The sequence below is a fragment of the Salvelinus namaycush genome, chromosome 35 (genome assembly GCF_016432855.1).
Source record: "Salvelinus namaycush isolate Seneca chromosome 35, SaNama_1.0, whole genome shotgun sequence".
NCBI classification, from domain to species: domain Eukaryota; kingdom Metazoa; phylum Chordata; class Actinopteri; order Salmoniformes; family Salmonidae; genus Salvelinus; species Salvelinus namaycush.
In genome coordinates this window covers 22823398-23111755 of record NC_052341.1, presented here as the reverse complement: position 1 = coordinate 23111755, position 288358 = coordinate 22823398, and the positions used below count along the sequence as shown (strand labels likewise).

At 44.2% G+C, this 288358-nt stretch overlaps 2 protein-coding genes across 2 annotated transcripts; one reads left to right on the top strand and one right to left on the bottom strand.

Annotated features, from left to right (window-relative positions):
* The first annotated feature begins 58144 nt into the window (after window positions 1-58144).
* On the top strand, window positions 58145-121807 carry LOC120029644 (protein shisa-6-like). Its single transcript, XM_038974930.1, has 9 exons — window positions 58145-58677; window positions 61907-62067; window positions 67373-67474; window positions 113874-113933; window positions 116486-116638; window positions 119607-119710; window positions 119920-120142; window positions 120377-120591; window positions 121796-121807. Exons 1-9 carry the CDS (start codon window positions 58145-58147, stop codon window positions 121805-121807), a joined length of 1563 nt encoding a protein of 520 aa, XP_038830858.1.
* Window positions 121808-139524: 17717 nt separating this feature from the next.
* dnah9 (dynein, axonemal, heavy chain 9) lies at window positions 139525-279647 on the bottom strand. Its single transcript, XM_038974915.1, has 77 exons — window positions 279633-279647; window positions 278496-278825; window positions 277525-277721; window positions 277104-277262; window positions 276784-276914; window positions 276317-276528; window positions 275732-275965; window positions 274923-275090; window positions 274244-274360; window positions 274010-274160; window positions 273680-273794; window positions 273496-273564; window positions 265898-266024; window positions 265457-265712; window positions 262003-262244; window positions 260580-260715; window positions 260221-260417; window positions 259364-259626; window positions 259118-259279; window positions 258528-258750; window positions 258049-258215; window positions 257165-257308; window positions 256787-256946; window positions 256253-256541; window positions 255354-255631; window positions 254858-254988; window positions 254523-254649; window positions 253965-254117; window positions 253576-253701; window positions 253124-253363; window positions 252775-252935; window positions 243629-243785; window positions 241891-241995; window positions 238117-238274; window positions 237635-237773; window positions 235768-236055; window positions 233734-233944; window positions 233493-233620; window positions 233310-233418; window positions 232960-233107; window positions 232543-232717; window positions 230669-230842; window positions 230116-230323; window positions 229332-229497; window positions 224092-224194; window positions 223680-223919; window positions 215133-215294; window positions 213808-214004; window positions 213416-213578; window positions 213063-213186; window positions 209878-210020; window positions 209063-209224; window positions 208641-208874; window positions 201075-201179; window positions 200698-200853; window positions 199678-199908; window positions 193574-193768; window positions 192611-192730; window positions 191622-191810; window positions 191109-191344; window positions 190623-190745; window positions 190175-190379; window positions 184080-184244; window positions 178159-178299; window positions 176331-176501; window positions 175990-176112; window positions 172025-172218; window positions 169919-170067; window positions 160447-160574; window positions 156551-156778; window positions 154685-154876; window positions 154231-154422; window positions 151722-151892; window positions 149890-150072; window positions 148238-148491; window positions 147786-147921; window positions 139525-140166 (listed from the first exon to the last, which is right to left on the bottom strand). The coding sequence occupies exons 1-77, from the start codon at window positions 279645-279647 to the stop codon at window positions 139939-139941; spliced, it is 13389 nt and encodes a 4462-aa protein (XP_038830843.1). The 3' UTR covers window positions 139525-139938.
* Window positions 279648-288358: the final 8711 nt, after the last annotated feature.

Below are 288358 nucleotides of genomic sequence, written 5' to 3'. Positions count from 1 at the left end.
GTTCTAGTTCTCATCAACATGTATTGTATAACACTCATACTGTACAGTACTGTGGGGGTTCTAGTTCTCATCAACATGTAGTATAATCATTCATACTGTACAGTACTGTGAGGGTTCTAGTTCTCATCAACATGTATAGTATAACACTCATACTGTACAGTACTGTGAGGGTTCTAGTTCTCATCAACATGTATAGTATAATCACTCATACTGCACAGTACTGTGAGGGTTCTAGTTCTCATCAACATGTATAGTATAATCCCTCATACTGTACAGTACTGTGAGGGTTCTAGTTCTCATCAACATGTATAGTATAATCCCTCATACTGTACAGTACTGTGATGGTTCTAGTTCTCATCAACATGTATAGTATAACACTCATACTGTACAATACTGTGAGGGTTCTAGTTCTCATCAACATGTATAGTATAATCCCTCATACTGACAGTACTGTGATGGTTCTAGTTTCATCAACATGTATAGTATAACACTCATACTGTACAATACTGTGAGGGTTCTAGTTCTCATCAACATGTATAGTATAACACTCATACTGTACAATACTGTGAGGGTTCTAGTTCTCATCAACATGTATAGTATAACACTCATACTGTATAGTACTGTGAGGGTTCTAGTTCTCATCAACATGTATAGTATAACACTGATACTGTACAGTACTGTGAGGGTTCTAGTTCTCATCAACATGTATAGTATAATCACTCATACTGTACAGTACTGTGAGGGTTCTAGTTCTCATCAACATGTATAGTATAACACTCATACTGTACAATACTGTGAGGGTTCTAGTTCTCATCAACATGTATAGTATAACACTCATACTGTACAATACTGTGAGGGTTCTAGTTCTCATCAACATGTATAGTATAACACTCATACTGTACAGTACTGTGAGGGTTCTAGTTCTCATCAACATGTATAGTATAACACTCATACTGTACAGTACTGTGAGGGTTCTAGTTCTCATCAACATGTATAGTATAATCACTCATACTGTACAGTACTGTGAGGGTTCTAGTTCTCATCAACATGTATAGTATAACACTCATACTGTACAGTACTGTGAGGGTTCTAGTTCTCATCAACATGTATAGTATAACACTCATACTGTACAGTACTGTGAGGGTTCTAGTTCTCATCAACATGTATAGTATAACACTGATACTGTACAGTACTGTGAGGGTTATAGTTCTCATCAACATGTATAATATAATCACTCATACTGTACAGTACTGTGAGGGTTCTAGTTCTCATCAACATGTATAGTATAACACTCATACTGTACAGTACTGTGAGGGTTCTAGTTATCATCAACATGTATAGTATAATCACTCATACTGTACAGTACTGTGAGGGTTCTAGTTCTCATCAACATGTATAGTATAATCACTCATACTGTACAGTACTGTGAGGGTTCTAGTTCTCATCAACATGTATAGTATAACACTCATACTGTACAGTACTGTGAGGGTTCTAGTTCTCATCAACATGTATAGTATAATCACTCATACTGTACAGTACTGTGAGGGTTCTAGTTCTCATCAACATGTATAGTATAACACTCATACTGTACAGTACTGTGAGGGTTCTAGTTCTCATCAACATGTATAGTATAATCACTCATACTGTACAGTACTGTGAGGGTTCTAGTTCTCATCAACATGTATAGTATAACACTCATACTGTACAGTACTGTGAGGGTTCTAGTTCTCATCAACATGTATAGTATAACACTGATACTGTACAGTACTGTGAGGGTTCTAGTTCTCATCAACATGTATAATATAATCACTCATACTGTACAGTACTGTGAGGGTTCTAGTTCTCCCTCTCTCCTGCATTTGGCCACAAGTTCTCATCAACATCACATCTTATGTCTTCTCTGGCAATGCATCTTGGAAAGTATCTTCTGGAATGTCTAATCCAACCCTGGCAGTCTTCGGGGGAAGTGTCTCCACACCCTGCATTCAACAACAAACCATCATTGGACAGTGCTTCACACATTGTGATGTTAGCTCCTCTCTGGCCTGGGACATCCACGGTTGCTCTCTGTCCAATCACATTTCTTCCCCTGCGGAGTGTTTTTGCCAGTTTGAATCCAGCTTCATCCACAAAGATGAATGTACACTGCTCAAAAAAATAAAGGGAACACTTAAACAACACAATGTAACTCCAAGTCAATCACACTTCTGTGAAATCAAACTGTCCACTTAGGAAGCAACACTGATTGACAATAAATTTCACATGCTGTTGTGCAAATGGAATAGACAAAAGGTGGAAATTATAGGCAATTAGTAAGACACCCCCAAAAAAGGAATGGTTCTGCAGGTGGTGACCACACACCACTTCTCAGTTCCTATGCTTCCTGGCTGATGTTTTGGTCACTTTTGAATGCTGGCGGTGCTTTCACTCTAGTGGTAGCATGAGACGGAGTCTACAACCCACACAAGTGGCTCAGGTAGTGCAGTTCATCCAGGATGGCACATCAATGCGAGCTGTGGCAAAAAGGTTTGCTGTGTCTGTCAGCGTAGTGTCCAGAGCATGGAGGCGCTACCAGGAGACAGGCCAGTACATCAGGAGACGTGGAGGAGGCCGTAGGAGGGCAACAACCCAGCGGCAGGACCGCTACCTCCGCCTTTGTGCAAGGAGGTGCACTGCCAGAGCCCTGCAAAATGACCTCCAGCAGGCCACAAATGTGCATGTGTCAGCATATGGTCTCACAAGGGGTCTGAGGATCTCATCTCGGTACCTAATGGCAGTCAGGCTACCTCTGGCGAGCACATGGAGGGCTGTGCGGCCCCACAAAGAAATGCCACCCCACACCATGACTGACCCACCGCCAAACCGGTCATGCTGGAGGATGTTGCAGGCAGCAGAACGTTCTCCACGGCGTCTCCAGACTCTGTCACGTCTGTCACATGTGCTCATGTGCTCAGTGTGAACCTGCTTTCATCTGTGAAGAGCACAGGGCGCCAGTGGCGAATTTGCCAATCTTGGTGTTCTCTGGCAAATGCCAAACGTCCTGCACGGTGTTGGGCTGTAAGCACAACCCCCACCTGTGGACGTCGGGCCCTCATACCACCCTCATGGAGTCTGTTTCTGACCGTTTGAGCAGACACATGCACATTTGTGGCCTGCTGGAGGTCATTTTGCAGGGCTCTGGCAGTGCACCTCCTTGCACAAAGGCGGAGGTAGCGGTCCTGCTGCTGGGTTGTTGCCCTCCTACGGCCTCCTCCACGTCTCCTGATGTACTGGCCTGTCTCCTGGTAGCGCCTCCATGCTCTGGACACTACGCTGACAGACACAGCAAACCTTTTTGCCACAGCTCGCATTGATGTGCCATCCTGGATGAACTGCACTACCTGAGCCACTTGTGTGGGTTGTAGACTCCGTCTCATGCTACCACTAGAGTGAAAGCACCGCCACCATTCAAAAGTGACCAAAACATCAGCCAGGAAGCATAGGAACTGAGAAGTGGTCTGTGGTCACCACCTGCAGAACCATTCCTTTTTTGGGGGTGTCTTACTAATTGCCTATAATTTCCACCTTTTGTCTATTCCATTTGCACAACAGCATGTGAAATTTATTGTCAATCAGTGTTGCTTCCTAAGTGGACAGTTTGATTTCACAGAAGTGTGATTGACTTGGAGTTACATTGTGATGTTTAAGTGTTCCCTTTATTTTTTTGAGCAGTGTATGTGCAGTTTGCCTGGCTTCCATCTCCATTACTCTCCAAAATACAGTAAAACCACAGTTTTACACTACTTTACATTATGCATAGCTGTGTATGTACCCTGGTTGGTTATTGAACAGACATCGTACCAGTTACGTTCGTCGATGGAAGGATCGGACCAAGGTGCAACGTGGTAGGCGTACATTTTAATTTATTAAATGGACACCGAAAAAACAACAAATACAAAACGAAACGTAACGGCTAGTAGGGCTAAACAGCACAGTACCAAAACAAGATCCCACAAACTAGGGTGGAAAACAGGCTGCCTAAGTATGATTCCCAATCAGAGACAACGATAGACAGCTGCCTCTGACTGGGAACCATACCCGGCAAACAAAGAAATAGAAAACATAGATTGCCCACCCTAGTCACACCCTGACCTAACCAAATAGAGAATTAATAGGATCTCTAAGGTCAAGGGGTGACAGTACCTGGACATATTGACACCGGAGTTCTTTCACACGTTCACCATTTCTCTCAAAGGGTGCAGTGTACAACTGCTTCATCCTAATTTTATGTTTCTCTAGGACTCTGGCAACTGTCGTTGTGCTGACCGTATTCACATTCCCACACGTGATATTGTCTGCCAGCACTCTGTCCCGAATTTCCCGCAGTTTTATTGTATTGTTGTCTATTACCATGTCAACAATGGCAATTTCCTGTGCATCTGATAATATTCTGCCTCTCCCTAATGTGGGAAGTACCCTTTGGATCCTACTGAAAAACAGAAAACAATCAATATATTTGAAAATGTCAGTACATGTAAAAATGTGAACATACTGTATTGTACTGTAATATGTAGTTCAATTGTCATTGAACGATGCACATCTCACCTGTTGTTTTGCCGGAAAATTCGCACTATTGATGCAACTGTTGAACGCTGCAGATTTGGTGGCACCCTTAAACCGGCCTCTCTCAAAGAGAGACCATGGTTTGCAACATGGTCAATATTTGTGGCCCTTGTCTCATCAGAGACCACCGCTCTTGGTCTTCCTCTCCTTTGTCCTCCACGCATTCTCCCTCCCCCTGCCACTCTTCTTTCCCCACCAACCTGTCTTTCTTGATCCATGTTTCCAAACTAAATCATTCCGAAGCCATCCTCTTTTGTCTGTTTGGTAATGAGACTAAAAGCAGGATACTTGAGTAGGCTGTCAGCTGAAATTGCAATCAGCTGTGTTTGGAATGATTAAATATTCTGCTGAGATGTTCTATATGTTTCAATATGGTTGCATGACATTTGCCATCGCTCTGTTTTGAATGTGTTTTTAACAGTTTTAGAAACAGTGTGTTAGCATTTGAAAACATGTGCTGCAAATATATAGTTTTGCAGGTGGTGGAGTATGAATGAGAAAAGAGTTCATGGATTTCGGAGAATGTGGTTATTGAATGCATTATGTTTGAAAGCAATAAAAAATGATTCACAGTTTGGTCCAAATACACTTCTGTTTCGCTGACTGTGTGAAGAGTTTTGACAATGTTACTTCAGTTTTGACCAATGCATGTTAGCAATTGAAAAAAACTGTAAAGCTTGTTACAACATTGCCATTTTCATTTTTTCTCCACAAAACCCCCAAACATTTAAAAGTTTTAGCAAAACCTTTCAGTGTTTTAGTTACAATAAGTGCAAACTTAATTATTTTGAGGGAGTTTAATTGCCACCCTTCAGAAGGCCTGAGCTCATCCTCGTCTTGTGATGTCATCTCCTCCGAGAGTTCCCTCGTCAGCAAGGTCAGGAGTCTCTCAGCGTGAGGCCTTCCTGAGAGAGGTAATCTATTCACAAGGAGATAAGTGTTTGTGTGTGTGTGTGTGTGTGTGTGTGTATATGTGTGTGTGTGTGTTTGGGAAGTGGCCTGCAGTCTGACCCTGCAGGGAAGTAGAAAAGCTGACTAAATAATTCATCAGCTGCCATTAATACGAATAAGAAAATAAATATGAGATGAGTCACATGTAAATTAGTTATCTGTCTGATCGGGTCTGCAAAGGTGTGGATTGTTACGCACACACACACACACACACACACACACACACACACACACACACACACACACACACACACACACACACACACACACACACACACACACACACACACACACACACACACACACACACGTTATAAAGCAGTGCCGCTCTTGTATTTGAGACCACAGAAGAACAATGTCATTAAACGTGACACATAACAGGTGACAGAGGCCACCCTACACCAATCAACTTTTACTCCGCCAAATTGTGTGCGGGTGGTCTTCGCTCTGCAGTATCCAATTAGCAGCATATATACACAAGTTAGGTAAATGCAATGCTACTAGCCTCTTGCATGTGGCCATATTGATGTAGGCTTAGTTTTCATAGAGAGTGCGTACTGTGTAGGTCTACAATGTTTACCTTTTGAGTGATGTGTCTTTTAACGAGAGCTGGTGGAAGTTGAACGTTGAGAGGCACATTTCCACAGTGGGAGGCCACCAAGAGCAAGCCAATATTGTTTCCCTGTTGCTCCGTTGGCTGTGAAATGGGCTTTGTTGTTATCCATTAGAGTGTTTCATATTCAGCAGCTGTTACATCAAAACCCCCTCAGTACCCCCACAGTGGTGCCTAGACACACACACACACTCACACACACTCACACACACAAACACCACCATGCCCTCAAGGGTGGTAGATAGCTAGGCTTCCGGATAAACAAGCCAGTGTTAGTTACTATGGCAGCCAAGACTATTTTACCTCCTGGAATACACAACGCAGAACATGTAACATAGAATACAATATTCAGAACGGAGAGAATAGTGACACGAGACCACGAGGTCTTTTTTTTTCTTTTCGGATTTGTTCCTAAAGAAAAGTACATACCTTAGTACCTTTCTTACATAAGGTCCACAGGTACAAAAGTGTGCTTTTGGAAAAGGTACATTCATCCTTTAAAGGGGACCACCACAGTGACAACACCATTTGTTTCTTAATAACAGTGGCAAAAATGAACCTGTACCCTAGACCACTTAAACACACAACACTTCCAACTGTAGGTGGCCAAGAATAACTAACTGAAAACCACGCCCCCATTTAGCCACGCCTCCAATGTAATTTCCCAGTGTGCCTTTCAAGTGAATTGTGGGGTTACCCCCCATGTCTGTATTTGTTAGTGATAGAGACATGGTTGTTGAATTCATTCATTTTCAGTCCTGTGGCATTCACCAAGTGAGTTCGTAGGTGTAAGTTATCATTAAAATATAACTATTTTTGACAATTTACTACCCTAATACAGTTGCCGGAATGTCATGGTTTACAGGCCACATCAGGCCTGCAAGCAGTAACTTTTCCCAAATTCAGAGAAATCCTGGTAGAAGTATTCAAGATTTATTGTTTATTCCCTCCCATTTCCAGGAATCTTCTAGTGACGTTACGTTTGAAGCCAGAGCTCCGAAGCATGCATCGAAATTGCTAAGCAGTGTACTTCGAAGCAGTGTGCTGATGCCTGTATCACTTTATCAGAAGCACGTGCTCAATGACGTCCAATACTTTGTTTCGGCGAACTACCACCTGATTGGTTTGGTAGAAGATAAAAAGGCTACACTGCGCACACCCTACGGTGTGTGGGACATCATCTTTAATAATTTGTCTGTTCTAAATTCTTTGCACCACCAGGTGCCACTAGTGTACACTGTGTTGATCAAAGCCTCGAGTAATTAATCTGTTTTCGACACTTTTGTATGGAAAACCTCAATGCTTCAGGAAGCTTTGTTTCCACATTGCTAGAATCTTTCAACTGGGATTTTTGGACAACGTGGGAAATTTGTGAAAGTTACCAGAATTTTGCAACCCTACCTGCAGGTCACATTATTGCAAAATGATGTGTAATTCACATCGGAATCCAGCCAGAGTTAGGATATCCATCAGTTGGAATTTTTATTCCCACGCAACCTGCATTCAGAATGACTACCAGGATTAGGAACATTGTGAGGACACATTAGCCATTTAAACTGGAACAACCATTTCAGTAACGGGTGCAAAAAATAAAACTAACTGATTGGATTAGTTTAGAAAAATGTATCTTTGTGTACTATAAGATTAATTACTCAATCAATGTACATGAAAAACACACACACATATATATATATATAAATGTACATATATATATACAGTACCAGTCAAAAGTTGACACACTCATTCCATTTCGCAGAACAGCTGGATGGAGTGTTTATAGACATATTCAATCTCTCCTTATCACAGTCTGCTGTCTCCACTTGCTTCAAGATGTCCACTATTGTTCCTGTACCCAAGAAAGCAAAGGTAACTGAACTAAATGACTATCGCCCCATAGCACTCACTTCTGTCATCATGAAGTGCTTTGAGAGGCTAGTTAAGGATCATATCACCTCTACCTTACCTGACATCCTAGACCGACTTCAATTTGCTTACAGCCCCAATAGATCCAAAGACGATGCAATCACCATCGCACTGCACGCTGCCCTATCCCATCTGGACAAGAGGAATACCTATGTAAAAATGCTGTTTATTGACTACAGTTCAGCATTCAACGCCATAGTACCCTACAAGCTCATCATCAAGCTCGGGGCCCTGGGTGTGAAGGTAGGAAACAACACCTCCATATCACCGATCCTAAACACAGGGACCCCACAAGGGTGTGTGTTCAGCCCCCTCCTATGCTCCCTGTTCACCCATGACTGCGTGGCCACACTAGCCTCCAACTCAATCATCAAGTTTGCAGACAACACACCATAGTAGGCCTGATTAACAACAATGATGAGACAGCCTACAGGGAGGAGGTGAGGGCCCTGGTGGAGCAGTGCCAGGAAAAATAACCTCTCCCTCAACGTCAACAAAATGAAGGAGCTGATCATGGACCTCAGGAAAAAGCAGAGGGAGCACGCCCCTATCCATATTGACGGGAACCCAGTGGAGAAGGTGGAAAGCTTCAAGTTCCTCGGCGTACACATCACTGACGATCTGAAATGGTCCACCCACACAGACAGTCTGGTGTAGAAGGTGTAAAGCACCTCTTCAACCTCAGGAGGCTGAAGAAATTTGGCTTAGCCCCTAAGACCCTCACAAACTTTTACAGACGCACAATTGAGATTATCCTGTCGGGCTGTATCAGCACCTGATACGGCAACTGCACCGCCTGCAACCGCAGGGCTCTCCAGAGGATGGAGGGCACACTGCATGCCCTCCAGGACACCTACAGCACCCAAAAAGATCATCAAAGACATCAACCACTCGAGCCACTGCCTGTTTACCACGCTACCATCCAGAAGGCGAGGTCAGTACAGATGCATCAAAGCTGGGACCGAGAGACTGAAAAACAGCTTCTATCTCAAGGCCATCAGACTGTTAAATAGCCATCTCTATCTGGCTACCACCTGGTTAATCAACCCTGCACATTAGAGACTGCTCCCCTATATACATAGACATGGAATCACTGGTAACTTTAATAATGGCACACTAGTCACTTTAATAATGTTTACATACTGCTTTACTCATTTCATACGTATACACTGTATTCTATTCTACTGTATTTTAGTCAATGCCAGTCCAACGTCGCTCATCCTAATATTTATATATTTCTTAATTCCATTCTTTTACTTTTAGATCTGTGTGTATTGTTGTGAATTGTTAGATATTCCTGCACTGTTGGAGCTAGGAACACAAGCACTTCGCTACGCCCGCAATAACATCTGCTAAATATGTGTATGTGACCAATAAAGTTTGATTTTATCCCATCTGGTTTGCGCTTAGTATTTGTTTTTCAACAGGACAATGACTCAAAACACACTTCCAGGCTATGTAAGGGCTTTTTGACCAAGGAGAGCGATGGAGTGCTGTATCAGATGACCTGGCCTCCACAATCACCTAACCTCAACCAAATTGAGATGGTTTGGGATGAGATGGACTGCAGAGTGAAGGAAAAGCAGCCAACAAGTGCTCAGCATATGTGGGAACTCCTTCAAGACTGTTGGAAAAGCATTCCTCATGAAGCTCGATGAGAGAATGCCAAGAGCATTCAAAGCTGTCATCAAGGCAAAGGGTGGCTACTTTGAAGAAGCTAAAATCTAAGATATATTTTGATTTGTTTAACACTTTTTTGGTTACTACATGATTCCGTATGTGTTATTTCATAGTTTGATGTAGAAAATAGGAAAAATAAGGAAAAACCCTTGAACGAGTAGGTGTATCCAAACTTTTGACTGGTACTGTAGATTATATATTTGTTTAAATCTACCTGTATAGAGCATGCTGGGAAACCATTATACTACATTATCTGCATATGTACCCTAAAAGGTACCAAACAGTACCATGTGAGATGATATGTGTACCTCTGAAGGTACATTATGCATATTTTGATATTTTTGTACCCCAGCGAACAATACTGTACCAATTTTGTTCTAAGAGTGTAGGAATTCATCGTGTTGAAGCTAGTCTGAGGTGATATAAGGCAAGCCTATTTTAATATGTACGTAGCCTACCTTAGATTGGCACTCTGTTAAGTACTAATAGTCTTCCAGGATGGTCATGATTATTTCATATTATGAACTCTCTCTTACCTATGACACCAAAACAAAACATATGTGGACTTTGAGAATTTAGTTAGCAAACCTCGAGCCTGAGAGCCAGTCTGTTCTGTTTGTGCTTTAGCCAATTTTTTTCATTGTGTTACGAAACTGATTAGAGAACCTACTGCGAACACTGTACTCACTTAGTCAAGGGGTCCTAGCCTTTCCTAATGGTTCTACAACCTAAATGAATGTGTGCATTTACATGAGTAGTCAGAGTATGTGGACCATGTTGTGTGCATGTACACACAATAGACAGCAACTTTTCCTGGGTCTAGGGCTCTGTCATTACCTCCTTCGTTGGTCGGCCAGCCCAAGCAGAGTATTTTGGTGACAAAACAAATGTACTAGAAAACAAAAATACAAAAGGCATGCTAAACTAAAGAGGTTTACTGATACACAGAAAAAATTCAGGTTGAGAGGCTTTTGGCCACCTCTCCTCACTGAATGTCAATCCCCCTGATTGCTCCCACCGGTGGACTTATCAAGGCACAGCATTTGGACCCACATGCTGCTGCCCCCTAGGGATGAGGTGTGGAAGTGGTGTGTAGTGTCTAATCATGTAATCATGCTCCTAACGCTAACCTACATATTATAACACCCCCCCCCCCCAAAAAAAACCTCACAAATTCACCAGTATCTATTTTCCAGAATTTTCCAAACTTTTATACTTTTAATTTTTTATTGTCCATCATACTTCCTTGACATAAGAGACCAGAATGTACTCTATAAACAGTAGAGCTGTAGCTATGGCTAGTGAAACCCTCAACTCTGAGATTAGGCCATTCTAGACAACCAGAAGCCAGTAACAAAACATAAAATTCACTGCAATGCACTCAGGTAACTTCTTCCTACAACAAGTCTCAGACTTGAACAAGCTTAGAGACAACCCAGCAAACAGGGGACGTCCTTAGGACATTAGGGTTTCGCGAGACGTTATCCCACTGACGTTCTGAGAACGTCCTATGAACATTAAAACATGACGTTAATCTCGGGACCATAAGAGGACGTTCAGTACAGGTACCGGTTTGTATTTGTATTTGTATTTATTATGGATTCCCATTAGCTGCTGCCAAGGCAAAATTAAGGCAGTTATACATTTAAAAAACATTACAATACATTCATAACAGATTTCACAACATATTAAGTGTGTGCCCTCAGGCCTCTACTCTACTACCACATATCTACAACACAAAATCCATGTGTGCATAGTAAGTATGTTATTGTGTGTTTGTATATGTGTCTATGTTTGTGTTGCTTCACAGTCCCCACTGTTCGATAAGGTGTATTTTTATCTGTTTTTTAAATCAAATTTTTCTGCTGGCATGAGTTACTTGATATGGATTAGAGTTCCATTTAGTCATGGCTCTATGTAGTACTGTGAGCCTCTCATAGTCTGTCCTGGACTTGGGGACTGTGAAGTGGTGTGTCTAGTTGGGCATGCATGGGTGTCCGAGCTGTGTGCCAGTAGTTCAAATAGACAGCACTGTGCATTCAACATGTCAATAGCTCTCACAAATACAAGTAGTGATGAAGTCAATCTCTCCTCCACTTTGAGCCAGGAGAGATTGACATGCATGTCATTAATGTTAGCTCTCCGTGTACATCAAAGGCCAAATGTGCTGCCCTGTTCTGAGCCAAATGCAATTTGTCCCTCTTTGTGGCCCTGACCACACAACTGAACAGTAGTCCAGGTGCGACAAAACTAGGGCCTGAAGGACCTGCCTCGTTGATAGTGCTGTTAAAAATGCAGAGCAGCACTTTATTATAGACAGACTTCTCCCCATCCTAGCTACTGTTGCATCAATATGTTTTGACCATGACAGTTTACAATCCAGGGTTACTCCAAGCAGTTTAGTCACCTCAACTTGCTCAATTTCCACATCATTCATTACAAGATTTAGTTGAGGTTCAGAGTTTGGTGAATGATTTGTCCCGAATACAATGCTTTTAGTTTTATAACTATTTCAGGACTAACTTGCCACCCATTCTTGCCACCCATTCCGAAACTAACTGCAGCTCTTTGTTAATGCGGTCATCCTCCTGATTCCTGCTTACAAGCAAACATTTAAGCAGGAAGCACTAGCGACTAGACCAATAAAAAAGTGGTCAGATGAAGCAGATGCAAAGCTACAGGACTGTTTTGCTATCACAGACTGGAATATATTCCAGGATTCCTCCAATGGCATTGAGGAGTACACCACATCAGTCATTGGCTTCATCAATAAGTGCGTCGATGATGTCGTCCACACAGTGACCGTACATACATACCACAACCAGAAGCCATGGATTACAGGCAGCATCCGCACTGAGCTAAAGGCTAGAGCTTCCACTTTCAAGGAGCGGGGCTCTAACACGGAAGCTTATGAGATATCCCGCTATGCCCTCCGACGAACCATCAAACAGGCAAAGCGTCAATACAGGACTAAGATCGAATCGTACTACACCAGCTCTGAGGCTCGTTAGATGTGGCAGGGCTTGCAAACCATTACAGACTACAAAGGGAAGCACAGCCGCAAGCTCCCAGTGAGACGAGTCTACCAGACGAGCTAAACAACTTCTATGCACGCTTCGAGGCAAATAACACTGAAACATGCATGGGAGCACCAGCTGTTCCGGGAGGCTGTGTGATCACGCTCTCCGCAGCCGATGTGAGTAAGACAAGACTTGACTTTAAACAAGTCAACATTCACAAGGCCGCAGGGCTAGACGGATTACCAGGACGTGTACTGCGAGCATGCGCTGACCAACTGGCAAGTGTCTTTCACTGACATTTTCAACCTCTCCCTGTCCGAGTCTATAATACCAACATGTTTTAAGCAGACCACCATAGTGCCTGTGCCAAGAACTCTAAGGTAACCTGCCTAAATGACTACTGACCCGTAGCACTCACATCTGTAGCCCTGAAGTGCTTTGAAAGGCTGGTCATGGCTCACATCAACACCATTATCGCAGAAACCCTAGACCCACTCCAATTTACATACCTCCCCAACAGATATACAGATGATGCAATCTCTATTGCACTCCACACTGCCCATTCCCACCCGGACAAAAGGAACACCTATGTGAGAATGCTATTAATTGACTACAGCTCTGCGTTCAACACTATAGTGCCCGCAAAGCTCATCACTAAGCTAAGGACCCTGGGACTAAACACCTCCCTCTGCAACTGGATCCTGGACTTCCTGACGGGCCGCCCCCAGGTGGTGAGGGTAGGTAACAACACATCTGCCACGCTGATCCTTAACACTGGGTCCCCTCAGGGGTGCGTGCTTAGCCCCCTCCTGTACTCTCAGTTCACTCATGACTGCACGGCCAGGTACGACTCCAACACCATCATTAAATTTGCCGATGACACAACAGTGGTAGGCCTGATCACCGACAATGAAGAGACAGCCTATAGGGAGGAGGTCAGAGACCTGGCTGTGTGGTGCCAGGACAACAACCTCAACAACTACAGAGGTTAGTGTACAGAGAGTAGTGTGAATGGCCCAGTACATCACTAGGGCGAAGCTTCCTGCCATTCAGGACCTCTATACCAGGCGGTGTCAGAGGAAGGCCCTAAAAATTGTCAAACAGTCCAGCCACCCTAGTCATAGACTGTTCTCTCTGCTACCGCATGGCAAGCGGTACCGGAGTGCCAAGTCTAGGTCCAAGTGGCTTCTAAGCAGCTTCTACCCCCAAGCCATAAGACTCCTGAACATCTAATCAAATGGCTACCCAGACTATTTTCATGCCACCCCTCTTTTACACTGCTGCTACTCTCTGTTGTTATCATCATGTACATACTACCTCAACTAACCGGTGCCCCCACACATCAACTCTGTACCGGTACCCCCCTGTATATAGTCTTGCTATTGTTATTTTACTGCTGCTCTTAATTACTTGTTACTTTTATTTCTTGTTCTTATCCGTATTTTTTGAAACTGCATTGTTGGTTAGGCTTTCGTAAGTAAGCATTTCACTGTAAGGTCTACACCTGTTGTATTCGGCACATGTGACTAATAAAATTTGATTGGATTTGATTTCAGTTACCGTGGTAGCTGACGTGTATAGTGTTGAGTCAACCGCATACATAGACACAGTGGCATTACTCAAAGCCAGTGGCATGTTGTTAGTAAAGATTGAAAAACGTAGGGGGCCTAGAGAGTTGCCCTGTGGAATTTCTGATTCTACCTGGATTTTGTTGGAGAGGCTTCCATTACAGAACACCATTTGTGTTCTGTTAGACAGGTAACTCTTTATCCACAATATAGCAGGGGGTGAAAAGCCATAGCACAAGTTTTTCCAGCAACAGACTATGATTGATAATGTCAAAAGCCACACTGATGTCTAACAAAACAGCCCCCACAATCTGTTTATCATCAATTTCTCTCAGCCAATCATCAGTCATTTGTGTAAGTGCTTGTTGAATGTCCTTCCCTATAAGTGTGCTGAAATTCTGTTGTCAATTTGTTTACTGTAAAATAGCATTGTATCTGGTCAAACACAATTTTTTACAAAATGTTTTCCTTTTACTAAGGGTTGGTAACAGGCTGATTGGTCGGCTATTTGAGCCAGTAAAGGGGGCTTTACTATTCTTAGGTAGGGGAATAACGTTTGCTTCCCCCCAGGCCTGAGGGGGCACACTTTCTATTAGGCTTAAATTGAAGATATGGCAAATAGGAGTGGCAATATCGTCCGCTATTATCCTCAGTAATTTTCCATCCAAGTTGTCAGACCCCAGTGGCTTATCGTCGTTGATAGACAGCACAATTTTTTTCACCTCTTCCACACTTACTTTAAGGAATTCCAAATTACAATGCTTGTCTTTCATAATAAGATCAGATATACTTGCTTGTGTAGTGTTAGCGTTTGTTGCTGGCATGTCATGCCTAATCTTGCCAATCAAAAAATCATTAAAGTAGTTGCCAATATTAGTCGGTTTTGTGATGAATGAGCCATCTGATTCAATGAATGATGGAGCGGAGTTTGCCTTTTTGCCCAAAATTTCATGTAAGCTGCTCCAAAGCTTTTTACTATAATTCTTTATGTCATTTATCTTTGTTTCTTAGTGTAGTTTCTTCTTCTTTTTATTCAGTTTAATCACATGATTTCTCAATTTGCAAAATGTTTGCCAATCAGTTTTACAGCCAGACCAATTTGCCATCTCTATTGCCTCATCCCTCTCAACCATACAATTTTTCAATTCCTCATCAATCCATGAGGATTACAGTAATTTCCTTAGTGGTTGCATGCTTATTAGTAACTGGGATAAGCAATTTCATAATGTGTCAAGTGCAGTGTCTGGTTGCTCGTCGTTACACACCACGGACGAACAAATATTCTTCAGATCAACAACATAGGAATCACTACAAAATGTATTGTATATGTCCTCTTATACACTATATTAGGCCCAGCCTTTGGAACTTTGGTTTTCCTAGATATGGTTACTATATTGTGATCATTACATCCAATGGATTTGGATACTGCTTTCAAACAAATTTCTGCAGCGTTAGTAAAGATATGATCAATACATGTTGATGATATCATTGCTGTACTGTTTGTAACTACCCTGGTAGGTTGATTGATAACCTGAACCAGGTTGCAGGCACTAGTTACAGTTTGAAGTTTTCTCTTGAGTTGGCAGCCTGATGAAAGCCGGTCAATATTTAAATCACCCAGAATATACACCTCTCTATTGATACCACATACATTATCAAGCATTTCACACATGTTATCCAGATACTGACTGTTAACACTTGGTGGTCTATAGCAGCTTCCCACCAGAATGGGCTTTAGGTGAGGCAGATGAACCTGTAGCCATATTACTTCAACAGTATTTATGATGAGATCCTCTCTCAGCTTTACAGAAATGTCGTGATGAATATAAACAGCCACACCTCCACCTTTGGCATTCCTGTCTTTTCTGTCGATCTTATAACCATGTACTGCTACCACTGAATCAAAGGTATTATGTAAGTGAGTTTCAGATATTGTCAGAATATGAATGTCATCTGTTTCTAGCAAATGATTGATTTCGTGAACCTTGTTTCTTAAGCTACGTATGTTAACGCGGGCTACTTTTAACACTTTTCTGAGATGCTTGATTATTTTTCTTGCTTTATTGGGAAGCTTAGCTGAGGTAGACATAACGGTTCTTCTCCTTCTTTCTGGTTCTGGTCGAACAATGAGCAGCCTTTTTCTGGTTCAAGCTAGTAGAGGGGTGCAGTGGCAGAAATGTATCATAGTCCAGGAAGGTCCCATTATGAACCCTCTTGGATGTTTTGATAGGAAGCATTTAAAGATGCCGATAGTCTCATAGAATCTTTATTCAGTTCAACGCGCTTGGTCAAATGTTTTATATCTTCATGAAGAGCAATAATCCTTTCTTTAGCTGCATCAAGTTCAATACCTTTTTCACAAATAAAGGTATCCATCGGACCTTTCCCTGTTACAACGAATATGTTGCAGATTATACATTAAATAGCACGCGAGTCCCCAGCAGATTCAAATGAGTTTTCACTGGGGAACAGACATTTCCCGGCTCAGCCGGGGACTTACATACTCCCTCCATGGCCGCGGATGCCCCCACCAGCCCCCCGCACAGCTGTGTTGTTGTCTGTCTCTCAATGAATGTGAAGAGCGAGAGAGAATCGCAGGGGGGCGGTTGATGTTTGGGTCGGTTATCAGTGGCAGGTCGCCGGCTCTTCCTTGTCGGTGTAGCTTCTCAGAGCTATGTCGGGCGTATAACATTACGATAAGGTATTTTGATGTTCATTAACTAACATTACGAATAGGTTCCTATTTGTTTCTGATAGGACATTACCCATTGGACATTCAATGATCACAAGGGGATGTTTCATGATGATCAAGGGGAAGTTGCATGATGGTCCCAAGGGTAGTTCCCTGCAAGTTACCAGGATGTCACTTTATTAGTCACTAGGACATTTTGTGATGGTCCCAATGGAACGTCTGTAAAAAGTGTGTGATCTACAGAGTAAGGAGGATGGCCAGATGTAGGCCCCCTAACAACCAGCTTAGCAGCTGCCCTGGCAACCCCCCTAGCAACCAACCAGAGGCCAGGACCCTAGACATGACGTTTATGACCCTGGCTTGCCTGATAGGCTCCAGTGGGGATGGGGAGGCCTACAACTGACGAGTCACGGTTTTGACTCACCAGGGGTGATGGTCGGATTCGTGTTTATTGTCGAAGGAATGAGCGTTATACAAAGGCCTGTACTCTAGAGCGGGATCTATTCGGAGGTGGAGGGTCCGTCATGGTCTAGGGCGGTGTGTCACAGAATCATCGGACTGAGCTTGTTGTCATTGACCCTCCAGCATGACAATGCCACCAGCCATACTGCTCGTTCTGTGCGTGTTTCCTCCAACACAGGAATGTCAGTGTTCTGCCATGGCCAGCGAAGAGCTAGGATCTCAATCACATTGAGCACGTCTGGGACATGTTGGATCGGACGGTGAGGGCTAGGGCCATTCCCCCCAGAAATGTCCGTAAACTTGCAGGTGCCTTGGTGGAAGAGTGGAGTAACATTTCACAGCAAGAACAGGCAAATCTGGTGCAGTCCATGAGGAGGAGATGCACTGCAGTACTTAATGCAGCTGGTGGCCACACCAGATACTGACTGTTACTTTTGATTTTGACCCCCCCTTTGTTCAGGGACATATTATTCCATTTCTGTTAGTCACATGTCTGTGGAACTTGTTCAGTTTATGTCTTAGTTGTTGGGTCTTGTTATGTTCATACAAATATTTACACATGTTAAGTTTGCTGATAATAAACGCAGTTGACAGTGAGAGGACGTTTCTTTTTTTGCTGAGTATATGTATTTTTTCTTGAGAGTATTTTTAACAGAGCTGATATTTACTTTGAAGTGCAAAGTGTAGGAATACAGGTGAAATCAGACATTGACACAGACATGGTGATGTAGCAGGGTGATTGGAATGCTGTGAACCAAGAGGTTCTGAGTTCAAATCATATTTTCTGTATAAATTCAAATCAAATTTGATTTGTCACATGCGCCGAACACAACAGGTGTAGCTTACCGTGAAATGCTTACTTACAAGCCCTTAACCAACCAATGCAGTTCAAGAAATAGAGTTAAGAAAATATTTACAAAATAAACAAAAGTTTAAAAAATCAAATCAAATCAAAAAGTAACACAATAAAATGACATAACAATAACGAGGCTTTATACAGGGGGTACCGGTACCAAGTCAATGTGCAGGATATATACAGGGGGTACCGGTACCGAGTCAATGTGTGGGGATACAGGTTAGTCAAGGTCATTTGTAAAGTGACTATGCATAGATAACAAACAGCGAGTAGCAGCAGTGTAAAAACAAAGGGGGAGGAGGTGTCAATGTAAATAGTCTGGGTGGCCATTTCATGAATTGTTCAGCAGTCTTATGGATTGGGGGTAGAAGCTGTTAAGGAGACTTTTCGTCCTAGACTTCGCGGGGACTAAGGGGACAGGAGGGGACTAAGCACACACTCCTGAGGGGCCCCAGTTTTGAGGAGCAGCGTGGCATATGTGTTATTGCCTGCCTTTACCACCTGGGGGCGGCCCGACTGGTAGTCCAGGATCCAGTTGCAGAGGAAGGTGTTCAGTCCCAGGGTCCTTAGCTTAGTAAACATACACAATGTAAGTATGTATGTCAATGTGTGGCATATATGCAAGTTGAAGACACTCCCTAACATTGCAAACAGAAAAAGAGTTGTGAATGGATCAGTGGTTCACCAAGCAGGGACTTAATTGGCTTGACAATAATAACAAGGGGTGATGTGTAATGAAACTAGGGTGTGCGTGCCCTGGGCAGAATGTTTTTTTGGGGAGGAAACGTTTCTTCACCAACATCAGGTGACGTCCCAGGAAAAAGCCGGGAACTAGACAAAAACCTCCAGGGGAACATGACAGAACGTTCTAAGAACGTCCTATAAATGTCCTTGGGGAGGTCCCCGGAAAAAAGTGTACGAGACAAAAACATGCAAGGGACCATGACAAAACTTTAAAAAAAAAGTCCTATAAACATAATTGGGGATGTCCCCGGAATAAACCGGGAACTAGAAAAAAAACTCCACGCAACCATGACACAACGTCCTGAGAATGTCCTAAAATTGTCCTTGCAAGGGACCATGACAAAACTTTAAAGAAATGTCCTATAAACATAATTGGGGATGTCCCAGGAACTAACTGAGAAATAGACAAAACCTCCACAGGACCATGACACAACGTCCTGACGAATTTAGGCAACCATTTCGTGATGTTCCCGGGACGTCCTAACGACAAATTTTTGTTTGCAGGGAATAACTGGAAAGACTAGAAAGAGAAAGAGGAACAAATGAAAATAGATTACAGGGATTCATCCATTTATCAAGCCATAGCAGACACATATCTGCTAGAAGATAGCAGGGACATTCAAAGACACAAGACTACACCAATCCCCAATATCCCCTATATCTACTCTCATGCTCTCATTCTCTCTCTCTCATGCGCTCTCTCTCTCATGCGCTCTCTCATGTTCTCTCTCACATGTTCTCTCTCTCATGCTCTCATGCTCTCATGCTCTCATGCTCTCATGCTCTCTCTCTCCTGCTCTCTCATGCTCTCTCTCATGCTCGCTCTCTCATGCTCTCTCTCTTTCTCTCTCTCAAACGCTGTCTCTCTCTCATGCTCTCTCTCTCATGTTCTCATGCTCTCTCTCTCAGGCTCTCTCATGATCTCTCTCTCTCGCTGTCATACTCTCTCTCTCTCAAACTCTCTCTAGTTCATGCGCTCATGCTCTCTCTCATGCTCTCATGCTCTCATGCGCTCTCTCTCATGCTCTCATGCGCTCTCTCTCATGTTCTCTCTCATGCTCGCATGTTCTCTCTCTCATGCTCTCATGCTCTCTCTCTCATGCGCTCATGCTCTCTCATGCGCTCATGCTCTCCCTCGCATGCTCTCTCTCATGCTCTCATGCGCTCTCTCTCACGCTCTCTCTCACGCTCTCTCTCTCACGCTCTCTCTCACGTTCTCTCTCTCACGCTCTCTCTCACGCTATATCTCTCACGCTATATCCCTTTCTCTCTCTCTCTCTCTCTCTCTCTATCATGCTCTCTCTCTCTCTCTCTCTCTATCATGCTCTCACGCTCTCTCTCTCTATCATGCTCTCACGCTCTCTCTATCATGCTCTCACGCTCTCTCTCTCTCTCTCTCTATCATGCGCTCTCTCTATCATGCTCTCTCTAATGCGCTCTCTCTCTCTCTCTCTATCATGCTCTCTCTCTATCATGCTCTCTCTCTATCATGCTCTCTCTCTATCATGCTCTCTCTCTATCATGCTCTCTCTCTATCATGCTCTCTCTCTATCATGCTCTCTCTCTCTCTCTCTCTCTCTCTGTTTTTGGTTGTGTGTGTTGCATCAACTTTGTATCTACTTAAAAAGGGAGAGGATTACTCATGAAACATTTTGGCTTAACTGTGTGTGTGTGTATTCTGTTTCATTCTCACTCTTCTAAAGTAGCGATAGCTTTCAGTTCTGATTTCAATTCCAGTTGCTTTTATATGGTCAGCAAACAGTCCTCCAACTTGATGTGAGTCATTGCTGTGTCATCTATATACTTCTCAAACCATTATCACACTCAAACTTCAGAGTCCCAACTGGAACCAAAGTCATATCTGTGTCCAGGCCTGAAAGTAACTGAAAATAGGTAGCCTTTAAGTTAGCCTTAAAGTTGGGAAGAGTAAGTGATTGTGATTAGGGTTAAGAGTTAGGGCTATGGCTAGGGTTCAGCCGGGGTGTGGAGATGAAGCTAGTGTAAGGGTTAGGATTAGGGTTATGGCTAAGGTTAGGGTTTAACCAAGGTATAGACAGTGGTGTAGTACTTAAGTACTACTTAATTCGTGTTTGGGGGTATCTGTACTTTACTATTTATTTTTTTGACAACTTTTAATTTTACTTCACTACATTCCTAAAGAAAATAATGTACTTTTTACTCCATACATTCTGAATGCTTAGCAGGACAGGAAATTGGTCAAATTCACGCACTTATCAAGAGAACACGTCCCTAGAACACGTCTGTAACGGCTGTCAATGTCGTTCTCCTCCTCGGACGAGGAGGAGCATGGATCGGACCAAGATGCGGAGGGATAAGTGTTCATTATTTAATGACAAAACAACAAAGCACTTCAACATACAAAACAACAAACGTGACAAACCCGAAACAGTCCTGTGTGGCCCAAACGCTGACACAGGAACAGACTACATCAAACGAATGAACAGCCAAAACAGTCCCGTGTGGTGCACATACACAGACACGAAAGACACAGGAGAAAATCACCCACAAACAAACAGTGAGAACAACCTACCTTAATATGACTCTCAATCAGAGGAAATGCCAAACACCTGCCTCTAATTGAGAGCCATACCAGGCAACCCTTTAACCCAACATAGAACCACAACACATAGAAATGCCCACCCCGCTCACGCCCTGACCAATAAACACATACAAAACAAGAGAAAACAGGTCAGGAACGTGACATAACCCCCCCCTTAAGGTGCGAACGCCGGGCGCACCAGCACAAAGTCTAGGGGAGGGTCTGGGTGGGCATCTGACCACGGTGGTGGCTCAGGCTCCGGACGCTGTCCCCACACCACCATAGTCACTCCCCGCTTCTGTATCCCCCTCCCAATGACCACCCTCCAACTAAACCCACCTAAATGAAGGGGCAGCACCGGGATAAGGGCCAGCACCGGGATAAGGGGCGGCAGCTCCGGGCTGAGGGACTCTGGCAGGTCCTGGCTGAGGGACTCTGGCAGGTCCTGGCTGAGGGACTCTGGCAGGTCCTGGCTGGACGGCTCTGGCAGGTCCTGGCTGGCGGCTGGCTCTGGCGGATCCTGGCTGGCGGCTGGCTCTGGCGGATCCTGGCTGGCGGCTGGCTCTGGCGGATCCTGGCTGGCGGCTGGCTCTGGCGGATCCTGGCTGGCGGCTGGCTCTGGCGGATCCTGGCTGGCGGCTGGCTCTGGCGGATCCTGGCTGGCGGCTGGCTCTGGCGGATCCTGGCTGGCGGCTGGCTCTGGCGGATCCTGGCTGGCGGAAGGCTCTGGCGGATCCTGGCTGGCGGAAGGCTCTGGCGGATCCTGGCTGGCTGGCTCCGGCAGCTCCTGACTGGCTGGCAGCTCCTGGCTGGACGGCTCTGGCTGGTCCTGGCTGGACGGCTCTGGCTGGTCCTGGCTGGACGGCTCTGGCTGGTCCTGGCTGGACGGCTCTGGCTGGTCCTGGCTGGACGGCTCTGGCTGGTCCTGGCTGGACGGCTCTGGCAGGTCCTGGCTGGACGGCTCTGGCAGGTCCTGGCTGGACGGCTCTGGCTGGTCCTGGCTGGACGGCTCTGGCTGGTCCTGGCTGGACGGCTCTGGCTGGTCCTGGCTGGACGGCTCTGGCTGGTCCTGGCTGGACGACGGCTCTGCAGGCTCAGTCCAGACGGGCAGTTCTGGGCAGACTGGCAGACCTGTAGGGAGGAGACGGAGAGACAGCCTGGTGCGTGGTATAGGCACTGGCTGCGCTGGAGAGGAGGAAAGCTCTGACAGCGCTGGACAGGTGGGAGCAGCTGGAGAGAGAACCCGGAGAGACAGCCTGGTGCGGGGGGCTGCCACCGGTGGACTGGTACTTGGAGGTGGCACCGGGTATACCGGACCGTGAAGGAGGACACGTGCTCTTGAGCACCGAGCCTGCCCAACCCTACCAGGTTGAATGGTCCCCGTAGCCCTGCCAGTGCGGCGAGGTGGAATAGCCCGCACTGGGCTATGCAGGCGAACCGGGGACACCACCTGTAAGGCTGGTGCCATGTACGCCGGCCCGAGGAGACGTACTGGAGGCCAGATACGTTGGGCCGGCTTCATGACATCCGGCTCGATGCCCAACCTAGCCCTCCCAGTGCGGCAAGGTGGAATAGCCCGCACTGGGCTAAGCACGCGTACTGGGGACACCGTGCGCTTTACCGCATAACACGGTGTCTGACCAGTACGACGCCCTCTCACTCCACGGTAAGCCCGGGGAGTTGGCTCAGGTAACCAACCCGGCTTCGCCACACTCCCCTTAGGCCCCCCCCCCCAAGAAATTTTTGGGTGAGCCTCTCGGGCTTCCAGCCGCTCTGCCTTGCTTTAGCCTCATACAACCTCCTCTCCGCTTTCGCTGCCTCCAGCTCCGCTTTGGGGCGGCGACACTCCACTGGCTCTGCCCAGGGTCCTTTACCGTCTAGGATCTCCTCCCAAGTCCATTCCTCTTTTCCCCATTGCTGTTGTTCCTGCCTTCCTTCTCCACTCCGCTTGATCCTGGTTTGGTGGGTGTTTCTGTAACGGCTGTCAATGTCGTTCTCCTCCTCGGACGAGGAGGAGCATGGATCGGACCAAGATGCGGAGGGATAAGTGTTCATTATTTAATGACAAAACAACAAAGCACTTCAACATACAAAACAACAAACGTGACAAACCCGAAACAGTCCTGTGTGGCCCAAACGCTGACACAGGAACAGACTACATCAAACGAATGAACAGCCAAAACAGTCCCGTGTGGTGCACATACACAGACACGAAAGACACAGGAGAAAATCACCCACAAACAAACAGTGAGAACAACCTACCTTAATATGACTCTCAATCAGAGGAAATGCCAAACACCTGCCTCTAATTGAGAGCCATACCAGGCAACCCTTTAACCCAACATAGAACCACAACACATAGAAATGCCCACCCCGCTCACGCCCTGACCAATAAACACATACAAAACAAGAGAAAACAGGTCAGGAACGTGACAACGTCCCTAACAACATCCCTAGTGCCGCTGATCTGGTGGACTCACTAAACACAAATGCATAGCAATGTTTGAGTGTGCACCTGGATATCTGTACATTTTAAAAACAAGACCGTTTGTCATCTTAGTTGCTGCGCTGACTGTGGCCTGTAACGAGTTCTTTATAGAGAGCCTGAATGACCTCGGCTTTCTGCTCATTATTCCTTGTTAATAAAACAAACATGTATGCTTTCATTTGATCGAAATAACTAATTTGAACAAGTCTGCTTTGCTTAATATAAGTAATTTGAAATGATTTATTATTTTACATTTACTTTTGACTCTTAAGTCAAATCAAATCAAAGTTTATTTGTCAGGTGCGCTGAATACAAGAGGTGTAGACCTTACAGTGAAATGCTTACTTACAGGCTCTAACCAATAGTGCAAAAAAAAGGTATTAGGTGAACAATAGGTAGGTAAAGAAATAAAACAACAGTAAAAAGACAGGCTATATACAGTAGCGAGGCTATAACAGTAGCGAGGCTATAAAAGTAGCGAGGCTACATACAGACACCGGTTAGTCAGGCTGATTGAGGTAGTATGTACATGTAGATATGGTTAAAGTGACTATGCATATATGATGAACAGAGAGTAGCAGTAGCGTAAAAGAGGGGTTGGCGGGTGGTGGGTGGCGGGTGGCGGGACACAATGCAGTATATTTAGAACCAAATACTTTTAGATTTTTACTCAAGTGGTATTTTACTGGGTGACTTTCTATTAAGGTATCTATACTTTTACTCAAGTATCACAATTGGATACTTTTTCCCGCTGGGTGTGGATATGAAGCTAGGGTTAGGGTTAGGTTATGGCTAGGGTGAGGGTTGAACCAGGCTATGGACATGAAGGGTTAGGGTCAACCAACATCCATCAGGAAATGTTCTTATCAGTACCTGTACAAAATAGATTCAACAATAATAAGGTCACAATGACGTGCACTGGAATATGAGCTGCGTCACTAGGAGATGAGCCATTCAAAGATGAGAGCGGTTCCATGGATTATAGCAACACATCATTTTTCTCATAGTACAATTACAACAGGACACACACACACACACACACACACACACACACACACACACACACACACACACACACACACACACACACACACACACACACACACACACACACACACACAGAGAGAGAGAGATAATGGAGAGCTGTATTCTCCATTGGTTAATATTAGAACCTCCTTAACACACATTATGGCACTCATCTACCTCTCTCCGCCTCCTAGTTGTTTTTCTCTCTGTCTCCAGGCGTCACTGGAACATCTTGGCAACCAAGCCTGCTCTTTCTCATCACCCTGTTTCATTCATATTTTCTCTTTGACCCAATTTTCTCGGGTTTGTGCAGCATAAAAAGCCATGGCACAAAAGCAATTTTTCACAGTGCTTAGCCCTTTTCCTACCAGACAAATTGTGCAAATGGGGTCGCGACATAATAAGCTCCTGCTATTTGAATTACGGCATATTATACCAGTTGTGTACGAGCTGCTCAATGTACGTGTCATGGTTGTTGATTTTATGTGACAGATATTTAATTAGCAGATCTGTACAGTCAACTGCATGTTCACGGATTGTCACGTAAGCATTTTCAATGATATTCCTCAAATTAAAAAAGAAGTGAATTCAAGATGGTCCTCAAAGGAGAGTAGAACTATATGCTGCTAGATTAGCAAACGATACATAGCCAAGAAAGTTGGACATCAAATCATTATCATTACCATATGAAAATGACATAACATACCTCACGAGTGCTCCAAACGGCAATTTACAGAAGGAGAATGGTGTGCGAGACAGATGGGGGAATACGAATACGCTTTACATTGCTCTGATTATCAAATGCATTTGAACCTGCTCCCAAGGCTTCAGCTTAATGATCCCGGTTGCTATGGAGATCAGCCAGGGAGCGTATTGATGATTGTCTCTGATAAACTAAGGAGAGTCCGACTTCCAAGAGCAAGTTTTGGATCGTGTCCAGAATGATCTCACTCTGGCTTTGTAGCTCAGTTGGCTCAAGGATTATAACCAGGGCCCTCTCTTCCTGTTGGCTCGAAGCCCTGGAACAAAATGATTATTCCTCAAATTTCAGCTAATGACTGCACACACCCATCAGCGTATCCCTAGTCTGGAACACACAGCCTATCAATTAGTTGGGGACTGGCTTTCATGCCTGAGAGTAACTCATGTAAGCAAGGTACTGACACTGACAAGGACAAAGCGTGAGCACAAAAGCCTGGCATGCACTTTTCTTGTTTTGAAGAACCACTAAATGAGAGAACAGCTCGTTAAGGGTTTCAAAAGCCTTCCGTTATGTGTTCCAAAAACACCTGTTTTCATGTAAACACATCTGATCTTATGTGAAGTTAATCACATGATTTCACATGTGAAATTTCATGTGAAATCGTGTAAAGACTTTTGTTTTGTGTAGTTACATGTTATCACATGTTGTTATCACATGTAAAGCAACATGTGATGCCATTGAACGACACAAAATAAATGTTTTCACACGATTAAACGTGACATTTTACATGTGAAATCATGTGGTTTTTCTTTAAGGCCTAACTCTGTGACCCTGGTATTAGTCTAATCTCTACTTTGGCTTCCACACTCCAGCCTTCAGAAGCAATGGACCCTGCAGCATAGCTTTCTAAGTGGGGATAGCATGATATGGACAGGGTTGAGTGTACTTAAGTGTAGCCATACGTATATGAACTACCAGGGCCAGAAACAGCTGCTAAAGTTCTCCTGTCTAACCCTGACACGCCCTTTGCCATAGTATGGAGGGAGGAAGAGAGAGGGGGGAGATTGAGTGGGAGGAAGTGAAAAGGTGAGACAGAGAGACAGAATGAGAACGAGGGAGAGAGGATGGAGAGACAAGGAAGAGTGAAAGGCAGAGAGAACAGAAGAGAAGAAAGGTATTCTCTTGATTGACTATAACCTCTCCATTTCCTGTAAAGAAAAAAAAGATGTACACATCCACCACCTTGCCAGCCATTTCATCACCATGATCAGAAACTTTTGGGAAACAAACACTTCAAAACCTCCAATCAACCCAGCCCAACAACAAAGCACAGGTGCATCTCCCCTATAGCGCTTCTTTCATTTCCTTTCAACACTCTCTACTCTATCCGAGCCCACTCTCTGAGCTCCAATCGCAGTCCCCCTGTATTTCTTCTATAGGCCTATAGCTACGCATCAGAGATAGTAGGCTGCATGGAAATGGGTCAGAAGTATCAGAGACATCATTGTCCTGGTCATCAGATTAATAGACTGTCTGGGTGCATTATCTGGGTGCATTATCTCCCCTCCTCAGCGGCCCGCGCTTGGATCGCGTCCTGGAGCAGACTGATTGAAAAGTGTGCGCACACGCGCGGGCCTGTATATGTGTGTGTGTATGTGAAGCAGAGTAGAGTAGGCTATGGGCCAAGGCCAGAGGCATGGCCATAAAACAAGGCAATATAACTAAAGATGGGAGCACTGTGCAGGGAGAGAGAGGAGTGGATTTTTAAAGGTTTGGCTGTAAATGGAATGAGGGAAGCCAGTCAATTGAAATATGAAATTGGGTCATAGAAAATGAGGGTGTTTTATAAAGTGCAATATTGGCTGGTTACGGAAGATAACACACACACACACAACTTTTTAAAGACACATACTTTATGAACTACAACTGCCCTGTTGTGAGTACACTAAGTTGCCGAACATTTTTAATAACCTTGGTCTGAAACAGTGAGAGTAATGGAACGGAGTCTACTCTGCGGAGTGAGACAGTCAGGCAGCCATTTTATAATGAGGGATGGAGCCACTGAGCCATACAGCACCACTTCTCCTGTTAGGATCCTTAAATTAAAGAACCAAACCAAGCGTGCAGCAAATTTCTTCCCCCAAATCTCTAAGGCAACCTTTCTCTGAGTGGAATCTAACTTCCACTTGTACAATACGATGAGCACAACTCCTATCTGCCCCAGCGAGTCCTGAGATCTCAGCCATGGTACGTGACTTCCCTGTTTGGTGCATGAGTGTGTGCTGAAACTGTAGGAATCATCTTCTAACTCTTTATGCTGGATGGATCTCAATAGCCTCAATTTTCCTTCACAATCCTTGACAGCTTACTGGATGGGTTCCACCATATTGCTTATTGCTTTTCGCCCGTCAAGTCCTTCAGATAAGTGGACATGATGACGCAAAGGAGATTAGCGAAGGAACCAAAATAAGTCACAATATTGACAATAATTGATTCGATTTATATGGGCATTTTCCAGATGCTCCATACATTGTATGGAGGAAACTCCCCATTCACCACCAATGTGTAGTACCCACTATAGGTGATGCCACAGAAGCCATTTTTGCACTTATTAGACATAATAATGATTAAAAATACACTTTATGGACTGGGTTTATTAATTAGAATCTGAATTAATAGTCATTTTCTGATACTTAGTAGCAGTAGTTTAAATTGGAGTTTGCATGTCGCCATCAGAACTAAAAAATCCTCCTATGACAGATTTGACAGGCAAATTCCACTGCCATTTCACATGAGAAATGAGTTCCCCAGTTATGATTAGCTATGATTACAAACCGACACATACGATCCAACTGGCAACTTACCGTAGCCATGCTTTGGCAGCTAGGGAGCGAGTCGGCCAGCGAGCATATGGATTATGAGGACTTTGCATGAGTTAATGGAGCCATTTTCAGTTATAGAAATAAGAATTGGCACTGCAATGAAGCTAATTAGCGGGATGCTTTATGAGGCAATGTTTGATAATCCCTCAAAATATTCTCAATATGGGAACTGCGTACTGGAAATCTTATTATTGGAACGGTATCAACACAGCCTGTGTCTCAGTCTGGCCTTAAAGGAAACAGAGAAACACCCTGTCTTTTTTGCTCTGTATCAACTGTTGTGGCAGTTAGATGTATGAGGGAAACATATTTTCACATATCGTAACTCTGTACTCCAACACGGGCCCCAAAACACGTCCTGTGGGTTTTCAGCTCTTTCCTCCCACCATCCAAGTGATAAAAGCCAGTGAAGTCAAATCAACATAACTTTCTAATGCCAGAAATTTGATAGGAAAACCTCCAGACCCTAACTCCTGTGTGACTTCCCATCACTCTCTTCTGCCATCCATCCATTCAGTCCCAGAAGTGATGGAGGGGTGTGATGGAGTTGTGTCATGTCAGGGACCTTTCCACCAGGCAAGCGACGGATAGGAAGCCATGTATAATTCAGCTGGATTTATTGTGGAGCCTTTCCTCAGCTGTTGACCGGGAAACACAGAGACAGAACTGAGCCTGGGAGAGCAATAAACAGGCTCTGGTAACAAGGGCGTCCGGTGATGTGGAACACACAGGAACACAGCTTTGATAGCTGGATGATGAATGGGAGGTGATCGTTTGTGAAACTTTCATGAATGGATTTGTTTGTGTGGATGCTTCTGAGACACAGTAATAAATGATTACGCACACACACACGCACTCGCACACACACTCACTGATTGTACAGTAGTTGACAGAAATATGTCATTTTTATACGCTGCCGCAAGTGTACAAATATCGTGAGACGAAAGTGAGTGAGCATAGGCACACATTTAGGCTACAGCATAATCCTCATCATAGTCCCCTCCACTGATCAAGACAAAGGAGATGATCGTGGACTACAGGAAAAGGAGGGCCAAGCACGCCCCCATTCTCATCGACAGGGCTGTAGTGGAGCAGGTTGAGAGCTTCAAGTTCCTTGGTGTCCACATCACCAACAAACTATCATGGTCCAAACACACCAAGACAGTCATGAAGAGGGCATGACAACACCTTTTCCCCCGAAGGAGACTGAAAATATTTGTCATGGGTCCTCAGATCCTCAAAAAGGTTCTACAGCTACGCCATCGAGAGCATCCTGACTGGTTGCATCACCACCTGGTATGGCAACTTACATATTACCTCAATTACCTCAACTAACCTGTGCCCCCGCACATTGACTCTGTACCGGAACCCCCTGTTGTTTTATTGTTGCTCTTTAATGATTCATGATGATTATTTTTTTAAATTATTTTTTTACTTCAGTTTATTTTAGTAAATACTTTCTTAACACTTATTTTTCTTAAAACTGCAATGTTGGTTGAGCTTGTAAGTAAGCATTTCACTGTAAGGTCTACAACCTGTTGTATTCGGCGCATGTGACAAATAACATTTGATTTGATCTTAGAAAAAAGGGTTCCAAAAGGGTTCTTCTGCTGTCCCCATAGGATAATTATTTTTGGTTCCAGGTAGAATCATTTTCTGTTCCATGTAGAACCCTCTGTGAAAAGGGTTCTTCATGGAATCAAAAGGGTTCTACCTGGGTCCAAAAAAGGGTCTTCAAAGGGTTCTCCTATGGCGACAGCCAAAGAACCATTTTAGGTTCTAGATAGCACCTTTTTTTACTAAGAGTGGGCACTTCAGAGCTATTTGGTGGATTTAAAGTGGTCTGCATTTGCACCCTATCAAAAATTAGTAGTGTTCTTTGTTCTGTATCTTACCGCAATTGAGCTGTGGAAGTTCAGAGTTCGATCAATTAAACACAGTTAAGCTGCTGTCTGGATGGATAACAAGCATCACATCGTGAGATACAGTATCTCTGAAGACATGGCTTGGTTTGGGGCTTGAAGCAGACGCTCAAGATCGCCTTTTAGGCTCCGCAGGCTTAGTTGAGCTTTTAAATAAAAGCGAGTCCAATTATTCAACAACTTGAAAGAACTCAATATTCTCTCCAATGGCGTGGAAAGTCTATTGATATGTTGTTTATTTTGTCCAATTGCTACTTAGGTAGGAGTCATGTTCTTTTACAGGATAAGCAGTACTCTAGTGCCCTTGAGTGTAAAGGTACTTTTGGCATCCTTTTAGTGTACTCCATTTCAGATGTATCTGTATTGTACATTCCATTCAACTGTCATTATTATCATTATTAATAAAGATTACAATTACTTACACATTTTCCTCCTAGAGTGATTGAATATTTTCAGCAGAGCCAGTTTGCTCTTTATGACTTGCGCCTAAAAGTTCAGTGATGAGATAGCGAGCGACAGTAGCCTAATTTACTGTCTATTTTTCACATTTTTTAAAATTATTTCACAACGAAAGGTCACAGATTGTGTCAACAGCTTGCAGTTTACACCTCACATCTATCCCGTTGTCATGTGTTGTACAATCGCTGGAGTCGCTTAGCCATCTGTTATTAACGCCTGCATTATACATACATTTATATTTACATTTTATATTTACATTTTATATTTTATATTTACATATCCGGAACAACTTACAGTATGTGCATGCAATTAAAGTATGCAAGACAGGTGAATCACTGCAAGTAAAAATTATTCCAAGACTTTTTTTAAAGTAGGTAGAGGTAACACCTAACCAGTGACCCGAGGTCATCTCCCTGAATTGTTAAGGTTAGGATTGGCGATAGACTGACCTGATCCTAGATGTGTTGTATAGGGGGAACTTATCCCTCGAGCCAATTCCCAGCCGAATAAGATAAATGAGAAAAGTGGTTTTGTGTTTCATTTCCCCCCGTAACAGAAACAGATGGTTCAGTTAGTTTTGGCAGTCCTCTGTTGGCAGATAAACTGTCCCTTGATTGAGATGCCCATTATTTTGCATATTGTCGAAGGGAAGCATGGAAGTGTGGCCAAATTGTATATTTGCCGTTACAATGTGTTATAAGACCATCTGGTTCTTCTAGTTCAGGCTTTCAGGTATCATTGCACATCCAAGAATCTACTGTACTCTTAGGAGCTGAAAGTGATTTGAAAATGCCCCTCAAGCTAAAATAATTTGATGGATTTCTCTCACCCGAACAAACAGTGAATAAAAATGCAATGTTTTGATTACCTGATAAAAGTTGAATGTTAAAGTTGCCCGAGACACAGGTCCAGGATCAGCTAACCTTCTCCGAATACTAACCTTAACAAAACTGGTGATTAAATTGGTCTTAATTCCACATAATCCTTTAAAGCAATCAGTGTGATTAGCAACAAAAAGCCATTACTTTCATTTTATTTTCCAAGCCCCAAAATAAAGTTCTGATAGAACACATGAGCTTCCTCTATCCATCTTCTAGTTAGAGGAGTATAGCTGGTCTGAGTACTGCTTACAAAAAGTGGTCTTTACAGGTCTGTTTTATATTAACTAGCCTGCAGTAATCAGCTAATGGAGAAGTTTAGTGTGCGCAAAACACAAGGCCTGTGTGTATGTGTGTGTGTTTGTGTGTGTCTGTGTGCTTGCATCTGTGTGTGTTTGTATGTGTGCTAAGTTCATGCATGCTGTGTGTGTGTGTGTGACCAAATTGGTCTTTAAAGGGCTGTGTTACAGTCATCATTAGTCTTAGATTAGGAGTGACAGAGGAGATGTGCTGGGGTCTGTATGCCTGTGACTCAGTGTGGGTGTTCAGTCTAATACCGTAATTGGTGAGGGGAGAGAGAGAGCATGAGAGAGAAAGAGAGAGAGAGCATGATAGAGAGAGAGAGAAAGAGATATAGCATGAGAGATATAGCATGAGAGAGAGAGCATGAGAGAGAGCACATGATAGAGAGCATGAGAGCATGAGAGAGAGCGTGAGAGCATGAGAGAGAGAGTGAGAGAGAGAGAGAGCGTGTGAGAGAGAGCGTGAGAGAGAGAGCATGAGAGAGAGAGCATGAGAGAGAGAGAGCATGAGAGAGAGAGAGCATGAGAGCATGATAGAGCGAGCATGAGAGCATGAAAGAGAGAGCATGGGAGCATGAGAGCGCAAGCATGAGAGCATGAGAGAGAGAGAGCATGAGAGAGAGAGAGCATGAGAGAGAGAGAGCATGAGAGCATGAGAGAGAGCATGCGAGGGAGAGCATGAGCGCATGAGAGAGCATGAGCGCATGAGAGAGAGAGCATGAGAGCATGAGAGAGAGAGCATGCAAGCATGAGAGAGAGCATGAGAGAGAGCGCATGAGAGCATGAGAGAGAGTGCATGAGAGCATGAGAGCATGAGAGAGAGCATGAGCACATGAACGAGAGAGAGTTTGAGAGAGAGAGAGTATGACAGCGAGAGAGAGAGAGATCATGAGAGAGCCTGAGAGAGAGCGAGCATGAGAACATGAGAGAGAGCATGAGAGAGAGACAGAGTTTGAGAGAGAGAAAGAGAGAGAGCATGAGAGAGAGAGAGCATGAGAGAGCGAGCATGAGAGAGAGCATGAGAGAGCAGGAGAGAGAGCATGAGAGCATGAGAGCATGAGAGAGAGAACATGTGAGAGAGAACATGAGAGAGCGCATGAGAGAGAGAATGAGAGCATGAGAGAGAGAGCATGAGAACGAGAGCATGAGAGCATGAGAGCATGAGAGAGAGAGCGCATGAGAGAGGGAGAGAGAGCATGAAAGAGAGCATGAGAACATGTGAGAGAGAGCATGAGAGGGAGAGAGCATGAGAGTGCATGAGAGTGAGAGAGCATGAGAGAGAGAGCATGAGAGAGAGAGAGCATGAGAGAGAGAGAGCATGAGAGAGAGAGAGCATGAGAGAGAGAGCATGAGAGAGAGCATGAGCGCATGAACGAGAGAGAGTTTGAGAGAGAGAGAGTATGACAGCGAGAGACAGAGATCATGAGAGAGCCTGAGAGAGAGAGCATGAGAACATGAGAGAGAGCATGAGAGAGACAGAGTTTGAGAGAGAGAAAGAGAGAGAGCATGATAGAGAGAGAGAGCATGAGAGAGAGCATGAGAGAGCAGGAGAGAGAGCATGAGAGCAAGAGAGAGAGAGCATGAGAGAGAGAGCATGAGAGAGAGCGCATGAGAGAGAGAGAGAGAGCATGAGAACGAGAGCATGAGAGCATGAGAGAGAGCGAGAGAGCATGAGAGAGGGAGAGAGAGCCTGAGAGAGAGCATGAGAACATGAGAGAGAGTGAGAGAGAGCATGAGAGTGAGAGAGAGAGCATGAGAGGGCATGAGAGGGAGCATGAGAGAGAGAGAGCATGAGAGAGAATGAGAGAATGAGAGAGAGCATGAAAGAGAGTTCATGAGAGCATGAGAGAGAGAGCATGAGAGCATGAGAGAGAGAGAGCATGAGAGCATGAGAGAGAAAGAGCATGAGAGCATGAGAGAGAGAGGATGAGAGAGAGAGAGAGCATGAGAGAGATTATGAGAGAAAGAGCATGAGAGAGAGAGTGAGAGCATGAGAGCATGAGATAGAGGGCATGAGAGAGAGCATGAGAGAGAGAGCGTGAGAAAGACACCGTGAGAGAGCGTGAGAAAGACACCGTGAGAGAGAGCGTGAGAAAGACAGCGAGAGCGAGAGAGAGCATGAGAGCAAGAATATGAGAGCATGAGAGAGGGCATGAGAGAAAGAGAGCTTGAAAGAGAGAGAGAACATGAGAGCATGAGAGAGGGCATGAGAGAGAGAGAGAGAGCTTGAAAGAGAGAGAGAACATGAGAGCATGAGAGAGAGAGCATGAGCGAGAGCGAGAGAGCTGATCATATTTACACCCTACACACCCTGATAGATAAACATGTCCACCAAAAATAATACCAAAATATACGCTTGCTTTATCGACTTTCAAAAAGCATTTGATTCTATTTGGCATACAGGACTGTTCTACAAAGTTATTGAAAGTGGTGTAGGGGGTAAAACATTTGACATAATTAAATCAATGTACACTGGCAATATGTGTAGCAATAAAATTGGCAAGAAAAGATCCAAATTCTTTAACCAGGGAAAGACCTCTCTGATGAGCGTAGGCTACCCGTCCTGTTTATGTGTAGCAAGAAAATTGGCAAGAAAAGATCCAAATTCTTTAACCAGGGGCGGGTCCTTCGCCAGGGTTGCAATCTGAGCCCTGCACTCTTCAATATTTACATCAACGAATTGGCCACTATTCTAGAAAAATCCTCAGCCCCTGGTATTAGTCTCCACAATTCAGAGGTTAAATGCCTACTCTTCGCAGATGACCTATGCCGGCTGTCACTCACAGCACATGGCCTACAGCAGAACCTGGACCTGCTAGAGCAGTACTGCCAGACCTGGGCCCTGGCAGTAAACCCCAAGAAGACTAAAATAATGATTTTCCAGAGAAGATCCAGATCTCAGGGAATTAGACCAAAGTTCTCAATTGGTACAAAATATATAGAGTACTGCACACACTACAATTACTTAGGTTTAAAAATATGCTCAACTGGACACCTTAATGAGGCAGTGAATGAACTGAGAGAGAAAGCATGCAGGGAATTCTACGCCATTAAAAAACTAATTGAAATTTAAATACCTATTAAAATTTGGCTAAGACTAATTGAATGTGTCATTGAACCAATTGCACTTTATGGTAGCGAGGTGTGGGGTACACTTGCAAAACAAGATTTCATCAAATGGGACAAACACCCAATTGAAACCCTGCATGCAGAGTTCTGTAAGATTGTCCTACATGTCCAGAGGAAAACTACAAACAATGCATGCAGGGCAGAATTAGGCCAATATCCACTAATAATAAAAACTCAAAAAAGAGCAATTAAGTTTTGGAAACATTTAAAATACAGTGACCCCCTCTCATATCATTACCAAGACCTGAGCAAAGAAAAGAGTCCCCTCATCCAGCTGGTCCTGGGGCTGTTCACAAACCTGTTCTACTAACACACTGAAGCCTCAGGACCAGAACATCCAATCAATCAGAATAAACCAAATTACAACACAGTCAAAACAAAACAACATTGCTTATTGGGAAACACAAGCACAAGCACAAAGCAAAATGCAGTGTTATCTGGCCCTAAATCGACAGTACTGTGCACCGTGGCTTACTATTTGACCATGGTTACTGATCAAAACCTTAGAAAAACCTTGACAAAGTACAGGCTCAGTGAGCACAGCCTTGCCATTGAGAAGGGTAGACACAGGAAAACATGGCTCCCTGTAGACAAAAGGCTGTTCAACCACTGCACAACAGCAGAACCTGAGACAGAGCTGCATTTCCTGACAAAATGTCAAAAATATAAAACAATTAGAGAGTGTCATTTTCCCAAATTTGAAACCTTGTTCAAGGTTTCAAAGACCTCTCTGATGAGAGTAGGCTACCCGTCCTGTTGGGGGAGGACGCAGAGAGCTGTGGGTTGGCAGCGGACTACATTGCTGCCTGCCATAAGATGAAGGACAGTGTCTGACAGACCAATTAACCTGCATATGTCCTCTACTGTATGCTTATTGTTATTGTTCAATGTATGGTTATTTTGACCCTTGGTTATTGTTGTTACTATTGTCCCATTGACAATTTTGATTCTTATTATTTTCATATTCCAAATACCCAAAGCTTTGGTAATATGTACATTGTTACGTCATGCCAATAATGCAAATTGAATTGAGAGCATGAGAGCATGAGAGATGGAGCATGAGAGCATGAGAGCATGAGAGAGAGAGCATGGGAGCATGAGAGAGAGAGCATGGGAGCATGAGAGAGAGAGCATGAGAGCATTAGAAATAGCATGAGAGAGAGAGCATGAGAGAGAGAGCATGAGAGCATGAGAGCACGAGAGAGCATGAGAGCATGAGAGAGAGGACATGAGAGAGAGAGAGAGCGCATGAGAGCATGAGAGAGAGAGCATGAGATATAAAGAGCATGAGATATAAAGAGCATGAGATAAAGAGAAACAGATTCAGACAGGGACAGATTCAGAAAAGAAAAAGAGATGGGAGGATGACCTTCTTCTCTCCTTCTCTAATCAGTAGTGTTAGAAGCGAAGCCTGGGAAGAAGACAGATTGCAGTCCACTTTGTCTATGAACAAGGGCATGTATCAAACATGTCAAGTCTAAAATCAACCCCTAGCCCCTAGCCCTCCTTATCCTTGAGCCTCTAACCCCATTGCTCAATTTCTCCATCTTTTTTCCTGTCTCTACTTCTCCATCATTTCCCCGAGTGTGCTCTTCAGCCTATGACATGTGTTATGGGTTTTGTACTCAGATTGAACTGTGACAATGACAAACTGAAATGACGCAAATGTCTCCAGGATCTTTAATCTCCTTTCTAGAGATCCAATAACACTCTGTCTCATTACATCGCCGTCATGGTGCGTCACTTCAAAGGAGAAGAGAGTTTACCTGCTGCTTTTCTCCACTGTTGTTCTGATCCACCATTAGTAACCATAGTTCAGGTAAATTTCCATGTCATACTGAGATATTGTAATTGCATCAAAAACACCTTCTTTCCTGCGTCATTTCCTTACGCAACATCGTTTTGGGAGAAAGACAGATCAGAGCTCAGAGAAGCTGCCTTCTAGTTTATGTCTCATCAGATTCAGCCCAAATACAGCAACAACAATCATAGTCTGTGATGATTTGATTTCTCCTACCTATCACTGAATACAAATATAAATGCAACATGCAAGAATTTCCAAGATTTTACAGAGTTACAGTATGAGGAAATCAGTCAATTTAAATAAATGAATTAGGGCCTAATCTATGGATTTCACATGACTGGGAATACAGATATGCATTTGTTGGTCACAGATACCTTAAAAAAAAAAGGTAGGGGCATGGATCAGAAAACCAGTCAGTATCTGGTATGACCACCATTTGCCTCATGCAGTGTGAGACATATCCTTCACATAGAGCTGATCAGGCTGTTGATGTTGTCCCAGTCCTCTTCAATGGCTGTGTGAAGTTGCTGGATGTTGGCGGTAACTGGAACACGCTGTTGTACACGTCTATCCAGTGCATCCCAAACATGCTCAATGGGAGACATGTCTAATATGCAGGCCATGAAAGAACTGGGAAATTTTCAGCTTCCAGGAATTGTGTACAGATCCTTGCGAAGTGGGGCCGTGCATTATCATGCTGAAACATGAGGTGATGGCGGCGGATGAATGGCATGACAATGGGCCTCAGGATCTCATCACGGTATCTTTGTGCATTCAAATTGCCATCGATAAAATGCCATTGCGTTCATTGTCCATAGCTTATGCCTGTCCATACGATACTGCAGTCAGATCAAGACCCTGGTGAGGATGACGAGCATGCAGATGAGCATCCCTGAGGTGGTTTCTGAAAGTTTGTGCAGAAATTCTTTGTTCGTGCAAACCCACAGTTTCATCAGCTGTCCGGGTGGCTTGTCTCAGACAATCCTGCAGGTGAAGAAGCCTGATGTGGAGGTCCTGGGATGGCGTGGTTACACATGGTCTTCGGTTGAGAGGCCGGTTGGATGTACATCCAAATTCTCTAAAACAATGTTGGAGGCTGCTTATGGTAGAGAAATGAACATTCAATTCTCTGGTGCACATTCCTGCAGTCAGCATACCAACTGCACTCTCCCTCAAAACTTGAGACATCTGTGGCATTGTGTTGTGTGACAAAACTGCACATTTTAGAGTGGCCTTTTATTGTCCCCCAGCACAAGGTGCACCTGTGTAATGATCATGCTGTTTCATCAGCTTCTTGATATGTCACACTTTTCAGGTGGCTGGATTATCTTGACAAAGGAGAAATGCTCACTAACAGGAATGTAAAAATTTGAGAGAAATATGTTCTTATGGAAGATTTCTGGAACCTTTTATTTCAGCTCAAGAAACATGGGAGCAACACTTAACGTATTGCGTTTATATTTTTCTTCAGTATATCCACAACATTAATCTGCTCTATCACGTAATGATGAGATGAGATAAAAAAAACACTGATGGACTAACAGCCAGAGACTGATGCCTCCTATCAAAAATATATAATAAAACAAAACTCGGAAATTGCACTTTTTCTTGTTGATCCTATTGAAAAGTGCTGAAGAAGATACCTGCAGGCTGAGGGAGAGGCACGGCGAGCCATACATACCAATGACATTGATCCCCGCGGCTGGGAAAGCTGCTGAGCCGGTCCTATTGTATGCTAATTTTCTTCCACTAGAAAAGTATGAGATGCTCCAAAATCAAGGTGTTTCGGAGCTATTTTGATGAGCTCGATGCTATTCTAGATGAGTGGGCCTTTTCTGTGTCCTTCAGCACAGAAACAGTGTAGTGGCTGAGACAATAGGATAAGGAGAATGGCTTTTTGTGTGTAGAGGAACGGTGACCCTAAGGATCCTCTCCTGCTTGGAATATTCTCCTCCAAGGACCCTCTGGGCCGGAATCTCAACACACACACACGCATAAAAATGTACACACACTCACACGCACGTACACACACACACACACACACACACACACACACACACACACACACACACACACACACACACACACACACACTAGCACACTAGCACACACAGCCTCATGTAGGGTTGTACACAAAGTCTCAACACAGCACTATTTAAATATCCCTTATATATATATATATATATATATATATATATATATATATATATATATATATATATATATATATATATATTACTTTGATACGAAATATAGATTTCGTATCAAAGTGTACATGCCTGTGCATCCATGTAAATGTTTCATCATATTCTATTATATACTCTCACCAGATTGGAGCATTTGTCAAACACCTGAAACAGCTTTTTCCTGTAATCTAGAGCCATAATCAGAATGCTTATTCTATGTGAAAAAAACATCTATATTTTTCTGCATATCTAAGCATACCTCTTGAGCTGTCTGTATCCTCCTGACTTTTTTATTGTTTTTATTTAAAGTAACTTCATATGCTTCTCTGCATAGCTGCTCAAATCTGGGGCAAAGATTGACTCAGTACATTTAGTTATTGCTTGCTTTTCTAAAGTCCACCAACCTTGCCAGCAGGCATGCCAGCTAAGATACAGGTAACTGCCAAAATAATGGAAACACTTGAGTAAATGAAGGATACAAAGTATATTTAAAGCAGCTGCTCCTGAGTTAATTAAGCAATTCACATCCCATCATGCTTCGGGTCATGTATAAAAATGCTGGGCAGGCCATTATTTTGGCTACCATGGCTATGCACCCATAGGATGACAATGCTCCCATCCACAGGGAATGACTGGTCACTGAATGGTTAGATGAGCATGAAACATGTGTAAGCCATATGCCATGGCCGTCTCAGTCATCAGATCTCAGACCAATGAAACACTTATGGGAAATTCTGGAGCAGTGCCTGAGACATCATTTTCCACAACCATCAACAAAACACCACATGATGGAATTTCTTGGTGTCGCATCCCTCCAACAGAGTTCCAGACACTTGTAGAATCTATGCGAAGGCGCATTGAAGCTGGTCTGGCTCGTGGTGCCCCAATGTCTTATTAAGACACTTTATGTTTGTGTTTCCTTTATTTTGGCATTTACGTGTAGTTAGACAAGCTAGCTACTCTAACTTCATTGATAGCCGGAAATGGCTTCTTGGTAGCTATTTATGAGGTTGGGAACCTCTGGGCTAAGCCAACTTCATGAAATTGCTAGGTGGCTAGTTGTATAAATTGAACAACAAGAAGAAACTGTACTATGAAACAAAGATAAATTATATAAAGAATTATAGTTAAAAGCTTTGGAGCACCTTAAATAGCATTTTGGGCAAAAAGGCAAACTCGGTTCCATTATTCAATGAATCAGATGACTCATTCATCACAAAACCCACTGATATTGCGAACTACTTTAAGATTAGCAAATTTAGGCATGACATGCCAACAACAAATTCTGAACATACACATCCATGCATAACTGACCAAATTATGAAAAGCAATCATTGTAATTTTGAATTCCGTAAAGTGAGTGTGGAAGAGGTGAAAAAATGATTGTTATCTAGCAACAATGACAAGCCACCTGGGTCTGACAACTTGGATGGAAAATTACTGAGGTTGATAGCGAATGATATTGCCACTCCTATTTGCCATATCTTCAATCTAAACCTACAGGAAAGTGTGTCCTCAGGCCTGGAGGGAAGCAAAAGTAATTCCGCTACCCAAGGATAGCAAAGCACACTTTAGTGGCTCAGACAGCCGACCAATCAGCCTGTTACCAACCCTTAGTAAACTTTTGGAAAAAATGGTGTTTGACCAGATACAATGCTACTTCACAGGAAACAAATATAACAACTGACTTTCAGCAAGCTTATAGGAAAGGGCATTCAAGAGAATGAGAGAAAATAATGAGAGAAATTGATAATTTAAAGGTTTTTGGGAGATGTATTGTTAGACTTCAGTGCAGCTTTTGACATTATCGATTATAATCTGCTGATGGACAAATGTATGTGTTATGGCTTTACATCCCCTGCTATATTGTGGATAGAGAGTTTCACTATATATACACAAAGGTATGTGGACAACCCTTCAAATTAGTGCATTCTGCTATTTCAGCCACACCTGTTGCTGACAGTGTAATGAACACGAGGGGAGACAGAGAGCTGGTTTCAAGCGCAGGGCACAGTAGGTGTTTATTGCAAAAGACCACAAGAGGAGGCAGGTAGCTGGGTCCAGGGGCAGGCAGAAGGTCATACACAGGGGGTCCAAAAAGGGCAACAGTACAGGCAGGGAAAGGCTAGTAACGTAGTCCGGGAGATCAGGCAATAGGTAGATAACAGGAAATCCGATCAGCTAAAGTACAGGCAGGGAATAGGCAAAAGGCATCGTTACTGAGGCAGGCCAAAAACGATCATACACGGGAGGAGTAAATCACGGGAAAAACAGAGCTCCGAAAGACGTGTGTCACAAAACAAACAATACCTCACAGTGATGGGGTGCAAAGAACTGAACTAAATAGTGTGTGATAATGACATACAGGTGTGTGAACAGGTGATTAGAATTCAGGTGATTGGGATCTGGAGAGTGAGCTGCGTTCAGTGGATCTAGGTGTTTGAGAGTGTGAGCTGGAAAGTGGGCTGGAAAGTGAGCTGCGTTCAGGGGATCTGCGTGTTTGAGGGTGTGAGTTGGAAGCAGACGTTATAGACAGGTGTAGAAAATCGAGCACACAGAACGGGATCGCAGAGTGCCGAAGTGCGTAGCGCGTAAAAATCGTCTGTCCTCTGTTGCAACACTCTACCGAGTTCCAAACTGCCTCTGGAAGCAACGTCAGTACAGGAACTGTTCGTCAGGAGCTTCATGAAATGGGTTTCCATGGCTGAGCAGCCACACACAAGCCTAAGATCACCACGCGCAATGCCAAGCATCGGCTGGAGTGGTGTAAAGCTCTTCGCCATTGGACTCCGGTTCTCTGGAGTGATGAATCACTCTTCACCATCTGACAGATGGACGAATCTGGGTTTGGAGGATGCCAGGTGAACGCTACCTGCCCGAATGCATAGTGCCAACTGGAAAGTTTGCTGGAGGAGGAATAATGATCTGGGGCTGTTATTCATGGTTCGGGCCCCTTAGGAAATCATATAATGACATTCTAGATGATTCTGTGCTTCCAACTTTTTGGCAACGGTTTGGGGAAGGACCTTTCCTGTTTCAGCATGACAATATTCCCGTGCACAAAGTGAGGTCCATACAGAAATGTTTAGTCGAGATCGGTGTGGAAGAACTTGACTGGCCTGCACAGAGCCCTGACCTCAACCCCATCGAACACCTTTGGGATGAATTGGAACTCTGACTGCGAGTCAGGCCTAATCGCCCAACATTAGTGCCCGACCTCATTAATGCTTTTGTGGCTGAATGGAAGAAAGCCCCCACAGCAATGTTCCAACATCTAGTGGAAATCCGTCCCAGAAGAGTGGAGGCTGTTATAGGAACCAACTCCATATTAATGCCCATGATTTTGGAATGAGATGTTTGACAAACAGTTGTCCACATACTTTTGGTCATGTAGTGTACCTGTCTAACAGAACACAGAGGGTGTTCTTTAATGGAAGCCTCTCCAACATAATCCAGATAGTCAGGCATTCCCCAGGGCAGCTGTCTTGGCCCTTCATTTTTTCAATCTTTACTAATGACCTGCCACTGTCTATGTATGCTGATGACTCAACACTAAACACACGTCAGCTACCACAGCAGGTAAAATCACTGCAACACTTAACAAAGAGCTGCAGTCGCTTTCAGAATGGGTGGCAAGAAATAAGTTAGTCTTAAAAATTTCTAAAACTAAAATAATTGTATTTGGGACAAATCATTCACTAAACCCTGAACTTCAACTAAATATTGTGATGAATAATGTGTAAATTGCGCAAGTTGAGGAGACTAAACTGCTTGAAGTAACCCTGGATTATAAACTGTCATGGTCAAAACATATTTATGCAACAGTAGCTAAGATTGGGAGAGGTCTGTCCATAATAAAGCGCGGCTCTGCCTTCTTAACAATTCTATCAACAAGGCAGGTCCTACAGGCCCTAGTTTTGTTGCACTTGGACTACCGTCCAGTCTTGTGGGCAGCACGGCTAGCCCTTCAATGGACATGGAGAACTAACATTAATAATATACATGTTGATCTTTCCTGGTTCAAAGTAGAGGAGAGATTGACTTCATCACTACTTGTATTTGTGAGAGGTATTGACATGTTGACATGTTGAATGCATCAAGCTGTCTATTTAAACTACTAGCACACAGCTCGAACACCCATGCGTACCCCACAAGACATGCCACCAGAGGTCTCCTCACAGTCCCCAAGTCCAGAACAGACTATGGAAGGCGCACAGTACTACCCAAACCGGCTGTGCGCAAATAGATTTTGTCCCCCTACACCAAACGCAATCAAGACATGCAGGTTAAAATATCAAAACAAACTCTGGACAGGTCGAAAAGCATTAAACATTTATGGCAATTTAGCTAGCTAGCTTGCAGTTGCTAGCTAATTTGTCCTGGGATTTAAACGTTGAGTTGTTATTCTACCTGAAATGCACAAGGTCCTCTTCTTCGACAATTATTCCACGCATAAAACGGTCAACCGAATCGTTTCTAGTCATCTCTCCTCCTTCCAGGCTTTTTGTTCTTTGGACTTATATGGCGATCGGCAACTAACTTTCATAAAAGGTGTATTACCACCACCGACCTCCGTTCGTGTTTCAGTCACCCACGTGGGTATAACCAATGAGGAGATGGGACGTGGGTATCTGCTTCTATAAACCAATGAGCAGATGGCAGGACGTGCAGCACGATCAGCGTCACAAATAGAACTGACTTCTATTTTAGCCCTTGGCAACGCAGGAGCTCGTTGGTGCGCGCGAGCAGTGTAGGTGCAATAATTGAATAACATATGTCTTCATTTATTTTGCAATGCTCGCGCACACGATGCGAGCGGTGTAGTCAGCATGTTATGGAACAGCGGGGACTTTGAAAAGACACACACACAGGCATAAAAATGTACACACACACACTCACACGCACGTACACACACACACACACACACACACACACACACACACACACACACACACACACACACACACACACACACGCACACACACACACACACACACACACACACACACACACACACACACACACACACACACACACTAGCACACTAGCACACACAGCCTCATGTAGGGTTGTACACAAAGTCTCAACACAGCACTATTTAAATATCCCTTATATATATATATATATATATATATATATATATATATATATATATATATTACTTTGATACGAAATATAGATTTCGTATCAAAGTGTACATGCCTGTGCATCCATGTAAATGTTTCATCATATTCTATTATATACTCTCACCAGATTGGAGCATTTGTCAAACACCTGAAACAGCTTTTTCCTGTAATCTAGAGCCATAATCAGAATGCTTATTCTATGTGAAAAAAACATCTATATTTTTCTGCATATCTAAGCATACCTCTTGAGCTGTCTGTATCCTCCTGACTTTTTTATTGTTTTTATTTAAAGTAACTTCATATGCTTCTCTGCATAGCTGCTCAAATCTGGGGCAAAGATTGACTCAGTACATTTAGTTATTGCTTGCTTTTCTAAAGTCCACCAACCTTGCCAGCAGGCATGCCAGCTAAGATACAGGTAACTGCCAAAATAATGGAAACACTTGAGTAAATGAAGGATACAAAGTATATTTAAAGCAGCTGCTCCTGAGTTAATTAAGCAATTCACATCCCATCATGCTTCGGGTCATGTATAAAAATGCTGGGCAGGCCATTATTTTGGCTACCATGGCTATGCACCCATAGGATGACAATGCTCCCATCCACAGGGAATGACTGGTCACTGAATGGTTAGATGAGCATGAAACATGTGTAAGCCATATGCCATGGCCGTCTCAGTCATCAGATCTCAGACCAATGAAACACTTATGGGAAATTCTGGAGCAGTGCCTGAGACATCATTTTCCACAACCATCAACAAAACACCACATGATGGAATTTCTTGGTGTCGCATCCCTCCAACAGAGTTCCAGACACTTGTAGAATCTATGCGAAGGCGCATTGAAGCTGGTCTGGCTCGTGGTGCCCCAATGTCTTATTAAGACACTTTATGTTTGTGTTTCCTTTATTTTGGCATTTACGTGTAGTTAGACAAGCTAGCTACTCTAACTTCATTGATAGCCGGAAATGGCTTCTTGGTAGCTATTTATGAGGTTGGGAACCTCTGGGCTAAGCCAACTTCATGAAATTGCTAGGTGGCTAGTTGTATAAATTGAACAACAAGAAGAAACTGTACTATGAAACAAAGATAAATTATATAAAGAATTATAGTTAAAAGCTTTGGAGCACCTTAAATAGCATTTTGGGCAAAAAGGCAAACTCGGTTCCATTATTCAATGAATCAGATGACTCATTCATCACAAAACCCACTGATATTGCGAACTACTTTAAGATTAGCAAATTTAGGCATGACATGCCAACAACAAATTCTGAACATACACATCCATGCATAACTGACCAAATTATGAAAAGCAATCATTGTAATTTTGAATTCCGTAAAGTGAGTGTGGAAGAGGTGAAAAAATGATTGTTATCTAGCAACAATGACAAGCCACCTGGGTCTGACAACTTGGATGGAAAATTACTGAGGTTGATAGCGAATGATATTGCCACTCCTATTTGCCATATCTTCAATCTAAACCTACAGGAAAGTGTGTCCTCAGGCCTGGAGGGAAGCAAAAGTAATTCCGCTACCCAAGGATAGCAAAGCACACTTTAGTGGCTCAGACAGCCGACCAATCAGCCTGTTACCAACCCTTAGTAAACTTTTGGAAAAAATGGTGTTTGACCAGATACAATGCTACTTCACAGGAAACAAATATAACAACTGACTTTCAGCAAGCTTATAGGAAAGGGCATTCAAGAGAATGAGAGAAAATAATGAGAGAAATTGATAATTTAAAGGTTTTTGGGAGATGTATTGTTAGACTTCAGTGCAGCTTTTGACATTATCGATTATAATCTGCTGATGGACAAATGTATGTGTTATGGCTTTACATCCCCTGCTATATTGTGGATAGAGAGTTTCACTATATATACACAAAGGTATGTGGACAACCCTTCAAATTAGTGCATTCTGCTATTTCAGCCACACCTGTTGCTGACAGTGTAATGAACACGAGGGGAGACAGAGAGCTGGTTTCAAGCGCAGGGCACAGTAGGTGTTTATTGCAAAAGACCACAAGAGGAGGCAGGTAGCTGGGTCCAGGGGCAGGCAGAAGGTCATACACAGGGGGTCCAAAAAGGGCAACAGTACAGGCAGGGAAAGGCTAGTAACGTAGTCCGGGAGATCAGGCAATAGGTAGATAACAGGAAATCCGATCAGCTAAAGTACAGGCAGGGAATAGGCAAAAGGCATCGTTACTGAGGCAGGCCAAAAACGATCATACACGGGAGGAGTAAATCACGGGAAAAACAGAGCTCCGAAAGACGTGTGTCACAAAACAAACAATACCTCACAGTGATGGGGTGCAAAGAACTGAACTAAATAGTGTGTGATAATGACATACAGGTGTGTGAACAGGTGATTAGAATTCAGGTGATTGGGATCTGGAGAGTGAGCTGCGTTCAGTGGATCTAGGTGTTTGAGAGTGTGAGCTGGAAAGTGGGCTGGAAAGTGAGCTGCGTTCAGGGGATCTGCGTGTTTGAGGGTGTGAGTTGGAAGCAGACGTTATAGACAGGTGTAGAAAATCGAGCACACAGAACGGGATCGCAGAGTGCCGAAGTGCGTAGCGCGTAAAAATCGTCTGTCCTCTGTTGCAACACTCTACCGAGTTCCAAACTGCCTCTGGAAGCAACGTCAGTACAGGAACTGTTCGTCAGGAGCTTCATGAAATGGGTTTCCATGGCTGAGCAGCCACACACAAGCCTAAGATCACCACGCGCAATGCCAAGCATCGGCTGGAGTGGTGTAAAGCTCTTCGCCATTGGACTCCGGTTCTCTGGAGTGATGAATCACTCTTCACCATCTGACAGATGGACGAATCTGGGTTTGGAGGATGCCAGGTGAACGCTACCTGCCCGAATGCATAGTGCCAACTGGAAAGTTTGCTGGAGGAGGAATAATGATCTGGGGCTGTTATTCATGGTTCGGGCCCCTTAGGAAATCATATAATGACATTCTAGATGATTCTGTGCTTCCAACTTTTTGGCAACGGTTTGGGGAAGGACCTTTCCTGTTTCAGCATGACAATATTCCCGTGCACAAAGTGAGGTCCATACAGAAATGTTTAGTCGAGATCGGTGTGGAAGAACTTGACTGGCCTGCACAGAGCCCTGACCTCAACCCCATCGAACACCTTTGGGATGAATTGGAACTCTGACTGCGAGTCAGGCCTAATCGCCCAACATTAGTGCCCGACCTCATTAATGCTTTTGTGGCTGAATGGAAGAAAGCCCCCACAGCAATGTTCCAACATCTAGTGGAAATCCGTCCCAGAAGAGTGGAGGCTGTTATAGGAACCAACTCCATATTAATGCCCATGATTTTGGAATGAGATGTTTGACAAACAGTTGTCCACATACTTTTGGTCATGTAGTGTACCTGTCTAACAGAACACAGAGGGTGTTCTTTAATGGAAGCCTCTCCAACATAATCCAGATAGTCAGGCATTCCCCAGGGCAGCTGTCTTGGCCCTTCATTTTTTCAATCTTTACTAATGACCTGCCACTGTCTATGTATGCTGATGACTCAACACTAAACACACGTCAGCTACCACAGCAGGTAAAATCACTGCAACACTTAACAAAGAGCTGCAGTCGCTTTCAGAATGGGTGGCAAGAAATAAGTTAGTCTTAAAAATTTCTAAAACTAAAATAATTGTATTTGGGACAAATCATTCACTAAACCCTGAACTTCAACTAAATATTGTGATGAATAATGTGTAAATTGCGCAAGTTGAGGAGACTAAACTGCTTGAAGTAACCCTGGATTATAAACTGTCATGGTCAAAACATATTTATGCAACAGTAGCTAAGATTGGGAGAGGTCTGTCCATAATAAAGCGCGGCTCTGCCTTCTTAACAATTCTATCAACAAGGCAGGTCCTACAGGCCCTAGTTTTGTTGCACTTGGACTACCGTCCAGTCTTGTGGGCAGCACGGCTAGCCCTTCAATGGACATGGAGAACTAACATTAATAATATACATGTTGATCTTTCCTGGTTCAAAGTAGAGGAGAGATTGACTTCATCACTACTTGTATTTGTGAGAGGTATTGACATGTTGACATGTTGAATGCATCAAGCTGTCTATTTAAACTACTAGCACACAGCTCGAACACCCATGCGTACCCCACAAGACATGCCACCAGAGGTCTCCTCACAGTCCCCAAGTCCAGAACAGACTATGGAAGGCGCACAGTACTACCCAAACCGGCTGTGCGCAAATAGATTTTGTCCCCCTACACCAAACGCAATCAAGACATGCAGGTTAAAATATCAAAACAAACTCTGGACAGGTCGAAAAGCATTAAACATTTATGGCAATTTAGCTAGCTAGCTTGCAGTTGCTAGCTAATTTGTCCTGGGATTTAAACGTTGAGTTGTTATTCTACCTGAAATGCACAAGGTCCTCTTCTTCGACAATTATTCCACGCATAAAACGGTCAACCGAATCGTTTCTAGTCATCTCTCCTCCTTCCAGGCTTTTTGTTCTTTGGACTTATATGGCGATCGGCAACTAACTTTCATAAAAGGTGTATTACCACCACCGACCTCCGTTCGTGTTTCAGTCACCCACGTGGGTATAACCAATGAGGAGATGGGACGTGGGTATCTGCTTCTATAAACCAATGAGCAGATGGCAGGACGTGCAGCACGATCAGCGTCACAAATAGAACTGACTTCTATTTTAGCCCTTGGCAACGCAGGAGCTCGTTGGTGCGCGCGAGCAGTGTAGGTGCAATAATTGAATAACATATGTCTTCATTTATTTTGCAATGCTCGCGCACACGATGCGAGCGGTGTAGTCAGCATGTTATGGAACAGCGGGGACTTTGAAAAGACACACACACAGGCACAGACACATGCATACACACACATGATAGCATACACCGATGTACACGTGTATTTTGTGTTGTAGATATGTGGTAGTAGAGTAGTGGCCTGAGGGCACACACTTAATATGTTTTGAAATCTGTTGTGAAGTGTATTGTAATGTTTTTAAAATTGTATAACTGCCTTCATTTTGCTGGACCCTAGAAACAGTAGCTAAATGCAAATACACACACACACACACACACACACACACACACACACACACACACACACACACACACATACATACATACATACATACACACAGATCTAGTGTATTTCAACGGGGACATGCCTGTTCAGGCAGAAGAGGTTGTTTCCAGTCCCTGCTGATGGCTACAACCTTTGATGTCTCTGTATTTCTCTCTGTCTTTCTCTCTGTTTCTATCTCTGTCTCTCTCTCTCTCGCTCCCCTCTCCATCTCTTTATGATCAAGGTCTTCAGCTAAAGTATGATATTTGGAGTACGATTTGTGGAGGAGTTAAGATGGAGTGTCGCCTTGTTAACATCCAAAAGCGGATGTCGCGTCACAGGCTGTCTTTCCATTTCCCCTGAAAACCGGAAGCTTCAGTTATTGGAGACTCGGCAGAGGCTAACCCATAAGTAGCCCCTGAAGCAACCCTTTTGGATGTGGGATAGCTACAGCCTCAAAATTGATGGTCATTGCATTTGAGTTTTATGGCATCTTAGAGGACATGAAGATATGTGAATCTCTTAAAGCTGGGAGCGACTGCCAGAAGTCCCCTGTGTTTTCAACCATTGTAGACCAATAGGGAACTGATGTGCTTAGCTTCACAGTATACAGTATTCAATGCCTTGCAGGATTTTGTCATTCTATTCTTCTGACAAATCAGTGAGAGCTGTACGGATTCTTCTACTTCTTATTTTGCTGCTGCTTCTGCTACTACTACTACTGCTACTACTACTACTACAGCTACTGCTGCTGCTACTACTACAGCTACTGCTGCTACTACTACTACTGCTACTGCTACTACTACTACTACTACTACTGCTACTGCTGCTACTACTACTACAGCTACTGCTGCTACTACTACTACTGCTACTACTACTACTACTGCTACTGCTGCTTCTACTACTACTACTACAGCTACTGCTGCTACTACTACTACTGCTACTACTACTACTACTACTACTGCTGCTACTACTACTACAGCTACTGCTGCTACTACTACTACTGCTACTACTACTACTACTACTACTGCTGCTGCTACTACTACTACTGCTACTGCTACTACTACTACTACTACTGCTACTACTACTACTACTGCTACTACTACTACTACTACTGCTACTACTACTACATGGTTGAATACACAAGGAAGATTACAAAGAGAGACAGGTGGTGCTTTTAATGAAGATGAGATTGATGTATGTGACATAAATTTGTCAGTTTAATAAATTATGTCCATCATGTCGAGTCAGTTTTGCGATGGTCGTCTCTGTGAACCTCACACTGACACACTGTGTTTAGAAAAGGGTGCGAACCTCACTCGACTTGCTCAATTGTGTACACTCAGAGAGAGAGAGAGACAGAAACTGAAACAGAGATAGAGACAGAGAGAACATAGTAGAGATGGAGAGAGATATAGGCAGAGAGACAGAGACACAAAGAGTGATGTGTCAGCATCATTTCACACTTGACAAATGAATCAATTGACATTCACCCATATGCATTTCCCACCCCTATTACACATAAATGGGAGGTGTGTTGTGAGGTGTGTGTTGTCGGGAGGGGTTGCTAAAAAGAGAAGGTTAATAAGCACACTCATTTCCCCTTACGCCTAAAGGAAAGCCCCTGCCTGAGGTGAAAAAATCGGCAATACGTGCTCATTTTGGCAGCTGTGACCCACTTTTACACACACACACACACACACACACACACACACACACACACACACACACACACACACACACACACACACACACACACACACACACACACACACACACACACACACACACACACACACACACACACACTCTCTCTCTCTATACTGAAGTGGGTTATTGGAAATGGTGCAATCCCTCATAAATCATGTCTATGTCTCCCTGAGGACTGCTTTTCCAGCTGCTACTGTTTACTCCTCTCTGATGTACACGGTGTATGTGTGTGTGTTCTATGGTAGGTTATATCTCTATGTATATGTTCTGACGTGACATTTGCACAAATAATGGGAGAAACATCTAAGGAAAACCATGTAGGGGTTGAGACACTGTAAAGATGATTCTGAAATCACACAATGTATAAGTAATATCAATGTTTAACAGTGTTTTAAGTGTTTTAAGCAGCCACCCTTTGCCTTGATGACAGCTTTGCACACTCTTGTCATTCTCTCAACCAGCTTCATGAGATAGTCACCTGGAATGCATTTCAATTAACAGGTGTGCCTTGTTAAAAGTTAATTTGTGGAATTTCTTCTTCATGTATTTGAGCCGTTGTTGTTGTGTTGTGACAAGGTAAGGATGGTATACAGAAGATATACCTATTTGGTAAAATACCAAGTCCATATTATGGCAAGAACAGCTCAAATAAGCAAAGAGAAATGACAGTCCATCATTACTTTAAGACATGAAGGTCAGTCAATCCGGAAAATGTCAAGAACTTTTAAAGTTTTAAAGTGCAGTCGCAAAAACCATCAAGCGCTATGATGAAAGTGGCTCTCATGAGGACCGCCACAGGAAAGGAAGACCTAGAGTTACCTCTGCTGCAGAGGATAAGTTCATTAGAGTTAACTGCACCTCAGATTTAAGCCCAAATAAATGTTTCACAGAGTTCAAGTAACAGACCCATCTCAACATCAGTCACTATGTGAATCAGGCCTTCGTGGTCAAATTGCTGGAAAGAAACCAGTACTAAAGGACACCAATAAGAAGAGGAGACTTGCTTGGGCCAAGAAACACAAGCAATGGACATTAGACCTGTGTAAATCTGTCCTTTGGTCTGATAAGTCCAAATTCAAGATTTTTGCTTCCAACCGGTGAATGGATCTCTGCATTTGTGGTTCCCATCGTGAAGCATGGAGGAGGAGGTGTGATGTTGGGGGTGCTTTGCTGCTGACAATGTCAGGGATTTATTTAGAATTCAAGACACACTTAACCAGCATGGCTACCACACCATTCAGCCATCCCATGTGGTTTGCGCTTAGTGGGACCATCATTTGTTTTTCAACAGGACAATGACCCAACACACCTCCAGGCTGTGTAAGGGCAATTTGATCAAGAAGGAGAGTGATGGAGTGCTGCATCAGATTACCTGGCCTCCACAATCCCCCAACCTCAACCCATTTGAGATGGTTTGGGATGAGTTGGACCGCAGAGTGAAGGAAAAGCAGCCAACAGGTGCTCAGCATATGTGGGAACTCCTTCAAGACTGTTGGAAAAGCATTCCTCATGAAGCTGGTTGAGAGAATGCCAAGAGTGTGATACTTTGAAGAATCTAAAATATAACATATATTTTGATTTGTTTAACACTTTTTTGGTTACTATATGATTCCATGTGTGTCATTTAATAGTTTTGATGTCTTGACTATTATTCTACAATGATAAATCTTTTAGAAAAACCCTAGAATGAGTAGATGTTTCCAAACTTTTGACTGGTGCTGTATATCCAAATATTTATCAGGTGCACAGAGGGTGTACATGAAATGTAAGTGGTTACAGCTGTAGCCAGTTAGCCAGATAACACCTGGGAAAGGACGGATAGCGGGCATGTGTTTCCCCTTGGAATAGTCTCACACACACGTGCACACACTCTCACTCTCAAACTTACACGAAAAGTGCTTATAGCAATTGAAAAAGTGCCATGTACTCCAAATGCAATCCATTATGCATTTGCTGTCAATACCCAGCTAGCACATTTGGTTCCTTGGAAGTTGTGGGAACGAAGCCATATGTTTCCTGACCGGTAAAACAGATTATTTTTTAAATGTTCTGAGAACGGAAGTGAAAATTTAGCCTGTTCTGGGAATGTACATTTTTAGTTTCCAGAGAGGTTCTGAGAAAGTTTTACTATGGTTTTCTGAAAGTTTTCCTGGGAGGTTTTATTAGCGTTCCGAGAACGGAAATTATAGGTTATTTTAAGGTAAATAACGTTCTAAGAAAATGTTTCAAGAAGACGTTTAATAACACTGTTAGCTTAGTTTGCGTTAACTGTTTGGAACACCAAGCACAGATAGGACACATGGCAATTCATTTCCTTAGGCATTAATCATGCAAACACATTTTATTGTTGCACGGTATCAGTGAGATTGGAACCTATAATATTCCACTGCCCCACCAGGATTGAGCTTGCAGTTTTTTTAAGCTGTTCATTTTAGTCTTTTCAACCAGACCCCATTTCTAAGGAAACAAGCACTCATTAAGATCAGGTGTGGCCAATTAGTGGGAGCAGCCAACTCACCTGAACACACTTAACAAGATAGAGGATAGAGAGAGTTTTGTTGACGATGAGAACAGAATGTATATGTTTTTAAATAACATTGTTAGAACATTCTTTGAATGGTACTAATGTTTTCATTGTGGTTTTATGGAAAGTTTTCTAAATGTTCTGACAACATCACTTTAAATAGAACCATGAACCAAGTACTGATATCACCACCTAAGAAACATATGGTTGTCAGAACGTTATGCGCTAGCTGGGTATCCTGAACCATTCCTAGAATGCTGTGGGAAGGTTGTATGCAAAGTAACTTTAGGACAACCATTCTCTCACCAAGCTTAAAGAAACATTTGGTTCTCAGAACATTATGTGCTAGCTGGGTATTATATCATCACATTCTATTGTACTGAAAATCAAAGCTAACGGCTTGACAAGCAGTTTAATTGTACGTTTGCCAACGTTATTAACCTGCTGATACAATAAAACCACAATCGCTGTAGAAACGCAGGTCTCCTGCTTTATGTGAGAATAAAGAAGGAGTCCTGCATAGATATACCACTTTGTGTGTGTTTTAATACTCGGTCCAAGCAACCACTCTCCAACCCCATAGCCCCAACAGTTCCTTTCTCTGCCTAGCGCCCAGAGGGCACAACTGGAGCATTATCTGAAGCCCTTGACAAAGCACTTTCTCCAGCAGGACGCGGCGGTTACACACACAGCCACATTCAAGCAGACAGTTCCTCTTAAAAGCCCTCAGTTGTACCAGCCTGGGCTCTTACCGTAATTTGGGAACCAGCGTTTTCAAAAGAGAATGGGTTGTAGTAATGGCAGGAGAGTGATGGCATGCATAAAGGATTGCTCTACATGGAACAGTAGGAATCTGAAGGGGGGTCCTCTGGATCTCAGATGGGGCTGTGCTTCATTGCTTTGTCAGCACTGTAACTGCAGTCTTGTACAGGGAAAACATATCTGAGCAGAAGATGAAGCCTCACTCACAGATATGTCTGTATTTACTAGTAATTTATTCTCCATTGCCTCAGAGTGGGGAGAGATGAGGATTAAGTTTCTGGGATAAATTTAAAAGCCCTTTGGAAATGGATTGGGTTGGATTGTACAGTCCTCTGAAAGTGAGGGATGATTGTGAGAATAGAATAGAATAGAAGAGGTGATCTCTGAATGTTCTGCTCAGGGAACAAACTGACAAAAAAGAGGATGACAAATGACTAAAACTTTACCAAAAACCCACCGCTATCAATCCCTGTCTGTTACCACCCACATGGAAAGTTGCTGTTACATTTAAGCCAAACCAGCTGAAACTGGGTCCCTCAATCATGTTTATTGCAGGAACTGATAAGATACAACGGAAAGCCCAGCTAGCATATAAAGTTCTGAGAACCTTATGTTTCTTAGAGCTGGTTGAGTGTGTCGGTTGTCCTATCGGTATTTTGCAAACAACCTTCCCACAACATTCTGGGAATTGTGCAGGATACCCAGCTAGCCCATAGCGTTCTGAGGACAATATGTTTCTTAGGGAGAAATTTCAGTACTTCGGCATAAGATTTCCTACAGTTCAAAGATCATTCTAAGAATGTTATTTTTTTTTTTTTTGCAGCATCAACAAAATTCGCTCTATCCTCTATCTTGTTAAGTACGTTCAGGCATGTTGGCCACGCCCACTAATTGGCAACGACTGATCTTAATGAGTGCTTGTTTCCATTGAAATGTGGTCTGTTGAAATAGACTAAAATTAACAGCTTTGTATGATTGAAAATAACATGTCAGGGCACCATAGTAAAACGTTCTCAGAACCTCCCTGCAACCTAAAAATGTACATTCCCAGAACAGGCAAATGTTAATTTCCATTCTCAGAATGTTTAAAAAAAAAAACATTTTGGGGGTTTGGATACTTATGGCTTCGTTCCCAGAACAAATGGGAAACCAAAAATGTACATTCCCACAACTTCCAAGGAACCAAATGTGCTAGCTGGGAGAGCTGCATTTCACTGTAATCTTTAGAAAACAGATCTTTACAGCAGCACACAGATGTGAGTGTAAAGAACATGACACTGCTTGCTTAGCAAGTACCACTTCCTCCTGATTCGGTTCACACCAAGGCTCGAACTCAGGACCTCTGCCTTGCTAGCACACGTGACCAACCTCCTGAAGCATCTTACTAGCTTTTCACTGGCGCACAACACTTCAGGCTGACAGGCCATTTACACTAGGAAGCGACATTGAAACATCGGAAGCCATTCACTTTATAAGCTTGCTTGCTAGCTTGTTAGCACCCACATGAGGGCAAGGCAAGCGTGGCTAAGCGAGTGCCACTTTTACAGTGTAAATGGCAGGTCAGAAGTAAGTTTCACACATCCCTATGTGCCACATTCACCCCTCAAACTACATGAGCACTGAAGCCAATTCAGATTTGGTTAAACTTCTTATCTTTACATGTGGTTTAGTTGTGCTTTTCATTCTCACCCGTTTCCAAGTGGCTCATTCGACAAACCTCTCCAGTTCCCTACAAATCTTCCCCAGATCATTGTTGTAAATGAGAATGTGTTCTGTCTCAGTCAACTTCCCTGGTAAAATAAAAGTTAATTAATGAGAAAACATAGCCCACTTATGAAATGTGTGCTTTCAGAGGGGTGTTAAGCAGCTTGTCTATTCCATTACCTCATTGTGCTTTAGCAGCAGTCTGTGCTGTTTATTATATATATAAAATAGATATAGAGTACAGTACAGTTTGCATCTGAGACCGTGCATATGTCTCAGAGCACATCCATCCCTCTAGTCCAGAGGAGCTCTTTACTATCGGGAGGTTTACATTTTTCATCACAACAAGGATGGATGGCATAGTAAAAAGTGGTTACTAAGCAACTGCTTCCTGGCTTTGTGATCAGTCAACTGTTGCAGGCATGTGAGGATCTCTCTCTCTCTCTGACACACACACACACACTGTCTTATGTGTTTTCTCAGTGTGTCACTAATAGGCAAAACTCACAGAATCTATAATGAATGACTGTGAGAAGGTCAGTTCTGGTGACTTATTAAAATGAAATTCTACTCCAAAATTAATTATAATAAAATGATGCTGACATGTAAATTAAAATATTTATCCCGTGTTTCTGGCTATGTTGTGACTATGGTAGCTAGTCACAGTAATATTGCCGCTTATTTCTCGTTTTTCAAGCAAAGGTCTTTAGGGAGTTTGAGAGCACAGATGGTTGCTTCGCCTAGCTGAGTTCTGCTAGAAGCAAACCGAACCTATGTATGTGGACGCCTTGAAAGGGAGACGAAGGAAGAGAGGGAGGAGAAAAAAAGAGAGACGGGGAGGGAGGGGAGAAGTGGAAAGTGGTCTCTTGCTGAGCTCTGATATTCTATTCACTCTCTCCGCGCCAGACAGAGAGCAAGCAAGTCAACAGCAATCTTGATAGAGGTAGGTTTTATCACCAAAACTTTAACTTTGACCTATTGCTTGTGCCTCAGCTTAATATGCAGATATCTACATTACATTGCGTTGTGTTGTGCTTTTTCCTGTAAGATAAAATGAAATACCTTACTTTTATGCAGTCTAATATATTGAAATAGGCTATTCGTTGGCGATATTTTACTGAGTAAAAACAAATATTTGGCTGCAATTAAAACAGTTTTGTACATATTGGTTCTACTCTGTTAGAATTGTATGCATTTGGATATTTCCAGTTGCAACGTCTGTGCATTGAAAGGGATTTAAACAAGCACGTATTGACTGCAAATACTTCACGAAAGGGATGTGACAAAAAAAAACGCTTTTCAGAAATAAATGAGTGCTTTCCATCGCGTGGCTGAATAGTTGGTTGACTTAATGCGCCACCCTTGACGTGCGGATAATGGCTAATGACGCGTTTTGCTTGTTTCCTCTATAGCGCAACTTTCACCACAGCAAGATGTGCGCACAAACCCTACTGTTTAAAGACAGCTCGACCTAAGGCGCGCCACAGAAATCAGGACATTGGACAGCGACACCCGGCCGATTTCAGAACCTCCAACCCGGCGGAAAGCACAAAGTCCCCGGCTCTCGACTCTCCTATCAGAGAGCAATGGGTTGCAGAAGCTCTGCTATTAATGTTAAACTTAACTCACTCTTCTACCCAGTATGGTAACAGTATCGATACTGAGGGGACCAACGCGAGTGGCGGATGCCAGGGTTGCAACTGCCTTGACAGACTAAGAGCCCTATCACATTCACTTCAAGTACCAAGTCAGAAAAGAACACAAGCGTCGCGTCAGAAGTGAATTGACAGGTTAGACACACCATGGGGATACGGCACCTTTTGCTGCTCCTCATATACCTGGATCCCCTGAGCGTTTTCTGCGCCGCCACGGGAGGCAAGAAAGTGAAGACGGAGACCAAGCGGACTCCCAAGGCAAAAGAAGCCAACATCACCGCGGCGGTCCCCACCGCTGCGCCGCAGAAGAACACGACCAAGGACTACGATATGTGCACGGGTTACTACGACGTGAGCGGACAATTTGATAGAGAGTTTGCGTGTAACAACACGGTTCACCGCTACTGCTGTGGGTCCTGCTTCCTGCGGTTCTGCTGCCAGGAAAAAGAAAAACGAGTGGATCAGTCAAGCTGTAAAAACTACAACACGCCGGACTGGGTGAAAACGCCCCCCCCGTCGCCAGCCTCGACGGGACAGCCTTTTGACCCGAGCATGGACCAGACGAACACTGCGGTGTACATCACCTGTGGGATCATAGCTTTTATTTTAGTGGTGGGAGTTTCGGCTAAAGTTGCCTACGACAAAGCCACAGAGCCACCTCAGGAAATGAATATCCATAGGTAAGTCAGAATGACTGAATTAATGAACGTCTGCTTGGGTGCAAAGCCCGCTCGTATGTGTGCCGCAACATGATCTGGTCTTTAATGTCTTGAGACAAAAATGTCAATGTCGTTAAACATATTATTCTGTAATGAAATCATGTTCGCATGCAGTATAAAATATATTATGGGTTATCAACCTGTCAATTGAAATCTTCAGTTTTCCGTATAACATGGCCTAGCTAATATGGGGCGTATCTACAGCCCCCAGCCCCAATATGCCAAGAGGTCTGACCCTTGAACTAAGAACACTAGCCGCACCTGGAACAGTTGTACAGTAGACTGACTATATTACTACATGGCAATTAAGGGTCAGAGGTCATAGTTCAGCATACTGTGAGGTGTCACGTGTCAATTGTTATATCTGACATGAATGGGTCCCTTTCTATGTGTGTGAATTATGGCAGTTCTCATACTTTTAAAACGTTAACTTTAGATGTGATTTAGATGTGCTTGAGATTAGATTTGTGCCCAATAGAAATGAATGGTAAATAATGTATTGTGTCATTTTGGAGTCACTTTTATTGTAAATAAGAATAGAATATGTTTCTAAACACTTCTACATTCATGTGAATGCTACCATGATAACGGATAATACTTCATTACCATTCCTTTATAATAATTACCATTCATTTCTATTGGGCACTAAATAATTTGAAACACAACCAAAACGAACAGGAAACACATTTTGTAGAGTCAAAAGCTTGATGTAGTCATTGCAGACTAGGAATATGGGACCAAATACTACATTTTGGACTACTTTCTTTATTTTGACCCATACCTTTTTAAGAAAAAACAAATCTGTTTCTCTGGGCGATTGTATTAGTATAAAATAATAAAATGTCCCAATTTTTTGGAGCATACAACATAGCTCAGTATTTGAATAATTTTTTTATACAGTCATTGCTCATGTTTGTATATCAATAGTGTCAATCATTTCGGACCCCACTATATATGGCTCTGGCTCTGCTTGCTCCATATATGGCACCCCTAAACGTTCTATAAAGAACTCCTTTGTAGGGTTCTTTGATCCGAACCCCAGCCATGGGAAACACTGCAAACGTACGGAGGCTGCAAACAGTGAGCTCTGTCACTCAGGCAATAAGCATTCAACCAATCCATAATTGAACAGCAAATGATTTGCGATTGTTGCAAAAGTTGCTTAAATTACCAAAAGAAAACCTTCTGGATACAATACATTTGCTATGTGATATTGGCACAATGTAGTTGAAAGTTATCTATTTATATATTGATACTTCATTACATGTAACCTTTTTTAAACCCAATAGGGCTACTTTTCTATTGGAGTTTGGATGTTAGGGGTGGATATGGTACGATGAAAAAAGATTAGCTCTATCTCTTTCACAAGATGTGTTTTTAATTCATGTCAATTTACCAACATTTTTGAAAATGGATATTTTGCGTTTTGGAGTGAAACTCTTTTATATGAGAAAACATCTGACTTTTAACCAGGTAGAGATATGTCCTGCCAATACAGTCTGACACTGCTTATAAAAATGACCCTATCACCCACTCATAGTTCAAATGGTGCATACATTTAAAAAATATATATTCTATTGGATTATACAGAATTGAGGTTAAATGCCGGAAGGCCATTAATACGTAGTGTACACATGAAAGCCGAAAAAAATTGCAGAGGTGTTCAAAGGGAAACATCTAAATGATTTGGATAGGCAGGCTTGTTGGCTGGCAAATCAGGTATGTGGGTGAGGGAATGATCCTACTGATGCATATTTTATGTATTTTTTGAGCATGTTTCATTGCAGGTGTTGTGATGAATCTGGTTTCTGCATCATAAACCCGATGTAATAATGCGGAGAGCACTGATGATGCATCATCCCTTAAAATGGAAACGGATAAATCCAGACACACAGCAATGTCTATGCACGTTTCCCTCGTAAAGATAATCATAAAATGTCAAGGCCTTTGCTATGTCAAGTCAAACCAGTTTGTTATCAGTTGACTGTTATAGACCATAAAATGTAAAATATAACTTCTATTCAAGCCCCCCCCCCCCCCCCCCCCACTCCCATACCACCTATCATACCAACACTTTCTTGGTGGTGGTGGTGGTGTGTGCATTCTCAGCCTGCAGTGGTGAACTGACAAGGGTTAATCAGCATTATGTTGGAGATTTCCACCAAGTAGCTGTTTGTAGTTATGTGTGTAAGCTTCCGTGTGTTTTCTCAGCTGTTTCCCGGGTCCCTTTGGGCTTTGCCACATTACAGTTACCACAGACTAGTGGACAACACATGTTGGAGAGCAGACATCGATGAGCAACCGCTGACAAACATTGTACTCTCCCTCTATGACGCATGGTCCTTTCATACATGCATGACTCAACACAGGAGTAAGCTAGAGACAGTGGATAATGTATCACGTTAAGGTCAAAGGATCATTATAATTGCTTCCGAGTGGCGCAGCGGTCTGTGGCACTGCATCTCAGTGCAAGAGGCGTCACTACAGTCCCTGGTTTGAATCCAGGCTGCATCACATCCGGCACACAATCGGCCCAGCGTCGGCCGGGTTAGGGTTTGGCCGGGGTAGGCCGTCATTGTAACTAATCCTTTTTTCTTAACTGACTTACCTAGTTAAATAAAGGTTCAATTTAAAAATAAGAATAATTGCTTGACACATCTGCACAACAGCAAATCCAATGTTAAAGTACCTAACTGAAAGACACAGGTGTGAAATAACTAAAAAACAGGAACAATATTTATAGAGCAGCAAAGGTTATGCTGTAGAGATATTTGTCATGCACAAGGCTTTGAGCAACCGCAGCAATGCAAACATCATTTGATTTCCTCCTCTTCCGAAGTGCCGCCAGAAAAAAATCTAATATTGTGGTTGTTTTCTTTCATGAGGCTGTTGAGTTTTTCTATTCCCTCTCTTCCCTCTCCTCCTCGTCCCCGAGGGTACCATACCTCCATACACACCTGGTGTCGGCCTGAAAAACACTACCATTCAACCTAATTAGAACTGCTTCTCATACACACAACTCTGTTTCTGTTTCTACTGTTTTATTAATGGTTCTCTGTAACCTTTCAGTGCCAAGAAGACTCACTCACCTTGGAGTTTAGTGTAGCTGCTTGGAGAAATTATCTAAATAGTAGTAACAGTGACATTTGGTGCCCAAAATATTCAACGTTTTCACTCTGTGTGTCCCCAGGGCCCTTGCAGACATCCTGAGGCAGCAGGGGCCCATTCCCATATCTCAGTACGACTGTGAGAACTTTGCAGCGATGAACGGCTCTCCCAAAGACAACACTCCTCAACGAACCTCCTCCAAGAACCACTACACCCCTGTCCACCAGTCCAAGTCCAACCACGGTACATTACCTTTATAGTATGCTACATATATTCTACTGTTTTGGGTACATATCTTCAAAGAAAAATTGGTGATGGGCAAATTTGTGAAGCGGTATGAGAATAGTGTGTGAATGTGTTGGTGCATCATCTTTATCCTTCATGACTTTGACCTGCTTAATCAACTGCACGAGACTGTTACTGTATTGATACGTGTCAGTGGTCTCTTATCCTTTGTGTATGAGTGCACACATTGTGTGTCTACGGCATGCTGCTCTCCCTGTCAATGGTGTAATCTCCTATGTTAACATCCCATAATCATCCGATTTGTGCACGAGTGGGAACAAGAGGGAGAGAGAGAAAGAGAGGGATAGAGACAGTAGAGAGAGGAAGAGAGGGATAGAGACAGTAGAGAGAGGAAGAAAGACAGACAGAGGCCCTGTTAGTGTAGATCATTGTGGCTGGTGAGGGAACAGGGCCGGGCCGTCTGTGGCAGGGTGGAAACGGTGGACGCTGTGTGGTTCAGCGGGTGAGTCAGCCAAGGATGACACCCTGAAACACAGACCGCAGCGAGGCCGTGACCGCTTCGGCACGCATGGGAATGGGATTCAACCACACGGCTGGGAAGTGGGAACAGAACAACACTGACAGGGGGTGTAAATCTCGGTTCTGGGATCTCTGAAGAGATACAATCCTGCAGCCACAAACCTGTCTCATGTTTACTGTGAGTGTGAGGCATGTCTGAGTTGAGCTAGAGGGAGAGAAAGAGTAAAAGAGAAAGGTGTTTGAGAGATACACCGTAAGACAGAAAAAGAGTGGAGAGAGGAAGAGACTGTGGCCGTATCCGAAAACCCCATACTTCTGTACCACAACACAACAAGAGAAAGGGAAGACAGACAGACAGACAGACAGAGAAAGACCTAAAAATCCACTCGCATGGACAAAAGACATGCAGAGACACACAGCGGGACAGACAAACAGATGTGCAGGCTAGACAAACAAGTGTGTCAGGTTTCAGACCAGTGCATTTAGGTTGCAGAGCATGGCGGGCCATGTCGTCCCCGGTCTGTCGACCCCGCCGGTCTGTCAACCCCGCCGGTCTGTCGACCCCGGTCTGTCAACCCCGTCGGTCTGTCGACCCCGCCGGTCTGTCGAGCCCGCCGGTCTGTCGACCCCGGTCTGTCGACCCCGCCGGTCTGTCGATCCCGCCGGTCTGTCGACCCCGCCGGTCTGTCGACCCCGGTCTGTCGACCCCGCCGGTCTGTCGATCCCGCCGGTCTGTCGACCCCGCCGGTCTGTCGACCCCGTCGGTCTGTCGACCCCGGTCTGTCGACCCCGGTCTGTCGACCCCGCCGGTCTGTCGATCCCGCCGGTCTGTCGACCCCGCCGGTCTGTCGACCCCGCCGGTCTGTCGACCCCGGTCTGTCAACCCCGCCGGTCTGTCGACCCCAGTCTGCTCCCAGTCAGCGGCCCTGTCTGTCTCCCTGACTCACTGTATCAATCTGGTCCTAATGCTGTGGCCCACCGAGCCGTGCAATGCACCCACCCAACTGGATGACCTTGTGGGAAGTCATACTCAGCGGAGGTCAAGCATCTCGCTCTCTCTGTGCCTTTCTGTCTGTCTGTCTGGTTGTGTCTCTGTCTGCCTGCCTTCCTGCACACAATCGTTGTTAGTGTTAGCTAGTGAACATAGCTCATCATGTAGGCTAGCTTATCCCATCCAATCCCAGCTCGCCCTACACTGTGGACCAGGCAGTCCTGTGGACATGAAAGGCAGTGACAGGCAGAAGAGAGATGGCATGGGTAATGTGTGGGTATAAATTGGGAGTTGCCTTTCTATGCACTAACAGGATCAGGATCGGTGGTACAGCAGCACAGGGAGAGAGAGAGATAGAAACCACTCACTCGCAGTGAAAATGCATATTCATGTGTGGCAAGATGCGCATCCAGTATAATACAGTATTGTAGTGCTCCTGAGGAGAAGATTTATTTCTATGAGACATGTCCCCGCTGAGGATGACACAGTTAGATAGACAGAACATGGAGAACAGAAAGAAAGAAAGAAACAGAATGAAAGAAAGACACAAATAAATGAATAAATGAAAGAAACCCTGCACACACGCCGCAGCCTTCCAAGACGAGCCCCTCGGGTCTCTTAAATCAGATGTCCCAGAGTCCTCGGTAACCAGGTATAGCTAAAAGTCTGGAGAGGCCTCAGAGGACCCTCTCCAACTGAGCCAAGAGATGAAATGACATCACCATCCCCTCTAATCCTAAAATGGAATGCCGTGGTTTTCCACATCACAAGAAAACCCACTTTGCCAAAAAAACTGAGGATTTTCTTAGCATAGTTTTAGATAAATTCCTAAAAATGCAGGCCGGGCTTGTCACAGGTATCCTTGGTAGATTGCCAGAAAACCTGTCCCGCCGTCCGGGCATTTTTAAAAACAGATCCCGGAGCAAACTGTGCAGACAGCAGAATAGGATACCATGCTATTTATATTGTCATCCACTCTGCTTGAGTTGTAAGCTTCAAAACCTGTTTTTAGGTCTGAGAGTTAACATTATACACCCTGCAGCCAGAACAAGGAAAAGTCCTTGACAGTTGTTCAGTTTAGAGGGCTTGAGTAGATTTGACGTTAAACGTACTTCTGGGTTTGAAGTAAAGAAACAAAGCGAGAGAAAATGAATGAATAATTATTTTTGGACCCGTATAGCTCTCATGGAGAAAAACATTTACATTACACTGCAAACACAGATTTTGTTACTGTATGTTGGTTGTTGCTAAAAAATGTGAATGAATTAAGTCCATAATGAATAGAGGAAGTTATGTTTATTGTAGTGTGCAGAATAACAACAACAGTTTCTCTGACATTCAAAGTTCAATGATGACTCTGATGCACAAACAGCTAATGGTGACTATATACAAATGACAACCACTTCATCTTCTCGCTTTTTACGCAACCTTGTTTTGATATGACTTTTGGACATTTCCCACAGCTCTTTAGTGCTGTGTGTGTGTGTGTGTGTGTGTGTGTGTGTGTGTGTGTGTGTGTGTGTGTGTGTGTGTGTGTGTGTGTGTGTGTGTGTGTGTGTGTGTATGCATGTGTATATGTGTATGCATGTGTGTGTGTGTGCGTGTGTGTGTGTATGTATGTATGTATGTATATGTGTATGCATGTGTGTGTGTGTATGTATATATGTGTGTGTGTGTGTGTGTGTGTGTGTGTGTGTGTGTGTGTGTGTGTGTGTGTGTGTGTGTGTGTGTGTGTGTGTGTGTGTGTGTGTGTGTGTGTCTATTGCTCGGAGAGTTTGGCAGCACAGCATGCATGAGTTTTGCCTGGATTACTAAACTATGATTTAATTAGTCTAATTAAGATATGGTTCGCCGATTGGCACTTTTCATAATCAGATTCAGTCTGCACTTTTTTTCTCTCGACATTTTCTGTTTTTCTAATCTTCCAACAATGAATCCTAAGACTGCATGGCTATTACATATCCTCTCTGACCTCCCTCCCTCTCTCCTTCCCTGTGGGCTTGGTAATCATCTCCTCCATTTAAAGAGGGGTATTTCTATGCTGACTGTGTCAACATGGTTAGTATAAACCACCTCCTGTGTGCACCTGTGTTGTGTGTGTCAGAGCGTGCATGTGCTCATGCGCGTGTGTGTGTGTGTGTGTGTGTGTGTGTGTGCGTGCGTGGTCGTGTGTGTATGTGAGAGGTGTGTGGGTGGCGAGGCAGGTGCGAGGGTGTAATTCCTCTTATGAAGACCTTTAAGTGTAGCATCGTACAGTTACTTCTTGTTAATTAGAAGCTATTTTGCATAATGACATCAAGCATCCACTACTATGTTCTAGGTAACACAGTATTTAACCCGTTGGTTTCGTGAGCGATCAACAATTCTGACATGAAAAATAAGTATTGCACAGTACAGCATGGGTAGATTGGTTGTTACAAAGGCTGAGCGCTTACCCTGCATGGGAGGTTGAGAGAGAGAGAGAGAGAGAGAGAGAGAGAGAGAGAGAGAGAGAGAGAGAGAGAGAGAGAGAGAGAGAGAGAGAGAGAGAGAGAGAGAGAGAGAGAGAGAGAGAGAGAGAGAGAGAGAGAGAGAGAGAGAGAGAGAGAGAGAGAGAGAGAGAGAGAGAGAGAGAGAGAGAGAGAGAGAGAGAGAGAGAGAGAGAGAGAGAGAGAGAGAGAGAGAGAAGTACATGCTACAGAGGATGTGCATGTCACCATGTCCCCTCCACAGTAGATAGGGAACTGACCACGCTGTAAAACCACTATACCATGTCAATTACCCCCGCCTGTCTCACTGTGGTAAAGCTTAATCGCCCTTGGAGTTGAATAACCTTGCCAGTCTCTCCGAGCTACACAACACCACCTCTCCCTCTCATTCCATAATGAAATTATCTGATTATTAACATTCTTCTGCTCACAAAAGAATATAGAGCCGGGAACTCGAGAAGGTACAAAAAAAGTGATCACGTGTCAAAGGTACCTCTCTATCTCCTACATCTTTCACGTGCATAGGTGATCATTGGAGGTGAAAGTCACGTATCCTTTTATCAAGGGCAATAAATTCGTAATGCATAGCCTTTTCCGTGGCGGCGCTTCACGCTATCTCACCTCAATAAGTTGGGGAAAGAATCAGGAGAAGGGGATTGGGATTGGGTCTGAAGAGGTCCTTTGGATTCACAGGTTGTCTTCTAGGGTCAGGAACATGGCCTACCCATGATAAAGGTTAGACAGGAAGGATTGTGTATGTGTGTGTGTGTGTGTGTGTGTGTGTGTGTGTGTGTGTGTGTGTGTGTGTGTGTGTGTGTGTGTGTGTGTGTGTGTGTGTGTGTGTGTGTGTGTGTGTGTGTGTGTGAGTGCTCGCAACACAATTACCATGGTAATGGAATGGGAGGATAATACAGGCGAGACGTACAGTAAGCCTAAGACATGATATCTGCAGCTATGGCAACCTCTGGTAAGTGAAGCATGATTGGGTTCACAGTGGTCTTTCCTGTGAGCAGATACAATCTATGGCTTTTTATTAACATGTTTATTTATTTATTTATACTAGTTTTCTTCCATTTTCTAGTTTAAAGAGAGAATGATCAAGGGGTTCTGATAGCAACAGTGATAGTGAGAATCAAAGTAATCGGAAGTATCTGCTGTTTTCAGGTGATTCAAAAGAAGAGGTTTTGATGAAAGTCGGTAGACCAAAGATTTAGTACATCGATCAACAAGAGAAACTTTGCAAGTAAGCAGTCTTTGGAAGACTCCTCCTCGATGTCCCTATAGGTTTACACCAGGTTTCTGACTCTGTGATTGGCTCTTGCAGGTCTCCAATACGGGAAGGAGAGCATCCGCAGCAGTGGGGGTCACGACCTTCATACTTTCATCTCTTCCGGGTTCGTCACGTTGGGCCGCGGCCAGCCCAAAGGTACAGTACAACACGTTCTATATCTTATCTATTTAGCTCTATATAACCCTTAATCTTATCGATCCAACTCTATCTAACCTCTGACCCTTATAAAGCTTATCCATATTACTCTATCCAACCCCTTATCCACCAATCACCATCCCTCCATACACTGACCAGACTCCTTCTGCTGAGTCAACAATGATTCATACTTCTCCTCTTCTTTCCTCTCTCATTCCCTCTTTACCTCTTTTTCTCCCCGTGGCCGATATCTGTCTTGCCTAGTACTACATACCGTGTACTAATGGCATTTAAAGTATGCAACATTTTTGAAATTTCACATGCTATAAAGCTTTCTATTTTGCGTACCCAAAATGCTTACTGTTCAGAACGCAAGTACGGTCCCTCTCTCTCTCTCTCTCTCTCTCACACACACACGCACACGCGCACACACACACAGTAACACAAGCATTTTGCTGCACTCGCTATAACATCTGCAGAACTGTGTACGTGACCAATAAACGCTGATTTGATTTTGATTTGCCTCTCTTTCTCTCTCTCTTCACCCTGGACCGTTTCTCTCTCTAACCCAAAAGGCCTTGCATTCTATTGGAACTACCCAGCCTCCCCCATACTGCGCACACTGTACCTCTGCCATGTTATATACATTATTATCGGTGTGGATCTTTGTTTGATGTCAAGACATTGGGGTAAAGGAAATAGAAAATGCACAGAAAAACAGCGATGTTGCCGTCTACCTGGCTTAGAGCGTGGGGTGGAAACCATGACCCTGCCATCTACATACACCCACGGAGGACACTCACACACACACTCACACACTCTCACACACACGCACGCACACACACACACACACACACACACACATATACCACCTCCAGATGGATGTCATTAGCTAGGCCCTGTGTTTCCCCGTGGGTTAAATACTGATTAGTATGCATCACTGTAGACTGTCCTGTTGTGATTCATTCTCTTCCATTTACCTTCCATTTAACACACACTAGGGATATGTCACTTCTAGAAGTTGCAATGTGTGTGTGTGTGTGTGTGTGTGTGTGTGAGAGTGGGTATGTGTGCGCGGTTGAGTGTTTAGTTTAGTTTATTATAATCCCCGTTAGCTACTGCACATGCAGCAGCTACTCTTCCTGGGGTCCACATATAAAACATTAATAGACAACAACATCAGATATGACATTAAATTTAAAAATAGAATACAAATTAAGAGCTGTATATATATATTGTGTGTGTCCATCTCCTCCCACTCTTGTCTAGCTAAATGTATACTGTAGCTTATACACACATATTTCTATACACAGTGCCTTCGGGAATGTATTCAGACCCCTTGACTTTTTCCACATTTTGTTTAGTTACAGCCTTATTCGAAAATGTATTAAAAAAATAAAAAAAACTCAGCAATCTACACACAATACCCCAAATTGACAAAGTGAAAATAAGTTGTGAGAAATCTTTGCAAAAAAAAACAAAAAACAGAAATACTTTATTTACATAATTATTCAGAATTGTCTGTAGAGCTCCGAGACAGGATTGTGTCGAGGCACAGATCTGGGGAAGTGTACCAAAAAATGTCTGCAGCATTGAAGGTCCCCAAGAACACAGTGTCCTCCATAATACTTAAATGGAAGAAGTTTGGAAGCACCAAGACTCTTCCTAGAGCCGGCCGCCCGGCCAAACTGAGCAATCGGGGGAGAAGGGCCATAGTCAGGGAGATGACCAAGAACCCGATGGTCACCCTGACAGAGCTCAATAATTCCTCTGTGGAGATGGGAAACCTTCCAGAAGGACAACTATCTCTGCAACACTCCACCAATCAGGCCTTTATGGTAGAGTGGCCAGACGGAAGCCACTCCTCAGTAAAAGACATGACAGCCCACTTGGAGTTTGCCAAAAGCCACATAAAGAGTCTCAGATCATGAGAAACAAGATTATGTGGTCTGATGAAACCAAGATTGAACTCTTTGGCCTGAATGCCAAGCGTCACGTCTGGAGGAAACCTGGCACCATCCCTACGGTGAAGCATGGTGGTGGCAGCATCATGCTGTGGGGATTTTGTTTAGCAGCAGGGACTGGTAGACTAGTCAGGATTGAGGCAAAGATGAAAGGAGCAAAGTACAGAGAGATCCTTGATAAAAACCTTCTCTAGAGCCCTCAGGACCTCAGACTGGGGCAAAGGTTCACCTTCCAACAGGACAACAACCCTAAGCACACAGCCAAGACAACGCAGGAGTGGCTTCGGGACAAGTCTCTAAATGTCCTGGAGTTGCCCAGCCAGAGCTCAGACTTGAACCGGATCGAACATCTCTGGAGAGCCCTGAAAACAGCTGGGCAGCGACGCTCCCCATCCAGCCTGACACAGCTTGAGATGAGTTGATGCTGTAATCGCTGCCAAAGGTGCTTCAACAAAGAACTGAGCAAAGGTTCTGAATACTTATGTAATTGTAGTATTTCAGTTTTCTACAGATTTCTAACAAACCAAATGTTTCTCTGTTTCTCTCTCTCTCTCTCTCTCTCTAGAGATATATATATATATACGTACATTTGATATTTCCATTTTTTATCTATATATATCTATTTGAGCAGTGTATATATATAGATAAAAAATGGAAATATCAAATGTACGTACAGTACCAGTCAAAAGTTCAGACACACCTACTCTCTCTAACCCAAAAGGCCATGCGTTCTATTGGAACTACCCAGCCTCCCCCATACTGCGCACATTGTACCTCTGCCATGGTTCTAAATGAAACATGAGTCTTTCACAAGACACCGTCACTGGCCATAATTGCATTTAATATGTTATGACACAACATATTAGATAAACTGGAATGACACTAACTCACGGTAGCACAAATAAAATAGAAAAATATTCGAATGAGCCTCTGCCACCTACATTTTAGTTATCACTAATGAGGAAAGAACACTTTTTCTGAACCGCAAAGAACCATTGAAGGCCTCAAAATCATTACGGTTCCACTTAGAACCATTTACCCTTCCCAAAGAACCCTTGAGGAACCGTCTTGTCTTAGTTTGTTCATATACTTTGCATCTGTTATATTAGAAGCCTTACTGCATGAAGTCAGCCAACAGCCACATCTTGTTTCGTTGTCATGATTTCTGGTCCCTTTTGGGCGGTAGCAGTACAGTAGAAGAGTGGATAGGAAAAGCTACATCATTAGGAGATGTATATCATCTGTTTTCACAGAGTCAATACTTCTTGAATCCATGTTCATCATATGAATTATGTCAGATGAGGAACATGTAATTGCGGCTCTGCAGATTTACACAGTGCACATTTGTCCCTGGGTTTGGCTGACATCTGGTCTGTTGCCTGCCCATAAACCCTGTTCTCTGTGGGGCTGAAGGGAGGGTTGGAGCTGGACCAGAACTGCATTGGGTGATACTCCAATAAATCAACATCTCTCTTCCTCACGAGGAATGGAGAGAGGGATTAAAATGTCATTTTCAACCTATTCTGTTCCAAAGGTGAATATTCTCTGCTTTGCTTCTGTTGTTTTAATGAGAGAAAGATGATTTATTGTTTACATAAAATTCGCAGTTTCTGTCTTTGCTCCTTTTTTTGTGTCTCAGTGTGTTGTGGTCCCCGGGGGTAGGACTGTATACAATGGTATTCATCCAGAATGGCTACAGTGTTGCAGAGGAAGACTCTCTCTCTCTCTCTCTCTCTCTCTCTCTCTCTCTCTCTCTCTCTCTCTCTCTCTCTCTCTCTCTCTCTCTCTCTCTCTCTCTCTCTCAATTCAATTCAATTCAATTCAAGGGGCTTTATTGGCATGGGAAACATGTGTTAACATTGCCAAAGCAAGTGAGGTAATAATAATATACAAAAGTGAAATAAACAATAAAAATTAACAGTAAACATTACACATACAGAAGTTTCAAAACAATAAAGACATTACAAATGTCATATTATATATATACAGTGTTGTAACACTGTACAAATGGTTAAAGTACACAAGGGAAAATAAATAACCATAAATATGGGTTGTATTTACAATGGTGTTTGTTCTTCACTGGTTGCCCTTTTCTTGTGGCAACAGGTCACAAATCTTGCTGCTGTGATGGCACACTGTGGAATTTCACCCAGTAGATATGGGAGTTTATCAAAATTGGATTTGTTTTTTCGAATTCTTTGTGGATCTGTGTAATCTGAGGGAAATATGTCTCTCTAATATGGTCATACATTGGGCAGGAGGTTAGGAAGTGCAGCTCAGTTTCCACCTCATTTTGTGGGCAGTGAGCACATAGCCTGTCTTCTCTTGAGAGCCATGTCTGCCTACGGCGGCATTTCTCAATAGCAAGGCTATGCTCACTGAGTCTGTACATAGTCAAAGCTTTCCTTAAGTTTGGGTCAGTCACAGTGGTCAGGTCTCTCTCTCTCTCTCTCCCCTTCTCTTTGTAGTTCCCCCATGAAACATGAGTAATGTGAATAGCTGCTACATTATATATCTGGTATTCTTTTTTGGTTTTTATATTCTCTCTACCAACATCCCAGATGATGCTTCCTCTGCTTCCATCCCCAGCTGTATATGTGTGAGGCATCACGGGGTATGCTTTAGCAAAACCCAGAGTTTTGTAACAATGGGTAGTCATATTTTTTTCCCGGCGAACATACACATTTCCAGATTGGGATCTTAGCACTTAGAATATAACAGATCTCCTGGGCTAGCTTGCGAAAAAATATACACAAGCAAACTAGGTCTTGTTACAGCTACAGTAGTTCTATGTTGTAGATGTGTTTCTGTCTCAGTTGAGCTTTCTTTTTGTCATGCAGTCCCTCTCCTCCTCTGTCTTGCTCATTCACCTCTGTCTGTCTGTCTGTCTGTCTGTCTGTCTGTCTGTCTGTCTGTCTGTCTGTCTGTCTGTCTGTCTGTCTGTCTGTCTGTCTGTCTGTCTGTCTGTCTGTCTGTCTGTCTGTCTGTCTGTCTGTCTGTCTGTCTGTCTGTCTGTCTGTCTGTCTGTCTGTCTGTCTGTCTGTCTGTCTGTCTGTCTGTCTGTCTGTCTGTCTTTATTACTCTGTCTGTCTCTCTCTCTCCCTCTGCTGTTAACACATGGATATTTCTATGGAGCTTATCCATTTGCAGCGAGGCACATGATATTCACATAGCAGCAGGATTGAATAACAAGATCAATCCCCTGCTTGTCTCTGACTTCGGTTTGGAGAATGTTCTCATTCGATATCACTCTTAACATCCTGCTAATGTACAGTAAGGAACTGGCCCTGCCCTCTCAGTTGATTTCTACTGGTCGTGGGTAAAAGCTTTGGACCAAAATCGGAGGAAAAAGGTTATTATAGAGTCATAATTTAGTTTTCAGGGCTAATGTTGAATAAGCAGGCGTCTGTTCAGCTAGTTAATTACAGTGTGTGTGTGTGTGTGTGTGTTCAGCTAGTTAATTACAGTGTGTGTGTGTTTAGTAGTTAATTACAGGCAGTGTGTGGGTTTGTGTGTTGTTGTTTCCCTGGGGACTATATAGCAGAGGTCAAAAGGGCTGGAAGCTTCACATATGTCTGCTAGGGTTTACCACAACACTGGGTCCACCTCAAAGGAGTTCAAGCATAGCCTTTACCCAGAGCACAAAGACTAAATTATATATAGGCTAACTCTGTCTTATCCTTGTACAAAGTGAGTGAGAGAGTGAGAGAGTGAGAGAGTGAGAGGGTGAGAGAGTGAGAGAGTGAGTGAGAGAGAACTGTAGAATAGATACACATTTCTCAGAGACACTGATGCTCTTTTTTTAAATACTGATTTGAGGCATCACATACACGTGCGCGCACACACACACACACACACACCGCTTGTCTTTTCTCATTGCGTCGTATCCCGAGTTGCCTTCAACTATTGGCTTCATGTGTCAACTCCCACTCATTTCTATACCATGGGTCCACCGAGTCGCTCAATAGCTACAACATTCACACACATACTAATGGATTGGATTTACATACTTTGCCGCTTTACCAATCTTTAATTTACTCCTGTAGAACACCAAGTCACACCCATTCACATCCAGTCAGTATTTAACCTTCAAGGACCTTGTCCAACCTGCAGTGTCCCTGGCAGCATGCCAGCCGGTCGACAGACATTTACGTTGGTGCCCATCCATTTTTATGCCTTGCGTTGCGTGACACCTTAAAAGCCTTCCACTTCCTGTATCTGTGTGAGCAGGACAGGACAGGTGTATTCGGAGGGGGGAGTAGCCATCTGTTCAGTAGTCAGTGTTATCTGTGCTGGCTCTGACTACTACTGGGCTGCTCTCTCTATCTGGACCTTATCGTTCTGAGAGACACTCCTGTCTCCTCTGCCATCTGTCTGAATGACCAAGATGCCCCTTTCAATTCCTTTGCTCTTGTTGTTTTGTCCTAGACTGTCTCCGAAAGGGCACCTTATTCCCTGTATAGTCTGAGCCTTTTTTATCAAATAGAATTGTAAAAGTCTGTTTGTGTTCTGTGAATGGTAATGGTGACATTCAGCCATAATATGGCAGTAGATATTTTCTGTTGATGTAGCTACTATGATATGCAATACATCAAAATAGGTATACATCAAAAATTCAGCTTGTCGCTGATCTTCAGTCTCCATCTTTAGTGGTCCTGTGTGACTCAGTGGGTAGAGCACGGACGGCGCTTGCAACTCCACAGTTGTGGGTTGGATTCCCACAGGGGATCAGTATAAAAAATGGATGAAAATGTATGCTGACACTCTGGATAAGAGCGTCTACTAGATGACGTATATGTAAACGCTGTAATTCTACAAAGGTTTTTGGAAAAATATCTCCAGAAAACAGAGCATATCAGAGCTGCTCTTATCTTTCTGCTTCCTACAGTTTCGGTTTCCGTTTCAAGTTTTAATAATGTCACGTGCACAAGTACAGTGAAAGTCCTTTCTTGCAAACTCAAAACACAACAATGCAATAATCAATAACAATGTATTACTAGAAAAAAAACACGAGAAATATGAATAGGAAAGATGAAACACACAATAAAGTAAGTAATTAAGCATTCAGTATAAAATCAGTATAAAATGTATGTGCATATCATGTGTGAGTGAGCAAACGACGGAGTGAGTGTTTGTGTGTGTTGGAGTGTGTGAGTGTGCAGGGCCCTGTGCGTAGAGAATAATGCAAATAAATAAAGATAAACCTTATTAAAGATAAACGTTCAATAAAGATACAAGGTAAACTCGTTCCGTGTAGCTATTTTGTTAGCTATTTATCGTATTGCTTGAGGATAGAACCTGTTCAAGAGCCTGTTGGTGACGTCATACATTTACAAGCCTCCCATAAAAAAGAAACTGTATTCTGTGATCTAAAGTAGAAAATAATACAAGGCCTGTCACAAGTACTGTACTGTATTTATTGACTAGCCTTTTTCTTATTCAGCTAGTGTCCCGAAGAGAAGTCAGTACAGTATATCCCTGTCACATTATACCATAGTCTTTGAGATGTGTCACACATATTTAGCCAAGCTAGGAAGTCCATAGAGAATAATAAAGCTCAGCACTCTGTATAGCCGGATTGAAAATCCATGTCAGTTACGGGGAGATATTATAATTCCACCTTGATTGATTGAAATTTTCCGCTACAGCCCAGAGAGCAGATAGATTGACAGCTAGCTATGCATGCAAATTCGATAAAGCATTCAAATTCAACTTAGAGGCTTTGATTGGTTGAAGACAGTCATTTTAATTTCCCGCCTCCATATGTCAGTCAGTGAGGATGATTCGACATTCAGCCACGGCCGGAACAGTCCTGAATATAACTAATTACTTTAGACAAAGATGAAATCCCAAATCTTTTATTTCTAACCTCATTACCTCACCAAGCCCCGAGTTAATTCCAGTTGGTGATGACCTCAAATTGGTTTTCATGGCAATGGAGGATTGTTTTTGTAAATATGATGTGGGTCTGGTATGGCTGATATAATGATATTAATCAGTATAGTAGCAGACGGTTTTAAATAATATGGTTGTGTTTACTGTTCCTTCTCAGCACATATGATCTACAACTTATAGCAGTACATTTCCTATACTCCTTTTACCCAGACTAGCTGTGGAGTTTCGAATATCATAAGTTACAACAGAGAAATTGTTTAAAAGGTGGGAAAATACCTTTTCAGAGCGATCAGAGGGGTCGAGGTGCGAGTGAGAGGTATACTGCCAAAGGACATTTTCTACTTTCATATAGTTGTGTTGTCATACTGACAGATGTTTTCTTCTAAATATCTCTTACTTTTTATTCTGAGAATTATGATGAGTCCCTCACTGCCAAAAACTCCCACTGCTGTTAAAACACTCATCTCCAAGATGCAGATGAATCAGACTTGGAATGAATCAAATTTGATAGAGCAACAACATACTGTACCATCAGACCGCATGAGAAAAAAATTGGGGCTGCATGACGCCTGACCAAAACATCCTCTCCCAAGAATCTTAGAAGCTTCGTTAGCGTCGTCACGGAGACAAAGACATAAACAACAAACAGGAAGAGCCTCCTACGATGTCAACACACACACAACAAACCACACAGATCCTATCTTTCTTTATTCATTTCTATGACACACAAATGTCAACCCAATCAGTCACTTTCCTCCTCCTCCTCTGCCTCAATACATAGTATAGAGTCTCCAACGATGCTAATAAAGGACATTATCTGTTTGTGCATGTGACCTGTTTGTGTTAGCCCACTGAGCTAAGACATATAGCTCTGGCAGCTATAACACGAGTCTTAAAAGTGGAACTGACAGCGTTTTAGCAACATGAAATCTGACTCAAATCTGTTCATATACACCCCCAGGAAGAATTACACATTTGTTTTATATTTTCTGACAAGCGAGCACTTAGATATGGTCATTTTCATAAATTATTAGAATATTTGGGAATGACGTATAGTTAGGCATTTGTGGAAAATTCCTCAGCAATGTAAGCGGCCGTGCGTTTGGACAATTAATAGACACTGCAGTAAATAAAACCTAATACGCAGACCGGTGCTCCACAGCCAATCAGAAGTATAGTAGGCCTTTATGTGAATATGCTATTTGCCACACTGGCCAGTCATCATTCACTTTGAACTGGACTGTGTTCATAGTTAGTAGCAACAGTGTGACTTTAGATCATTACAACACATTTGCCAAAACCCACAAAATACACCTGAATGGATTTTTGCATTTGGGAACTTTACAGTCCTATTGATCAAACAACCATGAAAAAGTAGGCTCTCTCTCCCTCAGTTATGCACATCAACAACAACAAGATCAACAACTAAAGCTAGCCAGAGAGAGATGAGCTAAACTCTAACTAGGGATAAACCCTTTCAAATAGTTCAGCTAGTTGGCCGTCAAATTTGCACTGATAAACGATGGGGAATAGTAGCCTGCTTTTGCATCTTGCCTGCCAATGCATGCTTGTCCCAACCCACGTTTTGACAACTGAATGGGAACTTGCCTGCTCGCCGATTTGATAATTGCCAAGTAGATCTGATTGACAACTAGCTAAGGGTGCGTTCATAAATTGCCTCCAGTGTCAGAGTGTGCTCCGGGTCATTTGTAAATTCAGAGCTTTTCGCTCTCTGAGCGTACACTGCCCGATTGACACTGGACGCACTGGCTAAGGAGTAGAGTTGATCAGAGCATTCCTCACAACGGAAGTCAAGTACACAAGTACACAAGCTAACTGGCTAAAGTTGGCTAGCTTGCTAGCTACAGTACTTCCAGACACAAATGAGAGAACACCTCACTCTGACCATTTTACTCGCCCTAGCAGAGCTGGTTAGGCTGTTTCCATGTTATCTAGAGCGTTCGTAGCTTGCTGTTACGTTTGTTTTGCATACTTTTAGTTACTGACACCGGTCATATTCAGCGGGTGTTGCGCGCTCTTAAATTGATCCGTTATTCTGTGCTTTGAAATTGGAGTAGATAGCCAGAGTGAATTCATGAATGCAAGTAATATGCTAACTGGATAACAGTCGTTTAAGTTCAGCATAGCTAGCTAGCAAAGCGATTCACATTGGTTGCTAGCTAACCAAATGACACCTGCATCTATCTGTAGCCACTGCAAAAACAATATGAGGGGAAAAAGTTGGTCACTCACCCACTCCTCCAATTACATGAAATCCTCCCAGCAGGTAGCTAGCGAATGTGAGAGCTCTGTGTTTTTAGCTTGCTAAATTAAGAGCTACATAAATAGATTGGTTGTATTGCTAGTTTGATTGTATGACATTCCCAGCCTTAGTTACGTTCACCCGTTTTTGTCCAAAATATTGAGTCATTGAAACTGACACAGTGCATCTGAATGGGTGGAGACAGCAAACAATGGCCAGCTGTGATTTACAACCTGCTAGCACTATTTTTGGGACTACCAAGACATTTATTGGTGAATTATATTGAACTGCATCCATATATTCTGCCAACAATGTCTTACTGTACGTCATAGAATATTTTGTCAAATGGAACCTATTTTTAAAACCTCTAGCATAAACTGACATTTGGATCATTTTGACTGATATTATGATTTTCTGTTTGTTTCATATCTGCAAAGTTGTTAAAACGCTGTCAGTTCCACTTTAAGATCTCGGGAAAGGTGACTCATTACACAAGCACTACTACCTGAAACAGGCTTTTGATTGAAAGCTGGCTCATCTGTGCACCCCCTTCACACATTAGAGGTCAGGTGCTGGGTGGTGGTGTCACTGACCTGCCAGATGAGTGCTGTGCAGAATATCCAATGAGTGGCGTGCTCATATGGTCCTTCAGAGAGTGATGGGGCCAGAGCATTCATTAGCAGCTAGGACTTAATTAGGGCAAGATTCCTCTCACACAATTGCAGAGAAGAGAATGTTAGACATCTCCATTTTTGTTGCTCTCAGGTGGTGCATTCTCTGCTGAATATGGAGCGGAGGAGATATGGTGTTGGAATTTAGGGAAAAACGTGTGATGGTGAGAAATGGGGAATGCTAATTGTAGAGCTGCAGAGCTAGCTAACTGGTACCTGTGTTTGAGCGGGCGTGTTATTTTTCTATTTATCACAAGTAAACATATGTCAGGGTTTAACTCAGAGCATTATCACCCACTCCAGGTCAGGAGAGGAGAGATATTCTCAGAGAGCGAAAGCTCTTCAGGGATGGAGAGGAGATTAGAGGAGAGGAGATTAGAGGAAAGGAGAAGGGAGAGGGAGTTCTGAGAGAACTTCGCCAGGGAGTTCTGAGAGAGAGAGTCAGACAGACAGAGAAAAAAAATTGAGAGCCAGAGGAAAGGACCGAGAGAAAAAAAGAGAGGACAGGAAGGAAGGGAAGAGAGGACAATGAGGAGGCTGTGATGTTTGCTCGGTTAAGGAGGCTACCACTCTCTAATGTGCAACATCAATCAGGATGCTCTCTTCTCCTCTCTTCTTCTCTCTGCCGCGCTGCGTGGCAACTTTTATTGCTGCTCATTAAAGTAAGTGCAGATATTTTATGCATCGATTGAAATGAGAGGAGTTTTTCATGCTAATTTCCCTCCTTTAGATTTGTTATTCAACTTCTTTGAGCAAAATGCGTTGGAGAAGAAGCCATACACAGCTGATCTATGTGGTTTTCAGTGCTGAAATAGTGCTACTGCCACTATTTAGCAGCCTCTGGAATTTTGCTTATCCACTTATGTTGGAAATAGAACACAATTTAATACTGAAGCAACTTCTTATAGTTATGTGACAAGCCTTCCCATAAGAGACTGCTAGCAGAATTAAGGATTGGCATGGTGTAGCTCATCTCTCTCATCAATGTTTTCCGAATAGAACATAGTCTCTCTCTCTCTCTCTCTCTCTCTCGCTTGTTCATATTTAGTCTCATCCTTTTGACAGAGACCACCAGTTTCTGGAAATAGAGCCAGGCTCTGCCTCTATCCCCCAGGGGAGAGAAGCCCTGATGGGGAGAATTTTATTTTACACCCTTTTCTCTACAATTTTGATCTTGTCTCACTGCTGCAACTCCCCAACGGGCTCGGGAGGCGAAGGTTGAGTCACGCGTCTTCCGAAACATAACCTGCTAAGCCGCGCTTCTTAACACCCACCTGCCCTCGGAGGAAACACTGTTCACCTGACAACCGAGGTCAGCCTGCAGGCGCCCGGCCCGCCACAATGAGTTGCTAGAGCGCGATGAGCCAAGTAAAGCCCCCCTGTCCAAACCCTCCCCTATGCCGGACGATGCTGGGCCAATTGTGCGCCACCCTATGGGACTCCTAATCACGGCCGGTTGTGATGCAGCCCGGGATCGAACCCGGGTCTGTAGTGATGCCTCTAGCACTGCAATGCAGTGCCTTAGACCCTTGCGCACCTCGGGAGGCCTTGATGGGGAACATTTCAAGACACATGTTCATGGCTCCTCTTGACCGGCGACAGGTCCTGATAAGCTTTCTACAAATGCCACAACCAGTCTGTGAATTAAAAATAATGAACTTTTTAATCCCGGAATAGGCCTCTTCTAGCTACCTGAGAGCTAGCGCCCATGTTAATTAGAACAGGGGTGTCAAACATACGGAGTGGGTCCAATATATATATTTTTTACAAAATTAAACACCAGGGGCTCAGAGCACGAGTGGAGGGAGTAGAATACCATGCTTAATTGATTTTTTATGACGGAACGTTAGCAGCGAACAGGCTTTCTCACTAGAGGCGTTTGGTGATCTGACAACTTGGAATCCCCAGCAAAAAGGACAACGTCTCCTCTTTGAGCCAGTCTGAGCTTTTTTTTCCCCACATCCACACCACCAACCCCGTTTTAGGTGGAAAATGTAGCCTATCATTATTCCTCATTTGCTGCCCTATATACAGTACCAGTCAAACGTTTGGACACACCTACTCAGTCAATGGGTTTTCTTTATGTTTAGCTGGTTAAAGCTGGTTGAGAGAATGCCAAGAGTGTGCAAAGCTGTCATCAAGGCAAAGGGTGGATACTTAGAAAATAGTAAAAATGATTGAAAAACCCTTGAATGAGTGGGTCTGTCCAAAATTTTGACTGGTACTGTACATAGACATGGAATTACTGCCCACTTTAATAATGGCATACTAGTCACTTTAATAATTTTCACATACTGCTTTATTTAGCTCGTGTGTATATACTGTATTCTATTCTACTGTATTTTAGTCAATGCCACTCCGACATTGCTCGTCCTAATATTTATATATTTCTTAATTCCATTCTTCTACTTTTAGATGTGTGTGTATTGTTGTGAATTGTTAGATACTACTGCACTGTTGGAGCGAGGAACACGAGCATTTCTCTACACCCACAATAACATCTGCTAAATATGTGTATGTGACCAATAACATTTGATTTGATTTGATCAGGTGAGTTGGGTAGCACTATTCAACCCACCTTGTTAACCTTATGACATTTTGTTCCGGATGTGACACTGAATCCAACCCCAGCACAGTTGGGTTGGAAGGGTTCAGTGCCCAAAAAACTGCTGGTGTACAAAGATTCTTAATAAAAATACACTCGACTGCACTATATATAGCTAGCTGTTTATCATACTGTAGAGTACGACATTGAATACTGACTGAGCAGCCAGTGACCTTCAGCAAAGGTTCAGCTACTAATATAATGCCAATGAAAATATTTATACTAATAATTTAAAAAATAAATAATTTGAGGATGCTTGTTGAAGTGCCTTTAAACATGCAGGCTGATCTTGACGGTACTGAGCTGACCTCATAGCTACATCAGTATGCTGCTTGGCTGTCCCCCCTGCAAGGAAAACTACACTTCTCATCTCTAATCTATTATTCAGAGAGAGGAGCCAGAGCGACGAAGACAGGGGAAGAGAGATAACTTTAAAAAATCTCTCTCTCTCTCTCTCTCTCTCTCTCTCTCTCTCTCTCTCTCTCTCTCTCTCTCTCTCTCTCTCTCTCTCTCTCTCTCTCTCTCTCTCTCTCTCTCTCTCTCTCTCTCTCTCTCTCTCTCTCTCTCTCTCTCTCTCTCTCTCTCTCTCTCTCTCTCTCTCTCTCCCTCCTCTTCCCTCCATTCCTCCTTCATTACTATTTTCCTTGCTTCCATTATGTGCGAACACAAATGGAATGATTGCCTTTTGCGGAATTGGAAACCGGACTTGCCATTCCCGAGCGCACAAGCTCTCTCTGAAACGCTGATGGTATTGTTCAAATAATGATACATGGGAAGATATTAAATTAAACTTTATCAGCTGCTGTTGTGATCCATCTCCAAATCTATTTCCTGAAGATGAAAACATTAAAAGGGCAATGATGACAAGGGGGGGAAAGGGAAGTGTTTGTTTTGTCGTCCATTATTTATGTTATAGTTCATTTTGGAGGGATGTCGGGTTTTGAGTGGAGTGTATTAGAGTATTGATCTTGAGCCTGAGGTGCTGGTCTCGGGTGGTGTGGTATCAAGTCTTTATTATGTCAGCTAATGTATCTCTCTGCAGTAAATATTGTACACACAAACACACAACTTGAATAATAATGTATTCTGATAAATGGCATGATGATCTACACTGAGTGTACAAACCATTAAGAACACCTTCCTAATATTGAGTTGCACCCCCAGGAATGATCAAATGAAGATCCTACCTGTAGTGTGTTTATCACATCGTGTAAAGGTTGTCCCTTCTTTTAAACATGGTTTACTATGTATTTGTGTTCTTTCCCCACTTCCCCCATTTCGCTTCATTGTGACAATGTCTCTCTTAAAGACAGGTCGTGTGTTCTCCTGTCTCTTTGACACTGCCCTTCTTCCTGCAGCAGGAGTCCGGTTGAAGACACCATAATCACCTCATTAGATCTGACACCGGATGCCATTTTGAAATCAATGTGTGAAGGGAACATCTTGAGAGGAACACTCTGAACCGTTTTGCAGATACACTCTCTCATCCCTGTCCAGGGTTACAGAGTAAACCCTCATCTTTCTCGTTTTCTATCTCTCAGACATCATTAAATCCTATTCACTGTACTACATGAATAATACGGCATGCCGATCTACCTCCATCCTAACCAGGGATGTATTCCCTGTTCACCCACAACTCAAACACCATCCTTAAATTTTCTGACGACACGATGTTGGTAGGCCTGATCACCAATGACGATGAGACAGTCTATAAAGAGGAGGTCAGAGACCTCTCCCTCAACGTCAGCAAGACGAAATAGCTTATCGTGGACAGCAGGAAATGGAGGGCCGAGCATGCCCCCATTCACATCGACGGGGCTGTAGTGGAGCTGGTGGAGAGCTTCAAGTTCCTCGGGTCTCCACATTACTAAGGATCTATCATGGTCCACACACACCAACACAGTTGTGAAGAGGGCACGACAACGCCTTTCCCCCTCAGGAGGCCGAAAATATTTGGCATGGGCCCTCAGATCCTCAAAAAGTTTTACAGCTGCACCATTGAGAGCATCTTGACTGGTTGCATCACCGCTTGGTATGGCAACTGCTCAGCATCCGACCAAAAGGTGCTACAGAGGGTAGTGCGTATGACCCAGTACATCACTGGGGCCAAGCTCCCTGCCTTCCAGGACCAGGCCGTGTTAGAGGAAGGCTCTAAAAATGGACAAAGACTCCAGCCTACCAAGTCATAGCCTGTTCGCTCTGCGACTGCATGGCAAGCGGTACCGATGCATCAAGTCTGGAACCAACAGGACCCTGAACAGCTTCTACCCCCAAGCCATAAGACTGCTAAATAGTTAGTTAAATAGTTAACCAATAAGATATCCGAACTATCTGCATTGACCCTTTTTGCACTAACTTTTTTTTGACTCATCACATACTGTATGCTGCTGCTACTGTTGATTATCTATCCGTTGCCTAGTCACTTTATCCCTACCTACAGTATATGTGCTTAACTACCTCAATTACCTCGTACCCCTGCACATTGACTCAGTACTGGTACCTTGTGTATACAGCCAAGTTATCGTTCCTCATTGTATATTTATTATTACTTTTCTATTATTTCTTTATTTTATTTCTCTCTGCATTGTTGGGAAAGGCCCGAAAGTAAGCATTTCACTGTTAGTCTACACCTGTTGTTTGCGAAGCATGTGACAAATAAAATTAGATTGGATTTGATTCGAAATTGCCTAAACATTACCGTCATTGTCGTTGATCCAGTGAACTTCCCTCACTCACAGCCCACTTGAATCAAGTCTGGTAGAGGCTACAGGTAATCAATCCCCCTCCTCTCTCCTTCCCCAGCCCCAGCCCTTTGGGGTAATAGACAGGGGGGGAGGGTTAGGTATTATAATTGAAAGCCCCACTTCAATAGCGATAAATAATGAAGTTTCCCTAGGGGCTATTAGTGGTGGAGCAGAGGGAGGAGGGGGAGGAAGGGGAGGAAGGAAGGAGGAAGAGGGAGATCCTACATATATTCCGGCTCTGTTAACATTTCACTGAGTGGAGGGATGAAGGGAATGAAAAGAACATGATACTGGGGAGGGAGAGAGGAGGGGTTACAGACACACTGGTCCATTATGAACAGACTGGAACACAGTGTTAAGTAATGCTGATATGCTGAGTGATGCACGAAAGGGCATTTACTATGAAGAAATTATCTTTTATATTCTGTAAATTTTCCTGTATCATCATATTGGTGTCACATGGCTTGCATAGCATGCACACACTGTAAAGTGAATTGAAATCTACTTATAGAAGAACATAAAGTATGTAGAAGAAAACAAGGAGTGACATACAGTGTATGGGCAAGGGTGAAAGTAGATTTAATTTCTTCCCGGTACTGGACCTTTATGAGTGCATGCGATTATTTATAGAATTACATACAGAATCCCTGTTAACTCAATAGGACCTCTGTGGGCCTAGTCGTAAAGATTTGTCATGTACAGTTGAAGTCGGAAGTTTACATACACCTTAGCCAAATACATTTAAACTCAGTTTTTCACAATTCCTGACTATTAATCCTTGTAAAAATCCCCTGTCTTAGGTCAGTTAGGATCATCACTTAATTTTAAGAATGTGAGATGTCAGAATAATAGTGGAGAGAATTATTTATTTCAGCTTTTATTTATTTCATCACATTCCCAGTGGGTCAGAAGTTTACATACACTCAATTAGTATTTGGTAGCATTGCCTTTCAATTGTTTAACTTGGGTCAAACATTTTGGGTAGCCTTCCACAACCTTCCCACAATAAGTTGGGTGAATTTTGGCCCATTCCTCCTGACAGAGCTGGTGTAACTGAATCAGGTTTGTAGGCCTCCTTGCTCGCACACACTTTTTCAGTTCTGCCCACAAATTTTCTATAGGATTAAGGTCAGGGCTTTGTGATGTGGCCACTCCAATACCTTGACTTTGTTGTCCTTAAGCCATTTTGCCACAACTTTGGAAGTATGCTTGGGGTCATTGTCCATTTGGAAGACCCATTTGCGACCAAGCTTTAACTTCCTGACTGACGTCTTGAGCTGTTGCTTCAATATATCCACATAATTTCCCTTCCTCATGATGCCATCTATTCTGTGAAGTGCACCAGCATCAGTCATTCCTCTCTGCCTTGGCTAAATTTCAGTGTTCTAGTCGAGCCACATCGCATTTTGGAGCATAAGATATACCACCCATATTCAATATTTTTTTTATGCCTTTGACATGCAGTAGCCTAATGATAAATAGTGATGTAACAACATACAGTTTTCTTGACATTTTATTTGAATTATTATGATAGGCTCATGTTTTACTGGTACCACGTACCCCACTACATATTTTGCCGGGACGCCATACCGGACCTTACCACCTTACTTTCACCTCAGCATATTGATATTTTAATCCACTTCCCAACCGTGTGTTCTGTGTTGTTGTAAGGGAGTTTGAGTTCCTTATCTTAATTGTACTACAGTTGGCGTAGTCGCAGTAGTGTACTGTAGTCCTAAGCCTGTGGGACACAGGGACAGCACAGAGACGGTGTGTGCATGTGTGCGTGTGTGTGTCCGCGCACCACAGGAGGTTGGAAGGGCTCGTGGTAATGGCTGGAGCTGAATGAGTGGAATGGTATCAAATAAATCAAACATGGTTAATGCCATTCCATTCGCTCCGTTGGAGCCATTATTATGAGCCGTCCTCCCCTCAGCAGCCTCCACTGGTGGGCGCGTGCATGTGGCGTGTGGGACTGAAACGAGACTGACGGCAGCTACGTATGGGAGGACAGAGCAGAACAAGGCCCTCAGCAAACATGCTCAGGATGACAGGAACAAGGGAACAACTCCCGGAGGAGAAGAAGAGGAAGAGGATGAGAAAGAGGGGGGATCGCTCAAGGGAGAACCCCCTGAAGGCAGTCAGGACAGTGTGGGAGGCTCCATATCCTGGGGCTGTACAGAGATGTGGTTCAGAGGCTTAGTTTGACATATTCCTCTTTTCCTCAGCTTTATCTGTCTTTTTCTACCTTTTTGCTTGCTCACCCTCTCTCTCAACCCCTCTCTCACTCTCTCTCTCTCTCCGTCTTCCTCTTTCTTATGATTGGCTGTAATGTCTATCAGAGGTCTGTTGAGGGTCACGGTCAAAAGCCCTGTCCTTGGGGAATGCTGACGGGGTCTGTGTCGAGATGGTGATCCTTCAGTGCTTTATATACTGGGACTCAAATGGCACTTTGTATACTGTACTGGCTGACTGACTGACTCTGCAGATGGAGATACATTTGTTTGCTCAGTTACTTTGTGTGTTTTACATTCTGAGAAAAGGCAATGATGGATTGACATATCTTTCCACAAACTCCAATGGTTCCAGGTGATTTTCCAGATTCTCTGTGTGCTGGTTGGATGTCTTAAAGCATGACTCTGGCAGTGAAGCCCTCAATAGAGAGCTCAGTCAGAAATCCAGAGGGAATACCATTAAAGGCTAGCATCACACCAGTGAAACTAGGTTTGCACTCTCCTATTCCAGTAACGTAAACACAAAGTATACTCTGTCAACTCTGTAAGCTTTATCTTCTTGGCATTTCTCTTTTGTCGGTCTTACAATATTAGTTGTTCGGTTGCCTCCAGCGCACCATAAACATGCTTGGGAGCCAGCAGAAGCATGTCTGTGATGTTAGATGTTGGGATGTTACACGACACACTTGTCCACATAAACAACCCGACTCGTGACTGGATGTGTAGTACAAAATCATCTCTGGTCAGCATCAGTGTAGGCTGTTGTTGTTGTAGTTGTAGTTGTAGGAGGAAGTCCTGACAATGCATGTTTCAGCCGGAGAGGAGAGGAGAAGGAGGAGGAAAGGAGGGGGAGATGAGAAGCAAAGGAGAAGGGCTGCTAATGGACAGATACTGTATCAGCCAGGCCTAGCTCCACACATGGTATACAACACAGAACGGTGGAAGGTTAAATGTCGGCTGGCTGGAGGACTTGCTACATTATTCCTCTCCTATATTTTTCATCTCACGGACACAGCCATTGATCTGTCTCCTGGAAGCATCGACCGGCCAAGCTGACTGGAGCAACACTATCAATACCACATCAGACTCATTCTCAGCCCTGGTCTGTTACGTGTCTCACTTACAGAGATGTAATGTAATAGGAAACAGGGAGCTGGTAGAAGAAATTGCCTCTAACGGCCTAAACACGGGTTCAGAGAGAGAGATTTTTTCTACCCCACTAATGGTTAAGGTTAGATTTGGGGCTAGGGTAATCTGACCCTAGATCTGTGATTCGAAGAAAACATGTACAGCCTGACCTTCATTCCATAGGTGAGTCACAGACTCTGTGAACTTTCCCTATAGCCTATACTAGCTTTATAATTTCTCCAAAGTCTTTGCATTAGGGGATCGTTTTAGGAAGTGTGGTTCTGTGCTTTAGCCTTCTTATGCTAAGAGCAGGGAAGTCGAGGGCAGGAATAGTGTAACGTTTGCAACTCTCTCTCTGCCTGCAAAAGCAGGTTTTGCATTATTCAGGACCTCACATTTAGTTCAATTGGTATGCACAGGTGCCATAAATTAGTAATACACCATAGTTAGTTAGTATTCTATCTTTTTTTAGTGTCTGAAATTCAGCTATTTCTAAGTGCTGGTTAAAGTTAAACTTTACGGAGAAAAGTTGATGCTGCAATATTGCTTCAAAGTTTGAAAAAAAAAATTCTCTCCAGACTTTTTATTTTATTAAGAGCTGGATGTGAAAATCTTTTCCTGCTGTCTCATGGAGCATTTTTTCTTAGTCAGCTCATGGGAGAGAGAAAATAAAACAGGCTTCATCTGAGGATTGAGTTTGAGTGTCTCCATAGCCTCGCTGGTTTTGTCTGGCAGATAGAGCAATCTAGGGAAGCAAGAGAGCATTAAATTAAACTGGGAAGAATCAGTCATGCAGCTGCCCCCTGGGAAATGTAGTCACAAAAATGGAAAGTGTTTCTGGGGGATGATGTCTGGAGTGATGATGTTTGGAGTGCTTGGGGCTCATTAACTGCTAGCCTGTTAGCTAGTTCATTAGCCCGCTAGCTAGAGCTGTTTCCAGAGGCCCACGGTGGGCTCGCCACGGAGCATCGGTGATGCTACGCTATCTAGCTACTGTATAAATTACTGCCCCTGAAAAGATTATCTCAAAGTCCATGACGCGCATCATTCTGACATATTGTGGTAGTGAACTGTTATTAACAGACAATTAGTATCCTCTCAAAGAGCTTACATAATGCATAATCCCCCCAATAAGAGTTGTTTTCATTTGGGCATTCAGTTAGGCAAGGGGGACTAACCAAGGTCATGGCCTATTTCTGAAAGGGCTCAACAAGCTTTAGTTAGCTCCACTCATTAGGGAACATTGGAAGTTTTAATCATCGTCCACCTGAGGTGGCCATCTATGATTCTGCATTTTGAACATTTAATCCAATTATGGGCATTTCCTGACATATATATAGGATAGAGTGTTCACCCACATTTAAGGTTGGCCAGGCGTGGTTAAAGATGTCATTGGAAAGAAAAAAGGGAAAGAATATGAGAAAGAAAAAAAAAGATTACGTAACCGTTCTTTGATATGACTTTCCCCTAACAATTTAATAGGGCATAACTAATGTTGTCTAATTTGCTCAAATTGAATTTGACCGTGCAGTTTGACTGGGACTGATGAGGCCATACAGTACAGTAGTAGTGTAGCAATCCATTCCTCACTGAATAGAGACTGTCCTGCTAGGAGGCTGCAGCATAAACCTTCACAAAGTACCTCTTTTCTTAAACCAATACCTAATCCTACCATGTAGACGGGGTGAAATCTAGTCGGCTTTTTTATGAGTACTATTATCATTCTATATGCAGGAGTTGTGTTCTCAGACAGGTAAATCAGTGTAGTAATTAATTTACCAAATTATTACTGCAGCTTTTCCTGCCCATGGTTACAAGGAAACCGTTGACCGTTTGCTGTATATTATTTGCAGGCACAAAATGAACTTGTACAGATATGTAGTCTCATTTGTAAATTGTGCAATATAGATTCTCCAAATGGGTACTTGAAAGCAGACTGCTGCATATATTATTGTGTAATGCACTGTGGATTTTGACCAGTAACAGAATGCTGTATCGCTAATGCTTGCTTAATGGACTGTTTAACTAGCGGTAGGAATGTGTGGGGTACAACTTCACCTTTTCAAAGAGAAACAGGCTGACATGTCACCATGGCAGTAACGTTGTTGTTGTGTTGCTGTCGCTGCAATGTCAAATACCAAAAGATCACTTGACATGTCAAAGAGCTTATGAAAAGTAATACACAAAACCGTTTCCCTCCCCCAACCAGTCATTTTATTGCTGTAAGGGAAGGTTGCGAGTCTCGTCAGGATACTGGTTCATACAAATACATTTCCTCTGCACTTTAAACATCCCATTTGTTTACTGCTACAGTATATTGTCTTTGAGGAACACCTCTCAATGCAACTCTGCATAGATCCCTTCATGCCTTCCCCTCTAAACAAGGTGATTGATAGCTTTGTACATAATCCATTATAACTCCCCATTGATTGAGACTGGCAGTCAAAGATTACCAGCGAACCGCTGCTGTTGAGTCTCTCTCCATGGAGACTGCTCCCTCATGAGGCTGGGCATGGCCGTCAACTCCTACAGTCAGCCTGCAGTCAAGTCATAGACTCAGGTGCATCCAAAATGGCACCCTATTCCCTACATAGGGCACTACTTTTGACCAGAGCTCTATGCCCTGGTCAAGAGCCGTGCACTATTTAGGGAATAGGGTGCCATTTGGGATGTAGTCTCTGTAATCACCAGGCTATGTGAGTAATGGCTGTGGGAGCAATCACAGGGGACATGCTTCATCTCTGGAGCCCCTCCATATATCAAACTGCCTTCCCTTCATTTGACTGAATGCATGCCAATGTGAAATGTGACGCCCCGGGAGAGAGAGAGAGCGATAGAGAGAGAGAGAGAGAGAGTGAGAAAGAAAGAAAGAGTTTCTACTGAACATAATAATTATATATACTCACAGAGGCCCATTGTAGCTCATGTTTTTGACAGATCTGACTGGGGTTTGTTGGAAGGATTTGTGTTTGTCTAAGGGAAACCTACAGTATGTGGACATTTCTGTTTCTCACTGGGAAAGGACTCTTCTTGTTAAATCAGATACACAGATCAAAGTTAATTTACAATATTTATTTACAGACAGTGAAAAAAAAGCAATAACACATATTTCACTTGCATCAACAGAAAATCAAACTCTTCAAAGAAAACTGTCAGAATACATTTTCAGTAAAAAATGTTTGGTTGAAATAAACATTACTGTAACAGGCGTCCTTGACTAACCGTTGTCTTGAAGAGTATCATTATCACGACCGAGGGGAGCCGGAATATGATTGTCTCATTGTTTACAAATATTGAATATGTGAAGTTGTTTATGTCATGGCTCTGGCTGAGTAAATGTTTGTGTTATCTCAGTGGGATTTCGGTGTGAAGAGAATATATACTTAATTTTATTTAAACCACAGGATTATTTTCTTCCTCTTGGCAGGAGAGAGCGAGAGAGGATAAAGAAAAAGACAGAGAAAGATGGTTGGTGTCTGATTTATATATTCCTTCTTGAACGATTTCTTCACGTTTGACAATCACTCGTCTTGGCTGACTGAGTGATTTTGAATGGTTTCAACAGGTATTGTTCCATTGTTGATATTTCAAGGGCAGTAGTATGTGTATTTCCCATTTAATAGGAGAAAAATCAGCGTCTACTCTATTTGGAAGAGTGCATTCAGAATGAGAGTTGTAAGAACACACAAAAGACACGAAGACATAGACCTAGGCTCATCCATTTTGAACGACAGTTCTAGATACAAATAACGTGAGAAAGACAAAACTAGAGTTCTATAAAATCATGGAACTGGAGGTCTTATGCTGAAACAAATTTAACGCACGATTTATGATTCCTTGCATTCGCCGTGTAGATTACTCATTTCAGAACAAATTGGCTCTATTTTTCGGGAAATGAATTCTACAGGGATATTACTACAGTAAATTGGATGGTAGTGAGAATCTGGCAGGCATTTCCCTGGCCCCCCACGGTGACACCCCTCACCTCAGCCCCTCAGCCTCTCACTACACACTATATATTGATTGCTCGTAGAGGCTAGAACCAATTATCTAGCCAGAATTTTAAAACGTTACCCTCTCCGAACTATATTTTGACAAAGTGAGTCATGCGTTTTGGTACTTACAGGATGTTTTTTAAGAGGTTCAGAAGGTGAATTCAGTCTGTCAGCACCGGGAGGTGGTTTAGAGTGGATCATCATCACAGACTGAAGGAGGCAAACATGGCATTGATTAAGATGCTTTAATTAATTTTCATCCCTCCACTGATGGTAATATAACATCAGGATTAACATTACCACTCCAGTTCCCCTGTGGTGTGTGTGTCTGCGTGTGTACTCCCCTATGAGTAAACAGATGGTGACTCACAGCGCAACATTAAGATCCACTCATGATGGGCTCCTCATAAAGTTCATCTCATGAACCATTGACACTGACGCTAATCTACTATGCTCTGATCATGGCTGCCGCTTTAGCTTGTGGCACTCTTCTGAAATGTTGATAAAGTTGTAACGGTTTGAAATGCTACTGTTCTGGTCCGTAGCCCTGGGCTGCTCGCTGGTTCTCAATAACTCGGGGTCATTATGGCTGCCGCTGCCAGCAGCAATTAAAGGGCTACTGAAAGGAGCTCTGTCCTTGGGCCTCCCCTCCCCTCCCCTCCCCTCCCCTCCCCTCCCCTCCCGCTGGAGGCTGACTGACTGACATGGTTTACTAGATTTACCAGTGTGATTGGCATATCAATTGGGGCCGAGGTAGATTAAATGCCTTTAATCATTATTCAAATTTGTCTCGCCCAACACCCAAAGTACCCACGGCAAATTGTCGGGTATGGTTATAGCTTTTGAATGTTCGGTGATGCGTAGAGCCAAGAGGGCAAGGCTCTTAAGGGGACATTCTGCTCATCAAAAGTAATGTGACTTTGAGTGTTATTTGTAATTTCATCGTCAGGTCACCCTTTTGAACTTATGAAAATCAGAAATGTGTCAAGAAGCAAAGCAAAGCAAAAGTGAATGAAAATAGCAATGCCAGAGGGACATCTGGAGGTCGTAGAAGGTTAGAGGCTTTTCTTCCCAATGCACAGATCAGTGGTACGAACAACACAAAGAAGCCTCTGGAGAAATATTCATCAAGCTCTTTTGTTTTACCTCCCTCACTCAGCCATAGGCCAGAGGACAACTCTTGATGGTTACATCCAGATTCTAATTCAACACTCGCCTGTCTTTTGTAGAAACTATTTTTCATTAATTCACCAATCCTCCCAAGGCATGACACTCAATTCTTATGTCTCTTTTGTACCACTCTTGCCAAATCATAATTAAATTGCAACCAGGGTCTTCCGTACCCTGTCAGACTTAAAGAAGCCTTTATCTTAGCAAATGACTGACAGTCAACTGTGAAAAGCGTGTGTTTTCCCCCGACACAGACAGCACACCCACACCGTTTGCCTTTGTTAACAGTATTGTCCCGGTCTGATCCTGAATGAGTTTGGAATTAGCTCTGTGTATTGGCAGGAGACTGGATACTGAGACTCCTGCTGGGTTTGATTGTACAGTGGAAGGAGAGAATGGGAAGTAAAGGAAACACACCAGTGTGTTTGTGTGACTTGTTTAGCCAATGCGAAAGCGAAAGCATTACATAACATGTCAAAACAGTGGCCTATTAGTTTGCCTGACGACACTGTTGTGATTGCGGTGAGTAGGGGGGGCATTTAAGGAAACTACTGTGGTTTGAGTCCGGATGTGATCTCCAACTACATTGAAATGTAAAGCATGTCAAGCATGACGTGAAAATCTTAATATTCTCAGAGGTGGCTGGCTCTCTGCCATGGTGTGAGAAGTTATTTGTCCATAACACATCAGAGATCACACACCGAGAGAGAATGAGAGAATGAAAGAGAGAGAGAGATGTTTTTCTGAGATGTCAAATGTTGTATCATTCAGGTCTTAGCAGCACGGCCGGGTACGTTAAAACTGTATGTACTGTAAACTGTACAGAGATGTTTGTACTGTATATCTGAACAGATCAGAGGTCAAAGCCCCTCAGATGAAACTTCCTCAACTGGCCAAAGAGAGTCTTCCCACAGATTGATGCTTGAGAGAGCATTATAGTCCTTCCATTTGAGAGAGCATTATAGTCCTGCCATTTTACAGCATCTGTATTGTCGGCCTCATCTGTGGGTTTCAGTGGCTTGTTTTTCTCTTGCGCTCTACTTGTCTCTATTTCTCGCTCTCCCTCCCCATCTCTCTCCTGCAGCAGTGTTTCTCTGTAATGAGCTTGTCGGCAGGACGATATGATTCCAGGAATTAAAACAGCATTTTTCACTTTGATCACCCAACATACATTTTTATCGAATCTCGCTCTCCCTCTCTACTTACCTTTATATATTTTCTCTCTCTCTCTCTCTCTCTCTCTCTCTCTCTCTCTCTCTCTCTCTCTCTCTCTCTCTCTCTCTCTCTCTCTCTCTCTCTCTTTCTCTCTCTCTCTTTCTCTCTCTCTCTCTCTCTCTCTCTCTCTCTCTCTCTCTCTCTCTTTCTCTCTCTCTCTCTCTCTCTCTCTCTCTCTCTCTCTCTGTCTTCTATTTGTGCTTGGGGGATTGCTACTAGATGGAGTTAATGAAGAAAGCTTGTTTTAGAGCAGACTGGTAAACTCTGACAACACATTTGCTCTGTGCTGTTGTTAATTATCACCAACACAATCCGCTTTGATGCCTGACTGACCCCAAACCACTGTATCAGTTTAACATGCATATTTAGCACCACACTTCTAAACCTCTGTAAATCGACTGTATCTTTGTATGATTTGCATAAGCTACACAGTAGGGATCAGTGGCTGGTATTTGTTCTTTATGGGAGCTCCGAGCAGCTAAATCTTTTGCTTAATCACGTTCACTGAAACCTTCAAGCCCATCCAAATACATCCGTTTTTACTGCTGTTCTTCTGTATTGGTTCAATGCGTTCTTTCACCTGTGCCACAGGAGACTCAAATCCCAGGTGTGATATGAGTCCTACCAACACACCTGCATATGTGGTGTTTTTTTTAATCAAAGACAGATGATGCTATTAAGAATGTAATCATCTAGCATGGCTTCTGGTGCTGTAGGATGATGATAATGCTAGCTATCAGGCAGATTTGTTACGTAATGTAATGAGATATCAGAGGGAGAGATAACAGCCCAACACACTCAGCAGGGAAGCAGAAACACAAACACTCACTCACACATGCAGTACATGATATCACACCCAGTTCCAGCCTGCTTTCTGTTATACCAGAGAGAGAGAGCGAGAGAGATAGAGAGAGATGGAGAGAAGAAACACCATGCCAATTGATTATGCTATATGCTGAATGACTCTCGAGTGTTGCTCACACAGAACAAACTGAGTGAACTTTGAAGAGTGATAAATGAAAGAGAGAGGGGAGGAGAGAGAGGTAGAGGAGAGAAAGGAAGAAAAGAGAGAGATATGAGAGGAATGAAAATAGTAAGGTTGGGAAGGGAGGAGGAAAGATAGAAGGGAAAGGGAGAAGCGAAGTGGAGGGAGAGAAGCATTTTAATGTTATTCTAGCTCTCCAATCGTCCTTTATCTGTGTGTGTTTTGCAAAAAGCCACACGTTTGTTCTTGAAATGACCTCCAGGCAGGCTAACTCCAGCTCATTGATTGAACCAGACTTATAGGGATGTTGCTGCAGAGGCAGGCTGGAGTAACACACCAGGGCCATTGTAGAAGTATTTACCCTGAGCACAAATCTAAATGAAAATCTTAGCAAACATTGGCTCTCGCTGACGGTAGACAAGCTAGGTTGGCCATTTGAGCGTCTCCCTCAGGGCGGTGACATCTCTGTTGCTTTAGTCACAATAGCATACACTGCAGTCCCATTGGCACAGGCGTCATTTCAGCGTCTAGCCTTGATTTACATTTGGTTGAGTTGTCAACTAGTGTCAATTAAAAATATAAATCATTCTAAATGTCTCCCTTACGTTGATGACTATTTGCAAATCCAATCAGTTTTCCATGTTGATTCAACGTCATCACATTGAATTGCTTTATTTAAATGATGTTGAAACCACGTTGATTCAACCAGTCAGAGGCCTCATGCCCTAAGGGGGAACAGAAGTATGTGCCCCCTCAGATTTGTCCTGTTTACATTTTCTTTTCTTTTTTTTTTGTTCCCAATGTCCCTCCCTCATAACTAGCTACCAAGAAGCCATTTCAGGGTATCAAGGAAGTTAGAGTATCTAGCTTGTCTAACTATCTTAGCTGGCATGCCTGCTGGCAAGTTTGGTAGACTTTAGAAAAGCAAGTAATTACTAAATGAACTGAATAAATCTCACATTCCTTTCAATCTTTTACCAAGATTTTAGCAGAAGCAGAGAAGCATATTTAGTTACTTTAAATAAACAACCACCAGGATACAGCCAGCTCAAAAGAGTTAATAGAATTAAGCATAATGATTATGGCTCTAGATTGAAGGAAAAAGCTGTTTCACGTGTTTGAAAAATGCTAAATTCTCCAACTTACGGTCGGGGGGGCCTAGCCTCCCTCCGGACCACCCCACAGCCATCCTCACAGACTTTTTGTCTCCTCAGATCTCTGGGGTGCATGACGCCACTGTAATCAGTTTTTTCCCCCAGTGGGTTTGTTTGGTTCGTTGTGGTGCAGCTATAGACTCCCTGTACTGAAGTGTACATACGCCCAAAAACCCAAGACTAAATAGTCAGCCAAAGCTGCCAATCGGAATGAACCCGTTGACCATTGACTTGTGAATGACATCATCTCTCCCTACCTGCCAGTAGTAGATATAGGTGAAACAAAGGATACAGATTGTTAAACAATGTAACCTAAGGGGGCATCATTCTTCTAAACTGTCAATGAACAGAAGTTAGCCACGAATAGACATGGAATAATCAATACAATCCATTTAGTATTGAACAGAATGTCTCTAATGTAGTAAATATAGATATGGAAGTACATATACTGTAAGTCAAAATCTGCAACCCAAATGTATTACTGTATGTAGTGCACTACTTTTGACCAGGTCACTACATAGAGAATAAAGTGCTATTTGGGACGCAACCAATGTCTTACATGTAAATCCATACCAATAAGGTTCTGGTGAAAAGTAGTGCACAATAGGGAATAGGGTACCATTTGGTTACCATGCTGGATATCTGTATCTCTCTATGGCTTTCCACAGCTCAAACTGATTTTAGTGTGTTAGACATCGGGCCATAGCGTTCCATTAGATCTTTAGGTCAAGGCTTCAAGTCACTTAAAGCGTTTGTATGTCTGTATTATTAATTAATGTACCTTCCCACCTCAACACACATGTATGCACACCAACACACTAGCTGACCTGTTCTGGGCTGTATCTGGTCATAGTGAGGTCAGGGCTGTGTTGGGTTGTAACGTATTCATACCATAGGCTACATAACAAATCAGTGATTGTTTGTGTGTGTGTTGCTAGACATTTAGAGGTGGGGAGCGTAGGCCTACAGTGCATTCGGAAACTATTCAGACCCCTTGACTTTTTCCACATTTTCTTACGTTACAGCCTTATTCTACAATTGATTAAATAAAAAATATCCTCAGCGATCTACACACAATACCCCATAATCACACATTTTTCAAATGTATAAAGACAAAAAAACAGAAATACCTTATTTACATAAGTATTCAGACCCTTTGCTATGAGACTCGAAATTGAGCTCAGGTGCATCCTGTTTCCATTTGATCGTCCTTGAGCTGTTTCTAAAACTTGACTGGAGTCCACCTGTGGTAAATTCAATTGATTGGACATGATTTGGAAAGGCACACGCCTGTCTATATAAGGTCCCACAGTTGATAGTGCATGTCAGAGCAAAATTCAAGCCATGAAGTCAAAGGAATTGTCCGTAGAGCTCCGAGACAGAATTGTTTCGAGGCACAGATCTGGGGAAGGTTACCAAAAAATGTCTACAGCATTGAAGGTCCCAAGAACACAATGGCCTTCATCATTCTTAAACGGAAGAAGTTTGGATCCACCAAGACTCTTCCTAGAGCTGGCCGCCCGGCCAAACTGAGCAATCAGAGAAGGGCCTTGGTCAGGGAGGTAACCAAGAACCCGATGGTCACTGTGACAGAGCTCCAGAGTTCCTCTGTGGAGATGGGAGAACCTTCCAGAAGGACAACTATCTCTGCAGCATTCCACCAATCAGGCCTTGGTAGAGTGGTCAGACGGAAGCCACTCCTCAGTAAAAGGCACATGACAGCCCGCTTGGAGTTTGCCAAAACTGGTCTGATGAAACCAAGATATAACACTTTGGCCTGAATGCCAAGTGTCACGTCTGGAGAAAACCTGGCACCATCCCTACAGTGAAGCATGGTGGTTGCAGCATCATGCTGCAGGGGTGTTTATCAGCGGCAGGGACCGGCAGGATCGAGGCAAAGTACAGAGAGATCCTTGATGAAAACCTGCTCCAGAGCGCTCAGGACCTCAGACTGTGGCGAAGGTTCACCTTCCAACAGGACAACCACCCTAAGCACCCAGCCCCAAGACAATGCAGGAGTGGCTTCGGGACAAGTCTCTGAATATCCTTGAGTGGCCCAGCCAGAGCCCAGACTTGAACCCGATCAAACATCTCTGGAGAGACCTGAAAATAGCTGTGCAGCAACGCTCCCCATCCAACCTTACACAGCTTGAGAGGATCTGCAGAGAATAATGGGAGAAACTCCCAAAATACAGGTGTGCCAAGCTTGTACCGTCATACCCCAGAAGATTCGAGGCTGTAATTGCCTGCAAAGATGTTTCAACAAAGGACTGAGTAAAGGGTCTGAATACTTATGTAAATGTGATTTTTCAGTTTATAATTTTTTATAAATTAGCAAACATTTCTAAAAACCTGTTTTTGCTTTGTCATTATGTTTTTTTTGTGTAGATTGATGAGGGGAAAAAAACTATTTATTACATTTTAGAATAAGGTTGTAACCAATTTTTCATTAATTTTTTTCTGTATATCAGTATCTGTTGCTGTGTGGGAGGCAGCCTGTATGAGGAGCTGATGGTTCATCTATAATGATGGATCAAAGTTTCGCATGGCTGGACCCTCACACCTAACAATGTGTGTGCATGCATGCGTGTGTGCGTGCATGCGTGGGTGGGTGTGCGTGTATGTGTGTGCACACGCCTCGGTGGTAACATGGTGTACAGAACACAGCTGACTTATACATCTTCTCGTCTCTTTCATCCCTCCATTTCATCTCCCCCCTTTCTACTCCTCTAGTATTGGATCTGTACCTTCTTTGCCATCCTTTTAACCTGTAGCCCTTCTTCGTAATTCATCCAACCTTCATTCTGCCTCACATTTAATCTCGTTTATACTCATATAACCTTCAATCTTTACCTCCTTTTACCTCATCTAGTAGCGTAGTGTTCAGTCCGGTGTTAGCTGTATTTTACTTGGTGTGTGTGGCATAACCTTTAGTAAGGGCTAATCAAATGCCCCGCATTAATTTCTACTTATGTGATCATATGAAGTGATCTGTACAATATCATGTCTTTATTTGATTGGCAAATGTGACATTTGAAAGAAAATATATAATATGTTCTGATATTTCAGCTGTTGTTTTTTGTTGCTCTATCTGGCTCTCCTCTCTTGGTTTGATATGTTGTAAACTCTCTGTCCTCTCCACTACTTACTGTACCTGGTTCCTTCTGTATTCTAGGTGAAAAGCATTGGCCCGTCCGCTCCCAAAGCCACCATGGTAGGAATGGCTGTTGTGTGTGGAGTAGGTAAAGGTTGCTCCTAACCACTGATACACGGTCAGAGCTTATATCAACGTCCTAATAGTTAGGCTAGGATTGGGGCTAAGGTAATCTGATCCTATATCTGTGGTGAGGGGTGACTTTTACCTTGAGTGTTCTGTGTCTCTCCTTGACCTCTATCTGACCTTTAACCTTTGACCTCTAGCTCCTGTCACTGTGTGTGGTGGATCATGTGTGACGTCTGTTTGTGTACATTCGCTGCCGACCATCTAGATCAGTGTCGAGTCAATTGCAAAGATTAGGAGTTTATCTTGTCTTATTGAAATATCTCAAACATATTGTGAAACTTTTGAAAAAGCAAATTCCTTAATTAAATTCACCCACAGTGGATTTGCAAGGTCTATCAACCAGAGAGAAGATCTCAAGCACAACTAGCCCATAGTGGTACTTGGGCTAGCGGTCAGTGACCCCTGACCACAAAGTGGCAATCAAAAGATGAGCTATTGCGTAAAAATATATTTTTTAAGTACTGTTAGTATGCTATAAGATGATCTTAGTGGAAATGGAAATGAGAAAATCTCTTGATGATTTTCATTGCAGTTGACCTGACAAGTAAAGTGGTTTTCTATTCCATCGTGTTGTGCCTTAATAAGCCCAAGCTGTCCCATACTGCGTGTCTTTTCCTAACCTACTGTACCATCAGGCCTGGGTCAAAACAGTGTTTTCTCTCAAATACATTAAGTGTGCTTGGTTTAGCTCACCCAGCGCACTGGATTGGTATTGTTGGCACTTTCGGGACTATCTAATTGGTTCCACTAAACCAAGCGCAGCTTAAGTGTTTGAATGGATAAAAATACTATTTATACCCAGGTCCTAGCTACTGTACTATACCATATATGTATGTATGTATGTATGCTTGTTTGTATGTGCTATGCTCCTGGACTCTTTCAGTCCTCAACATACCAAGAGGAGGTCTCTAGAGGTATGGATAAAGGCAGCTTTGAATGATGTTACTTCTTTTTACTTAAAGAAGACATCAGATAAATCTGTGCTTATCCTTGCTAGCGACACTACGACCCTTCTCCTGTCCTCACAACCAACAGTCTGAAGAACTACGAGGGAGCTGGTATGTAAAAAATAATTTACACAGAGAGAGATATTACTTTATTATACTGAACAAAAATATATATGCAACATGTAAAGTGTTGGTCCTATGTTTCATGAGCTGAAATAAAAGATCCCAGAAATGTTCCATACGCACAAAAAAGCTTATTTCTCTCATATTTTGTGTACAAATTTGTTTACATCCCTGTTAGTGAGCATTTCTCCTTTGCCAAGATAATCCATCCACCTGACAGGTGTGGCATATCAAGAAGCTGATTAAACAGCATGATCATTACACAGGTGGACCTTGTGCTGGGGACAATAAAAAGCTACTCTAAAATGTGCCCTTTTGTCACACAACACAATGCCATAGATATCAAGTTTTGAGGGAGCGTGCAATTGGCATGCTGACTGCAGGAATGTCCACCAGAACAGCCACCCAGACAGCTGATGAAACCAAGGACTATTTCTGTCAAAAGCCCTTTTTGTGGGGATAAACTCATTCTTATTAGCTGGGCCTGACTCCCAAGTGGGTGGGCCTATGCTGCGCCCCTGCCCAGTCATCTGAAATCCATCGATTAGGGTCTAACACATTCAATGATATGAACTGCAACTCAGTAAAATCGTACGCATGTTGCGTTTATATTTTTTGATCAGTATAGTTCTAACGGAACAGTTGGGGTGTGAAAATATGAGGATGAGGTATTTTTTTCCATTTACTGAATCCTGACATATTGTCTATTCTTCTTGGTCCCACGTGATTTGAGGAGGCCAAGACATGGTGGTGAACATCATTATCTTCTGCGTTCAGGTCTCTGTAAATGTCAGCGAAACTCTGGCCTCGGAGGTCTAGAATCCAAGATAAAAAAAAAAATCTTATAATGTGACAACATAGGGTCACTCTGGTAGATGATAAAATTTCTCCCTGCGTGAACATTTTACTAGTTCAATAATTGCGCACGCATCTCTATATGTGGATGGCTGAGCTCATGCTGGGCTGCATTCCAAACACTTAACAGACACACCCTCTTCCCTCAGCCCTTAAATTAAGTGGACACTTCTGATGACCTATCATGACGTATGATGGGTATACACTTGCTGGGCAAGAGGCGAGGGAGGAAGGAATGATTTTTAAATGGACCGCCCTTGCCCGGAAATTCGTCACTCGTTCATCCTGCGATGATTGTGTTTTCAGCAACAGGTAGCTTGTGGGTGCTTTATATGCGCTATTGTTAATTATGATTGAATGTCTGCTTACATTAAATATACAATTATTGTTCTAAACTGGGTGGTTCGAGCCCTGAATGCTGATTGGCTGACAGCCGTGGGATATCAGACCGTATTCCACGGGTATGACAAAACATTTATTTTTACTGCTTTAATTACATTTGTAGCCCGTTTATAGAAGCAATAAGGTACCTTAGGGGTTTGTGGTATATGGCCAATATACCATGGCTAAGGGCTATATCCAGGTACTCCGCGTTGCGTCATGCGTAAGAACAGTCCTTAGCTGTGGTATACTGGCTATATACCACACCCCCTCGGGCCTTATTGCTTAAATATACGCCTACTGTATGATAGCTAGCAAATTAATTAGCTAAATAACATTAGCCTGCCTAGCTGGAACTTCTGAAGAAGGAAAATGTTTTATTTCTACAATTTCCAAAGCTAACCAAACAAAAGCATCATTACTTTTACGAGACGTGTTTGTGCATTAGTAGCACCATTTCTAACTTATTTACATTTGTTTTTACTTACACTTGTATGTTGACTCTATATTGACGTTGAGGTTTTAAGTTTTGGCAGACTTTTCTTAGCGGATGTACAATCATCACTAATTGAATTATGTGGTGTTTCAGGCCCTGAAGTGAACATAATTGTACACTCGCAAACTCCATTAAAAACGAGGGCTGAGGGGCTTACGTTGCAAACTTCCCTTGCTTGGCTAATCATTTGGACCGACGACAAATATGGCCGCGGCGATTCCCCCAAGGGAATGAGGGTATGTGGACGAGGGTGTATCTTTTATGAGTTTGAAACGCAGCCCGGATGTTTCTCTCACACCCTTCCTCGACCTTGAAAAACTGTTCTGTGGGCACGCACATTTGCTTCACACATCTGCCAATCAATGGTGGCCAGGAGTATTGAAGCTTGTTGAGGCGTGAGGTCAGCATATAAACACCCAGACTCACGCGTCAATGTCCCGAGGGTTGATGTGAGGAGAGATCTTTTGCGATTACAAAGACTTTGGCACTACGGGAGGGTGTGAGAGAGACATCCGCACAAGCTCAGCCATCCACATAAAGAGACGCACGTGCAATTATTGAACTGGGAACATTTTCCCGCTGGGAGAAGTTTTACAACATGACATCACAATCAGAACGATTGGGAACTATTTCACGCTGGGAAGATTTTTACATGACACCACCCACTTCTTACTGTTATTCTGTCATGTCTTACTGGCATTCTAGAACAGGCTAATATTACTGGACTTTCTATATCATGTAGGCTACTGTATATGACTACCTCTTATAAACAAAATACGTTTGCCCCACTGACTTAATTATCCCATCAGCTGGCATAGTCTTCCGCCAGTTAATCTAGGTCAGGTTCTAAATGATTAGCCTATAGTCTATAAAAGTCTGGCTGTACTTAAGTCTAACACCCAGAGACTTAAGCACACTGAGTCTAAAATTAGTTCTATAGGTCTAAATTTGGAGGCAGCAGCATTAGATATAACTTCCTAACCATTATCGCTAGTGCCACAATTGGGTCAGAAATAAGCTGTTTCCACTGTTGGGATGAGCGGAAGGCAGAACGGTAAAGAAGTTCCATCCATTGTTAAAATAAAGTCTCCCCGCCCGCCGCACTGAGTCAAGCTGGCAGTTAACATTTAGCGATTAAATGTTAACACTCTTTGTCAGTTGTTAAATGCCAAGTCCACAGTGGCTCTCAGCCCCATGGCGCGGCGAGGTGGAAAAGAGAGGGAGGAGAGGGGGTGAGAAGGGCAGGGTAGATGTGTTGGCAGTGTTTCGATGTCAACAAAGCCAATAGGATAGAGAGACCCCTTGTCTGACACCCTCTCGCACAGGCGCATGTACATACACAAGTGTTTATTCAAATACTGAAATATCAATGGAAGATGCATCTGTGAAAATGTCATTGCACATTATTTAGAACGAAAAGATCAGGCAGGGGTTGAGCAATTACACCAAATGTCATCCTATAATTTTCACTCATATTAAGTGAAATTGTATAATCAGACAGTCAGGCAATTATGATACCCTTATGATAACCAAAATCATCCCAAAACTAAAATTCATACGTGAAAGGGTTCAAATTGCCTGAGAATGTGGAAGTTGTTGCATGACTGTGTTTCCGAACGGTCTCTTGTATTGGGAGGAGAGGAGAACAGTTTGCGTACGCCAACTCTGCTGCACCCCGAGGGGCCCTGGAGGGGATGTGAGGGAACCCATCTCTGGGTTGGGTGGGAGGAGGGAGAGGGGATAGGGGATAGATACACAGCTGCTCATCCTCTGCTCACTGATGACCTTGTTTGTTTTCTGTTTTTCTCTTTTCAAAGGGATCACTGATTACTGAGGGTTGGAGTGTTCGCATTACTGAGGGTTGGAGTGTTTGCATTACTGAGGGTTGGAGTGTTCGCATTACTGAGGGTTGGAGTGTTCCCATTACTGAGGGTTGGAGTGTTCTCATTACTGAAGGTTGGCGTGTCCTCATTACTGAGGGTTGGAGTGTTCTCATTACTGAAGGTTGGAGTGTCCTCATTACTGAGGGTTGGAGTGTTCTCATTACTGAGGGTTGGAGTGTTCCCATTACTGAGGGTTGGAGTGTTCTCATTACTGAAGGTTGGCGTGTCCTCATTACTGAGGGTTGGAGTGTTCTCATTACTGAAGGTTGGAGTGTCCTCATTACTGAGGGTTGGAGTGTTCTCATTACTGAGGGTTGGAGTGTTCCCATTACTGAGGGTTGGAGTGTTCTCATTACTGAAGGTTGGCGTGTCCTCATTACTGAGGGTTGGAGTGTTCTCATTACTGAAGGTTGGAGTGTCCTCATTACTGAGGGTTGGAGTGTTCTCATTACTGAGGGTTGGAGTGTTCTCATTACTGAGGGTTGGAGTGTCCTCATTACTGAGGGTTGGAGTGTTCTCATTACTGAGGGTTGGCGTGTCCTCATTACTGAGGGTTGGAGTGTTCTCATTACTGAGGGTTGGAGTGTTCTCATTACTGAAGGTTGGCGTGTCCTCATTACTGAGGGTTGGAGTGTTCTCATTACTGAAGGTTGGAGTGTCCTCATTACTGAGGGTTGGAGTGTTCTCATTACTGAGGGTTGGAGTGTTCTCATTACTGAGGGTTGGAGTGTTCTCATTACTGAGGGTTGGAGTGTTCTCATTACTGAGGGTTGGAGTGTTCTCATTACTGAGGGTTGGAGTGTTCTCATTACTGAGGGTTGGAGTGTTCTCATTACTGAGGGTTGGAGTGTTCTCATTACTGAAGGTTGGCGTGTCCTCATTACTGAGGGTTGGAGTGTTCTCACAGAATGTCATTAACATTAATGGGAAGTTTAGAAGGATTCTTAAGTCCTGAGCTTTAACAATGTGCTCAGATTGCCGCATCCAGTTTGAAGGAGAGTCATGCTAAGATATTTATTGGTGGGCTATACATTACTAGGTGTTTATGCACCAATTGTGCCATATTAGTGCGGTTAGCATTAGTGTTAAGGTTAACTTACCACTTATCTCCACTGACGTTACCCACCGTTTTATCACCACCACATTCCTGGATGTCATGATTTGTGTGATAGGATAAGTTATGTCAGGATAGTGAGTCAGTGTTGGGCCATCTGGATGTTAATATGCAGGCTCACATGTGCTGTATCCCAGGCTGTATCAGGTGTGAAAATACTGATTAATATTACTATGATGCAATATATGCCTACAGGAAGAGAGATGATGTCAAATACCTCACGGAACCACACAAGCCGGCATAAATCTGGGTTAATCATCACATTTTGTTTGGAATGCTGAAAACATGACTGCCAGTCATGACTGGCGACAGACAAAGTGCACAGCTGCGTCATCAAGATGCAGACAGACAAAATACCTATTTTAGCAATTTAGATTGGAGACCTGGTTAACCTCTCAATCAGGAATAATCAATATACAGTGTAATTATATGCTCAGTCCCCGTGCTTATCTCCTTCTCTCCTTATCACATTCAGCTGGCAGAACCAATAACTGATACAGCTAATAGGCAGGCGTCTTTAAAATTACTCAAATCCAACAATATTTTGCCCGTCCTTCCTTTAAAGGGGCCAATGCAGCCATTTTTATCTCAAAATCAAAACATTTCTGGGTAACAATTAAGTACCTTACTGTATGGTAATGGTAATTACCATACAGTAAGTACCAATATTTTTTTTAAATAAATGCTTCTTAGCAAGAGCAATTTCTCAAGCAAGGGTTTTGCTAGGACTGTCTGGTAGTGGAGAGAGGAAAACTGGAAACTGGCTGTTACTGACAGAGAGGTTTGGATCTCTCTTTCTTATTGGTCTATTAATGTCACCAGGCAGGCCAAAACTCCCACTAAAACAGGCAGAAATTTCAGGCGGTCTTTTCAAACAGCTCTTACACTAAAAGGGCATTATCAACATGTTCACAATTTCACAGTATTATTCCAACCTCACAGTTTGGAAATATATATAAAACACAGAAAAGTCATGTTTTTGACTACACTGGGCCTTTTACCTAACCCCAAGCCAGCTACATTCATAAAAAAATAGCTTGGTTACATTTCATTTACATTTTGGTAGTTGTAGGAACATTCTCCAACTGGTTTGACATTGGGAATGTTCTCAAATAAAAAACAACGTTCTTCTGTGGTAATTTCAGTATTTCAGCAAAAAAGTTTCCTACAGGTTTCCTCATGGTTCTATTTAAAGTCGTTCTAAAATTGTTCCCGAGAATGTTAAAACTTTCCATAAAAAAACTTTATTAATCAATCAATCAATCAATCAAATGTATTTATAAAGCCCTTTTTACATCAGCCGATGTCACATAGTGCTGTACAGAAACCCAGCCTAAAACCCCAAACAGCAAGCAATGCAGACGTAGAAGCACAGTGGCAAGGAAAAACTCCCTCTCTGGGAAGAAACCTAGAGAGGAACCAGGCTCTGAGGGGTGGCCAGTCCTCTTCTGGCTGTGCCGGGTAGAGATTATAACAGTACATGGCCAAGATGTTCAAACATTCATAGATGACCAGCAGGGTCAGATAATAATAATCACAGTGGTTGTAGAGGGTGCAACAGGTCAGCACCTCGGGAGTAAATGTCAGTTGGCTTTTCATAGCCGATCATTCAGAGTTAGAAACAGCAGGTGCGGTAGAGAGAGTCCAAAACAGCAGGTACGGGACAAGGTAGCACATCCGGTTAACAGGGCAGGGTTCCATAGCCGCAGGCAGAACAGTTGAAACTGGAGCAGTAGCACGACCAGGTGGACTGGGACAGCAAGGAGTCATCAGGCCAGGTAGTCCTGAGGCATGGTCCTAGGGCTTAGGTCCTCCGAGAGAAAGAGAGAGAATTAGAGGGAGCATACTTAAATTCACACAGGACACCGGATAAGACAGGAAAAATACTCCAGATATAACAGACTGAACCTAGCCCCCCAACACATAAACTATTGCAGCCTAAATACTGGGATCAGGAGACACTGTGGTCCTGTCCGATGATACCCTGGGACGGGGGAAAACAGGCAGGATATAACCCCACCCACTTTGCCAAAGCACAGGCCCACACCACTAGAGGGATATCTTACTACCCAGAGACAAGGCTGAGTATAGCCCACGAAGATCTCCCCAACGGCACAAACCCGGGGGGGGGGGGGCGCCAACACGGACAGGAAGATCACGTCAGTGACTCAACCCACTCAAGTGACGCACCCCTCCTAGGGACGGCATGGAAGAGCACCAGTAAGCCAGTGACTCAGCCCCTGTAATAGGGTTAGAGGCAGAGAATCCCAGTGGAGAGAGGGGAACCGGCCAGGCACAGACAGCAAGGGTGGTTCGTTGCTCCAGTGCCTTTCCGTTCACCTTCACACCCCTGGGCCAGACTACACTCAATCATAGGACCTACTGAAGAGATGAGTCTTCAATAAAGACTTAAAGGTCGAGACCGAGTCCACGTCTCTCACATAGATAGGCAGACCATTCCATAAAAATGTTGCTCTATAGGAAAAAGCTCTGCCTCCAGCTGTTTGCTTAGAAATTCTAGGGACAGTAAGGAGGCCTGTGTCTTGTGACGTAGGTATGTACGGCAGGACCAAATCAGAAAGATAAGTAGAAGCAAGCCCAAGTAATGCTTTGTAGGTTAGCAGTAAAACCTTGAAATCAGCCCTAGCCTTAACAGGAAGCCAGTGTAGAGAGGCTAGCACTGGAGTAATATGATCACATTTTTTGGTTCTAGTCAAGATTCTAGCAACCGTGTTTAGCACTAACTAAAGTTTATTTAGTGCTTTATCCGGGTAGCCGGAAAGTAGAACATTGCAGTAGTCTAATTGAGAAGTGACAAAAGCATTGATTCATTTTTCTACATCATTTTTGGACAGAAAGTTTCTGATTTTTGCAATGTTACGAAAGATGGAAAAATCTGTCCTTGAAATATTCTTGATATGTTCGTCAAAAGAGAGTAGTAAGGGTCCAGAGTAACGCCGAGGTACATCACAGTTTTATGTCAGATGGCTGTACAACCATCAAGATTAATTGTCATATCCAACAGAAGATCTTTTTTTTTTTTATTAAACCCCTTTTCTCCCCAATTTTCGTGGTATCCAATCGCTAGTAATTACTATCTTGTCTCATCGCTACAACTCCCGTACGGGCTCGGGAGAGACGAAGGTCGAAAGCCACGCGTCCTCCGAAGCACAACCCAACCAAGCCGCACTGCTTCTTAACACAGCGCGCCTCCAACCCGGAAGCCAGCCGCACCAATGTGTCGGAGGAAACACCGTGCACCTGGCCCCCTTGGTTAGCGCGCACTGCGCCCGGCCCGCCACAGGAGTCGCTGGAGCGCGATGAGACAAGGATATCCCTACCGACCAAACCCTCCCTAACCCGGACGACGCTAGCCCAATTGTGCGTCGCCCCACGGACCTCCCGGTCGCGGCCGGCTGCGACAGAGCCTGGGCGCGAACCCAGAGACTCTGGTGGCGCAGCTAGCACTGCGATGCAGTGCCCTAGACCACTGCGCCACCCGGGAGGCCCATCTATTTGTTTCTTGGGACCTAGAACTAGCATCTCTGTTTTGTTCGAGTTTAAACGTAAAACATTTGCCGCTATCCACTTCCTAATGTCCGAAACACAGGCTTCCAGGGAGGGCAATTTTGGGGCTTCACCGTGTTTCATCAAAATCTACAGCTGTGTATCGTCAGCATAGCAGTGAAAGTTAACATTATGTTTCCGAATGACATCACCAAAAGGTAAAATATATAGTGAAAACAAGTGGTCCTTAAACGGAACCTTGAGGAACACCGACATTTACAGTTGATTTGTCAGATGACAAACCATCCACAGAGATAAACTGATATCTTTCCGACAGATAATATCTAAACCAGGGAAGAACTTGTCCGTGTAGACCAATTTGGGTTTCCAATCTCTCCAAAAGAATATGGGGATCAATGGTATCAAAAGCAGCACTAAGGTCTAGGAGCACAAGGTGCAGAGCCTTGGTCTGACGCCATTAAAAGGTAATTTACCACCTTCACAAGTGCAGTCTCAGTGCTATGATGGGGTCTAAAACCAGACTGAAGCGTTTCGTATACATTGTTTGTCTTCAGGAAGGCAGTGAGTTGCTGCGCAACAGCTTATACATTTGTTTTGAGGAATGTGAGATTTTATATATGCCGATAGTTTTTTATATTTTCTGGGTCAAGGTTTGGCTTTTTCAAGAGAGGCTTTATTACTGCCCCTTTTAGTGAGTTTGGTACACATCCGGTGGATAGGGAACTGTTTATTATGCTCAACATAGGAGGGCCAAGCACAGGAAGCAGCTCTTTCAGTAGTTTAGTTGGGATAGGGTGCAGTATGCAGCTTGAAGGTTTAGAGGCCAAGACTATTTTCATCAAAGTGTCAAGAGATATGATATAGTTGTAACGATCGTCCTGGGAAGAAGGTGAGGACAAAAGCGCGGCGTGGTACGTGTCCATATTACTTTTAATAAATACGAACACATGAACAAAAAAACGGCAAATGAACAGTTCTGCAAGGTGCAATACACAAAACAGAAAACAACTACCCACAACACACAGGTGGAAAAATGTTACCTAAGTATGGTTCTCAATCAGAGACAATGATAGACAGCTGCCTCTGATTGAGAACCACACGGCAAAATACAAAGAAATAGAAAGCATAGAAAAATGAACATAGAATGCAAGACATAGAATGCCCACCCCAACTCACACCCTGACCAAACCAAAATAGAGACATAAAAAGGATCTCTAAGGTCAGGGTGTGACAATAGTATTAAACTTGAGTGTCTCCCTTGATCCTAGGTCCTGGCAGGGTTGTGCAGACTCAGGACAACTGAGCTTTGGAGAAATACGCAGATTTAAAGAGGAGTCCGTAATTTGCTTTCTAATTATCATGACCTTCTCGTCAAAGAGGTTCATGACTTTATCACTGCTGAAGTGAAAGGCATCCTCGCCTGGGGAATGCTGCTTTTTAGTTAGCTTTGCGACAGTATCGAAAAGAAATGTTGGATTGTTCTTTTTCTCCTCAATTAAGTTGGAAAAATAGGATGATCGAGCAGCAGTGAGGGTTCTTCGATACTGCACGGTACTGTCTTTCCAAGCTAGTCGGAAGACTTCCAGTTTGGTGTAGCGCCATCACCGTTCCAATTTTCTGGAAGCTTGCTTCAGGGCTCGGGTATTTTCTGTATACCAGGGAGCGAGTTTCTTAAGTCAAATGTTTTTTGTTTTTAGGGGTGCGACTGCATCTAGGATATTAGGCAAGGTTAAATTTAGTTCCTCAGTTAGGTGGTTAACCGATTTGTGTACTCTGACGTCCTTGGGTAGGTGGAGGCAGTCTGGAAGGGCATTTAGGAATCTTTGGGTTGTCCGAGAATTTATAGCACTGCTTTTGATGATCCTTGGTTGGGGTCTGAGCAGATTATTTGTTGCGATTGCAGACGTAATAAAATGGTGGTCCGATAGCGCAGGATTATGAGGAAAAACATTAAGATCCAAAATATTTATTCCACTGGACAAAACTAGGTCCAGAGTATGACTGTGGCAGTGAGTTGGTCCGGAGACATGTTGGACAAAACCCATTGAGTCCATGATGGCTCTGAAAGCCTTTTGGAGTGGGTCTGTGGACTTTCCATGTGAATATTAAAGTCACCAAAGATTTTAATATTATCTGGTCTGATAGGAATTCAGGGAACTCAGTGAGGAACACTGTATACGGCCCAGGAGGCCTGTAAACAGTAGCTATAAAAAGTGATTGAGTAGGCTACATAGATTTCATGACTAGAAGCTCAAAAGGCAAAACGCAACCATTTTTTTGTGTAAATTGAAATATGCTATTGTAAATGTTAGCAACACCTCCGCCTTTGCGGGATGCGCGGGGGATATGGTCACTAGGGTAACCAGGAGGAGAGGCCTCATTTAGCACAGTAAATTAATCAGGCTTAAGCCATGTTTCAGTCAGACCAATCACATCAAGATTATGATCAGTGATTAGTTCATTGACTATAACTGCCTTGGAAGTGAGGGATCTAACATTAAGTAGCCCTATTTTGAGATGTGAGACATCACAATCTCTTTCAATAATGAAAGGAATAGAGGAGTTCTTTATTCCAGTGAGATTGCTAAGGCTAACACCACCATGTTAAATTTAGCCAGACCTAGATCGAGGCACAGACACTCCTCAGCATTCCAGGCTTGGTCCTGTTCGTGGGTAAGTAACATTCAGAGAACATTCTAATAATGTTATTAAAAACAAACATTCCTTTCTTAGAATAATGAGAAAACTCTCCATAAAAACCACAAGAAAACTTTAGTAAGAATGTTATTTAAAAACATATATATTCCGTTCTCAGCATCAACAAAACCCTCTTTATCCTAAGTGTGTTCAGGTGTGTTGGCCGCACCCACTAATTGGCCACACCTGATCTTAATGAGTGCTTGATTCATTTGAAATGGGGTCTGTTTGAATATACTCAAATGAGCAGCTTAATATGCGTACAAAAACATTGCATGCTAGCTCCATCCTGGTGGCGTGGTGGACTAATTCCATGGATAGAGAACAGAAGATTATAGGTTTGAATCCCAATGATGCCGTGTCACAATAAAAAATAAATGTGTTTGCATGATTAATGCCTAAGGAAATTAATTTTCATGGTTCCTATCTGTGCTTGGAATAATCTAGCAGTGGTATTAAGTCGTATTGAAACATTCAGTGAAGGAAGTTATTCAAAAACCTCAAAAGAACATCATTTCCATTCTCAGAGCCTTTATAAAACCTCCTAGGAAAACTTTCAAGGAACCAGACTAACACGTTCTCTGAACCTCCCTGCCACCTAAAAATAAGTGTTCCCAGAACAGGCAAAATGTTCACTTCTGTTCTCAGAACGTAAAAAAAAGAATACATTTTACTGGTATGACTTTGTTCCCACAACAAATGTGAAAATAAAAAATATAAAAGTTTCCACAACTTTCAAGGAACCAATGTGCTTGCTGTGGTGTGTGTGTGTGTGTGTGTGTGTGTGTGTGTGTGTGTGTGTGTGTGTGTGTGTGTGTGTGTGTGTGTGTGTGTGTGTGTGTTGTCTCTCTCTAACACAACTAATTGGTCCCCCGATTACAGCGGGATCATTGAACTGGTCCTTCTTCCTTCTTAATTAGGGCCCAGTGCAGTGCAGGGGCTCTTAGCTCAGCAGAACTTCTCTCTGTCTACTCTTTCTCTATGGGGAGCTCTGCAGTACTGGCTCTCTCTATTTCTCTATGGAGGTCTCAGTGCTTTCTCTATCTGGGCACTGACAGTGTGGGGCCAAGCCTGAAGTTCAAAGGTGTGATTGGGGTGTCAGCACTGTGTGTGGATTAACTACAAAAGTGAATGGAAAGTGTTTTGGTTTTACAGCTATGGCACAATGTAATTAAAATGGAGATCACAGTGCATGTGTGTGCGTGTGTGTGTGTGTGTGTGTTTTTTTGTCTGATGATTTTCAAGAACATTAAATACATTAATATATTCAGCAAACCCTCACGTCTTTGACTTCACTTTGTCTGCAAACAGTCTCTCTCTCCAGAAACCAAACCCTGCCCTCACGTCTGTGACTTCACTTTGTCTGCAAACAGTCTCTCTCTCCAGAAACCAAACTCTGACGTCAACGGTCAAGCTCTTTTTTATAGAAATAAAATACGCACATACGCGCCCACCGGCCATATACTCTGATGACACATTCCATCTTCCTATAACAAATATTAAAACCCATGATGTGAGAACGAGGGTCATCTATCCCCTCTCAGCACCGTGACATATGTAAATGGACGCTACAGCAGTTGGTGCTAATGCATTATTAAACAGGCACAACAGCACACAGCCAAATCAATGCGTCGCAACGCCGGCGGCACTCGGCGGCGCGTCTTCCATCTATCTACAGTATCGTTGCTTTTTCACCTGGATCACTCTTACACACACCACACACACACACACACCACCCACACACCACCCACACACACACACACCACACACCACCCCCCCCACACACACACACACACACACACACACACACACACACACACACACACACACACACAGTGGTGTAAAGTACTTAAGTAAAAATACTTAAAATTATTACTTAAGTCGTTTTTTGGGGTATCTGTACTTTACTATTTATATTTTTTACAACCTTTACTTCTACTTCACTACATTCTTCAAGAAAATAATGTAGTTTTTACTCCATACATTTTCCCTGCTTGGCAGGACAGGAAAATTGTCCAATTCACGCACTCATCCCTGGTCATACCTACTGCCTCTGATCTGGCGGACTCACTAAACAACCATGCATTGTTTGATGTCTGAGTGTTGGAGTGTGGCCTTGGCTTTTGAAATTGTTTATACTTTTACATTTACTTTTGATACTTAAGTACTTTTTTAAAACCAAATACTTTTAGACTTACTCATGTACTCATTTTCTATTAAGGTATCTTTCCTTTTACTGAAGTATTACAATTGGGTACTTTTCCCCCCACCACCGCACGCACGCACGCACGGACGGACGGACGGACAGACAGACAGACACAATAGCTGCCATTCATCACCTGACTCAATACAATGGGATCTTTAAAGGGGCCATCTCTCTGCCATCTCATTTTAGCCCAAAACAATCCACATGGTCTGAATGGACAGTTGGTTAAGTGACAGGGGCTTGTGCCGAGGGGTGCAATGTTACAACATGTTCATCCAAGCACTCTCACCTTCACTGTCATCCCAAAATGTCTGAATCGAAGGATCATAATATCACAAAGAACGGTCAAACTCAAATGAGATGTTCAGATATATTATTATTTTATTACGGTGTCTTTTTCATTTTCAGTAATGCAATTTTTGAAAGAACAAGGGCACTCTTGTCCCATGTCAGTGTGTTGGTGAATAACACATGCTCAGTGTACAAGCTGCTCTTCTTCTGCACTCTCTCCTCAATGACTCCAGTCTCCACCTCTCCATCCTGCCCGGTCCTTCACCATTTACTGTTTTCTCTCCATCTTGCTTCACCATGATATCCATGTCATTGGCTGGAAGATGTTAAAGGGATTCTCTATGTCTGAATCTACGTTTGTCAGATGTTTTTTTATTAAGATTGATTTAAAGACCACTTTTGAAGTGTGAAAACATCTGACAAGCTTTTATTTCGTGATGAACTATCCCTTTAATGATGCCAATTCTAGCTCTCTGCTTGTATTAACCATGTCATTACTTTTGATCAGATACAATATCTGATATGCTTATCTCATGCACATTGAATGATCCTCTCCATTGCTGTTTTCACAGGTACCCATCAGCAAAACTACAACCATGTGGTTCTAGGTAGCCCAACACGCACCCAGAATGGTAAGGACAGCTAACAGCACTAGCATCCAGATACAGGGTTATGTTCCAATATCCACTCTAGCATAGGCTACTCCTTAGAATTCATGCCCAGTACATTACTTAGTGTGGATGATGAATCAGAGCCACACAGTTATTTGTAGAAAGACAAATGTCACTAAATCACTTTTTTTCCAAACCAGGCCATTCTCTCAAAAAATGTAGCCCAGATTTGGGGAATTAACTTTGAAACAGTCTTTGACACAAATATATGCTACCACTGATGCCAACCTACTCTTCAATTTCTCTAAATCCATTATCTTATTGAAAATGTATCTTTTTATTAACGATAGAATCATAGAAGTGTCACATTTCATCATCATGACCATGTATTCTTTTGAATGGAGCGAATAAAAAACAACTGAATGTCTATCACCTACTAAAAGAAAATGTGATTGGCTGGGCATCAAGTGAACCTCCTTTTAAGGTCACAGTGTCCTGGCTATAGCGTTCGACCATCGAACACGTTCCACCTCAGATGATTGGCCCTGTCATTAGAAGATGAGTGCTATTACTGTAACCCCTGCTCTCTGTGAGGAAATCACCCCCAGCTTCATTACATTTACAGATTTTCTTCTGCCAATGTTCTCTATTCATTCACAAGAGCTGGGTTTAGGGGGGATAGAGGCTGATGAATAGATATGAGGAAGAGTGCTGGTTGCATAAGGACAAAGGGTGAGGCGAGGATAAAGAAGAACGAAAAGGAGAGAAAATACAATTTCTTTGTGTTTGTTTAACATTGGATTGGCCTCTCTGGCTTGTATTCTTCTGCTGATGTTCAGTGTCTGCTCAACCCTGTGTAGAAGCCTTCCCCTCCAATGCTTCCGCTGCGTTTTAAGGAGATTCTGTAGTCGTAACACATCTGCTCCTGTGTGTCAACTCAATGTGTGTTCCATTACACACTGCTAAACCAGATGAGTGTTCCATGAATGAAATACCCCTGAATTCTATGGGAAACATGAGAAATCCATTCTGACAACACATCGAACAAACGCGCTTTGATCACAAGCCACATAAAAAGGGCTTGGTATGCCAGTGTTCTGTATTGCTCCGATAAGGCTGGTCTATGTAGCTAGTGCAACCTCTGCTATCCTCTGTGTGTGAAGCAACTGCTGACCTTCTGTCAATTAAAGAGGGTATAAAAAAGTGCTCATTGCACATATAAGGTGCATTATTACTATATCTAAAGGCACATTAGATTTTGGTATGTTCCAAATACATACAAATTATATACATCATTGGTTTATTCCAGAGGTAAATACTGGACTGATGGCATTGAATGAGGTGTGTGTTAGTTGGGTTGGTCTGAATGCTGTTTCACACCATCAACATGTTTCTGAACTGTTTGTTTTCCACTTGGGTGGGGTAGCTCACCGATCATTGAGGCGGGGTAAGTCACACACACACACGCGCACACACACATAAACCCACATAAATTAACTAACACACACACCCTTTCATTCAACCCCACACCCTTCCGCACACTCACCAACCCTTAACCTTTGTACCTTCCCCCGTCCACATAGTCCGTGGTGTGGCTGTACTGTGCGTGATGATTTAGCAGTGACGTGTGTTTCTTGTTATGGAAGTAGCTAACAGCATGCCACAGTATGAGTCTATTTTCCCTGTGTGGAGAGTGTGGAGAGTGTATTGCAGACACTTCTTTCACAGCTGGGTCTCTCTCCTCCCAAAACTCACCCCCACAGTTCTCTCCGGACCCCTGCTGTCATCTGTCCTTTTCAAACTTCTCTTTCTCTCTCTTCAACTCTCCCCCCACTTCAACTCTCTCCTGCAGCAGTCACCCGTCCCTCTATTTTTATCTGGCCGCTGGAGCCAGGACTTGAGCCGCACCCTGCTGCCCACTGCTCTGCGTGACAGACTCACAGCCAGAAGGGGAGAGAGAGAGAGGGGGAGGGGGATGCAGAGAGGGAGGGAAAAGAGAGTAGTCAGAGGGAGAGAGAGCGAGAGCTAGGAGATAGTAGAAGAGAGGGGAGTTTGAGACGAAAAGGGCAAAGAGAGAGAGAGAAAGAGAGGGAGAGAGGGGCCAGAGTCCCAGTATGCCCCTCTCTCGCTCTGGCATCACATCGCATCAGTCTGATGAGCGGGTTGCTGCCCTGTCCTAACCCTCTCCCCACCCCACTCCCCATCCTCCTCAGATCACAGCACACAAACTGTCACAATCAGGGTCACTCTGAAGCAGACATCCATTGTTTGATGTGGTGTTGTTGTTGGTCCGTTGTCACCTCCTCCGTGACAAACAATCCCACAGTGCCTAGTGACCTCCTCCTTCAACCCACGTCCCCTAACCCCCCTCTCCTTTCAGCCCACCCCCGACCTCCCAGACTCCACCAAACGCTCCCTGAACAAATTCCTGTCAGATGATCACCTCCCTTCACTCCCCTCCCTCCCTTCCTCAGCAGCTGTGCTCTACCAGCGTTGCCTTTTGTTCTGACTCCGGGTATGTTTTAGGAAGCCTGCCCATTTCCCATCTTGTTTGTTTTGCTGTGTCTCCCCAGAGAACACTAGGATGAGTGGCATCCTGACCTCGCAGACGGAGCCATACGACCTGTCCTCCTCGCGCTCCTTCCAGAGCCTGTCCCACCTGCCGCCCACCTACGAGGCCGCCGTCAAGGCCGACCTCAACAGATACTCCTCCCTCAAGAGACTGAGTAGGTCCTCGCCACAGCACAGTCCACCGTTAGCAGAAACGCTGAAAGGGCTCCCACTGCCTCGCTGAATGACCTGCATGTTAAAAACTCTAATGCATAAGTTAATGCCTACTCTGGCATGTTAAAAAGTCTGCATTCGTCACTCGACTCTTTACTTGACTGGCATACGTTTATGAAGAATTATACCATACGCCCCTTAAAATGTAGTGATAGGATACTTCAAAATGAAGGTTACATTCTCTTTTTCTGAAAGGGTCCGAATATTCAGTGTATCAGCATTCACAACCTTTCCAGAAAGTGCTGACTCTTGAAGGCATAAACAGAGTGTCTGGATGAGAGGGGACAGACACTTACAAATACACATATCAAACATGCTCCTCCATAACTTCATCAAAACCATGCCTCACTGCTATTCCATTCCAATACACCACACAGTCACTCTCTCTCTTTAAAGATGTCTCTTTAGAAAAGCAGCAGCCACCATTTCTCAGTGTGAGCATTTAACCACATTAAGCTCTGTGCTGTGCTCTAGTTGCAGCTCTGTATTGATTCAGTGTACTACGCTGGGGTTCATCTCTTCACATTGAGCGGAACACAAATATTCCTTAAGGCTTGTGTAATTGCATCATGGCTGTCCTACTTACATTTGAGTAATTTAGCAGATGCTCTTGTCTGGAGTGACTTACAGTAGGGAGTGCATACATTTTCATACTAGTCCCCTGTGGGAATTGAACCCACAACCTTAACATTGCAAGCACCATGCTCTACCAACTGAGCGACATGGGACTACAGGGAGAGATCTGAATCTATTGTAGTCTACAATTCAAAGTCGGTGCGGCTAAAGTCGGTGCTGTTACACACACACACACACACACACACACACACACACACACACACACACACACACACAAGATCTATTCAACCTAAAAAAAAGCACCTATTGAGTTTACAGGGTCTAATGGGGAGACTTGAAATCCATAAAATGTATTCCAAAGTGAAGGATCTGATCCCATCAGTGCTTGCTATCTCTAGAGTGGGTCAAAATCGTTATACATGTGCCTGTCTCAGGTGTCTCTTGTGCTTGTTATTGTCTAATAGAAATTGGACTGCATATTGATTGGAACATGCTATGTCATTGCTTGGGAAATGTCAGTGCTTGGGAAATTGTCTTAATACGTAATGTTACAAAATGCATGGTGAATGTTGTCGCCATGTTAAAACCTAAAACTGTCCTCAGGCAGTGCCAGCCCGGCCTAGCTCTCTTTATCTGCTTCCAAAGCAAATCATTTGCAGCAGCAAATAGCCAAAAGGCATCTTTCTACTGATAGATCATGTAGGATAGAGCCATAGGCGAGATAGAGACGCATCTCCTTTATTGGAATAATGAAATGGCAAATCTCAGCATCTACTAACGAATGTAAATTGATGTATAAATTGAAAGTAAAGCGTACAGTGTGTCTCTGCACACACATTCATTCCTTTTTCAGATGATTTTTTCAGCCTGAACTGGCCTTGCCTTCTTCCCCATAGGGAATTAAAATGCGTAGTAGATTTTTCTCTAATCTAAAAAAAAAAAACTGCTTTAGAGAATTAATGATGACATCTTACTTTTATTTGCTCTTTTATTCATTAAGGATATGTATATTTCACTGATTTAGGCTCATTTATTTAACAACACACATCATTTTCATGCCAATTAAAAGACTATATATATATATATGTATATTTTTGTTATTCATCTGTTAATACGCTTTAGCCAATCCCCTTTTAGCGCCCTGTCTTAATTGACGTTTGTGTGAAAGGACTGATCAGCCTGAGGTGTATTAGAAGCCTTGTGACCATCATTTATACAGCGGGATATATTCTACAATGGTGTATTATTGTTCTCTGGATTCTGGTAGAAGTGTTTTATTTTTAATTAATGAATAATGAATATTATTAACGGATTCATCTTATGAAAGTTCATCTCCAACTCACTTTAGCAGTAAAACATTCAAAGCCAAAGTGAAAAAGAACAGACTCCGAGGAAGACAACTGTCTTTTTGGGGGTGAACTTGAAAGGTTTCCATTTTTTTTATATACACTATATCATTTCTGCCGCAGCTTTACTTAGTCATGGGTGGCAGGTAGCCTAGCGGTTAGAACGTTGGGCTAGGAACCGTAAAGTCGCTGTTTTCGGATACTGGAGCCGACAAGGTCAAGAATCTGTCGATGTGCCTTTGAGAAAGTTATTTAACCCTAATTTGCACCAGGGGTGACGTACTATTATGGCTGACCCTGTAAAACAACACATTTCACTGCAACTATCCAGTTTATGTGACCATGAAACATATATTCTTTACATCTTTTTTGACAGGATGTTTGTGTGTGTGCGTCCTGTACATCTGTGTGTATGTGTGTACATGTGTGTGTGTATGTGTGTGTGGTGTGTGTGTAGCGCACGTGATTGTGTGTGTCTGAATATGTCAAATCCGTACGTATGACTAATGGTTGATGCATGGTTCCCAGTGAGTCTCCTTTATAACACATACAAGGTGTGAGGGTGTGATATCACACATCCTGCCAAGACAATCTGGAGACATGCACATATCTCTAGACCTGTTCTAGACCTGTTCTTGGACACAACCCATATCCATGTTCGATTTGATAATACATGAACGTGCAGATGAATCTTCATCCATGTTACGTGATCCTGCGTCCTTTCAAATAGCCTTTGTGTATGACGTTTTTGTGTGGTGTATGCAGTATGACACTGTTGGTTAACAGACGTTTCTGGCCCACAGCCAGAAACGCCGGTAGAATCACAGATGGGGCCAGGATTGTCGTATTCTCGGAGCAACCTTCAGACCCTCTATTCAATCTCCTTTACTTCCCTTTTCTCTCTTTCCCTCTTACTCTCTCTCTACCTTCCCCCTCCCTCTTTCTCTCTCCTAATTCACCTCTTCTGTCTCCCTCTGTCTCTCCACAGCGGATAAAGACGTCGACGACTACTACACCCGCAAGCGTCACCTCCCTGACCTGGCAGCCAGAAGCACCCTGCCCTTACACGTCATTAAAATGAACCAGGAACAAGTACTGCATCTACGTTTTTGTATAAATCTGCATTTTGTTATGCAATGGTGCCTGTTCAGAGCATACATTTACAAAAGTCCCAAGCAGTTGAATATATCAGGAGTTGACTGTATCTTTATCCATTCCTCCAGCAGCAGCAGCAGCAGCTCCAGAGCCAGCCCCCCCAGCCCCAGGTGGCCCAGGCCCCACCCCAGCAGCCCCAGGCCCAGCAGGCCCCCAGGAGACAGAGGCCTCCCCGAGTCCAAAGGGCCATGTCTCAGGACCGGGTTCTGTCCCCACACCGAGGCCCCCAGCAAGACTATAGCATCTCCTACGGGATGGGGATGACCGAGCATGGAGGACGAATCCTGTCTGATGAGCAGCTACTGTCTGCTGAGAGGCTGAGGTCCCAGGAACGCCTGCTTCCTCAGGACCGCTTGATGTCCCAGGAACGGCTGTACTCCAAGGACCGCATGTACTCCAAAGACAGGCTGTTACAATCGCAAGACCACATGTACCCTAAAGACCGCCACTTCTCCCAAGACCGCCTCTACTCGCAAGACCGCTTGTACTCCCAAGACCGCCTGCTATCTCAGGATCCTCTGATCTCGCCGGACAAAATGATGATGTCGCTAAAGCGTGGTGTAGTTGGCAGCGTGTCCGGCGGTTTCCGGGGAAACAACGACAAGTCGATGTCGCACGCCATCTCGCACCCGGACGTGTTCTTGCCCACGACGCCACTCATGGACCGCTACAAGATTACCAAAATGCACTCCCATCCCAGTGCCTCGAACAACACAGGAGCGGCAGGCGGAGCAGGACCAGGGGCACACTCCAACACGCTAGTCATGAACCACACGACTAATAAGAGGCAGCAGTTTGCCTCTAGAAGGACCCACACTGTGGAGCAGCTCCAATACATCCCCCAACAGCACCACCAACAGCAACAGCAGCAGCAGCAGCAGCAGCAGCAGCAGCAGCACTATCGCACAGGCAGCAAGACCGAAGTGACTGTTTAACGCTGGCTAGCACGCTAACGGCTAGCTTGGGAGTGAGGCAATGGGTAATGCTAACTCGCTAACAGCTAATCGCTAGTATGGGAAGGATTATGTTTGTGGGGGGAAAGGGATGGGAAGAGACTGACTGTTTGTAAGGTGGGACATGACACTCTGTAGCTTAGTTTCCTGCTAAGTCAATCAAAAGATAATACCCTCATCTCTTTGCCTTTCCGGACTTCACCAGAACCAAGTACTGTACTGTAATAGACTGGAGTTCTTCTGTAGACACAAACTCCATAAAGACTGACTCCAGATAAACATGGATCAGCTGTGGTAGTGTGCTGTGAAATTGACAAACTACTCTACTGTTATTCCTGTTATGCCCTAAGCACCAGCTCCGCTTGTCCTACACAATTGGGGTGTGATTCATATGAGGGGACATTGATTATATGAGAACACCGAGGCTCAGGCAGCCTTTCCGTCCAACACAAATCTCTTCTTCTTTGAACTTCTACCGCAACTCTAAAGGGCTTTGCATGGTAAAACACAAGGACTGATCCAATCGATGTCTCCAAGACAAGTGTTGTTGAAAGACACGACAACCACGGGTGATGAAACCGGGACGGCCCTGTAATAACTTTATAAATATATAAATATAAACTACCGTTTGTAACGCCAGTCTTACGCATAGCTGTAGAGAGATCTTGAAATAAATCAAAACTAATGTTACTAGCACTTTTATTGGTCCCTCAGTCTGAGACAAGTGTTCCATTTTTACAAAATGGAGAATTGGTTTTAGTGGGTTAAAAAGCACAATCAATTAATGAGATACTCTGTTTCTGTTCAGTTGTTTTTTCTTTCATAAGTTTGTTCGGTGATGGCTAGCTCATAGATTATTGTAAATAAGCTATAATTCTAGAGGCAGTATTATGGACCAGTCCATACTGGTTGGCTTTTGTATTAGACTGTCTAATGTTTTCAGTAGATTCTGAACAAGTTATAAACCACCGCCGTTTCGTGATCAGTTCAGACTAGAAAACCCACTTAACCAAGTATTTGACAGGATAAATGAATACTATAATGTGTGTCTTTTCAACTATGTTTGTAGAATGAGAAGTGAATGAATGTGTTGATAAAAAATATACCACTGTTCATATTTGGATGTAAACTGTGTTCCATTGACTAATATGAGAAGTTGAAAAACATGGTGATGGATTATATGCTTGTTGCAGTAGGGTCAAATAAACCATCCATATTTTTTTAAACAGACAATACTCTTCTGAAATGACTATATTTGTGCTCTGTTTGTTAATGTGTATGAAAAATAGCATATGTCAATCATATCATTTTAAGTTGGTACAGCTGACCAATCAACACCTGCAGGGGTTTGAAAGGGCTGCGTGAGAGCTGAAGGTGGGGTTTTCATACACTTACACATGAGAAAGTTTAGAAAACGGTAGACTTTCCTTGCCTGTACATATTCAATCAAGTGATATCTCATAGAATAATCAAAATGTGAAAATACATGAAAATACATCATTTCATTAGTTAAGAGAACACAAATTAGAGGTGGGATTCATTTTTTCCCATGACACAGTGATCTTGTTTTTCTCAGCGGTGGTCACACCTATCCCTATCATAATCAAATCAAATTTTATTGGTCGCAAACACCTATTTAGCAGATGTTATTGCGGGTGTAGCGAAATGCTTGTGTTCTTAGCTCCAACACACAAATTTAAAATGGAATTAAGAAATATATAAATATTATTACGATCAATGTCGGAGTCCGGAGTATAAATATACAGTACCAGTCAAAAGTTTGGACACACAAATGCAATCCAGGTGACTACCTCAGGAAGCTGGTTTAGAGAATGCCAAGAGTGTGCAAAGCTGTCATCAAGGCAAAAGGTGGCTACTTTGAAGAATGTCAAATCTAAAATATATTTTGATTTGTTTAACACTTTTTTGGTTAATACATGACTCCATATGTGTTATTTCATAGTTTTGATGTCTTCACTATTATTTTACAACATAGAAAATAGTCCAAATAAAGAAAAACCCTTGAATGACTAGGTGCAGTAGGTCTGTGGATCTATTGGGACGGTATGCAAATTGAAGTGGGTCCAGGGTGTCAGGTAAGGTGTAGGTGATATGATCCTTAACTAGCCTTTCAAAACATGTCATGATGACAGAAGTGAGTGCTATGGTGCGATAGTCTTTTAGTTCGGTTACAGTACCTTTACTTTTAAATGGTGGACATCTTGAAGCAAGTGGGAACAGCAGACTGGGATAGGGAGAGAGGGAGAGATTGAATATGTCCATAAACACTCCAGCCAGCTGGTCTGCGCATGCTCTCAGGACACGGCTAGGAATGCCTTCTGGGCCGGCAGCCTTGCGAGGGTAAACACGCTAAAATGTCTTACTCACGTCGGCCACGGAGAAGGAGAACCCATAGACCTCGTGAGCAGCCCACGTTGTTGGCCGCAAAGTCCAGTGTACTTCCTTGGGGGCCGATGTGGAATCGGCTTGAGGGTGAATATATACGGCTGTGTCTATAAACAAAGATAATTATCTTGGGAGGTAATACGGTCTACATTTGATTGTGAGATATTCTAGGTCGGGTGAACAAAAGGACTTGAGTTTCTGTATGTTATCACAATCACACCATGAGTAGGTAATCATGAAACATATACCTCCGGCTTTCTTCTTCCCTGAGAATTCTTTATTCCTGTCTGTGTGATGTACTGAGAACCGAGCTGGCTGTATGAACAACAGTATATTCAGAGAGAGAGATGATTCCGTGAAACAGAGTATGTTGCAGTCCCTGATATCTCTCTCGAAGGAGATCCTCACCCTGAGCTTGTCTACTTTATTGTCCAGGGACTGAACATTAGCGAGTAATATACTCGGAAGCGGTGGATGGTGTGCACGCCTCCTTAGTTGGACTAGAAGTCCACTCCGAATACCTCTTCTCCTCCGGTGGTGTCTTGGGGCAGCCTCTGGGATAAGTTCAATTGCCAAAGGATCCAATTCGGGAAAGTCGTATTCCTGGTCGGAATGCAGGCGAGTTACCGCCGCTCTGATATTCAAAAGTTATTTCCGGCTATATGTAATAACCAAAAAACGTTCTGGGCTAATTATCCAAAAACAAAATAATGCGAAGATGCTTAGGAGCTAGAAGCAGAGCTGCCATGTCTATCGGCACCATCTTCATATAGTCTGTCACGTTGACAGACAGTTTTACTTGACAGCCTTGCCACAGTAAGAAATATGCCACAGATGCAGGCTACCGCAGTACTTTACTTCTGATATCTGAATTAGTATGGTAGCCACTGCAATTTCAGACCTTCTTAAAATTCATTGAACTCCTGTGGGTTTCGAACGTGAATTCTCACAGAACACAAAAGAGGCCCCCGCAATCACATTGGCCCACAAATACAAAAGAGTAGGGAACTAAGCCGGAATAAGTTTCGGATTCCAATTTGCACCCAATCCTCTAACCGATCAGCATTTAGATGAAAATATGACACTCCAATCAAAAGAAATCTATGGATGGGGAATCAGCTGGAGCGTAAAAGGTAGGCCTAAAATGCCCAGGCGGGCGGGTACGGAGACTGAAGTTAAAGCCATATCCACTTTGAGAAAAGGGAATCAGGCCAAGAACAGGGCTTTCCATAACATAATCAGGAGCTTTCAAACTGTCTCCACGTTTTAAAAACAGCGTCTCGTTCCACAATACAAGACTTTTCATTCTATCACTCCTCCAGTTTTAATGCTGACAAAGTTGAGGGCAGACTGAGTACTTTTTTGTTCTGGAAATATTTGGTTTTAGCTATCGTTGCTTTTCCATTTGTCCCTGTGCCTTTGTCATTCCTATTCTGCCCTCAGAGAGAATTGTCATCTTTGATTGGGAAGGAAGGAAACATTGGCCAGATCGCATCGCAATCCATGGAAACCTTCAAATGTCCTACAACAGACTGAGACCTTCCTCTTCTCAACCCATACACACAGCACATGGGATAACCTAGAGGACAATGTGCCACATTTCCAATGAACGATATGAGTGAGAAACATATAGAACTCCATATTTCACCTTTCTCAAGTAAAAAATTAATTTGTCCTTCACACACCTCTTGTCCTTCACACACCCACAGGCCTATGCTAATATATGTTATGGATATCTGTGTTCAGAGGGATCTTTGCTGCTGTTTGTGCCTCTAATCCACCTGCAAACTAGTCAATAAGGGTTGAGCTGGCGGGATCTCCACACCCTGAGAGGGATGCTGGTTAGTTAATCATGCAGTTAGGACTGCTGCTGGAACTCAGAGACATTAAGCTGATATTTTGGCTTTAATCTGACATACCGTATTGGCATCTTAGTGGGGATCTTAAAACTTAATACACAGCAAGAAGATGATAATAGCAACATTTAAAACTTTTCTACAAGAAACTATTCTCTACAATAAACTGTCTTGAAGTGTCCATGTGGCAGTGAACAGTCCAAATGAACAAGTCCAAATGAACAAGTCCATCTTCATTGAGGAAACAAGGAACTGCCATCAGCTGAAAGAAATCTGAGTAAAAAACAATTTCTATGTTGAAAATGTTGCTGCCAAATCCATAATTCCAACCTTATCTCCTCCTAGCATAGGGATCCAGCCCCAATAGCTCTCACTCTTGATAATCCTCAGATTGGAGAGACAGCTAACAGACGTTTTGTTTAACGACAGATGCCAAATCCAGATAAACATTTAATTAGCAGCTCATCAACTCTGTCAGAGTTAATTACCCAAGGCCTGAGCCCAGCCAGAACCCAGCTAGTGCCACGTTAAAGCTGCTCACAGAGGCCTGAGCCCCGCCAGAACCCAGCTAGCACCATGCTAACACTGCTCACAGATGGTTGGTCCTCACAACAAGGACTGACTGGGACCCAGAGAGGCAGAGGATTCACAGAGTTAAAACCCAGGAAACCTAGGCACTGTTAGGAATTCAGATCACTAATCCAGGCATTCTGTCACTGCAGACAGAAAGTATTCACACCACCTTGACATTTCACACATTTTGTTGTGTTACAGCCTGAATTTTAAATGAGTTAAACTGAGACTTTTTTGTCACTGGCCTAAACACAATACTCCATATGGAGTGCATTCAGAGAGTGTTCAGACTCCTTCCCTTTTTCCACATTATGTTACATTACAGTTGCGTTTTTTTCACTCATCAATCTACACACACAATAACCCATAATGACAATTCGAAAACCGATTTAAAAAAACAGAAATACCTTGAAGTCGGAAGTTTACATACACCTTAGCCAAAATCATTTTAACTCAGTTTTTCACAATTCCTGACATTTAATCAGAGTAAAAATTCCCTGTCTTAGGTCAGTTAGGATCACCACTTTATTTTAAGAATGCGAAATGTCAGAATAATAGTAGAGAATTATATATTTCAGCTTTTATTACTTTCATCACATTCCCAGTGGGTCAGAAGTTTACATACACTCAATTAGTATTTGGTAGCATTACCATTCAATTGTTTAACTTGGGTCAAACATTTTGGGTAGCCTTCCACAAGCTTCCCACAATAAGTTGGGTGATATTTGGTCCATTCCTCCTGACAGAGCTGGTGTAACTGAATCAGGTTTGTAGGCCTCCTTGCTCGCACACGCTTTTTCAGTTCTGCCCACAAATATTCTATAGGATTGAGGTCAGGGCTTTGTGATGGCCACTCCAATACCTTGACTTTGTTGTCCTTAAGCCATTTTGCCACAACTTTGGAAGTATGCTTGGGGTCATTATCCATTTGGAAGACCCATTTGCGACCAAGCTTTAACTTCCTGACTGATGTCTTGAGATGTTGCTTCAATATATCCACATAATTTTACTGCCTCATGATGCCATCTATTTTGTGAAGTGCACCAGTCCCTCCTGCAGCAAAGCACCCCCACAACATGATGCTGCCACCCCCGTGCTTCACGGTTGGGATGGTGTTCTTCGGCTTGCAAGCCTCCCCCTTTTTCCTCCAAACATAACGATGGTCATTATGGCCAAATAGTTCTATTTTGTTTCATCATACCAGAGGACAATCCAAAAAGTACGATCTTTGTCCCCATGTGCAGTTGCAAACCGTAGTCTGGCTTTTTATGGCGGTTTTGGAGCAGTGGCTTCTTCCTTGCTGAGCGGCCTTTCAGGTTATGTTGATATAGGACTCGTTTTACTGTGGATATAGATACTTTTGTACCTGTTTCCTCCAGCATCTTCACAAGGTCCTTTCTGTTGTTCTGGGATTGATTTGCACTTTTCGCACCAAAGTACGTTCATCTCTAGGAGACAGAACGCGTCTCCTTCCTGAGCGGTATGACGGCTGCGCGGTCCCATGATGTTTATACTTGCGTACTATTGTTTGTACAGATGAACGTGGTACCTTCAGGCGTTTGGAAATTGCTCCCAAGGATGAACCAGACATATGGAGGTCTACAATTATTTTCTGATGTCTTGGCTGATTTCTTTTGATTTTCCCATGATATCAAGCAAAGAGGCACTGAGTTTGAAGGTAGGCCTTGAAATACATCCACAGGTACACCTCCAATTGACTACAATTATGTCAATTAGCCTATCAGAAGCTTCTAAAGCCATGACATAATTTTCTGTTTAAAGGCACAGTCAACTTAGTGTATGTCAACTTCTGACCCACTGGAATTGTGATACAGTGAATTATAAGTGAAATAAACAACTGTTGGAAAAATGACTTGTGTCATGCAGAAAGTAGATGTCCTAACCGACTTGCCAAAACTATAGATGTTCACAAGAAATGTGTGGAGTTGTTGAAAAGCGAGTTTTAATGACTCCAACCTAAGTGTATGTAAACTTCCGACTTCAACTGTAAGTATTCAGACTCTTTGATATGAGACTCGAAATGTATCTCATGTGCATCCTGTTTCCATTGATCATCCTTGAGAAGTTTCTACAACTTGATTGGAGTCCCCCTGTGGTAAATTAAATTGGCTGTTCATGATTTGGTAAGGCACACACCTGTCTATATAATGTCCCATAGTTGTCTGAGCAAAAACCAAGCCATGAGGTCAAAGGAACTGTCTGTAGAGCTCAAACAGGATTGTGTTGAGGCACAGATCTGGGAAAGGCTACCAAAAAAATTACTTTAGCATTTTTTGTATTTGTATTTATTATGGATCCCCATTGCCAAGGCAGCAGCTACTCTTCCTGGGGTCCGGCAAAATTAAGGCAGTTATATAATTTTAAAAACATTACAATACACTCATTACAGAATTCACAACACACTAAGTGTGTGCCCTCAGGCCCTTAATCCACTACCACATATATACAACGCAAAATCCATGTGTACTGTACGTGTGTGTATTGTGCGTATGTTATCATGTGTGTGTATGCATGTGTTTGTGCCTATGTTCGTGTTATTTCATAGTCCCCGCTGTTCTATTAGGTGTATTTTTTACCTGCTTTTTAAATATGATTATACTGCTTGCATCAGTTACCTGATGTGGAATAGAGTTACATGTAGTCATGGCTCTATGTAGTACTGTGCGCCTCCCATAGTCTGTTCTGGACTTGGGGATTGTGAAGAGACCTCTGGTGGCATATCTTGTGGGGTATGCATGGGTGTCCGGGCTGTGGGCTAGTATGTTAAACAGACAGCTCGGTACCTTCAGCTTGTCAACACCTCTTACAAAATCAAGTAATGAGGAAGTCATTCTCTCTTCCACTTTGAGCCATTAAGAGATTGACATGCCTGTCATTAATGTTAACACTCCGTGTACTTTTAAGGGCCAGCCGTGCTGCCCTGTTCTGAGCCAACTGCAACTTTCTTAAGTCCCTCTTTGTGGCACCTGACCACACGACTGAACAGTAGTCCAGGTGCGATAAAACCAGGGACTGTAAGACATGCCTTGTCGATAGTGTTGTTAAGAAGGCAGGCAGCACTTTATTATGGGCAGACTTCTCCCCATTTTAGCTACTGTTGTATCAATATGTTTTGACCATGACAGTTTACAATCCAGGGTTACTCCAAGCAGTTTAGCCCCCTCAACTTGCTCAATTTCCACATTATTCATTACGAGATATAGCTGAGGTTTAGGGTTTAGTGAATGATTTGTCCCAAATACAATGCTTTTAGTTTTGGAAATAGTTAGGATTCATTTATTCCTTGCTACCCATTCCGAAATTAACTGCAGCTCTTTCTTAAGTGTTGCAGTAATTTCTGTCGCTGTAGTAGCTGACGTGTATAGCGTTGAGTAATACGCATACATAGACACACTAGCCTTACTCAAAGCCAGTGGCATGTCGTTAGTAAAGATTGAAAATTGGCAGTTACCCTGGGGAATTCCTGCTTCTACCTGGATTATGTTTGAGGCCTCCACTAAAGAACAACCTCTGTGTTCTGTTAGACAAGTAACTCTTATCCACATTATAGCAGGGGGTGTAAAGCCATAACGCATAAGTTTTTCCAGCGGCAGTCTATGATCGATAATGTCAAAAGCTGCACTGAAGTCTAACAACACAGCCCCCACAATCATTTTATCATCAATTTCTCTCAGCATATCATCAGTCATTTGTGTAAGTGCCGTGCATGTTGAGTGTCCTTCCCTATATGCGTGCTGAAAGTCTGTTGGCAATTTGTTTACTGTGAAATAGCATTGTATCTGGACAAACATAATTTTTTCCAGAAGTTTACTAAGGGTTGGTAACAGGCTGATTAGTCGGCTATTTGAGCTGGTAAGGGAGGTTTTACTATTCTTGGGTAGCGGATTGACTTGATCTTCCCTCCAGGCCTGAGGGCACACACTTTCTAGTAGGCTTAAATTGAAGATGTGGCAAAGAGGAGTGGCAATATTGTCCGCTATTATCCTCAGTATTTTTCCATCCAGATTGTCAAACCCCGGTGAGCTGGTAGGGATGATAGACAACAATCATTTTTTCATCTCTTCCACACTGACTTTACGGAATTCAAAAGTACAATTCTCGTCTTTCATAATTTGGTCAGATATTGAAGGCAAGAACACAGTGGCCTCCATTATTCTTAAATGGAAGAAGTTTGGAACCACCAAGACTCTTCCTAGAGCTGGCCTCCAGGCCAAACTGAGCAATTGGGGGAGAAGGGCCTTGGTCAGAGAGGTGGTCAAGAACCCGATGGTCACTCTGACAGAGCTCCAGAGTTCATCTGTGGACATGGGAGAACCTTCCAGAAGGAAAACCATCTCTGTAGCACTCCACCAATCAGGCCTTTATGGTAGAGTGGCCAGACGGAAGCCACTCCTCAGTAAAAGGCACATGACTGCCTGCTTGGAGTTTTCCAAAAGGCACCTAAAGACTCTCCGACCATGAAAAAGAAGATTCTCTATTCTGATGAAACCAAGATGGAACTCTTTGGCCTGAATGTCAAGCATTACGTCTGGAGGAAACCTGAAATCATCCCTACAGTGAAGCATGGTGGTGGCAGCATCGTGCTGATGGGATGTGGGAGACTAGTCAGTATCAAGGGAAAGAAGAACGGAGCAAAGTACAGAGAGATCCTTGATGAAAACCTGCAGAGAATCTGCAGAGATGAATGGGAGAAACTCCAAATACAGGTGTGCCAAGCTTGTAGCGTCATACCCAAGAAGACTCGAGGCTGTAATCACTGCCAAAGGTGCTTTAACAAAGTACTGAGTAAAGGGTCTGAATACTTAAGTAAATCTGATATATCAGGGGGTTTTCTTTATAAATTTGCTAAAATGTATAAAAACCTGTTTTTCCTTTGTCATTATGGGGTACTGTGTGTAGATTGATGAGGAAAAAATATATTAATTCATTTTAGAATAAGGCTGTAATGTAACAAAAAGTGCAAAATTCAAGGGGTCTGCATACTTTCCAAATGCACAGTATCTTTGTAGTAAATGGGTGTATTGATACACCATCCAAATTGTCATTAATAACTTCACCATGCTCAAAGGGATATTTACTGACTGTTTTTATTTTACCCATCTACCAATAGGTTCCCTTATGCGAGGCATTGGTAAACCTCCCTGGTTTGAATCTGTTTTTGAAATTCACTGCTCGACTGAGGGACCTTACAGATAATTGAATGTGTGGGGTACAGAGATGAGGTAGTCATTCAAAAATTATGTAAAACACTATTATTGCACACAGAGTGAGTCCAAGCATCTCATTATGTTACTTAAGCACATTTTTACTCCTGAACTTATTTAGGCTTGCCATAACAAAGGTGTTGAACACTTGCAAAAAACATAATTCCACTTTGACATTATAGGTTATTGTGTGTAGGCCAGTGACAAAATATCCCAATTTAATTAATTATATATTCTGCCTGTAACACATCAAAATGTGGAAAAAGTAAAGGGGTGTGAATAGTTTCTGAAGGCAGTGTATATACTGTATATATACACTGAACAAAAATATAAACATAACATGTAAAGTGTTGGTCCCATGTTTCATGAACTTAAATGAAAGATCCCAGAAATTGTCCATATGCACAAAAAGCTTATTTCTCTCTAATTTTGTGTACACATTTGTTTACATCCCTGTTAGTGAGTATTTCTTCTTTGCCAAGATAATCCATCTACCTGACAGATCTGGCATATCAAGGAGCTGATTAAACAGCATAATCATTACACAGGTGCACATTGTGCTGGGGAGAATAAAAGGCCATTCTAAAATGTGCAGTTTTGTCACACAGCACAATGCCACAGATGTCTCACGTTTTGAGGAAACGTGCAATTGGCATGCTAACTGCAGGAATGTCCAGCAGACCTGTTGCCAGATATTTGAATGTTCATTTCTCTACCATAAGCTGCCTCCAACGTCATTTTAGAGAATTTGTCAGTACGTCAAATTGGCCTCACAATCGCAGACCACGTGTATGACGTTGTGTGGGCAAGCGGTTTGCTGATGTCAACGTTGTGAACAGAGTGCCCCATGGTGGCTTTGGGTTTATGGTATGGGAAGCTATATGCTAAAATACAATCACAATTGTATTTTATCGATGGCAATTAGAATGCAAAGAGATACCGTGACAAGATCTTGAGGACAAATGTCGCAAGGATCTGTACACAATTCCTGGAAGCTGAAAATGGCCTGCATACTCACCAGACATGTCATCCATTGAGACTGTTTGGGATGCTCTGGATTGATGTGTACGACAGCGTGTTCCAGTTCACGCCAATATCCAGCAACTTCGCACAACCATTGAAGAGGAGTGGGACAACATTCCACATGCCACATTCAACTGCCTGATCAACTCTCTTTGAAGGAGATGTGTCGCGATGCATGAGACAAATGGCGGTCACACCAGATACTGACTGGTTTTCTGATCCATGTCCCTACCTTTTCTATACGGTGTCTGTGACCAACAGACTTAGATCTATATTCCCAGTCATGTGAAATCCATAGATTAGAGCCTAATTGATTTATTTCAATTGACTGATTTCCTTATATTATCTGTACATCTTTGAAATTGTTACACATTGCATTTATATTTTTGTTCCGTATGTACGGTACCAGTCAAAAGTTTGACACTGACTCATTCAAGGGTTTTTCTTTGTTTACTATTTTCTACATTGTAGAATAATAGTGAAGATATCAAAACTACGAAATAACACATATGGAATTATGTAGTATACAAAAAAGTGTTAAACAAATCATCAGCCTTGATGACAGCTTTGCACACTCTTGGCATTCTCTCAACCAGCATCACCTGGAAAGCTTTTCCAACAGTCTTGAAGGAGTTCCCACATATGCTGAGCATTTGTTGGCTGCTTTTCCTTCACTCTGCGGTCCAACTCATCCAAAACCATCTCAATTGGATTGATGTCAGGTGATTGTGGAGGCCAGGTGTGTTGGGTCATTGTCCTGTTGAAAAACAAATGTTAATCCCACTAAGCACAAAACAGATGGGATGGCGTATCGCTGCAGAATGCTGTGGTAGCCATGCTGGTGGGGTGCGCCTTGAATTCTAAATAAATCACAGACAGTGTCACCAGCAAAGCACCCCCACACCATCACACCTCCTCCTCCATGATTCATGGTGGGAACCACACATGCAGAGATCATTCGTTCACCTACTCTGCGTCTCACAAAGACACGACAGTTGGAACCAAAAATCGGACAGATTTCCACCGGTCTAATGTTCATTGCTCATGTTTCTTGGCCCAAGCAAGTCTGTTCTTCTTATTGGTGTCCTTTAGTAGTAGTTTCTTTGCTGCAATTCGACCACGAAGGCCTGATTCATGCAGTCTCCTCTGAACAGTTGATGTTGAGATGTGTCTGTTACTTGAACTCTGTGAAGCATTTATTTGGGTGGCTATTTCTGAGGCTGGTAACTCTAATGAACTTATCCTCTGCAGCAAAGGTAACTCTGGGTCTTCCTTTCCTGTGGTGGTCCTCATGAGAGCCAGTTTCATTATAGCACTTAATGGTTTTTGCGACTGCATATGTAGAAACTTTCAAAGTTCTTGACATTTTCCGGATTGACTGACCTTCATGTCTTAAAGTAATGATGGACAGTCAGTTCTCTTTGCTTACTTGAACTGTTCTTGCCATAATATGGACTTGGTATTTTACCAAATAGGGCTATCTTCTGTATACCACCCCTAACCTTGTCACAACAACTACCTCATGAAGTTGGTTGAGAGAACGCCAAGAGTATGCAAAGCTGTCATCAAGGCAAAGGGTGGCTACATGATTCCTTATGTGTTATTTCATAGTTTTGATGTCTTCACTATTATTCTACAATTTAGAAAATAGTAAAAATAAAGAAAAACCCTTGAATGTGTACGTGTGTCCAAAACTTTGACTGGTACTATGTGTGTATATATATATATATATATATATATCAGTAAAAGTACATAGTAAACTCATACACATTGTAAATACATAAATAGAATGCACTATTTCAGAGCGTGACTTACCTTTTGCATGCAAATATCAGACTGGGAAGAACTGGCATTCGCAATCTCCCCCTGTCTTCAAGCGTAGTCAATGACATAACAACTTATTGACTTGAACCAACCAATAGAAATACATAAACATTGAATACATATTTCTGCAGTGGCAAGTGGAAACATAACCAAACCTGATACTTCAGGATAGAGAGCAAAATAAAAGTCTGATGGAACATTTTGCAGGTGTTAATATCTGATAATACTATTGATAAATGGTTATTTAAGTTGTATTAATACAAGTAAGTATAATACTGAAGTTGGCATCCAATCATTTTTGCTTGGTAAAAACAAAACAAATCAGAAACCCCCCAGGTAGCACTTGCTCGTTATGGAAGAAACTTGCTGTCTTGGCTGCCACCTTCCCTGCTGTTTTCACAGAAAGTATTTCTCAGAACAAGTGACATTTTATAATGAACATCAATGTCTAGCTTTAAAAAGAAGAAAAACATTATGAAAACTGAAAAAGGAGGAAGGGGGTTAAACTCTATGGGTATTATTGGGGTAAAATATTAGCTTCCATTCTTTCATGACCTGCTACTACAGTATCTGAATGTGACTATGCAGTGCTGGAGGTGATAACGTTTGACTCCTGATTTAGTTTTGCATGTCTGAAGATAATGTATGAATGATTGCAAAGGGGCCTGGGGCAAGGGAAAAATAGGTCGCATGATCCCTGTCATTACCGAAGGCAACTGAAGAACTGCAGCCATTTCCTTCAAATTAGTACGTCACTTGCTTTCATGTTACACACAGCAAACCATTGCAAGCTTTTCACATTAGCAGTTTCTCAGAACTGACCTGTAACCTAGCAACCGGCTGACGTGTGGCTCAGAAGATGATGAAAGCGACCTTCTTTGCCATTCTGAGAAGGAGCCCCTTTGATAAGACTCTTTCCCAACCAACCCCAACATTCTAACATTCTCGCCCCACACTTCCATGCCAGCAGCTCTCCCTAAATAATGAAATATGAATGGCCAAGCTGTTTTTGGCCTTTAAAGACTCATGGTTTGTAACTCGCTATTGCCGAAAACCCATTCTTACTGTACCATTTCAGAAGCTATAATTCATGAGGTACTGAAGGTTATTATGCTACACTTCATGATGCCAAGTAGCTGCTTCATGAAGCTCAGCAGTTGAGTTCATCAGGACGAGTGCACAGAGTTGCAACTGGAAATCTGAGGCAGGGAAATCAAGGCGCATGCTTCCGCTGTGTCACGGCGGGACATAAGGCATCTACATGCTGGTATAAGGACATGGATTGCCGAGCCTGTGGTAAAAAGGGCCACATCAAGCGAGCCTGCAGAAACAAAAGGAGCTCACGGAAAACATTAAAGACTGAAAACAAGAAAGAGACATTCCAACGAAAGAAAAAGGGACATGTTCACGCTGTTGAGCAAGAGAACACAGAGGTGAGTTACTCATCAGACGAGGAAGTCACTGAATATACTGACTGTTGCTGGGGGACCGCACGGCTACTATGTCTCTCAGTTGCTAGAGGCAACCAGTGTGAATGGAGATTGACATGGGGGCAGCTGTATCACGTGTCAGACCCAGTCTACAAAAATACACTGAAACACCTTCCACTTCAACCAGACTTACGCAAGTGAATCTGTTGCCGTGAGAGGCATCACTGAGGTCACCGTTCAATTAAACTGACAAACTGAAAAGCTGTCATTCTACTTCGTGAAAGGAGACTATCCATCCCTACTGGGACATTCGTGGGTGGAGACAATCACACTGGACTGGCCATTAGTGTCTACAATAATACATGGAGACACAGATCTTACCCGCCATCTTAAAGAAACATGGAGGAGTCTTTAATGGAGAGCTGGGTTGCATGAAAGACATTACAGAAGCTTAACATTAAGCCAGACAAGAAACCAAAGTTTCTGAAATCAAAACCCATAGCTATCAGACCAAAAGTCAAGGGTGACTTGGACACATTAGTCAAGAACAAAGTACTGGAGCCAGTTAGCATGAGTGAATGTGCAACACCCATTGTATCAGTCCTGAAGAAGGAGGGAATCAGGATATGTGGAGACTTTAAAGTCACAGTTAACCCTGTGTTGTCTGCTGAACAGTATCCGCTACCACACATTGACAACCTTTTCAAGGGCATAGCTGGGGGTCAAAAGTTCCACAACATAAAACTTTGCCAAGACCCTTTTCAGATGCAAGTAGATGAAAAGTTAAAGGCGCTGCTGACCATCGTGACACACACGGGGCTCTTCAAGTACTGTCGTCTACCATTTGGAATCACAAGTGCGCCAGCTCTGTTCCAGAGGACAATGGACCCGATCTTGAGTGGATTGCCAGGAGCACAATGCTACCTGGATGACATCCGCGTTACTGGAAAGGACGAAGAGGACCATCTACAGAACTTGAATGCGACCTTACAGAGATTGAAGGACTACAGACTGTGAGTTTGTAAGGACAAATGTGCATTCTTCCAATCATTGGTTGAATACCTCATACACGTCATCGCAGCTACGGGCCTCCACAAGGCTCCGTCCAATGACAAGGCTATCTTAGACATCCCAGCTCCTCAGAACGTTAGAATGTCCAAGACAACGTCAGCATATTTGCCCCCTGGGGTTACTGAATTGCTACAGATGCTTTATCCCAAGCTCAGCAATGAAGCTGAAGCCACTGCATCCGTTTCTTTGTCAGAACAAAACATGGAAATGGACAGAACAATGCTAGGAATCATTCGCGAAAACCAAGGAAACACTACTGAAATCTGCGGCACTGACACAATTCAACGCTGCATTGCCCAGCCAACTAGCTTGTGATGCTAGTCCATATGGTGTAGGAGCAGTTGTGTCCCATGTCAGAGGGTTATACATGGAACCAATGTTCTCTCTAAGCTGAGCGCGTGCTCGGGCACACAGCTCCCCTCGGACTGCTGCATACAAGAAATATCAGCACGGCAGAGAAGCACAAGATCAGTTAACACTATCAATTTTTCGCTCTACTGTTGGAATTGTGATCAAATCAATGCAATATTAGCCACTTTCAATGTAACATACCGAAACAAAACTGCCTAATGACTGAGAATACTGAGGGCTAAATAAAGGGAGAGTAATCAAGGTGGTTGTTTCCTACAAGATGTGTGCATTTCTAGCCATCTTTGAAAAGAGTCAGGTTAAGAGTTTTTTTATGTCTTAAAGGGGCAGTGTTGTATTTTGAGACGGTCTTGAATAAGCCAAGTAGCCAATAGGCAGAGAGTAGCATAATTTGTCTGATTCTCTGTAATAATGGTATGGGAATAATAAAATGTTATTTTGTAAACTGTTTTTTTTGCATCAAACAACACATGTTCAGTCACCTCCTTGTCTGAAGGACAAGTGGATAAACAGGTTAATATTAAGCCTGGCATGTTTTTTTCAAAAGTCTCATGGAATGTAGACCTACATTGAACATCACACATTGGCTGATACTGTAGGCTGAATGATAGAACAGCTATTTCCATGTTATGAGATGCATGTTTTGCTTCGTATACGCTGGGAGTCAGGGTGCAGGTGCAGAATTTGAGTTTAAGAATAAGGCAGATTAACTAAACAGTAGAACGTTTAGCGTACTGAACGTGACCAAAACCAATACTGCCTAATGACTGAGGCTACTGAGGGCTAAATAAAGGCAGAGTAATCAAGGTGATGATGAGGTCCAGGTGTGTGTAATGATGGGAGCAGGTGTGCATTATGATGGTGCCAGGACCGGTGGTTAGTAGATCGTTTAGCTTGTCTGTGCAGATTACGATAGCTGATGTTGCCACCATTGTCTGTTCCTTCCTGCAAGTTTCCACACAGATGAGTTCCTGCAGATAGTACAAACGGGATGTCACATACTGCAGTCGGCACGCCCAGACTTATGACTAAGTCACACAAGACAAGCCTGCATCAGCAAAAAAGAAAAAAAAACACTTGCATATAAAAATGGACAATTCTCTATCTAAAAACAGCATTGTATGTCCACCACAACTACGACATCAGGTTCCGCAAGTCAGAACTGCACTGCAATGCAGATGTCAGTACAGTCCGGTTGCCTGCTGTGAGGAAGGAGCGTTATCCTTCCGCCATCACCGAGGAAACCAGTCTTGCAACAGTTACACTCAGGTCATTGTGCAGTGGTTCACATTAAGGAAATCGCACAAAGCTACTTCTGGTGGTCTGGATTGGATGGAAGCATTGAGGAGAAAGCATATTCCTCATGTCAGAAGGTTCGCAATGTACCACAACTTCTACCTCTTCATCCGTGGGATTGGCTAGAGGTGTGACAATGCATAAATGTAGACTTCGCAGGTCCATTCGAAGACAGAATGTTTCTCGTGGTTGTGGATACTGATAGGTGGTGGCCAGAGGTTGCCATCATGAGGTCTACTACTGCTGAGAAGACCATCGAGAAGCTTGGAGAAGTGTTTAGTAGGTTTGGCTTGCCACTCCAACTTGTTAGCAACAACGGACCGCAGCTGTCCCAAGAATTGGCCACGTTCCTACAGGTGAAAGGCGTATAGCACATCAGATCCACCCGTCACATCCATCAACCAACGGGCTGGCGGAGAGGTTAATTCGTACAGACCATGAAACACTGCACCAACGCTTGAACAGCTTCCTGCTATTCTACAGGAACACACCTCACGCAACAACCAAGGGTTCGTCTGTATAGCTACTCATGAAGAGAAAGTAACGCACAAGCTTCAACCTACTCAGACTGGTCCTGTGTCCTACACTGTCCAGACTGCAGAGGATGTCATCTGGAAAAGGCACATAGATCAGTTACTGCTGAGTAAAGCTACATTGACAGAAACACCAGTCGTGAGTGGTCCAGAACTGTTACACTCTGTTGTCACCTGGGGGCTCACAGTCAACTTTTCAGGACTGTTGTTCATAATGGTTACAATTTAAGTCGGCGGGGAGAAGGTGTGGTGTATTGGGGGTGTGCCGCAAAGCATCATGGGTGTTGTATGTGTTCTAGACCTAGCACGTTCCAGATAAATGGTTGAACTGATTCCTGTCTCCTGTCTCATCATTATTGCATTTTTATAAAGGCGTGGTTATGAAACCCACGAGACATAACAGTATTGTTTGAAGGCAGGTAAGTGCTAACTTTCCCTTTGGCCCAAAGAGCTCATTCTACTTTACGTCACACACCAGTGTGTGTACAGTACTGCATTCCCTAATAGAAAGAGTCAACAAAAACGCAGCGCTTCAAAAGCACTTTGAATTATTTCTTCAAAGCTTATAAGAGGGTAATAATTTCTCCTGAGTCCCATGCATCATCTGTACTGTGTATACCGGTATGCGCCACATAGGCAAAGGCACAATCTATTTTCATAACACTACCTGAAGGTGTAATTTGCAAGTTCTACATAGATTGCCTCCCATTGCATTATTGCTTTCTTCATTTTCCTCCCTCTTTCCATCCCTCCTCCTCATGCCTCTCCGTCTCATGGCGCTTTGTTAAGGCCCTCCAATAACTGGATAAAGGAGACACCAGGGAGACGGAGCTGATGAGAGAGAAAGAGAGAGAAATAGAGATAGCTGAGGCATCATAACTTATACACCACCACGATAAAATGAATCCCTCCTCATGATCCTTTTATGGTGTCCGTGTGTGTGCGTGTGTATGTGTGCAGTTTGCACATGTCTGGGTACAATGGATGTGAGACTGCAGAATGAGCTGTAGAGTTGGGAAGGTTATTTAGGAAGGAGGTGGGTGGTGGAGAAGACTGCTTTGAAAAAGTTAGAGAGAATGACTGTAGATTAGAGAAAATGGAGGGAAAAGAGGAGCAAAGCAGTGAACACAAAACACCTGACTGCACTCTTGGATGGTTCAGTATAAAAGTCTTTATTCTACAAAATTGGTGTTTAAAAAAGAAGAAACTACTATTTGAGATCTCCAGAGTAGATTATTTTTGATTATACTGATTTAAGTATTACAGGACAAACCTATCTATTTGGTGTAGGGTTTCTCTTCTCTTTAAGACAGAATAAATCTTTCTTTTGACCCTTCTCACTTCGTTCCTCATTTCGACAGGAACATTTCCTCCTTTCGACAAGTGAGATCAATCTAGAACTCAACTAGTAACAACTATTAAAAGACTGTCTGATAAGTGTGCTGTACAGTTAGCTAGGTTCATGTTTATGTGCAAAGAAAAAGGTCAATCAAATCGACCCCATTCTGAAGCTGGCTGGCAAGATTATGTCTGATGAAGGTCTCTGACCGAAACGTCACAGTATGTTTAGAACTTTGGATCTACAAAAACAAGATAAAACTTGCATTTAGATCTGCAGTAGCAGGGCCACCCCAGCTAGGGTCCACTTGGAAGGGTTCTCTTTGGTCTTGAGGTTGAAGGTCCATACATAGGTGGGTCCTCTCTGTCTGGTCTTGTAGACAGGACACTGGTAGACGTTACGCACCTCCTGCTTGTCCACAGGGATGGCTCTGATGAAGATGACGGGCATGGTGGGGGTCAGTTCCTTCAGACGGGCATCCACCATCATACCAGCCTGATGGGAGAGGGAGAGAGGACAATGACATGGTCTTTGAGAAAAAAGTATCTCATATGTACACTTTTCTTCAGTGTAGGTGGCCTTAGGACAAACAGGAATATTGTGAAAATTAAGTATTACCATATAACTAAAGCAATTTTATTTCCTGAAGGTTGTATTTGGTAGAACTGAATTAAATCCTTCTTAAACAATACAGCAAATGTAATTAAATTAATCTGACTGAGTTGGCAGAAGGACACTTTAGGGGCTCAATATTTGGGGTACCCTTGAACAGTGTGTGAAAGTCACTATAAGTCTGAAGTTATCCTGTCTTCTCCTGCCTTTCAGAGCAGACTTTCCAAACACGCTCAAACAGGAAACAGAGCGGTCCATCTCACTAATTAATCCTCTCTCCACTTAGTGTCCAGGAGACAGAAGTTCCACCACGAAGCTAGCTGACTCCAGGAAACAAATGTAAATCCTAATGACTTTGGAGGAGAAGCTTGGAGGACGAAGAGACAAAGCCACTTTATGACATCCGTCTGAATTACAGCCCTAATTACATCAGCAGTCGGTACATTCTTTTTGTGTTCTTTTACACATTGATAGCTTTATGTGTATTTAGGTAAATAGGAATAATGAGGGTCGTTAAAGACGCTGTCCCATCTCATTGAAATTCATGACAAATTATCATTTCTATCTTCTTGAAGGTGTATGGGGTTGATATAAATGTAAAAAGATAACAGCAACCGTCACCATTAGGAGAGAATAGATATTTATTTGTTGCAAAGACAAAACTGGCTATAGTGTATCTTATTAATAAGCTACTGTACTTCCACAGATCTAAGTGAATCTGAACAACTGTTTAACTGGAACAGAATATGGACAAATATGACCTTGGCATTCTTAGCAATCTACACACAATACCCCATAATGACAAAGCAAAAAACAGGTTTTTAAAAATGTTTGCAAATGTATTAAAAATAAAAAACAGAAATACCTTATTTACATAAGTATTCAGACTCTTTGCTATGAGACTCGAAATTGAGCTCAGGTGCATGACTGTAAAGCCCAACACATACATATAAACAATCTATAAAGCCCAACACTTAAACTACATGGCCAAAAGTATGTGGATACCTGCTCGTCGTACACCTCATTCCAAAATCATGGGCATTAATATGGAGTTTGTCCCCCATTTGCTGCTATAACAGCCTCCACTCTTCTGGGAAGCCTTTCCACTAGATGTTGGAACATTGCTGCGGGGACTTGCTTCCATTCAGCCACTAGAGCATTAGTGAGGTCGGGCACTGATGTTGGCCAATTAGGCCTGGCTCGCAGTCGGCGTTCCAATTCATCCCAAAGGTATTTGATGTTGTTGAGGTCAGGGCTCTGTGAAGGCCAGTCAAGTTCTTCCACACCAATCCCCCCCAAAAATGTATGTATGGAACTCGCTTTGTACACAGAGCATTGTCCTGCTGAAACAGGAAAGGGCCTTCCCCAAACTGTTGACACAAAGATGGAAGCACAGAATCGTCTAGAATGTCATTGTATGCTGTATGGTTAAGATTTCCCTTCACTGGAACTAAGGGGCCCGAACCATGAAAAACAGCCCAGAGCATTATTCCTCACGATTCATCACTCCAGAGAACGCGTTTCTACTGCTCCAGGGTCCAATGGCGGCGAGCTTTATACCCCTCCAGTCGACGCTTGGCATTGCGCATGGGGATCTTAGGCTTGTGTGTGGCTGCTCGGCCATGGAAACCCATTTCATGAAGCTCCGGGCGAGCAGTTCTTGTGCTAACATTGCTTCCAGAGGCAGTTTGGGACTCGGTAGTGGGTGTTGCAACCAAGGACAGACAATTTTTACAAGCTATGCGCTTCAGCACTCCCGTTCTGTGAGCTTGTGTGGCCTACTACTTAGCGGCTGAGCCGCTGTTGCTCCTAGACGTTTCCACTTCACAATAAGAGCACTTACAGTTGACCGGGGCAGCTCTAGGGCAAACATTTTACAAACTGACTTGTTGGAAAGGTGGCGTCCTATGACGGTGCCACGTTAAAAGTGACTGAGCTCTTCACTACGGGCCATAGTACTGCCAATGTTTGTCTATGGAGATTGCATGGCTGTGTGCTTAATTGTATACACTGGTCAGCAATGGGTGTGGCTGAAATAGCTGAATACACTAATTTGAAGGGGTGTCCACATACTTTTGGCCATGTGGTGTACATACAAACAAAATATATAAACCTATTTTCCAGTGTTGTAGTAATACGGTCTCGAGACCACATATTGAGTGTCTCGGTCTTGTCTCGGTGTCGAATACATTTGTACTAGGTCTTGACTCGATCTCAGACAGTGAGGACTCATCATTTCTTCCCGAGACCAGCGGAGTAAAAAACTCATTATCAGCTTCCATTTAGTCAGCCCTAAAACCGCTTCGCCAGGCCAAATATATACACTCCTTTCTTCAAACATTAATACAGTATCTTAACAGCCTTTATGTCTATTATAGACATGTTTGTGCAGTGGTGTACCTATAGGCCTTCAGTGTGTGAGAGGTTAGTACAGTGGTGTACCTATAGGCCTTCAGTGTGTGACAGGTTAGTACAGTGGTGTACCTATAGGCCTTCAGTGTGTACCAGGTTCATGGTTCTGAAAGGACAGCAACCGTAATACCAGTGTACTCATGTAGGAGTGCACTTTTTGTAAAAAACCAAGGGCCAGTGGTGTAGTGGAGGCTATTCGTAGGTATAAACCGTATACAGACTTGTATTCAGTGGGCATTGCGTATACTCACTTCTTAATCCCTACTGATGCGTATCAAAGTAGTGTAGTGGAGGTATATTACTTATCAATTACGTACTACAATAGAGAAATCATACCTACACAATCAGTAGCTTACACAAACGCAAAGCACGTGAAATATATTCACATGCGCGCCGCACACACAGCCTAGTTTCAGAGGAATATCATCCGCAGGCAGCAAGAGTGTGCAGCTCTCAACTGGTTTTGGCATGGAGCAGCTCACAGAAGAAAGACATCGGTAGGGTAGGAAAGACGTTTCAACTTATGATATCTACCAGTAAATGCTAACTAAGACAACAATGGGTATGCAAAAAAGTTGAAAAAGTCTAAACTGAATAAGTTTAGTCTGAAGTGTTGTTTAGTAGGCTATATGTGATGTGCAATTGTCATCATGCCCTGTTTGCATCAGGGGCGTAGACATGGATGGGCCTGGGAGGACAGAGGCCCACCCACTGGTGAGCCAGGCCCTGACAGGCCCATCCAATCAGATTGACGTGGTTTAAGCATTGTTGTGGACTTAAATACATTGGTCTATAAAAAAAAAAGTGATTGAGAGTGAATATCTGAAAAATTGGTAGGAAAATTCATTTAAAAAAACAGGAAAACATGGGACTTTTCACCCAGGGTGCCTTTCCTTCGCCTGGCGGGCCATTTGGGAACTTTTTGGCAACATTTGAGTATACCCCCTTCTCCAGGAACCACTATACCACTGCATAGGGCCAATGGAAAGACAGCATTCACACACAGCATGATGTTAAAGAATAAGCAGTCCATTCACCTGGACATAATAAGCCAGTAGGTCCCAATCATAAGAATACAAAAACACAACCATTAATCATTTCCCAATCAAAATGTACAACTATTACTTCCCATTGCAAAAAAAGACATTTCACGTTTGGCACACAAAGTATCCAGTCACCTAAAGTTTAAAGTGGAACTGACAGCGTTTTAACTACTTTTCAGACATGAAACAAACAGACAATCATAATATCAGTCAAAAATATCTAATTCACAGTTTATGCTACAAAATCAACTCCATGAGAGGTTTTAAAAATAGGTTATATTGGATTCAACGTTCCACGACGTACACTAAGGCATTGTTGGCAGAATAAATGGATGCAGTTCAATGCACGATTCATTTAATTCACCAATACATTTCTTGGTAGTCCAAAAAATATTTGCTATCAGGTTGTAAATCACAGCTGGCCTGGTACATTGTTTGCTGCCTCCATTCGGGATGCACTGTTTCAGTTTCAATGACTCAATATTCTGGACAAAAATTGACGAATGTAACTAAGGCTGGGAATGTCAATACAATCAAACAAGCAAGGACAATGATCCCAAGTAGGTCATAACGTGGCTAATAGGCTAGCGTACCTATTTATGTAGCAACGGAGCCTAACATTAGCTAGATTGCTAGGAGGATGGAATGTCATGCCATTGAAGGATTGTGTGAGTGACTACATTTTTCCTCTCATATCGTTTTCGGTAGCTATACACGGCTAGAGATACAGGTGTCATTTGGTTAGCTAGCAATAACTTTATCGACAGTTATCCAGTTAGCATATTTCTTGAGTTCGCAAATTCACTCTGGCTATCTACTCCGATTTCAGAGCACTCTCATATGAGTGTGCCAGAGTGCAGAACAACTGATGAATTTAGGAACACGCAACACCTGCTGAATATGACCGGTGTCAGTAAACGTAGACAAAAAAAAAGTAATAGTTAAAAACGATCTAGATAACATGTAAACAGCCTAACCAGCTCTGCTATGGTGAGTAAAATAGTCAGAGTGAGGGTTCTCTCATTTGTGTCTGGAAGTAGCTAGCTAGCAAGCTAGGCAACTTTAGCCAGTTAGCTTGGGTCATTGGTCAGAACATGCATGCATTGGCAGGCAAGCTGCAGAAGGACGAGGAGGCTACAATTCCCCATTGTTTATTATTGGAATTTTGACGGCCAAATAGATAAAAAAATTTGAGAGGTTTTATCTAATGTTCCTTCATTATATTTTAGCTCGTCTTGCTCTGGCTAGAATTAGTAGTTGATCTTGCTGTTAATGATGTGCATAACTGAGGGAGAGAGAGCCTACCTTTTCATGGTTGTTTGACCAAATGTAAGAGGACCCCCAAGGTGTTTACATATTTGCAGAAATCTATTCCGGTGTATTTTGTTAGTTTTGGCGAATGAGTTATAATTATCTAAAGTCGTGCTGTTGCAACTGCCTGTAAACACACAGTCCAGTTCAAAGTGAATGATGGCAGGGCGGTGTGGCAAATGGCTTGTTTGCATAAAGGCCTACTGTAGCTCTGATTGGCTATAGCGCATGGGTCTGTGTAGACCGGTCCTGGACAAGACAGCTGTTTTTATTCGGTTTTATTTACTACAGTGTCTATTATTGTCCAAACACAAGGCTGCTTTCCCACTCTATTTTGCTATCAAAGTTTCACAAATGCCTTAGTATACGTAATTCCCAAATATTCTAATAATTTATGAAAATGTGAAAATGACCATATCTCAGTAGTCACTTGATTACCCCCCGGGAGTGTATATGAACAGATTTGAATAAGATTTCATGTTGCTGAAATGCTGTCAGTTCCACTTTAAATGCAACAATTTTTCACACACAACTTATTTTCAAAGAGATGGCTGACACCTGCTGCAGCCGCTGCAATCTAACCAACAACAAAGCTAGCTAGCTAGACCATGGGAAAACTATTGCTCGCTATTGCGCAGTGACCTGTTAGCCTTCAAGAAGGCAGAAGTTTCCATACGTTTTTGTAAAAACGGTCCCACCCATTAAGTCAAAATGTGATTGGTTGATTCCACTGTCACTCCAAAATGTTGCCCTTATACAGTTGAATGGCAGATGCCTTTATCTAGCTTCTGATAGCCTAACCAATGGCTGACTGAGCTAGCTAGATTTATCTAGGGTATAAGTGGCGGGTTGGGGCTTAGGGGATAAGTGGCGGGGTGCGAGTTGGGGCTTAGGGGATAAGTGGCGGGGTGCGGGTTGGGGCTTATGGGATAGGTGGCGGGTTGGGGCTTAGGGGATAAGTGGCGGGGTGCGAGTTGGGGCTTAGGGGATAAGTGGCGGGGTGCGGGTTGGGGCTTATGGGATAGGTGGCGGGTTGGGGCTTAGGGGATAAGTGGCGGGGTGCGGGTTGGGGCTTAGGGGATAAGTGGCGGGGTGCGGGTTGGGGCTTAGGGGATAAGTGGCGGGGTGCGGGCTTAGGGGATAAGTGGCGGGGTGCGGGCTTAGGGGATAAGTGGCGGGTTGGGGCTTAGGGGATAAGTGGCGGATTGGGGCTTAGGGGATAAGTGGCGGGGTGCGAGTTGGGGCTTAGGGGATAAGTGGCGGGGTGCGGGTGGGGGCTTAGGGGATAAGTGGCGGGGTGCGGGTGGGGGCTTAGGGGATAAGTGACGGTGTGCGGGTGGGGGCTTAGGGGATAAGTGGCGGGGTGCGGGTGGGGGCTTAGGGGATAAGTGGCGGGGTGCGGGTGGGGGCTTAGGGGATAAGTGGCGGGGTGCGAGTGGGGGCTTAGGGGATAAGTGGCAGGGTACGGGTGGGGACTTAGGGGATAAGTGGCGGGTGGGGGCTTAGGGGATAAGTGGCAGGGTGGGGGCTTAGGGGATAAGTGGCAGGGTGGGGGCTTAGGGGATAAGTGGCAGGGTGGGGGCTTAGGGGATAAGTGGTGGGGTGGGGGCTTAGGGAATAAGTGGCGGGGGCGGGTTGGGGCTTAGGGGATAAATGGCGGGGGGCAGGTGGGGGCTTAGGGGATAAGTGGTGGAGACAGACAACCAACAGCATAAACATAAACACACACCCTTCCCATCCCCCCACTATCATCTTTAGATCTTTATTATATACACATAGAGAGTGCTACTGTGTATTCCCCCATCTTTGATGTCCGCATCCCCTGAATAAGTAGCTTGGCTCATTCATATAGATGAGCTGGTTTATCATAAATCTTTGACTTGTACAGCTGCAGCGCCAGAGCCGGGCTCCAGATGGAGGGATGCTGCTCACACTCCCGTTCACACTCCGTTACACCCTGACACAGTGCTGGCCCAGGGCTGAGAGGAGGAGTGGAGATGAGAGGAGCCAATATGAGTGCAAGACAGAAGTTAGGAAGAGAGTAGAGGAAAGAGGAGGCGAGCGGAGCGGAGAGGGGGAGAGGACACTTTTTCATGCTTTTCTGACTGTCTCCATCGTTGCCTGCCTGCCTTCCTCCCTCCCGGACTGCCCGCCTGTCACCCTCGCTACTCATCTCTCAGTCTGACTCTCTGCCTATACCCCTGTCTGTCTGTCTGTCTCCAGCTTTTAATAAAGTGAGAACACAGCAGTGCAACTCATAAGGATGATTAAAGTGTGCCAGTGCATACTCGACACATTCCCTAATTAACAGGTCTACTGGGACCCTGCAGGAGAGCTGGATGCATACATATCATTTAACGAAAGCCTGACTGGCACACTCACGCACACAGTATTCCATACTACAGTAGTAACTGAAGTAACCTTGAGATAAACTTTAATTAAACAAATAACTACTTTACCCTACCATCTCTAACCATGTATGAACTGTAAAGCGTCTTCACACATGCAGTGTAGGGGGGACACCTATATACACACACAACACGACTATGTCACGCTTAAGTCACTGATATGTCAGCCACACGACTCCTCTATGAGGTGACATCCCCACCTGTGTGTCCCAGCAAGCTCCCTCCACGTACAGTCCATGTACGTAGGCCCCCTCTGACATACACAACTCTCACTAGCTATGTCACCTTTGTGTCATCTATATGTCACCTATATAACCCCTCTCTGTACCTGAGTGTCCCAGCGTGCTCCCTCCATGTACAGTCCGTGTACGTAGGCCCCCTCCCTGGGAGGAGTGCTGAAGTCCTCTCTGTTCTTTTTGGTGACGTCACACTGCAGACACATCCTGTCCAGAGGCCACTCATTCCTGACAGGAGGAATCATGGGAACATCATGGAATGTTGTATCACAATCACCTGGTGATAAGTAGTATCGTGATAACAGCTTTTATCGTGATAATTGACAGTGGGAATTCTAGGTACAAGGTGAATTCTATTCTCACAGAAAAAGCTGTTTTGAAATGAGAAAAACTGTACTTCTCACATTATTTTAAAGCGAATAACAATTTTGTTTCCATTATCTGATCATATTTGTGATCGTGCCGAGCCTGCGTTAGCACAAGTATCATTGAATCCACTTTTTCAAGCTATATTTGTGTAATATCGATTATCATGCCAACCTACCTGCGAGCCATAGCCTGCATGATGGCTGTGAGAAAGGACTGAGGGTTGAAGAAGCCGGCCAGCCAGACGGCTGAGGGCAGGATGAAGTCAGTGGCCCAGGCCTCCAGCTCCTTGATCCTCCCCAGCAGGTCAGTGAACCACAGGGCCAGGCCACACATAGACGGATAGGCCCGTCTGGTCCACGACTCTGGGACCAGGTCCAGGAAGATGGCCGTCTGGAGACTCTCCATGTCACTGGTCATAGTCAGCTCTCCCTGAGAGGAAGGAATCAGAAAAAGCGATGGGAATGAGATTCAGAGAACGTTTATTGGCAGTCAATTATGGAATAAGTTTGTGTCAAATGTTTTATTAGTAAGGCACATTTTTTATTCAAATAACTTTAATTAATAATGTAATTTTTCCTGTGGATTTCTGCAAGAACACTGAGGAGAAATCTCACAGTTATTGGAGTTGTCTTTTTCACACTAAAATTGAAATCCTGTGTGTCATTGAGCAATACCACCCTGTAACCACTAGCAACAGCAACCCATAGCTGATGAAGCATGCATAAACAAAAGCAGTCACTCACTTTCTTCACTTTCTATCCAAAGAGAAAACAGAAGAACTATATGGAGGGAGACTAACAAGTTAAATGGCTATGCCAAACAGTGTGTCCTTCACCGAATGATACCGTAGCTAGCTGATGAATGTATTCATGTCTCGCCGTCATAACCCTCTTTTACTGAGGCGATAAAGAGTTCCCAGATGTATCTCATCTACTGCAGAGCATTAACCCTGAACCAGTCACCCTTTTAACTCTCCCCCAAATCACTCAGATCCCTCAACAAGTCAGGACACCCCCTCCCACCCCCAAATGCTTCCAGCCAAGGTTGAGATTCTGATCGTTCCAATATATTTGCACAGTAAAGTCAAAATATGAGTACATTTGACTGGTAAAATAAAGTACATGGCTTTTAACTCACTGAGGCGATTTACCGGAGGCAATGTGTTGAGGCATCGAAGCTCATAACTCCTTAGAAAAGGCACTCACACACACGCACATAGCCACCTGCCTTAACCCTAAACCAGCCGTTGCTACGACAACACCGAGCTAATATACAGCTGGGATTCCAGAACAGGCCATGTCGTGAAATGTCATTTTACTTTTATGTATTTAAAAAAATATATTCTCTCCAGTGTTTAAGGTCATTGTTTCTCAAATACTCACTATGACTCACACTTAAGACGAAACACATGCACGTGCACACGCACACACTAGGGGCCAGAGGGCTGACTCACCACTACTTAAGAAGACAGCCTGCGTTTCAGAGGAATACTGGTGACACAAAGTTATGCAGGAATAATAACAGAGCAGACCAGACCGCTACTGTATACAGGCTCAACCAACAGAGCGTGACTCATTACCCCAATGATAAAAAAAATAATTTGACTCCAATGCCATTGTTTCTTTTTCTTAGAAGTGGTCTATGGGTTGGCAGTGCCCAGCCACCCACCACCGGTGGACACTGGCATTGTTTACCCCAAAACAAATAATTATCTGAACTTCAAAGCAAAGTTAACTCAAAGTAACTGTGGGGGAGTGAGTAGAAGAAGTAGACAAAGACTGTTTGTGATTGGCTGACCTTGATAGAATGATTGCTTGATTGACTCACCTTGAGTCCAAGGTTGAGTTCGCGTAGGGATCGCCTTATCTCCTGGGTGAGTGTGTTCATCCTTTCACACTCCTGCAGCGCCACCACCTGGTAGGGTGTCCTCTCCTCAGCTTTCCCCAGCATCTCTACCATGTTAAACTCCTCTGGTAACTTCTCCATTATCTCCTCCAACACAGACCGTACCTGGGGTAAAGGTGTGTGTGTATGTGTGTGTGTGAAGAGACAGGGACAAAAGAGGGGGTAAATATTAACCTTGAATTTGGGGATGTATTATGAAGATGGTATTAATGACAGAACGATAGATTGTGGTCATTGTCAAGAATTTCTCAGTGCCAGTGTCACATTTTGTTACTGAAAAGTAGGGAATCAAAAAAAGATTACATCTGTCGAGTAAACATGATAAGAATTCCAAGCACTAATGACTCCTTGAGAAGAAAATTATGGAAGAAAAAAATGTATAAATATTCATGAGAATTATTTGCAACAACAGCAGCCGTTTGTCTTTAATAAAAGTCAAATCCCCAGAGAATCAATCCTCGTCTCATATTTCCGTTGGGTAAGTGATGAAAGCTTATGTCTGTGTTCACATTTTCCAGCACTAGAGATCAATCAACGGATTAAACATTGAACAAAGGATTGGAGGTCATCATAACTATGGATTCTCCGCTCAAATATTGAATCTGTCTTCTTCAGCTCCGTGGCAGCCTGCATATCAAACAGGAAGTGCTCAAACGGGCATGGTTCGCTGGCGTTGGCCGATGGTTGTCATCTGTTAAGACATAACTATCTCTGCTTCTCAGTTGTAAAGGTCAGCCGTCATAATACACCCAGGCACACACACGCACCCACATGTATGTGCACACACACACTTCTATATCATTAAAAGTCAGACGGCACTAAAGCGTGAGATAGTGTAGGGACACAAGGAGAAGTCACTGCTCTACATCTATCAAACGCCCATTAAACAGGAAGCTAGCTTGCATATTAGAAAGGTGAGGTCATAATGTATTAGAATTTATAAACTGGGTGGTTCGAGCCCTGAATGCTGATTGGCTGACAGCCGTGGTATATCAGACCGTATACCACGGGTATGACAAAATATTTAACCAGTTTATAATAGCAATAAGGCAGCTCAGGGTTTGTGGTATATGGCCAACATACCACGGCTAAGGGCTGTGTCCAGGCACTCTGCTTTGCATCGTGCGTAAGAACAGTCCTTAGCCGTGGTATATTGGCCATATACCACACCCCCTCTGGCCTTATTGCTTAAGTATAACACTTTTCTGAGTGCTTTAGATTGTAAGGGGGGATTGAGCTCATTCACTATGAACATATTTGTTTCAGACATTGGACTAGTTTGTCTGAGGTAACACACGGGAGTGTATTTAAGGTAAGGCATATGGGGATTGGGAACAAGGGAATAAGATTGTCCAAACATTGGGAGAGTAGTTAAGGTAACCCATATAGGTTGTCAGGGGGTAGAGGTGACGTGTGCTGTATTATGTCACTCCTGTCAGTGCCAGATGGGTGTTATAGAGCTATGACCTGATGGAGCCTTGGACCAAAGACTACCTTGTTCCTACCTTACAATCAGTTTGGTTCAGGTTTGACACTTTGAAAATATGAATCAGTTCACAGAACTTAGAATCTCAGAGGCAGCAATCGCTCTAACATTGGCCCAACTTTCTCTACACTCTATGGGCTGGTTTTTGGGCCACAGATGAAGCCTGGATTCCAAAATCATGCTCAATGGAGAACCTCAATGGGTGTAGGCTGTTTTTTACCATATATGACTGTCGCATTGCTCCTCCATACAGTTAGTCCATCCCTACCTTCTCATCTCTGGTGGTCCCACTGCCCTCCCCGGCCCCTCTGTCTCTGGGCTGCATCTCCAGCACGGTCCGGAACAACTTCTCAGACGTCTGCGTTAGGAAGCCGATCTCAGCGTTGGGGTGGAGGCCGTACAGGTAGGGAGACTCTGCAGGAAGTGTGTCATCTATGTACTGGAGGAAGAGGCAATTACACGTTAGAACACCAAATTAGTGGGAGTGTGCATTTCAATATTCTACAGTGAATTCCCGTCCTTCATCTGCACTGATCTGAAGAAAAAAAACTGGTGAAGAAAATACGGTGGATGCCAGATATAGTATATACTTTGCCAAGCTCTGTTAAAGCAAAGGAAATAATGAGACATGTTATAGTTCTAGAACACCAGTCATTGTGGTGGCAAAGGGCTACTCATTTCTCCTAAGTGGAGATTTTCAAATGTTTCCCCTTTCACACCGATCCATATCCTCATTTGAATTCCATGCTGTCGCTGTCACTTGTCCACTCAAGCTTAACATTATTGTCATCTATGGCCCACCAGCTGCCCTTGGAGAGTTCCTTAAGAAGATCGATGCCGTGATAAGTTCACTTCCTGACGATGGTCACCGCTAATCGTACTCTGAGATTTCAACCTCCCAACGCCTTCCTTTGATTCATTTCTTTCCACCTCTTTCTTTCCACTATTTTCCTCTTTGACTCCACACTTTCCCAGTCCCGTCCCACTCACAAGGCAGTCAATGTGCTTGACCTTATCTTCACCAGATGCTGTTTGTCTACGAATCTCACTGCTACCCATCCATGTCTCTTATCAGTACTTCGTATTTGTTTTCTCTCCCTCTCTCCTCCAACCCCCCCACTCAACCGGCTTATCCCAGTCAAAGCTCTTCTCTGTCCTGGTAACGAAATGTTCTGAAAACGTCTCAAAACCTCTTTGAGAAGTATCTCAAATAATCCCATAGCCTGCCCTCCTTCCCTTTCCCCTCCTCCATCCCCATCTCCTCTCCTGTCCAGTATTTGGGCAGTACAGATGGATGAGGGAGTGGACATGTTCTAACAGACCCCCAGGGACCACCAGGCCTTTCCAGTTCCAGGCGCTCCAGCTAAGTCTCAGCCACTCAGCTCCCTCTATCTGTTTGCTGGCCAAGTGTAAAACGCTCCAGACCTCCATGCCAGGTGTCTCTGTCAGCCTAGACGTGCCCAGCGAACAACACCCGGGCTGGGGATAATTAAATACAACCTCTCCCTGGGGAGCTGGTGGGAGGAATGTGGACAGGCTGCAAGGGCTGGCAGACATTTTAGCAAGAGTGTTACTGATATAAATCTTGGCAGTTGTCTTTTTTTTATTTTTTAAAGAGGGCTGTGGTGAAGCAAAGTTCCTGCTGTCATAACAGAGATGCGAACAGATTCCAGAGTTGGAGAGAAATATCAGCATGCTGAAAATGGGGAAAACAAGTAGATTTGAATTGACACAACAGACTTAGACCTTAGACTGTCAAGGTTGCTATCTAATAAATGATGGATGATATTTTTTACTTCAGCAATTGACACAACAACCAAGTATACAATATAGTTATAGATAAGTTACAGATAAGTAACCAACTTTTTTCCCCCTCACATTCTCAAGGTTGCTATTTAATAATTGACATTACTTACTTATGCGTCTGCCATGTCTGTAAGCTAGTAAGCTCCGCTAGCCAAGTATTGGCCATGGGCTCAACTAGCTAGCTATCATAACGCTACCCGTTAGAATATCCCTGAGCTGTCCTCCTCACCGATGGAAAACATGTCACTTGTGCGCACCACAAAATCTTGAGGGAAAATCTGACCCGACCGGGAAAATGAAAACCAATGAATACAGCGGTTCTGATGCAGGCTAGACGCGCAACATTGTTATTGTTGCGTCACATTGGATGACCACTACCAACTTATTGGAGCTTTTGAACATTGAAAAAATACAACAAGTGACATTATTGCAGCTTTAAGCCACGTGAGGTAGTGTAAGATCATTAGGTAACCTGATTGTATTTGTAGTCCTTTACTTAACTGGGAGCTATTGTAGTCCATGTTCCCAGGCAGGGAGAATCCGGTGGCCTGATGGTAGATGTGGTCCTTTACTGACCTGGTGGTAGGTGTTGTAGTCCATGTTCCCAGGCAGGGAGAATCCGGTGGCCTGATGGTAGATGTGGTTCTTTACTGACCTGGTGGTAGGTGTTGTAGTCCATGTTCCCAGGCAGGGAGAATCCGGTGGCCTGATGGTAGATGTGGTTCTTTACTGACCTGGTGGTAGGTGTTGTAGTCCATGTTCCCAGGCAGGGAGAATCCGGTGGCCTGATGGTAGATGTGGTTCTTTACTGACCTGGTGGTAGGTGTTGTAGTCCATGTTCCCAGGCAGGGAGAATCCGGTGGCCTGATGGTAGATGTGGTTCTTTACTGACCTGGTGGTAGGTGTTGTAGTCCATGTTCCCAGGCAGGGAGAATCCGGTGGCCTGATGGTAGATGTGGTTCTTTACTGACCTGGTGGTAGGTGTTGTAGTCCATGTTCCCAGGCAAGGGGAAGCTGGGAGCCAGGTACAGCTCTCCCTCCATCATCTCAGGTTTGATGAACTCCTCCAGGTAGGTCCTACAGAGTCGTCTGTCCCAGTCATCAGTGATGTGACCTCCATACATGATCTCTCCAAACAGGTATCGCAGGTCATCATATGGCACCTGGGACGCAGAGAGAAAATGAGTTATAACGCACCTTAGAATCTTAAATGCTTTTCACACTACAGAACCGAATCGAGCTTAGCAAAACCAAGTGCTACTAAGTTGGCCTGGTTTACGCATCCATCATAGTTGCCAAAGAAAATATCCACAATTTGGTTTGCGGTCGGCACAATAGTGTGAAAAGGGTATTACTGTCATGGAACATGGTTGTCTTTATTACTACTGTGGCACATAAGATACAGCATGTGTGTGGACTGGTTACTTTAGAGTTAGCCTCCAGGTAGTTGTAGAGTACATTGATGGAGATGGTGAGGTCTCCTGTGTTGAAGGGGTAAGATCTGTTCCAGCCCTGAGGTCCAAACTTCCTCCTTTCAGCCACCACCGCGTGGAAGTAGCACAGCGCAAACAGGATGCTCTTAAACTCATTCTCCCTGGCACACATCTCCAAAGTGTCCTAGAAGAAAACAAAGGCCCAGACAACTAAACAAACATTCAAAACTCTTCCTGACGAATGTTCACCGTTTCACTGTCTGCCTCAGAAAAGTACGGGTAGCATTTTTGAAGATTTTCAAATACAAAAGCGTTGTGTTGAAAGTAAGAAGCTGTGGCTGATTCTCTGTGCAGAAGTCCCCAGCAACACGGGGCTCCGCGGTACAGAAAGAAGACTGAATGAATGGAAATAAACGGCAGGATGAGATTCTTTTTTAATTGTTACTGCTTGTCAGGCGATCTCGTCCCGTTGGCTCATCATACCCAGATAAGGGGAATGTAAGATGGCCTTAGGGGAGGGACGGTGAAATAAGAATGTCAATAACCTCTATGAAAACAGTGGGTTTAAATGCTCTTTTATATTCCTTCCTGCGTCAGGTTGAGTACTGTGGAGAAGGCCCTCTGGCTTTTCCCCTGTCGAGCCCAAGGGAGCTGACTCCTAGAACGTATGCACACGCACACACAAACGAGCACACACACGCCACAAACACACACACGGAAAGTTAGTTAATATTCTGCACACAGTGCCTCTCTGGCTGCTCACAGCTGAGAGTGGAGCATTGCCTCCCTATCCATACACTGTTAGATGACACACACACTTGATTACATTCTCTACCAGCAAAGAAGAAGCATAAACCAAGACCTGATAATACATCTATAATGACATGTCTTCCAGCCCTTTGAGAACTGTGTAACTACATCAAAAAATCCTAACCGTGTCATTCCAGAGGCCTGTTTCTTTAATGTCTCCTGTCCTCTGCTGGCCGTCACACACACAGCCAGGGGATGAGAATGGACACTAAAGCTTTTGTATCTGCTGGTTGAAAAGGTCAGGAAGGAGGAAAGATACTGTCATCTCTCTGGCTTACTGTGGGTTACTAAGGGTTCTGGCTGTATAGAGACAAACCATTGATTAGCTTTCACCCTGTACAGTACATGATTGGAATATTGTCCCGCCCTGCTCTCTACAGTACCTAGGGGACCTCCTGGAGTGTATGTGTGCGTGTGTGTGTGCGTGTGCGTGTGCGTGCTAGCTACCACACAAACATGCACTATCAGAGAGATAGGCATCAGCACTTTAAAATGGCATGTTGGATGGAAGCTAAGCATTGCATTATTGGTATGGAGGCAGAACCCCAGCAGGTTATGGTAGGTTACAGATGGAGATGCATTGATAACTTGTTGATACATTTCTGGCTAACAGCTGCTTTACTGTAGATAGAAGTGCACTGATGAGGTAGAGGTGGAATTCTAACTAGCACAAATGCATGCGCGCAAGCACATGAAGGCATACACACACATAATTATGTCATACTGTATTTCGATCACAGAAAGATGGCTTGTGGATAAACATCCTAACATCCCGTCCAAATGTGCCTCTTCCCCATAGAGAGACATGTTTCTACTACAGTGGACGACTGTGTCCTCCACGGGTCAGAGTCTACTCTAAGGTCACTGACAGAGGTAACACTCTCAATCTGGTAGCTGCTACTGCACACCAAACAGGCAACTTGATGACAACACCACAGAGAAAGTGGCACGTAAACATGGGACGTCTGGACTGCTTCTTTTACGGGCAAATGAAAATGAAGAGCGGGAGAGAGAGAAATCGTACATCGTATGCCTATTTGTGTGTTACCTGGTTGAAGTTGTCCAGGGCCTTGTGCAGGTTGGCATTTATGCCAGTGGGTGGTTCATTGGTGATCTTGATGGAGTTCTCCAGGATGCCCTGTGGTATGATGTGGCCCTCTGGGGTCCCTGAAGGCTCAGCGCTGATGAAGACTCTGAAGTCCTGGTGACTGTTCTCTCCATGCTGCTCCAGATGCTTCTCTAGAGAACCCAGCCACCTCGCCACCAGGTGAATGTTCTATAGGGAGAAATATTACAGTAATATCAATAAATACAGGCAGCATGCCTCAAGCAAGGCCACATTTACCTACACAACATGTTTTGTTGCAGGTGTGACTGGGCATTTTTAGCTTTTTCTATTCCCCTCAGAATGTACATTTCCAACCTGTATAGGGATAACATTGCAATAGCACTACATAAACTTGTCTGAGATAAATGTTCCATTCCGTGTGTCCTAACTCCTAACCCCGAGAGAGGAAGTCCTCATGGTGATGAGGAGTTAGCCAAGCCCCTCACATCACCGCCCAGAGCGCTGCCCGCCCGCGTGTTACCCAAATCTAATTACACCACTAATAACTGCAGTCATTAATTCATAAGCCGCTTTGCCTTCTCTTCATCTCCTACGGCACTCTAAATTTAATCATCCCTCTGATTGTTCAAGTTAACCCTCTTTCCAAATGACAGGAGATCCTCTGGAGCAACATCACCGCAAATTTTAGATGACAAAATCAAAAAATAAAAGCGAAAGAGAACGACAAGAAGTTTCCTCGTGTGTTTAGTGAGAAGAATACATAGCCCGAAGCTGAGGGGGTAATATTCAGATAGATCCAAGTTAGGAGCCTATAAACTTACAGCATATTGAACGAGACACAAATTAAAACTTTAAATTGAAGTGCTTTTTCATTGCCTTGAAGAACAAGCTCTCCTGTTGGCGTCTAACTAACGAGTGTGTAATAAAGAGCCTAAACAGACAGACAGACAGACTGAGGCCTCCCTTAGAGCCTGTCACCTCAATGAAACCACCTAGGCTCAGAGAGAGGGAGAGAGAGAGGAGGGAGAAAAATACCTTCGAGATATTTTCTTTGTTCTCTGTTAAGCACCTCCATCCTCCAGTTCTTATAATGATGTTGTCACCATCGCCGACTAATTTTGGTTTTTGCTATGACATGATGTCAATAGTGAACATGGCCTGTGGCAACACCAAGGCCCATCCGGCTGTCTCTCCACGTCTTCCTCTGCTCACACACTCAGTCCTCACTCTCTCCACGTCTTCCTCTGCTCACACACTCAGTCATCAAGGCCCTCTGCCCTAAGGGCATCTCCACAGCTGGCCTCTGACTATGTCTTTATAACAAAGTCTCTGCAGCAGAGACTTGGGCAGAATGACAGAATAGACATTAAAGATAACCACAGACTGTAGAGTTTCAGAATATAGCTATTCTGCAGAAGAAACATCCACACTATATTCAGCACCGGAATAGTTTTGTAGATAACATAATAATCTCAAAGCGCCACAAAGCACACACAAAAAAGACAAAGACTCTGTAGTAGATTGCTAGCTAGCTAGTCCTTCACTACTACCAAAATTAAGCACCCACTTGGATGTTGCTACGGCAGTCATATGGCGCCAGAAAACACACAACATTTCAATAATAATTAAAGAGCAGCCTTGTAATTTTGTCCTCACTACGATCCTCATCGCTGCACACCTCTTGCTTTCGGCTTCTGTCCATCCTCAACCCCCGGACACTGGCTGGCATTTAAATCAAAACAGCTAGCAAGCTAACGTTATCTAGTTTTCCAAACAAACAAATTATTTGCCAACTTCAGTCTTAACTTTGTAGAGGATTCTGATTATATTAATTAGCTATATTCATTTTTTTCTTCTTAAAAAAAAAAAGATTGTAGGTAAAGAAAAATCTATTCATTACAAAAATATTTACATAGTTTTACAGGAGCTTTCTGCTTAGGCTGCTGCTAGGGTGCCAAGGCAAATATGATATGACAACAATGAAAGACTAATAAGAAGTATGGCTGAATGAAATGAGGATTTAAAACGGCATGTAGCCTATGGCAATAGGGTCCTTACAGTGACGACTGATTAATTCAACTCTCGTTCACATCATTCTCTCACTGAAAACTCACAAGAAGAAAAAGTGGTCTGCATTAAACTTTATAACACTACCCAAATACCCAAGCTATCATGCTCCTTACAGAGTGAAGTGAAGAGAGATGAAAAAGAGGGAGAGAAACTAACTTTTTCTCTAAAGCGTCTCGCCCTATTTCCTTTCCATCTATTTGCTAGACTGTGAGCGTCCCTGTGCCTTTAGGACTAAGTGCCTGGAGGACCTGGGTATTTTAGGTCCACTCAAAAGAATCCCACTGCTGGGGATATGGGCTCTTCAGCTCAAATATATTCCTAGGTCTGGGGGATATAGCCTATTCAGCTCCAATCTGCCAGATTGATTGCCTTTTCTCTTTTCTCCCTCTAGGTGGGTTTCTGCATCTCTCAAAGTGTCTTTGGGTGGTCCTGGTTGGGCTGTGAAGAGTGGGGATAGGACAGGGCCCGGTGTGCAGCGGTATAAGGATAATGCTCCCGTCACAAACATAGGAGAGAGAGGAGAACAGGGGCCAGAGTAATTTACCTGCAGTGAAGGAGAACCTGCCATTGACCCAGCTTTGCAGCCTGCTACTGATCTGATGCTGGGATGGAAGGACCAGTGGGAGATGAGAGGGAGGTAAAAGGTGTGTGTGTGTGTTTGTTGTGGGATCAAGGCCTAGATACGAGAGTGGGATGGAATGACTGAGGTTAGAAAGATGGGAGGAATGGGAGGCAGAAGAGGAGACATTTTGGAAAATGTGAGGCAGGGTGTGAAAAGAGGGGGAGACGGTGGCAGAGAATGAGAAGAGGGATTGAAATAGAAAAGAGACAGACCTCCCTCCATTCTTTCTCCCTCCTTTTATGAGGGTGGTCCAGACACAGACAGACAGACAGACAGACAGACAGACAGACAGACAGACAGACAGACAGACAGACAGACAGACAGACAGACAGACAGACAGACAGACAGACAGACAGACAGACAGACAGAGGATGATGATAGAGTGAGTGGGCGGTGAGGTTGGTTGCCACGGGGACAAGGCTTTTTTAAGTTGTATCGATCAGGAGTCTTATGCAAAGATAATTCAATCGCTGCTTGTCTCTGTGATGCTGTGTGTGTGGCTGGGAGAGAGAGAGACACAGAGACAGAAGGAGAGATGGATTGAAAAAGAGATGCTGCTTGTGTCTGTGATGACTGGGTGAGAGAGCTGAAGAAAGAGAGGCGAAAGAAAGGGATAGCAAGACATTCTCTGCTTTACCAGCGCTGTGAATAAAGGAGACCCCCCCCACACAAACTCTCTCTCTCCAAGAGTTGTCTCTGTGCCCTGTGCCGGTGTTCATATCTGTCGATACTCCCCATTAGGATTCAACAAACGAGCTGGCTTAAAATGCAAACGCTGACTGGCCTTGCCCTCCAGATAAGAGAACACACACTGAGGAACCAGATACTGTACTGAATAATACTGGGCCTCTCTCTCTCTCCAGGAAATTATACTATTTCATATGCAGTTGAGCCACAATGGAGAGCAAAAAGCCAACACTATGTGCAAAGCACAATGGATTAGAGAAACAATATGACCTTAAACACGGGAAAGAATACATTTTTTTTAATTACATAAAAGTAAAATGACATTTCACGACATGGCCTGTTCTGGAATCCCAGCTGTATATTAGCTCGGTGTTGTCTTAGCAACGACTGGTTTAGGCAGTCGGCTATGTGTGTGTGTGCATGTATGCGTGCGCCTGTGTGTGCCTCTGAGTATGCCTCTGTGTGTGTCTGCAAGTAAACGTGTGTATCTGAATACCTGCAGTATAACCCAGTGTCCCTCATTAGCTGCCAGATCCAGAGCCTGTTCAGCCACCACCTCCTGTCCCTGGCCCAGAGACACATTGTGGAAGTTACCGCTGTCAAACGTATAGCCCAGCTTCCTGCCTGAAAGAAAGATCACAGAGTAATGATTCATATAATCCATAGCAGTTTAGGGAAAATTGAAATGATCGACAGTTTAATAATAAAGTAGTAATCTCTTTTTTATAAAGTGTGCTTCATTTATACACTGAGTGCACAAAACGTTAGGAACACCTGCTCTGACCAGGTGAATCCAGGTGATAGATTTTATCCCTATTGATGTCACTTGTTAAATCCACTTCAAATCAGTGTAGATGAAGGGGAGGAGACAGGTTAAAGAAGGATTTTTAAACCTTGACAAAATTGAGACATGGATTGTGTATGTGTGCCATTCAGAGGGTGAATGGGCAAGGCAAAATATTTAAGTGCATTTGAATGGGGTATGGTAGTAGGTGCCAGGTGCACCGGTTTGAGTGTGTTGAGTGTGCAACGCTGCTGGGTTTTTCATGAATGGTCCACCACTCAAAGTACATCCAGCCAACTTGACAACTGTTGGAAGCATTTGTGTCAACATGGGCCAGAATCCCTGTGGAACGCTTTTGACACATTGTACAGTCCATGCCCCGACAAATTGAGTCTGTTCTGAGGGCAAAAGGAGGTGCAATTCAATATTAGGAAGGTGTTCTTAATGTTTTGTACACTCAGTACATTCACTGTTGTACATTCACATTGCCTAAGAAAAAGTGGCCATCTGAAATTTAGCGAAAACCCACACTATTTTCCTAAAGTAAAGTGTATAGATTCAGGGTTCTTCATTCTGTGTGATCTGTGTTGCCTTTGGCCCTCTCTTCACACTCTACACCAGGCCTCTCTGATTGGTTAGCTGCTTTAGCTTTGATGTGATTGGTCACGCATACAGGGGGGGGCTTGGATAATTAGTCATACACATGCATGCAAACACATGCACACACACACACACACGCGTGCACAGAAGGGTGTGGACATCAATTATACACACCCCTGTGTGTGTGTGTGTACATTTGAACAAGTGTGTCTGACCAATTATCTGAGCTTCAGTGGGAGAATGATCTCATATCACATGAGAGGATAACTGATTTCACGCCAGACCATAAAAAAGACTTGGAGACTATTCACTCAAACATCAAACTAGGTTACTGTGTTTCCAAGGTACGGAGGAACACATTTACAAAACAAAACAAAACATGTTATCTACAATCCAGCCTCAGCAGCCCAATAATTTTATTCACACGTTGTTCAATATAACCCTGTCAGTCGCATTTCCATTTGAATCGCATTTGAATCTTTCATATTACCAAATAGTGAAGTATTGAAATATTCGTCATCAAACACTGCTGAAGAGTAAACCTGTGATATCTCCTATACCAGGTCAGTAAAAACCAAAGCTTCACATTTCACACGTCCCGGTGTGATTCAATATTGCTAGTCTCGAAAACCCGACTCTAAACGTACTGGTGTGAAAACAAATTAACTTTTTACCCAGCATGCTCTACTGCAGGTAGATTGTTTTGGAATTGTTTATTATCTGTGTTTATTCATGTACAGTGCATTCGGAAAGTTTTCAGACCCCTTGACTTTGTCCACATTTTGTTACGTTACAGTTGATTTTTTTTGGAGAGGGGGGTGGTTCTTTCTTTCACCCCTTTTTCTCCCCAATTTCGTGATAGCCAATTGTTGGTTACAGTCTTGTCCCATCGCTGCAACTCCCGTACGGACTCGGGAGAGGAAAAGGTCAAGAGCCATGCGTCCTCCAAAACACGACCCTGCCAAGCTGCACTGCTTCTTGACACACTGCTCGCTTAATCCGGAAGCCAGCCACACCAATGTGTCGGGGGAAACAAGTCCAACTGGCGACCGTGTCAGTGTGCATGCGCCCGGCCCACCACAGAAGTCACTAGAACGCGATAGAACAAGGAAATCCTGGCCAGCCAAACCCTCCCCTAACACAGACAATTGTGCGCCGCCTCATGGGTCTCCCGGTCGCGGCCCGGGATCAAACCCGGATCTGTACAGCCTTATTCTAAAATGGCTTAAATCATTTTTCCCCCTCATCAATCTACACACAATATCCCATAATGACAAATCAAAAAAATGGCACATCTACATAAATATTCAGACCCTTTATTCAGAACTTTGTTGAAGCACCTTTAGCAGCGATTACAGCCTTGAGTCTTCTTTGGTATGACGCTACAAGCTTGGCACACCTGTATTTGAGGAGTTTCTCACATTCTTCTCTGCAGATCTTCTCAAGCTCTGTCAGGTTGAATGGGGAGCGTCCCTGCAAGCTATTTTCAGGTCTCTCCAGAGATGTTTGATTGGGTTCAAGTCCCGGCTCTGGCTGGGCCACTCAAGGACATTCAGAGACTTGTCCCTAAGCCACTCCTGCATTGTCTTGGCTGTGTGCTTTAAGGTCGTTGTCCTGTTGGAAGGTGAAGCTTCGCCCCAGTCTGTGGTCCTGAGCGCTCTGGAACAGGTTTTCATCAAGGATCTCTCTGTACTTTGCTTTGTTCATCTTTCCTTCAATCCTGACTGGTCTCCCAGTACCTGCCTATGAAAAACATCCCCACAGCATGATGCTGCCACCACCATGCTTCACCATAGGGATGGTGCCAGGTTTCCTCCAGACGTGACGCTTGGTATTCAGGCCAAAGAGTTGGTTTCAGAACAGATAATCTTGTTTCTTATGGTCTGAGAGTCCTCTAGGTGCCTTTTGGCAAACTCCAAGCGGGCTGTCATGTGCTTTTACTGAGGAGTGGCTTCCGTCTGGCCACTCTACCATAAAGGCCTGATTGGTGGAGTGTTGCAGAGATGGTTGTCCTTCTGGAAGGTTCTCCCATCTCCACAGAGGATCTCTGGAGCTCTTTCAGAGTGACCATCGGGTTTTTGGTCACCTCCCTGATCAAGGCCCTTCTCCCCCATTTGCTCAGTTTGGCCTGGAGGCCAGCTCTAGGAAGAGTCTTGGTGGTTCCAAATTTCTTCCATTTATGAATGATTGAGGACACTGTGTTCTTGTGGACCTTCAATGCTGCAGAATCTTTTTTGATACCCTTGCCCAGATCTGTGCCTCTTCACAATCCTGTCTCAGACGTCTACGGACAATTCCTTCGACCTCATGGCATGGTTTTTGCTCTGACATGCACTGTCAACTGTGGGACCTTATATAGACACGTGTGTGTGCCTTTCCAAATCATGTCTAATCAATAGAATTTACAACAGTGTTCCTAACCCTGGCAGTCAGTATGACTGCAGGTTGCGGGTGAATAAAATTCCAACTGTTGGATATCTTAACTCTGGCTAGATTCCAATAGGAATTACACCACTTTGCAAGCCAGCATAATGTGACTTGCAGATAGGGTTGCAAAATTCTGGTAAACTACCCAATGTTTTCCAGATATCCCGGTTGGACGATTCCTGGAAATCGTTCAACCAGGATATATATTTTGGAAAAGTTACTTGCAGGCCTGATGTGGCCTGTAAACCATGAATTCCAGGCCACTGTATTAGGGTAAAGCTAAGCCTCATAATATGACCTTAATGATAAATGTAATGTCATAAAGAGTTTAATTATAATGTTAATATTCACCTAGGAACTCACTTGGTGAAAGCCACAGGACTGAAACTGAACGAATTCCACAACCATGTCTCTTTTACTAACAAATACAGACATGGGTGGTAACTCTACAATTCACTGGAAAAGGCAAGGCACAGTGGAAAATTATATTGGAGGCGTGGCTAAGTAAATTTCAGGCTGATACAACTTAAATCTGGACCCCCTACATGTTTGAGTTGTTGTAACGAGAGCCAACGAGGGAGATGATGAAGAAAAGATATCCCTTAAGTCCCACATTCCAGGGCAAGATTTACAGTTCTGTTCGTGGTGGCGCCGCCCTCTTACAAGCTATCACAAGACAAATAAACTCCTCTCCCTCTTCTCCTTTTACAATGTGAGTGGGCCTGAGGGGGGTCAGAAGACAGAAAACAGTCGCCTTCAGCAAGTCAGCAGACCGCCTTGTGATCTGCATGTGTTACTAGGTAAACAACCAGCCAGGCTTTAGAGTGCCAAGAGATGTGTATTGCAAGGGAGGAGATTAACTTTTACTCTTTGTGACAAAGGGAAAATGGCGCAAGGACATTTAAACACGTTTCCTTAACAATGTATTAAACTGAAAAACTCATACATGTTGATATAACTTGAAGCATAATGTGAGAATTTTCTTCTGATTCTTCTATGTCATTAAAATGGGTATAACAGGTATTCTTCTGAAACAAAGAACAGATGCATTTTACCAATATCCTGTTTGGTACCTACAGGCTACGTACTTCATCCTAGAGATTGTTAAACTGTTTTGTGCAGTAGAAACATGCTGTGGACACTTATGAGGAAATCTCAGGTTTGTCCATAAGAACAGAGATGTTGAATATCTAGAATCAACGGGGTGATCTCGTGACGCCATGTCCGGTCATCAGAGCCCTATGAGTATCCCTATAAATTACAGGATTTGCAAACAGATGAGGAGATCAAGTTTCTCCAAGGTGCGGCCACACCATGAATGATCCCATCTCCTTGGAAACCAAACTCCGATCAACTTTTCCTATCATACTTAGACGGAAGCAATCATCCCAGAGGGGATCCTGCAAATGCACTGTTTGCCTTGGAGACTAACTGACTGTGTTTGCAATCCATCCCGGCTGGACCAAAGGAAGAAGTTCTCTAATATAATTGACTTTCCTGGACTGAGAACTGAGAGAGATCTCACTCCTTCGGCTGTGAGCTATTTTCAGTCCACTGGCCTCATCGACTACTGTTGTGAGAGACTTGGCCAACCATCCAATCCCATTTTCATCCCATCATAACATAATCCCAACTGAGAGGCAATAATGACATACAAGTCATTTGCCCTGTTACATTATCGATATAAAGTGGCGTTGTGTGTGAAACTTAGTGGAAGTCATTGAGTAATTGCAAGACGGCAGGTCTAATTTACAAGCCCATGTTCAATGCTGTCCTGGCATTGTCCACATCGGATGCTAACTGGTAGCCTAGCCCATTGTCTTTTTCGTGTTTGGTGAAGCTCTCTATAATTTCACAGTTGTGAAAGCCTATGATAATGATATAGCCAAATCACTTTTTCTCTTTCAATTAATAAGACCATATCATCCTCAAAAGTCTTATGAATGTACTATTGTACTTGCCTGAGTTGAATACGGAAATTCATTTATATGGACCTGAGACTCTCACCTCAATAACTGTATTGAATCCCATTATACTCTGCTTTGATATTGTATTTTGTTAACTACCTAATTTTCCAACTTATTTAGTCTAGTAAATAAAACATTGAATTAACTATTTGTGGCATTAAGTTATTTTGCGAGTGATCGGGTTCTTGAGGTTCCAGAGCTCGACGATAGTGAAATTATATGTCACGTTCCTGACCTATTTCTGTTAGTTTGTTATATGTGTTAGTTGGTCAGGACGTGAGTTTGGGTGGGCATTCTATGTTTTCTGTTTCTGTGTTGGTTTATTGGGTTGCCTGGTATGGCTCTTAATTAGAGGCAGGTGTTTGGCGTTCCTCTAATTAAGAGTCATATTTAGGTAGGCGTTTTCACAGTGTTCGTTGTGGGTGATTGTCTTCCGTGTCTGTGTCTGTACACCACGCGGGACTGTTTACGGTTTGTTCGGTTTGTGTAGCCTATGTTTCCTATTCGTGCGTTCTTCTTGTTTTATGTAAGTTCGTCGTCTAGGTCTGTCTACACCGTTTATTTGTTTTGTTAGTTTAGTCAAGTTCGTGTTTTCGTTAATAAAATTATGTCATTTCACTACGCTGCGCCTTGGTTCCCTCAGAGGACTGCCGTTACAGAATCACCCACCAGAAATCCAGAACCAAGCAGCGGAATTTCGAGCAACGGGAGAGTATACAGGACTTGTGGAGTTGGGAGCAAGTATTTAACGGAGAAGGACCATGGGCTAAAGTGAATCACCGTCCATGGGAACAGCTGGAGGCAGTTCGGAGAACGGAGGAAAAGAGAGAGAGGAACCGGAGTTATGAGGGGACGCGTCTTGCACGGAAGCCCAAAAAGCCCGTGAGTAACACCCAAAAATTTCTTGGGGGGGGGCTAAGAGGTAGTGGGCCAAGGGCAGGTAGGAGACCTGCGCCCACTTCCCAGGCTTACCGTGGAGAGCGGGAGTACGGGCAGGCGCCGTGTTATGCAGTAGAGCGCACGGTGTCTCCTGTACGAGTGCATAGCCCAGTGCGGGTTATTCCACCTCCCCGCACTGGTAGGGCTAGATTGGGCATTGAGCCAGGTGTCATGAGGCCGGCTCAACGCGTCTGGTCTCCAGTGCGTCTCCTCGGGCCGGCATACATGGCACCTGCCTTACGCATGGTTTCCCCGGTTCGCCTACATAGGCCGGTGCGGGTTATTCCACCTCCCCGCACTGGTCGGGCGTCCGGGAGCATTCAACCAGGTAAGGTTGGGCAGGCTCAATGCTCAAGAGAGCCAGTACGCCTGCACGGTCCGGTATTTCCGGCGCCACCTCCCCGCCCCAGCCTAGTACCTACAGTGCCTACACTACGCACTAGGCTACCAGTGCGTTTCCAGAGCCCTGTTCCTCCTCCATGCACTCTCCCTATGGTGCGTGTCTCCAGCCCAGTGCCTCCAGTTCCGGCACCACGCACTAAGCCACCTGTGCGTCTCCAGAGCCCTGTACACACTGTTTCTTCTCCTCCTACTAATCCTGATGTGCTTGCCCTCAGCCCGGTGCCACCAGTGCCGGTACCACGCACCAGGTATAGAGTGGGCTTTGAGAGTCCAGTGTGCCCTGTCCCTGCTCCCCGCACTAGTATGAAGGTGCGTGTCCTTAGCCCGGTGCCTCCAGTTCCGGCACCACGCACCAGGTCTACAGTGCGCCTTATCCGGCCAGAGCCATCCGTCTCCCCAGCGCCATCTGAGCCATCCGTCTCCCCAGCGCCATCTGAGCCATCCGTCTCCCCAGCGCCATCTGAGCCATCCGTCTCCCCAGCGCCATCTGAGCCATCCGTCTCCCCAGCGCCATCTGAGCCATCCGTCTCCCCAGCGCCATCTGAGCCATCCGTCTCCCCAGCGCCATCTGAGCCATCCGTCTCCCCAGCGCCATCTGAGCCATCCGTCTCCCCAGCGCCATCTGAGCCATCCGTCTCCCCAGCGCCATCTGAGCCATCCGTCTCCCCAGCGCCATCTGAGCCATCCGTCTCCCCAGCGCCATCTGAGCCATCCGTCTCCCCAGCGCCATCTGAGCCATCCGTCTCCCCAGCGCCGTCTGAGCCATCCGTCTGCAATGAGCCTGCAAAGCCGCCCGTCTGCCATGAGCCTGCAAAGCCGCCCGTCTGCCATGAGCCTACAGAGCCGTCCGCCAGACAGGAGCCGCTAGAGCCGTCCGCCAGACAGGAGCCGCTAGAGCCGTCCGCCAGACAGGAGCCGCTAGAGCCGCCCGCCAGACAGGAGCCGCTAGAGCCGTCCGTCAGACAGGATCTGCCAGAGCCGTCAACCAGACAGGATCTGCCAGAGCCGCCAACCAGACAGGATCTGCCAGAGCCGCCAACCAGACAGGATCTGCCAGAGCCGCCAGCGAGCCATGAGCAGCCAGAGCCGTCAGAGCCATGAGCGTCCAGAGCCGTCAGCCTGCCATGAGCGTCGAGAGCCGTCAGCCTGCCATGAGCGTCGAGAGCCGTCAGCCTGCCATGAGCGTCGAGAGCCGTCAGCCAGCCATGAGCGTCGAGAGCCGTCAGCCAGCCATGAGCGTCGAGAGCCGTCAGCCAGCCATGAGCGTCGAGAGCCGTCAGCCAGCCATGAGCGTCGAGAGCCGTCAGCCAGCCATGAGCGTCGAGAGCCGTCAGCCAGCCATGAGCGTCGAGAGCCGTCAGCCAGCCATGAGCGTCGAGAGCCGTCAGCCAGCCATGAGCGTCGAGAGCCGTCAGCCAGCCATGAGCGTCGAGAGCCGTCAGCCAGCCATGAGCGTCGAGAGCCGTCAGCCAGCCATGAGCGTCGAGAGCCGTCAGCCAGCCATGAGCGTCGAGAGCCGTCAGCCAGCCATGAGCGTCGAGAGCCGTCAGCCAGCCATGAGCGTCGAGAGCCGTCAGCCAGCCATGAGCGTCCAGATTCGTCAGTCAGCCATGAGCTGCCCTTCAGCCAGAAACGGCTATATACCCAGAACTGCCCCTCAGTCCAGAGCTGTCTCTCTGTCCGGAGCTGCCTTTCAGTCCGGAGTTGCCCCTCTATCCTGATCTCCCTCTCTATCTTGAGCTACCTCTATATTCTGATCTATCCCTCTGTCTTGTGCTATCCCTCTGTCTTGATCTATCTCTCTGTCCCGGTGCTGTCCCTGTCATTGATGTTACTAAGAGGATTTTGTGGGGGTAAAATGAGGGTGGACATTCTTAGGGGGAGATGGAGGCTAGGATTGATTATGGTGGGGTGGGGACCTCGCCCGGAGCCTGAGCCACCACCGTGGTCAGATGCCCACCCAGACCCTCCCCTAGACTTTGTGCTGGTGCGCCCGGAGTTCGCACCTTATGGGGGGGGTTATGTCACGTTCCTGACCTATTTCTGTTAGTTTGTTATGTGTTAGTTGGTCAGGACGTGAGTTTGGGTGGGCATTCTATGTTTTCTGTTTCTGTGTTGGTTTATTGGGTTGCCTGGTATGGCTCTTAATTAGAGGCAGGTGTTTGGCGTTCCTCTAATTAAGAGTCATATTTAGGTAGGCGTTTTCACAGTGTTCGTTGTGGGTGATTGTCTTCCGTGTCTGTGTCTGTACACCACGCGGGACTGTTTACGGTTTGTTCGGTTTGTGTAGCCTATGTTTCCTATTCGTGCGTTCTTCTTGTTTTATGTAAGTTCGTCTAGGTCTGTCTACACCGTTTATTTGTTTTGTTAGTTTAGTCAAGTTCGTGTTTTCGTTAATAAAATTATGTCATTTCACTACGCTGCGCCTTGGTTCCCTCAATACTCCTCCTCTTCAGATGAAGAGGAGGAGGACTGCCGTTACATTATATTGTTGATAGTATTAACACTATAACGGTTAATGATTCATTTGGAGAGAATAACCAAATTAAATCAATCAAATCACTGAATTATTCTAGTAATTAATCAGTAAATTATCTAAAATATTAATTAGCCCAAAGTCACAGCAGAGTAATGACTACAAAAACATTTTAAATAACTGTACTCGGATATATTTTTGAAACTGCACTGTCGGTTAGGGGCTCGTAAGTAAGCATTTCACTGTAAGGTGTATGGAACTTGTATTCGGCGCATGTGACTAATACAATTTGATTTGATATTAAGTGCAACGAGTTTCCTCAATTTGAGTAATGACAGCACATTGGTGTTAACAGTGTAGGTGACTCCATTACCATGTTTCTCCACATCCTTCAGTGGGTCTACTCCAGGAGAGAGGATGAAGAACATGGGTGTGGCGGGACCAGACTCCTCAAAGGACACAGCAAAGTCAAGCGACCTGCCAACCACATACTGACTCCCCAGCTTCTCCTCCACAAAATCTCTGTGGGGAGACATGATGATATATGTTCAATACATACAGTACCAGTCAAAAGTTTGGACACACCTATTCATTCAAGGGCTTTTCTTTATTTTTACTATTTTCTACATTGTAGAATAATAGTGAAGACATCAAAACTATGAAATAACACATATGGAATCATGTAGTAACCAAAAAAGGGTTAAACAAATCAAAATATATTTTAGATTTTAGAATATTCAAAGTAACCACCCTTTGCCTTGATGACATCTTTGCACACTCTTGGCATTTTCTCATCCAGCTTCACCTGGAATGCTTTTCCAACAGTCTTGAAGGAGTTCCCACATATGCTGAGCAATTTTTGGCTTCTTTTCCTTCACTTTACGATCCAACTCATCCCAAACCATGTCAATTGGGTTGAGGTCGGGTGATTGTCGAGGCCAGGTCATCTGATGCAGCACTCCATCACTCTCCTTCTTGGTCAAATATCCCTTATACAGCCTTGAGGTGATATCCCTTATACAGCCTAAGCGCAGACCCAGATGGGATGGCGTATCGCTGCAGAATGCTGTGGTAGCCATGCTGGTTAAGTGTGCCTTGAATTCTAAATAAATCACAGACAGTGTCACCAGCAAAGCACCCCCACACCATCACACCTCCTCCTCCATGCTTCACGGTGGGAGCCACACATGCAGAGATGATCTGTTCACCTACTCTGCATCTCACAAAGACAAAGGTTGGAACCAAAAATCTCCACTTTGGACTCATCAGACTAAAGGACAGATTTCCACCGGTTTAATGTCCATTGCTCATGTTTCTTGGCCCAAGCAAGTCTCTTCTTTGTATTGGTGTCCTTTAGTAGTATTTTCTTTGAAGCAATTCGACCATGAAGCAATTTGACCTGAACAGTAGATGTTGAGATATGTCTGTTACTTTCTGAATTCTGTGAAGCATTTATTTGGGCTGCAATTTCTTAGGCTGGTAAGTCTAACTAACTTATCCTCTGCAGCAGAGGTAACTCTGGGTCTTCCTTTCCCGTGGCGGTCCTCGTGAGAGCCAGTTTCATCATAGCGCTTGATGGTTTTTGCAACTGCACTTAAAGAAACTTTCAAAGTTCTTGAAATTGTCCGCATTGACTGACCTTCATGTCTTAAAGTAATGATGGACTGTCATTTCTCTTTGCTTATTTGAGCTGTTCTTGCCATAATATAGACTTGGTCTTTTACCAAATAGGGCTATCTTCTGTATACCACCCCTACCTTGTCACAACACAACTGACTGGCTCAAACGCATTAAGAGGGAAAGAAATTCCACAAATTCACTTTTAACGAGGCACACCTATTAATTGAAATGCATTCCAGTTGACTACCTCGTGAAGCTGGTTGAGAGAATGCCAGGAGTTTGCAAAGCTGTCATCAAAGCAAAGGGTGGCTACTTTGAAGAATCTCAAATATATTTTGATTTCTTTAACACTTTTTTGGATACTGTATGAGTCCATATGTGTTATTTCATAGTTTTGATGTCTTCACTATTATTCTACAATATAGTAAAAATAAAGAAAAACCCTTGAATGAGTAGGTGTGTCTAAACGCTTAACTGGTACTGTACACATAACTGCCCAAATAAAGGAAACACTTGAGTAAATGTTTCCTTTATTTTGGTAGTTATCTGTACATAATACACATTCGTACTGCAGAGCACTGCTCATAGCTTATGGTGGTTAGTTTAAAAGCTGAAAATGCACTCATACAAATATAGTATTTATTACTTTTCTATGAAATAACTATTACATACTGTAGCTGTGGTCAATGGCCACTGGGTTAAATGTTAGCTCACTGGGTTGAATGTTAGCTGTTTATATTATGTTTGTTCATTGGTGGGACAGGGAAATTCAAAAGATATCCTCACAAAAAAACAGAACCACAGTTGTACTGTATATCCTCTAACAGTAGGTCAGAGGGTAAGGTATTTGACCTTTCACCTCACAGCGTAGGTCATGCGGTCAGGCCTCATGGCCCTCATCATACACAGTCTCTGTAGGGAACTCTTATTCTTCCACTCCTGAGGAAACTTCTCCTTCTCTGGACACTCCGACTCCACAAACTTCTTCCAACGCTTGGCCGAACCCTCCATGTCCCGGTCCAGGTTACGGAACTCGTCCATGGAACACAGAGACTGGGATGGAGGGATGAATGTACAAGAGGAAAGCGGACGCAAAAAAATATGCATTAAACATTTGCCAGAAACTACAACTCTGGTGAATATAGATTAATTCATAGATATACAGTCCCTCATCCAAAGTAACCATGTATACAAAACTGGAATGCATTTTCTTGTTCTCATAAAATAAAATAAGATTGTATATGTCACATGCGGCGAATACCACAGGTGTATACCTTACAGTGAAATGCTTACTTACAAGCTCTTCCCCAATGATACAGAGTTAAATAATAAAGAAAATATAAAACACATGAGAAATAAAACACAGGAATAAAGCTATATTCAAGGAGTACCATAACAATACCAATGTGCAGGGATACGTGGTAATTGAGGTAGATACTGTATGTACATATAGGCAGGGGTTAATTCATATACACAGTATTTTCCCACCGGCTCTGAAACCTTTCTAAGGATGAACAAATGGTTATTTGCTCTTATTATTTACCTCATATACAGTGGGGCAAAAAAGTATTTAGTCAGCCACCAATTGTGCAAGTTCTCCCACTTAAAAAGATGAGAGAGGCCTGTAATTTTCATCATAGGTACACTTCAACTATGACAGACAAAATGAGGGAAAAAAATCCAGAAAATCACATTGTAAAATTTTTAATGAATTTATTTGCAAATTATGGTGGAAAATAAGTATTTGGTCAATAACAAAAGTTTATCTCAATACTTTGTTATATACCCTTTGTTGGCAATGACAGAGGTCAAACGTTTTCTGTAAGTCTTCATAAGGTTTTCACACACTGTTGCTGGTATTTTGGCCCATTCCTCCATGCAGATCTCCTCTAGAGCAGTGATGTTTTGGGGCTGTTGCTGGGCAACATGGACTTTCAACTCCCTCCAAAGATTTTCTATGGGGTTGAGATCTGGAGACTGGCTAGGCCACTCCAGGACCTTGAAATGCTTCTTACGAAGCCACTCCTTCGTTGCCCGGGCGGTGTGTTTGGGATCATTGTCATGCTGAAAGACCCAGCCACGTTTCATCTTCAATGCCCTTGCTGATGGAAGGAGGTTTTCACTCACAATCTCACGATACATGGCCCCATTCATTCTTTCCTTTACACGGATCAGTCGTCCTGGTCCCTTTGCAGAAAAACAGCCCCAAAGCATGATGTTTCCACCCCCATGCTTCACAGTAGGCATGGTGTTCTTTGGATGCAACTCAGCATTCTTTGTCCTCCAAACACGACGAGTTGAGTTTTTACCAAAAAGTTATATTTTGGTTTCATCTGACCATATGACATTCTCCCAATCTTCTTCTGGATCATCCAAATGCTCTCTAGCAAACTTCAGATGGGCCTGGACATGTATTGGCTTAAGCAGGGGGACATGTCTGGCACTGCAGGATTTGAGGCCCTGGCGGCGTAGTGTGTTACTGATGGTAGGCTTTGTTACTTTGGTCCCAGCTCTCTGCAGGTCATTCACTAGGTCCCCCTGTGTGGTTCTGGGATTTTTGCTCACCGTTCTTGTGATCATTTTGACCCCACGGGGTGAGATCTTGCGTGGAGCCCCAGATCGAGGGAGATTATCAGTGGTCTTGTATGTCTTCCATTTCCTAATAATTGCTCCCACAGTTGATTTCTTCAAACCAAGCTGCTTACCTATTGCAGATTCAGTCTTCCCAGCCTGGTGCAGGTCTACAATTTTGTTTGTGGTGTCCTTTGACAGCTCTTTGGTCTTGGCCATAGTGGAGTTTGGAGTGTGACTGTTTGAGGTTGTGGACAGGTTTCTTTTATACTGATAACAAGTTCAAACAGGTGCCATTAATACAGGTAACGAGTGGAGGACAGAGGAGCCTCTTAAAGAAGAAGTTACAGGTCTGTGAGAGCCAGAAATCTTGCTTGTTTGTAAGTGACCAAATACTTATTTTCCACCATAATTTGCAAATAAATTCATAAAAAATCCTACAATGTGATTTTCTGGATTTTTTTTCTCGTTTTGTCTGTCATAGTTGAAGTGTACCTATGATGAAAATTACAGGCCTCTCTCATCTTTTTAAGTGGGAGAACTTGCACAATTGGTGGCTGACTAAATACTTTTTTGCCCCACTGTAAGTGCCACAAAGGAGAAAAGTTTGGGTTGGAAAAGTCGCATAATAAGACAGTGCTTATCTTCTCTTACGCCAATATGAGTTGTATTTATTCAAACCATAGTGCTGAGTAGACATTAGGCTGTTTATAACGGTGGGTAGAAAAGGGGAATATGCTTCGGCAGCACAAACCTGGCACATACTCTAGACTTTTATCTGACAGCATTTGTTCTTATCTCAGCTTTGGATCTCTGAAAAACAGTGGCCTCACAGAGTGCTCTGAATGTCACACACACGCCGATGGTCGCATGCACCTACACACACACAAAGGCACACGCAAACACCTGTCCTCTCAGTCTCTGTCAATCAAGTCAAGGTCCTATCGAAGAACATCACAACTCCTTCCCCGGAAATACACACCACGGCCCTTAATGATCTAAGATGAAGTCACTCCAACTCCTCCACTTAGTTAATTACCAGTATCTGGGTTGGCAGATTCTCAGGTGAGGAGAGAATACTACAGCCCCATGTGGCTTCCTCCCCATCCTTCTAATATCATCTAAGAGGGCCACGGCCACCAGGCACTATCACAGGATCTCATCCTCTCCAACTGATTATGTTCCTAACCGCGATAAGAACCAGAGTGAGTGAATTCAATTAATGGTACCTAGACCGACATCTCTGTGGAATAGCAGGAGAGGAGAAGATGGTTTTGGAGTTTAGGATCATTAATAGTGGAGAGGGTCCGGGTTGAAATATTTATGAGTACGAAAGCCTGAGGTACACTGCCATTAGGGTTTAGCTTGTACATCAACTGATTTGATGGGAGGGGGAACTATGCTCTCTGGCGTACAGTAGCCAGACGTCTGCTCTCAACGCTACTGTAAACCCTGAGCAAGTGGGGACGTCGTAGCCCCCCACCTTTTCGGAAAGATCTCTCTCTCTCGCACTCCCCCTCTTACAATGGTGTTTGTGCACCACTGGTTGCCCTTTTCTTGTGGCAACAGGTCACAAATCTTGCCGCTGTGGTGGCACAATGTGGTATTTCACCTAATAGATATGTGAGAGTAGTGAACCCTTGAGAGGCAGCAACTTCTCAAATGAACAATTTTGTAAAAAGAATGGCATGCCTTTATTATTTCATACATGTTTTAGCGGTAATGCTCTTTTGCAGTGTTTCCCAACTCCGGTCCTCCAGTAGCCCCAACAGTTCAAATTTTTGTTGGAGCCCTGGACAAACACACCGGATTCGATCGAAGGTTTGATGATTAGTTAACAAGTTGAATCAAGTGTGCTTGTCCAGGGTTACAATAAAAATGTGTACTGTTGGGGGTACTGGAGGACCAAGGTTGCTTTATTGTAGTGGAAGTAGACTTCACTGTACCCATTATGTTCTGTTATTTTCCACAGATGTACTGAGTTATGGAGTGGAAACAGACTAAGTGCTAAAATAACTACAGGGGAAAAGGGGAGTTCAGTCATACGTAAATGACAAGGATAGTCAGTGGATGGTTTGTTCTAAAGTATGTAGTAGGATGAATTTACCCCTAGACACTGATTTAAAGTAGCATGTTGTCCCCTGATGGTAAAGGTTTGGCTTTTGTGGGGTAAACTGATCTTAGATCTGTGGTTAGAAGCGTCTTCAACCTCAACTGTGAAGGTCTGACATCTTCACTTCCTGTTTGTCTCACCTTGATACCGCCCCAGGAATGGTTGGACAGGAAGTCGACAGGAGAGGTCACTCCTGGTTGGACGGGATACCTCAGCAGGAAATCTAACTCTGTAGTGTTGATCTCCTTATTCATCAACAGGATCTGGGTTCACAATGACAAAAAACATATACTGTCAAAATAACATTCATTCCTATATTGTTCTTTTTTAAAGACAAAAAAGGAGACCTCCGCAGTTTTAAAGGGCAATGATCAGTACCTAATATTCGTCACTGTGTAATGACATGTAAAAACATTTCTATTTGACCAAAAAATGTACAATAAAGCTTTTATTGAACTTTGAACTCTGACTTTCTGTGTACCTGGAAGACGAGCTGTGCGATGTATGTGAGTTTATCACACTCGAATAGGCCTCTGGTGGTATACTGGAACACTTGGACAGTGATGCTGTCTATCAGGTTAGACACTCTCTGTTTCAACACCTCGTCTGCCTGGGCCTTCAGCACCGCTTTCTGGAACACTACACTAAACGCCTGTAGCATAGAAACACAATGGATAGAACAGACTCAGTACTGCCTAGGATAAGAAACACTATGGATAGAACATTCTGGAACACTACACTAAACGCCTGTAGCATAGAAACACAATGGATAGAACAGACTCAGTACTGCCTAGGATAAGAAACACTATGGATAGAACATTCTGGAACACTACACTAAACGCCTGGAGCATAGAAACACAATGGATAGAACAGACTCAGTACTGCCTAGGATAAGAAACACTATGGATAGAACATTCTGGAACACCACACTGAACGCCTGGAGCATAAAAACACAATGGATAGCAGACACACTTCTAGAACCCAAATGATTTATTTCCTGAAACATATCTAAAGTACGAGCTGGCTGGCAATTGTACAACAGACTGTATTTAAAATATATGGGTCTGCCCTGTGCGTTTTATCTACAGCAGAGACATTTCATCTGATGAAAGGTCCAATGCATCCGTTTTTATCTCAATATCAAATCATTTCTGGGTAACAATTAAGTACCTTACTGTGATTGTTTTCACCTAAAATTGTCAAAAAGAGGGGCTCCCGAGTGGTGCGGTGGTCTAAGGCACTGCATCGCATTGCTAGCTGTGCTACTAGAGATTCTGGGTTAGAGTCCAGGCCGCGACCGGGAGACCCATGGGGTGGTGCACAATTGGCCCAGCGTTGTCTGGGTTAGAGGAGGGTTTGGCCGGCAGGGATGTCCTTATCCTATCGCGCACTAGCGACTCCTGTGGTGGGCCGGGCGCAGTGCACGCTGACATGGCTGGCTTCCGGGTTAAGTGGGCATTGTGTCAAGAAGCAGTGCAGCTTGGTTGAGTTGTGTTTCGGAGGAGGCACAGCTCTCGACCTTCGACTCTCGAGTCCATACGGGAGTTGCAGTGATGAGACAAGACTGTAACTACCAATTGGATTCCACGAAATTGGGGAGAAAACAGGGTAAAAGAAAGCTTCTTAGCAAAGAGCAATTTCTCAAGCAAGAATTTTATTGGGAGTGGTTTGAGTGGGAGGGGAAAACTGAACATTTGCTGTTATTGGAAGAGAGGTTTGTAACTCTTTCTTATTGGCAAACTAATTTTGATGTCACCAGGCAGGCCAAAACTTCATTCCACCAAAACAGGCTGAAATGTCAGTCGGTCTTTTCAAACAGCTCTTACACTAAAAGGGCATCATCATCATTTTCAAAATGCCACAGCATTATTCCAACCTCATAGTGTGAAAATATATATCAAATATTGGAACATCACATTTTTGACTGCACTGGGCCTTTAAACTCTCTACAGTTGGCCCAGGGTGGCTAGCTACCTGCAGAGAGCAGTGTGATTGCAAACCATATCTCACCCCATGACTCCTCAGTGCTTTGGAGGGTGACAATAGCAGGGACATTAGGTGAAGCATAACAGCGTTAGGAAGCGACAAACACAAAGAGCAGAAAGCATAAAACACTGGAAGCTAATGGAGGAAAAGGCAGAAAACAGAGCAGCGTGGGTAAAGACTTAGCTCACTGGGGAGCTCTGAGGCCGGGAGAAACATGGTGGGTTATTAGAGAAAGTACCTAGAGAAAGAGAGAACAGTGGAGTGTGTGTGTGCTCACTAGGGAGTGTCAATAACAGGTCAGGTCAATAGAGAGGTGGGTGTACCTTGAGAGAGAACTGGTACATTGGGTGGATCTTATTGAGGTCGTTCATTATGAAGTACAATAAGGATGCTCGGGCTGCCGCAGGCCGATAGTGCTCCCGCGCCTCGTTGATTTTGGCCTCAGTCACCTTGGCTTCTTTAACCTGCAATACACACACAGCAAACACACACGCGTAAATATACACACACAAAGGCAAGTAAAACACACATAGGATTCATTCACCAGCCAGGGAAATTAGAGCAAATTATAACAGAGAGTACAATAACACCATCTCCCACTGAACAAAGCAGCCATTCCAATTTAATGATCCAATTCAACATGCCTATAGAGAAGGTGAAAAATATGTTGCCACACATTTACTGAACATACTGCGCCAGTATTACCAAAGTGGTGGCACTTTGTAAAGGAATCCACTCTCACATCTCAGTCTCTAAGCGGTGTCCTTGAGCCTAATGAAGAGCTTTTCTACTGCTCACTTGCCAAGTTTCACAATTTGTGATTGTGCCAACGTTTCGATCTACAGTAAGCGAGTACAGTAAGCAGTGAGCAGGAGGCTCTACATCAGTATCTCAATATACTGTGTATTCAAAAACCTCTGTAGGATAGTCTCTAGAGGTGGAGAGCTAGAGGTGGAGATTACCCTTTCCTGCAGTCAAATGACCAAATCACGCTCTAGTGGCCTCATGGGTGGAATGTTATTCATATTTTTCATAAGTCAATGTTATTTTTTTTTATCTGACATGGTGCAGGTTCTTCTTTTTTTTTAAGCCTATAACCATGTGTGTGAGGTGTATACTTTTGTTTCAAAGTAGATTTGTTTAAGACTACCAAGAAACACTCTCTGTGACCCTGATTTAGCCCACTGCGGTAAAAGGTTAATAAATTACCATTGCTAATAGCTCCTCATTTGGAGATATAGAGAGAGAGAGCGAGAGAGCGGGATCTTTCCGAAAAGATGCAGAGCTACGACGTCCCCACTTGCTTAGGGTTTACAGTAGCATTGAGAGCAGACGTCTAGCTTTGTCGTACCTTTGCATACTACAGTTGAAGTCGGAAGTTTAAATACATTTAGGTTGGAGTCATTAAAACTCGTTTTTCAACCACTCCACACAATTCCAATGGGTCAGAAGTTTACATACACTAAGTTGACTGCCTTTAAACAGCTTGGAAAATTCCAGAAAATGATGGCATGGCTTTCGAAGCTTCTGATAGGCTAATTTACATAATTTCAGTCAATTGGAGGTGTACCTGTGGATGTATTACAAGGCCTACCTTCAAACTCAGTGCATCTTTGCTTGACATCATGGGAAAATCAAAAGAAATCAGCCAAGACTGAATGTACAAGAAAAAATGTACACCTCCATATGTCTGGTTCATCCTTGGGAGCAATTTCCAAACACCTGAAGGTACCACGTTCATCTGTACAAACAATAGTATGCAAGTATAAACACCATGGGACCTTGAAGCCGTCATACCGCTCAGGAAGGAGAGTTCTGTCTCCTAGAGATGAACGTACTTTGGTGTGAAAAGTGCAAATTAATCCCGGAACAACAGCAAAGGACCTTGTGAAGATGCTGGAGGAAACAGGTACAAAAGTATCTATATCCACAGTAAAACGAGTCCTATATCAACATAACCTGAAAGGCCGCTCAGCAAGGAAGAAGCAACTGCTCCAAAACCGCCATAAAAAAGCCAGACTACGGTTTGCAACTGCACACGGGGACAAAGATCGTGTCACGTTCCTGACCTGTTTTCTGTTGTTTGGTATGTGTTTATTGGTCAGGGCGTGAGTTTTGGGTGGGCAGTCTATGTTTTCTGTTTCTATGTTGGTTTTGGGTTGCCTGGTATGGCTCTCAATTAGAGGCAGGTGTTTGACGTTTCCTCTGATTGAGAGTCATATTAAGGTAGGTTGTTCTCACTGTTTGTTTGTGGGTGATTGTCTTCCGTGTCAGTGTATGTTCGCACCACACGGGACTGTTTCGTTGTCGTTAGTATATGTAGTCTGTTCCTGTTCGTGCGTTCTTCATGTTTTATGTAAGTTCTCTCGTTCAGGTCTGTCTACTTCGTTTTGTTGTTTTGTAAAAGTATCAAGTGTTCTTCGTGTGTTTAGTTTCGTCTTGTTAAATAAAGTTCATTATGTATTCACAACCCGCTGCACGTTGGTCCAATCCTTGCTACTCCTCTTCGGATGAAGAGAAGGAGGAGGCTCGTTACAGAATCACCCACCAAACCCGGATCAAGCAGCGGGTTAACGGACAGCGCACGAAGCAGGATTTCTGGTCTTGGGAGGAAATCATGGAAGGAAAAGGACCATGGGCTAAAGTTGAAGTGAATCGCCGCCCATGGGAACAGCTGGAGGCAGCTCGGAGAGCGGAGGAAACCGGAGAGAGGAACCGGCGTTATGAGGGGACGCGTCTAGCACGGAAGCCCGAAAAGCCCGCAAGTACAACCCAAAAATTTCTTGGGTGGGGGCTAAGAGGTAGTGGGTCTAGGGCAGGTAGGAGACCTGCGCCCACTTCCCAGGCTAACCGTGGAGAGCGGGAGTACGGGCAGACACCGTGTTACGCAGTAGAGCGCACGGTGTCTCCTGTACGTGTGCATAGCCCGGTGCGGGTTATTCCACCTCCCCGCACTGGTAGGGCTAGAGTGAGCATTGAGCCAAGTGCCATGAAGCCGGCTCAACATATCTGGCCTCCAGTACGTCTCCTCGGGCCGGTGTACATGGCACCAGCCTTACGCATGGTGTCCCCGGTTCGCCAACACAGCCCAGTGCGGGTTATTCCACCTCCCCGCACTGGACGGGCTACGGGGAGCATGCAACCAGGTAAGGTTGGGCAGGCTCAGTGCTCAAGGGAGCCAGTACGCTTGCACGGTCCGGTATATCCGGCGCCACCTTCCCGCCCCAGCTCAGTACCACCAGTGCCTGCACCACGCAGCAAGCCTCCTGTGCGTCTCCAGAGCCCTGTACGCACTGTTCCTTCTCCCCGCACTCGCCCTGAGGTGCGTGCCCTCAGCCCGGTACCTCCAGTTCCGGCACCACGCACCAGGCCTACTGTGCGCCTCAGCGGGCCAGAGTCGGCCGTCTGCCCAACGCTTTCTGCACTGCCTGTCTGCCCAGCTCCGTCTGAGCCATCCGTCTGCCCAGTGCCATCTGAGCCATCTGTCTGCCCAGCGCCGTCTGAGCCATCTGTCTGCCCAGCGCCGTCTGAGCCATCTGTCTGCCCAGCGCCTTCTGAGCCATCCGTCTGCCCAGCGCCTTCTGAGCCATCCGTCTGCCCAGCGCCTTCTGAGCCATCTGTCTGCCCAGCGCCTTCTGAGCCATCCGTCTGCCCAGCGCCTTCTGAGCCATCCGTCTGCCCAGCGCCTTCTGAGCCATCCGTCTGCCACGAGCCATTAGAGCCGCCCGTCTGTCCCGAGCCATTAGAGCCGTCCGTCTGTCCCGAGCCATTAGAGCCGTCCGTCAGTCAGGAGCCGCTAGAGCCGTCTGTCAGTCAGGAGCTGCCAGAGCCACCAGCCAGTCAGGAGCTGCCAGAGCCGCCAGCCAGTCAGGAGCTGCCAGAGCCGCCAGCCAGTCAGGAGCTGCCAGAGCCGCCAGCCAGTCAGGAGCTGCCAGAGCCGCCAGCCAGTCAGGAGCTGCCAGAGCCGCCAGCCAGTCAGGAGCTGCCAGAGCCGCCAGCCAGTCAGGAGCTGCCAGAGCTGCCCTACAGTCATGAGCTGCCCTACAGTCATGAGCTGCCCTACAGTCATGAGCTGCCCTACAGTCATGAGCTGCCCTTCAGTCATGAGCTGCCCTACAGTCATGAGCTGCCCTACAGTCATGAGCTGCCCTCCAGTCATGAGCTGCCCTCCAGTCATGAGCTGCCCTCCAGTCATGAGCTGCCCTCCAGTCATGAGCTGCCACTCAGTCCGGAGCTGCCACTCAGTCCGGAGCTGCCACCCAGTCCGGAGCTGCCATTAGTACAGAGTTGTCCCTCTGTCCTAAGCTACCTCTCTGTCCGGAGCTACCTCTCTGTCCTGAGCTACCTCTCTGTCCTGAGCTACCTCTCTGTCCTGAGCTACCTCTCTGTCCTGAGCTACCTCTCTGTCCTGAGCTACCTCTCTGTCCTGAGCTACCTCTCTGTCCTGAGCTGTCTCCTCTATGTAGGAGGGGCCTTAGTGAAGGTTCCTGGACCATGGTCGGGGGCGAGGGTCGCCACTCAAAGGACGCTAAGGAGGGGGACAAAGACAGTGGTGGAGTGGTGTCCTCGTCCGCCGCCGGAGCCGCCACCGCGGACAGATGCCCACCCAGACCCTCCCCTTGAGTTGTAGGGGGCGCCCGGAGTTCGCACCTTGAGGGGGGGGTTCTGTCACGTTCCTGACCTGTTTTCTGTTGTTTGGTATGTGTTTATTGGTCAGGGCGTGAGTTTTGGGTGGGCAGTCTATGTTTTCTGTTTCTATGTTGGTTTTGGGTTGCCTGGTATGGCTCTCAATTAGAGGCAGGTGTTTGACGTTTCCTCTGATTGAGAGTCATATTAAGGTAGGTTGTTCTCACTGTTTGTTTGTGGGTGATTGTCTTCCGTGTCAGTGTATGTTCGCACCACACGGGACTGTTTCGTTGTCGTTAGTATATGTAGTCTGTTCCTGTTCGTGCGTTCTTCATGTTTTATGTAAGTTCTCTCGTTCAGGTCTGTCTACTTCGTTTTGTTGTTTTGTAAAAGTATCAAGTGTTCTTCGTGTGTTTAGTTTCGTCTTGTTAAATAAAGTTCATTATGTATTCACAACCCGCTGCACGTTGGTCCAATCCTTGCTACTCCTCTTCGGATGAAGAGAAGGAGGAGGCTCGTTACAGATCGTACTATTTGGAGAAATGTTCTCTGGTCTGATGAAACAAAAATAGAACTGTTTGGCCATAATGACCATCGTTATGTTTGGAGGAAAAAGGGGAACGCTTGCTAGCCGAAGAACACCATCCCAACCATGAAGCACGGGGCTGGCAGCATCATGTTGTGGGGGTGCTTTGCTGCAGGAGGGACTTGTGCACTTCACAAAACAGGTGTCATTATGAGGAGGGAAAATTATATGGATATATTGAAGCAACATCTCAAGACATCAGTCAGGAAATTAAAGCTTGGTCGCAAATGGGTCTTCCAAATGGACAATGACCCCAAGCATACTTCCAAAGTTGTGGCTTAAGGACAACAAAGTCAAGGTATTGGAGTGGCCATCACAAAGCCCTGACCTCAATCATATAGAAAATTTGTGGGCAGAAGTGAAAAAGCATGTGCGAGCAAGGAGGCCTACAAACCTGATTCGGTTACACCAGCTCTGTCAGGAGGAATGGGCCAAAATTCACCCAACTTATTTTGGGAAGCTTGTGAAAGTCTACCCGAAACATTTGACCCAAGTTAAACAATTTAAAGGCAATGTTGCCAAATACTAATTGAGTGTATGTGAACGTCTGACCCACTGGGAATGTGATGAAAGAAATAAAAGCTGAAATAAATCATTCTCTCGACTATTATTCTGACATTTCACATTCTTAAAGTAAAGTGGTTATCCTAACTGACCTAAAACAGAGCATCTTTACTAGGATTAAATGTCAGGAATTGTGAAAAACGGAGTTTAAATGTATTTGGTTAAGGTGTATGTAAACTTCTGACTTCAACTGTATATGTCAGAGAGCATAGGTTCCCCTCTCCCGTCAAATCAGCTTAGGCACAAGCTAAACCCTAATGGCAGTCTACCTCAGGCTTATATACTCGTAAATATTTCAACCCGGACCCGCTCCAATATTAACTCAAACCATCCTAAACTCCAAAACCATCTTCTCCTCTCCTGCTATTTCACAGAGATGAGAAAGAAAGCTAGAAAGAGAGAAAGCGAGAGAGACAGAGACTCAGAAACAGACAGAGATAAAAATAGAGATAATAAAAGAGAGAGAACCTTCTCCTCTATCTCTGCGGCAGTGCGTTTGGTGATCTCCAGGTTCTCCACCAGCTCTGTGTCTCCCAGGAAGTTCCCTGAGGCGGAGGAGAGACGGGACAGCAGGTTGTCCTCCAGGATCTTCAACGTGATCTTAAAACCATTCTGCTGCTTCGTCAGGTTCCACTACAGTAACATACAGACAGAAATAAACAAATGGCAAATAAAGATTGGACTAAAACAGATGAAATAAAACATTGCAGTAAAATACACAGAGACTCTACACACAAGGGTCAAAAAAGTAAGATTAACAAACTCAAAGAAACCCAAATAGCCATTAAAACAAATCCTCTCTCTTCCGTAGCGGCTGACCTGGGGTTATCTTTTATCTCCTGAGGTGAAGCCAAATGCTAATGTCGCTCTCAGGGTGGACAGTAAAGTTCTAGTCTATTCTATTCTATCCTTGGTGAACCTCGAAAGTTCCTTGAGGTAAACAAGGCACCAAGGGCGATGGGTTGCTCAGGGTTGGACGATGGTCATGTTTGATTAGAAACACTGTTGAACTACGTGTGGCCCATCCTTGATTCGGGACACTAATTACTGCTGGTGGTAGATAAACACACATTAAAGGTGATGGTGGGGGCTTCATTCAGCGCAGGCATACTGAAGGATGCCTCAAAGGCAGAAGCAATCAATGGTCTCTGCATGGGCTATCTGGATAGATGAAGAGGAGGCTCTGGGGTGGATTAGAATGTCTTCCTCTCAAGGCTGAGGACATCAAGCAGCGGCCAACAGACTTCCACCACCCTGCTGCCGTCTGATGAGAGAGTCGATGCTGCTGCAGGATCCACAGGCTTTGATGGTAAACCAAACAAACACAAACACACGGACAGACGCTGGACGGATCACACACACACACACACACACACACACACACACACACACACACACACACACACACACACACACACACACACACACACACACACACACACACACACACACACACACACACACACACACTCCAGAATGCCTGCACATGGCCTGGATTAAGGGGTATTAATCATCGCACACCATATGGAGAGGTGAACCTGGCCTTCTGAGAAAGCCTCAATGCTTTGGTTTTAACACCCTTTGTTTTAAAATGCCAGGGTACCACAAAACTTTCACTTTTCAAAGATAGACAGGACCCTTGTTTCGTTGTCCTTCGTTTCATCCCCCCCAAAAAACTTTCCTGCACAGTCTTCCTGCTCTTCTACTGATTGCTTCTTAGCTGTAACCTGGTTGGGTGATTGATTCTAGTTAGTCCCAAAACAATTACATGCCAATGCGTTCCAAATCAGTAACAAGAATGGTGTCAAGGACATACTGTATATAATTGGAGGTACATAATTGGAGAAACAAGTATATGTATAATTTGAGGAGGGGTTCAAGTGAAGCAATTTGCCCTGTGAGTTCACGCCACGACCTTGACCTTCTCCTCTCTTCTGTCTCCCCTGTCTTTCCACTGTACGAGGGCAAAGCTCTCCACATCAAAACACCCCCAGTTTTTAATAAGTCAGTTATTAATGTTTAGTTCTCAGTCGGCATATTGTTCACGTAATTACCCGGCCTGGGAAAAACAAACAATTAACCAGATAGCAGAAATCCCTAATTGGGATTAAAAAGAGATAATACATCTATCATTTCAGGCAGATGATTACTGAGAGCCAGTGAACAGCCCTGGTGAGGCAATATGGAAAACGGATCGCTCTCTCTCGCCCTCTCTTTCTCTCCCTCTCTCCCACTCTCCTAGGCTGCATCAGACACACACTCATGTACGCACACACACACACACACACACACAAAAACACTGCTCACGAGTGGGAGGCCTTATTAGAATTGTTAGGGGGTTTCTATGGGTGTGCCCCTCTCTGAAAATGGAGTGTTGACATTTGACACTTCTTAACTGGACTTTGGATGAGTTCATTAAGCAATAAGGCAAGAGAACCCATGGATTATCGAGAATAACACACAGTTTAGGGCTGTTCTTAGGCTCGACGTGAATGCAAAGCGCAGCAAGGTTTATACAAACCCCCGCTGTTTGAATAAAACATCTCATGTTGGCAACATCTTTATTCCAGTGGAGATAAAGTTTATGAATTGCCTGGCTGAACTATGGGACAGGGAATATTTCAAATATAACTGTTATCAGGCATTACGGTCCTTTGTAGTTTAGTTGGTAAAGCATGGCGCTTATAACGCCAGGTTAGTGGGTTCGAATTCCCATGACCACCCGTATGTAAAATGTATGCTTGCATGACTAAAATGCTATGGATAAAAGCGTCTGCTAAATGGCATATATTATATTATTACCCGTGGATTATCATGAATAACTAATGCCTATCAACCAATCAGCATCCAGTATCCAAACTATCCTATTCAGCTCAGTAGCTAAACTCTAAACTCATTAGAGGAATAATGACATGAAGTTAATTCAGAGACAATAAACAGGTCTACAGACAGGCTCTATTTACAGGCTCCTATCAGTACTGTGATTGTTATCAGTCAGTAGAGAGGAAACGTGTTGTTTACTGGGGAACACAGAACAGGTTATAACCAAATAAACAAATTCTACCGGGAATTGTTTGGATAGCAGGTGCATGGAGTTAGCCACGCGTTTACCCCGCTTAACTTTTAACGTTAATTAAAAAGATAAGAGTTCCACATCACGTCTTTTCCTTCCCCTCTTTTTCCTCTTCTTCTTCTTCCTCTCCTCCCATCTCCATGAAATGCTAATTAAACAAGCTTCATTAAATCACATTTCACTTCTCCGCTGCGTTTTGCTGAGGGGACACACAGGCGGCTTAAAATAACACTGCCGTTTTGTGTGCGTTTGTGTTTGTGTGTGCCCATCTGTGTGTGTGTGTGCCCATCTGTGTGTGTCCCCATCTCTGTGTGTGTGTGTCTGTGCCCATCTCTGTGTGTGTTTGTGTTTGTAAATGCCTCTCTGTGTGTGTGTGTGCCGTCTCTGTGTGTGTGTCTGTGCCCATCTCTGTGTGTGTCTGTGCCCATATCTGTGTGCGTGTGCCCATCTCTGTGTGTGTGTTTGTAACTGCCCGTCTGTGTGTGTGCTCGTCTGTGTGTGTGTGTGTGTGTGTGTGCCGTCTCTGTGTGTGTGTGTGTGCCCATCTTTGTGTGTGTGTGTGCCCATCTCTGTGTGTGTGCCCATCTCTGTGTGTGTTTGTAAGTGCCCATCTGTGTGTGTGTGTGTGTGTGCCCATCTGTGTGTGTGTGTGTGTGTGCCCGTCTGTGTGTGTGTGTGTGCCCGTCTGTGTGTGTGTGAGCCCATCTGTGTGTGTGTGTGAGCCCATCTCTGTGTGTATGTGTGAGCCCATCTCTGTGTGTATGTGTGAGCCCATCTCTGTGTGTATGTGTGAGCCCATCTCTGTGTGTGTGTGTGTGTGTGTGAGCCCATCTCTGTGTGTGTGTGTGTGAGCCCATCTCTGTGTGTGTGTGTGTGTGCCCATCTGTGTGTGTGTGTGTGTGTGCCCATCTCTGTGTGTGTGTGTGTGTGCCCATCTCTGTGTGTGCCCATCTCTGTGTGTATGTGCCCATCTGTGTGTGTGTGTGTGCCCATCTCTCTGTGTGTGTGTGTGCCCATCTGTGTGTGTGTGTGTGTGTGCCCATCTGTGTGTGTGTGTGTGCCCATCTGTGTGTGTGTGTGTGTGTGTGTGTGCATGTGTGTTTTCAGGTTATTAAAAATGATTTGTCTTCAGATGATGAAAGCCTACAGGTCTGATTAAACCCTCCCTACAGAGGCCCAATGCCAACAAGCAGCAGGCTGAATGAAATCCACTGGATGTAAATAGAATCACTGCTACAGTAAATCTCCACTCCGCTCTGCTCCGACCCGCTGACTGAGTTTTACAATTATCAGAGTTCCTGATCTCTCCCAAAACACTGCCGTCAGCCGAATGTGTTTCTGAGTAAAGTTGGGTTTTCTGATTTGGTTTAATGCGGTGGGGGGGAGAGAGTGGGGGAAAGAGATAGGGAGATTAAGACAAGAGTCTGTGTGCGTGTGCATGTGTGTGTGTATTACTGAAAGTGAGGGATGGACAGGGATGCTGATAGTAGCAGTGTTTCAGTGACTGTCCTGTCTAAAGGCTTCATGCCATCCATATCCAACGGCCGTGGACACAAAGCCGATCCTGGTTATCGTCGATGCTGTGAGCATGTGGCATCATTAAGTTCCTGGGCTTTGACCAAGACCCTTCTTCCAGTTACCTGCATTCAGATACTGCACATGTCGGCCATTCTCTCTCCCTACATAACAACCCTCCACTCTCATTACCATCAACACTGTAAGGCAAGCCAAGCATCTCAAATGACACCGTTTTCCCAACCAGAGGATGAAGTTTAAATGTAATGCGGGTGCTATTTTGGTACACAGTTCAAGGTGACATCCCATTGACTCTGGTCAGAAATAGTGAACTACTTGCGTAGGGAATAGGGTGTCATTTGAGATGTGATGCTGAGTTGTTACTGAAGCGACAGGCTAGTTTACCGACATTATTATTACAATGCTGAGTAGTTGCTCATCAAGATGCAGTTGATGAGGCTAGTTAAGTGAGGAGACCAGACAGACGTATGTGAGCGCGCACACACACACACACACAGTATTCTCTACGTGATGGACCCAGGGCCCAATAATTATCACCCTTCCAGTTAACGTCTCGCTAATCAAAGCGTCTGACGATTGTTTTTGGAATCAAAGAGCTCGCCGCCGCGGGCTCTAACGCAGCCGCTTGTGATGTCGAAACTTTGTTAAAAGAAGAGGAGCGAAATAATGATGAGAGGCTGCAGAAAGTCGCTGACTCTAGTCAGTGTTGATGAATCTGTTGTTAGTTACACCTAAGGAGAAGAGTCATCAAACCCTGCTCAACTCTTGACAGTGTGACTCTCAGATGGTATCTGAAGACGAAAGATGAAAAGACTAAATGAAACCTGACTGGTTTGAGTGTCTGACTGGTAAATGTCTGGAGCTCGTTTGGATACCCGAGGCAGAGCCACATCGTATGTTCCTACAGTATCCTCACTGTTGATTCCCCACCTCCAGTAATGTATGCTCGTCACACAACACCGTTCAAAAGTTTGGGGTCGCTTAAAAATGTCCTTGTTTTTGAAAGAAAAGCACATTTGTTGTCCATTAAAATAACATCAAATTGATCAGAAATACCAGTGTAGACATTGTTAATGTTGTAAATTAATATTGTAGCTGGAAACGGCTGATTTTTAATGGAATATCTACATAGGTGTACAGAGGCCCATTATCAGCAACCATCACTCCTCTGTTCCAATGGCACGTTGTGTTAGCTAATCCAAGTTTATCATTTTAAAAGGCTAATTGATCATTAGAAAACCCGTTTGCAATTATGTTTGCACAGCTGAAACTGTTGTCCTGATTAAAGAAGCAACAACTGAGCAAGAGGACAAGTACATTAGAGTGTATAGTCTGAGAAACAGGAGCATCACAAGTCCTCAACTGGCAGCTTCATTAAATAGTACCTGCAAAACACCAGTCTCAACATCAACAGTGAAGAGGCGACTCCGGGATGCTGGCCTTCTAGGCAGAGTTCCTCTGTCCAGTGTCTGTGTTATTTTGCCAACCTTAATCTTTTCTATTTATTGGCCAGTCTGAGATATGGCTTTTTCTTTGCAACTCTGCCTAGAAGGCCAGCATCCCGGAGTCGCCTCTTCACTGTTGACGTTGAGTGGGTACTATTTAATGAAGCTGCCAGTTGAGGACTTGTGATTCTTCTGTTTATCAAACTAGACACTCTAATGTACTTGTCCTCTTGCTCAGTTGTGCACCGGGGTCTCCCACTCCTCTTTCTATTCTGGTTAGAGCCAGCATGCACCAAGACGAGATTGGGCAAGTTCGCAATTTTTTGCAACAGTTTTTGTGACAAAACCATCCAGTCAGTTTGAAGGAAACACTCTTCCGCAGTTAAAATGTGCATATATTTGTTATGCAAATATTTGATCATTCCCTTGAAAACATTTTTTGGAAGGGGATGGAAACCTAGCTAACGACCATCATCATAGACTAAGGTGAAATGCTAACTGTGTCCCACCTTGAGTTCCTCCAGGTCAGGCCTCTCCATACTGACCACAGCAGCCAGTAGCTGGTCCTCCAGACCGTCCCTGGTCACGGTGAAGTTCATCAGGGTACACTGGGCCTGGAGCTCGGGCTGGTAGTGTGGGCTGGCCAGCTTAGTGTGGAGAATCAGTCTAAAGCTGGGGTTGTACTCGCACTCCTTGTCTCCTATCTTTATGTACCTGAGGAGAGGTAGATGGAGAGGAGTGTAGTTGGAGGTGTGATGATTGAAGTCATGCTGTATTAGGATAAATTCAAATTTCAAATGTGTCAATGAACTTCTCGCTTCAATTTATGACAGTGACAGTTCAAGGTAGGTATGCACATGGTAGGATTCAGCCTACTGGAACTAGCTGACATTTATTTTAAAGCAGGTTTCAGATTTGATGGAAAATGCTTTGGAAATCACTTAGAGAGTCACGCACCTGCCCTTCTTGATGGTTTCTCTCCCCAGTAGTGGCCCTAGAACAGGGTCTACAGTATCCTCTAGGTTCTCAATCAGAACCACATCACCAGCAGACAGAGCTCTCTCTATGGAGTCCAGATACCTGAGAGACACATGCACAAAAGTCAACACAGACCCGTGAATAGGAGTTTTACTGTCACTAGAAAGAGCTTACGCCTTAATCAGTTTTACCCAATATTTTAAAGACTTTTTGTACTGTGCTTGTTGAACCGTCTCCTGCACTATCGGTGATGGGTAATGATGTGGAAATTTCATTGAAGAAAATGTTTAATCTACATCGTTATAGCAATTTATTAAACCAGGAAGTGATTCTGAGTAAAGTCTTTCTCACCCACTCTGCCCAATAAAGGAGGCAATTATGGTCTCTATTAAGATTGTCAAGGAGAGCCCATTATATACCCTCTTCAAAAACTCTCTCCAGAACAGCTGCCATCTTGTGACTCACCCTCTCTGTCCGATGCGGATGACGCATAGATCCTCTCCGTATTTGTTTTTGATCCACTTGACGCCCTGTAGCTGGGGGTCCACCATGAGGGGCCAGCGCTGGCAGGAAGTGAGGATGGTGGCGTTTTCCGTGGACATCCTATCGGCCGGCAGGCCCTCGTTCTGCCACGCCGCGATGTCAGCGTCGTCCATCAACATGGTCAGAGGGTCCAGGTCGGGGGTCACTGGGATGGGCACCTGGGAGAGAGGGAAGGTGGGATGGGGGACGGTGGTTAGTAACAAGCATGGAAGCCACAGGCATCGAAATGGCATGGATCAGGGGTGGACAACCGTCCTCTTCGAGATTCATGGGGGGGGGGGGGGGGATTTTGGTCCAGCTCTGATTCTATTCATCAGCTGCTTATCAGGATGTTCATTAACTGAATGGTAAACACTTTTACAATGATGTGAAAACAGAAACGTTGATTATTATGTGTGTGTGTATGCATATGGCTCTGTGTGTGCGTTGTCCCACCTGTAACTGACTGAGGTATGGTCTCCAGGTGTTGTCCATGAGCTGCTGTCGGTAGCGCTTAGTGAAGTATCCCAGGTAGGAGACAAACGCTGTGATGAGGAGGACGTCCCCACACAGAGTCCTCTCCTGACGTCTGAAACTCTCCACTGCCTCTGCCCAACGCACGTTCTCTGACGCCAGACCACCTACCTACAGACCACAACACAATGTGACACGGCAGGACACAACACCACACATAACCATGGAGTGAGACGAGACGGATCACAATTCAAGTGGTGCAGCGGTCTAAGACACTGCATCTCAGTGCCAGAGGCGTCACTACAGTCCCTGGTTCGAATCCAGGCTGTACATCACATCCGGCCGTGATTGGGAGTCCCATAGGGCGGCGCAAAATTGGCCCAGCGTCGTCTGGGTTTGGCCCGGGGTAGGCCAATCTTTGTAAATAAGAATTTGTTCTTAACGGACTTGCCTAGTTAAATAAAAAAAAAGATTCTAAAAAGAATCTTGAATTTTCATTCAAATCTCATATTGATACCAAGGCATGATTAACACAAAAGTCAAAGTTAAGGCTCTACAATTAGCATTCTGCCCTGAGTGACATTGATTACCCACACTGCACCCTGCTAGCTGCAGACTCATTAAAAAAGTATACCGTCAGTAGCCTGTCTTAATTACAATAACATCAATGAATAGAAGTGTGATAAAGTTATAGAACACAGCTGGTTTGGAAATAATAAGCTTAACTTAGCAATAATGATTACAATGTTGTTTGACACTTTTAGAAAATGCTGATCCCTCTCTTCCTTTGTTGGCCTGTCTCTCATCAAGTGGATAATGTAGATTACCACCCTCACACTGTCAACACAACACATCTCCTTACTGAATACTGATCAGCAGGCGATGTGTATGCCCCCAGGTAAGTGTGTGTGTGTGTGTGTGTGTGTGTGTGTGTGTGTGTGTGTGTGCGCGCGTGCGTCTGGCCAACTCACCAGGCGGTTGGCAAGAGAGATGGTGCGAGTGGTGGACTCAGCATCCTGCTGGCATTTGAGCTTGTCGGCCGTGGCTTTCTCAAACTTGGCTGTCAGCTTGGCCAGGTTCTCATTAAGGTGCTGTCACACACACACACACACACACACACACACACACACACACACACACACACACACACACACACACACACACACACACACACACACACACACACACACACACACACAGGAGAGAAAGAGAGACAGAGAGAGAGAGATTGCTTGGTGAGTTGACAGATAAAACTTAAAATGATCTAAATGCTTGTTACCCGACGACAAGCTACTCCGGATGAAACAAAACTTTCCCAGTTTTCTGAAAGTTGCTGAAATGTGATCAATCTCCACAAAGGATTTATTAGGCATACGGAGGCAGTTATTACAAGGACAAACACAATTAATTGTTGGAGACACACAGGTTCATATTATATGATACTGAGGATTACTAATTCCCCCTGGCTCATGAGCCATTTTCTGCACAAATGCTTTGGCTGACAGCTGAACAAATGACAGGCGGAAAAAAGTGGATTTGGAACTTATTAGAGTCCAAACTAGAATCTCTTCAGGGTTGGACGTTGGCAGACAGCAAGGCGGCTGCTACGGCAGGGCTGCTACATGATCTGACTTCATAACGAGGGACTGCATAGAGGCTGCTGAGGATGAGGGTCTGAATGTCAAATAAACAATAGGCTGTTGACTCACAGCTATTATTTACAGCTATTGGGATTGTCATCTTGAGATGTATTTCTTGATGCATATAACAGCCTCTGAATAGAAGGTATTTTATACTCCCTTAAAGAAACATACAATTTATTATTAGGTAATTAGAGTAATTAAATCTGATACCATGATATAGTGGACCATAAAACCAAGTCTAAGAACTGTTTCTAAATCAGATTCAACCTGATCAGTGTTAGGTTAACTCACGTTGATCTTGGTCTTGATGACTGTGAGTTTTTCCTGGGCTGCAGCCAGCTCAGCGTTGGCCTTGCTCAGAGCCTGTCTCTTGGGCTCCACCTCACAGAACACCTGGTAGAACTTGACGATGTTTAGGACCCAGGAGCAGAGGCCCGCCGCAGCGTTGGACTTAGAGGCCACTAGTTCGGGCTGGAACTCTGGGTCCTGCAGAGTGGCATGGGGTGGAGGAACACGATTAACACGTTCAATTAAAATGTGCTGCTTGACATCATGTCCGAGGTTATGCAAGCTGGTAAGTACAACTGGTCTTGCATGTTGAGTTCGGGGTACTCTCAACAGATTCAGCACTCCCACCTTCCTCAAGAGACGGTTTAATAAAGTATCACAATAATATGATACTATCATCACTGAATTATTCTCAATCAAATTTACTAAAATAAAACAGTAGGTAAGCATGTGTGACTGTACCAGTATGTAAGCATGTGTGACTGTACCAGTATGTAAGCATGTGTGACTGTACCAGTATGTAAGGCTGTGTGACTGTACCAGTAGGTACGGTTGTGTGACTGTACCAGTAGGTACGGCTGTGTGACTGTACCAGTAGGTACGGCTGTGTGACTGTACCAGTAGGTACGGCTGTGTGACTGCACCAGTAGGTACGGTTGTGTGACTGCACCAGTAGGTAAGGCAGTGTGACTGTACCAGTAGGTACGGCTGTGTGACTGTACCAGTAGGTACGGCTGTGTGACTGTACCAGTAGGTACGGCTGTGTGACTGTACCAGTAGGTACGTCTGTGTGACTGCACCAGTAGGTACGGCTGTGTGACTGTACCAGTAGGTACGGCTGTGTGACTGTACCAGTAGGTACGGCTGTGTGACTGTGCCAGTAGGTACGGCTGTGTGACTGTGCCAGTAGGTACGGCTGTGTGACTGTACCAGTAGGTACGGCTGTGTGACTGTACCAGTAGGTACGGCTGTGTGACTGTGCCAGTAGGTACGGCTGTGTGACTGTGCCAGTAGGTACGGCTGTGTGACTGTGCCAGTAGGTACGCCTGTGTGACTGTGCCAGTAGGTACGCCTGTGTGACTGTGCCAGTAGGTAAGGCAGTGTGACTGTGCCAGTAGGTAAGGCAGTGTGACTGTGCCAGTAGGTAAGGCAGTGTGACTGTACCAGTAGGTACCGCTGTGTGACTGTACCAGTAGGTACCGCTGTGTGACTGTACCAGTAGGTAAGGCTGTGTGACTGCACCAGTAGGTAAGGCTGTGTGACTGTACCAGTAGGTAAGGCTGTATGGCTGTATTTTACTAGTAGGTAAGGCTGTATGACTGTACTTTGCAAGTAGGTAAGGCTGTATGACTGTACCAGTAGGTAAGGCTGTATGACTGTACCAGTAGGTAAGGCTGTATGACTGTACCAGTAGGTAAGGCTGTATGGCTGTACCAGTAGGTAAGGCTGTGTGACTGTACCAGTAGGTAAGGCTGTGCGACTGTACCAGTAGGTACGGCTGTGTGACTGTACTAGTAGGTACGGCTGTGTGACTGTACCAGTAGGTAAGGCCGTGTGACTGTACCAGTAGGTAAGGCCGTGTGACTGTACCAGTAGGTATGGCAATGTGACTGTACCAGTAGGTATGGCAGTGTGACTGTACCAGTAGGTATGGCAGTGTGACTGTACCAGTAATGTAGGTACGGCTGTGTGACTGTACCAGTAGCTAAGGCAGTATGACTGTACCAGTAGGTATGGCAGTGTGACTGTACCAGTATGTATGGCAGTGTGACTGTACCAGTAGGTAAGGCTGTATGGCTGTATTCTACTAGTAGGTAAGGCTGTATGACTGTACCAGTAGGTAAGGCTGTGTGACTGTACCAGCAGGTATGGCAGTGTGACTGTACCAGTAGGTATGGCAGTGTGACTGTACCAGTAGGTATGGCAGTGTGACTGTACCAGTACTGTAGGTACGGCTGTGTGACTGTACAAGTAAGTACAGCAGTGCGACTGTACCAGTAGGTAAGGCTGTATGGCTGTATTCTACCAGTAGGTAAGGCTGTATGGCTGTACCAGTAGGTAAGGCTGTGCGACTGTACCAGTAGGTACGGCTGTGTGACTGTGCCAGTAGGTACGGCTGTGTGACTGTACCAGTAGGTACGGCTGTGTGACTGTGCTAGTAGGTACGGCTGTGTGACTGTACCAGTAGGTAAGGCTGTGTGACTGTACCAGTAGGTACGGCTGTGTGACTGTACCAGTAAGTAAGGCTGTGTGACTGTACCAGTACTCTAGGTAAGGCTGTGTGACTGTACCAGTAGGTAAGGCTGTGTGACTGTACCAGTACTCTAGGTACGGCTGTATGATTATACCAGTAGGTAAGGCTGTATGGCTGTACTCTACCAGTGACTAGTAGTTAGGGCTGTGTGACTGTACTCTACTAGTAGGTAAGGCTGTATGACTGTACCAGTAGGTACCGCTGTGTGACTGTACCAGTAGGTAAGGCTCTGTGACTGCACCAGTAGGTAAGGCTGTGTGACTGTACCAGTAGGTAAGGCTGTATGGCTGTATTTTACTAGTAGGTAAGGCTGTATGACTGTACTTTGCAAGTAGGTAAGGCTGTATGACTGTACCAGTAGGTAAGGCTGTATGACTGTACCAGTAGGTAAGGCTGTATGGCTGTACCAGTAGGTAAGGCTGTGTGACTGTACCAGTAGGTAAGGCTGTGCGACTGTACCAGTAGGTACGGCTGTGTGACTGTACTAGTAGGTACGGCTGTGTGACTGTACCAGTAGGTAAGGCCGTGTGACTGTACCAGTAGGTAAGGCCGTGTGACTGTACCAGTAGGTATGGCAATGTGACTGTACCAGTAGGTATGGCAGTGTGACTGTACCAGTAGGTATGGCAGTGTGACTGTACCAGTACTGTAGGTACGGTTGTGTGACTGTACCAGTAGCTAAGGCAGTATGACTGTACCAGTAGGTATGGCAGTGTGACTGTACCAGTATGTATGGCAGTGTGACTGTACCAGTAGGTAAGGCTGTATGGCTGTATTCTACTAGTAGGTAAGGCTGTATGACTGTACCAGTAGGTAAGGCTGTGTGACTGTACCAGCAGGTATGGCAGTGTGACTGTACCAGTAGGTATGGCAGTGTGACTGTACGCGTAGGTATGGCAGTGTGACTGTACCAGTACTGTAGGTACGGCTGTGTGACTGTACAAGTAAGTACAGCAGTGCGACTGTACCAGTAGGTAAGGCTGTATGGCTGTATTCTACCAGTAGGTAAGGCTGTATGGCTGTACCAGTAGGTAAGGCTGTGCGACTGTACCAGTAGGTACGGCTGTGTGACTGTGCCAGTAGGTACGGCTGTGTGACTGTACCAGTAGGTACGGCTGTGTGACTGTGCCAGTAGGTACGGCTGTGTGACTGTGCCAGTAGGTACGGCTGTGTGACTGTGCCAGTAGGTAAGGCAGTGTGACTGTACCAGTAGGTAAGGCTGTGTGACTGTACCAGTAGGTAAGGCTGTGTGACTGTACCAGTAGGTACCGCTGTGTGACTGTACCAGTAGGTACCGCTGTGTGACTGTACCAGTAGGTAAGGCTGTGTGACTGCACCAGTAGGTAAGGCTGTGTGACTGTACCAGCAGGTATGGCAGTGTGACTGTACCAGTAGGTATGGCAGTGTGACTGTACCGGTACTGTAGGTAAGGCTGTATGACTGTACCAGTAGGTAAGGCTGTGTGACTGTACCAGTACTCTAGGTACGGCTGTGTGACTGTACCAGTAGGTAAGGCTGTATGGCTGTATTTTACTAGTAGGTAAGGCTGTATGACTGTACTTTGCAAGTAGGTAAGGCTGTATGACTGTACCAGTAGGTAAGGCTGTATGAATGTACCAGTAGGTAAGGCTGTATCAGTAGGTAAGGCTGTGTGACTGTACCAGTAGGTAAGGCTGTGCGACTGTACCAGTAGGTACGGCTGTGTGACTGTACCAGTAGGTACGGCTGTGTGACTGTACCAGTAGGTAAGGCTGTGTGACTGTACCAGTAGGTAAGGCTGTGTGACTGTACCAGTAGGTATGGCAGTGTGACTGTACCAGTATGTATGGCAGTGTGACTGTACCAGTAGGTAAGGCTGTATGGCTGTATTCTACTAGTAGGTAAGGCTGTATGACTATACCAGTAGGTAAGGCTGTGTGACTGTACCAGCAGGTATGGCAGTGTGACTGTACCAGTAGGTATGGCAGTGTGACTGTACCAGTAGGTATGGCAGTGTGACTGTACCAGTACTGTAGGTACGGCTGTGTGACTGTACAAGTAAGTACGGCAGTGCGACTGTACCAGTAGGTAAGGCTGTATGGCTGTATTCTACTAGTAGGTAAGGCTGTATGACTGTACTCTACTAGTAGGTAAGGCTGTATGATTATACCAGTAGGTAAGGCTGTATGGCTGTACTCTACCAGTGACTAGTAGTTAGGGCTGTGTGACTGTACTCTACTAGTAGGTAAGGCTGTATGACTGTACCAGTAGGTAAGGCTGTGTGACTGTACCAGCAGGTATGGCAGTGTGACTGTACCAGTAGGTATGGCAGTGTGACTGTACCAGTAGGTATGGCAGTGTGACTGTACCAGTACTGTAGGTATGGCTGTGTGACTTTACCAGTAGGTATGGCAGTGGGACTGTACCAGTAGGTAAGGCAGTATGGCTGTATTCTACTAGTAGGTAAGGCTGTATGACTGTACTCTGCTAGTAGGTAAGGCTGTATGATTATACCAGTAGGTAAGGCTGTATGGCTGTACTCTACCAGTGACTAGTAGTTAGGGCTGTGTGACTGTACTCTAACAGTAGTTATGGCTGTATGACTGTACTAGTAGGTAAGCATGTGTGACTGTACCAGTTGGTAAGGCTGTGTGACTGTACCAGTTGGTAAGGCTGTGTGACTGTACCAGTTGGTAAGGCTGTGTGACTGTATCAGTTGGTAAGGCTGTATGACTGTACCAGTAGGTAAGGCTGTATGACTGTACTCTGCTAGTAGGTAAGGCTGTATGATTATACCAGTAGGTAAGGCTGTATGCCTGTACTTTACCAGTGACTAGTAGTTAGGGCTGTGTGACTGTACTCTAACAGTAGTTAGGGCTGTGTGACTGTACTAGTAGGTACGCATGTGTGACTGTACCAGTAAGTAGGGCTGTGTGACTGTACCAGTTGGTAAGGCTGTGTGACTGTACCAGTAGGTAAGGCTGTGTGACTGTACCAGCTGGTAAGGCTGTGTGACTGTACCAGTAGGTAAGGCTGTATGACTGTACCAGTAGGTAAGGCTGTGTGACTGTACCAGTACTGTAGGTACGGCTGTGTGACTGTACCAGTAGGTAAGGCTGTATGGCTGTACTCTACCAGTAGGTATGGCTGTATGACTGTACTTTACCAGTAGGTAAATCTGTATGATTGTAATCCACCAGCATGCAAGGCTGTATGGCTGTCCTTTACCAGTAGGTAAGGCAGTATGACTATAGTCTACCAGTAGGTAAGGCAGTATGACTGTAGTCTACCAGTAGGTAAGGCAGTATGACTGTAGTCTACTAGTAGGTAGGACAGTATGACTGTAGTCTACCAGTAGGTAAGGATGTATGACTGTACCAGTAGGTAAGGCTGTATGACTGTAACAGTTGGTAAGGCTGTATGACTGTACTAGAAGGCTGTATGACTGTACCAGTAGGTATGGCTGTATGACTGTACCAGTAGGTAAGGCTGTATGACTGTACTTTACCAGTAGGTAATGCTGTACTCAACCAGTAGGTAAGGCTGTATGACTGTACCAGTAGGTAAGGCTGTATGACTGTACTTTACCAGTACGTAAGTCTGTACGACTGTCCCAGTAGGTAAGGCTGTATGACTGTATTCTACCAGTAGGTAAGGCTTTATGGCTGTACTCTACCAGTATGTATGGCTGTATGGCTGTACTCTACCAGTAGTAAGGCTATATGACTGTAGCAGTAGTTAAGGCTGTATGACCGTACTAGTAAGTAACGCTGCATGACTGTACTTTACCAGTAGATAAAGCTGCATGGCTGTACTCTACCAGCAGGTAAGGCTGTATGACTGTACTCTACCAGTAGGTAAGACTGTACTCTACCTGTAGATAGGGCTGTATGGCCTTGAGGCAGGACTCTGGGATGTTCTGCTTGTTGAAATGGACCAGGGAGTCCAGGAAGGCATCTACTTTGGCCATCATCACCTTGGCAGCCTTCCAACTACGGTCCTTAGGAACCCGACCACCCGGGGCCATCAGAACCATGACCGCAGCGGTCACGTTGGTCACAGCCACCACAGGAGAACCAAACGACTTCAGCTCAGTCAGGTTGTTCTGGAGGGAGAGATGGAGGGAAGGAAGAATGGATTGAAATAGAGAGTGCATTTGGAGGACATCCGCTTGACCAGGCTATTATGAAAAATGAGAAGGATGGATATGAGGCAATGACAGATTAAAAACTGGAATGCACTTGAAGGACTTCCCCTCTGCCAGGTTATTCAGTGCAAAGGGAAGGATGAATAAAAAAAAGACGAAAAACTGGATTTCATTCAAAGGACTACAGTTACATTTATATGATATTTTAGTAATTTAACAGGTGCTCTTATCCAGAGTGACTCACAGTTAGTGCATTCATCTTAAGATAGGGGCGACAACCACATACTGTATCACAGTAAATACACTTTTCAATAAAGTAGGTATCAGCAATTAATCAGCAGTTCAGTCAGGGCATTCTAGAAAAAAAAGTAGGTTTATAAAAATAGGAACAGTTTGCTGACTTTGAGAAGAAGAAGAAGAAGACAACAGGGATTACTAATTGGAGTCTTTAGAGGGTAGCCTAGCTGGAGCCTAGCTGGGAAAGAGATGTCCGTTATGGTTGGGTGAACACAGAACACCTTAAATCACTCAGGTGCTTAGTGAATCCCACAGCTCTCTCATATAAAACCCACAGAGAACGGCTACAGGGCTAGATAGTAAGAGACCGCTGGACATTGAGCCGTGAATATTTTAGTACATTTTTTGGGGAAAATACCATAATTCCAGATCAAATCTGATATAGTGGAAATGAAACCCATAAGGTATCAAACTGTGAGTGTGTTTGTGTGTGCATGCATGTGTGTGCACCTTATTGAGAGTGTTAAGGGCCTCTTGTGCTGCTATGAGGGCTGGTTCAGCCTTGGCCAGATCCTTCTCACAGTCTCTCTGTTTCCCTGTGACCACCACCGCTATGTCCGCCACCTTCTCTTCCTCCTCATCCGCCACAGTCTTCTCTTTAGACACCTGGTCATGGATCAAAAGAAAAAGGATGTAGGAATTATTGTAGTATGCAGCAATGCTTCTCACAAAGTCTCAAAGTGATTCACAAGAATGCTTTAGAAAATGTGGATTGCAATATCCAGATGCTCAAAGCACTTGACAATACATTGTTTAGGGAATGATGGGGGGACCCCCCCCCCCCCCAACCCCCACCACCACCACCAATGTTTAACAGTATCACCCACCTTCTCTGTTTCCACACCGACTACCTGGATCAGCCTATCAGCATCTTCGTTCTTCTGCTTGAGCTCCACCTCCTGGGCGGCCAGCTTGGCCTTTAGGTCGTCCACCTATCACAGGAGAGAATAGGAGAGGGCAGGTCATGGTTGAGGTTTGGTTGATTCTTCTATCTGTGTTTGTGACCGGTGGAGAGCAGAGTATCACATGCCTTATATGAGATCTGTGATGACAGGAAGGCTGTATTGGTGATCATTTTTGTCACGCTGATAACGTATTATAAGTAGAAATCAACATATACGTATATTACACACACACAAAATGAATCTGTTATAGACTAATATAATCTCTGATGTGTGTTTTTACAGGACCAAACATTTTTAAGACCCAAACCTCAGAACAGACATCATTCTATCATTCATATAATCTTGATCTATTACATTTAAAAAAATCTATGATTTTCTCAAAGCAGAGAAATGGACAAAAAGGGGACACAAATGGAGAGAACATGTACACTACTGTTCAAAAGTTTGGGTTCGCTTAGAAATGTCCTTGTTTTTGAAAGAAAAGCACATTTTTTGTCCATTAAAATAACATCAAATTGATCAGCCTCTCTACACTGGCTTCCTGTTAAGGCAAGGGCTGATTTCAAGGTTTTACTGCTAACCTACAAAGCATTACATGGCCTTGCTCCTACCTATCTTTCTGATTTGGTCCTGCCGTACATACCTACACGTACACTACGGTCACAAGACGCAGGCCTCCTTATTGTCCCTAGAATTTCTAAGCAAACAGCTGGAGGCAGGGCTTTCTCCTATAGAGCTCCATTTTTATGGAATGGTCTGCCTACCCATGTGAGAGACACAGACTCAGTCTCAACCTTTGTCTTTATTGAAGACTCATCTCTTCAGTGGGTCATATGATTGAGTGTCTGGCCCAGGAGTGTGAAGGTGAACGGAAAGGCACTGGAGCAACGAACCGCCCTTGCTGTCTCTGCCTGGCCGGTTCCCCTCTCTCCACTGGGATTCTTTGCCTATAACCCTATTACAGGGGCTGAATCACTGGCTTACTGGTGCTCTTCCATGCCGTCCCTCGGAGGGGTGCGTCACTTGAGTGGGTTGAGTCACTGACGTGATCTTCCTGTCCGGGTTGGCACCTCCCCATGGGTTGTGCCGTGGCGGAGATCTTTGTGGGCTATACTTGGCCTTGTCTCAGGATGGTAAGTTGGTGGTTGAAGATATCCCTCTAATGGTGTGGGGGCTGTGCTTTGGTAAAGTGGGTGGGGTTGTATCCTGCCTGTTTGGCCCTGTCCGGGGGTATCGTCGGATGGGGCCACAGTGTCTCCCGACCCCTACTGTCTCAGCCTCCAGTGTTTATGCTGCAGTAGTTTATGTGTCGGGGGGCTATGGTCAGTCTGTTATATCTGGAGTATTTCTCCTGTCTTATCTGGTGTCCTGTGTGAATTTTAGAATGCTCTCTGATCTCTCTTTCTTTCTTTCTCTTTTTCTCCCTTTCTTTCTTTCGTTCTCTCTCTCGGAGGACCTGAGCCCTAGGACCATGCCTCAGGACTACCTGGCCTGATGACTCCTTGCTGTCCCCAGTCCACCTGGCCGTGCTGCTGCTCCAGTTTAAACTGTTCTGCCTGCAGCTATGGAACCCTGACCTGTTCACTGGACGTGCTACCTGTCCCATACCTGCTGTTTTCAACTCTCTAGAGACAGCAGGAGTAGTAGAGATACTCTGAATGATCGGCTATGAAAAGCCAACTGACATTTACTCCTGAGGTGCTGACCTGTTGCACCCTCGACAACCACTGTGATTATTATTATTTGACCCTGCTGGTCATCTTTGAACATTTGAACATCTTGGCCATGTTCTGTTATAATCTCCACCTGGCACAGCCAGAAGAGGACTGGCCACCCCCCATAGCCTGGTTCCTCTCTAGGTTTCTTCCTAGGTTCTGGCCTTTCTAGGGAGTTTTTCCTAGCCACCGTGCTTCTACACCTGCATTGCTTGCTGTTTGGGGTTTTAGGTTGGGTTGGTACATCAGCTGATGTAAGAAGGTCTTAATTAATAAATACATGTGATTGATTGATCAGAAATAGAGTGTAGACATTGTTAATGTTGTAAATTACTATTGTAGCTGGAAATGGCAGATTTTTTATTGAATATCTACATATGCGTACAGAGGCCCATTATCAGCAACCATCACTCCTGTGTTCCAATGGCACGTTGTGTTAGCTAATACAAGTTTATCATTTTAAAAGGCTAATTGATCATTAGAAAACACATTTGCAATTAGGTTAGCACAGCTGAAAATGGTTGTGCTGATTAAAGAAGCAATAAAACTGCCCTTCTTCAGACTAGTTGAGTATCTGGAGTATCAGCATTTGGCCATTTTGAGCCTGTAATCGAACCTAGTCTAAAGAAGGCCAGTTTTCTTGCTTCTGTTTCTCAGACTATACACTCTAATGTACTTGTCCTCTTGCTCAGTTGTTGCTTCTTTAATCAGGACAACAGTTTCAGCTGTGCTAACATAATTGCAAAAGGGTTTTCTAATGATCAATTAGCCTTTTAAAATGATAAACTTGGATTAGCTAACACAACATGCCATTGGAACACAGGAGTGATGGTTGCTGATAATGGGCCTCTGTACGCATATGTAGATATTCCATAAAAAATCAGCCGTTTCCAGCTACAATAGTCATTTACAACATTAACAATGTCAACACTGTATTTCTGATCAATTTGATGTTATTTTAATGGACAAAAAATTTGCTTTTCTTTCAAAATCAAGGACATTTCTAAGTGACCCCAAACTTTTGAACGGTAGTGTATACAGTTGGGAGTCAGAAGTTTATATACACCTTAGCCAAATACATTTAAACTCCGTTTTTCACAATTCCTAAAATGTAATCCTTGTAAAAATTCCCTGTCTTAGGTCACTTAGGATCATCACTTTATTTTAAGAATGCGAAATGTCAGAATAATAGCAGAGAGAATGATTTATTTTAGCTTTTATTTCTTTCATCACATTCCCAGTGGGTCAGAAGTTTACATACACTCAATTAGTATTTAGTAGCATTGCCTTTAAATTGTTTAACTTGGGTCAAACGGACACCTTCCACAAGCTTCCCACAATAAGTTGGGTGAATTTTGGCCCATTCCTCCTTACAGAACTGGTGTAACTGAGTCAGGTTTGTAGGCCTCCTTGCTCGCACACGCTTTTTCAGTTCTGCCCACAAATGTTCTATGGGCTTGAGGTCAGGGCTTTGTGATGGCCACTCCAATACCTTGACTTTGTTGTCCTTAAGCCATTTTGCCACAACTTTGGAAGTATGCTTGGGGTCATTGTCCATTTGGAAGACCCATTTATGACCAACCTTTAACTTCCTGACTGATGTCTTGAGATGTTGCTTCAATATATCCACATAATTTTCCTCCCTCACGATGCCATCTATTTTGTTAAGTGCACCTGTCCCTCCTGCAGCAAAGCACCCCCACAACATGATGCTGCCACCCCCATGCTTCACGGTTGAGATGGTGTTCTTCGCCTTGCAAACGTTCCCCTTTTCCCTCCAAACATAACGATGGTCATTATGGCCAAACAGTTCTATTTTTGTTTCATCAGACCAGAGGACATTTCTCCAAATAGTACGATCTTTGTCCCCATGTGCAGTTGCAAACCGTAGTCTGGCTTTTTTATGGCGGTTTTGGAGCAGTGGCTTCTTCCTTGCTGAACGGCCTTTCAGGTTATCTCAATATAGGACTCGTTTTACTGTGGATATAGATACTTTTGTACCGGTTTCCTCCAGCATCTTCACAAGGTCTTTTGCTGTTGTTCTGGGATTGATTTGCACTTTTCGCACCAAAGTACATTCATCTCTAGGAGACAGAATGCGTCTCCTTCCTGAGCGGTATGATGGCTGCGTGGTCCCATTATGTTTATACTTGCGTACTATTGTTTGTACAGATGAACGCGGTACCTTCAGGCGTTTGGAAATTGCTCCCAAGGATGAACCAGACTTGTGGAGGTCTACAATTTTTTTTCTGAGGTCTTGGCTGACTTCTTTTGATTTTCCAATGATGTCAAGCAAAGAGGCACTGAGTTTGAAGGTAGGCCTTGAAATATATCCACAGGTACACCTCCAATTGACTCAAATTATGTCAATTAGCCTATCAGAAGCTTCTAAAGCCATGCCATCATTTTCTGGAATTGTCCAAGCTGTTTAAAGGCACAGTCAACTTAGTGTATGTAAACTTCTGACCCACTGGAATTGTGATACAGTGAACTATAAGTGAAATAATCTGTCTGTAAACAATTGATGGAAATATTACTTGTGTCAGGCACAAAGTAGATGTCCTAACTGACTTGCCAAAACTATAGTTTGTTAACAAGAAATGTGTGGAGTGGTTGAAAAACAAGTTTTAATGACTCCAACATAAGTGTATGTAAACTTCCGACTTCAACTGTATCTACTGGATAATTTAATAGCGTTAGGCACTAGAACTGTAATCAGACACACACAGACAGACACACACACACACATGCATGCATGCAGGTACAAACACACACTCATGCCACACACACACACACACACACACACTCATGCCACACACACACACACTCATGCCACACACACACACACACTCATGCCACACACACACACACACACTGCCACACACACACACACACACACAGCCACACACACACACACACACACACACACACACACACACACACACACACACACACACACACACACACACACACACACACACACACACACACACAAATGAAAACCTGAAACACACACAATTTCCACAGAATGCGTGCATGTTTCTACATTACCATCTGACTTCGTCAAAATGTTGCACAGGGGAAATAAAACAGAGTGATTTTTGTTGTTCTTTGAGATAATTAACTAAACATGATGTGAGAGAGCTGAGGGTGTTGTGTAGAAGATGTCTCTGTTGGGTCCTGATGAAATCAACCCAGACAGAACCTGACGAGCACCGAGTGAGCCATCAGAGTGATGGGTGAGAGGGGGGATATGGAGGGAATAAGAGGGAGAGAAAGAGAGAGAGAGAGACAGAGAGGGATGGAGAGAGCGAGAGAGAGCGAGAGACAGAGAGAGAGAGATAGATGGATGGATGGCGAGAGAGAGATAACTAATTGCTGTGAGACATGGCTGTGAGATAAACAGTGAAATCGCTCTACATCTGGACAGCTCTCTAAATACATGTAAACACGTACCAGTGTGTATGGGACTATCTAACACCCACACATAATACCCTAGCTTCTAGACAGGGTGTATTGTCTTTATCAATTCAAATCCGTATAACTGCCTTACCGCCCTCCCTCTATGGAAGATGACATTCTGTCCAGGTGGATCTAAACAAACCTAAAGTTATTTCCAAGATCTAATTTACAGGAGAGCAAGTATTTTCCCCTACAGCACCATAACCAGTTCATCAGACTGGGAGTCTGGGACCGATACACTAGAACTCATCAGATCATGTTATCAGAACAGCGACACGTGGTTGAAAAAGCAGAACTATTTTCCCTTAATCATTAAAGGCCCAGTGCAGTTGAAATTACGTTATGCCTGTGTTTTCTATAATATTCTACAACAGCTAATGAAACTAACACTGTACAAGTGTGAAAAAAATTGGATCAGTGTTGTTTCCTGATAGTTGCTGGTTGAAAATACAATCTACAACTTAATTGTTACCTAGAAAGGATTTGATATTGATATATAAAAACGGCTGCATTGGGCCTTTAAATCATTTTTATATATAACCTCCTATTTTTCCTTTCTCTGGCTCCCTGTCAGGGATCTGTGGATGAGGGTAGATTGGAGGTTAGAACCCTCACATTTACACGACTGGAGATGAGACATTAGCCTCCCACAGCGATTAGTGTCAGAGAGACAAAAGAAGAGGAGGAGGTGTGTGTGTGTGTGTGTGTAGGTTCATTATAAAGAGTATAAGAGCACTGTTCGCCCACGCAACTCCACACTGATAGAGGCAGGTCTAGGAGCCACACACACACACAAACACACACACAGACACACACGTGTATGTGCATGTGCATGTGTGTGTGTAGCGCAAGAACTCATCTCCCCTGATCCGCTCCCAGATACATCCTGTGGTATCAGCGCATCTCAGCTCCAACCCACTCGCTCTCCTCTCATTAAAACACTATTAACACTCATCATCCAAGATGGCTGCCGCAAAAACAGACCAAAATCCAGACCAGAGGAGCTGAATACAGCCCACAGGAATCCCTTTAATATGTTCTCTGGGGAGCCGATGAGTCATTTTCAGCCTCATCTCCCCGCTTTAACCCCTGCAACCTTGTTTATTGTTGTTTACCAGACAGCCGATCTCTGACTTTCTGAATTAAGTGTTGATGTTACAAAACAAGTACATTTATTGCAAGAGGCTTGTCAGAGGGACGTGAACACATATAGAAAGAGCATTAATGAAGCCTGTTGTAAAAGGGGTCAGGGGGTGGAACTGTAATGAACAGTCAACGCAATTACAGGGTAAGTATGTACTGTAATGTATGTATGTGACCTGCTGGGTATTCCTATAGGGGGTTGGTGACACATTGTAATGCATTAATGCTATTCACGTTGGAGGGTGTGTGTGTGTGTGTCACCAACACTATAATTAGACTCTCCTGCGTGTGGGACTCGCTGATGTGTTCATGTCCCTTCAAGTGTTGAATCAGTGAACATACACTGAGTGTACAAAACATTAGGAACACCTAACCTAATATTGAGTTGCACCCCAATTTGCCCTCAGGACAGCCTCAATTTGTTGATGACTCTACAAGGTGTCAAAAGCGTTCCACAGGGATGCTGGCCTATGCTGACTCCAATACCTCTCACAGTTGTGTCAAGTTGTCTGGATGTCCTTTGGGTGGTGGGCTATTCTTGATACACACGGGAAACTGTTGAGCTGAAAAACCCAGCAGCGTTGCAGTTCTTGACACACTCAAACCGGTGCGCCTGGCACCTACTACCATACCCCGTTCAAAGGCACTTAAATCTTTTGTCTTGCCCATTCACCCTCTGAATGGCACATATGCACAATCCATGTCTCAATTGTCTCAAGGCTTAAAAATCCTTCTTTAACCTGTCTCCTTCCCTTCATCTACACTGATTGAAGTGGATTTAAGAAGTGACATCAATAAGGGATCATAACTTCACCTGGATTCACCTGGTCTATGTCATGGAAAGAGCATGTTTTGTACACTCAGTGTACAGTTCAGTACATGAAAAACGTGAACGCATAAAGGTACTTATACAGGCATCAGCGTCAACTTGGTAAGGGCCTGTATGGAGGAGCACAGGTTGAGGTACTGTTGGGTTTCAGGTGAGTTAAAGGAAACATGTGAATACAGAGGAGGTAAGGTGAGAGAATATATGGAGTATATTTTTACCTGAGCGGAGGAGCTGCTGAGTTTCTACAGGCCGTTCTCCAGCCTCTCCATCTTGGTGGTTAAGGTGAGGAAGAGGCCGGTACAGTAGGTTAAGTTAGAATAAAGTAAGGTAAGGTCTGACCTGAGCGGACGTGCTGTTGAGTTTCTGTAGGCCGTTCTCCAGGCGTTCCATCTTCATGGTGAGATCTCTGCTCTTATTGGCCAGCAGGCTTTGGTACAGCTTGATCTGCTCCAGGAAGGACTTGGGCGTGGTGTAGTTATAGCGCCTCTCATTGGACAGGTACTCCTTGGAGGTGTGGTTCACACTGACGTGGACGTAGGCCATGAACTTACTCACTGACTCCTTCAGCTCCGGCTGGGAGGACAACAGAGGTAGAGTCTTAGAGGTTTTATTGTGGATGATGATTACGAAAGAGAGGGAGAGAGAATGAGAGAGAAAGAAAAGTGTGAGAGAGAAAGAGAGAAACATAGAGAGCGAGAATGAGAGAGATAGAGTGGGAAAGAAAAGTGTGAGAGACAAAGAGAGAGAAGGAGAGATCTCACTTCAATATTGTCGACCTCTTGTAGGAACTTGAGGCTGACAGACTCCAGCGCCTCCTGTGGCCACTCATGGAACCAGTCAATGGCTGTACAGTTAACCACAGCTGGGAACTTCCTGCTACGCACCCGCAACTTACTGCCCACTGGAGAAAAGCACAGGGCCACCTACACACACAGAGAAACACATACACATACCGTCAGCCCACTGCCCCCAGGGGAGAAACACACAGCCACCTACCTAGCACAGGGATGAGGAATCCAGCTGTATGTGTTTATGTGCGTGCCTGTGTGTATGTGTGTCCACCTTTGTATTTGTGTGTGTGTGTGTGTGTTTGTGTATATGTGTGTGATCCAGCCTCTCTAAACACCGACCAATGGGACTCTACTACCCTAATTTATTCTGCTCCAAACCTCATCATAATAATAATACTGCTAACCCCTGGCCTGACGCTTTCCCGCAGACAACAGGGTATAGTGGTGGCACGATCTCATCAGGACTGTAGTCACACAGAGAGAAATGCTGGCCTACAGTTCATACCCAAACTAAAGCTCTCACAGCAATATAATAAGACTAGACCTTACTAAAAAAAAAATGATCTGAAAAATGTCATGAACCTCTGAATAATATAATCTCTATGGTCTGACACAGGAGGTGGTAACAACTCAAAAGGCAAAGCTGGTTACAAAAACCTGTTTACAACCACTTCTAGACCACTTTCATTTGAATTATTATTATTAACGTTTCTCAACTTCTTACACCGAGAGAGATATGAAATTCAAAGAAACGCTCCATGTCCCTGAACAAGACAGTTTGTCACCTTGAGCTGCCTGCGGACTCGATCGATGAAGAACTTCCAGCAGTTTTCCCGGGTGTCAATCATTCCAAGTCCTCGCACCTCGTTCCTGACGCTCCCGATGATGTTCTCCACCTCGTCATCTGGGAACAGGTCAGGAATCTCACCTGGGATAGAATATTCACATCACACAGAGACATGGTGGGCAATGTACAGTCCTGGGGGGCTACTGTGTATGCAGGTTTCTGTTCCAGACCATTACTAACATGTCACAATTTGACTACGTGGAAATGTACATTTCTAAGCGAAAGTGCCATAGATGCTACCTGTGCATCCCACATATAGAGTAACATATTGGAACACTCACATGTTATTGAAGTATCTAAACCAATGGGGATCTCACCGATCATATAACATTCAAGCCTAAACCAATAGGGAGCTCACCTACAATAGAACGTTCAGATCTAAACCAATAGGGAGCTCACCTACAATAGAACGTTCAGATCTAAACCAATAGGGAGCTCACCTACAATAGAACATTCCGATCTAAACCAATAGGGAGCTCACCTACAATAGAACATTCAGATCTAAACCAATAGGGAGCTCACCTACAATAGAACATTCAGATCTAAACCAATAGGGAGCTCACCTACAATAGAACATTCAGATCTAAACCAATAGGGAGCTCAGCTACAATAGAACATTCAGATCTAAACCAATAGGGAGCTCACCTACAATAGAACATTCAGATCTAAACCAATAGGGAGCTCACCTACAATAGAACCTTCAGATCTAAACCAATAGGGAGCTCACCTACAATAGAACCTTCAGATCTAAACCAATAGGGAGCTCACCTACAATAGAACATTCAGATCTAAACCAATAGGGAGCTCACCTACAATAGAACATTCAGATCTAAACCAATAGGGAGCTCACCTACAATAGAACATTCAGATCTAAACCAATAGGGAGCTCACCTACAATAGAACATTCAGATCTAAACCAATAGGGAGCTCACCTACAATATAACGTTCAGATCTAAACCAATAGGGAGCTCACCTACAATAGAACATTCAGATCTAAACCAATAGGGAGCTCACCTACAATAGAACGTTCAGATCTAAACCAATAGGGAGCTCACCTACAATAGAACCTTCAGATCTAAACCAATAGGGAGCTCACCTACAATAGAACATTCAGATCTAAACCAATAGGGAGCTCACCTACAATAGAACGTTCAGATCTAAACCAATAGGGAGCTCACCTACAATAGAACGTTCAGATCTAAACCAATAGGGAGCTCACCTACAATAGAACGTTCAGATCTAAACCAATAGGGAGCTCACCTACAATAGAACGTTCAGATCTAAACCAATAGGGAGCTCACCTACAATAGAACATTCAGATCTAAACCAATAGGGAGCTCACCTACAATAGAACATTCAGATCTAAACCAATAGGGAGCTCACCTACAATAGAACATTCAGATCTAAACCAATAGGGAGCTCACCTACAATAGAACATTCAGATCTAAACCAATAGGGAGCTCACCTACAATAGAACGTTCAGATCTAAACCAATAGGGAGCTCACCTACAATAGAACGTTCAGATCTAAACCAATAGGGAGCTCACCTACAATAGAACCTTCAGATCTAAACCAATAGGGAGCTCACCTACAATAGAACATTCAGATCTAAACCAATAGGGAGCTCACCTACAATAGAACGTTCAGATCTAAACCAATAGGGAGCTCACCTACAATAGAACGTTCAGATCTAAACCAATAGGGAGCTCACCTACAATAGAACATTCAGATCTAAACCAATAGGGAGCTCACCTACAATAGAACGTTCAGATCTAAACCAATAGGGAGCTCACCTACAATAGAACATTCAGATCTAAACCAATAGGGAGCTCACCTACAATAGAACGTTCAGATCTAAACCAATAGGGAGCTCACCTACAATATAACATTCAGATCTAAACCAATAGGGAGCTCACCTACAATATAACATTCAGATCTAAACCAATAGGGAGCTCACCTACAATATAACATTCAGATCTAAACCAATAGGGAGCTCACCTACAATATAACATTCAGATCTAAACCAATAGGGAGCTCACCTACAATATAACATTCAGATCTAAACCAATAGGGAGCTCACCTACAATAGAACATTCAGATCTAAACCAATAGGGAGCTCACCTACAATAGAACATTCAGATCTAAACCAATAGGGAGCTCACCTACAATAGAACATTCAGATCTAAACCAATAGGGAGCTCACCTACAATAGAACATTCAGATCTAAACCAATAGGGAGCTCACCTACAATAGAACATTCAGATCTAAACCAATAGGGAGCTCACCTACAATAGAACATTCAGATCGATATTACAACAACAAAAAAGTTACTTCAAACAACGAACACTGTTTTCCCCCTTTGTATAATTGCACATCACTTCATGCGGGATAGAAGAGCAGAATAGGTCCTGCAAATGTCTTTTTACCATGCTGGGTGCTTTATCAACAAAACAATAACAGAATGTGCTGGGGCGAACAGTGGCACTGTTTCCTCTAACGCAGAAGGGGTGTAAACAGGAGGTAGTGACAGGCGAGGGTCCTAGTGACTGGATGACTCACATCACTGATTTACGGTGAAGCTCTGAGCATTACTATTACAGTACTGCAACTCTCTGCGACTCACAGAGAGGAAGACAGAGAGGAGAAAAAAATCCTGTTTCTTTAGGTTTTTACTTCCATGTCTCCTCCTCATCCATCTGAATAATGGAATATAATTGTAGTTTAGAGCTGACTTGTTAGTCTATCCGGAGGTGGACATTTGTGTTTGGCATCACCTCCAACAGTGATGCAGTAGCAGTGTTCCAGCACACTCACACAAAGCCATGGTAACTGGCTCTTCTTCTTTGTGAAAGGGAGAATTCTCCTCTCATTCATCTACATAGGCAGCTATTGGCAAGGCCAGATACAGTATATTGGAGCTCTTTATATTTGGCTCTGGCTTCTCCTGCCCTACCTAATGCCAACAGAGTGACACATAGCCTTCTTTCCCAATGTCCCAGCCAACCCCAATGCCAACCCCCCTCCCCAATGTCCCAGCCAACCCCAATGCCAACCCCCCTCCCCAATGTCCCAGCCAACCCCAATGCCAGCCCCCCCTCCCCAATGTCCCCGTCCCAATCGTACCCGATGCCAAAAGATCGTTGACCAGAACGAGGAACTTCTCATCTGCCACCTGGGCATCAGTCATTAGCAGCACCGTGCCAACATTCTTCACGCCAGCTTTGATGTAGAGGGACGCCAGGTCAGTCTGATGGGGGGGGGGGGGGGGGGGGTGACAGGAGAGAGAGAGAGAGAGAGGTGTGGAGGGAAGGAGGGAGGGAGTGGAGAAGGGAGAGAGGGAGCATTTAGCTGGTCAGCTGCTAGACATAAGTTCCCAGTAGAACAGAATGGGGAACATTTGTAGTTTAAGTCATGCAATATGCAATGGTCTCGGTCAGTGCATGCAGGGGCGTGCGTGCGGGTGTGAGTGCGTGTACCTTGAGGTCAGGGATGCCGTAGCCTTTCCTGAGGGTGATTTGGAACACTTCCAGGTTGGAGATGAAGGCAGCCAATCGGGTGAGGCTCTGCTTGCCGCTGCCACCCACGCCGACCAATAGAGCGTTACCACGTGGAGACTCCAGGATACGGTTGATACGGCAACTACAGGAGGGGGGAGAGAGAGAGGGAGGGGAATAAAGAGCAAGAGGGGAAAGAGAGAAGGACAAAAGCAGAGGTTTTAAGAAGCAATCGCCATTATTTACTGATGATACGGCATTAAAAGTGTTTCTCAGTTCATTTATTTTTTTATTAGTGATATAGCAAAAGAGGGACTTATAATGGACCTATAATAAGTACATTAAAAAGCCAAATAGAGGTTTCTCCTTCCTACATGTGAGCCATAGCGTCTTCAAACAGAACCAGGTTGAGGACAGCGTTAACTTCGTTATAGCTGTCCAGGACCTCCAGTAGTGTTTTGTTGAGGGAGCTCCAGGACTGGACAGCCATGTACCGGGGCTCCCCCACCCCCGAGGCGAAGTGACAGAACATGTTCATCTCCCTGGCCTGCTCCAGCGTCTCCTCCATATCCTGAGGGGAGACACATTCTGTATGCATCCCAAATGGCCCCTTATTCCCTATTTAGCGCACTACTTTTAACCAGGGCCTGGGCTCTGGTTCAAAAGCAGTGCACTACATCGGGAATAGTGTGCCATTTAGGACAGAGCCTCAGTTACCTACAGTGGAACGGTTAAATGGAATCAGTCTGGACAGGGAGGAACTCAGCATTCAGCAAACAAAACATTTCCTGGAGTAGGCTACTCTGTGTTCACTTTTACTAGTTATGTTTAACACTTCAATTATTTATGATAGCAGGATGTTTCTAAACGTAGGCCTCTGTTTGAGGAAATGTACATTCCTACAGTGTATTCCCTAAGACTCAGTTCATCTGAGGGGAACTGTGATATCTTTCTCCTGTCTCCTGTCTCTTTCTCATTAGAGAACACTTGAAAACGACTAGCTGACATGCTGGAACCGGAGCTTTATATTTTGGTGGTGTGTGTGTGTGTGTGTTCCCTCGCTGCAAAAAAGTGTGTGTGTGATCAACTTGAGGGTGTGTGTGTGTGTCTGCGTGCATTCCCCTGTGTGTGTAGGTGTCAGTTCCCTGGCTGTAAGCATGAACAGTGTGTTTGTGATAAAGTCAGGAGGGTAGGGAGTCAGGGCACAGCGGTCAGAAAACCATTAAAATGTTTTCCAATTTGCTGGGCTGGTGGCCCAGGCCCTGACAGTCAGACCCTTCTCCTGATTACTATTCTCTCCATTCCCCTCCTCTTCCCTCTCCTCGCTGCGCTGGTCACTGATGTCCGGCCTCCGACTCTGAGCAGGCTGTCTAATGATTTCCCCCCTCCACCTCTTGCTCCGTCTTCCTCTGCTGAACTTGGTAAAACTCTCTCCCCAACAGTGTGTATGTGTGTGTGTATGTGTGTGAGTCAGAGTGTGTTTGCATGCCTGTGTGTGAAGTGTGTGTGTGTGAAATGTGTGTGCCCGTGCTGGTGTCTGTGGGTGTACGTCCATGTGCGTGCCTGCGTGTGTGTGTGCCTGTGGGTGTGTGCCTGCGTGTGTGTGCCTGTGCGTGTGTGTAGGGGTGTACGTCCACGTGCTTGCCTGCGTGTGTGTCTCTATTTCTTTGGGTGTAACTTGGTAAAACTCTCTCCTTACCTCATAGAACTTTTTCACAGTGTCTGCCTGCAGCTTATCAAAGGCCTGTGTGTCTCTGTCCTCCACCATCTTGTCTCTGTAGACACGGTTGGACTCATGGAGGTAGATCTTCACCAGATCCACAGGACCCCTCAGACACTCACTGGTGCAGAACAGAATACCCTGGACAGGACAGGAGGCAGATAAAGTCAGGTTATACCGTAAAAAGGTACGGTAAACGTGGGTAAGTCGATAACTGTTGGGGCTAAATGCTGGTAGAAAGGGAGTGAGAGAAAGTAAGACCAGGGGTTTATGTAAGTACAAAAATTAATCAATGGGACTTCTTGGTTTGATTTCATGTATATATTCTGAGCAATCACTGTTTAAGAGACTAATATTTCATAAAAGTAAGACTATTTATCATACTTTTCTCTTCACAAGCTAAACCCTGGCATCTCCAACACGCTCCCAAATGAACTGAATGACATAAACTTCAGATCAATCAAATAATACCTTCCAACAGATGAATGTCTAACTAATCTAAGATGATATGCTTTGCTCTGGATGAGCTAAACACTAACATTGTCCCACAGGGAAAGACTAGAACTCATCCATGTCTCAGTGTAATCCCATCTCCTCTCCCAGCAGCTGTCCTAGCATGAGGAATAGGCCCGGTGAAGCTCCGGCACTGTTTGTCCCTTTCTGCGGCCCGTCACCGAGGGAGAAAAAACACAAACTAACAGATGCTGTGTGCTCCAGGCAGCAGGCCGTATGCAAATCAACGTCGTCATCATCACCTCGCGTGTTACAGCCAACTGAATCCGATCTGATGATGACTGTCGTAACGGAGTGCGTTGGAGGTGTCTGTGTAATATCTTCCTCTCCTTTTCCTCCAGTCATCCTTTGGTAGCCCCCCCCCCCCCCCCCCCACCACCCCTCTTCCCCCTCTATCATTGTCCACAGAAGAGAGGGATTGGGTATGAGTCAGAGCCTTCAGACTGTTCTCTCTGCTACCGATGCACCAAGTCTAGGACCAGCCTCTACCCCCAAGCCATAAGACTGCTAAACAGTTAGTTAAAATAGTTAACCAATAGCTACCTGGACTATCTGCATTAACCCTTCTTGCACTCTTTTGATTCATCAAATGCGCTGATGTTACTGTTTACAATCTATCCTGTTGCCTAGTCACTTTTTTCCAACCTACATGTACAAGTCAACCTCAATTACTGGTACCCCGTGTATATAGCCAAGTTATCGTTACTCATTGTGTATTTATTCCTTGTGTTATACTTTTTCTATTATTTATATATATATATATATTATATATATATATATAATTTTCTCTCTGCATTATTGGGAAGTGCCCGTAAGTAAGCATTTCACTGCTAGTCTACAACTGTTGTTTACAAAGCATGTGACAAATACAATTTGATTTGATTTCGTCTGAGGCTTGTTTCCACTCCTCTCTGCCGACCAGTCGCTCTGGGTTCCAAACAATGCCTCTCCTCCTCCCTGGTTAACTACTACAGCTATCTCCAGCTCAGCGGACTGGGCTTTCTACGTTAGACAGACAGTACAATTAGGGTTGCACATTGGGGAATATTCAGAGGTGAAACTTTCCGTGGGAATTAACGGGAATATATGGGAAATAACGGAAATATATGCACATTTATATTCATACCATTTAAATGTAGATGTTTTTTTGCATTGGATATATTTACCATATCATATGGAGACAGAAACATAAACCTTTTACCTTATCATAAGACATAATTGCAAATTATGAAATCCTGACAATAGAAATAAATAAAAATATTTAGTTACGAATTGAACTTTAATTAAATTAGTTGACTCTTCACATGGAATGATTTCACTGAACAACAAAAGAAAGGGAATATTGAATGATCCCCAATGATCCATCTCATCTCCCAAAAACGTTTTCAACATACATCTGTAAAATGATAGTCTAGAAACTAAAGCTTTGGTTGTCTTCCTCTCAGGCATCCATGTCTTCGCCCTGGACCTCCTCAATGTCCACCTCTTGAACATCTGACTCTGAGGCCTCATCTTCACTGTCACTTTCCAACCTTGTTGGGGATGGCTCGTTGTCAGGCTCAAAAAGCCTCAAATTTGCCCAGATGGCCACCAATTTTTCAACCCTTGTATTGGTCAACCTGTTGCGTGCTTTGGCGTGTGTGTGTTCCCAAACAAGGACCAGTTGCGCACTGAGGCGGCTGATGTTGGTGGGATTTAGAGGATGACGGGGGCAACAGGGGAAAGAGCCTCAGATCCACAAAGTCCCTTCCACCAGGTGGCTGATGAGATATGTTGGCAAGACTGCCATATTGCATCTCCATCCCAAAGCCCTTGCTTGGAAGTGTACTTCGCCAGATTGCCAAGAACTTTTCCCTCATCCGGGCCAAGGTGGCGAGACCTGGTAGTGATGACACCATAGGCCTTGTTGATCTCTGCAGCAGACAGGATGCTCTTGCCAGCGTACTTGGGGTCCAACATGTATGCTGCGGCGTGTATGGGCTTCAGGCAGAAGTCTTCACGCTTTTTGATGTACACTGCTCAAAAAAATAAAGGGAACACTTAAACAACACAATGTAACTCCAAGTCAATCACACTTCTGTGAAATCAAACTGTCCACTTAGGAAGCAACACTGATTGACAATAAATTTCACATGCTGTTGTGCAAATGGAATAGACAACAGGTGGAAATTATAGGCAGGACTGGTTCTACAGGTGGTGACCACAGACCACTTCTCAGTTCCTATGCTTCCTGGCTGATATTTTGGTCACTTTTGAATGCTGGCGGTGCTTTCACTCTAGTGGTAGCATGAGACGGAGTCTACAACCCACACAAGTGGCTCAGGTAGTGCAGCTCATCCAGGATGGCACATCAATGCGAGCTGTGGCAAGAAGGTTTGCTGTGTCTGTCAGCGTAGTGTCCAGAGCATGGAGGCGCTACCAGGAGACAGGCCAGTACATCAGGAGACGTGGAGGAGGCCGTAGGAGGGCAACAACCCAGCAGCAGGACCGCTACCTCCGCCTTTGTGCAAGGAGGAGCACTGCCAGAGCCCTGCAAAATGACCTCCAGCAGGCCACAAATGTGCATGTGTCTGCTCAAACGGTCAGAAACAGACTCCATGAGGGTGGTATGAGGGCCCGACGTCCACAGGTGGGGGTTGTGCTTACAGCCCAACACCGTGCAGGACGTTTGGCATTTGCCAGAGAACACCAAGATTGGCAAATTCGCCACTGGCGCCCTGTGCTCTTCACAGATGAAAGCAGGTTCACACTGAGCACATGTGACAGACGTGACAGAGTCTGGAGACGCCGTGGAGAACGTTCTGCTGCCTGCAACATCCTCCAGCATGACCGGTTTGGCGGTGGGTCAGTCATGGTGTGGGGTGGCATTTCTTTGGGGGGCCGCACAGCCCTCCATGTGCTCGCCAGAGGTAGCCTGACTGCCATTAGGTACCTAGATGAGATCCTCAGACCCCTTGTGAGACCATATGCTGGTGCGGTTGGCCCTGGGTTCCTCCTAATGCAAGACAATGCTAGACCTCATGTGGCTGGAGTGTGTCAGCAGTTCCTGCAAGAGGAAGGCATTGATGCTATGGACTGGCCCGCCCGTTCCCCAGACCTGAATCCAATTGAGCACATCTGGGACATCATGTCTCGCTCCATCCACCAACGCCACGTTGCACCACAGACTGTCCAGGAGTTGGCGGATGCTTTAGTCCAGGTCTGGGAGGAGATCCTTCAGGAGACCATCCGCCACCTCATCAGGAGCATGCCCAGGCGTTGTAGGGAGGTCATACAGGCACGTGGAGGCCACACACACTACTGAGCCTCATTTTGACTTGTTTTAAGGACATTACATCAAAGTTGGATCAGCCTGTAGTGTGGTTTTCCACTTTAATTTTGAGTATGACTCCAAATCCAGACCTCCATGGGTTGATAAATTTGATTTCCATTGATAATTTTTGTGCGATTTTGTTGTCAGCACATTCAACTATGTAAAGAAAAAAGTATTTAATAAGAATATTTCATTCATTCAGATCTAGGATGTGTTATTTTAGTGTTCCCTTTATTTTTTTGAGCAGTGTATTTCAGAACAGCAGTTTCCTCTGCTTGGAGCAACAGTGAAGTGGGCAGGGCAGTACGGATTTCTTCTCTTACATCTGCAAGCAGAGTCTGAACATCAGACAGGGTGGCCTTGTCTCCGTAAATCTGCGCAATGGCTACTGCTACAGGTTTCAAGAGTTTCAGGCTGCTTACCACTCTCTCCCAAAATACATCATTCAGGAGGATCCTCTTGATGGGGCTGTCCATATCGGCAGACTGTGATATGGCCATTTCTTGGAGAGACTCCTTCCCCTCCAGGAAACTGTCAAATATGATGACAACACCACCCCAACGAGTGTTGCTGGGCAGCATCAATGTGGTGCTCTTATTCTTCTCACTTTGCTTGGTGAGGTAGATTGCTGCTATAACTTGATGACCCTTCACATACCTAACCATTTCCTTAGCTCTCTTGTATAGGGTATCCATTGTTTTCAGTACCATGATGTCCTTGAGGAGCAGATTCAATGCATGAACAGCACAGCCAATGGGTGTGATGTGAGGGTAGGACTCCTCCACCTTAGACCAAGCAGCCTTCATGTTTCGCAGCATTGTCTGTCACCCGTGCAAGTACCTTCTCTGGTCTAAGGTCATTGATGACTGCCTTCAGCTCATCTGCAATGTAGAGACCGGTGTGTCTGTTGTCCCTTGTGTCTGTGCTCTTGTAGAATACTGGTTGAGGGGTGGAGATGATGTAGTTAATTATTATTTGCCCACGAACATTCGACCACCCATCAGAGATGATTGCAATACAGTCTGCTTTCTCTATGATTTGCTTGACCTTCACTTGAACTCTGTTGAACTCTGCATCCAGCAAATAAGTAGATAAAGCATGTCTGGTTGGAGGGGTGTATGCTGGGAAAAGAACATTCAGAAATCTCTTCCAATACGCATTGCCTGTGAGCATCAGAGGTGAACCAGTTGCATACACAGCAAGACATTCATCAGCATTTCTCTGACTACGTTCCTCCATTGAGTCAAAAAAACGTCTGATTCCAGGAAGACCATGAGCTGTTGCTATCGATAAGGTGTCTGATTCATCATTTTCACTTCGAATAGAAGTAGAGGGTCTTTTGTCAGAGGTTGCTTGTCGTGAGCTTGAGGGAACTTTTTGCACTTGGCCAGATGATTCTGCATCTTTGTTGCATTCTTCACATATGATTTGGCACAGTATTTGCAGATGTACACAGCTTTTCCTTCTACATTAGCTGCAGTGAAATGTCTCTACACATCAGATTTTTTTGTGGCGTTTTCCTGTAAAGATTAGAAAAGTTAGATTAAACAACTCTTTTGTAAGATAAATGTTTTAAAATTAAACGTATGGAAATAGGTGAATTAACACTCCTCAGTTAGGAGGCTCAAGCAAGCTAAAACCCACATGGTAGCAAAAACTAACTAGCAGAAATTGTTAACAAATTAGAAATGATTTAAACACACTTTGCTGTAGGCTACTATTTACTAGTTAACAAAAAATAATGTCTGCCATATACAATCTATTCACCCCACCCAGTATTGTAATCAAAACTTACCAGAAAGCATGTAGTCCTTGGCTCAGACATTGTAGTAGTGTTGGCTCAATAGCATCTCAGTAGTGTGCAAGATTTTGAGAATCATGTGATGGAAGAGTGCACTGCACATGTGATGGAAGAATGCACTGTGCATGCAGAGGGTTGCAATTCCATTGAATTGGGGATAGTTTAACCAAAATATGCCGCAAGACCTAGAATTGCCTTATGTGTATCTCACAAAAAAAGGTTCACTGTTATAAGCTAACGTTTTTGAGAAATTTGGAAAATTTCTGGGAAAATGCTGGAAATATCCTGGAAAGTTTCTGACCCTTTGCAACCCTAAGTACAATACAGTAGATGGAGTTCTCTCTCCTAACCATGCTGACATAACTTTCTCTCATCTCTCCTGCTCTCTTTCCTCCTTTTCTTCTTCCCTCCTCCCCCTCTCCTACCCATCGCTCTTCTTCTACCTTGTTCTCTCATTCCCACTCTCCTTCTGTTCTACCAGAGCTCATTTAGGGTGATGTTCGCCAGACAGATCCCTGTTATGCCCGCTGGCCATGTACAGCAGAAAAACAAACGATAGACAGCGTTCCTAACGGTCTGGTGCTGTGAAATGCAGTTCTCTCACAACACATCCCTATAGGAACATAGACTGTTTTTCTTGTCCTATTAGCAGGGATTTGGCTACTGGCATCTAGTTAACTATCAAACATCAACATGTCCCCATAGGATGATGGTGTTTCTGTCATCATATTAAGCTGGATCTGGCTTTGAGTTGTTGTCAGTGAAGTAACTATGAAAACTTGACAAACACTACCAAAGTGTTTAGTGATAGCCTTGTGGTTGTATTTCAATCAATAAGGGACGGAGAGAAACCAAAGAGTGACACAAAGAGGAGAGAGGAATACCGGAGAAAAGAACTGATCATTTCTTGTGACATCAATTCAACCTTGTGACAACTACCTTGAGGAGTGTAATTATTGGAAAATATTAGGATTTCTGGTGAAGAGAAGAAAGGCTTAGATACTACCTTGAATGTTGTCTGAACAGTTCTCTTGAAAATGTTGTAACAAAGTGTTATCCCCCGTTAGGTTCCTCAGCTTGGTTTTCCTCATTAGAGCTGATGATAATGAGGCAGTAGTCGCCTTGGGCTGATTGTACCAGTGTTCCAGTGTTTACAAAGATACTAAACTAACTGCTGCTTCATTAAAAGTCACCAAACTAATTTTCCTTAGGTAAACCTCTTCAGAAATAATCCACATTTCGCAAATTTTAATGAACACAAGAGGACAGCAAAATTGCAATAGAATAAATACTATGACGTAATGGTAAGCACCAACACAATAGGACCTGCGTGGCTATTGCGCTAAAGATACTTACTAGTCCTCACTTCGTCTGACTAGCTATTTCAAATAACAAGTTTGGGGCACACAATATGTCTGAAGACACTAAGACGATTTGTAAACTTTCAGGAGCTTAATTTGTAAATTAAAGAACTTTCCATTCTTAAAAACAGTGAGGACAAGCAGACAAGATGGAATGTGGACTAGGGTGTGTGAGCAGGCAACCCTGTGTAGCTAGCTATCCTCAGGCCCTGGAGCTAGTTAGCAGCTGAATTGTGAAGACATATGGAGAGAAAAGTTCAAAAGAGAACTATGGGCTGTGTCTGAGCCCCATCTCACTTTCTCCTTATTACCCCAGCTGAAAAACAACAAGGATTCATCCTGCGCTCTCTCTCTCCTTTTGTCCCACCTTTCTCCCACACTCTCTACCGGCTTGACACCAGGGACACCACACAGACCCTTTAGAATGCAGGCTTCACCAAAACACACAGCACTGAGACTCTTCAAAGTTCAAAAGCTAAGTTTAATGAGTTCTACCCCCATCAGGACCCTGCTATTGAAATCAATGCTGTACTGTTGTCAACGTTGATTAAAGGTCTAAAAGGTAACATAAAGGGGTCAGCAGGGCTGGAGTCTATGGTCTGTAATTATAGATAATAAACGCTCTAGTGTTGAATCTATGGTCCCTCATCGTTAAAGGTGAGGTTAGAATAATTCTAATAGCTCAACCTCAACTCATTATAATTGCTAAACCTAAACTCTTAGATTTAAGGCTAATAATGATGAATAACTGAGAACCTGTTCTTTTGAAGTATGACTTACTGTACATTCCGACGTTCTGTATGCACATTTTATAAGAGGATAAGGGTGTGACTTGAAACAGTTCCAAGGCTTGGAGGTCTCAGGGAAGGAATTATGAAAACTAAAGTACTATGGTTGAATGGCTTAGAGTATTAATTATGTATTGGTGCTTGTATTAAATGAGAGTCTTTGCCCCCCTGGAATCGCTGAGGATCGTGACAGAAAAATATTGCGCATAAGCTTCTCTCTCATGACAGCTTTAGAGGTTACAGTATAATATAATATTCATTTAAATACATTAAATCGTTACAAACACCCCTGAGAGCAAATCCATTCTTCTCTCTTTTTCTGCAAATTTCAGCCTTATTTCTCTACACTAGGCACACCTTACTAAATCAATAATCATTTAGATGAGAAATTAGTTACAGTACTTTAACTTTTACCGCCTGGGGTGCAATAAAACTCTACCAAACCAAACTTTGATACAGTATATTAAAAAAGTAAAAGAGCTGGGTTTTGAGTGCACATGCCAAATCATTTAACTGGTGGTGTTTTAATGGAACGATTCATGAATGAAGGAGAACATGCCCTAGGTCTTAGTTTTGAGTGTACAGTACCAGCTTCAGTAACTGAACATTTGCATCAATGTAAAAAATGTCACCAGGGATAGTAAATTGTAAATGTGTGTGTGTGTGTGTGTGTGTGTGTGTGTGTGTGTGTGTGTGTGTGTGTGTGTGTGTGTGCACCCGTCAATCCATTCATTCATTTGCATTCATCACCTGGAATATGTTGGAGAGGTCTCGGAGGTTAAAGATGTAGTGGAACTTGACAGCGGTGGGCAGGAAGGTGGAGGTGAGTCTCTGATGGAGGGCCAGAGCTAGCTGGACCAGGGTAGGACAGCTCTTCTGCAGGGCAGCACTGAAGCCCTCTCCCCTGAGGTGCTGAGAGAGGATGGAACTGTAGATGGTGCTAAGAGCCTCCGCTCCAGGGAAGGACAAGGCAAACACTGAGAAGTGACGCTACAAAGAGAAATGGAGAAAAAGAAAAATGATGTGTATATGTATAGAGGTTTATAATTATGCTAATGAAACGTTGCAATAGAGACAACGGAACATCATCAGATGTGCATGCATGTGTGTGAGTGCATGCACGTTTGTCTGTGCTTGTTTGTAAGCGTGTCTGTGTGTGTACCTGTAGTCGTGGGTTAATGGTGAAGCTGCCTGCCGTAGGGTTCATGCAGGACACGTACTGCACACTGTGGACCTCTTTCAGCAGCAGCTTACTCCTGTCATACCTTGACACACACACACAGTCTTGTTTAACTAACCTTGTGGGGACACACAATTTATAAGCATTCAAAATCCTATTTTCCCTAACCCCTAACCCTAACTTAACCCCAAATCCTAACATAAACCCAAATCCTAAACCTAACTCCTAACCCCAAACCTAATTCTAACCATAACACTAATTATACCTTAGCCCTAAACCCCCAAGAAATATACTGAACAAAAATATAAACGCAACATTTTCAATGATTTTACTGAGTTATAGTTCATATAAGAAAATCAGTCAATGGAAATAAATCCCTAATCTATTGATTTCACATGACTGGGCAGGAGAGTCTCCAGCAGGGTTTTATCCACCCCCCTCTACGTCACCAGTCTCCTCAAGCTTCTTTTTTATTAAAAAGAAAGATGGGGGACGGGGCCCCTGCATTGATTATCAAATTCTGGATAAAGGCACAGTAAAGTTCAGCTATTCTTTACTCCTTTCCCCAACCATCATCGAACAAATGCACAGGGCACAGTACTTCACGAAACTGGACTTGAGGAGTGCCTACAATCTGGTGCGCATTCGTGCAGGAGACGAATGGAAAATGGCCTTTTCCATGACCACGGGCCATTACAAGTATCTCATAATGCCTTTTGGCCTGTCTAATACTCCTTCAGTCTTCCAGGACTTTATTAACAAAGTGTTTCGGGACATGCTGGGATGGGGCGTAGTGGTTTATATAGATGACATTTTGGTCTATTCTGCTGACCGCGCCCAGCATGTCTCGTTAGTCAGGTCTGTGCTGGGAAGACTGTCGGAGCATGATCTATATGTCAAACAAGAGAAATGTTTGTTTTCCAGCGGTCAGTGTCCTTTTTGGGCTACCTCATATCCACGGAGGGAGTGGAAATGGAGGAGCAACGCATCAGCGCAGTCAGGTCATGGTCCATCCCCAACTCTGTGAAAGCAGTCCAGCGATTCCTGGGTTCGCCAACTATTTCTGGAGGTTCATCCGGGGCTTCAGCACGGTGGTCACGCCTCTTACCTCCCTGCTGAGAGTAGGTTCCCAGCGGCTTCGTTGGATGGCGGAGGCGGAGAGGGCGTTCGAGACACTGAAGGCACGCTTCACCATTGCTCCCGTGCTGGCACATCCCTTCCCTTCCACGTTGAGGTGGATGCCCCCGAAGTAGGAGTAGGGGCAGTGCTGTCCCAGCACACCGGAACCCCTCCAAAGCTGCGGCCCTGCGCTTTCTACTCTAAGCAGCTGAGCCCCGCCTAGAGGAACTACGACGTAGGGGACCGGGAACTCTTGGCGGTCAAGAAGACTCTGAAGGCATGGAGGCACTGGCTGGAGGGATCCAAACACCCTTTCCTGGTGTGGACGGACCACCGCAACCTGGAGTACATCAGGGCAGCGAAGAGGCTAAACCCGAGACAGGCCAGGTGGGCTCTACTGTTCGCCAGGATCCAATTCATGCTTTCCTATAGGCCAGGCTCGAAGAACGTGAAGGCGGACGCCCTGTCTTGCCTCTATGATAAAGAGGAGAGGCAGGGAGAGGAGACCCCCATCATCCCTCCGTTCCGTATCATCGTACCAGTGGTGTGGGACGTGGACGCCGACATACGGCAGGCCCTGCGCACGGAACCTGCACCTGCACAGTGTCCAGAGAACTGTGCTTACATGCCCACAGGTGTGCAGGACTGCCTCCTTAACTAACACACGGCGCCTGCATCGGGTCATCCTGGGAAAAGCCGTACCATCGCTTGCCTGTCTGAGAAGTACTGGTGGCCCACCTTGGCTAGGACGCCCGGGTTTACGTCTCTTTCTGCTCCATCTGGACTCAGTCAAAGACACCCAGACATCTCCCTTATGGAAAACTCCTTCCCCTGCCGGTTCCACAACGACCCTGGTCTCACCTCTCGGTGGACTTTGTCATTGACCTTCCCCCCTCCCAGGGGAACACCACCGATCTTGTCATTGTGGACCGGTTTTCCAAAGCTTGTCGCCTCATTCTTCTGCCCGTTTGCAACTCCCTGCTGATTACTGCATTAACCCGACTTTTCATGTGTCTCTCCTCAGGCCAGTGGTGCCTGGTCCCCTCGCTGAGGCTGGACCCAGTGACGCCCCGCCTCCTCCTCTGGACATCGAGGGAGGTCCGCCGTACTCAGTCCATGAAGTTCTGGTTTCGAGGCATTGAGCGGGGCGTCTCCATTACCTCATCGACTGGGAGGGGACGGCCCAGAGGAGCGGTGCTTCGCTGACCAGGGATTTTCACCGTTGGCGCACTGCCCGACCCACACCGCGCCCCGGTGGTCGTCCCTCAGGCCGGTGTCGTCCCCCTGCTGGTACACCGCGCCCCAGTGGTTGTTCCCCGAGGCCGGTGTCGTCCCGCTGCTGGTGCACTTGTTATTTCGGGTCTCGTCCTGTGTACTGTTACTACGGGTCTTGTCCCGTGTAATCTTTAGAGGTTTAAACCTCACTCTTTTGTTTGGGTTACATCCCTGTGTATTTTATATACGTGTTTGTTTTGGGCTTTGGCCCTGTGTGATGTTCATGTATTTTGGGTGGTTAAAACCCCCTATTACGCATTCCTGCACCTGTCTCCGATCCTTATACAACGTGACACTGTTTAATCAGCTTCTTGATATTCCACACCTATCAGGTGGATGGATTGTCTTGGCAAATGAGAAATGCTCACTAACAGCGATGTAAACAAATTTGTGCACAATACGTTTTTTGTGTGTATAAAACATTTCTACGATCTTTTATTTCAGCACAAGAAACACTTTACATGTTGCGTCTATATTTTTGTTCAATATAGCATTTGACCGTGTGGGGACTAACAAAATGTCAATGTTTTGTTCGTTTACTATTCTTGTGGGGACTTCTGGTCCCCATAAGTATAGTTAAACACGTCCACAGGCACACAAAAGCACAGGCACATACACATTGCAATGACATACAGAAACACACTCTTAATGTTCTCCTGTCAATATGCACGCCTCAACTCTCCCTTAAGCCAGCATAGCTTAGTAACACCCTTCTCCCTCTCAATTTCATACCTGAGATACTCTCCATAACTCTACTGGCTGACCGTGTGTAAAACAAACACACACACACACACACACACACACACACACACACACACACACACACACACACACACACACACACACACACACACACACACACACACACACACACACACACACACACACACACACACTCACACACTCACACACCCTGTGGCTGTGTCTACAATACGCTTACTATGCCTGATGCCCCAACTACACAATCCTTTTAAGGAAAATCACATGCCCAAGCTCTCACATTGGACATCATTTAAGTTGTAGCATATTTTAGTAACAGCAACTGCAGTGAGTGTCCCTTTGAATAGTAAACTGAAGACATGCTCTGCTGTAGTAAGCTGAATAACAGATCAATTATTGGACTAACTCACTGCAGTAGGTTTGCTATAGCAGGGTTAGCCAGCCAGTACCCTCTTTAAAAGAGCTGTGGTATAGTAACTCTGAACAAATGTGCCTTTACTGTAATTGTCCAACATTTATGGGGTTCTAAAATTATGAAGTGGAACATCGTTCTTTTCCATAAAATATCACTGTCAAGTTCCATCTGTGATAACAATACATAGGACATAAAGTATTCATCTACTGCAGTGGTCACCAAACGGTTGATCAACTGGTTGATCTCCAAAGCATTCCTAGTCGATCACCAAACATTTCTGTAAAAAAAACAACGATAAAGCCTTGCGTTCCTATTTTTTTATTTGTTTTGTGCTGTTGGCAGTAGGTGCACTTGATTCAGCAGCTCTAGCACCAGGAAGGCAACGTTTCCCATTTTAAACCATTTCATGTGTATGAAGGTAGAACCCAGAGAGCAAATCAAGTGCACCTATAGGCCTACTGCTGGCAAATCAGATAGATCACAGCGTCTGCAGTTTCCTTGAGCCATAGACTGTAAAAAGAAGCCTTGAGCACACAGCAAAGCTGAAACTGAGATTTCAAAACTTTTAAAACCATGACTAGGGAGAGATTCAACGAATACAGCAAAGCGCTGCTGTTTTTATGAGTAAATTCATGTTTAAGTTATTCAGCAATGTCAACACTTTGTTCAAAACTTTTATAAGCCATAAAATGCACGTTCTCCCTACTTCCACTCACACTACAACCAGCACTGCAGCTGTAATGAATGACTACAGTAAAGTGTTTCGATAAGCTTGCGTTGTTATTATTAGCGGCTTGTCTCTTTTTATATCAAGTAATATTTCACTTTATCTGGACATCAAATTAACAACATTAATTGGTGCATGAGGCAGAAATAATGCACTGCGACTTGATTTTCTCTATCAGCTTGAAGACTGTCCACTTTTCTCAGTGGAGGGAGGGAGAGAGGGATGGTGAGTCGGGTGAGAGGCAGCCTCACCACTGCACTCTCCATCCCCTCAGACTGACCATCAGATGCAGACCATCAGTTCAGCAAAATTAAAAAAAGCAAATTATTATGCTCACTCAGCTGTGCCTCACAATCCAGGTGTTGGTGTAACAGGGTTATATTGGTGATTCACCTTGCCACTTTATTGTTAAGACAATGGGCTTTTGTTTTTAGTTTTGTCTTGTCCTCACCTACTCAACATGGCATCTTATTGGCTGGTTTGCGTGGCTTGCTTACAAAGGAGGATGTTTAAATTAGAATCGTCCCAGTGAACAAGCACCAAACCAGCGCTAAGTTGTTGGTTGAAAAGTGATTTTTATACTCCCAAGTGATGATTTTAAAGTACAATTTATATCAATTTGTTTGTAAATATTATTAGAACATCACACATAAGATGCCACGTTTTCTGTGCATATTTGTTGTGCATTTTTTTGTAGAGAATTCCAGCTAATGCTAGCTAGCAACTTACTGTGTCTGGTGGGGGGGGGTTTCATATATTTTGTACAGTGCGTGAGTGCATTGTTGGATGGTGAGCCGTGCATTGCATTATGTGCAATTTTGTGCTGTTTCTATCAGAATAAATCTCCATGATTGGTGCTAAAAGTTGGAGTCTGTGTCGATGGTTGTACACAACGCAAGAAGAGCACTGTTACATTGGCGTATGAGTGTGTGTGACTGCAGGGTCTGTGTGTGCACGTCCTCTCACCAGTGGTTGTAGTCCAGGTGTTGGCGTATGAGTGTGTGTGGCTGCACGGTGCCGTAGGCGTCCACCTCTGGCATGTTCATATCGTCTATGAAGTAGACCAGCCTCCTGCTGCCTGGAGGACCATAGTTACGGCCTGCCTTCTTCTCCAGGGGCTTCTCCAACACCGCTGCACAGGAGAGAGGGAAGAAGGAGAGGATGAGAGTGGAAAGAGAGAGGGATGGGAATGTAAAAAGAGGTGAATGGAGGATGCGTGCAGAAAGAGATGGATGGAGGATGTGTGTAGAAAGAGATGGATGGAGGATGAGTGTAGAAAGAGATGGATGGAGGATGAGTGTAGAAAGAGATGGATGGAGGATGAGTGCAGAAAGAGATGGATGGAGGATGAGTGCATAAAGAGATGGATGGAGGATGAGTGCAGAAAGAGATGGATGGAGGATGAGTGCAGAAAGAGATGGATGGAGGATGAGTGCAGAAAGAGATGGATGGAGGATGAGTGTAGAAAGAGATGGATGGAGGATGAGTGTAGAAAGATGGATGAGGATGAGTGTAGAAAGAGATGGATGGAGGATGAGTGTAGAAAGATGGATGAGGATGAGTGTAGAAAGATGAATGGAGGATGAGTGTAGAAAGATGAATGGAGGATGAGTGTAGAAAGATTAATAGAGGATGAGTGTAGAAAGAGATGGATGGAGGATGAGTGTAGAAAGAGGGAAAGGAGAGAACCAGCTAGGCTACATTATATTTATTTGCAGTTGTACACTAGTAGTAGCAGACCATTCCCTACCCTGTAGCATGGCAGATGTGGTGTAATAATTGAAGGGGACGTTTTTGATCATGTATTTCTCCTGGTCCAGTGATCCCAGTTTGTCTCCGACCAGAACAGACTTCCCAGTACCGGCATTCCCGACCAGCATGACGGGCCGGCGGCGTTCCAAGAGGCGGTCCATGAAGTAACGGACGCGGATAGTCTCTGTGGTGTGGACCAGACATGCCTTGGGAGAGGGGAGATAGGGGACAGAGTTCAGATAGACTGTAGATACTCTACAGGTTGGTGTTTCCCCACAGATCTAGGATCAGATTACTCAACTCCAATTACAACCTAAACCATTACTTATTGTGGTCCTTCAAGCCGGATGTTGTGCAATATTTATGCCACCGATGTTCACTTATTGGAAATTGCTCTGGAGAAGAGCATCTGGTAAAAGACTAAATTGTAAAGAATATGTAATTAGAAGATATTTTACTGTAGACCGTCGATGACTACTGCTTTGAAGCAGCTAATGCATGATTTAATGTCACTATAGAAGTGACACCAATAACACAAGACTTTACCGTACCTGTAGAGGAATATCAGCATCCATCTCGAACCTGGGCACCATCTTGGACCAGGGTTCAAACTTCTTGGTGTCGGGGTCAATGTAGTAGTCAAACACAGTCCCCTGGGAGGGGAACTTGATGGTCTTAAACTCTGTCACCCACCACTTACTAAACTCCACACGGTAGTCCACCAACTACACACACACACACACACACACACACACACACACACACACACACACACACACACACACACACACACACACACACACACACACACACACACACACACACACACACACACACACACACACACACACACACACACACAGGGAGAGACAAACATTGGGTCAATCTCTTGAGATACTTCTGGGAGAGGAAGCATTAAAAAACAATCAAATGAAACAAAGACACTCCTATCCAACTACCCACTGGTGGAACAACTACCCACTGGTGGAAACTGGTGGAGTTAACATTGTTTCCACGTCATTTCAACAAGAAAATTAAATGTGATGACGTTGTTTCAACGTGGAAAAGTGATTGGATTTTCAAAAAGTCATCAACGTAAGGGAAATTTTAACCTAAATCTGTCACACCCTGGCCTTAGTTATCTTTGTTTTCATTATTATTTTAGTTAGGTCAGGGTGTGACATGGGGAAGTGTGTGTGTTTTTGTATTGTCTAGGGTGTTGTATGGTTTAGGGGGTTAAATAGAGTAGATGGGTTAGTGTTCAGTGTAGGTGTCTAGGAAAGTCTATGGTTGCCTGAATTGGTTCTCAATCAGACAGCTGGTTATTGTTGTCTCTGATTGGGAGCCATATTTAAGGCAGCCATAGGCTTTAGCTGTTTGTGGGTAATTGTCTATGTCAGTGTGTAATGGTCAGTGTCAGCACCATTTTGTTTATATAGCTTCACGGTCGTCAGTTTGTTATTTTGTTAGTTTGTGTATAGTTGTTCGTTTCGTGTTTCTTTTCTCTCTTCTAATAAATAGAAGATGTATTTTGCACACGCTGCGCCTTGGTCCAATCTCTCACAGCAAGACGATCGTGACAAAATCCAATGACTTTTTTTGTTGATTTCACGTTGAATTCACGTTAGTTAACAACTCAACCTTAATGCATATCCAAATTTGATGTTGAAATGACGTCTGTGGCCAGTGGGTATCCATCAGTAAAAAATAAAAATCCCTGAGCTGTTATTTCCTCTCTCTCCTCTCTCCTTTCCCTCTCTCCAGGCTGTCTACTGTGTTCAGGCCCTGCTCTGCAGTCAATAAACCCACTTAGCATATAAATGCAGTGTAGATAAGGAAATAAAGTGGAGTACATTGGTATGCTAGGAGAGACTGTTTTATCCCATAACTTAGATGGACATGGTTACTGTACGGAGCTGTCTGGGTTGCTTAGCAACCGCTCGTCACTTTGTTCGCCGCTGGTTAAAAATTCAGCCGGGTGTAGTGTTTAGGACTGTGAGTGGAATACACTTAGTTTTGAAGATGAAGCTGCAATACAGTACGGAGTCCTCGCATTGAAAACCACCATACTTTACTGAAATATATGTGAAGCAATTCTCATCATCTGAAGCTTTGAGGGGAGTTGGAGAGCAAATTAGATGACGATTTACTAAAGCGTTTGCACCCGTGATAAAAGTACACCACTTTTTCTGAAGCAATCTACTTTATTCTTTGACTCTGAGGGAAAGCACTTATCCACTACGTAGGAATGTCTCACAAAAATACTTAATAATAATATATGCCATTTAGGAGACACTTTTATCCAAAGCAACTTACATTTTAAGTACGGGTGGTCCTAGGAATCTAGCCCACTATCCTGGTGTTACAAGCCCCACTGAGCTACAGAGGACCAACCACAATCATAGGAATCATTCAACCATCCTACCTGGTCCTGGAACATGGCACCTCCGAAGGCCCAGACAGCACCGAAGACAAAGTAGAGTTCGTAGAGTTCCTTAGGGCAGTCTGGAGGGGTGTGTTCTGGGGTTAACAGACACTCCAACAGATGGCACAGCATCTGGACCATACTCTGCTCTGGGACTGGGATGATCTTCTTAAACCTGACCACACACACATTATAGACATAGGGGTAAGACCATCAGTGAAATACATTTATATCTATTGTTTTATGTCTGACACTATTTAGGCCTATTGTTCTCTGTCACTTGCCCTCTCTGTCTTCTCTCTCTAACCTTTCTTACTCCCTCTCACCCTCTTCCATGTCTACAGTCTCTCTCCCCTCAGTCCAGAGCAACCATCTAGATCACTATGAACCATTCCATACTGACAACTGATGTGTTACCTGGACCTGAGGGTGTCCAGACATGAGGGGAGGTACTTGTCAAACAGGATGGTCAAGTTGGCCTTCTCCGATTGGACCTCCCTCCTGTCAATCCAGCTGGATACAGGTGGGTTCCAGCCCAGATCTGCCGGGTTGATATACAGAATGCCTGGAGGGACAAGCAGAGCTTGTTACTCTGTAGTCACATGTAAACAGGTAACTACACAGTACGTACAAATACATGTAAAATGTGGTCTAACTGGGAAATATATGGTCTAGGATAACAACAAATGAAGAGGAGAGCAGGGGGACAGGGATAGGATAAGGAGAGGAGGAGGAGAGGTAATGGAGGAGGCGAATGACTAGCATACCAGCTCTAGATACAGTAGCAGGAGTAGCAGTCCGGAGGTGACTGATCTCAAACACCAGCCTCATGGTCGGGTTGAGAGGAATACGTTCATTACTCGCCAGGGTTAACACCTAATGCAGGGAAAGGTACAGAGAGTTATTACACAGACGGACAGAGAAACACAGACAGGGAGACAGACACACACCTTGTTGTCGTCCATGACAGTGTTGAGAGACTCAATCCACATGGGGTCTATGTCTCCATCCAGTACGATCCATTTAGGCCCAGTGTGGCTGAGGTTAGCCAGCTCACGCATGATGTTAGAGAACAGACCTGGAAAACAGACATGTATCAAAGGTCTATATGTTGGCCATATCATCATCACCATCATGACAATCATCATCACCATCACCATCATGACCGGCATCATCATGTCCTCCCCTCACCATCCCTCCACTCCCTGGTTGCAGGGTTGATGATGCCAAACAGCTCATCATTGGTCACAGCTTTGGGGTTGAGGTCCGCCCACACGGGCCTCCGCTTCATGTTCTGGTAGGTCCGTTGGAGAGACCTCATCACCTGGCTCTTCCCTGTGCCTGCGTTACCCACCACAAACACAGAATGGCGCACCGCCAGCAACTCTTCCAACTGTACCACCTGGGGGAAGGAAGGAGAGAGCGAGAGCCAGAGAGAGAAAGGGAGAGACAAATAGTATGGTATTGCTATACAGAATGGTACACTGCAATGCTGCAGAGTAGATCAGTACCATACAGTGTGTCACTCACGTTACAGCTCAGTGAAAGTGAAAGAGCAGTATTTACTGCTTAATGCAAACAGTGTGGAAAGAACACATTATGCTACCTCTAAAGTATCAAATTCACCTCATTAATATCAGCAACACTTTGGTACACAAAATATTAACAACTTGAATAGCTCTGTAACGGTAAGAAAACGAGCGAGAGAAAATCATATTTCCTTTCACAGTGAAACTCCCCGATGGAATTCTCAATCAATGCAATTGACTCAAGCTATTCACCCTCAGCATAGTGTTAGCATCCGAAAGACCCACATTGATATTAGATTTGATGTGTGGGCAGCTGACAGGGGCTAATGCTAGCGCTACAAGTGGCTAACACCACAACAGGCTAACATTATGAGAGGCTAACAGTACAACAGGCTAACATTGTGAAAGGCTAACACTACAACAGGCTAACACTACAACAGGCTAACATTATGAGCGGCTAACAGTACAACAGGCTAACATTGTGAGAGGCTAACACTACAACAGGCTAACACTACAACAGGCTAACAATATGAGAGGCTAACAGTACAACAGGCGAACACTACAACAAGCTAACATTATGAGAGGCTAACAGTACAACAGGCTAACATTGTGAGAGGCTAACACTACAACAGGCCAACACTACAACAGGCTAACAATATGAGAGGCTAACAGTACAACAGGCTAACACTACAACAGGCTAACATTATGAGAGGCTAACACTACAACAGGCTAACATTGTGAGAGGCTAACACTACAACAGGCTAACATTATGAGAGGCTAACACTAAAGTCAAATAAACCCATTCCCCTCTGGACTTCCTCCTTTCACTCTAATATTACTGACCAACAGAATGTGGCCAAAAGTAGTGCACTATAATATAGTTTAACATGGCTTCAGGGAATAGGGTGTCCGACAAAGACGGAGAGTAAGGTTCAGACGATACAAATTGATCATTATTGACCTGCCGTTGTTTCATCAGCCTGTTCCCTCCCTGTTTATATCCATGTGTGGTGTCTGTGACAGTGGCAGGGTTATGAGCTGCTCTTGCGGTACAGCGGTGTGATGGAGTGTCATTACGTTGCTACCATGCCGGTTTGACCTGCTGCAGATTGCACTCATTTCCCCTGGCCCCGCTTTCCTCTGTCTCTGACATTGTATGTGTGTGCGTGTGTGTGTGTGTGTGAACACAGCATAATGGCTAGAATAAGGACGGTGGACCTTTCCACCTGGGACGTTATTACAGTATAACCGGAGGGTTTGGGTTGGGCATATTTGGCCAATTCATCCACAACCCAGACTGCTCTGACACTAATGTGTACTTACCACTGATACAGTACAGTGCAACACTAGGTACATGGCTTTTGGAGGAAAGGGAACTAGTAGCAGAGGAACGCAACAGCTGAATATGTTGTTTTATTGTTAATTGCCAAGATTGAAGTGTGGTTTCTTTTCCCTGGCAGTGTTATTGAAGGTCAGGGACATTACAGTATTATGGGCTGTGTTCTTATAGGGCTATCATCTACCGTCAAAAAACGGTGTCTTTCCATGTATTTGTGGATGATTTTAGGCCTGGGTCACTTGTTATATGAATTGTTTCATTCATTAAGTAATTTATCAACATGAAAACATAACTTTTAACCAACACTCTCTAAAGACTGAAACAGCCAACCCTGGTCAACCGGTAATTACAACTCACCTTCAGTACAAAGTTATCCTCAGCCTGTAATTTGAGGTCCAGCACAGACTGCTTGACATGCTTCTCAAACTCCAGGTCTCTCTTCCTGGGGACGTCCAGAGCAGGGAACAGGTCTCCGATAAGCCCCATGAACACTGGCATGTCATCCGTCACGATCTTAGGGATGTTAAAGTCTCTCAGAGCCCGCATGAGGACCTGGTCCTCGGGCCGATCTGGGTCACCCCGCTTCAGGGAGCCAGCCACCACCAGGACAGACTTGATGGCCCTCAACCCCCAGTCATAGTGGTCCTGGAGACCAGGGAGAGACGGAACATTAATATTTAAGGCGCATTTTCCTTTTTCAAGAATGACAAAGATGTGTAATGGAAGGGATAGAAATGTAATGGAAGGGATAGAAATGGTTGTACCAAAAGTTTCCGAAAGTGCTTGTTTACTAGACAGATAGTCTTTGTTTTGAAATGCCAAACATGATTGTGTCCTTTTTTTCTGGTTTCAGCTGAACATATTTTGAAAGTAAGACAAGGACAAATGGTCAAACATATTCTAAACATATTTTTTGTACTTTTTACCCCTTTTTCGTGATATCCAATTGGTAGTTACAATCTTGTCCCATTGCTGCAACTCTCGTACGGACTCCGAAACACGACCCTGCGATCCTCCGAAACACGACGCTGCCAAGCCGCGCTGCTTCTTGACACACCGCTCGTTTAACCCGGAAGCCTCCACCAATGTGTCGGAGGAAACACCGTAAAGTGTGCATGCGCCCAGCCCGCCACAAGGAGTCGCTAGAGCGCAATGGAACAAGGACATCCAGGCCGGCCAAACTGTCCCCTACCCGAAACGACGCTGGGCCAATTGTGCATCGCCTAATGGGTCTCCCGGCCATGGCCGGTTGCGACACAGCCTGGGAACGAACCAGGGTCTGTATGATGCCTCTAGCACTGTGATGCAGTGCCTTAGACCACTGTGCCACTCGGGAGGCCCAAACAAGATATTCTAACACGTTAACCTATACATATATCTTTGTTACACACAAGTTTGCACAAAGCAAGTTATTTCATATTATATACTGGGTGGTTCGAGCCCTGAATGCTGATTGGCTGACAGCCGTATACCACGGGTATGACAAAACATGTATTTGTGCTGCTCCAATTACATTGATAACCAGTTTAAAATAGCAATGAGGCACCTCGGGGGTTTGTGGTATATGGCTAATATACCATAGCTAAGGGCTGTATCCAGGCACTCCCCGTTGCGTCATGCAAAATAACATACCTTAGCCGTGGTATATTGGCCATATACCAAACCCCCTCATGCCTTATTGCTTAAATAGAGCCCCGAGTACCAGGCCATTAGCTACCTGATGATCGTACTACTAATGCATGTCCAGAGTGCATAACAGGAGATTACCATGACTCAACGGCCACATCGAATTTTACTGCGGTCATGACTCATGACTGCAGGTGTGGAGGTAATACAGTCACCGCAACAGCCCTACTCTATGCTGAGTGTCAAATACATGTTCTGTAACACTCATTGCCACGCACCACATACAGGCCATGCAGAGTATCAAATGTAATGTTCATCCACTTCCTGTATGGCAGTGTTTCAGATCTGGAATATCAGATTCTGTATGGAGCTGTAGTTCTTCTCTATATCGAGCCATTTTTGTGTAATAATCAATATGGACATAATGGAGCTAGCCTAGCCTAGTCCCAGATCTGTTTGTGCTGTCTTGCCAACTCCTACTGTATGGTCATTGTCTTGCCACAATGACCATGTGAGTTGGCAAGCCAGCACAAACAGACAAGGGACCAGGCTATAATGGAGCTAGTGCATAAGATCAGGGATCTGAAGCATACTGTACCTGTTTGGAAAGCAGCTCTTTGCAGAGTGTGTAGAGGGTGATGAACTTCCTTGCCAGGACTCTGGCATCGAGGAAACCTTCAGCCACCAACATGATCTCACAGATCAATTCAAAGTCTGGTACTACCATGGCACAAGGCCTACAGAGAGGGAGGGAGGTAGAGAGGGAAAGAGAGAAGGAAGAGAGTAAGAATTAGTTCAGAGGGCTGACACAGTCATGTGGCTTCCAGTCAACCCTGGTACAAATCCCGTCGGGGACATTCAGTTCACCAAGAGTAATACGTGTAACTGTGGGACTGAAATATATTCATTGTCGTTTGTCAGCTTTTCTTCCGTCAACATTATCATAAACATCCCACGTTGAATGCCTTGAAGGGGTAACTCATCTTTGTTTTTCCATCAGTCTCATCATTTCATTGTTTAAAAAATGACATTATAGCATTTTAAAAACAAGGAAACACTTTTGTGCGTGTTCCGTGTTACCTAAACAGGGCCTTGAGATTCTCAGGTAGTTCGGTCCTGCCAGCGTAGCCTGGGTTCATAGTGATGAAGATACCTACAGAAGGGAAAAGATTCACCTCCTCGCCCATGAAGTTAAACCTCTGCTTCTTGTCTCGGATGGCGTCCTGGATGCTCTTCACCTGGACAAGACAGATATATAGATATACAGAGATATATAGAGATATAAGACAGTCAGGAACTAAACTCAGCAAAAAAAGAAACCTCCCTTTTTCAGGACCCTGTCTATCAAAGATAATTCGTAAAAATCCAAATAACTTCACAGATCTTCATTGTAAAGGGTTTAAACACTGTTACCCATGCTTGTTCAATGAACCATAAACAATTAAATGAACATGCACCTGTGGAACGGTCATTAAAACACTAACAGCTTACAGACGGTAGGCAATTAAGGTCACAGTTATGAAAACTTAGGACACTAAAGAGGCCTTTCAACTGACTCTGAAAAACAGCAAAAGAAAGATGCCCAGGGTCCCTGCTCATCTGCTTGAACGTGCCATAGGCATGCTGCAAGGAGGCATGAGGACTACAAATGTAGCCAGGGCAATAAATTGCCATGTCTGTACTGTGAGATGCCTAAGACAGCGCTACAGGGAGACAGGATGGACAGCCGATCGTCCTCGCAGTGGCAGACCACATGTAACAACACCTGCACAGGATTGGTACACACAAACATCACACCTGCGGGACAGGTACAGGATGACAATAACAACTGCCAGAGTTACACCAGGAACGCACAATCCCTCGATCAGTGCTCCGACTGTCCGCAATAGGCTGAAAGAGGCTGGACTGAGAGCTTGTTGGCCTGTTGTAAGGCAGGTCCTCACCAGACATCACTGGCAACAACGTCGCCTATGGGCACAAACCCACCATCGCTGGACCAGACAGGAATGGCAAAAAGTGCTCTTCACTGACGAGTCGCGGTTTTGTCTCACCAGGGGTGATCGTCAGATTCGCGTTTATCGTCAAAGGAATGACCATTACACCGAGGCCTGTACTCTGGAGCGGGATCGATTTGGAGGTGGAGGGTCTGGGGCGGTGTGTCACAGCATCATCGGACTGAGCTTGTTGTCATTGCAGGCAATCTCAATGCTGTGCGTTACAGGGAAGACATCCTCCTCCTACATGTGGTACCCTCCTGCAGGCTCATCCTGACATGATCCTGCAGCATGACAATGCCACAAGCCATACTGCTCGTTCTGTGCGTGATTTCCTGCAAGACAGGAATGTCAGTGTTCTGCCATGGCCAGTGAAGAGACTGGATCTCAATCCCATTGAGCACGTCTGGGACCTGTTGGATTGGAGGGTGAGGGCTAGGGCCATTACCCCCAGAAATGTCCGGGAACTTGCAGGTGCCTTCGTGGAAGAGTGGGGTAACATCCAACAGCAAGAACTGGTAAATCTGGTGCAGTCCATGAGGAGATGCACTGCAGTTCTTAATGCAGCTGGTGGCCACACCACTTTTGATTTTGACCCCCCCTTTGTTCAGGGACACATTATTTCATTTCTGTTAGTCACATGTCTGTGGAACTTGTTCAGTTTATGTCTCAGTTGTTGAATCTTGTTATGTTCATACAAATATTTACACATGTTAAGTTTACTGAAAATAAACGCAGCTGACAGTGAGAGGACGCTTCTTTTTTTGCTGAGTTTAGAAAAAACGGTTCCAAAAGGGTTCTGCGGATGTCCCCGTAGGTAGGTGATCTTGTAAGATACTACCACTCGTATTCAATCACCAACAAACACAAAATGGAATGGTATTCACACTCTAAAAAATAGCCAAGGCAATGATATTTGCTATAAGCTAGCGTTACTGAAATGATGAAACGGCAACCCTAGTTCATCCTCATCATTTCACATATCCTACATCTGTGTGTGTGTCTAGGATGTGTACAGTAAGAATGAGATGAACTTTTCCGTGTCCTTAGCTGAACCCAAGATCTCGACTACAGGGTTTGGTAAAATAGATTAGTTTAGAAAATGCTGCGTTGACTCTGTGTATATGAAACAGCACTCTCATAATTATACACCCATTAGTCATTATTCATCATCCAGTCTGGTATTTTGCAGACAATTTCACCAACAGACAGTTGTGTTGAGGAGAAGAGAAGGGCTGAATTTAGCTCATTTGTCTCCATTCAGCTGTGTCTGTGCTGCCTTCTGTTTCCCTGCCCTTTACCTAATGGAGAATTGATCTTGCCACCTGCGTACGCACTCACAAACTGCAGCTACGTTATGGCGCCTGCTCTCCCCTTAAACAGAATGGATTATCGTACACCTTCCTCTGACATTCGCTTATGGAGAAGACGGGTGGGTCGTATTCATTAGGCAAAGAACAGAAGAAAAACAGACTGAGAAAAAAAGGAGGGAGGCACTACCAGGACTTGTCCAATGAGAAACGCTAATTTTGTTGTTCCGTTGCAAAACAGTTTAAAATGTTTTCTGTAGCGTGCTGTTATGAACACAACCTGGGTGAAGCGCAGAGGAAGGAGAAGAGGGTACTGGAGCGGGTGGGAGAGTGCCCGTCAGAACCATTTTATTGTTTTCTGCCAGTCTTATCCAAGGTCTTCTTCCTTTCATCCTTTCGAAGCATAGCTTGATTTATTATTCAATATGCCTGCTAACACCCATCCATTGCTCTGTTCTGCTGCTTTACAGTTTCAAAGTTCTCTCTCTCTCGCACTCTGACTTATTGACAACGTTTCCTTTCATAGCTAGCTGCCGGGGAGAGGGCAGAGAAACTGGCTGTGCTGTGCTATACTGCCAGTCTGGTGATGATGAAACCCTATCAGCATTATCTACTGCACATAATGTTATGATATGGGTTAAGGTAAGTGTTAGGACATAGACAAACACACTATCCAGGATACACTTTCATACTCCATCCCCCAGGGGGCAGCAGCAACCTTGTCCAAATGCTGAGTCTGGTTGATAAGCACATCAGGTGCTACCAATTAAGGTGATCGTCAGTGAGTGTCCCAGTTTGCAAGCCATGATGCTACTGGGAGGTTTGTTGGTTTTAAGAGTCTTTTTTTCACCAAGGTGAGATTGCTGTCTCCCTGGGCACATGTATCCATCACGTCCTCAAATGCTGATTTGTCACATAAATGCACACATTCATTTAGGTTACAGTTCATGTAACTAGGCCTAGGACACCTAGACAAAGTGAGTGCAACGATATCCGTAGGCTAGTTATGAGTTTTGCAACAATACACATTACAATGATGACAAAATATAAATGTGTACTGTGCTAACTCAATGCAATCATTGCTTATTAGTACTGTATACAGTGAGTTCCAAAAGTATTGTGCCCAATAGAAATGAATGGTAAATAATGTATTGTGTAATTTAGGAGTCACTTTTATTGTAAGGAAGAGTAGAATATGTTTCTAAACACATCTACATTCATGTGGATGCTACTACGATTATGGATAGTCCTGAATGAATCGTGAATAATGATGAGTGGGAATTACAGACGCACAAATATCATACCCCCAAGACATGCTAACCTCTCACCATTACAAGAAAAGCGGAGGTTAGCATTTTGGAGGGGGTATGATATTTGTGTGTCTGTAACCTTCTCACTCATCCTTATTCACGATTCATTCAGGACTATCTGCAATGGAAGTGTTTATTAACATATTATATTCCTCTTTACAGTACAGAGACAAAATAAAAAGGGTCACTGTGCCAATACCTTTGGAGCGCACTGTATGATTAGCCCAGGGACATGCTTACCTGCACAGCGACCACAGACAGCACCTCCACAGAGATCCTGTTAAATTCATCAAAGCAGCCCCACGCTCCTGTCTGGGCCAGGCCTTTATAGATGTTGCCACACGACTGCAGGAGGGGTCAGAGAGAGAGAGAGAAAGAGAGAGGGAGATGTGTTCTATACAGAGTAAAATTGAAGGTAAAAATGACAACAGACGTTTGAGATTTACCACAAAAGCAAGGGCCTAAACTTTCTTGCCTAAACGGGTGACATTTTGTTGCTGTCTGTCTATTCCAATATGAAAAAGGTTAAATGCCAACGCACACCATCAGTTTTCTCCACAGACACAGAAACCAAACTTCTGAGCAGGTGAAACAGCCTCCTGAGATTCACTAGACAGGAGAGAGGTAGGATCCAAGTCTCTTCTCTCTATTATAGGGCAGAGCCATGATACTAACCAAGCCTGACTGTGTGTGCCGCTTGGTTGTATGACTTTACACCATCGCTGCATCTCCTGGTGCATATTAGCACTTCTCTCTGACACATCAATGCAGTGTGGTGTGTGTGTGTAGAGTGGGAAGGGCAATAATAATTCTCCTGTCTAGGCAGGCAGCAACAAGCTGTATGAAGAGATTGTGCCTGCGTCTCTATTGACCACTCTATATGCAGTGAGTGTGAGTGTGTGTGTGTGTGTGTGTGTGTGTGTGTGTGTGTGTGTGTGTGTGTGTGTGTGTGTGTGTGTTGAAGCAGCAACACTGAGAAGGGCGTCTGACACCACTTAACAGCAAAATAAATGCATCCATCAGGTTGAACTGTTATGTTCTTCCTTCAAGGACAGAGAGAGAGAGAGAGCGAGAGCGAGAGCGAGAGCGAGAGCGAGAGCGAGAGCGAGAGCGAGAGAGAGAGAGAGGAGGAGAAGACAGAAAGAGACAGGGAGCTCTCTTTACCCTCTCCCCTCCATCTCCGTGTCAGATATCCACACCGAGTAGAGTTGGAGAAGCAGGACTTAGATCAGGGATGGGCAACTGGCGGCCCGCCCCCCTTTTGAAAGCCCTCGGATTAATCCCCCCCCGTCCCCCCCTGCCCCCACCCCCCCAAAAAAACTCAGTCGGGGTCTCAACTTACTGTTGCGAGTTAGAATAGTAGACTACACAAGGTGCAATTTCAAAATGTGGTTGTGCATCAGACGTTTTACTCTTGTTATGTCAGTCACTGATAGTCAATTAGCTCATGTCAGCTAACTTTTTTTAGATTGCTAAATTAGTTCAGCGGCCAGCTATCCAAACTTGTTATCATGGCCGAATTATCGTCCGGGAAGCACCCATTGATTTTGTTAGTCAGTCTCACTCAGATATATTAAAAACTGCAAACATTTCTCTCCACCCTATGGCAAGATGTGTAGAATTGCAGGAAATTAGCTGTAAAACAGCACATTTTCCTCACCGCCTCATGGAAAAATGTGTAGAATTGCAGCAAACTTACTTTAAATTGCAACATTTGCTCTACACTCCGTGGCAAAATGTGTAGAATTGCACAAAATGAACTCTAAAAAAGTGTTTTAAATGTTCTCTGCTGTCAAGAGTGGGGCCACTAAGATGTTTTGCCCACAACGTGGGAGGTATGGATGTGGGTACGCAGACCCGTGAGCAACTGCGGGCCCTCATGATGAGTTGTTTTGTTGTGGCCCCCACCCCCATCAAAAGTTGCCCAACCCTGACTTAGATGATTCATAGCCTGTCTGCAGAAGGAGTGGGAGCCCACCTTGTAGTCCATCTGCTCGGAGCAGTTGAATACATAGACCATGATGCCAAGGGCTCGGCCCAGATCCTTGGTGGTCTCTGTCTTGCCAGTGCCTGCTGGGCCTGCTGGAGCACCACTCATAGTCAGGTGGAGGGACTGGGTAAGAGTGATGTAGCACCTGGGAAACACACACACACACACACATTCTTAGTAATAACAACTTAACTTCACAGGTTGATTAACTCAAGTCAAATAACAAGCAGCATTTAAATGCAACAACAATCTGCATGTTTCAATAGCACACTAAGGTGTTTAGGAGGACTGATAGAGACGATCACATCTGAAATTGATCATCAATATACATGCATTGTTTCGCCTCTGAAATCAATGTGGTAATAATTTCAGCAAGCAGAGGGTAAATAGACAATATATTGTGAGAGAGCGAGAGAGAGAGAGAGAGAGAGAGCGAGAGAGAGAGAGAGAGAGAGAGAGAGAGAGAGAGAGAGAGAGAGAGAGAGAGAGAAAGAGCGAGAGAGAGAGAGAGAGAGAGCGAGAGAGAGCGAGAGAGAGAGCGAGAGAGAGCGAGAGAGAGAGCGAGAGAGAGCGAGAGAGAGAGCGAGAGAGAGCGAGAGAGAGCGAGAGAGAGCGAGAGAGAGAGAGAGAGAGTGTGTGTGTGTGTTAAAGAGATATGCAAGCTACCGGAAGACAAACGATCCAATTTGTGTCATCCAGAGACTGTTGCCAACGTTTTTATAGTCATTTTGGAAATATGGCCATAAATCTCACAATCAACTGTCTGGGTGGCAACAAACCTGCTTGTTCTGAATACCTAAAATGCCTAAACACAGTTCTCAGAAGGGGCTGGAACACTTTAACTGAGAAGTATTGTGTATGTATGATTACATCATTGTTTTTCTACCAGGGGGATGCCATCACAATCCTTAAAAACACCGCTTCCAGAATTATGTGATTGAAATCCAAACACATCTGAAACCTAAAATCAAGCTGTTTAAGTTGGCCAGTAGCCATCTGTGAATGAATGACAACTTTATATCAAACTTTCCCTGACTCCAGTATAGCTGAATGACAGAGGGTCAGTGGTCAGAAGTTTGACAGGCAGAGATAACGAGATAGAGCACAGTCTCTGACCATATGCTGCCTCTACGAGCACATGGCCGCTGATCAGTGATCCAGCCTTCAAACACCATTGTCTTTGTGGTGCTTTGTTCTGGCTTCAAAGGGAAGAGGCTAATGGTCAGTTCCACAGCCACAGCACAGTTTGCCAGAGGACTACAGAAACAGGTCATAAATCCACTTTTTATATTCAGACTTTATCTGTGATGTTTCCCACAATAATGTAGTAACCGAGTTCAAGCTGCAATTGCTTGTATGAAAGGTGCTAAACAACAAAACATTTTCCTTATGATTCTTTTTTATTAATCCAAGAGAATAAGTTGCAGATAGAAATGGCATGAATAGAACTGACATGATTCCTTAGAATCAGAGAGGCATGTTTGTTCTATATAATACATTTCTATCGGAATGTTGGCCAATGTTTCAGTCCTCTGGCCCTGGTACCCGCTTGTCCCTACATATGAGAAGCTAACCACAATAACAATCCCAGGCCCCCATCCCCGCAGGAGGCCTTTTGCCTTTTGGTAGGCCGTCATTGTAAATAAGAATTTGTTCTTAACTGACTTGCCTAAAAAAACGTTTAGCCACAATAGTGAATTTGCAGTTCACCTTCAAAATAAAAGTTCCTCATCGAAAGTGATGCTAATGGATAAAAACTGTGGAATCGTGCCATATTTGGACTAGATAATGCTAAACAAGTTTGGAATCCCACTGTAGGTGTATTAGACTGCATAACTGCATTGAGAGCATACTTATATGCACTTTCAAAGTTTGAAAAAGTGAATCACTATAAAATAAGCATGCATGAAACATAAACATGCATAAAAAGTATTTACAGAAATGATGAATCCAAAAATCGATTAGAAAATAATTATTTGTATTATTAGACGTGACTCTAAACCTATAATGTTAGCCAGCTAACTAGCTAGCTAGAGTGGCTAGCTAGCTAATCTCTTACATGTACTGTACTAGTCAAAAGTTTGGACACAGCTCTACTCATTCAAGAGTTTTTCTTTATTTTGACTATTTTCTACATTGTAGAATAATAGTGAAGACATTAAAACTATGAAATAACACGTATGGAATCATATAGTAACCAAAAAAGTGTTAAACAAAATCAAAACATATTTTCGATTTTAGATTCATCAAAGTAGGCACCCTGCCCACATCCGACCTGACCCACAACCGCCCCCGCCCCATTCTATGTGCCGAGTTGAGGGCTAATTTCACCACATGTGCAAAGCAGTCAAAGTTTAAGCACTGCCTTCGGCCAATCCTGATACATCCAAACAATCAGTGACGAAAATCCAAACACCAGAACTACTGCTGCTCGTTATCCTACCAACTCCATCCCGTCCTGACAGATTATTTGGTTTTCGCGCAGAATCTGTTCACGAGAGATTAGGCTCACCCTAACTTGTCTATCAAAAAAGTAAACAACCAATCAGAATGTGATACCCTGGGGATTGGAGGGACGCCATGTGCGACTGACGTGTTTTCCGTTTGCTCCCGTGGTATTTTTAAAGTTTATGTGAATTTTGCAGCAGAACCGTATTTATTTTCATATATTATTTTGGTGATCCCTTCCCGTAAAAACCAAGACTACTTTACTTCCAAATGTCAGCATGTCGACGAAACATAAGGCCAAAAGCATGACTTTGAGAAAACCCGGCCTACAAGACACACTCTCATCACCGCCCTCCCCTGAGCCTGACGGCCCGGGGACTGATACTTTACCCGGGGGGGTGGCTTGGCCTGGCGGCGCTGAAGTGAACATTCTCGAGGCCATCAAACTACTACGCTCTGAGATAGTTGAAATGAAAACGGAGGTGGTTGCTACGATTGAGGCCCGAATAAAGGAGGTTTCTGATACTTTAAAAGCAGATCTAACCATCCTGCGGAACGAGACGGTGCCGGCAATCGCATCACTCAAAACAACAATGGAGTCGCACACTACAACGATTGCAGCACTGGAGACCTTCGCTACAAATGTCTCCGACTTAACTACATCCCTGGAGGCTGACGTGAAACGCCTAGCTGCGGATTTGAAAAAGGTGAAGGAGAGCTGTGTAAGTTTGGAGGGATTCTCTCGCCGCAATAACCTGAGACTTGTATCAGTCCCAGAGTCAGCGGAAATGCCTCGCGCCACGGATTTCGTTTCTGGGCTGCTGAAGGATGTTCTTGCCTTAGATGAAAAGCCCCTGATTGATCGTGCCCACCGGTCGCTGCGCCCAAAGCCCCGGGATGGGGAGAGGCCCCGTGACATAATTCTTCGAGTGCACTTTTTCCATGAGAAGATGGAGATTCTCCGACGAGCCCGCAATACCACTCTGAGCTTTCAAGGACAGAGCTTCTCCATCTACCAGGACTACTCCCCCACTGTTTCCAGGCAGCGCGCAGCTTTCGGACAGGCCAAACGACTACTTCGGGACCATCCAGGTGTGAAATACGGACTGCGATTCCCGGCCCGTTTATGGCTATCTCATGATGGTAAAGACTACACATTTGAGTCTCCGGATGAGGCTCTCTCTCACATTCAACGTCACATCAAGAAGTCTTGAACTTGCTCATAGTTCAGCAACTGTTGCTTGCGAACTGAGGATAGTAAGTAACCCACCTGTGGTACAATTATGTTTAGCTACAACATGCTAATTTTGTATAGTTGGGGAGTTGGCGTACCCATTCAGGCTTATTTGATGTGATCTAATGTTTTGATCATCTAGTGTGCTTGCCTTACAAGCATTCAGTCATTTTAATTTCATTGTATTGCGGTTTTACTATACTCCTGTGTTTTCTAGGCTGTCTTGCTCACCTATTCAGTTTGTTTACATAGTGTCTCAGTGACTCAAAATATTCTTGGTTATTTGCTTACTGCATCCGTTTGCATTGACCCAGTAAACAGTAAATGCTTCCCGAGGCGACACGTTTTTTGGGGTCTTCACTTAAATTTTAAAAGTTCTGAGCGTCATTTATGCCCAGCAAGCGTTCAACGTTGCGCACACGTAGTTTTTTGGTCTTGGTTGTAAGCTGTCTCAGCATTCAACTAGACAACTATTATAATAATAATAATAATTATTATTTTTGATTGTCTTACTACGATTTCCTTACTTCAAATTAGGTTTTCGGCTGAGAGCCTTTATACATTCTATTTATTTTCTTTATTTTCTCTCTCAAATGCCTGTTATAAGACTGGGAATATAATTATATACATCTACAAGTGGTGCTTTTGTAATTTCGTCTGCACAAGGGATTCACTTTAATTTTTTTTATTTAAAAAATGATTATCTCTTTTTGCTGTTTGATCCACTAACAAAACACGACTTTAAAGAGCGGGACTGTGGGTTTAGGTTTAAGACCGCACTCTCACAGACATACTGTGCGAAGAGAACATGTTCTATTTAGGCTTGTACCTCGTTTGGGGAGGTACTGTCTGGGATGGGGGGAGGGGGTGGGGGGAGGGGTTGAATTGTTCAGTTCTAATGTTGTCATTCTGTCTTTTTTGTTTTTTTTTCTGTACTTTTTCCAAACATCTACCACCGTACATTATTACTCTGAGACAAGTTATTCTGGGGTTTTTGGGCGCTCATTGCTTTTCCATTCTATGCTCTAATGACAGGGTTGTATAACGGGAATGCCCAGAGGGGCCGAAACAATGCGATCAAGTACATTTCGTGGAACACCAAAGGGGTTAATAACCCAGTGAAGCGTAAGAGGGTGTTGACACACTTAAAGGGTTTGAATGCAAATGTTGCATTTCTACAAGAGACTCACTTGAGGACTGGTGAGCACTTTAGGATGCGTAGGGACTGGGTTGGTCAAGTGTTCCACTCTAACTTTCATAGTAAATCAAGAGGGGCTGCCATTTTGGTTGATAAAGCCACTCCCTTTGTAGCTTCTGAGGTTATCGCTGATCCTAAGGGACGATACGTCATAGTAACCGGTAAACTGTTTTCTACCCCTCTTGTTTTGGCTAGTGTTTATGCTCCCAATTGGGATGACACAAGTTTCATTTCTTCCTTTTTGTCTGCTATACCCAATTTAGATTCTCATTTGTTGATTTTAGGGGGGGATTTCAACTGCAAAATGTCCCCAGTTCTTGACAAGTCCTCACGAACAACTACAGGCCCATCTAAATGTGCCCTACTTATTCAAGCCTTTCTTCAGAAATATGCCATGTTTGAGGCCTGGCGTTTCCTACATCCTACAGATAGACAGTATTCCTTTTATTCTCATGTTCATCAAACATACTCCCGGATTGATTACTTCTTTTTGGACAAAAAACTTCTGCCTAACCTTCGGCAGTGTACTTACAAGAGTATTGTTATTTCTGACCATTCACCATTAGTGCTTGAACTAGAGTTTCCCCAGCGACCTCCTATGTGTTATCAATGGCGTCTTAACCCCATTTTACTCTCAGATAAGGAGTTTGTCAATTTCATTTCTTCTGAAATCACCTTATTCCTAGAAACTAATTCAACACCAGGTATGTCCTGCTCTACCATATGGGAGTCTCTCAAAGCATACCTACGTGGCCAAATTATTTCTTATACAGCCAACCAAAACAGAGTTCGCTCTCAGCGACTTCGGGACCTGAGCGAATCCATAGCCACATTGGATGAGAAGTATGCCACGGTTCCTTCCTCTGATCTGCATAAAGAGCGCCAACTACTCCAATCTGAATTTGATGAGCTTTCTACCAGGCAAGCTGAACAGTTACTCTTGCGAGCTCGGTACAGAGTGTATGAACAAGGCGACAAGGCCAGTAAACTCCTTGCACATCAGATCCGTAAATCTGAGGCCTCACGTTTAATCCCACAAATAAGGACCCCGTCTGGTGCCACCACAGTTATACATAAAGAGATCAATGATCAATTCAAACAATTTTACTCTGCGCTATACACCTCTGAATCCCCTCAAGACCCTTTGCTGATGGATTCCTTCTTTAATGGCCTGAATATGCCTTCAATTGATACAGACACCCATGACTGTCTAGAAGAAGAATTTACACCTGAGGAGATTGCAACAGCAGTGTCCGCAATGAAAAGTGGTAAATCACCGGGTCCGGATGGTTTTCCAACCGAATTTTACAGGACGTTTTCTGGTCTGCTTTGCCCATTCTTGTCTCGACTATTTGCAGAGTGCCTTAATACCTCAAAGCTACCGCCTAGTCTTTATCAGGCTTCAATTTCATTACTATTAAAGAAAAACAAAGACCCCCTGGAATGTGGATCCTATCGCCCAATCTCGCTTTTAAACTGTGATTACAAAATCCTAGCCAAGCTTTTAGCCATCCGTATGGAAGGCTCGCTGCATCAAGTAATACACTCTGACCAGACTGGCTTTGTGAGAAATAGGCATTTGTTTTTCAATATTAGGCGCCTTATGAATATACTGTACTCCCCTGCGTCGGAGGACCCAGAGGTGGTGGTCTCACTTGATGCAGAAAAAGCGTTTGACCGCGTTGAGTGGGATTACCTAACAGCTACCCTTTATAGATTTGGCTTTGGCCCCAAATTCATTGCGTGGATAAAGATTCTTTATTTTTCCCCCATGGCTTCGGTACGGACTAACAACTTGTCCTCTGACTATTTTCCCTTGCACCGCGGATCCAGACAGGGCTGTCCACTCTCCCCCTTGTTGTTTGCTTTGGCAATCGAACCTCTCGCCATTGCACTACGCTCTAATGATGCCATTCAAGGAATAATCCGGACGGGCTCAGAGCAGAAAGTCTCGCTATATGCGGATGACCTCCTTTTGTTTATCTCTAACCCTGATACTTCATTGCCACGCGCCTTATCTGTTCTTAAAAGGTTTGGATCAATCTCAGGGTACAAGCTGAATCTAGGCAAGAGTGAGCTTTTTCCTGTAAACAAGGCTGCTTTAAAGTGCTCTTTTACAAGTTCTCAGTTTAGGATTGTCCAGGATCAATTCACCTACTTGGGAGTTAAAGTGACAAGGAAATATTCAAATCTGTTTCAGGAAAACTTGGTTGCTCTAGCAGACAGTTTGAAACAATCTTTTACTTTTCGGAAGGATTAATGTCATTAAAATGAGTGTGTTGCCCAAATTTCTATATTTATTTCAATGTTTACCCATTTTTATTCCAAAATCTTTTTTTATTTCACTGGATCAAACATTCATGCATTTTATTTGGGATGGCAAGGTACCACGGATTGGTAGAAAACATTTACAGAAGCCTAGGTCATTGGGGGGTTTAGCTCTACCAAATTTTCAGACATACTATTGGGCTGCAAATTTCAGAGCCCTTCTGTACTGGCTGCAGACTGATCCTACTGGCCCTAGACCAATCTGGGTCCAGATGGAGTCTGAATCGTGTAAACCTGCTGCACTTTCTTCTGTGTTGTGCTCGTCTCTCCCAGTGTCCCTAGGCAAAAGGTGTGTCAACCCAATTGTAAAGCAGTCTCTTAAAATTTGGAATCAGTTCCGTTTAGCCTTTGGCCTCCGAGGCTTTTCTCTATCAGGCCCAATCAATCAGAACATTTTATTTCCTCCATCTTTGAATGATGGGGCTTTTGGCATCTGGCACTCACTAGGCCTCTCCTCACTAGCCCAATTATTCTTTGATGATACATTTGCCTCTTTTGCTCAGCTACAGGAAAGGTTCAACCTCCCCCAATCCCACTTTTTCCGCTATCTCCAGACTAGGAACTTTGTCAGAGCTAACACACCTGAATTTCCCCATAGGCCTGTGAATACAGCTATAGAGAGCATCCTGGAGCTGAACAAGCTTCCTAGGGGCGCAATTTCAGATGTATATGCAATCATTCATGACTTACAGAACCCTTCTTTGGTGCCTTTAAAGACTCGATGGGAAAAGGATTTGGGGGAGGAACTTGGGGAAGACACCTGGGAATCTGTGCTGCGCAGGGTGCATTCGTCCTCTTTTAGCACTAGACACAGCCTCATTCAATTCAAGGTGGTTCACCGTATCCACTGGTCTGGGGCCAGACTTGGAAGAATATTCTCTGATTTTGATCCTACCTGTGTCAGATGTAAAATTGAACCAGCCACACTGTTGCATATGTTCTGGGGCTGTCATAAACTGTCAGGTTTCTGGGAATTAATATTTCTCTGATATATATAACACTGTTATAGATCCCTCTCCCCTTACAGCCCTTTTTGGAGTACTGCCCATAGGTACCCCCCTGTCAAGAATCCAGTCGGACACTGTTGCTTATACAACTCTTTTAGCTAGACGGCTAATACTACAGAACTGGAAGATGGCAGCTCCCCCATCTTATAAATATTGGGTGAGAGATGTGTTGTGCTCTCTGAAACTAGAAAAAATTAAATTAAATTCACGTGGGAACCCCAAACTGTTTAGTGAGGCTTGGGCTCCATTCCGGTCTTACTTTAAACAGTCCATCCTCTGATGGCATTCCTATTAAAACCAAAATAAGTCTGTATTTGACCCCCCTGTGACTTAGAGGTTGGATGAGCATTTCTCTGTGTTTTTTTTCTGGGGTGGGGGTGGGGGGCATTAAGGTTGATGTGCTTATTGATTGTGACCTGCGGATGCCTTGTTCATCTTGCCCGGGCAGAGACTAAGGTGTGAGCTTGTTTTTCCCAGTTATTTTTATTTTTTAATTCTGTTCACGCCTACATAAAATTATTATTATTCATTTTTTATTTTAAAGCATTGTAAACTTTTTATTTTTGGTCCAGTGGATGGTTGGTCTGTGGCCTTGACTGTCTGTGAGTGGTTGCATTTCTCCACCCCATCCCTTGACTGTTTACAGGAACAATGGTGAGGTGTTTGCTCTGTCCCTATACTATAGATTGCCCTTTAACCTTTTGTAGCCTTCTGCCTGGTGTGTTTAACTTGTCTAAAGTATGGTATCTTTAAAGTTATTTTTTTTATATGTATTATTTGTATTTTTTTTCTAGTTGAGTATATTATTTATATTGCTTTGTCTTGTCTGTGTGTGTGTAAAACTTAATAAACAGAGTTTTCAAAAAAAAAAAAAGAATGTGATACCCTGTGCCAGCATGGTTTTTATTGGTTAGTGTACCTGTCAGTCAGAGGGGTTATGACAAGTCGTGGTGTGTTGCCCAGGTACTCGTATGAATAGAGGAACTGGGCGTCACAGATGTTGGCGAAGCAGTGTCTCTCCTTTTCATCCCAGCGATGACGTAGCTGAGACAACCATAGGAACGCCTGAGAGTTCTCCACCTGGCAATGGGGGAATGAGGGAATGGAGAGAGAGAGGGAATTGGAAGAAGACGAAAAACAGGGATGAGTACAAAAAAACATCCAAAACACTTTCTGTCTTTGTTAAAGTTGCAAAACTTTTTTAAAGCCTTTATCATTATGTTCATTTCATAATTGAGAAAAGGTTGAAAACAAACTAAAACTGATACCTTCTGAGCGATGATCTTAGCGACCACGTCCCTCGCATGGACGTCTATGGTGCAGATGGTCATGACCTTCTGGCGGTCGCCCGGCGACAGCTGTCCAATCAGCATGGAGATTAGTGTGTTGAGCTGGGCGACCTGCTTCCTGTTATATTCCTTCATGGCGTTCTCATATCCCTCCTCCAGACGGGAGAAGGCCATGCCCACGTCTAACGTCCACCAGATCTGAGTACACGTCAGGGCCACCTAGAGGGCAATATACACATTAGAAGTCAGAGGTCAAAGGTCAGAGGAAGACAGAGGTTCGAGTTACAGAGCTGAGTGCACTACACAGATCGATAAAAAGGCACAGGTCATGTCAGGAGTGGTCAACCCTCCTCCTGGAGAGCTATTTGGTGTGCAGGCTTTTGTGACAGCCCTGCTCTAACACACCTAATTCTAATGTAATACAGTATTACCTGAGCGGGGTAGTCAAACAGCCACTGCTCTCTGGGTTTGTCCTCGTAGGCCATCACTGCCTCTGTCATCTCATGATGCACTGTTGACCGCATGGTTTCCAGAACACGATTCAACCACATCTCCACCTGAAGACAACCACACAGATAATGATGTCATAGAACACAGTGCAATCACACCTCCCCCTGAAGGCAACCACACACATAATGATGACATACTACACATCCACACTATTAATGTGTTTGTCATTTTAGAACCGAGGGGCATCAGACAACATGAATATACACAATTGACTTTTCATTCAAATGAAGGGGACTAATAGGAAACTAATACATTTGATTTACATGCTTTGCTAACATCTTTCAATCCCTGTCCCCCATAATAGTGTTACCTGTCCGGTGCAGTCGCAGGGCTGATTAAAGGGGACATACTCCTCCTCCCTACTGAACATGCCCAGACCTGTCTTAGTAGGGTTCCCCTCCGTGTCAGTCTCAAACTGCATCTTAGCTGTGTTGTCAAACAGCTTGGATAGATGTCTCTGGACCTAGGGACAGAGCAGGAAGAGTAGGAACTAATGTCAGGAAAAGTAAGGACCACCCTTTATTGACAGGTTTCAACAAAACTCGTTGTTCAACTATCCTTCAATACTGAAGAGAATAATTTAGCACTTTTTTTTTTATTCCCAGGATGAGGTGTAAAGACTGGAAAACTATGACCAACACTGCTCTCTTGTGGAGACTCAGAGTCCTACAGGTATGAGCAAAAAAAACATGTCAGTATTTATTATCCATTGTGAAAACGTCTCAGAGTAAGAGTACTGATCTAGGATCAGGTCTCAATCTGTCAATATAATTGTATTCAATATGATCGAAAAGGCTAAACTGATCCTAGATAAGCACTCCTAATCTGAGAGGCTTTGTGGATCCACCTAATGGGTTTAGGTTCCTACCTGGAGCGGGTTGGTTCCATTGGACAGTATGTCCAGCATGTCAGCAGAGGAGATGAAGTAGAATCTGGGGAAGGCCAGACGCTTGGTGTCCAGATACTCAGCCAAGGCCTTCTCACACAGAGACAGTCTACACAAGGTCACACACAGTCACTATCAGTGAATTGTGTGAATATGTGCAAGTGTATAAATACATCCATGGGTAAGTTCCTACGTTTGTATGTGTTGCCTTTTTCTATCGATAACACAATCATTCTCTTTCCTCTAACACGAATTTCAGTGCACTGTGAGAAAGAGATTCCCATCACACCACCCCAGACTCCCTCTCCTTCCCCCACCTGCTCTGAATGTCCTCCAGTTTGCTGAACAGGCCTGCTTTATTGGTGGCCTCCACCACGTTGGGCGTTTTATGGGCTGCGTTCGCCAGCTCTTTGAAATCAGCATCAATCCCTTCAAAGCGTTTGGAGTCCTGGGGAGAGTTGCATTGTGGGAGCCCGGCCAGGGGATAGGATTTCCCAGAGGACAATCACACAGAGACATATTAACTACAAACATCTGGCTTTAAGACTACCACTGGAACCGGAGGAATAGCATCGCCATCAAGGTAATTAAGGAAATGTATAATTCTGATTTACAAAGTAGGCTGGTGTTTAGACAACTAACGATGTATTAATTAACATGCATGAAAGTGGTACAGGCAGAGCCCTTATGAAGGATAAAAAACAAACTTGTGAAATGGGAGTGTATGTGTGCATGCATACGCAAGTGTGTGTGTGTGTGTGTGTCTTTGAGCATGTGTGTGCAAGTGTGTGTGTGTGTGTGTGTGTGTCTGACCTCGGGCAGCTGTGAGCGGATGTCCTCAGAGCCTATGAAGATGCTCTCCAGATGGGTCCAGGTACGCTGCACCTCGAACCAGATGGATATCACTCCGTCCGCCACTGATAACTTCCGTTGCCACAATGACACCTCCTCCAGGAAGTGGGCGATGTACTTGGAGGACATGAGGTTCTGCAGCTGGACCTGATTGTCCTCCAGGGTTTCAATCAGGTCCTCGTCCGAGCGCAGCAAGGGCACCTGGGTACGGTGGTGAGGCTCGTACTGGAACTGCATACCTGGAGTAATCAATCAGTCAATCAACCAAACCAATCAGTCAGTCAATCAACCAAACCAACCAGTCAGTCAATCAACCAAACCAACCAGTCAGTCAATCAACCAAACCAATCAGTCCTTCAATCAACCAAACCAATCAGTCAGTCAATCAACCAAACCAACCAGTCAGTCAATCAACCAAACCAGTCAGTCAGTCAATCAACCAAACCAATCAATCAATCAACCAAACCAATCAATCAACCAAACCAATCAGTCAGTCAGTCAACCAAACCAACCAGTCAGTCAATCAACCGAACCAATCAGTCAGTCAATCAACCAAACCAATCAGTCAGTCAATCAACCAAACCAATCAGTCAGTCAATCAACCAAACCAATCAGTCAGTCAATCAACCAAACCAATCAGTCAGTCAAGCAACCAAACCAATCAGTCAATCAACCAAACCAACCAATCTATCAGTCAATCAACCGAACCAATTAGTCAGTCAATCAACCGAACCAATCAGTCAGTCAATCAACCAAACAGTCAGTCAATCAACCGAACCAATCACAGATTAAACATGAAAAGTACAGGCGTCTGATAAAAGTCATAATTGAGCTCAGTTTAAGGGTATTCTGTACTGTACCGGTCCATGTAGAGTTGAGTTCAGAGAGCACCTTCTCCATGCCCATCTCTTTGACAGCCTTGTCCACGATGCCCCTCACCTCCTCCTCAAAGTTGTGCAGGTTGAGCTGCAGCAGGTCCGCCAGTGTTGTCTCCTGGTCCATGGTGAAGCGCACCCCGGTGGCAGCCATTAGCTGGTGCCAGTGTCTGGCCCGTATGGCAGGGTTCTGGAGCTCTGCTACGGCCCTGAGGGAGGTCAGGAGGTTCTTTACCCTGCTGTCCAGACCTGAGAACGCCTCCCACGATCGCACCTAGGGGGAAGAAAGGTTATGATACAATTCAGCATTAACCCCCAAAAACACTGGCGGGAGAGGTGAGTGTCAGGAAAAAGTAAGGGAGAGGCAAGGTGTGAGAAATGTATTTGCAAATGTACTTGTTCTTTTACAATGGGTTTTTCCTTTTTGATTGTGGCCAATGTAATATCTCACTTTCTCTCCCTCTCGTCTTCACCCCTCTGCACTTCTTTCTCCTCCACCTCCTCATCTCTCCCTCTCACCTCTTTATCCAAAGCTCGGATGTCTTTATTGAAGCGTTTACACTCCAGTTCCATGTCCTCTACGTTGATGTCTCTCCATGGTGTGGTCCTCCAGGCAGCCATAGTACTGTCTACTACAGCTATCATGTCCCACAGCTCCTTCAGCAGCCCCGCCTCGCGCCTGGGGAACCACACGATATAACAATAAGTCAGTCAGTCAGACAGTACATCAATCAAACAATTGTATTAATATAGTACTTTTCACAAAAACATTTGACACCGAGTGCTTTACAGTAACCCGGCCTGGATCTTCTAAGGGAAAACCGTAGAAGGACAAACTCTCTCGAAGGAAGAAACCTTGTGGGGAAAGAGTTTAGAAAAACTGTAGCCCTGTCTCACCTGCACTGTCGTAGTTGTCTGTAGTCAGAGACAGTCACCTCAAACAGGCCGGCAGACTCCACCAGCCCAGCCATCACAGCCTCCTTCTCCTGGATCTGTTTGTGGGATGCATTCAGCATGGCATACGGGTTCTCACTGGCAAACCTACAATATCACACGGAGGAACCACACAGCAAGGTTACTCTCTCAGCATCTGATATGGTTTCACATTGATACGAAGTTAACCTGACATTATAAATGTATTAACTACCAGGGAGAAAATAGATTTGAAAGCCCCTTGTGTAGAGGGTCTTACTGACAAACCTACATCACACCAGCCTGAGCACCAGTCTGTTACCGTTTCAGCTGACTACTTTGTCAAGTCATGTTTGGTATGGAGGTTGGCTACCCAGGCCCGACACCACACACACAGTCAATTATCCACCCGGGCATCCATGACATTAATGAGAAAATCATGTCACTACAGAGGAACGATTATGCGCATAATTCATTAAGTAATTAGACAGCATGATGGAGCGCCACTACCTGTGGGTAATTAGCATATGTAAAGATTCAATTATGCTTGCCTAATGTGTAAGCGTTGACTCGTTAACTGTTCACTGCACAATTATAGACTGATCGATGTAGAGGTGTGACAGGAGGGAACAACAACTTGTGATCTTTGCAATGGTGGCCCATAACGGAGAAGGGTGTAAGCAATGTTTTTACCTAGCCCTCTGGTTGGGGATGTGGAGCCATAACCACATTGCTTACACCTACAGTATCCAGCCCTTTTAGATCAAATAGGACACATGTCCTGGGGTAGGAGCTATGGGACTGTTTAGGACTGAGGATTGAATGAGGACACAAGGGAGAGGACAACTTTGTGTGGGAGCGCGCATCACCTGAAGGGCCCGTTCTTCCTGAAGCTCTCTCTGAAGGCGTGTTGCTCCACGTCGAATGAGGCACACTTCCTGCGTAGTCCGGCCACCTCGCTGGCCTGGAGAGGAGCCACCTGCTGTTTCACCACCACCGCCTGCTTCTTCACGTTGGTCCACTTCTCTGGAAGCTCCTAGAGGAAGGGAGAAATAGACGAGTGTAAGGCAGAGGGAAAGAGGGAGAGGGGGACGATGTGTGTTAAGTACTAGGAGGAAGGAGGGACAGAGACATTAGTAACTTTTCTGATAGCTCCTGGACAGAGAGGAAGGAGGAAGAGAGGGATGAGTATCGAGAGGAGGATGAGTACCACCAGAAGGAGCAAAGAGGGAGTGGGACAAAACAGAGAGATGAGTGCCAAAAGGAATGACAGAAGGGGACAGAGGAATGAGAGGAGGAGGGAGGAGAGAGGTAGGAGTTTGATCGATTGACTTTGGACAAGGGTCACCTCTAGCTGTTTGTAGACCACGTCAGGCAGCTCCTGTTCATATGTCTTGAGCAGGGTAATGGTGTGTTGGAGCGGCTCAAACATGGCGTCCGTCCCACCCTGCCTCTCCTTCACGGCCAGCAGGTGACCCATGACCCCCACCAGGCCACCATAGTCGCCCTGCTCCACCCTGTGACCCAGCCCCTGCTCTGCTAGACTGATAAACTCCTCCAGGTCTAACAGGCTGGGGTGGGGGGGGGGGGGAGAGAGAGAGAGAGAGAGAGAGAGAGAGAGAGAGAGAGAGAGAGAGAGAGAGAGAGAGAGAGAGAGAGAGAGAGAGAGAGAGAGAGAGAGGAAGAGAGGAGAGGAGAGGAGAGGAGAGGAGAGGAGAGGAGAGGAGAGGAGAGGAGAGGAGAGGAGAGGAGAGGAGAGGAGAGGAGAGGAGAGGAGAGGAGAGGAGAGAGAGAGAGAGAAAATGTTAAAATGTTTAAATACAAGAAAGACAACATGAAGTAGAAGGATACTTTGACAGAGTGGTTTTTCTCCCCGGAATCTTCTGGTATCTGCCTAACAACCTGTGTGGGATATTGGTAGAGTTAGAGTCTGCCTACCTGTTTGTGACGTGGTCTATGAGGTGTTGTTTGAACATGAGACTCCACTTCCTGACGATGTTGAGAAGGGCGCTCTTAAAGGCCCGTCCGTCGACCCTCATCCACCCCTGGAACACACACACTGGCTCCAGACCCTGCACCTCCTCATAGATACGCTCGTATCTGGGGATACACACACACAGAGTCATCATTACATTCACAATTGCACACACACACTCAAAAACACACACTATTTATCTCCCTTACCCATCCACCTGCTCTCTAAACTGCTCCAGTGTAGGTGGGTTCTCTGGGACTCCATCCTCTGCATGAGCCTCTATCTCCTGACTGGTCAGCACGTGGCCGTACAGCAGGAACTGGCGCATAAACTCCTTCCTGTCGTCAACGTACAGGTATGCATAGCGCTCCAACGAGTTACGGAACTCACAACATGTCGCCATGACGCCCTGCACACGTTCCATCAGCAGCTGGCGCATGTCCGCCAAATCAGCCATGTCTTCCATAACAGCCTGATAGTCGGCAGATTAGAATTATTTTATAGATGATAGATTATAGATACAATACACATTCTAGATTATGGGTTAAAGGGATACTGGGAGATTCTGGCAATTAAGCGTCAGATGAACTCGTGCATACCATTTTTATGTCTCTGTGTGCCTGTAGACTAACAGAAATTGCGCTAACGCTAGTAAGCATTGGCTTGCGAAGCTACCGCTAACTTCCTTGATATTGCAGGCAGAGACATAAACATGGTAAAGAAATGCCAGAATCTCACAGTATTCCTTTTAGGGTGGATTATTGATCTCCATCTGAATATTGGACAAACTTGACATATAATAACAATACGGTATATTTCATGAGACCAACTTGTGTCTGAGCAGCATGAATATAAACAGCATGAATATAAACAGCATGAATATAAACAGCATGAATAAACTGTTTGGCATAGATGTAAGGTTGCAAAATGTAGGTAACTTCCCCAAAATTCCCAGGTTTTCCAGAATCATCCTGATTCCGGGAACCTTCCAACTGGGATTTCTGGAAATCCGGGGAATTTGGGGGAAAGTTATCTGAATTGTGCAACCATGGTAGTGTTGTAGTACCTGGTAGTGTGGGACGCTGCTGTGCGCGGCCAGGCGTGGCACCAGAGAAGAGGTCCTGTAGATGTCATTGACCAGGCTCTCCACCAGGTCATAGAAGCCATCGGCAGCTCCGTACTCCAGCGAAGGGTTAAACACCATGTCAGGGACCCTCAGGTCCAGCTGGGCCTCAAACAGAGGGGCCACACCACCACGCTGGTCTGAGGGAGGGAAGAAGGGGTGTTTCACAAAAATGTGTGAATCTCGTACAAAGTGCACGTCTTACATTCAGGAGGGCTCGCCAGACTGTTAGTCAAACCTGGGCTGAGGTGAATACACAAACAAATGTACTGATCATTCAAGCGGAACGGATCATTGCTCACCAGTGTTGTCGAGGAAGAACTTGAGGGAGCATTCGATGCTGTTGAAGAAGCCGTCTATGACCATGTCGTCTATGTACTCCACATAGGCTCTCCACTCCTCAGAACCTGGGTCTGCTCTGAACAACCCCAGGTTACTCTGTCACAGAACGAAGACACTCACACTCAAAATCAAAGAGTAACATGTACACAGAACACGCACCTATTATTTGTATAAAGAAATTAATAATGCACACCTTTTAACCTTTTACATTCGTGGGGATTGGCCTATATGGATAGGGTTAAATTGAAATGTGTCTTACATAAGACATATGTAAAGCATATGCATAATCATAGTACCAATTGAAAGGGAATATAGTGGAGTTTATGGGAATATCATTAGATCAAAGTTGAGGAAAAAACATTTCACCGGACTCAAGACTGAATCCAAACATTACACTTGATTTCCTGTGCATTTTACATTTACTGTACTTTTCACAGTATTTGTTGATAACAACATCTGAAAATACTCTGGATACATTCAGTAACACGATGAGAATATTTCTGGAAGATGTGGGGTAGGTGCAACATAAGACAAAAAAATGACACGGGTTGAGTGAGAGGACTGACTGGTGTCTCCAAGTGGACACACACCTCTCCAAAGTGTGCACAGTTTCTAAGCAATTTCAATGCACTTCTATGGGTCAAAAAATTGCCTTCAACTATAAGGTGCTTTTTTGATCTCTCCTAGCTGTGCCGATGAGGAACTACGACAAGCACACTTGTAGTTGTTTTGTTTGGAACACGACTCTGCATCCCTGTTGTTGTTTACGCAGAAACGGACCATTATGTATCACTATCTGGGTCAGGTGGGCATCATCTGAAAGCCTGCTCTATTGCCAATATGACTGGTTAAGTTATACCACACGATCTTACAGTGTTCGGCTTTCACAAGGCAATTCAGAGAAACAGATCGTCATTTTGGTGAGCATAGAAAGGTGTGATGAGTGCACACATGTGCGTGTTCCGCTGTGAATTGTCTTCACAATAGACAAACATCATCTCATTCTGTTCAGAACAACCCAGGGTATGACCCCATGTCATCTTGTAACTGTACATCAAACATAATGACCATAAAAGTTGACACTGCATATGACATGTTGTATGATATGGAAATGTGAAGTGCACATTTGGACTCGCGCGTGTTTGGCTTGCGTGTATGACATCAAAGCAGTATTTATTATAATCCACAACGTCTCATCTTTCAACATAAACTGAGTCCTCTTAATTCACAGCATTTCCCTCACTCAGACAACAAAACATTTGCAAAAGTTGCCAAATTCGCAACTTTTGCAATGATGACTAACACATAACTCCTAATATGATTAATAAAGTTCCCTGCAAAGCCAGAAGTGTTTATGACCTTCATGTTATTTGGCATAGTCACCTTCAGCAGGAAGTGTATCTTCTCTCCGGAAGAGCGTATTTGGGCGTAACACCTCTCTAGCCTGTCAGCCCTGTCGTCCAGGCTGAGCAGGGTGTCTCTCTTGCCCTCCCTTCGGTCATAGAGGGGGCTGGCCAAGGCCCTCATACAGCCCTGGATCTCCTCCACGTGGTCCTTGGTCCTCTGGAGCCTCCTCTCCAGATCACACACACACTCACGCACCTCCTGGATGTACTCCCAGATACCTGCTCACAAACAGGGGAAGGAAATGGACACACACGTTAAAAGGGCCGTTACAGTTTCAAATCTATGTTTGTCAGAAGGTTTTCAGACCTTGAAAGTAAAGCGAAGATGAAACCATGTCCCACAACTTCAGTTGTGTAGATCCAGCTACTCGCCTCAATCCCTGAAAAAACGTCTGACAAATGTTAAAGTGCAATGTCCCTCTAAGGAAAGGTGGTCAAGGTTGTTCCACTGTTTTCACTGATCTATTCTTAAGCAGGGCACTGAGGCGTCCGGTGCTGCCAACCCAACTCCTAGTCTGTTTACCAGTCTGTTTAGCTATCATTCCACGCCTGCCATGCTAAACAATCTTGACCATATGAAATGGAGTACATGGAGTGGAAAGTTAGCTGAACAGACTGGTACCCAGGCTATCCAACTCCTTCATCTTCTACTAAAACCTACAAGTGAAATGATAGGGAACTGGCTCCACATACATCTACAAAGCAGGCTCTATATAACACCTTGTCCTCTTTTATTATTCTCCATAACTATCCTAAGTGCATCCAGCACAGTAAGAAGCACCAGAAGTAACATATTGTTTTTGTCTCCATCTGGACACACACCTCTCCAAAGTGTGAACAGTTCCTAAGTCATTTCAATGCACTTTAACGAGACAAAAAAATTGCCTTCAACTATAAGGTGCTTTTTTGATCTCTCCTAGCTGTGCCGATGAGGAACTACGACAAGCACACTTGTAGTTGTTTTGTTTGGAACACGACTCTGCATCCCTGTTGTTGTTTACGCAGAAACGGACCATTATGTATCACTATCTGGGTCAGGTGGGCATCATCTGAAAGCCTGTTCTATTGCCAATATGACTGGTTAAGTTATAAAATACGATCTGGTTGGCATGTTCCGTAAGAAATGTGTATATATATATATATACAAACACTACTTTGCTATTTTGAAAAGAAAAACACATTTTTTGTCCATTAAAATAACATCAAATTGATCAGAAATACAGTGTAGACATTGTTAATGTTGTAAATGACTATTACAGCTGGAAACGGCAGATTTTTTATGGAATATCTACATAGGCATACTGTTACGAATCCCACCGAAGAAGGTGCCTCTTCCCGTTCGGGCGGCGCTCGGCGGTCGTCGTCTCCGGCCTACTAGCTGCCACCGATCCCCTTTTCTGTTTCATTTAGTTTTGTCTGATTTGTTGCACCTGTTTTGTGTTTAGGTTTATTGTGGGCTATTTAAACCCAGTTGGCCCGACGACTTTTGTGCGGGCTTGTTTTTCTGTTTGTGGTGTCGTATTTTCTTGTGGTGTCTGTTCCGAGTGGATTTTGTCCTGTTTGTTTTGGACTGTTACTTGACGCGCCCTTGTATGTGTGGCGTAGCCGTCTCGCTGTATTCTTTTGGAATATTAAATCCACTTGCTTCTCACTACCCTGCTCTCTGCGCCTGACTCCTTCATTGTGACACATACAGAGGCCCATTATCAGCAACCATCGCTCCTGTCACGCCCTGACCTTAGAGAGCCTTTTTATTTCTCTATTTGGTTAGGGCAGGGTGTGTTTGATTCCCAATCGGAGGCAGCTGTCTATCGTTGTCTCTGATTGGGAATCAGATATAAGTTGTTAGTTTCCGTTTGGGTTTTGTGGGATCTTGTCTTTGTTTGTTGCATGTTTTGCACTACGAAGCTTTATGTTCGTTGTATTGTTTATTGTTTTTGGTGGAACATTAATAAAGAAAATGTACGCCTACCACGCTGCACCTTGGTCCGGTCATTCTACCAACGAGAGCCGTAACAGCTCCTGTGTTCCAATGGCACATTGTGTTAGCTAATCCAAGTTTATCATTTTAAAAGGCTAATTGATCATTAGAGAACCCTTTTGCAATTATGTTAGCACAGCTGAAAACTGTTGTTCTGATTAAAGAAGCAATAAAACTGGCCTTCTTTAGACTAGTTGAGTATCTGGAGCATCAGCATTTGTGAGTTCGATTATAGGCTCAAAATGGCCAGAAACCAATAACTTTCTTCTGAAACTCGTCAGTCTATTCTTGTTCTGAGAAATGAAGGCTATTCCATGCGAGAAATTGCCAAGAAACTGAAGATCGCACAATGCTGTGTACTACTCCCTTCACAGAACAGCGCAAATTGGCTCTAACCAGAATAGAAAGAGGAGTGGGAGGCCCCGGTGCACAACTGAGCAAGAGGACAAGTACATTAGAGTGTATAGTTTGAGAAACAGACGCCTCACAAGTCCTCAATTGGCAGCTTTATTAAATAGTACCCGCAAAACACCAGTCTCAACGTCAACAGTGAAGAGGCAACTCTGGGATGCTGGCCTTCTAGGCAGAGTTCCTCTGTCCAGTGTCTGTGTTCTTTTGCCCATCTTAATCTTTTCTTTTTATTGGCCAGTCTGAGATATGGCTTTTTCTTTGCAATTCTGCCTAGAAGGCCAGCATCTCGGAGTCGCCTCTTCACTGTTGACGTTGAGACTGTAGTCATAATGTATGTACTGTAAATACGTATATATTTTTTTAATACATTTTAGTCATTTAGCAGAAGCTCTTATCCAGACCGAGTTATGAGTGTTGGTAGTGAGTGGATACATATTTTTTCTTCTTTTTTGTACTGGTCTCCTGTGGGAATCGTCCAACTTCCCTGCTGTTGCAAGTGCCATGCTCTACCAACTGAGCCACACAGGCTTCTCTACCCTGTCCTTCAGGAAGCTGTGGGTCCTACAGTAGGCACCACCACAACCCTCCCGAACATTGAAGCACTGTGGCTTAGTCATCTGTTCCAAACACATCTTCTCTCCTGGGGTCTCATGTCATGACATCGCAGTCAGTCCTGTCCCGGAACTGACAAGGATGAGGGAACATCATGAAAAAGGCATGTGAGGAGAATATATGACTTAGTAGAACAGTAGAGTACTGTAGCCAAGTAGAACAGTAGAGTACAGTAGAACAGTAGAGTACTGTAGCCAAGTAGAACAGTAGAGTACAGTAGAACAGTAGAGTACTGTAGCCAAGTAGAACAGTAGAGTACAGTAGAACAGTAGAGTACTGTAGCCAAGTAGAACAGTAGAATACAGTAGAACAGTAGAGTACTGTAGCCAAGCACACGTGAGAAGGAAATTGTGGACAGTTTTTGCCCAAGTTAAAACATTAGGGCACCCGTAATGCCCCACTTCCCCCTGTAGTTTTGACCTCTGACCTTGGCTGTTCCAGTTGATGTCCTCCTCTGCCTCTCTGAGACGCGTGTCGATGTCTCTGAGCTGACCCTGGACCAGTGGGTGCTCCACCTCCAGAACCGTGCTCACCACCTTGTTGTATCTCCTCACAGTGAGCTCCAGGTTGGCTATGTACTGCCACAGCTGACCCCTGCTAGTGTACACCTGCTCTGCAGTGTCCGGGATGGACTCTGTCTGCCTGGCCTTCAGGTACTTCACCTCTCTCAGGACTGAGACCAACTGGGGGGAGGGACAGGGGCGAGGTGGGGTTTCAGGGGGAGGAGGTAGGAGGAAGTGAAAGAGAGAGAGGTAAAAATAACAAGTGCTCTGTAGCAACAATGTCATTTACAGTAATGTTGAATACAAGATCATTTTCCCCTAGCAGTACCTGTGGGTTGAAACTGACGGAGTTACGTTTATAGTACCTGTGGGTTGAAATTAACAGAGATGAGGCGGGTAGCTGGGTCTCGGCTGACGAGGGGGAGGTTGAGATTGTACTGGGACTTCTCTCCCACCGTCTCAGTCCATACATCAAACAGCTGACAGGAGTAACTGGGGGAGGTAGTTGGTTAACAAAGCTAGTTAGTTTAACTCAACTCTGGACGTCGAAACCAGTTTCACTGCTTTTTTTTCATTGTTCCTCATATAAACAGGGATTGATTTAGACCTGGGACACCGGGTGAAGGCAATGAATTATCAAGTAGAACAGAAAACCAGCAGGCTCCGGACCTCGTAGGGTAAGAGTTGAATACCCCTGGTTTAGAGAATTAGTTGGTTGAGAGAGTTTCCCAACTCCGGTCCTCGACTACCCCAAACAGCATACATTTTATTGTAGCCCCGGACAAAAACACCTGATTCAACTTGTCAAGGGCTTGATGATTAGTTGGCAAGTAGAATCAGGTGTGCTTGTCCACAATAAAAATGTGTACTGTTGGGAGTACTCGAGGACCGGAGTTGGGAAACACTGGTTTAGAGAGTAAGTTAGTTGATCAATTAACAAAACAAGTAACACATTCCTATTACACCGTTACTGCTAAACAAGCTACTGCAGATTTCAATAAACTGTAATAACAGACATTTGTTTCTCTAATGAGCCACTGTATTAAAAAAAAGTTTGCTCTTCAGTAACAAACAGAAACGTGCAGCGAAAGCGACTAAACCAAAATGAGGTTTGAGAACAATACAGACATATCAAATCAAAATGGTGTTGGTCGCATACATGGATTTGAAGATGTTATCGCAGGTGCAGCGAAATGCTTGTGTTTTTAGCTCCAACAGTACAGTAATACCTAACAATGAAAATGTAAAATAAACAATACACACATTATCCAGAAAAATAAAGAAAATAGAAATATCAGAACGAGCAATGTCAGAGACCGGAATATATATATTTATAAACTGGGTGGTTCAAGCCCTGAATGCTGATTGGCTGACAGCCGTGGTATATCAGACCGTATACCATGGGTATGACAAAACATTTATTTTTACTGCTGGTAACCAGTTTAAAATAGCAATAAGGGACCTCTGGGGTTTGTGGTATATGGCCAATATAACACACCTCCTCGGGCCTTATTGCTTAAATATACAGTACCAGTCAAAAGTTTGGACACACCTACTCATTCAAGGGTTTTTCTTTATTTTTACTATTTTCTACATTGTAGAATAATAGTGAAGAAATAAAAACTATGAAATAACACATGTAGTAACCAAAAAGTGTTAAACAAATCTAAATATATTTTATATTTGAGATTCTTCAAAGTAGCCACCCTTTGCCTTGATGACAGCTTTGCACACTATTGTTATTCTCTCAACCAACTTCATGAGGTAGTCACCTGGAATGCATTTTTAAAAACAGGTGTGCCTTGTTAAAAGGTCATTTGTGGAATTTCTTTCCTTCATAACATGTTTGAGCCAATCAGTTGTGTTGTGACAAGGTAGGGGTGGTGTACAGAAGATAGCCCTATTTGGTAAAAGACCAAGTCCATATTATGGCAACAGCTCAAATAAGCAAAGACAAACAAAAGTCCATCATTACTTTAAGACATGAAGGTCAGTCAATCTGGAAAATTTCAAGAACTTTTGAAAGTTTCTTCAAGTGCATTTGCAAAAACCATCAAGCGCTATGATGAAACTGGCTCTCATGAGGACAGCCACAGGAAGGGAAGCCCCAGAGATTACTGTCACGCCCTGACCTTAGTTATCTATGTTTTCATTATTATTTTGGTTAGGTCAGGGTGTGACGAGGGTGGGTATGCTTGTTTTGTCTTCTCTAGGGTTTTTGTAGATCTAGGGGTTTTGTAAGTCTAGGTAATTGTAGGTCTATGGTGGCCTGAATTGGTTCCCAATCAGAGGCAGCTGTTTATCGTTGTCTCTGATTGGGGATCCTATTTAGGTTGCCATTTTCCCTTTTGGTTTCGTGGGTTCTTGTCTATGTGTAGTTGCCTGTTCAGCACTCTTTGTATAGTTTCACGTTTTGTTTAGTGTTCATTCTTATAATAAAGAGAATGTACGCATACCACGCTGCGCCTTGGTCTCCTCCCTACGACGGCCGTGACAGTTACCTCTGCTGCAGAGGATAAGTTCATTAGAGTTAACTGCACCTCAGAAATTGCAGCCCAAATAAATGCTTCACAGAGTTCAAGTAACAGACACATCTCAACATCAACTGTTCAGAAGAGACTGCGTGAATCAGGCCTTCATGGTCGAATTGCTGCAAAGAAACCACTACTAAAGGACACCAATAAGAAGAAGAGACTTGCTTGGGCCAAGAAACACGAGCAATGGACATTAGACCGGTGGAAATCTGCCCTTTGGTCTGATGAGTCCAAATTTGAGATTTTTGGTTCCAACGGCTGTGTCTTTGTGAGACGCAGAGTAGGTGAACGGATGATCTCTGCATGTGTGGTTCCCAGCATGAAACATGGAGGAGGAGGTGTGATGGTGTGGGGGTGCTTTGTGGTGACACTGTCTGTGATTTATTTAGAATTCAATGCACACTTAACCAGCATGGCTACCACAGCATTCTGCAGCGATATGCCATCCCATCTGGTTCGCACTTAGTGGGACTATCATTTGTTTTTCAACAGGACAATGTCTAAGGGCTAATTGACCAAGGAGAGTGATGGAATGCTGCATCAGATGACCTGGCCTCCACAATCACCTGACCTCAACCCAATTGAGATGGTTTGGGATGAGTTGCACTGCAGAGTGAAGGAAAAGCAGCCAACAAGTGCTCCACATATGTGGGAACTCCTTCAAGACATTGGAAAAGCATTCCAGGTGAAGCTGGTTGAGAGAATGCCAAGCGTGTACAAAGCTGTCATCAAGGCAAAGGGTGGCTACTTTGAAGAATCTAAAATATAAATTAGATTTTGATTTGTTTAACCCTGTTGTGGTTACTACATGATCCCATATGTGTTATTTCATAGTTTTGAAGTCTTCACTATTATTCTACAATGTAGAAAATAGTCAAAATAAAGAAAAACCCCTGAATGAGTAGGTGTGTCCAAACGTTTGACTGGTACTGCATATATATAGACATATAATGGTGTGTTTTGTATGTAAACAGTATTATAATGACCAGTGTTCAATGACTTGACTACAGTATAAAGTGAGTAAAACAGTTTGTAAACACTATTAAAGTGACCAGTGTTCTCTATATACATTGGGCAGCAGTCTCTAAGATGCAGGGTAGAGAGAACAGTGAATAAGGCTAGAGGTGACTGTTTAACAGTCTGATGGCCTGGAGGAAAAAACTGTATCTCAGTCTGTCGGTCCCGGCTTTGATGCACCTGTACTGTCTCCGCCTTGTAGATCATAGCGGGGTGAACAGGCTCGGGTGGCTGATTTCATTTATTGAATCTCTCACCTACACAGGGAGTCTAGTAAAGGAGGAGGAACATACAGTAGGGGACGACTAAACGGATTCATTCACTACAGAGAACAGACAATATGTCAGGCTCCTGGACGGCTGTACCAATCTGTAAATAGACTGTTTATGGTGAGGGCTTCAGAGCACTGAGGTCCTTATTGGATTCCTGCTGATGGTTCATCTCCCGAGTTAGGCACAGCAGACGCTGAGGCAATCAAACGCCTGGGCTAAAACTATAAATCAGTGTTTAGTGTTAGCATAATGACTGTGTGTGTGTCTGTGTGTGTACGTGTGTGTGCGTGCGTGTGTTTGTGTGAATGCCTTTAATAGCTGACTGGAATATGTAAGCAGCGCTGCTGATTACAACAGTATAACAAGGTCCCTAAAGTCTGACTGGAGTGAGCAGGATGCAGGGGACACATGTTGTTCATCGTTGTATATTAGATTGGGTGCAGGGACAACAATGGAATGGTGAAAATGAATGGAATGATGAAAATAATCATGGCCTCTAAACCTTCAAGCTGCATACTGGATCCTATTCCTACTAAACTACTGAAAGAGCTGCTTCCTGTGCTTGGCCCTCCTATGTTGAACATAATAAACGGCTCTCTATCCACCGGATGTGTACCAAACTCACTAAAAGTGGCAGTAATAAAGCCTCTCTTGAAAAAGCCAAACCTTGACCCGGAAAATATAAAAAACTATCGGCCTATATCGAATCTTCCATTCCTCTCAAAAAATTTAGAAAAAGCTGTTGCGCAGCAACTCACTGCCTTCCTGAAGACAAACAATGTATACGAAATGCTTCAGTCTGGTTTTAGACCCCATCATAGCACTGAGACTGCACTTGTGAAGGTGGTAAATGACCTTTTAATGGCGTCAGACCGAGGCTCTGCATCTGTCCTCGTGCTACTAGACCTTAGTGCTGCCTTTGACACCATCGATCACCACATACTTTTGGAGAGACTGGAAACCCAAATTGGTCTACACGGACAAGTTCTGGCCTGGTTTAGATCTTATCTGTCGGAAAGATATCAGTTTGTCTCTGTGAATGGTTTGTCCTCTGACAAATCAACTGTACATTTCGGTGTTCCTCAAGGTTCCGTTTTAGGACCACTATTGTTTTCACTATATATTTTACCTCTTGGGGATGTTATTCGAAAACATAATGTTAACTTTCACTGCTATGCGGATGACACACAGCTGTACATTTCAATGAAACATGGTGAAGCCCCAAAATTGCCCTCGCTAGAAGCCTGTGTTTCAGACATAAGGAAGTGGATGGCTGAAAACTTTCTACTTTTAAACTCGGACAAAACAGAGATGCTTGTTCTAGGTCCCAAGAAACAAAGAGATCTTCTGTTAAATCTGACAATTAATCTTGATGGTTGTAAAGTCGTCTCAAATAAAACTGTGAAGGACCTCGGCGTTACTCTTGACCCTGATCTCTCTTTTGACGAACATATCAAGACTGTTTCAAGGACAGCTTTTTTCCATCTACGTAACATTGCAAAAATCAGACATTTTCTGTCCAAAAATGATGCAGAAAAATTAATCCATGCATTTGTTACTTCTAGGCTAGACTACTGCAATGCTCTACTTTCCGGCTACCCGGATAAAGCACTAAATAAACTTCAGTTAGTGCTAAATACGGCTGCTAGAATCCTGACTAGAACCAAGAAATTTGATCATATTACTCCAGTGCTAGCTTCCCTACACTGGCTTCCTGTTAAGGCAAGGGCTGATTTCAAGGTTTTACTGTTAACCTATAAAGCGTTACATGGGCTTGCTCCTACCTATCTTTCCGAGTTGGTCCTGCCGTACATACCTACACGTACGCTACGGTCACAAGACGCAGGCCTCCTAATTGTCCCTAGAATTTCTAAGCAAACAGCTGGAGGCAGGGCTTTCTCCTATAGATCTCCATTTTTATGGAATGGTCTGCCTACCCATGTGAGAGACGCAGACTCGGTCTCAACCTTTAAGTCTTTACTGAAGACTTATCTCTTCAGTAGGTCTTATGATTGAGTGTAGTCTGGCCCATGAGTGTGAAGGTGAACGGAAAGGCTCTGGAGCCACGAACCGCCCTTGCTGTCTCTGCCTGGCCGGTTCCCCTCCACTGGGATTCTCTACCTCTAACCCTATTACAGGGGCTGAGTCACTGACTTACTGGTGCTCTTTCATGCCGTCCCTAGGAGGGGTGCGTCACTTGAGTGGGTTGAGTTACTGACGTGATCTTCCTGTCTGGGTTGGCGCCCCCCCTTGGTATGTGCTGTGGTGGAGATCTTTGTGGGCTATACTCGGCCTTGTCTCAGGATTGTAAGTTGGTGGCTGAAGATATCCCTCTAGTGGTGCGGGGGCTGTGCTTTGGCAAAGTGGGTGGGGTTATATCCTTCCTGTTTGGCCCTGTCCGGGGGTATCATCGGATGGGGCCACAGTGTCTCCTGACCCCTCCTGTCTCAGCCTCCAGTATTTATGCTGCAGTAGTTTGTGTCGGGGGGCTAGGGCCAGTTGGTTATATCTGGAGTACTTCTCCTGTCTTATCCAGTGTCCTGTGTGAATTTAAGTATGCTCTCTCTAATTCTCTCCTTCTCTCTTTCTTTCTCTCTCTCGGAGGACCTGAGCCCTAGGACCATACGTCAGGACTACTGGGCATGATGACTCCTTGCTGTCCCCAGTCCACCTGGCCTTGCTGCTGTCCCAGTTTCAACTGTTCTGCCTGCAGTTATGGAACCCCTACCTGTCCCAGACCTGCTGTTTTCAACTCTTAATGATCGGCTATGAAAAGCCAACTGACATTTATTCCTAATTATTATTTGACCATGCTTGTCATTTATGAACATTTTGAACATCTTGGCTCTCTCTAATTCTCTCCTTCTCTCTTTCTTTCTCTCTCTCGGAGGAACTGAGCCCTAGGACCATACGTCAGGACTACCGGGCATGATGACTCCTTGCTGTCCCCAGTCCACCTGGTCTTGCTGCTGTCCCAGTTTCAACTGTTCTGCCTGCGGTTATGGAACACCTACCTGTCCCAGACCTGCTGTTTTCAACTCTTAATTATCGGCTATGAAAAGCCAACTGACATTTATTCCTGATTATTATTTGACCATGCTTGTCATTTATGAACATTTTGAACATCTTGGCCATGTTCTGTTATAATCTCCACCCGGCACAGCCAGAAGAGGACTGGCCACCCCTCATAGCCTGGTTCCTCTCTAGGTTTCTTCCTAGGTTTTGGCCTTTCTAGGGAGTTTTTCCTAGCCACCGTGCTTCTACACCTGCATTGCTTGCTGTTTGGGGTTTTAGGCTGGGTTTCTGTACAGCACTTCGAGATATTAGCTGATGTACGAAGGGCTATATAAAATAAACTTGAAACTTGATTGATTGAATGGGTGATATTGCACATTTGGTGCAACGGAATGTGAGTGGTTATGTGTGTACGTGCGCATATCAAATCAAATCGTATGTCACATGCGGCGAATACAATTATTTTTGACTTTTTGACGTGAAACGCTTACTTACGAGCCCTTTCCCAACAATGCTGTTAAAAAGTAAGGAAATTAACATAGATTAATAGATACAAAAAGAAAATAGTAACACAATAAAACACACACACACACACACACACACACACACACACACACACACACACACACACACACACACACACACACACACACACACACACACACACACACACACACACACACACACACACACACACAGAACATAATTGAAACACAATAGAATGCTTTGTCTTGCAGGTTCCTATGTTGGACGTGTTGTGTAGGGCCATTGTACACAGGGTATTAGTAAGACGACAGAGCATATGAGATTATGAGAGCTCCGTGAAATAATCCACAGAACCACACTGCCACAATGAAAACATAAATCACGACTGGAGCTCCATGTCTCCATGCTAGTCCGCTGTGGCCCTTCCTTCCATACACGTAATCCACTACACGGATTTACACTAGAAAGAAATGCTGCATTTCAATAAGCTTACGGGATTTTCTTTTTAAATGCATTTCAATAGAGTTGTTCAGAAAGTGGTAGCAGAAAAGATATCGGGGGGGGGAGGGTTGAAGAAAAATACTATAAAATACTATAAAGGAAATTAGAAGTTACAGAGATAAAATAGAGTTAAAATACCTATCCAGTAACTGCATCATCTCCTCATACTTCTGTACGGCTCTTTCTCCTGCTGTAGACTCCAGACACCTGAGAAGAAACCACCACACGCAAGGGCTGAACTTCTGCTAAGCTAATACTGGTACAACCACCAGCAGCAGAATCTAATGGGTAAAGTAGCGATGCGGGGTGAGAGGAGACTCACGGGTAGGTGATGTATCTGAACATGGAGAAGGGGATCTGGATTCTCTCCTGTAGTTGCTGAGCCCACCTCATACCTCCTGCTACAGCTGGCATGTTCCTATTCACAGGAGTATAACCTGGAGTGATAGAAACACACAGATTGTAGAACTACCTAGAGAGGTAAAGGTTCTGGAGAAACAGTATCATGTGGCAGCAGTGATAACAGTAGCAGGTGAACTAGTAAACGGTCAAACGTTCATCATAGCAAGAGTGTTGGTGATTTCTTTACATGTATTACTTTGGTACGAAATTATGATATAAAATGGTATGAGTTAAAAGCAAGGTGATTTACCCAGTTCCTCCTGTGTGTGTGTGTGTTTGTTGAAGAGCAGTTTGCAGCAGTCTAGCTCTCTGTCAAACAGGCTGATAAGGAGAGGATATCTGTCCAAAGCATCCGCTGCCACGAGGGGGCGCTCTAGCAGGCTGCCAAACATATCCAGCACCTGCAGGGAGGACAGTAGGGTATCAGTGTGTGTGTGTGTGTGTGTGTGTGTGTGTGTGGTGTGTGTGTGTAGCCTCTCCTCACCTTGAATGCGTGCTCCAGTCCAGAGGCATCATCGAAGGCCTGACAGAAGACTGCTCCCAGACGACGGTCTGTATCCTCCACCTTACATCTGAACTCACACACGTCTGCCTCAAACTCCTACATTGAGACACACACACACAGTCAGATAGATAGTTAGACAGCCCTTTCAAGCCCTTTTTGACAGCGCTTTTAGACAGCCCACAAAGAAATTACTTCACTTCAAATGTGTTTGGCCAATATTAACTATACAGTAGATTATTATTAACTTAATCTGGGTCCATACAACTGCCCCTTGTTCCCATATTCCTTCTTCATTATAGTGTAACGCAGGGATCATTAACTAGATTCAGCCACGGGCCGATTTCTTCTTCAGTGGATGGTCGGGGGGCAGGAACATAATTACAAATAATTTGCAAATTGACAGCAAGAAGCCCAAAGAGATATAATATTTGACTAAAACATAATAATTTCAAACCTTGCTTAGACTTGTATACAATCACATATATCTCTGAGTGGGAATACTTTGGAACAATCAATTGTAACAGCTTTTTTTCTGGTATTTTTACAGTCTTTTATGTCCAACAATTCACAAAAAAAGATATATAGATGATATATATTTTTTTTGCTCAAAAAACTTTGGGGGCCAAATAAAATCACCAGTTGGGGAACCCTGCTGTACCGTATTGTTGACGTCGAGGCAGTCGTAGGGCTTCTCAGTGAGGACTTTATATGTGTCCAGGAACTCCTGGTGGAGCCACAGGACCTGCTGGCTTAGAGCTCTGCCTCGGATGCCTCCAAACTCCACCTTCTCCAGCTTTAACAGGTCTACTGCTGTCAGGAGGACATCCTACAGACAGGGACAGAGAGGGACAAACACAGAGGAGACCCTGTTAAACATCAATAATTTAATGTAGTGTATTGGCTGCGGTTATGGTGTTTATGGTAAACAGTAGGCTTGGGCGGTATACAGTATATACCGTATAAGAGGGTATTTTGAAATAACGACTGTATGATTTTCATTACCGTCAAAAAAATTCGGGAGGGGGGGACTAATATGTGATTAATAAATGATCTCCAGCTCAGGGCTCCAGCTATGCATTTGGTTTGCTAACTTGCTAGTTAAGTGGCTAGCTTGGATCAATACTTTTCTTTGATATTTTTGGGGGGTTTGGAAAGAAATAGTGCCCCTTGTGTACACTGCCGGTAATACCGTATATCTTGGTATGGTACAGGAACTGTATGATGGTATTAAAATCTTAATACCGCCCAACCCTAGTACACAGTATGTTTGGCTTATTAATGTGTGTGTTTGGACTGAATAGATATGAATCCTGATATCTGTACAATATTGATGTCTGTAGGGTGTAATTTCACTACTTTGATGTGTTCAATAAGTTAATGTGTTTCAATATTCCATAAATGTTTCTAAAGGAAATTTAAAAATATATTTAAAAAAAGTAAACCCTGTTTCTATTCATTGATCCTCACCTCAAGGGTTTTGACCCGGTCGATGAAGCGGTCGAGGCCAGAGAAAACCATGAGTGGGTGGAAGTCCCACGGTCGGACTTCCCTGCCCTTCCTCTGGTACTGGCCCAGGCTGGCCCTCTTCTCCTCATAGGTCAGTCTGAAGGTGTTAAGGATGTCCAGTGAGGTCTGGACCTTCTGCAGGCTCTCAGACACGTCTCCCTTTAGCACCTCCTCTGGGCTCAGATACACCCGTGCCTGAGGTGGAGGACAAATCAGAGTTTGTGATGTCAAATGAAGACCATATCCATAGATAAACATGTACATATATTCACCTTTCTATACATATACAACAATCAAAACAGCAGTTAGCAGTCAAATCCACAACATTCATACAGTATATCCTCATGAGACTGTATGAATGTAGTCATGAGCACAGTCTTGTAAGTCGTGTAAGCACACACATCAAAACATGAACGTCATTTAAAAACAAAAATTGTTTTTCAATGCAACTGGAGAATATGTTGCATTACTGCAAAATGGATGAAACGTACTTCATAGAGTTATTACTACCACCAGTATTACATGATTGACTGTATATTCATGTACCTGTTGTATGAGTAGATTGCATGTCTCCTGTAGCAGGACGATGAGTCGTGCTGGGGTGTTGTAGTAGCGCGAGTTGGACCACACCAGACACACAACGTGCATCAGAGGCCCGATCTGACCCTTGACCTCAAGGAACTCCACACTCTCCAGGTCCTCAAAGAGACGCTGTAGCGGACGAAGGTACGTACAAATGTCCTTAGCTTCCTCTAGGGCTGGGGCACACACACAAACACACACACAGGCAGATACAGAATCAGACACACACAAGTTCAAGTTCACTATATTCTAATACAATAGGACAATCCGGGGTCCCCAGTCCCTTCAGACACAAAGATAGTAGAAAGCTTGCATGGTGTCTTAGTTTTAGTAGCACCTAATGAACACCTCCAATACAGCATTAACATTAGTTGAACCCACAGTGCGGTTTTACTTTATCGCCGATTTGTTAAAACGGGGCTTTAGTTTACCTGCTAGAACGTCCTGTAGCATGTCTTTAAAGGCAGGGTAGTAGCTGCTCTCCATGGCATCCAGCAGCTCTGCCATCTTGGTCACCTTGGAGGACTTGAACTGAGAGTGGATGCATTCCAGGTCTGCATATCTACACAGAGGAGTTCATTGGAGTGAAACAAGTAGTGCCATATACATTCATTTTTATATGCATACATATCGAAATAAAAACATTTGTTTATATATGGGCCACTGTTTAAAAAAAAGATCCTACTGTTTCCTGCCTACTGAGCACAACGCAGGGCCATGGCATATAGTGTAGGCCCACTACAGTACTGACCTGCTGCTCCAGAAGTTGATCTCAGTGTGTGGTGTGGGACTCTTTCCCTCCAGCAGAGGCTCAGACGAGTCCTTCTTCAGGACCCCACGAATCTGGTGGCTCCACTCTATCACCACTGACTCAATGGCATGGATGATGCTCTTGTCCACTACATCTCCCCTGTAGGCGGCAATAACATGGGTTAGACAGGGGTTTGAGACTGGGGTTAGGGGTTAGGTCTGGGTTAGGGTAGCCTAAGGATCTGGTGACTCCAGCTGAATAATAAAACATGTTGATATCTATCAAGTCTGGGGAAATAAAGGTGTATATGTTATAACACACCTATATATTTGAACACTAATGTTATTGCACGTTATAATGCATAACTCTACTGTGTTGTAATGTCCTGTTATAATATGAGACAGCAGGTCATTTAGGTTACCTCTTGTCCCTCTCCAGGGCAGCCTGCTCCACTCTCTCTGCCCCAGGTGGTAAAGGCAGCAGAGTCTTGCCTTTCACTTGGCCAGACACCACAAACACATTGGTCTTCAGGGAATGAACATGGCGCTGAATGTCCTGGGATACCACCTGAGGCCATTCACTATGGTTCCTGCTGTTGGACAGCAATGGGACCACAACCTGAAAGGAATAAGTATAACATCAACTTTATCACTGTAAAGAGTATTACAAAATAATGTATAATAACAATAGCTATTATTCACTCATTTCCAGTGGTGTAAAGTACTTAAGTAAAAATACTTTAAAGTACTACTTAAGTAATTTTTTTAGGTATCTGTACTTTACTTGACTATTTATATGTTGGACTACTTTTACTTTTTACTCCATACATTTTCCCTGACACCCAAGAGTACTCGTTACATTTTCAATGCTTAGCAGGACAGGAAAATGGTCCAGTTCACTCACTTATCAATTATCAAGAGAACATCCCTGGTCATCCCTACTGCCTCTGAACTGGAGGACTCACTAAACACAAAATGCTTAGTTTGTAAATTATGTCTGAGTGTTGTAGTGTGCCCTGGCTATCCGTTGGTAAATAAAAAATAAAAAAAAAGGAAATTGTGCTGTACGATTTGATTATTATAAGCAATTTGAAATGATTTATACTTTTACTTTTGATACATAAGTATATTTTGGCAGATACATTTGCTTTTCATAGGTAAGTATTTTTCTGGGTGACTCATTTTTACTTGAGATATGTTCTATGAAGGTATCTTTAACTTTACTCAAGTATGACAATTGGGTACTTATTCCACCACTGCTCATTTCATTACCTAAAAATAATATGAGATGCCTATGTAAAGTATTGTCGTTGATTTTAGTTCAATTGTTTGTAACATACACACCTGTAATAGGTGAGCTGTCCTGCGCACTGAGCATTACTTTAATTCTTACCTCCTCCACTAGTGCAGAAAACTGGTCAAGCGGCGCGTAGGACAAGTCTCCATATACCAAATTACTTTTCATTGAGTCAGGGGTTAGAGCTGTTTTGCTTCTTTTGACGAAGTAAACACCCTTGTTTTTAACGGTCGCTGGAAACCCGACAGTGGGCAGCAAGTGGCCAGCTGCATTCAGAGACAGGACCAGTGTAATTTGGTCGGGTTTGTCCAAGAACTCCTGAATAACTTGCTTGTTGTCATCGGTGGAAATACATTTTTGCCACCGGTCTTGCTTCAGTTTTAGAGTTTTTAACACGTACTTCTCTATGAATTCGAATCTCCTGTCCTCTGCCGGAGAATCTTCCATTTTTGCCCTGTTCTCCTATCCTCCTCCGCTCTTCAGCCCACTGCCAGTGACCCAGTGGCGTGAGTGGGTTTGTGTATAAAGTGATTGTGTCCTGGCCTCCATAGTAACGCTGTGTTTGCATTAATGAACCATCCGTTGCTTGGGGTACAAAAGCTACCTCCTGGCTCTGACTCTTGTCATTCTTCCAGATAGGTTAACTAGGTAACTAGTCGCGCTTTCTGTTTGTGTGCCGACTTTTCAAGATTGAGGAGAATATTAACTTTAGCCTACATGAGAAGCACTGCAACAGGTGATAAACTATGGTAAAACGTTGTGCGCAAAAGGAAACATGCAGGGTAGCCTATCACCAACCATTTCCAGGAAAATAATTTCAGTCTCCAATCGTCGGCCTTGTATTAGGCTATCCCACATTTTTAAGTATAATGTTGAGCAAGACGTCAGGGCCATAGACGGACCGTTTATCTTATCCCAAATACAGAAACATGCAATTGCCAATTCCTGCCACAAAGTGGCACCAGTGGAGTACAAACAGCTACCCTAGTCAACCTCATCCAACCAATCCAGTGACCTCTATCAAGGGTAAGGGCTGGTCCTAACCAATAGCTGACCCCAATATAGCATGACCTTATTTGGGAACTTTATTTAGGTTTTACGTATAAAGCACATCAAGCAATCCTATCTCCCTGTAAAAATAGTATGAACATAACATTTTGAAGCTTTAAAGACTGATAAATCTAAAAGCAAATGGGACATAAAAGCATTGGCCATGAACACTAAATATTGTACTACTACTTCATTCATTATACAGTATCTGAGATGTACTTTCTCTGTTCCTGATTAAAAAGATCAAACCACCAATGAACAGTTTGTGGTTTTCCATCTTTCTGTCGTGTACAGTAAATATCAGCAATCCTAACATCATGATGATACACATGTCAAATCTGGCAAAAGAAAACAGAAAATGTTTATTATCATTCAGGGTTCTGATGTGGGGATGAAATAAAAGCATTATCAGCAGCATAATATAAAATATTTGTCTTTGTCCACTTTCAAAGGGATAAGTGAACTCTGAGTAAACAGCATAGACCTCCATAGGAGAGAAAGGGGGAGGGAGAGAGAGAGTGTGTCTGTGTGTGTGTCTGCGTAAGTGTGGGTGAGTGTGTCTGAGCGAGTGTGTGTATGTGTTTGTGTGCCGGGAACCCAGTGTATGTGTGTGTCCGGAACCCATCGACCAAGGAGTCTCAGTTCGTCTCCCTCTTTGAAGATTAGCATGACAGACCAAAGGCAACAACCAGACCAGCCCAGGGTCCGGCTTTCCATTCCACAATCAAAGAGGGTCTTCGTCACTGATACAAGAGGGCTGTTGTTAACAGCTAGCCGGGTGGCTATCTGTTCGCATGGTTATGTACACTACCACTGATGCCTCTGTGTCTGAGCCACTGTGGGATTATTCATCTTTACAAAATATACAAATAAAGATCACAAGCATCCACATATAGGATTATTTACTTTTATTTTATTAGTCCCAAAGCACATTAAGCATATAATAACTGATTAATAATAACTGTTGATATAAATGGGTACACACTGCCATGTTACAACCCTCAGCTAGCTACAAGCCTCAACTAAAAAGCAGTACAGAGAAAACTAAGAGAAGCTAAAATATAGGGTATGATCATATACCTGAGAATAAACCTATCTCCTAAATTTGTTTACTCTCTGCCCCATCAGACCTGACTTTACCCTGCTACGTTCACCCGATAATGGCATCATATCAAACATAGTAAAAAGGTATAAAAATATATTTATGGCCTCGTTAACATTCTTTGGTTTAGCATCAGATGTTTGGTGGTCCTTCTCTCTATTTCCTTTTCCTTTACTGCTTTCAGATGTGTGTAAGACCTTTGTTTAGGAAGAGAGTACAATTGAAGTTGATGAGAGAGAGGGAGCAACCTTGATCTTTGCACTGTACCGTATGTAACATAGTTTTGTGGTGATATTATGCCATTATATAATTAAGCAATAGGGCCCAAGGGGGTGTAGTATATGGCCAATATAAATTGGCTAATGGCTGTTCTTAAGCACGATGCAACTCAGAGTGCCTGGATACAGGCCTTATCCGTGGTATATTTGCCATATACCACGAACCCCTTGGGCCTTATTGCTTAATTATATAAAGGCATAATATAATCGGGTTACCAAAGTAATTAGAGCAGTAAAAATTTAACATGTTTTGTCATACACGTGGTATACGGTCTGACATACCACAGCTGTCAGCCAATCAGCATTCAGGGCGCGTACCACCCAGTTTATAATATACAGTAACGTAACGTACAAGTAAAGAGTAAAGAGTGACATGAGTGACTACAGATTTTAAAGCAATTCTACAATTTCCATTTCTTTTGCGAATAAATGAACATCCAAACACAATAATATTACTTATATTTAAAATGTCTTAGATGTACCAATATAGTGACACATTAATTTATTGTGGATATCACACCAACGGTTGGGATTACATGAATCCTCCCACTAACTAGACCAGTGAGATGATGAGGAGACCCAGCAGAAGAGGGAGAGAGCTCAGACTCATCCTCATGGCTTTGTTACACAGACTCCCTTTACAGCAGTTGAGGTTAGTCTGGTTGGGCATCGCAGACCAGAGGCATGAGTCACTGGAGGCACAGCCTCCATAAATGGTGTCTTTTCCCCCATCAGGAGTGGGCTCTGGCAACATGCAAAACAAAAAAAGACTCTAAAACATGTCTTGTTGTCAATGTCTCTGCACATCTAGAAATAAAATATTAAAATAATTCAAACGTGTCACGTCTCATGGGGTTTCATGCCAGTGAAAATGAACTCACGTTTATATTTGAAGCAGTGGTCTTCAATTCCAACGCATTGCAAAACTTCATAAGTACCATTCACCCAGGTATGACAATGTAGTTTATTGGGCTTGTCACTGAGGGCTGCCCAGACCACAGATTAACAACCATGTCATTAAATAACAACCTACGCAAACTAATAAATACCAAGCATTGCTTTTCTCAAACTAGACCATCAATGGAGAGCTGAGAGCTTGTAAATTTGACTAGAGGGGTGTTCTTACCAGGGAGGGTGTCTATGTTGCAGCCTGTCGTGTTGCAGCAAAACGAGGATTGGGAGTCATGTGAGTATCCGTTGTTCATTGACAGTTCTGTTACTTTATCCATGAAATAACAGTTTTCGGCTACATATGTACAACCCTTAGATACTCTGATGGAATCTGAATGTGATGGAGAGAGGAGAGGTTAAAAATCATTCACAATGCAAACTGTAACAATGGTGCAATTGTACATTTGAAATATAAAATAAAAACATATTGGGGAAAAAATACTTCAATGTGTAATGAGTCTGGAATTTATTACAACCCATTATTACAAGAACAGAGTCAACTCCATACTTACCTGAAGGATATTCTATGCTTGTTAAGGTGGAACATACTGCTTTCACACAGTTCTTTAATACTGTTGTCTGACAGTTTTTATCCTCAGAATCACAGGTGTAGCAATTGAGCATGTCAGCTAGAAACCAAAACATCCAAGATTATGAAAAAAATAAGCATATATATATCAACAGTGGTCGATCGTTAAACAAATAATTAACTAAACTCATCAATTGTGATCGTCATCATGTTATTATACATCAAATTGAACATAACTGCTGTATGTCAAAATAAGGTGTACATATGGACATGTTGGGTCTACTGACAAATATGTAAGAACCAATCTACATGGATTCAGTAAGTTACCTGTGTAAAACAGTGTGAAGGTGCAGGAGATTGTCAGGATGAGCTTCATCGTGGATAGATAGACCGCTATGAGGTACAAATGAACTGAGCTCCTTACAAATACAGCTGTCTTTCAAGAGTCTTTCAACTGTTTCACATAATTTACTGATAGTTCAGCCTATTCAAACCGTTTCTTATCCACATAAGTTAATCATTCATTTCCCAAATTCCCCAAATGTATCAGGTACAGTATTGTTATAATGTGACATTTATCTCCATATTTCCAAGGGCTGTAGAGTGGTTGGTTTATCATAGCAGACACACAGGTCTGCCAAACAAAATATACAATATTTGCTCAACACATTTGCTGCTGACACGGCGTCCTTTTTGTGTGAATGTCACCTTTGCATTCCTTTATGTGCTCACAGTAAGGTCAAACTGGAACAAATCATGTTTAGTTAATCATTCATATAGACTCTATTTTCATAATGGTCAATTACCTGATCTACACTGAGTGTATTAAGTGTACAACACATTAGGAACACCTTCCTAATATTGAGTTTCACCCCTTTTTTCCCTCAGAAAAGCCTAAATTCATCGGATATGGACTCTACAAGGTGTTGAAAGCATCTCACAGGGATGCTGGCCTATGTTGACTCCAATTCTTCCCACAGTTGTGTCAAGTTGGCTGGATGTCCTTTGGGTGGTGGACCATTCTTGATAAACACGGAAAACTGTTGAACGTGACTACTACCATACCCCGTTCAAGGGCACTTAAATATTTTGTCTTGCCCATTCACCCTCTGAATGACACACATACACAATCGATGTCTCAATTTTCTCAAGGCTTAAAAATCCTTCTTTAACCTGTCTCCTCCTCTTCATCAAAGTGACATCAGTAAAGGAGCATAGCTTTCACTGGATTCACCTGGTCAGTCTATGTATGTCACGGAAAGAGCAGGTGTTTCTAATGTTTTGTAGACTCAGTGTACAGTTTGTCCAGGATGCTGCTCCAGACTCCAGACAGACACTCCTGTTGGGTCAAGCCCTCTCAGGACACACTCCCTCATTCAGGTACCAATAAAACACAGGGTTTTTTAATAGTTTATTATTATTAGGACCTCTCATAGCCCACCAATGGCTAGTCTTCCGACAGTACTTTGAAAAGTAAAAATCCTACAGAAATTTAAAACAAACATAAACACAAATTAGGAAACCCACATTGTTATTAATCGTACATAGCGTGGATTACCCCATCACTATGGTCCCAATTCCGACCTGAGTTAAGCACGTAAATGGAACGCTATTCCCTTTTTATGCACTTTTCTCTCTATACAGTACGTATTCTGACTTTGAACTTAAGCATGAGAATAGCGTGCTATTCACCCGCTATTCATTTGGGGTGGAGATCAGATAAATGAAGGTGTGGCAGAGGTGTGTTTACACATAAATTGTATCCTGACCTTGACTTAATTATCTAACAATTCCACCAACTTTACGCACAAAGAAACCATGAATAAGGTCTAGCGAACCTATCGGTTCCAAGTGAGAAAAAACATCTACTTAATTTTTTTCTGAAAGAAGTCATATCGTTCTCTATACACCGTGATTTGCAACTTGATAAGAACTATTGATAAGTGTAACGAGTGCTGTGTGTAGCTGGTGAGAGAGTCAGGCGCAGGACAGCAGATACGAGTAAAAAACGTGCTTTACTCAAAAAAGACAAATATACAAAGTAACATCTTGAGCACACAACAGATGGACCGAAATGTACAAATAAACAATCACTCACAAAAACCATGCGGGGAACAGAGGGTTAAATTATGAACAAGTGATTGTGGGATTTACAACAGGTGTGTGAAACAAAGACAAAACAAATGGAAAATGAAAAGTGGATCGGCAGTAGCTAGAAAGCCGGTGACGTCGACCGCCGAACGTCGCCTGAACAACTAGAGGAACCAACTTCGGCAGAAGTCGTGACAGTAGCCCCCCCTTGACGTGCGGCTCCAGCAGCGCGCCTACACCGACCTCGGGGACGACCCGGAGGACGAGGCGCAGGGCGATCCGGATGGAGACGGTGGAAATCCCACAGCAACGAAGGGTCCAGAACGTCCTCCACCGGCACCCAGCATCTCTCCTCCGGACCGTACCCCTCCCACTCCACAATGTACTGAAGGCCCCTCGCCCGACGCCTCGAGTCCAGGATAGCTCAAACAGCATACGCCAGGGCCCCCTCGATGTCCAGAGGGGGCGGAGGAACCTCCCGCACCCACAAACCGCGGACCCAGCTGCCGGCAGGGGCAGGTTTTGGGTCGAGAGCCAGACCCGGTCCCCCGGTGCGAACACCGGGGCCTCGCTGCGGTGGCGGTCAGCACCCTCTTTTTGCCGCCTCACGGCCGGTTGTAGGTGCACATGGGCGGCGTCCCAGGTCTCCTCCGAGCGCTTGAACCATTCGTCCACCGCAGGAGCTTCGATCTGGCTCTGATGCCACGGTGCCAGAACCGGCTGATACCCCAGTATGCACTGGAAAGGAGAGAGGTTAGTGGAGGAGTGGCGGAGTGAGTTTTGGGCCATCTCTGCCCAGGGGATGAACGCCACTCGCTCCCCCGGCAGGTCCTGGCAATATGACCGTAGAAACCTACCCACATCCTGGTTGACTCTCTCCACCTGCCCGTTACTCTCGGGGTGAAAACCTGAGGTGAGGCTGACCGAGACCCCCAGACGTTCCATGAACGTCCAGACGTTCCAGACCCTGGACGTGAACTGGGGACCTCGATCAGAGACTATGTCACCCCGTAGTGCCAGAAGACATGAGTGAACAGGGCCTCCGCAGTCTGTAGGGCCGTAAGGAGACCGGGCAAAGGGAGGAGATGGCAGGACAGAAAACCGATCCACAATGACCAGGATCGTGGTGTTGCCCTGTGAGGGAGGAAGATCCGTCAGGAAGTCCACCGACAGGTGCGACCACGGATGTTGTGGAACAGGTAGGGGTTGTAATTTCCCTCTGGGCAGGTGCCTGGAAGCCTTGCACTGGGCGCACACCGAGCAGGAGGAAACATAAACCCTCACGTCCTTGGCCAAGGTGGGCCACCAGTACTTCCCACTAAGGCAACACACCGTCCGCCCGATGCCAGGATGACCAGAGGAGTGTGACGTGTGGGCCCAATAGATCAAACGATCGCGGACAGTAGACGGAACATACAAGCGCCCAGCTGGACACTGGGGGGGAGTGGGCTCTGTGCGTAACGCCTGCTCAATGTCCGCGTCCAGCGTCCACACCACCGGTGCCACCAGGCAAGAGGCCGGAAGTATGGGAGTGTGATCCATGGACCGCTCCTCTGTGTCATACATCCGGGACAGTGCGTCTGCCTTAGCGTTCTGGGAACCTGGTCTCTAGGAGAGGGTGAAAACAAAACGGGTAAAGAACATAGCCCACCTTGCCTGGCGAGGGTTCAGTCTCCTCGCCGCCCGGATGTACTCCAGATTGCGGTGGTCAGTCCAGATGAGAAAAGGGTGTTAAGCCACCTCAAGCAAATGTCTCCACGCCTTCAGAGCCTTGACAACAGCCAACAGCTCCCGGTCCACCACATCATAGTTCCGCTCCGCCAGGCTGAGCTTCTTCGAAAAGAAGGCACAGGGGCGAAGCTTGGTGGCGTGCGCGAGCGCTGAGAGAGCACGTCTCCTACCCCAGCCTCGGACGCGTCCACCTCAACTATGAATGCCAAAGAGGGATCCGGATGAGCCAGCACGGGAGCCGAGGTAAACAGAGCCTTCAGGTGACCAAAAGCCCTGTCCGCCTCAGCCGACCACTGCAGCCGCACCGGTCCTCCCTTCAGCAGTGAGGTAATGGGATCTGCTACCTGACCAAACCCCCGGATAAACCGCCGGTAGTAGTTGCCAAACCCCAGAAACCGCTGCACTTCCTTTACCGTGGTGGGAGTCGGCCAATTACGCACGGCTGAAATGCGTTCACTCTCAATCTCCACCCCTGACACGGAAATGCGGTACCCTAAGAAGAAGATGGACTGTTGGTAGAACAGACATTTCTCAGCCTTGACGTACAGGTCATGTTCCAGCAGTCGACCTTGCACCTTGCGCACCAGGGACACATGCTCGGCGTGTGTAGCGGAGTATATCAGAATGCCGTCAATATACACCACTACACCCTGCCCGTGCAGGTCCCGGAAAATCTCGTCAACAAAGGCCTGGAAGACTAATGTAGCATTCATCAACCCGTACTGCATGACGAGGTACTCATAGTGCCCTGAGCTGGTGCTAAATGCTGTCTTCCACTCGTCCTCCTCCCGGATACGCACCAGGTTGTAAGCGCTCCTGAGATCCAACTTTGTGAAGAAGCGTGCCCCGTGCATTGTCTCGATCACACTGGCGACGAGAGGCAGCGGGTAGCTATACCTCACAGTGATCTGATTTATCCCTCGATAGTCAATACACGGGCGCAGACCCCCATTCTTCTTTTTCACAAAAAAGAAACTCGAGGAGGCAGGTGAAGTGGAGGGCCGAATGTATCCCTGCCCCAGGGATTCGGAGACATATGTTTCCTTTGCCACCGTCTCCTCCTTTGACAGAGGACACACGTGACTCCTGGGAAGTGCTGCGTCTACCAGGAGATTTATCGCACAATCCCCCCGTCGATGAGGTGGTAATTTAGTCGCCCTCTTCTTACAGAAGGCGAGAGCCAAATCGGCATATTCTGAGGGGATGTGCACGGTGGAGACCTGGTCTGGACTTTCCACCGTAGTCGCACCAATGGAAACCCCCACACACCTCCCTGAGCACTCTCGTGACCACCCCTTCAGAGCCCTCTGTTGCCACGAAATAGTGGGGTCATGACAGGCCAACCAGGGTAAGCCCAGCACCACGGGAAACACAGGAGAATCAATAAGGAAGAGACTGATTCTCTCCTCATGACCCTCCTGCGTAACCATGTCAAGTGGAACGGTGGCCTCCCTAATCAGCCCTGCCCCTAATGGTCGACTATCTAGGGCGTGCACAGGGAAAGGCATATACACAGGAACAAGGGGAATCCCTAAACTATTAGCAAATTAACGATCAATAAAATTCCCAGCTGCGCCTGAATCTACTAGTGCCTTATGCTGGGAAAGCGGGGTAATTAAACAAACACATACATGTGAGCAACAGGGGGCTCTGGGTGAGCCTGGTGCCGACTCACCTGGGGTGACACAATAGTGCCCTGCCTGCTGCCTCGACTCCCTGAGGGACCCCTCCTGCACCGACCAGCAGTGTGCCCTCTGCGGCCACAGATGGTGCAGGGAATGGCTCCTCCTCCGGTCGCCCTAAGTGCAGCACCCCCTAGCTCCATGGGCGTCGGAGAGGAGGTGCTGGGAGATGGAACTGACAGGTCCCAATCCGGATGTCCGCGGGCAGTCAGCAGGTTGTCCAGCTGGATGGACAGGTCCACCAGCTGGTCCAATGTGAGGGTGGTGTCTCTGCAGACCAACTCCCGATGGACATCCTCGCGCAGACTGCACCTGTAGTGCTCGATCAGGGCCCTGTCGTTCCATCCCGCACTGGCGGCCAGGGTCCGGAAGTCCAAGGCGAAATCCTGCGCGTTCCTCGTCCCCTACTTCAGGTGGAACAGATGTTCACCCGCCGCTCGACCCTCAAGTGGGTGGTCGGACACTGCCCGAAAACGGCGGGTGAACTCTGCGTCATGATCCATCTCCCCCATCCGCATCTCCCTCACACCATACGGCATTGGCCC

Excerpts from the sequence above, each read along its gene's own strand:
- LOC120029644 (XM_038974930.1), top strand. The coding sequence starts at position 58,145 with ATGGGGATACGGCACCTTTTGCTGCTCCTCATATACCTGGATCCCCTG. Across the intron at positions 116,639-119,606 it reads CTCCTCCCTCAAGAGACTGA|CGGATAAAGACGTCGACGAC; the intron begins GTAGGTCCTCGC and ends GTCTCTCCACAG. Across the intron at positions 119,711-119,919 it reads TTAAAATGAACCAGGAACAA|CAGGCCCCCAGGAGACAGAG; the intron begins GTACTGCATCTA and ends CCCCAGGCCCAG.
- dnah9 (XM_038974915.1), bottom strand. Across the intron at positions 253,702-253,964 it reads CCTGCGACTGCACCGGACAG|GTGGAGATGTGGTTGAATCG; the intron begins GTAACACTATTA and ends GGTTGTCTTCAG. Across the intron at positions 237,774-238,116 it reads AATCTCAAGGCCCTGTTTAG|GCCTTGTGCCATGGTAGTAC; the intron begins GTAACACGGAAC and ends CCCTCTCTGTAG.